Source organism: Gymnogyps californianus, chromosome 15 (assembly GCF_018139145.2).
Source record: "Gymnogyps californianus isolate 813 chromosome 15, ASM1813914v2, whole genome shotgun sequence".
Classification (NCBI taxonomy): domain Eukaryota; kingdom Metazoa; phylum Chordata; class Aves; order Accipitriformes; family Cathartidae; genus Gymnogyps; species Gymnogyps californianus.
In genome coordinates this window covers 13,960,839-14,249,196 of record NC_059485.1, presented here as the reverse complement: position 1 = coordinate 14,249,196, position 288,358 = coordinate 13,960,839, and the positions used below count along the sequence as shown (strand labels likewise).

General features: G+C 42.3%; 6 protein-coding genes across 7 annotated transcripts; 3 read left to right on the top strand and 3 right to left on the bottom strand.

Moving 5' to 3' along the window:
- Nucleotides 1-107,275: 107,275 nt before the first annotated feature.
- Nucleotides 107,276-125,523, bottom strand: TMEM114 (transmembrane protein 114). Its single transcript, XM_050906204.1, has 5 exons — nt 125,340-125,523; nt 124,076-124,156; nt 113,406-113,543; nt 110,466-110,705; nt 107,276-107,325 (listed from the first exon to the last, which is right to left on the bottom strand). The coding sequence occupies exons 1-4, from the start codon at nt 125,521-125,523 to the stop codon at nt 110,473-110,475; spliced, it is 636 nt and encodes a 211-aa protein (XP_050762161.1). The 3' UTR covers nt 107,276-107,325; nt 110,466-110,472.
- A 13,794-nt stretch (nt 125,524-139,317) lies between these two features.
- On the top strand, nt 139,318-152,380 carry METTL22 (methyltransferase 22, Kin17 lysine). Its single transcript, XM_050905894.1, has 11 exons — nt 139,318-139,409; nt 139,992-140,340; nt 142,917-143,267; nt 143,656-143,696; nt 143,779-143,923; nt 144,406-144,477; nt 145,088-145,141; nt 146,375-146,455; nt 147,457-147,559; nt 148,369-148,537; nt 150,090-152,380. The coding sequence occupies exons 2-11, from the start codon at nt 140,211-140,213 to the stop codon at nt 150,123-150,125; spliced, it is 1,182 nt and encodes a 393-aa protein (XP_050761851.1). The 5' UTR covers nt 139,318-139,409; nt 139,992-140,210; the 3' UTR covers nt 150,126-152,380.
- A 7,300-nt stretch (nt 152,381-159,680) lies between these two features.
- On the top strand, nt 159,681-219,486 carry ABAT (4-aminobutyrate aminotransferase). The gene is made up of 16 exons (XM_050906006.1): nt 159,681-159,736; nt 184,094-184,222; nt 195,762-195,859; nt 196,672-196,701; nt 197,278-197,395; nt 202,893-202,942; nt 207,034-207,114; nt 207,629-207,721; nt 208,096-208,158; nt 209,719-209,782; nt 210,485-210,633; nt 212,186-212,323; nt 213,682-213,849; nt 214,582-214,728; nt 215,888-215,999; nt 217,302-219,486. The coding sequence occupies exons 2-16, from the start codon at nt 184,153-184,155 to the stop codon at nt 217,421-217,423; spliced, it is 1,503 nt and encodes a 500-aa protein (XP_050761963.1). The 5' UTR covers nt 159,681-159,736; nt 184,094-184,152; the 3' UTR covers nt 217,424-219,486.
- Nucleotides 219,487-219,821: 335 nt separating this feature from the next.
- TMEM186 (transmembrane protein 186) lies at nt 219,822-223,183 on the bottom strand. Its single transcript, XM_050906037.1, is given in 3 exon segments — nt 219,822-221,891; nt 221,894-222,077; nt 223,167-223,183. Coding segments are annotated over 3 exon segments (744 nt in total). The 5' UTR covers nt 223,176-223,183; the 3' UTR covers nt 219,822-221,340.
- A 130-nt stretch (nt 223,184-223,313) lies between these two features.
- On the top strand, nt 223,314-232,049 carry PMM2 (phosphomannomutase 2). The gene is made up of 8 exons (XM_050905871.1): nt 223,314-223,382; nt 223,849-223,960; nt 224,920-224,996; nt 225,960-226,051; nt 226,788-226,887; nt 227,925-228,000; nt 229,153-229,268; nt 230,871-232,049. Exons 1-8 carry the CDS (start codon nt 223,314-223,316, stop codon nt 230,973-230,975), a joined length of 747 nt encoding a protein of 248 aa, XP_050761828.1. The 3' UTR covers nt 230,976-232,049.
- A 2,669-nt stretch (nt 232,050-234,718) lies between these two features.
- CARHSP1 (calcium regulated heat stable protein 1) lies at nt 234,719-272,685 on the bottom strand. 2 transcript variants are annotated; one of them, XM_050905913.1, is made up of 4 exons: nt 272,649-272,685; nt 251,063-251,255; nt 247,943-248,065; nt 234,719-235,038 (listed from the first exon to the last, which is right to left on the bottom strand). In XM_050905913.1, the coding sequence occupies exons 2-4, from the start codon at nt 251,233-251,235 to the stop codon at nt 234,876-234,878; spliced, it is 459 nt and encodes a 152-aa protein (XP_050761870.1). In that variant the 5' UTR covers nt 251,236-251,255; nt 272,649-272,685; the 3' UTR covers nt 234,719-234,875. The 2 variants fall into 2 exon arrangements, with proteins under 2 accessions (XP_050761870.1, XP_050761869.1); XM_050905912.1 differs by lacking the exon at nt 272,649-272,685 and adding an exon at nt 270,799-270,831.
- Between the last annotated feature and the right edge of the window lie 15,673 nt (nt 272,686-288,358).

The following is a 288,358-nucleotide window of genomic DNA, read 5'->3' as shown; positions in this document are numbered from 1 at the left end:
CTTTTTTTTTTCTTAGTTCCAAATTTGTTCCATACCCCAAATCTTTGCCTTCTTGATCAAGGCTTGGTGATGCAGTAGCATGCAGTAGCAGTTCAAGTGCACAGAACAAGACACCATTGCAATTGTAGGGGGAAATGTACCAGCCTTGGCCCGTCTTGAAAACTGAATTCAATTGTTTATTGATAAAATCCCCTTGACAGTTAATTTGCTTCAATTTTTGGCTTCTTCAGCGCAGTGTAATGTAGTGTCGAATATTGGAAGGAGAAAGAGATATAATGGAATACACTTTCTTTCTCTTACTAAACTGCACATAGGGAGAGGGTTCTTTTAATTTATTTTTTTTCTTTCACTATGTTGAAGCTTTCTAAAAAGCTGCCAAGTTCATTGTCAGCATCTGCTTTAAAAGCCTTATGAAACACAGACAGCTCCTTAAGTTCCTTTCAAATTAATTGTATTATTGGAAAGTTATCTTTTCGAGTCTTTTCTAGCATTTTCAGGATGGAAAAGCTGAAAATCAAACAGGAATTTGTGTGCTCACTTGTTCTCTGTGCTTTTAACAGTTACTACCAACTGTGATCACCAGTGAGACAATGGATTCAGTGAAATTTATTTCAGCAAGTATCTTACAAAATACCATATATTATTAAATGGAATTTGTTTCTTTCTGTTCAAAGTTCAGCAGATCAAGATTTGTCTCTCATCAGGTCCTTTGCTAAAAAGGACAAAGTGATTTGATGTGTAGCAACCTCTACTAGCAGGAAATTATGGATAACCTATCTATAAAGAAAGCTTCATCCTACTTGATACCCATTAGCACCCTATCCAAAGCTTACAGAAGTCAATAGAAAGTCTTGCATTAATTTACGTGGGCTTTGTGCCCACTGTCCACTCATAGGCTTTTTCTGAGCGGTCTTATTATGGTAGATGTTCTGTTCCACAGAAATGTTCAATCCTTTTCTGCAGCCTGCTAAGTTAAATTATATCTACGTGTTCCTTATTCCTTACTCATTGCTTAAAAAACAGAGTTACAGAATGTTTCTATATTGTCTTTGATCTCTAAAATTGAACTGACAGCCTCTTGGTAGTAATCACACTCATGAGATTTCTGATACGTCTAGCCTTTTACCCGGATGGGAGAGACTGCAGTTTGCTTTCTTGTCCATCTCTGTAAGGATTTAGCTGTATAAATTTTAGACCAAATCTTGGAGAAAATTCTGTTGGAATTTAGCATAGTTGTGTGAAAGGGGTTTTAACTTGTCTGCATCAGTTTGTTCAACTCATTCAGGCATCCCTAACTTTTATAAAATAAATACTGCTTTATGATCTTCTCAATAAACCTTGACATCATATTTAGCTTTGTAGATGATGAGACAAGCCAAAACATGAGGGAGTGGGTATATCTGAAAATGCTACACAATTTGCAGTCTTTGCTGAGCAAAATATCCATATACATATAATCTTTACTGAGGTGCTATATTATCATTGGTGTGACCACTCCAAAGGGAAGGTCTGCTGTCATCTCTGATTCCTGTAAAAATGAAGTGTATGAGGTTTACAACATCATTTACTCCATGCATATTGATTAACAAATTCTCTAAGAAAAAGAATAATATTCTTACAATAACAGTGCACTGACAAAGAATTGGACTTTTGGGATTCCTTGCAGCACATAACCTGAAATCCGTGACCAGACATTAGATCTTAAGATGGTCTTTACAGCATTTTCTGGAGTAAAGAACAGTATGATACCGAGTATTGTAACCCAGAGAAGTTTTACTGCCATTCCTTTGTCAACAGACTATTGCACTGGCTTACAGGACCTGAAAGTTTGTCTAATGCCTTGTGCTAACAAGGTAGTGGGAAAAACATACAGGAAAGTGTGGCTAATCCATTTCTAAAGGAATATGAATGAGAGGATAGTATATGCTGCAGGAATCTCTGGTTTGAGTAAACCAAAAAGCATTCCAAAACTACATTCCTTAAAACACATTTTGGGAGAGGAATTTGAAAAGTAGTGTGCTCTAAAAAAGGAGTAAAGCCAAGACAGATTGTCAGTTGGGGTAAACTGGCTGAGGGAAATAAAAGTAACTACCCTAATGAGCCATGGAGGTTAGCCTATTGTTTTTATTAGACCTTCTTCTGAGACTGGTTTTAAAAAAGGGGAAAAAATCCTCTGTAGCACCTGCATGCCTCTCTGCATTGCTCACCATGTGCCTAGGCAAAAAGTCATGTCACCTCCATTCCTAACTTTTTCGATACGGTCTTTCTGTCTTTTTTCAAGTTCAGACTACTGTCTGTTCCCCTGGCCCCACAGCAGCATTGGCTTCCTCACAGCCAGAGCCAGACAAAAGCTGCCACGGAGCAGAGCAGACAGCATATTGAGTAATGGAGCTGCTTGCTTCTGAAGAGCCAGACCTCATCCATAATTCATGGTTGCCTTTTCCTCCATGCCTTCATCTGCCAGTCCAAACAAGGAGGTGCAACTACCCTGCATCTCCAGTAGGAAACAGCGGTTGGTGACGTTGGCCAATTATTTGCACTGCCCCAAAGGAAACTGGGAAAATCGTCTTGGAAGCACGCAGATTTTGCTTCCTGTCACCAGAAAGGTTACTTTCTTTAGTCTCTGAAGGCTTTGGTGGATCAATTCTTTTGCATGGGAAAATAGAGTAGAAACATGCTGTCAGGTACGCTGTGCACAAGATAGACAGATGGAGACAGTAGTATCTATCTGCTACAGGGAATTGTCAGAGGGGCACAACTCATCGCACTGGTTCTTAGAGGGCTTAATTTGCTGCTGGTAAATAATCTATTTTTTATTACCTCACATCCCCAGATTGTCAACATTCTCAGCTTTTTGCCACAGCTAATTAGACAGGCAAAAGCCTTATAGCCTGAAGAACAAGTCTGAGCTAAGCACCTGCCAAAATATCTGACTTTTTTTAAGAACTGGAATGTCAAAGAGTGAAGGGGCTGCAGATCACATTTAAATGCTTTGAGCGTCAATAAGATGATTAGACCCATGAGGCAAACGCTCAGAATTTCTCTTAGACTCACCACTGAGAGAAGGCAAGATAAAACTCTGATAGATAAAAACTACTGTGCAATGGTACCAAAGCTAATTATTCTGCTGAACTCTTGGAGAAATCTTGCAGGGGTGTGTTGACATCATGTTCTGTGTGGCCACTTCTGTTCAGGAAAGCAAGATTTAATTGCATATTTCAATGAAGTCTCTTTGTGTAAAGTACAGCTTTCGGAAAAGAATTTGTCTGAACCAAAACAAAGAATGACCTCGCTGTTAGCCAGGCATGGCAGATTTGGCAGGGAGCAGGGGCCTTTTGTTCTTTTCTTATGGTGTTTTTTGTTTGTTTTTCCCATCCATTATTTAAAAATCCTGTTTTCAAACAACGAATATAGAAATTTTTCGAAAGACCTCTGCACCAAGGACAAAAGGTACCCAATGATGCCCCTGTATCAGGCATGTCATGATTAAGGTATGCATGCAAATAGCAGCAAAGGTATCCTTGCAGTCTCTGTGTATCCTCAAGGGACAGAGTAGCAGTGTTAACATCTCTGCATCTCCGTGTCCCACTTTCTCGGTGTGCCTGCCCGAGGCTGGCTTTCACACAGTGTAGTGACTGCAGCCCACACTGCCTGCAGCACCTTGTGGTTTTCCCCACTGAAGGAACAACTTGTTCTTCAAGACCAGGAGAAGCTATAGTGTATCTATAAAACTGATGAGTTATACAGTATTCCTGTATTTGGAGGAAGAGATGATGGTGGAGATACTGGAGAGTGAAAATGGCTGCCAGCTTCTCCAGACCTGAATGGCAATTCAGCTTAGTGGGACTGTCACTACTTAAATAGAGTGGTGCAATCAAGCTTTTAACTACCTTTGGCTTTCCATGGTTACGAGCCCTAGCACCTATTTGTGCCTTTGGAAGTCATCCCAGAATTTGCTGACTTGTGATTTCTCATCAGGGACCCTGCTCTCTCAGTTAAAGTGAATAATCTGCTTTTTCCTTATATTAACTTTTAATGCAATAACTTTTTGGACTTTCGTGTTTCTGATATTGCAGAGGTAGAGACGGAATGGAGTTCAAGCAAGGAAAGTCGAGATAGATCATCTGCCCACACTGAAGTATAAGCATTCACCAGCTAATGCCATATATTGTTCGATGATGTTGATGTTGCTGGAAAAAAAATCTAGGACTGAAAATAGTAAGGATAAAAAATTGGCAGACTGTGTGGTTTCTTTTCCTGATTGAATACAAGGTGATAAATTTCTTTTGGTTCCATTTATAGGCATAGTCTTGTTTTATATTGATTAACTGTTCTTAAAAAAAAATTCAACTCCAAATAATTTAGAGATACAAGAGAACCCACTCCACTCTGTCACTAGCTTTCCAAGTAGCAAAATTTAAGGTAGCTCTTTCTTATTGTCCTTAACACTGAAGACGTTCTCTCTGCTATGTAACTTCAATAATTTCTTTCTGCAGAGATTTGATATATTCTGAAACCAGCAACACCTTGAGAAATGGATTAAATCTCTCTTGTATGAAATAACTCTGCTTCAAGCTCAATCTCCAATGCATGACCACCATATTGTTCACAGAGGAATCACTTATGCAGAGCTTAGGGTTATATCACCCAGACTACGCACAGGGAAGGATTTTTGACCATATATGTACAGATGATGTTTTATGGTAACCCTATTCTTCTGCCACTGCATAAGAGTCTTTCACACAGTTTATAATTTGGATACTACTAGGCATTACAGGCTATCTAAAGAGTTTGTTCCGTAGACAGACTGAAAAATCTCCTATTGAGGAGGAAGGAGTAGGAGAGCAGCTGGGTGGGTGTCTGGCAACTGGCCGAGGTCAACCCAGCACACGTGGGTAACTCTGCACAGTCATGATTCAGAAGAAAACTCAAAATGCTGAAATTTTTCTTTCATTTTCCTAAGTTTAGGTAGAATCATACTTAGTGCTTTTAGTTACTGTTGTTTACCTGAATTTTCAAAATTCAAGTTCTCTGTTTCCCCCCTTTGTATTGCAAGGAAATGAGTGAATTCTTGTCATTAATCCTTTCTATTTGAGATATCTTGTAGTATTTTCTCTCCTAGACAGAAATGTAAGTTAGAAAGTGGCAGAGCTCTACAGCTATGGTCGGGTTCTGCTGTTTATAGTTCCTCTGAGAAAGCTGTGAAGATTCCCAAAGCAATGATATAAAAATGAGGGTGAGCAGTGGACAGACTAAACTAAAATTGGACATTGCATTGTATGCCCATAGCACAAAAAGGAAGTTAAAATTACAAAAACAAACGACATTGTGGCCACTCTCAGCTTGCATTTTTCTTAGCTCTGGTTTTAGGAGTCTGGCTAATATCTTTCTTCATTCAAGACAAGGTCTGCTTGAGATTAGGACAATATTGAGTCACGCATAATATGTCACGCACAAGTGTCAGCCTTTCCTTTGAGAAGTACATCATCTGCATGGGCAGTTACAGCAAACGGTGGTAAAGGAATTAGAAACTGAGGCAAGGAGCTGAAGTGAACTAACATTCAGCTGAAGCTGAACTAACATTTCACATATCCAGTGAGAGTTTATAAGGCTGACCATGGCTTGTTGTGCGATTGACACTGCTGCACAGCTTCCCTGCGGGTGCTGATGTTTCAGCAGAGGTGTTGCAGTGCTGCCGGGGTGCTTGGATAAAGAGCTCAGCTGTGGGGCTGGGTTCAGATTACACGCAGGGAACCAAAGCAAGAATTTATACAGTAGTCTGATGCACTTCCACCTTTGCTGGCAGTCAGGTTAAGCCATCTCAGAAATACCAGCCTTGGCAGGGAAATCACTCCTTTTTCTGGTTCCCCTAGCCTGGAAATGCATTCCCTCTCTGCCGAGACCTGAGAGAAATGCATCCATAATCCACTGCTCCTGTTTATAGGAGCAAAGCTTGCTTTACTTTGCTTGAATTTAAATAAAGATATGTGCACATCCCTGATGAATTTTTTCCACCTGTATTTTTATCCATAATAGACTGTCTCTATACTAGTAGTGACTCATCAATTGTTTAGGGGTTGTTTGTTTTCAAGGCAGCGCATAGGTGATTCTCGATTCTTTCCTGTGGCAGAGCATGCTGTTATCAATACATTACTTTCTTTTCACTGGAAACATAGCTTTCAGAAGGCACGTAAAATAAATGTGGTCTGTTTTAATTCAAGTGACGGTTCGGAAACGTGTCTGGTAAACCAACTTCCAAAGCCTCTTCCCCTTTGGAACCAGCCAGTGCAAGACCTGCACTTGCAAGGTCTGAGTTTGTTTATCTTTTTCTAATTAACAGGAGTTAGTCTTTCAAAGTATCTGCAGCAAGTGAAAGCCAAGAGGCTGGAATGAGTATTCTCTGTGGTCTCAAAAGAAATGCATTTGCTTTTCAAGGGGAATAGTGAGATTAGAAAGAGGCCTGACTTGGCCTGTCAGGTCTCCAAAGCAAAATCCATGCTGCAGTGTCTGTGCACTGATGAGGCCAAGAAAGCAACGCTCACAGAAATGCGTGAGAACAGTGTGTTTCCTCTCCTTTGAGCTTAGCAGATGCAATGCTGATGAGAGGTACCTGAACGACGGAGCAGATAGAGGCAAGGGCTCAGCCCAACAGAGATGTTGCCATCAGGGGTGCCGGTACCACCCCAGAGTAGCAGTGAGGACACATGCAGGGCTGGAAAAGCAGCTCAAGACTCCAGCATCCCTTCAGTCCTGGGCAGAGTGTGTCAAAAAGTTGTGTCCTGCCACAGACCGGAGATGTGGCCTCTGGCCACGCTCTCCGTATCTCCTTTTCCCCTTCCACATGTAGTTTATTTGCTTTATCTAGACATAGAGACAAAGACAAGCCCTCACTCAGTTTGTACCCTTCCTATTGCAGAGGGGTTTCTGTCTCATTTAGTGACTTCAGACAGTGCTGAAGTTCACTGAGGAGGAGCAGGGACTCGGCTGGAAATGCCAGTGTGCCTGCCAAACTGTCACCTGAGGTGTTTTCAGATGAGGATGTCTGCAAAAATTACACTGAGGCTTGGCATCACCAGGCAAAGCTACTCTCTTACATCTATTGCTGACTAATACAGACAGCATAGTCTGTTGCCCCATTAAGAAGCAGCAGCTGTACTGAAAAAAAGAGTGGAATTCTTTAGGAGCAACTTTTATTACCAGAAAAGAAACATCTCTCACATAAAGAGTCAGTCTGTTGCTGCAAACTTAACTAATCTTCCTCATATTTCCCCATCCATTTCACTCCGAAATGGTGCTTCTCCTGCCAGCGGGTGCTGACAGCAGGAACTGATGCCATTGCCACGGAGGTACCTGCCCTGTGCCGTAGGTGAGCATCACAGCGCAGCCCCTCCAGTGGGTCGCTCTGTACCGCTGGTGCCCGCAGGGCTGCTGTACACGTGGGATAGCTGGCATGCAGGCACCCGATCCTGTCTGCCACTGCTGCTCGGCACATGGAAGGACCCCTCCACGCGCCAAGCAGCAGTGGCAGGCAGGACCGGGTGCCCTCCAAGGCCATCAGTCCAAGTCTCAAGGCCGATCCAGCCGTGCTAGCAGCTGAAGTTATTCATGAGCATTGCTGAGTTCATGCTGTTGTGGGACTGCTGAAACTCAGTTCACCTTGGAAAGGGGATTTTGAATAAATGCCATTGTTCACCTCTGTGTTTAATGTCTTGCAGAAGTTTTCAGTGGGGAGTTTTTTGCTGGTTTATGTGTAAGGAGAGGAGGTTCCCCCCACCCGTCCACACGCTCAGCTTGGGATCTCAGTGTCAAGCTGTGCTCTTTCTTGCTCACACTTCATTACTGATAATAATAAGAGTTTTCTGAATGAGAGAAATCTTGAAGCTTTAGCATTTTTACCATGCAAATGTAAGGATCATCATCTCCGTTGTTCTTGCAGACTTAAATCATCCTTGCCTGGGTGGCAACCTATCTCAGTGGCACTAACACAGCTGAGAAAAAACAAGCATGAGCCTTTCCTACAGTTATAATTTCAAGGACATTGTCTCATCCAGTTCCAGCTTTATGTGTCCTCTCTAACAGTGAGATTTTTCACACCAAAAATTACCTGTTCACAGATCATCCTACAGACTTCTAGCTTCTTTCTGTGCAAGTTTTTCCTGATAGTCAATCTGTATTTTACTGTTTTGTTTTGTGGGTTTTTTTTCTTTCTACTTTATCCTTTTGTTCTTAGTTTCTGGATTCCCAGATTTCCTCTGAGGAACTATCTGGGGCAAAAATACCTCTGTTGTCCCTCTTAGCTCTTACAGCTGAGAAACCTTCTAATAACAGAATTGCTGTGCTTTTGCTCCAGAGGTTTTTGGAGGATCGCTGCAGGGCTGGCTGCTCCCATTTGCTGAGGCTATCGTAGGAAATGCCTGGTCCTCTACCTACTCTCTCTTACTATGTGTTGCAGTTGAAGCTGGTTTTATTGTGAGATTTAAAAAAGCAGGGAAAGGTTGCTGGTTCGGGGGGAGGAGGGGAGTGTTGCTTGCTTGTTTGTTTGGGGGATGTTTGAAGTTTGTTTGAACACAGTGATTGGTAAGAACAGGATTACTGTAGATCAAATAAAACCTTGAGGGGTTTGGAGATTTTTTTTTTCTTTATTCTTAAGAATATATTAGCCTTCAGTTCACAAATAAATCACAAATTCCAGAAAATCTGAATCTCTTGCTTGAGCCTCTAACAGGGTATAAATAAACGTATACTCTGTTGCAGCATGTTTGGGGAGTTAGAGAGACGTTTTCGTTTTGCTAACCCTGATGTCTGTGTTTGATTCTATATTTACCTTAGCATATCCTGCAGTGTGTTTCATTATTTTGGGGAATGCCAGTGCTTTTGAAAAATTAAATATCTCACACATATCACCTATTTTAATTCCAGTAATATTCCACCCAGGGGATGTTAAGCTATGTCACGGCTTTGTGCCCAGTAACAGCATTTCAGGTATTTGCCTGCTGCAAGGCAGTACAGGAGATTTCTTGCAATATCTGACTGGCTTGTAGAGTCCAGTATTGCTGATTTTCTGTGTAGGCAGAATAGAATAAAGGTATCCCCCTCTATTAATGTAGATATTTATATTTAGACCTGAGTTTCCTAGTCTTGCTTTGCTTATGCATTGCCATCAGCACTGCTGGCAGCAGCAGCATGAATGCATTAACTAAAGCAAATACTCAGCTCTCCAGATATCATTCATATTCTCAGTGACTGGTGATTTTGGTGACACGACTAAAGAAGCCTAACTATTACAAAGTACTGGGAACTGAGTCTTTGGAAATCTTTTAAGTACTTTTTAGCTGGACTCTAAAAAATGTCTTACCACTTCTGACAAATGCTGGAAATTTTACAGTCTGATTTTCTATAGAAATGCTTACTTAATTTCTACAGATGACTTAGTCTGTGCGTATGTTTTTCTTCCATTAGAAATTTCTGAGCCTATTGGCAGACTTCAACTCAGTCTGTCACAGATTAGAAGTCCTAAAAGAAAAAGATAATTAAATTCCTGCATGTTTTCATGAAAATAGTCAGTTAGATACTAGAGACTAGTGTTTGAGCATTCCCAGTAATAGTCCTAATAACTTCTGAACTCTGCTTCGGCATGGACTTAATGATCCCCTCGTATCTTCCCCAGCCTAATGAATTTTATGATGGCTAAAAACCTTAGTAAAATTTAGTTTTGGGGTTTTTTAAAAATGTCATCCAAGAGACACCAACAAATAACAAGCAGGACTTCTCCATTTCTTTTGCTGATCGAACAGATCATCTTTCTTTTGGAGTGCCCAGGGAATTTGGATCCACACTGAGCTGATGAAAAGCAGTCTTTGGCACAGCTCTCAGACGTTCATCATACTCTTTCAAACAGACCTCTGATTCCACCTCCTAAGTCACTTTGGTTAAATTTGTCTTTCAGAATTAATTTTAAACACAAATAGTAATTTTTCTAGTTGCTGAAATAGCCTATTTTTTTTTCTTCAAAAAAAGTGCATCCCCAAAGCTTAGATGGAAAGAAAGAAATGCTTCAATAAGTCAAAGATGCCATTTTGGGACTAAACTATTCTTACCATTTAAGAGGAGAAAATAACTTATTTAATAGATCTATCATCTATGTTAGTACAAGAAATTCACACTAAGGCATTTACAGGATTGTGGCTTTAAACTGTACATGCCTTGTGGCTTTTTGTTTTTATCTTTAAACCCTCAGCAACGATGCTTGTGGCACTTGAAATGGCCCTGGAAAAACAAGAGTTAGGAGAGCCTGCTTGGTAATTCCAGGTGCTCTGTTTGTAGGTGGTAAGTTAGCAAATGTGAACCCCATCCAAAATGACTGACACTCATAGGCCACACTGCACATACATTGACTTTTCTGCAAGGCAGATGAGGGTATATATACAACATTTGTCACTGTTAGGATAAAAATATATTAATCTTTAAGCAAGGGGTTTCTTTAACCAAAGTTGTCTGTAATACTTAATCAAACGTCATACAAGATAGCTGGAAATACTCCTGGTTTTGTCGTTCCTAATGAATCTTTCTGCACTGTCTCTCTTGTTGTTTGTGACTGCTTAAAATCAACTATTGTCTTCATCTATTCTGAGACTCTTGATTTTAAGCATACGAAGAAAATTCTCCAAATCTTGAAACTGAAATAATATTTAGCACGAATGCTATTTGCAACCCAACTAGCAAAGCTGGGAAATACTTGCTCTGCTGCCCAGCTTGAGTGAAGCTCTAACAGCCACCAGATACCGGCTGTGCTGAGAAAGAAATTAGATTCTTTAGAATTCAGACTGGAAATCATCTGAGGACAAGAACGTGTGAATTTGCTTCACTTTATGCATGTTACCTGCAGTTGGCCGGTCTCTGAGGAGCTATAACTCATAGCTAAGTGTTTGCAATATTGTAATACAAATACCAGGCGCAGCTGTACCAGCGCGATGGCCTTTCCCGCACAGCACGGCCTGTTGCAGCAGGGCAGATGCGGACGCTGTGCTGTTGTGCACAGAGCGGGGAGGGCTTGGGCTGATGTGGCAGCGCTCACACTTAGCTGGGGCTGCCCAGCAAGGCCCCACACCACAGTCCCAAAGGAAGGCAAGGAGCATCCTCACAAGTGAGACAGCCCAGCAGTCCGAACATCCCGTGGAGAGCAGGCTGTGAGAAGGTGCAGAGGAGGAGGGATGTGGGTAGCACCAGTGTGCCTTACTTTCTTGGCCATGCACAACTGTGAAAGGAGTTGGAGGTTCCGCTATTGCCAGGAGTTTCACTTAATGGATAGTTACTGGTTGCTTTTTGCCAAGTTTCTAGTTGAAGGCTTGGGATGTTTGAGCTTCAGGGGATTTAGTGATTTCTCAATCCTGCCAAGCCCTTTTCCCTATGAACAAGACCTAGAAGAAGTGATACTTCTGTGGGCCAGCAAATGGCAAACATGAAAGCTGCTAGGAAAATCCTCTCTGCCAAAAAAAGCTCATGAAGTTTGGTTTTGGGGTGTTTTATTATTTTTCTGTTGTTTGGTTTTGAGGGTTTTTTTTCCCTGCAAGGAGCAATCTAGACAATGTGGGATTGCTCCCAAATCTGAAATCAGTTTTGCATATCTCTGCTCCTCTGCTTTTTGTTTTCCCCCTCTTCTGGGCATCTTTAGGAGCGCAACGAACATAGAGAATTCAAAGGAATGGGTAATTTGTTATAGGTGACTGAAATATGTGAGGAACATTAGATGTACTTAGTAGACAAAGGTCAGAATTAACATTTAGGTATCTGAACACATACATTTAGAGGAAATGGTGTGTTAAACCTGAACCTCTATTAGCAATGATCACAAAATTCAAATAAAACATTTTCATATTAGGAAACAGGATTTTCTCACCAATTTGTTGCATGCTGGCAGTTCTGGTATCCCCATCTATTTGAGATAATCTTCAGAGAGACCCCTATTTCCGAAAACGCCGTTCCCAGATAAGCATCCAAACTCAAGTGCTTTGCTGAGCTGATTTTCAGACACTAGGTCTGAAGCTTTTTATTTTTACTCTGTGTGCAGACCCTGAATCCCTGAAACATTTGTGATTCACTTAGAATTAATTAATCTTGTCTCCCTCCACACTGTTATTTTCTCAATAGCTTTATTTCCTCCCCCCCCAAGGAACATAAACTATACTGTATAAAAGGTAGTCACTCTAGCTGGCACAAAACACTCAGCGCTTCATTTTGGTGTGAGGATATCACTGATCAGGGCAGCCTTTCAGTGTGCTGACCCTAATCCTACAATCCCCTCAAAAATACATCTAAACCTGCCTGTCTGATTTCCATCAAAGATTGGGATTCTCAGGTCTGGTTTCTGGGGTTTGTTTATTTTGTTCCAGTTCAGCTTTTCAGCACATCACCAAACACATTTACAAATACCTTGAATTATGCATTTCCCATGGGATGAAGAATCTTTAGTCTAAACCCTTTGTATTTTCTTTTCTTATATCTTATTCTGGTACTATTTCTCTCCAAACGGAAGGTAGCTGTAAAAGCTAATTTAACACAGTACCATGATACAGTCAATGGTTTCTGGGGAAAGGAAGGTAGGGGTTGCAATGCTGAGGGGTTTGGTGGTTGAGGGGTTGCAATACAATGAGACTTCTATTTTCCTCTGCAATAAACCATAAAGCCCACAATGTATAACCCGTCAGGAATGAATTACCTAGTAATTATGTAGAAGTGATCTGTGATTTGTAGGCGCCACCATCTGGGCATAACGTCTGTTTGCAACTGGAATAAACGGAATCACGTAAGAGATTATAAACTTCTTCAAGCCTAGCCAAACCTGAAAATTGTTCCTACTAATAAAATAGCATTTTTCTCTAAATAAATATGTGTGCGCATACCCCCCCAACACACGCACTCAGTCTATGAGTGTTTAGAGAAGATAAATGCTAGGTAGTAAAGATGGATTAATCTTTTTTTAAAGATTTAATTACGTCCTAGACTGTTGGGACTAAATCCACTAAATCAAGATGGAATTTCTAATCTATCAGCATGTCTATTCCAAGCATGCTGGTCTGCACCACAGCCAGCTAGTCAGTGAGATATAACCCCCTGGCTCCAGGCAGTGTGGAAGCGAACGCCCATGTGTGGCCATGAGACCTTCCCAGACTGTTGATTCATCTTCTAGCCTTTTGGGTATTGTGCTCACTGTTTTTTTCACCAGTATCTGTTGGAGAATGAAATAGGGTTAAGTGGAAACCCAGACCATCGTTGCATGCTCAGGAGTTTCAATCATTTATCTGATGGTGAGGAAGGGAAGCCCATCCTTTTGTGGTCAAAAGATGACCCTTTGTGCACCCAGTGCAAAAAAAGTCTTTGCTCCTAGCGCCACTGCTCCTTCCTGGGACAGGAGCAGAGGTTGAACTTGCGTGACTTCAGGCACAGCAGCTGGCCAGGTTTCAGCAATTTCCTTCTGAGATAAAGTGCTTCTGAGATAAAAGGCTCTTCCACAATGAACTGAAAAGACTGCGTTTGGTTTGCCTTTCTTTTTTAAAACTTTTCAGTGCTTTTGTGGCGATTCCCTCTGGCAGAATTGCTCCAGGGCACTGGTGTTTCACAGTGGTTTCCACAGTTGTGACAAGGACAAGGCAATGGACAGTTTGACCCCAAAGGTAAAATCCTGGCAGTTTTGAAGTCAATAGGACCTCCTAATACCTCTGCTCTGGATCTATTGCCCCTGCAGAGTAAGCCAAATGAATAAAAGATCTAATGATATATAAGAAAAACATTGGATTTTTAAATGAGAATCAGTCTGAAAACAGCAGAATCGGTATGCTGGGACAAAGCAGATCATATGCACATGTTGTTGCTGTTCCTTCCCTCCTGCTTTCTTTTCTGAAATTCCTATCGGTCCCATGAGGAGCAGGAGAATAAACCTGTTGTCAGTTTTATTGCAGAGCTGGCTGCCTAAACTGATGTCTCACTGCAACATGGTTATAAAAAGGAAAAAAAGAAAAACTGCCAAAAAGCCTTGCTGATGTAAATGATATTCCTGTTGGAAGACTCTTCAGGAAAGGACCTCTAAAACAGGAGAAGCCTAATACATACAGCAGTATTTTCAAAACACCAACTTAAAATTTTAAAGCCCTATGGCTTTTTTTTCACTGCTGTAAGCTGTAAGGAGAGCTGCCAGTGCTCTACTCTGAAAAAGATGGAGAGAACAGACCAATATACAGCAAAACAGAGTGGTCTGGTGGTGATATTAATTTAAAATCAACCTGCGAGACAAATAATTTTCCATATTTTGGAATACAGCCTGACCTAAAATTATCACTCACATGTTCACTATAGCTTCAGGAAATTACCATCACTGACGCCCCTGATTTTTAGCATCCAACGCACAATGCTCTTTCTTCTCTTTTTCTTTCACTAAGGCAGGCATTTTGATTATACAATTCCATGTGTCATTCTGATGAGGCAGATTGTTGATACAAGTTGTCCCAAGGTCTGGCATGATTGCTCAGTTGTAGGCTGTGTGTGCTCTCTTCTCAGTAAGCACTGCATCCTTCCCAAAGTCAGGTTTGTCATGTTGTATTTGAAAATGTCAATACACTTGGAAATTTCATTAAAATCTTAACATTGTCTTGGGTTTGCATAATTAGGATGGAAATCTATTGAGAATATTTTTCCCTGTGATGCTGCTTATATTTCTTACTTATAACCAGGCAGAGAGCAATACCAATACAAAGCTCACTGAAGTCATGTACATTAAAATGAAAAATAACCAGAGAAAGGCACTGATTTCTAAATATCCAGAGTTCAGTTTGGTTTATTTTGGGACCAACATACCGAACTGTTCATTTGTTACATTCATTCCAACTGGCCTTTCACTGATGAGATACCAGGCTTCCCAGAAGACAGTTCAAGGGGTAAGTCATTCTCTCTCATAGCCCTTAATGCCACCTGTGAGCCAGAACTACTGCTTCTGTGCAGTAACAGCTCTTGCCTATTCTTCATTGCCAGCGCTTCCTTCAAAGGGCATTTAATCACTGACTTTCACTGGTCTCTGCTTGAAATTTTAGAAAAAAAAAGTGTAAGGATCAATTTGACCTCTCTTCTGAAAAGTAGTGATGTGAAATGAATATTTGTTGGACTATTGATCTGTGCTTGTTCTTAAATACACTGCAGCCTTATAAATGCCTTTGGTCCATCCCTCAGCTGGTGTAAATTACCATGGTTCAATGAAGCTAAGCAGATTTACATCATCTGAAGACACAGTCCTTGGCGTGTTGTAGCAGCCTGCTTTTTGAGAACGTGGCAGTTAGTGTGCCATTTATGGCATTTACAGCACATCTTATACTGCACATGCAAATCCACAACTGGACTGTTCCGATCACCAGGTAATTTTTGGTGAAGAAGGGCAAGCGCTCTTGGTTTTTGTGATGGTTTCTGTCCTGTTTTGTGTGTTGCTTTGCTCACCTAATGTGAAATATTAGAGCGAGGGTGAATTCTGGGGAGCCTGCGCACCCAACAGCCCTCGTGCCACCAGCCAGGAAGACTGCCTGTGCTGCCCTTGTGCCTGCTGCTTCTCACCCGTGAGCCAACCCCATTTCCAAAGTTATTCGGTGTGCAAGTGCTCTCACTTTTATAGGCATTTTATGACTCTTATGTTTGGAACATATAATTTTAATAGGTGGAAACCAAATGAACTCTAAACCCCACTTGACCAGTGCTTCTTGTGAAGACAGTGGAAATTCTGTTCGCTGCATTCCTGGCTTTCCAAACCACGCTAACCTCTTAGCCTCCAATACTTGCTATGTGCGATGGGAGTCCAGAAATTAGTGCCATTTAACTCTGCTTTGCTACAACATTCTATTTCACAACAGTTTTGATTTTCATAAAGTGAGGAACTTAACTAAAAAACTGTAATACTCTCCCCACAACACCAGCACACATGCACATTGATGGACCGAGGACTTACCTCCATTTGCAAGCTACTAATTGTGAAGTCTTGCAATATAACAGGGATTGTGCTGGGTTACAGAAATTCTAAATAAGACACAAATGCAGACAGACTTTGAATTTTAAGAAACCTTTGTCCATTATTTGGATGTATTCCTCTGCCATTTGAGATAGTCAAAGCGAGTTGGGAATAATTGATCCAATATAAATCTCATACTTCAGACACCTGCCCTATTCCTGCATGTCTGATCTCTTCTTCTAGTCCTGCTGAATACGTCTACATTGTATGTATTTCTGGATATGCTTTTACCTCTTCCAAAATTTTTCTGTTAACTAGTTGTAATACAAGCAACAAAACGCATTTAAATGTTATATTGATTTGCTCATGAGGTACTGCAATTGTGAGATAACTATATGTTGGTAAACACTATTTGGCATCTCTAAAGTGAAAAATAGATTAAGATTAGAAAAGACCACAAAAACATCCGGACGACTATTCCTGTATCTGTTGGAAAGGCTTGCAATGCACAGTTATTTCAATAAAAAGATGTGTGGGAAAGGAGGGGGGTCATGCTTCAGGTCTCCAAACATCGTAATACTTTTATTGTCATCATATTATGCATCCCTCTGTAGCTTTTCCTCTCTCAGATAGTTTTTCTTTCCTGCCTATGTTTGAATATTCCCTATTTCCTTTTTGGTGCATTAATTTTACCCATAGTACAGTTTGGTTATAAATAGCACATTTTGTAGGTGGTCAGGGCTCGTGATTTCATAATGCGAATGCTAGCTCTTTTTTTTAATGATTCTTGCTATATAGGTGTGAACACATGTGAAGATGCACTAGTATGTGGACTTGCAGCATCTGTGGCCTGACGGTTATGCCTCACTTAATGCCAAGATATGATATTACTTACTTGCCTATGTCCCCATGGTATCAGCAACACGGTCTTGCTGTCATTTGGGAGGGTACTGGGGTGATACAAGGCAGTTTGGGTTCTTTAGCTCCCATCACAGGATGTCATTTTTTCAGCTCTGATGTAATATTCAGCTGTGAAGCAGTGGCTATGACATACACATACCACTTTCCTGGAAAAGTGAGTGGAAATTGTATATGTAGCCAAGGACAGCGTTTGGTGAGATGAATGCACAGGAAAATCCCCAATCAGGGGATTTGCAGCAGGAATGACAAGGTGCTGTTATATTTTCATTATTGGTGGCAATTTGCAGGTTTAGGGTTGTTTGGTTTTTAAACCAAGTTTAGTTTTTCATACAGACACTACCGCCCTCCCCTGAGCAAGCAAGTAGCAAGATTTCCAGTTCTGCTTTTCAGTTCAGTTTAAATGAGCTGAGCCAAGCACTCAGACCTTGGTGCAAATGTTATATCCCATTGAGTCAGCTGTAAAGGCAAGTCTGGGTTTTAAGGTCTTTCCAGAACTGAGGACTCCTTGTAGCTAATCCTTCAGTCCTTGTCCCCTCTTCACCCTTCTTAGGAGTATTTCTCACTTGAAACTTTCAGTTCCATTCACATGAATCAAGCTTTGGGTCTCCAGTGTTGCATACAAACAGCTCCCAGGCAACTGGGTAATCCCCATTGGCCCTAGTAAGGGACACTTATAAGAGGAAGGTTTCAGGGGAGGATTGAGTGCTTGATCTGGAAATCATACAGAGAGAACGAAAGTGGAATTTCATGGCATTGTTTTACAGAATTGCTTTTTTTGCTAACGCTGTGCTTTAGTTAGCACAGATAGGAATATATGCTGACACTGCAGAGCTGAAGTTTGAATCTTTTCCAAACTTCTTTACTGACCAGGAGCCTTAAAGGTTTTTGAGAACTACAAAGGAACATCTGGGTAACAGAATTCATTGAACAGAAGTCTGCTAGGGCCTCTCCAGGGCTACCTGCACCCTGCTTGGTTTCCTGTAATAGATTATTTTAGAGGGGGGTTCGGCATCCATCCAATACTGTCAGATCTTCCAGCAAAGAGCATCTCTTCCGATCTCATTCATTGTGTTTGTTATAGTTATTTTTCTGTACACTTCCATCATTCACAGGTTACGATTCTAACTGTATTGGAGTGCAGACTCTGTGGTGTCTTTTACCCAAAATACTCTTTCATATTACATACTTTTGACTCAGGTACTAGTCCCATGAAGAGTTACCCTTATCTTAATCTCCTCTATTCTACTATGCAGCAACAGGAACCATCACAACTTGAACTTTCTCATGTGTAAACTTGCATCTAGAATGTGCTTGTTATCCTTTCCAATTTTCAATATTTACTGTGCCAGCTGTTTATTAGAAATATCTTTCATCTTTTTAGAAATTGTTTGCATTGGTATCTTGAAAGGTACTGTATCTATGGTTATATTTCTATCATGGTGCTTAAGGGAGAAGTCTACTGCTGATCTCTTGCCAGTTATCTTTGTAGCATTTTCAAGCTATTGATCAATAGGGTTGTGAATGTCTCGGTTCAAGTTGGTATTATATTTTCTGATGTCCTCTTTAATCTTTTGATTCAGCTTTCCAAAATCTTGTCTTATTTAAACCATTCTCTCAAATTAGTGTCTCTCTTCATGGCATGTCTCTAATAAAGAAATTTGAATATTTTATTCCAAAGAGCTTTTACTTCGAATGCTTCACCCTTGTACCTCCTGTTTTCTATGACCTGTACTAAGTCCTTGACTGACATGTTTAGCAACCTGACTCTGGTTTTGGAAACATTGGTACAGACCAAGATTTGCTGCTAAACTCAACTGCACATTGCCACTGTGCCATTGCCACTGTGACAGCAGCTAAGGTACTGCGAGATGAAAACTGGGCTTTTTGCTCCAAGCTGTTGTGCTAAGGAAGAACTTCAGCACCACTTTGGTGTCATAAACTGCAAAGCAAAGACAAATTGCAATGCAGCATTTGTAAGAGCAAGTGGGTGTTTTAATAGTCTCAACTTAAGTCTTAGGTTTAAAATATATAGCTAAGAGTCCTAGAACGGACAAGTCTGTCCTTCACCCTTTTGTTCTCAATAAACAGAATTCTTTGCAGCTGTAGGTCTTTCATGCCTGACTGGAAAACAAGGGCCTGTCTGTTCTGCGTATGGAATTAAAGTTCTCTTCCTGCATAAAAGCAGTCTTGTGTTAAACTTGGTATGTTTGGTCAAAATGCCATGTTTCTCAGCTGTGTTGGACACTACAAAACCCCCTTTTATTAGCGTGCTGTCTTCCATGCAGCATTCGGAGTTGGCTTCTGTATATCTTATACTGCTGCAACAATGGTAATAGCATTCATATAGGAAATCCGGAATATTTTCCTTGGGAAATGTCTAGAGCCTATGCTGCCTAAACCCACACTTGCCGAAGAGGAGAGTGGCATGATCCTTCAGATTTATACTCAGCAGTGTGCTTGCACGTGATAGCTCTATTCTCAGAAGGCCACAGCTAACACAAAGCCACTCCACATGGGGTGGGGTTTTTTGCTTACCAGGGATGATTTTAAGAGCATCCTCAAAACTAAACAAGTTCAAGTGGTCTCCTACATGTTGTCCATCATTGAGAGATTCAGACCAATAATCTGGAAAGAGCTAATCAGAACTCTTCTGGTGTATTGTGTTTTTAGCAATTACCCTGGCAGAAAATTTTCCTAATGCCATTTGTCTTTCCACATATGTAGACAACCATCACCTCCAGTTGCTCATGAGCAACATAGCTTTATATATTTTCAACTTAAGATGTCCTTAATGTCCTTATCCTTAAAAGGATAAACTATCAATTTCAGGGCTTGTTAGCCTCAATTCCACTTCTGTTTGGTGTGATTATACCAATGAAACTGGTCTCTTCAGATTCTAAGAGACATATCATCATGAAGTTTGTTGCAAACTTCTGCTTCTTACTTTTTTCTGAAAAAAAAAGGTCTATGCAAGATCGCCCTTCCTTGATACACATTAGGCCTCCTCTGACTCTTCTGCTGCCAGCTTAAGGGAGGAAAGCATTGATTGCTGCAGCTGAGCTTCCCCTAAAGAAGATCTAGGGATATGGGTAGTCCATGCAGATAAACAGAAAGAACCCAAGTCCTTGCAGTCTTGGCACGTTGCGCCGCTGGGCCTGCAATGGAAGCTTTTGCAAGGTTGTGAGTATAGAGTTTGATACCAGCATCAGCAAGCAACTTAGCATAGTGCTGTCCCTGACAGCTTCGATTTAAGTTCATGTCGTGTCCAATGAGTATGAACAAGGTACAAGACTCTTTCCTGGGGATCACCAGCTGTGGTGGGGGCAGCAGCTTCAGAGAGCAGCAGGATGGTTTCCCTGGGACCCAAGAGCACCCAGAACTGATGTTAGAGGGAAACTTCAGTCCTTTGCTTGTGCACATAAACTACTCTGTAGTGTTTGGACTGCGTGTGTATTCGAGACACCCCTCTACGTGTGTGTGTGTGCATGTGCTAGTGTCCTGCTTGTGTGAAGCTGGTATCATACTAGGTGTATGGAGTGAAGAAAACTTACCACCTCACCTCTTAAAGGAAATTTAGTTACTGATTTATTTCACAGGGAAGGAGGAAAGCAAGACCACGATCTACCAAAAAGAAAAGATATATGTAAGTGACTAGGTCAATATATGAAGCCTGTAAAGACTTTTTTTTATTTTTTTCATAAAACTGAAATTAGCTGAAAGCGTTTCAAGGTAATACATAAAACAAGATGGCACAGCTGTCAAGACCAAATTCTCTGCTGATTTATAGGATTATGCTTCATAGTTACGGGAATGATCTTTGGGAGGGCTGTGGGAAGAATGAAGAGGGGAGACCCTACCGTTTCTCTGAAGTATGTCTTTCCCACGTGGTTTCTTGCTGAAAGCTTGCACCATGATCTGTATTTGTGTGAAAGACTGGTGAGTAGCTAGCTCCACTGGAGCATTTTACAAATTAAACATTGGGGCTATGATAAATCCAAGCACAAATGGAAATGTAAAAGGGACAGCTTTGGCTATCTATAGGGTAATGTTAGCGTCTAAATAATTTGAGGAATTGTATGTGAACTTGGATGTGAAAAACAGAAATGCTGATAGATACCTAAGCAGAAAAAAACGCTAAAATTTGTTTTGTATGGCTACAATGTGGGGAAAAGGCAATGATGGGTTATTTTGTATCAGAGACACTATGAACTGTTAGCAGATATCCTCCACCTCATGTCTAACACCCTGGATTAGGTTAAGTTTTCATCTAGTAAACTAAAGGAGGGCATGCTGCTTCATGCTCCTTGAGTAGGTATCTGCAAAGAATGGGGAGAAAAATTAATCATGTGGGTCAATTCAAGCTGGGCTACATGTTTAGTTTCTAAAGTTCAGGAGGAAGGGGCTGGGGGAGCATTGTTAGGAGAAAGCTTTCCACGGGAGACAGAAATACTGAACTTCATCACGAGGGACAAGAGGAGTTACTCAATGATGTAGCTGCTGCCTAGGTATTCATAATTTGAACCTTTCCTCGGTACACACAGAATAAGGCCCCTCTTAGGCATGAGTATGCTGACTCCTTGTTGACCCTGCTTTGAGTGGAAGGTTGGATTAGATGACCTCTTGTGGTGCCTTCCAACCTGAATTATTCTATGACTCTATCTGCCTGCTTTTTTTTTCAAAGCTTGCAGTGGTTGTCAGCATTCCTGACAAGTCACTATAATGTAATAAAAACTGGAAATTTTCAAGGATGGTTTATTGAATGCTCAGGAAGGCACAATTATTCAAACATGAACAAAATTATGCTGGACATAAAAACATCCTAGTTAGAAGGAAATGTGAAAGCAGAGATATATAAAAAAAAAAAGAACAAAAACCAAAAAAACAAACAAAAAAACCCCACAACACAAAAACACAATGTAGAGAGGGAATGGGGAGAGAAAGGAAGTAACAATTTGGTGGCCACAAAGATCAGACACAGAGACTGTGCCTGGATATTCACGTTACAGTTTAGTGAATAATGTTTGATGGTACTTGAAAGTGGAACAGGTTTTGAATGGGTCCAAGGAACTCCCAGAGCCTTTTGAAGCCAGAGGCAGAGATAATGAGTCTCTGCATGTGTTCACTGTTAAGCTGTTTTAGTTGCCAGTAAATCAAATTTAGAAAAAAAACCCTTTAAGCCCCTAGAGTTAATGTTGCAGCTGAAATAATTTCTCCATTCATTCAGATATAGGGTGCCCACTGAATCTTTGAGGTGGTAGGAGACAAGACTAAAATGGCAGCAAAGGACATCAGTCAGGACATTTGTATGGCTGCGTGGTAACTGGTAAAGCCAATCTTATACACTGGAAGTGGTTTTGGTTTTTTTTAACAGTGCCTTGTAGGAATCAAGAGATTGCCTGCAGGATCACTCTCTTCCAGTGCACCAGGCTGCTCTTTTCAGAAGTCCCTGGAGTATTTCTGATGGCTTTCCTCTGGACCCTGAAAGAGGGGGTTTATCAGAGGTTTCCATGTCCTCACTCGCTGGACTGCGAAAGGGCGTAGGTCTCAGCTGATGGATTCAGGGGGCGAGGGGGTGACTGAGGAGCTTTTTCCTGACACAGCTGATCCCTCACTTTGCCTGCTTAATAAATCAGACTTAGCCACACCACTCTGCTTGGTGGTTCTTTCCTCCATGGCAATGCAGAGTCCAGCTGCCTGCAGTATAACAGCATCGTGCAAGGAGCAGGGCACATCTGCTGTGAATGCACAAGCATCTAGTTTGTGCATGCAGTTCAGGGGCTGCTTTTTGCAGTTCTTAGAACAGTCTGCATTTGGTTTGTCAGCTAGTTTAGTATGTGAGTCCTTCCCCAGCAGCTCCGCAAGCCCATGTCATTAGCTATCTAGTCCTTAAAGCTGAAAGGGATCCATTTTCTGGAACCAAGCAGCATTTTGCAAGACATAAATCTAGAAGGGTGCTTGAGGAGGGCCAGCTCCATGAGAGCAGTGAGCGACCCTTTGTGCTGCACTGGACGTGGGTTTGGAGGGATAAGTCTGTGTTGCGGCTGGCTCAGTCTCTGTCCTGGGATGTCGAATTCTTTGCATGTGTACAAATGATGGAACAGGAATGTTTCTGTTCATCTACAAATCCAAATTTCTCATTAGAATTGGTCATTAGCGAAATTAGTAAAAGTATCTATTAATATATGCATTATCATTTGTAAATCTGCTGCAGGCCTACCGGTTCCAGAATCAATTTAGATGGCCATTTCTATGGCTTTGGCTATGTAATACACATGGCTGAGTTAATTCACGTTAAGCATTAAACCCCTTACAATTTTTGCTCTTTTTAACAAGTGTTAGCAATGCATAGAAGATTTTTTTTTTAATTTCAAGTTTATGGGCTAATTTTGGCTTATTCCAATTTTATATTTAAAACAATTTTCTTCTTTAATGTGTTTTCAAGGATAATCTGTTATTGAGAACACTAATGACCTTGGATATTAAGTTCTAACTTTTATTTCCCTGCAGCTGCTTGCTGTATCAAAATGGAGGAGGTACAGGGCAATGATGGCAGCTCTTACGTCTTTTTCCTTCAAATGGAGTGATACCTAATGCATTTTCCTTTAGATTGTTTTGTTTTCATTGGTGTTCTTCAAAAATTGCATTCCTGTCTCATCCCATGAATCATAAATTATGTCTTCTGTGTGGGTTTTAGTATTTGTTTCCGTTTCTTGCGACTCCCACATATAAGCAGATTTTGATGCATATTGTGCTAATATTATGATTGCTGCTGGCTGTGTTGTCTCTGTATCAGGTAACCTTATTGATCTTTATTTCACCTCAAGTACCAGCAGTTTTGCTGTGCCTGACCTAATTTCAACCACTGAAGATGCTCTAAAATATTGATATGAGCAGAGAGGTTATTTGTCTTTAACCATGACAATAAAAACAAGTCTAGCATTATCCTAGGAAGATCCAGATTCTGACAGTTTCATGTAACCTTCTGAGCAGTACAGAGGAACTGAGAAATTGCATTCACTCTAGTGGAGGTTCCTGGTCTTGAGGTACCCGATATTTTTAGAGGAGAGAATAAGCACTTTATGAATGCATAAGCATACATACATGCATGTGCGCACGCACACACAGGTGTCTTGAGGACAATCCCAGATAGAGGTAGAAAAATACAGATTCCTGAAGGCTAAGAAATCATTTAATTTAAATAAGAAGTTTCTCCAAAATACATGTATTTTTAATGAAGGTGCAGAAGCTTGGTAACAAAGTAAAACTCTCTCTTCAGCAGCACCTGTAACTACTTTTTTAAAATGCCGAAAGGTTTACTGGCCTTTTTTTAAAGACTATTCTTTTTTTAAAAAACTGCCCCTCCCTCCCCCCCCAAATTACTGCATTTGTTGGCTGTGAGCAGTGCCTGAACTATGAGGGCTGTATATTGATCACACCAGCCTCTGTTTGCATTATTTAGCTCTTGAAGAGCATCTGCTGAGCATCCATCAGTATGGGGTGTGTGCCACCACCATATGGACTGCCAACTGCTGGTGGAGCCAGGGAGGTGCCGTTATGCTCCAATATATTCCCATACAACAATGCCATTAACATCTGGCGTACCATGGCACACACTTATTCTTGTGGTACAATAACAGCGGATTATTCATTCCTAACTACGATGAAGATCCTTAATGGGAGTTGCGGTACTGACTCAAAATGAAGTTAGGGAAACAGTGTTACTGCAACTATCTAGCTGTGTGGAGCATTGTATGTGAAGGTCATGTACTAGAATTTTGTTCTTCTTATGAGTGCAAAAGCAGTCCTTTGGATTATTTGAATGGTCGCTCTAATACTGCCTTCTGCCTCTCGCCAAGACACAGGAAGGCAGCGACTACAGGAAAGGTTTTCTCACAGTCAGTTGGAAGGTAGGATTAATATCACAATAGCTTGATACTTCAAGGCATGCTGGTCTGCAAGCCATTGATGTAATTGTGAATACATTGTCCACAAAAAAAAAAAAAAGGACAATTTTCTTCAAAATTCAGTAACATTTTGGCTTGTATCGTATTTTACTGCTATAAGGCCCAAAGGTCTAATTAGGTGTTGAGTGACCACGTTTGCTAGTAGCTGTTAGAAATGTTTTGCTTTCTGGTTGATGACCATACTTCCTGCTCTCCAACTATGGCCAGAAGGCAGAAAGGATCATGTGGTTTCCTTTTTTTATGCTGTGTACCCCTTTCCACAACCCTGAAGTTGCTCTATGCTTTCAGTTTAAATTCACTCTTATGTGTTTTGCTGGCTTTGGGCTTAAATCTGAATCCTTCACACTCTGGCAGGATGAGGTTACAGAAATGTTTCAGATTTTCTTGGAAAGTATTTCTGGCTTACGGAAATTTGCTGACAATTTTTTTCCGTAGCTTCACAGTGATCAGAGGACCATTCGTCCCTCTGAAGTTCCTGAGGGCCCTTGTGAACTTATCTTTCGTTCTTTATCACTAGGTAGCTGCCAAGGCATGTGAAGTAGCTCTCTCACACGTCGATTTGCCAAGGAATCTCATGGTAACGTACCAAACGTTCATTTTTTTATGCTCTGTAGTATGTGATTTATGGAGGGACCCCTGCCAAGAGAATGCACCACTGCAGACTGTCAGAAAACACTATTCAGATGTAACAAAGTATTTTGTCTTGAAATTCAGCCATGTAGTTCACGTAGGTAACTTGATGGATTTCCTTAAAAGAATTCCATTTTAACTAAAATTTGTTACGTGAACCCAATTAGCAGAAAAAAATTATTGTTTATTTCATATAAGCTACCAAACAGATGTCAGAAGGGGAAAACCGGCTTTGAAAGTGTTTGTCATATATGCAGCACCCATTCAGATGTTTAAAAAACTGGACAGATGTTCAAACTAGCCTAGTTCCCAGAGAGAATGCTCCATTTTCTCAAGATCTGCCTGCTTTAAGCAGGCAGCTCCATAAAACTTCAGACCCAGCTTTTAAAATGTATCTGGGGCCGGACTCCTTTTAATCTCAGCTGGATCCAGATGCTAAAATGCCTGCTGAGAAGCTGGGTATCAGCTCTTCTGAAAGTCTGTTCTCAGCTGCAGTACTGAGCATTTCTGACGCAGGGTTGCACAGGTTGGCCTGTAGCCAACCGTCACATAATCAGAGTTCAGTGCAGGCCAATTTAGGATTGATTTTGCACTGAAGGGAAAAGAAACTATGATGCAGGAAACTCTGCCTTCTTTACTTTAGGATAGGCAGACTAAGAGAAATGCAGTAGAACAAAATGACTCATTCCTGCATGGCTCCTCGCACACTGAACCGTAAGTGCAAACATCAGTAGTGGGATATTTAACTACCAGAGCTTGGTTGCACCCCAAAAGATTGTCTATGGTGAGCAGAGCACCATTCCCATCTAGTAGGAGTGAAATGCAGGCAGAAGTATGATTTCCAGCTACAGCAGAGAAGACATTCAAACTTGACAAATCTTGATATTCTTCCAGTGGTCTGAGAGTAATTTTCTGCCAAAGACACATTTAAATGCCCCAAAGTGCACTAGCTGCCTCTCTTGACACTAGGGTCAATTCAGAGTAGGAGGCTCCTCTAAGCATAACTAAAGGACATGTGAATCTGGACTTAATCTGGTTTAATACCTGGCATAAACAGGCTTTTTTTAGCTTGTTTCTTTATAGACACTTCTAGCTTGTGCTTGCAGAAAAATACTTCCTACCAGCTGCTTTAGATGTGGAGGAACATGATTATACTCATCCATTTGCTTTGCCTCTTGGTGTGACCTTAAAGTGAGGCAGGGAGAGGAGAGGCAGAGGAGGTGCAGAGCAGACAGTCTGGTTTCTCTCTGTAGCCGTGAATTGCTGTTGAAGTAAAAGGCCAGTGTGGGAACCCCATGCCCTGTATTTTTGTAACCCCATAACTAGACACTCCTTGATAAAGATGATTTGTATACTCCTGTTGACTCATATTTGTGATTAGATTGGTGGAGATAGCATGCAGGTTTGATTTGGTTATAATTAATTGCTGTAAAAGAAAAATCTAGACTACTAAAACTTCTCACTCAAAGACTTAAGGCTGCTCATCCAGTCTGAATAAATTAGTATTAAAAAAAAACCTCCAGTGAGGTTTTCCCAAACATAAAGACAACAAGCATTGCTCTGGTGCCTGGAGGGCAGCAGCCCCGTCCATATAAAGGACAGCTATAAATGGGAGATACCAGAGGAAGCAAATGTAGAAGTCTTTGATATCTTCTAACCTGCAAATAGCTTAATTTTTGAAAAGTTGTTGGCTAACTTGCATCACAGAAAGAATAAAATGATTTACAGGTATTTTGTCACAGGCAAGCTGTATTTCAGAAGAGGTCTTTCTGAAAGACCTCTTCTTCTCAGGCTGCCTCAGGTGTGGGACACCTTTCTGATGATACCACTACTCTCATCTCATCTGGATGTACTGCCGGCACTCACACCCCCTCCAGCGTGGCCCAGGGACTCCCGCTGAATTACTTATCAACTGGCGTTTCGACCAGGAAGTTTGCGTTTCCTCCAGAGCCTCCGATTCCTGCAGTCGTTGCCAAAATCCTGTCAGAGAGTCTGGACAAGGTCATGACTGCAATTCCTCTGTGGCTGGCGAAACCACGCTTCTCAGCTCATTGGTAGACTCCTTAGTTGTCTTTAGGAAGGTTATCATCTCAGGGAATCGCTGCTATCAAAAAGATTATTCTTAAAAGCTGTGGAGTTACTTATTCAGTCTGTCAAGCCTTGTTACATTAGAAGACTCCATGACAGAATATCTAAGAAATTTATCTTTTTGTTCATGGAAGGAAATGACGGTCCCACTAAGGAAACCGCAAATTTAATTATACAGTAGATTTCCTCACAGACAAAATTTCCAAGGACCTCAGTATGTCAGCACTTGCTTTCGAATCTTAATCCTCAGCACTGACTTTGGTTTTCGCTTGCTAAAACACTTCGAGTGACACTGTTCATCCAAAGCAGTCCTCTAGGTCCCAGGTCTGCACCCCTAATTCACTCTGAGCTGTATTTACTTCCCAAGGAGGCCAGGGGATTCCTCATTTAATGTAAAGTTGGTAGAAGTGCACCCTTAATTGCTGCTTTAAATTCTTTATTAAGCATTATCTGTTCCCGTTGAGCCGAGAGACCCATGTGCTATTCCTGGAGCTGCCGCTGACTCGCTGTGTGCCTGCAGATAAGTCGCTCAGCTGCTCAGTGCCTTACCTCCCTCATCCCGAAATAGCGGCGTTTTCCCTTTGCAAGCACTTTCCATCTGTGGCATGTGCTGGAGTCAAGGGAAAGACTTCACAAGGTCGCTGTCAGTACTCCTGTTTTGCAAAGGAGAAACTGAGGCAGACAAGGGCATAGACTTGCCTCAGCACTAGCAATTCAGCTTTGGTCTCATCATCCCACACCACTTCACCACTGGCTAGGCTAGCTGCCTCCCCAAATTATTCCTTGCATGCTAATCATTGGACTCAGATTAGGATTCACTGCTAAATTTCATGTCTTCTTCCCTGTGTCCTTTCTTTGTGTATGACTCTGACTTTTGCAATATCCGAGCAGACACTTTTTGAATAGCTGAATTGTTAGTAAGAAATTCCCGACAGGTTTGAAAAAGAGCCCCTTTGGACAGCAATTGCAAAGCTTAAGCTAATCACCTCCCGGTTGTATTTGCCTGTTGCTTTGTCTTTAGAGAGGTCTGGATTTTTCTCTTGGCTCACAATAATTATTAACAGATCCTTTTCAATTTAGAAGAGAAAGATTTAGTCTCTGTATTTGTAATTCTGGCCTTTCAGAGAAAGCCAGTATAAACAGCACTGTGTCCTGGCCCACATCCATTCTGCATTATTAGAGTGGCATTGATTTGAGATCTCACTCCATTAAAATTTGAAGTCTAAAGCAGTTCCTGTTACAAATGGGGTCTCTCAAGGTTTATACATTAGTTTAGCCCTCAACGTTGCCAGATGGTCAAAAACTAGAATGTGTCACAAATGTTACTGGTGCCCTTCACAAAAATGACACTTTCAAATTAGTCTCCATTTCCATCCATTTACTGGAAGGTGCTACTTCCCGTATGTAAACAAACGGTGATTCATTACTCCACCAACAGAGGAAAACAGATTTTGTTGAAATGTATGAATAGGTTGCTCAGGTTTTCTTTTCTAGGCAAATGAATAAACATTTTTCCTGTCTGCTAGTTGGGTTTTTTTCAAGTCACTTGCATGCTTATTGTCCTGCCCCTTCCCAGTGTATCAGAAGAGGGAGGTAGATAGGAAACCCCCAGTTCCTTCCTTGGTGGGGTACAGAGCAGGGTGGCCTCCAGGCAGGAGGGCACCTGCCTGCACCCTCCTCATCCCAGCTCCCTCGAGATCCGGGTCTCCACAAGGCTCAGTGCTGCTGAATAAGCATAGGAGTAGAGCTCATTTACCTTTTTTTCACTATGAAGTTCAGGTTTGGAATCAACCTAAGATTATTTGGAGGTGAGTAGACTCAGCTCTACTCCACAGCTTATCGTAATACCTTCTTTTTATTTTTTTGCTTCCCTTCAAGTGTGTTCCCACTGGCACTATTGCTACCATGATCCTCCCCAGGACTCTTCTCCAGGAGAAGTGGGTCCTCTATGCTGATCAAAGCAACCTTAACGGTGGTATCACACTTATTGCTGTCAGATTCCCTCATTTCCACTCAAGCCACGGATCCTAAATGTTGAGGAAAGCTATAAGATTAGGGGTATGCTTGCTACCTCTTCCCCATATATAGCTCCTAACTGGTAACCTCTATGTTGATGAGATCTGGCCTTAATGCAGGCAGACATGTTGTCAAGTTCCCCAAAGTTTCAGCCCTCCAAAATGTAGAGAAGCTGTAATTCTGGGTAGGTTTGTGTATACATGTGTTGTTTTGTTTCTTTTAAAACACCGTTATATGCTCTATGGTACGTGATGAAGCAAGAAATTCCTGAGCTTTCACTGTGTCTAGCTCATTGATTTTTAAGAGTCTGGGAGTTTGGAGCCTCTGGAAGCAGCTTGACACGTAATGTGAAACCTGCAAATCCTGCCAATTGCCACGGAAAGGTGAGAGAGGTGAAAAAAATCATTTTACACTGTAGAATTTGGCTCATTTTTTGACACTGAGAAAACAACTTTTGCCAGCAAAAGCAAAACCTGCAGAGCATGGGGTGGGGAACAGAAAGCCAAACAGATAGAGTTGCACTAGCTGCAGTCCCAGGACCAATCATGTGTGCCCTGTGTACCCTGAATGCCGCAGCGAGGGCAGCCAAATTTTCTCACGCAGACCCCAATTGCTCCTCAAACCTCAGCAAGATTTTATTTGCAGAAGAAGTCTTTGAGGCAAGAAGGTGACAAGGGCTGTCAAAGCCAGACACACTGCAAGGACAAGTGCGCCACATTTCAGTGGCTGTAGCTCAGTATGGTGTCATTCAATTCAGTGTTAACCTAATATTTTCTTTAACAGCTATGTGATGGGCTTCTTCCCTTTTTGAAATTTCTCAAGCAAGATGCAACTGTGATTCTATAATCTTCCTGCTGACAATGACCATGTCATTCTTTAACCCCTACTTTCAGCATTATCCCAGTGTCAACCTTTGACTCCTACCGATAACAAACTGGTATCTTGCTGCAGCTTCAATGACCGTAAGGACATAGGTAGGACAGGGTTTGTAAGTAGTGATGACATCTTTCATTAGACCAACTGGTATAGCTGAAAAAATTAGACAAGCTTTTCGGTGCACAGATAAACAAATGCATATGTTGTACTAATAAACCAGTCTCCCTAAGGAACTCAAAGCACTCTACAGAGATGAGTGAAGTGACTCAGCCATTTCTGTGTGATTTCCTCACCCCATCAAAACTCATGGAAATTTTTGTCTCTTACTTCACCAGGACCAAATTTCAGCTGCTGTGCAGTAAAGTATAGCGCCATTTCCTATCACACTGCAATGCCAGGGAGAGAGGAGCAAGATAGCATCTCTTACTTGCAGGGTGACTCCTCTGACAGTACATGAAGAGGGGAAAGGAACACCAGTTCCAAGGGAGTTTATCTTATTGCATGTAAGATGAAAAATGGAAGACAAGAAGGGGAGAGGGAACTAAAAATCAAGACCCAAAACAAAAAATCTGAGAGCAAAATACGCTCCTTTCTGTGAAAAGCCAGGATGTTCTTGAGCCTATATATTGATATTCATTTTGAAAAGTAGTTAGCCATTATTAAATGGTTCCTGTGTTTGTACAGGAAATGGTGTCATTCAAGTGCCCTCCGTTCTCTTTATCTGTCTTTGTTCCCTGTCTTATTTGCCACGTTCTTCCATGTATCTGCTTTTAGCAGCTTAAGATCTTTGGGTCAGGGCACTCGATGGGTCACACTGATACTTTGAGTCGGTTTCAGTAGCATCTTACGCTGTCAGAGGTCCCACTGAAGCCAGCTAGGCTATTACTGATGCTATTCAACCACAGATATCATCGCAACTTGCAGCCAAATGACTGTGGAGCATTTAAACACTACTGAAGAATAAACAATTGTAAGCAATAATATTATTTCTAAGAGCAAACTAATGCTGAGTATCCTTTAATGCTGTCATCCTCAGCTAGGACTCCTGGATCTGTGCATGCCATGCAAGCTAAAATGTTCTTGTTCAAGAGCTTTGAGAAAACCCCACTAGAAAATACTGCAGTTGCACGTATGCCAGACCTAACCATTCATATCCTAACTCAAAATCCACTGAACAGATCATCTTGAGACATCTTTTGGTTTTCCTTCCTCAATAAGGGCAATAAATCAAGCTAAGTTAAAATTTTTATAGTTACAGCTGGTTTTGACTTATGCAAATGCAACATTTCAATCACAACATATGGAAAAAAGCATATTTTTTCCCTTCCCTCACATAACTCAAAAACTGCTATCCTGATTTTTCTGAAGCTCTTCAGAAATTATTATCTTTGGGTGGAAGCTACACACAGGAAATACAACCCAGTAGGAATTTATTCAACTGAAAGACTGCTGAGCAAATGAAGAAGATGGAATTGAAGATTTTAACTACTATTTGTTTGCTAGCAAGAACTGTAACCGGTAAATATTTATAAGATACCTCAATTTGAAAATTATGATAATTTATTACCTGGGCTTCTCTCTAAAAGAGCATGCCTGAAAAAGTTGCAGTAGCTCAGTTAGAGTTTCATTATTTTTCCAGCTCCTCTGTTGCTCATTGTGCTTAAAGCCACTTTGTGATGCGATTTCTTTGTTGCAGACACAATTCAAAACCACACGAACTGAATTGCTTCCTGATGGAAGTGAGTTGTCATTATCTCATCTTTTGCTTTTGAAGCGTCAGCACATCAGAGCGTCTGGGAGCACCAGTCGCAAGTGAGGATTTAAAGCATCCTCACCTGCCTGCTACCACAGGCTGGGCAGCTGCTGAACCAGCTTATGAAGTACTGGGGCTGCAAAAAACCATAGGGACAGCAGACATCCAAAGCTCACTTAACTCCACAGCTTTTTTGTCTCCTCTTTCTTATTATTTAATTATTCCGGAGTTGTTCTGGAGGAACAAACCCTGCAGCACTGAAGCACATTCAATTACAGGCGGACTAATCCTGAATAAACATGTGCTAAAACCTTATTCCTGAGAACCTCCTCTACAAACGAAGCACCGGATCGAGACCTGATTACCTCCTCCTCCCCGTGTGCAGGGGAGGACTGGAGGACGACAGTAGCTGATTGCAAGGGAATGGGTGGCGTGGCTGCCCGCGGGGCTGAGCACACCAAAAGCCCGAGCTTCGCCTGCCGCTGCCTCGCCATGGAGCAGCACACCCGATGGTGGAGGAGCCCCTGCCTTTGCAGCCCTCGCAAGAGCACCGCTCCCTCAGCAGCTTGCTTTATGAAGGGAAAATCTACAGGATAAGCCTGTCGCTGTAATTATAATGACATGCTTTATCATTCGTTTGCAATCCAACTTAAATCCCTTATGATGTGCTGTGCTAGAGAAAGTAGCCTTTTCTGTGAAAGCCTCCTGGCAACAATCGAAGGGCTGGTGTTTACGCTGGGAGCAGCAGAGAAGGCAGCTTTGGGGAGGGAATGCAATAAGAGGAGGGCAGGAGGTCATTAAAACATCGAACACGGTAAAAGATTAAGCAGATTAAGTACGACGCAGGAAAACCAATCCCAACTCTGCTCCTTCAACCACTTGTTTCGGGATTTCAGCAAACCGCCCAGGTTTCACCAAGGCACACCTTCCAGGAAGTTATGGATCTCCAACCTCATCAAGGGGAAGCGAGGAAATGCTTTGGTGTCCACTCCAAAAGGCCATTGTTTATATATAGAAATGAAATACTCGTGTGTGTGTGAGACCATACACTAATGCACACGCATGATTTAGGCTTGGGAAGTGACTGTGTATATTGTGTACCCTGCCAGTGCGGGACAGATGAATGGCAAAGTCCCTGTATGGGGTGTCCGTGCCCAGCCCCTGGCCGCAGGGCTGCAGGGCCCTCTGTGAGGAGAGGCCGGGGCTGCCCCGTGCCGGACACAGCCGGTTCCAGCCGCCCCAGCGCAGGGCACAGCTGAGCGCCTCAGCGAGGCTGGTGGCGCCTCTGGGAGAACATGCTTCAGGAAGGGCGAAACCCTGCCCAGGCAGTGAGGAGTGAGGAAAAAAGAGTGAGAACCAGCCCTGCGAGCACCCAGGTGAGAGCAGGAGGAGGGGCCGGAGGGGCCGCAGGCGCCGGGGCAGAGGTTCCCCTGCGGCCCTTGGGGAGACCATGGCGGAGCAGGGGAAAAGTGTGAGGAGGAAAGAGCGGCAGAGAGGAGCTGTTATGGGCTGAACACAGCCCCCATTGCACTGTCTGCCTATGCCGCTTGGGGTGGAGGAGGTAGAGGAAACAGGAGTGAAAGAGTGAGGCTGAGACTGGGAAGAAGGATTTATGTCTTTGTTTCTCACTGTCCAACTCTATTTTAATTAGCAATAAATTACATTAATTTTCCCCAAGTCAAGTCTGTTTGGCCCATGATGGTAACTGGTGAGTGATCTCCCTTCTTGATCTCGACCCATGAGCTTTTTCATCTTATTTTCTCCCCCCGGTCCTGTTGAGGAGGGGAGTGAGAGAGCGGCTGGGTGGGCATCTGGCAGCCAGCCAAGGTCAGACCAGCGCATTCCACCTTTCTCACACTGTTTCCAGGGAGAGTCCAGCTGGACTCCAGGCCCAGCTAAAGGACTAATGGCTTGTGTTGGACCCTAAAGAGCTACAGTTGTGAATGCAAAGCATGTTCTTACAAGGTTGTTGGTACAGGTTAGAGAATAAACTGCATCTCAGGTTTCTTCTATACATCTCCTTAAGTCTAGTGCACAACCAAACTGTGGGACTCCTTTCCTGAGGCTGCCATTTGTAAATGGGTTCAAATTGAATTTAAACGCATGCATAAAGGATACAGATATTATTGCATATTAGCTATTGTGGTCTGAAGGCAATTGCTGGCTCAGAAAATGCTGAACCATTGGGAGGTGGAAGTTAGGAGTACTGTCTAGAAGGGGGATAGCATGCAAGGGAGACTGCTCAGGACCTGCCTGCCCTTGCAGCCTGCCTTCAGCATCGCTTGTCGGCCAGTGCCAGTGGCAGGCTGCTGAGCTAGACAGACCTTTGATCCTGCAGTTTTATAGCTGATCTTGCAGTCTGGTATTGAACGGGAAGGTTTTCTACAGCTTTTTGTACATTCCTCCACTTGAAGCAACAGGGTTGAGTCCCTCTAAGATGAGTTTTGGGAGTCTCTTACTTCTCATCCATAATAATGCAAGAGTCCCATTTGGGACCTGGAATTCTAAAATAATATCTTCAGAAAAGAGCGGTATTTATTTCTTATTGTCTGAACTACAAAGCATATAAAATGAGGGATATACGGATCTCTCTTTCCTTGCTGGCTTTGGTAAGTCAAGGACTCATGCAGCCCTACCTATTTATGTCTGCATTTATGACAGCATGGCCTATAGGCACGTGAGACTTTGAGTGTCATACAGGTACATGCGTGCCGGCTTTCACTAGCTCCCTGTCAGCTACCGTCCTGTGCCTGCCTGTGACGCACAGCTCTATGTCTGCAGGCAGCTGCACGCCTATGTCTGAAATGCTGCCACCATGGGAGTGCCTGCTCCTCCACCACGTGCCTGCTCCAGGGTAGGCTTCTGTGCTGCTGTCAGCGTGAACCCTGGCTGTCTGCTTATTCCCAGCTCCAGGACCTGAGTATTAGTCCCTTTCCTCTCTTTTCTTCTCAGCTTTGGAAATTATCATGGTTGGGACCAAGTTGTTGTGTCTTCCTGGCTACTGTCTGACTATTGTTTAACTAAGCCAGTGTTAAATTGCCCCTTTCTCCCCCACATTATTTCTTTCTATTACATGTCACGTGAACGCGTACACATGACTCTCATATCACACCCATGTTTCATGGTTTGCCGCAGACCTGAGGAATTACCAACTTGCAAAGGAGCTGATCTGAAAGACCAGCTGATGCTCAGATGGAGCAACCAGACCATGTTTTCAGGGGGGTGGCAGCTTGCACATCCTCCTCCCCCACCACACACCCCACTGGTGCTGAAGTGCTGGTGCCAGAGCCCATCCCCAGTCAATGTATATCTGGTTGCAGCTCACTGCTGCAGGGTGTAGAAAAAAACTCTTCACCTTTTTGCCTTTCTGTTTTTCCCTTTTTCTTTGCTCCCTTTTAAGAGAGGGCAGAATTTTCCCCACAATAGTAATATCTAGCTCTCCATGTAAGAGAACAGCTCTATTTACTTGACTTACAAGTATCTTTACTGACAGATTTATCCTTTGCATCATAAAATGCCTATTTGGGCTTTAAAAAGTGCACTGACTGCTTCTTTGAAGCTTGCAGCAATAGGCCATTCTCATTTGAAAGACATATTATTACCCCAAAACTAAACATATTATTTTACACATCCCAGCTACCCTGATTCTTTGTGCCTAAGGGCCTCTGAGCAAAAGGTGTCATTTGGAGCACACAACAGAGAAAACTCAGTTATGTAGATATTACGTTTTTCTGCTCCTTCTGTTCCAGAAGAGCTGTATTCGCATCTCTCACCGGGAAGCTGCCGGGTTTTTCCTATCTGATGGCTAAGTTGTATCTGTGTATATGGTGTTGTTATTTTTGGCAGGCACATACTTCACATTCTTAGCATGAAGAACAAGAGCTGGCAGCCAATTGCATTAACTAGCCCCTCATGTTTTGTTTTTTGCCATAACCAAGTCCTCAGGGAAGGCGCGTGTCAGGGTGATGCATCACAAGGCTGCGGGGGAAAGCATCCAGGTGGTGCACGGAGCCGGGCAGCCCTGAGCAGAGGGGGCTGCGGGGCCACGGGCCAAAGGATGCAGGGAGAAAAGGGGAGGGTGGGACGAGGCTGGGCAGGCTTGGGCAAAGGCAAGGCTTGGCTGAAGCTTTATGCTGCCTGACGGCCAAGTGCTTGGCCAGAGTGCTGGGGAGGTGTATGGTCAATATTGTACTGACCTTAATCATGCACCCTGCTGCCACCAGCGTGACAGCACCGCTGCAGCACGTGGGCAGGCCCGCCAGGAAAGCCTGCAGCCCCAGGCATGGGGGACACCACACAGACACCCCCAGAATCCAGCAGATTTCCAGCACAAGTGATCCGCAGACCATGGATCCCTACAGTCATAGAAGGGAGGGAGTGGGATCTGACACGATTCGGCTCCAGGCCAGAGTTAGAGGAGAGATGTTGCCAGTGAACTGCTTCGGCCTAATGAACTGCTCCTTTTCTCTGCAGCAGCAGATAAGAGCAATTAAACATTAGATAGTAGATTAATGATTACTGCAAAATCATGCTAGCTCATGGTGACAAATCTGTATAAATATTCACCACGGTGGTAGGCGAGGTGTTCAGGCAGTGATGTACCCTCTGTGTGGCAAATCATTCAAAGATGATGCAAAGAGAGAGCGTCTGGTGCTTGTCAGATTCATTAATTATCACTGCAGATGAAATTGGAAGACAGATCAGCTTACGTACATTACGTTGCATTTGCCAAAGATTGTTTTGGGCCCAGCTGCCACCCAGAAAACAAGGCAGGCTCTGGATGTGGCATTTCCACCTTGGGAGGATGCTTGCTTTGTGGTGTGATGGTTTGCAGCCATGGAATAGCAGCTTATCTTAGAGCTGGCTTTAGTCTTTGTCTTTTTATTGGAAATTATGAGGAGAGTTATGTGATGACACATTATACCCGTGACCTCTGGCTTTCACTTTCTCTTCTGTTCACCTCTTGCTTGCTATCCTTGGAGACAGCAAGCTGGACTAAGTGGATTTGCGGTCTGATCCCATCTAAGAATGCCCATTAATAAAGAATGGAATGAAAGAGACAAAATTTCTGTCGCTTATATTGAAGTGCTAGCTAAATTATCTTTCTGGTTTTTTAAGTGCTCTGATATACAGCCCTAGTAGTGTTTGAGATGATACCGAAAGTGTAAGACATCACCTGTGCTGTAATTTGTACAAACAGGCTTGATCGTGGCCTTTTTAGTATTGCATGCAAAACGCCTACAAACTACTGGAAAGGCAGAGAAAGTAAGATGATAACTGGACTGGACTGAAGAAGATGTGGATTTCTGTTCTGAAATCTCTGTTTGATCAATATGTTTTACACAGCAGCTGTATTCTGAGGACTCAGGTTTTTTGCCTTAAAGAATGTTTTGCTAGTGTCTATAAGAACCTTATATGAAGCATGGGTAAGAAATTTAATAGATTGCTCTAATATGGTTAAAATCTTCAAAAATAATTCAAGGATTTCAGCTCAGTTCATGTCTGAAAAGTCAATATGAAGTATAACGATGTCCTAGTGTGCAAGAGATGGATGTTCAGCACCCTCTGCCACACCGGCTGCTGGAACATCTCTTAGGGTGGACAGGGTAGCCAAAATCATTAATTGCTATTTGGAAATCTTGCTTTATTTTAAGCAGAAACTTAACTAATGGCTCTTCAACAATCATAGAAGACAGCTGGGTTTGAACAGGTATCACGTCCACCTTCCAGAACATTTCATATACCTGTATTCACATATATGTATCCATATAACAGGGAATTTAATTAGATTTATTTCTTAATATGTCAGCTGTGTCCCACATCAAAGGCATTTAAGTCTTTGCAATATCATCAATAGTTTTTGGATCTGACCTGTGATGAGTACAAACCTGAAAACAGACAGTCCTTGAATAGTAGCTGGTAATAAGTATTTGAAAAGATGATTGTGCCTCAGAATGAATCATTAAATCCTATAAAATGCATCTGTCACTGTAGTGTTTAAACTCTGCTCTCCCCCGCCTCTACCCACCCTCCCATTTGCACTAATTAGTGCAGGATGAGCTGCTGCCTAAAAATTAAGAATTCTAGAATATTTAATTGATTTTAGTTCCTGTAAATACCACGCCTGAGGAGTCAGTAGTAAAGACCCATGCAAGCATGGCTCATATAGGGACGGCATTTATGGTGCCCCCAAGTTAGGGAGGCCGGAGGGGGGGCGGCAGCCCTGCCAGAGCTGGGGTGCCAGTCGGCTGACCCAGTCTGAGCCAGCCCCGCCTCGTCCTCCTCCCGCTCCCCCGACCTGCCGCAGCTCTTGCTGTCCTCACGCAGCAGGTGAGCGTTTGGGCAACTGTGTCTCACCCAAAGTCACCTGAGGGATGAGTTAGTTGAGCAATAATGGTCTCTTGGATATACGAGGTGTTTCAGTGCATGGTAACTTTTCAGACCTTGCTTTTTAGGATGCAGAAGTTGCCAAGGATTATGAAGTTTTACTCTTAAAAGTGACATAATGTGGAATCGTGCTTATTGCACCCCAGTGACTCTCTCTTAAATGTGCTCAGCCGGTAGATAACGATGTGAGCTCTTTTTCACTCATCAGCTCTGAAAATTTACCTTGGATTCCTGCTTTGTCATCCGTAATCTGTTTTAAAGGCTCCGCCGGGCAAGTCATTACCGGGAGCCTTATCCGGGAGCACAGTGCACATAAAGCACCGTGGCCCCTCGAGGGCTGCTCAGAGCTCCCCTCCCAGCAGCTGCAGGGGGGGGCCGTTTGCACCTATCTCTTTGACAGTAAAAGTCCCAAAATGCCTGTTGCTTTCCTGCTGTGCATGCCTCAGCACTACTGCGTCTGTCACACCCCAGCACTTATTTGAGATTTGTAATAATTATTTGTAATTAGGGACCTCTTTCCCAGCTCTGCGCTGTGTGAGTTGGGGCAGCCCCCAGCTCACATGGTGTGAATGGCCAGGAGGTACCAAGCACATCTGCGGCTGAGCGTGGGAGAGGAGGATGCCTCGCATGCCACGTTAGCCCCATTCAGTCCTCACTTCTAGCAGGGTAAATGGACCCCAAAACCCTGTTGTTGAACAGAACTGCAGGCAGAGGTAACAACAGACACGTTTTGCAAGTCACTCCGCAGTGCAGAGAGCTAAGCACCTGCTCCGCAGCTTCTCAGGGAGCCGAGAGCAGGAGCATTCGGAGAGATGGGCGTAGCGGAAATGCCACGCGAATTGGGCTTGCTCTTGCATTGGTATTTGTTATGGCATTTGGTTCAAGCTCCCTGCAGACCTAACCCCAACAAAGTCAATGGAGCAGAGAATTTGGCTGTTTTATTTCATTTAAATTCTTGTCAGAGCTTTTTGCTTGCCTCCTCGACTTCCCCTCTCCCTTTGCTGGGACAGCTGCTTAGCTGGGCTGACAGGGCGCAGGGCTAAGAGGGCAGGCCCAATTAACTGCACTGTGATCAGTTCTTCTGTCTTAAAATCCCACACACTTCCATATTAATTTAGAATAGATTCAATCATAGTCATTTACAAGGTCTGCTGCTGGGCACTGCAAGGAGCAATTTTCTGGTGGGATTCTCATTCTTTGCAATGGCAAATTGTGTAAGTTCACCATACCATTTTCCACAGGAATAAAAAGCTGGAATTTAGACCTGATGTGGCTAAATGCTAAATATGTGTATCTCTTTATATTGAAGCATACCTCACGATACCCTGGTGAAGTCAGGGGACTAATGCCAGACAAGGTCATGGAAGAACTGCTTCATTTTCATTTATCTACGGCTAGGGAGGAGCAGGCATAAACACTCGGAGGAATGTCTTGTAGCACAGCAACCTTCCCAAAAGCCCTTACTCATACTTCCATTTCCCTAAGCTGTGACTGTCCACAAAGCAAAGCCCCTGTCATGGTTTAACCCCAGCCAGCAACTAAGCACCAGCCAGCCGCTTCCCCCTCCCAGTGGGGTGGGGAGGAGGAAAAAAAAGTAAAACTTGTGGGCTGAGATAAGAACAGTTTAATAACTAAAGTAAAATAAAATACACTACTAACTAAGAATAGTAATAATATAATAATTGTAATGAAAAGTAATATAACAAAAAAAAAGGAATAACACCCAAGAAAAGACAAGTGATGCACAATGCAATTGCTCACCACCCGCTGACTGATGCCCAAGCAGTGAAATGCACCCTTCCTGGCCAACTCCCCCCTGTTTATATACTGGGCATGAGGTTCCATGGTATGGAATATCCCTTTGGCCAGTTTGGGTCAGCTGCCCCGGCTGTGCTCCCTCCCAGCTCCTTGCACACCTGCTTGCTGGCAGAGCATGGGAAACTGAAAAGTCCTTAACTTAGGATAAGTGCTATTTAGTAACAACTAAAACATCAGTGTGTTATCAACATTATTCTCACACTAAATCCAAAACACTGCACTGTACCAGCTACTAAGAAGAGAGTTAACTCTATCCCAGCCGAAACCAGGACACAGTTTAATAATTATAATGTAATTTCTATTTTTTCATCTGCCATGTAGCTACTGAAGTAAGGAAAAATTGTTCACCTTTTATTAAGCGGAAAGATTGTTCAGTGGTCTTAGGTAAGGCAGGCCATACCACTACCACAAGGAAATATTTCTTTCCTCCTCGTCCTGACTCCTTACCTCACACTTTGAGCATTCGATGGGCTGCAGTCAGTGACCTGAAGGCTGCCGTGGTGTTGCCCAGCAATGCTGTAGGTCCTCTCTGGCAGTTGGTGCGCACAAGGAGTCATCATTGCCTCAGATGTATGGACATGTATATATGGACAGTGAAACTAGGCTCACGTTTAGGGCTTCTCTCTTATAAGCAATAATGACTTCAAAGAATTTGCATCCACTTGGCTAAAAAAATGGCTAAGGGTGACTGAATGAATGTAAATGAGGCAACTCCTCATCCTGTATTTCTTTATCTATCTGAGGAGCAGTTTATAAATTCAAGGTAAGTATATCTTTCCACCAGCTTTGCACAGTTCTACTCTCTCAGGGTGAATAAATTTTTTTGATGGGTGAGTTAAAACATCATTATTTTTTTCATTATCATTGTCATCAGTATAAATGGCAGAGGTGTAGGTTTTTTGCCCAAGCTTTTAAATTTTCATGACAATTTTACTAAGCTATTTTATACGTTATTAAGCACACTTGTGATTTGTTTCAACCTATACCTTAACGTGATGTTTTAAGCGAGTGTTCCCAGAAAAGGGCAAAGGGAGCCTATACATAGGGGACCCAGCTGCAGCCTTGGGCTTCTCCACTGCTGGGTGCCAGTGTTGGGGCCCACAGACGGGGATGGCCAAGGTGCCTGAGAGTGCATTTTTCTTTCACTGAGGTTTTCTTTTGAGATTCTTTTGAAAATCCCAGCCTAAGGGATTAACGGTGTTGATCATTCTTGAGAATCAGGACACTTGTTTTGCTAAAACTCAAAAGCAATGGTTTTGTGAAAACAGGATCTGTGCAGGTTTCTGCTGGGGAAAAAAAAAAAGAGGCTGCAGATTGAAGCCCTTGTTTACCCAGACACAGAAATAATTCCTTCTTGTGGCCGTTTCTAGAAACCGAGATCAATGCTTATACTTATTTTTTGAACAAGACTTTTCAATGTGGTCTTACAGACAGCTGCTTTTTGTAAACCATTGAAAGAGACCAGGGGCACCAGGATTTCCACACAACTCACGTGGTCACATTTGACTCTGGGAGGAGCTGAATGGGGCCCTACTCCTGAGTGAAAGTCTATTTTCATGGTATTGCACTGTTCCCAGTAGTGTATTGGCCATATTTCTTGGTAAAACACTGATTTCTGTAATATGCAATGAAATTTGCCTGACCAAATCCTGAACTGTACAGTTGTCTGTTGTCAGTTTATAACAGCTACAGATCTGCCTCTCCAAATTGATAGGAACACACTTCCCAAACGTTGGGTTAGTGCTAAGTCTGTAACTAATGTACGTGGGACTTTGCAGGTATCTTTTCTTGTTTGCAAAGGAAACTCTCTGCCAGTAAATTTAGATTTCTGCTTTCCCAAATTTGTCTCCCATAATAAATTTGATTTTTTCTTTTAACTCTTGTCATGTAAAAAAATGTCATCTTACATGTACAAATTACTGCTCCCTTCCCTTCTCCCTAGCCCTCAGATTTCACGTAAAGGACCAAATCCTGAGCATTTTTCTCAACACTTGCTGAAGTTAATGGGAGTTTTTCCTGCCAAAAAACTTCCTGAAATGTTCAGGGACTTCAGGATTAGATTTGAGTAGCCTTCCAAGGGCAGGATAATGCATCAGGATAATCTGGCCAGGCAGATGCTGGCCTCCTAGTCTAACTGGACGTGTTTCCAGTCTAAATATAGAAGCTTCCCCTTACCCCAAGGATTGTTTAATTTCCACCACATTTCTCTTCCCTTCCCCATGTATTTTTGTACTAGGCACTCAACATGTGTGTTACTGTTTCTTTACAAAAGTGCCAGTTATCTATCAGGCTATTCCCCTCCCCTTCACCTCAATAATTTCTTGTTTTTCTGATAAGAGATTTCAGGCAGAAAGGTTTTTTCCTCTTCTTTTATGCTGTACACTATGGTGTGTCCGCCAGGCCTTTCAGATCTAAAGCACACCATTAGAAAAACCCAACACTCCATATCCCAAATGGGTCACTTCCCAAGTCTAGTGCTGAAATCCTTTTAGCTAATACTGTTCAGGTGACTTAGTACTAAATTATATTTTGGAAAGATATGGTCTGCCCTTTACTTTTTCATGGGGCTCCCATTCAGTCCATTTTAAAGCTGTAATTCTTTTTCAGGGTTGCCATGGAAACAAGTTAGTGTTCCAGTGCTGCCTTGTGAAAACGAGAAGAGTGCTCATACATCATTTTACTGCTCCTGGGTCGTTATGCAGTGTTGCTGTTCTGGGCTTCTCCTCTCCTACGCACACGTTAGCAAGGGCAGAGCCTCATGCTGTTTTAGCTCTTCTAGCACCATGAGTCAATTAGTTCAACTGAAGTCATATTTAAAGTGTGAATGCTCCATTCGTTCCTTGCTCCTGGTGCTGTTAGCACCAATGTTAATATATGCTCCAGTTTTGGGATTCTTGGCCTTTGAAGAACAGCTTTCCTGAAACCTGGGCTTTGTAGCCTGTAGTGAAAGGATTGTACTTCCTATCAAGGTTACATCCACACATGAGATATTGGGGTTAATACCTGAGTCCTAGAAATTATAAACACACTCAGCATAAACAATATGCCTTACAGACAGTTACGAGCACATCAGCAGAAGATAGACTATAAGCCACGGCGGTAAATAACCTGTTGACCTAATTGGCCATTATAACAGCAGCTTAGAGAGTGATCAAAATTAGTAGTCTTTCCTTAACCTTTTGAAATCGCTCTGGCTATGCTTTGAAGAAGAAGCTTTACCAAACCCAAAACATAACAAAGAAAACCCCTCAGGTATCTCCACTGGCTGTCTTTGTGTGTACTAGACCACATATTTGTGGTCTGTATATACATTTTAGAAATATATCTATAAATAAATACATATATAATGTTAAATATGTAATCCTGATATTCCATTTATGTTCTTATACCCTGCCTAACACCACAGCATTTAAATACTTTAAGTGGTGTGATTAACACTCAGCACATCATATTTTTTTTAACATTTTCTCAGAAAAAAATTGTGCAGGGGAATATTTTGGAATTTGGATTTTTATTTTTTTTTAAACATACTACTGTAAATTTTTGTTGGGGAAGGCAGGGTCAAAAAAAAAGATTGTTGTTGCTTTAGGAGTTCATGCCACAGATCTGAGATTTCTTGAAGATTGGTCTTTTCTCAGAACGCATCCAAGAAAATATTTGACTAAAATCTTTCTTATGTATTGCTGAAACTCTGTTACCATTTAAGATCATAAAAAATTATTTGGGGTGCAGTTGTGATGTTAGTCTTTCTTTTACTAATGTTGGTTAGGACTATAATTAAGGTAAGCATAGGGGTTATTTATAGGGAAAGGTGCCACATTTGCAGACCAGGCTTCAAAGCACTGTTGAATGTAGACAACAAACAGCCAAATAAGGCTCTTCCCTGTGCCTCTGAGGCGAAGCACCATCAACATGACGCGTTCAGATTTTATCTTATCATCTTATCGTTAAGTTAATGGCTGTCATTTCACTGATCAATGTTGATCAGCTGTGAGGCACCTCTGTTAAGCACTGCTTTAGCAAAAGTGATCTCACTGCTTTTGCAAAAAGTGATTAACGAATGAAAGGCATGGTGTGGAAGCATGAGGTACGTGTGCTACAGCACAACAGCAAGGCCAAGTAAGCACATGGCTCAAATGAGGATGGTGTTCCTTGTTCTTTTCTGTTTAATTTTGTATGTCCCTTGGATCTATATCTTGCTTGTCGTAACAGACAGAGAATTGGGGTCAAGGAAATTTTTCTCCTGGAAAACATTTTTTCAATTTCAGCTGTTTCTTCCATGCCTAAGATCTATTAGGACTTTTTCAGCAGTAGATGTGCACTCAGATGTGCCCAAGCAACCTACCTACCTTCTTGCCGTCAGGGGTGTGTGTATTCAGTCAAACAGCAGTGTTTTGCCAGGCTGTGGGAAGTTACACCCTTATACCAGCCAGATTAGGAGCAGTTTCACTCCCTTAGGTACAGTCACCAACACCTACACCACCGCTCTCCTACCAACAGCTAGATAAAAGCCCAGAGGCAGTGTGAATCGCTGCAGTATGTGCTGCCTTGCCTGCAGCACACAGCTGGTGGTTACTCCACCTGCAATCTGGGTCATGAGCTCTAGGAGAAGGAATAACAGTCTCAGGTTAAGAAGTGGGCCTGGATGTCATGATTATTTCTCTTTCTTTTCTGAACATCTTCCTCCAGATTTGGTGACCTCGATCACCACGCTTCCTCAGAGTACCAACACCTGTATCACTTGCTCACAGACATTGGCAGACAGGAGTTGAAGCACATCATTGTCTCAGTTTCTTTATCTGTCCAGTGATACCCAACGAGATGCTGCAAAGGTTAAGACTACTTGGAAGGCACATTGACTTCACCAAACACAAGATGCTACCCACTTGACAACTGATGTTCTTCAGTATTATCAACTGCTAAATATATCCAAAATGCTTCTCTCTTACAGCAATGTGCAATACACTTGACTCTGACCCAAACACTCCTCAGATACCACGGACTGTATGTTTGGTAAATGATGTAGAAGCTTGTATAAGGTGAACAGGCTGATGGCTGCGTCATATAGATGCTGTAGTGTTAGATTTTGTTAAATGTTTTAGTGTTGTCCAAGCGAGTCTTGGACCCAAGAAGGTAGAGCAAGGCTGCACGCAAAACAGCCGGGCGGCAGAAAAGCTTGGAATGGGGCACTGCCAGTCCATCCGAGCTGCGAAATGAAGTTTGCCTGCTTCTAGGAGTAAACTTGACCCTTATAGAAAGTGACTACCTTCATTTTATGATTGTAATGTACTAATAGCAACTCTTGGTATAACCTGCAGGGCTGGAAATAATGAGGGAACTGAATACAATACTCCCAGGGCATGGGCTTAAAGTGATAACTATTCAAGCGTAGCCTTTGACTAATGCAGTTGCTCTTGCACATCAAATAATGTCAGAAATGCCACACTTCATAAGAGAGGGCTATAAAACTTCATTGTGATCCTTCAGCCCAGAAATCCATGTTCAAAGGACTAAAAAGTGTTTAAATCTGCTGTATTACGTATAGGGAAATGGACACAGGAATGAAAGATATTCCAGGTCACCTGCATTACATTAAAAATGTGTTCTCCATGGTCAGTGTTTTTACAATACCACATCCACACACATTGCTTTTTTTATCTCTACGAATTTTGTTTCTGCAATATTATATTAGCTAGATAAGGCTACTGGAGGGCAGCCAATAGAGTGATACTTAGAGAACAGCATGGATGCCTCTTAAAGCATTTTGAATCTTTCGTTCCAAGCAAGCCATCTTGCAGCAGTGAGTCTGACCATCATGAGTTTAGCCATGTTGGCAGCCAGGATAGCAACAGCTGAAGAAAATGCAAACACAAGCATTTTCTGTCCAGCAAAGGAATAGGACATCAGAATGAGTCCTCAATGCTGACTCTTGTGAGGGAAAAAAACTGGTTTTGTTGTGCTTTCTGGGACAATTCCTATGGTAATGATGGTGTAACAGAACTAGTCATTCAAAGGAAAAAAAATCAATCATCTCAAGCATGGGCACGAGTAGCATGTATGTTTGCCTGGTGTTTGAGCACAAAGTCCCAACTGAAATTTGCCATAGACTGATAGAAAACAAAGCAGCTGCTAACTATGCCGGCTGATTGAGGCACGTGCTTTTGAGGGCACGTTGGCCAGTCAGTGCGTTTAACGAATTTTCATGTTTACCGAAACTCAAAGGTGCCTACCAGTCTAAAATAGAGAGTCTTTTTATTTCATTAAGTTCAGGCAAGCTGCTGTTTGCAAGTTTGATGCCGCTGCGAAAGCAGCACTTCCCTAAATGATGGCAGAGCGCATTTAGTGCTAATCTGGCAGGCAGGCACCTTGCTTGCTTTAACCTGCAGTCCTTGCTTGGCACAAAACTCCTCTCCTCTGTCCATACAGCACCAGCCTAATGGGACCTCAGCCCAGGTGAACTCTGCTGTAGCAAGTAAAAATCATTCCTTGAGACTATATCTACTTCCTTTCATGGTTTTTCAGAACTACAATAGCATTTTCTAAAACACCACAATTTGCCAGCAGTTGCATTGCATCTTAAATATCCCGTTTTCTCTACACAGGAAATAGGCAAGTTCTTAGTCTACCTTAATGCTTGACTTTTGTTGACTTGTTAGTGCCTTTTGTCCTGTTCATACAATGCATCCAATTCAGCAACACCCCAAGTAGTGAGGTCCAAAATGTTATTTATTTATAATGACCCTCCAAGGATGTTTTGCAGTAACTTAGAAAAAAAACCCCAAACCTGTTTGCTCCTCTCTGCATGTTGTTGTCTACTGCAAACAATTCTTAACCTCTTCTTCCCTCCCCAAATAGGTAACCACAGTTTGCTGTAGTTCCGGCTCCTGCTATCATCAGTAAACACCATGGCTTATTAAATCACTGTTGCTGAAAGGCATTTCACAGACTTGTTCATGCTCCATAGGATGCAGGCAGAGGGTTCCCCTGCTTGTGTCTGAAGGGAGTCTTCTGCTGCCTCTTTAGTAGTCTGCTCGCTGCCACGAGATGTCGAAGCCACGACGACTGTGTCTCACCTATCGCTTACCTGATCTGATGGAGATGGGGATTCTTGCTGCTGTTCACAGGAGCAGATGACAGGCAGGACCTCGCCCACCACCCCCTTGGTGCCCGCTGCCATTGAATGCTCAGGACAGAGCTGGTCCCTGGACCCCGCTGTCACAAGCCCCAGCTCTGTCCTTCAGTGGCTTTTGCCAGCCCCAGACAATCCCAGGGAGTATGCTGGTGCTGCAGGACTCGTGGCATGCTGAGACAGATACTGTAGCCTGATGTGCTTTAATTAGGGGCATTTGTTCTAAGTACAAGCAAAACCTGAAAAAACTCCGTTTGTTGCAAAACAAGCAGTTCACAAGAGTGATTTCAAAAGGAAAACAATCCATTTCAGCATCCAATCATATCATTCCATTCCCAGACTGGATGTTCACCAGTGCTGTCAGACCTTCCACCCTCCTCTCCCCTGCATCCCACTCTGGGTGTGAAATTTCAGCAAATATTACACAGCATTTTGCAAGACATTTTCAGTTTGGTTATCCTCTGACAACAGAACAGGTTCTTCAGCTTTCTCCGTATGTCCCCATCCAGCCCCAGGAGGTGGGCAAGGCTCTGCCGGGGAGGTTGGGGCCGGCTGCGAGGAGCTGCCATCCAGTACCTGTGGGGATCCAATGGATGTCACAGGTTTGTTGGAGTCCAAATCTTGTTTTCACCTTTCACTCATCTACATTTTTTTCCTGGACAATATTCAATACTTAGGCAATCGTTTGCTCTCATATTTATTACCCTTGGCTCTTCTGTTATATAAACCAGCTAATTTTCAAAGTTATCTTCTGACATATACGGAGATACAAGCTGGGCACAAAAATGTTCTGGGCAATGTTTCAAAGCAGTGGCAAGGCTTCTTGATGGCAGGAAAGTAAAGGCAGCCTCTCTCATTTTTCCATCTTGCGGTACCCATTGTTTTGTTTTGCTATATAATACAAAGGAAAATTTATTTTACCGCTAATACTTCCTTTCAGTAGCGAATGAAGTAAAAAAACAACAGTGGTATCTTTCAAGGGCTGTTCTTCTCTGAATCCTGAACATGGGCAGTATAGTGACTAAAATTCATGCTTGTCCAACGCTTGCTAGAGTTCACCCTAGACCATTGCTACAGAAACAGGGCTCTGCTTACAGCATCAGAAGGTACATATATACAGAAGGTATACATATAAACTTTGTCAAGTTTTCTGAGTGAAATAAAACCAAATACTCCATAAAAGCTGAAAGCAGAAATCTCATTTCAAAATTTCTCTTTAGGGTAGTGGGTTAAAACCATCTAGATGGTCACATCCTGTGTATTGATATACTTCTTCATCTGAAGAGCTGCTAAGCTACAAATAAGGGTCTAAAGCTCTTGAAACATCTACCTTTCAAACGCTGTTTTTTATTGTTTCTGGTTTCTTTCATTATTGTTGTTGTCTTGGCATGTACAAGTTATCATCACAGAGCAGGGTCCCACTGGGGACAATTGCTTTGCAAGCACAGATAGTGCTATAACCAGTGTGACTCAGGTGTTGCATTTCCAAGCTAGCATAAAACTGCCACCAAGAATGTGGAGTCAGCATGGTAGAGAAAACAGAATGAAAGAGAAAACTAAGCCTTTAATCTCAAAGGTCCATGTTATGCCATATTAACTCTTAAAAACCTGGTAAGGGAAAAACGATTAGGAACACGATTGACCAGAAGGCTGCAGCCAGAGAAGCTTTCAAAGCTTCCAACCTGGGCCAGTGACTGGAAAAATAGTATCCACACACCCTATGAAAACAGAAGCTATGCAGTAGAAAGCATCTTTATTTGCCATGTGATTCTTTTTTCCACTGACTCTTCTTACATACCATCAAATACGTATGGTTTTGTAAAAAATTACTGTGTGTCTATAGAGACATTTACATAAAAATGTCTCATTTTAAGAAAAAAAATCACTCCAGACTGTTGCTGGACTGAGTGCAGTCATTAAGCATTATACACTGATAGCTTATTGTTCACTTATGTGATAATTTTACTTCCAATTATATCTGGGTAATGAATAAAGACAGTTAAGACTTTAACCTATTTTCAGAAACCAGAGTTCTATCAACATGCAGTTATTTATGCTAATGAAAATAATGATCTTTTTATAGTGCTTGTCACTGAAATGGAATGATGTCCTGCCAACTGTGCATGTTTGCCAGTGGCTACAAATTAATCAGCTAAACTGGAGTGGTAATTGGAGTAAAGACAAGTCAAGGGGCAGCAAGGCCAGCTCTGGCAGGAAAGCTTTTGAAGATGAATACCCTGTTCAGCGCACAAAACAAAAGAACTTGTTTATATAATGCTGTTGTTTAATTAAATCTAAGCAGCTGTTTCATCAAGAGGTCTCTGAAGATAAATGTGGAAGGTGATGGGCAGGGGAATCAAAATGTGGTGATGATTGTGTTATACTGGATTACACTGTACATTTACCTCACACCTGCCTAATGAAATGATTTCATAGAGCTCCTGATTATAAACTGCAGACTCCTGAGTGTAATCCCGGCACCGAATACACCCAAGGACCACATTTGGAGATGTTGGCTTCAGGGTTCAGCATTAACTGAGCACGTACAAAGCTCTACCTTGGTGGTCCACGTGTGACTGCTCGTGACAGATGTCCCTGCGTACAGACACTGAGCAGACAGGTGACATCCTCAGTATCCTCCCTTGGTTTGTTTTGGCTCCCTGTTGTAAACTATAGGGGTGAAACATGGGAAGTGCTTGTGCCTTGCTTTGCTCAAACAACCTTTTTCTTTTTTACCTTCCTTTTTTTCACCTTCTTAACTTCTTGCGACTTTCTCTGCTGAAGTTGTTTATTTTACCTTGTAGGCACAACTAGTAATTGCTTTGAGCAAGACATGTAACTAAGCAGTGGTCTGTGCTGGGTGTTTCTTTCCCATCAGGGGTGGATTCCTCCTGACAACTGCAGCACCGTGGCTGGGGAGAAGCTTGCAGTGAACCGTGATGGTCCTATAACATGCTGCAGAAGAGGGATGGGTGAAACCTCCCAAAGCGCTTGCTCCACGGGCTGAAAACCTTTCTGTTCTCCTTGATGCTGATCCATTCTGGGAGGTTCTTCCTGTTCCTTGCCCCTCATCCCACCCTGATCTTTTGCCAAAAGCTAAAGCAACTATATGGGGGATGTTCCTTAGCTGAGGGCTCAGAAGCTGTGGTTGGTTGGGTAAGAATGAGCAGCCATGGATAGGAGCCTGGAAATGCTGTAGGAACAGTAGGAAATTGATAATTATTCACGCATATGATGTTTTAAAACACACTTTTAACCTCCACAGTTGCAAAGGAAAAATTGGAAGATATGACACTAGTCTACTGTAAAGACTCAGAAACTGTAAGGCAGAGAAAAAATATGCCAGACTTTCACCTTCCCTAAACATCTCATGATTTTCTGCATTGACTTTGCGTTAACACAAAATTCAGAATTTTGCCCACAAAGCAGTTTGGGATCTGGATACTGAAGGCTTCCCTTGTTTTTTGGTCCAGTCTGCTGCAGCTCAAATCTCATCAGTAGCTGCAGACTCTCTGCCTTGAGAGACACGGATAGCAAGGAGCTTCGCTGACATGTTGGTCCTTGTGGGGTCTGATACATGTGTCTTGCACACATTTAGTAAATATTTTGAAAGGAGTTTTCATAGGCCCATTAGTAAAAAAGGCACATTTTGTTGAAGGGTCTGTTTTTGAAATGATGAGATTCTTAAGTATTTTTGCAAGATAAATACTAATAATAATTAAAAACTGGCACTGGTTGAAAAAGTTTTCACAAGGGTTTTAGTTTCATCCAGAAAATGATATTTCATAACAGTCAAAGCACGTTACAGGAGTATTTCATTTGGACTTCCTTCTTTTACTTTGTTCAGACGCAAAGAATATTTCCTCAATGATAGATGTGGAAGCTTTTTGCTTAAAGATGAAAAATAAATTTCCAAATTTTAATTTTCCAACCAAATGTATTACAAGCAATTCACCTACTGCGAATCATGTAGCTATTTTCCTCTGACAAACACAAAACGCTTACAGGATGAGAAACTTATCCTATCACAGACTCAATAGGATCTTTGTTTGTCATTCATTCCTATTTAAGAACTTTCTATAGCCCTTATAAGAGCTGCCGCTGCTGTGCGTTGTTAAAGGCAGAGACCACATTGCATCCCAGAAGACACCGCAAGTCATTCCCTTGTGAATATCTTTCTTTCTTTAATAGGTCAACAATTTTGATCTGTGCTGGATGGGAACAAGACAGGAAAAAGGAGCTTACTAGCACTATTTAAAGAATGTTTAACACGCTATTGACAAGTCACTTTTCATCAGAGATCATCAGGTGTGTTTGTGCTGTTAGAACCCAAATCCTATTTCTCTTGCCATGCAACACCACTTCCAGTCTAAGAGGGTGTTTTGTGATTCTTAAATTCAATTGCCTTTCCTCAGTGTCTTGGGATGGAGAACGGCAGGTATCCTGCAGCCCTGTGCTCAGCAGCTGCAGGTGTGATTCTGCTGTCCTTTGTGGCAATGAAGGTGAACTTCTGTAGGATCAGGCCTTATTTGAGTAAAGCACTGTACCGTATCGTATTAAATTGGCACCCCTGACTGCTTCTGTGAGCTTGGCCCTGTGGAGTTTTCAATAAAATGTGAGTAATTATTTTATAAGGTGTATAAGGAGCTTATTCAAGGCACATGCTCATTAAACTCTTTGAGTCGTCATTAACATCAACCCCTAAAGGACAACAATGGTAATAATGCGATATGGGGCTGAAAACTGTGGCATTTAATAAGAGAGCACAGTGAAGTGATTTAAAAGCACTAAGTCTCTCTCGCAGCCTTCTCCTAGGGCCAGGAGAACATGAATGCTCGGAATTAGTTAATGATTCTTATATTACACTTGGACTAATCTGGAAGCTTGGTATTTAATTGGAATGAATCTAGCATTCCAGATCAATTTTAGTGATACACGAGAATGAGTAGTCATTCCAGATCAAAATTAAGAGGCAAGGTGAAAGACGCTCTCTGTTTCAAACAGCAGAATAAGCCACCCTCACACAAGGGGCCTCTGGTGGCCCTTCAGCTGCAGAGGGGCTGGGGGGCAGCTCTGCATGTGCGGGCGTATGGGAAGGCTTAACCCAGTGGATTCAGCAGGGAGCCGGAAGGGTGACTACACGTGGAGGACTGATGTGCTCCCATTTGTTTTTCACCACAGCAGAAGAACAGGTCAGATTTAACAGGCTGTTCTAGATTTGCGCTGCAGTAACTGGGAGCAGATTCTGTCCTTTAGGCTCCTGCGTCGTGGCGATCCCCAAATCATCATGGCTCAGTGTTGTCACAGCTGTCCCCTGTGAGCTCTCAGAGACCAGTATGAGGTCCTGGACCTTTTCTTTCTTCCAGTTTGGAATTGCAGTCTCTCAGCTTGGTCTCTTGTGTCTTTCCAGCAAGGCATCAGGGCTGCAATATCCTCTAGACCAACCTGTTCTCACCCACATGATCCACTGCATTCAGAAAAAAACAGGGCAATTCTTCCCTGACCCAGAATTTGTGAACAGTAAGACTGAAGGCTTACCAATGAATTGTGTACTTCAGAGGAAAAGCAAAACACATGTACGCTTCATTTGGTTGCAGTCCTGCAACTGGAGCAGCACATCACAGTGCCCACAGCCTAAGCCCCACTGCCCTTCACCTCTGCTTTCCCCCTTGCCAGAGCAGCTGCACCAGGCATGCCTGGCAGCCCCAAAGCGTGACTGCCTCCTCCTTCAGCGGGGACAGGAAAGGCACTTTGATTCCTGTCTTCACAACCTGGGCTTCCTCACTTGCCAAATACACGACAGACCCACCAAGCATCCAGGTCCCCACCTTGCCCACCTGCTCGAAGGACAGTCCCTGTGCGAGCACGTTCAGATAGCTCAGTAAGACCTACAGAAAGCTGTGCCCCTGCAAAGGAGAAATGCTCTGTCTGTATACGGATTGATCTCCAAGCCCACTGGGATGCTATGTACAATGAGAGCTCACTGGTCATCATCCACATCTGCACCACAGGTTTGACCATTGCATGAAAAGCAGAGGCCCAGGGGCAGAGCTCATTCTGCAAGGACAGCTCTCTGGGTGTCACAAGTTTAACAAAAGTCTGGAAATTTTTTATAGAAGGATGAGGAAGGAATAGGGGAGGCAGAGGAGGACCGTTAGAAGTGCTTGATAGCTGACAGTTGAGCCAGAGGGGAATATGCAAACCATGGTATCAAGCCCCACTCGGGTGCTACTCCTGAGGTGCTGTCCTCCCTGCCCGGCACCTCCAGCACCACCCAAGAGACCTGCAGACACCGTCACCTGCAGTCACCGGGGAGCAGCGGCTCAGCAGCTCAGCACTCACTCACCGCCCCTCGCCCGGTGCCGCCTTCTCTCCCGTCAGGATCAGCAGCAAAGCTCCTCCTGGGCATTACAAAGAGGTGGCTGCTAATGAGCATGCAGCCCTGAAGTAAGGGGGTGGACTAATAACAAAGGTGGGAAGAAACATATGCTTTCCTCAGCTCTAGCAGTGCTGAGAAACCTTTTTCACATGATTGATAGGTTTTATCCACAAGGGCCTGCTGGAGCCCAGATGGAAAAGCAGCGCTATTTCCCCAACTGCCTCGTCTCACTCCCCAGCCCCAAATCCCCGCCCAGTAGAGGCTGTGCACAAAAGCCACTAATCAAGTTAAAAAGCCAGCTTGCAGTGCCAGAGGAGGGGCTGGCAAGAATCATGTAAAGAAGATTAAATTCAGCAATGGGAAGGGACAAGTAATGAGGGTTAGAGGTTGAACCAGTGGGTCTCTACCCATTTGGCTGCTCCAATGTTAGCTTCTCTTTTTTCGTTTCCTCCGGTGTATCTTTAATATCCTCCTTCCTCTCTGATACAAATCATTGATTCCTGCTTGGGTACCCAGCTCCTGTAAGATTTTAGAGCAGAGCTGAAGGCTACAAGGTTACTGAACAACAAGCATAACCTGCTTTATTGCCAAGCATTTAATATCCTGTTTCCAACAGTGGAGGCTTAGAGGAAAAGTATGCCATGATCCTTCTCCCAGCATATCCACAGTGCCTCTAGCATAAAGAAGGTGAGGAGAGGAGGTAGGTTCAGAGCCATCAAATAAGAAGACATCCTTCTCATATTAGTCCCTTTTTCAAATAAATCTGCACCTGAAAAGCCATTCACAGTCAAACAAGGCCAAAACTGTTTTCACAGTTATGTCCATCACTCCCAGTCTTACCACTTGCTCATTTCTTGCTTATGTGCAGTATTGGATAGGAAGTGCAGTGGGACAAAGAACTAGTCTCAGAGTTCTCCACAAAATGCCTAAAAATTTGGACCGCTATAAAAAAAACTATTTATAAATATATTGTGTGAAACAAGGCGGGGGGGGGGGGGGTGTTCTTTTTTTTTTTCAATGACTGATGCTGGTTTTCTACCTTTTGCTTATTTTTTTATTAAGCTCTTTGCTCAAAGATGGAATTTTTTCTTACAGAAATTACTCCTTGCCATCTGCAAAACGTTCTGTCTAGCTTTCAGGAAGGTCTTTTGCTTGTGACCTTCAAAAGAGAGGTCATGTTGTCCAAAAATTATTTTAATCCTTTTACTTCTAGGATACATGCAGGCTTGTAATGTGGAAAGCTGTGTATAGTGCATATTCACCACAGCTTGCCAGTAGCTTCACACTGCATACCATCATTACTACAAAATCTACAAAATCTACTGTGATCCGAGTGGTTTAGGACAGGGGTTTGCAAGGGTCTGAGTGAAAAGCTGCCTTTGTTAGAGAGCATGTAGCTTGAGGAATAAACATTTAAAGATGATTGTGGAGCAGATTTTGTAATAGCATGAATTTGCAGCAGCTCGTGGTCCCTATAGGTCATTTCATGGTGTGATGCCTCTCAGGATACTCCTGCTCTGCTGCTTGCTGGTGCCAAAGCAGCACAGACGGACCTTCCACCCTTTACACGCTGAAGTCCCCTGTGGGGCTCTCCTCCCTGCGCCCCGGTGCCTCCCTGCAGTGCCTGGGGCAGCTGCATCCCCCAGCCCCAGCCGGGGGCTCCCCGTCCCGCGGCAGCCATGTGTTCAGGCTGGCACTGTCCCCATCACCGCCTGCACATGGCTCGGGGACACCTCACTTCTCAGAAGTCCACAGCCTTGTGCTTGTCATAATCATTCCCCAAGTTATTTCCCCATGTGTAGGGATTGGATATGGCTCTGGTTCAACAAGGTATTTAACCATCTGCTGAACTAATCAGTTCCTTCAGCTGGAATTTGCAGACTGCGGTGCAGAGAAAACAGCCTGAGCATTCATTGCACCCCACAACAACTAACGTCAAACCTTTCCCAAGCAGAGACCTTGCCAACTCCGAAATGACTTTTGTGTCACCTCCGGGGTGGCCGCCTGGTCAGTGGAGAAGTCCCCTGTAGTACAGCTCTCAGCAGCACTGCCAACCTCTTTGGTGGAAGCTGCAGATTGTGCTTTTAGCTCTGGAAAGCTGCAGTTCATAGTTTCAGCTAAGATGATTGTCACTGCACCTGAATCACAACCCACCAGATCACTGCTTCTCTGCAGACTCCTCTACACTCAACTTCTGCTCAGCTGGGATATTTTCCTACAGCTGAAAAAAAAGGCTTATTTTGAATAGCATCTCAATTGATATTCAAAACAAAGATATGTATGCAGTTTGTTGTAGCTAAAGGCTAAAGATTCTTACTATTACAAGTATTTCCAGCTTACCATTTTCCATTCTCAAGGTGTTCATTTATGGACGGGCCATTATGTACTATATTTAGCAGTAAAAGTGAATTTGAAAAAAATTACATTTTAAAGTAAAATGTGGTGAAATTTATTTACCTAGAGAAACATTTATGTAGCTATATAGATCGACAGGCAAGGGAGATCATAACATCTCAGGGTGCACTTGTGTGTGTGAAAAGGTATGCATGAGTAAAAAAAGACAGTGCTGAATAATATATATATATGTATACATAGAAATCCAAGGAACAAAGACATTCAGGCTGAAACCAATGCATATATTTTTGCTTATATTTACATTGTATTTGGAAAAGATAATTTAAAAAAAAGACAACTCGAGAAACACAGGTGCATGTGTATATGCATGCCTGCACACAGGACTGATGGCAAATTGTCACAAATTGACTTTGCCACTAAAGAAAAATCTTCACATATTTAATGCTGAGCGGTTTTCATTGCCCTTTGTTGAAGGCATCTTTTTCTGGTTATAAAACTATCTTAGCCATCTCAGTCACTAACAAGTGTCTATAAAATGGGGACAGTGTTTCTCCTGTTAACACTTCGAAACCTATACAGGCAGCTGCCACTGAGAGAGATGTTCTGTAAGAGCTGGATTCAGACGTTGTTAGATATTTTCTTAGATCCTAAGCTCCTCTAAAATCAGATCATACTGTATGTCTTAACATTAGGACTCAGACCCTGAGGCTGAATGCACTAGAAACCCGTCAAAGAATTGGAGACAACTGTTACAGATGCTTTTGGGTGAACAAATTACCAAGCTGTGCCCCGGATGAGCAACCTCGATTCATCTCTGTGTGCGGCGGGGGAGCAGTAGTTACAACAGCAGCAGCACTTCATGGGTTAAACTGATGAGTCCTGAAGACTGCGCCATGCAAATAATGATGTATCTGAATAGCTCCAGTGAACTGAGTTAAACTATTGACATGTGTGATTGCAAGAAAAAGGTCTGCGGCTAACGCCCAGGAAACAGCAAGAGAACTAGGTAAAACCATGCCTGCCTGTGGCTCCCTGATGATAACTGCTCAGGGCTTGTATTCCAGATATGAGCAGAAGCCTTTGAAGTCTTACATAATTCTGCAAACAAAATTAGCTGCTTTCCAAGTTTTCCACATACTACAAGGAAATGACACTGGCTCAGAGGCAGGACATTTGTGCTCACCTCAGCGCTGCGGGACTCAGAGAGGGCAGCAGATCAGGCAACCTGCGTGCCCCAGCGATCCTCGACGTGGGGCAGGCAACACTACAGGCTTGGCATCGCAAACTCAGAGTTTTAATCAGTTTGGCAAACTTTTTTAGTTTGGTCTATTTTTGGGTGCCTCCATTTTTCAGGCCCTCCTTTAAAGAAAGCAGATTTTTCAGAGAATGAGCAATTACCTTTTGTTGTCAGTGAATAAATAAATAATGCTTTCTAAATTGTTGCGCGTTTCCCAACAAAGTCCCCATTTATTTCTGAGGACATAAGTCCTTTGAGCTTGGACTTCCTTGCAGTTCTCCCAGCAAACGCACAACCAATACACCACACTGCAGCTTGTGGAAATTGAGCTGAGTTCTGGGCACACTGGTGAACTTCTGAGAGTGCCACAGATTAGATGCTTCTACATATGGGTATGTATCTGTTTCCTCACTTGTGAGGCCCCTAAATACAATGAGTACCAGCTGGAAATGGAATGCTTATCTCTGACCTTCACTTTCTATTAGTTACATGGCAAAAAATCACCTTGTTTGGTCCATTTTTGCAAAGTAAACTAGTATAAAAAACAAACAAATCAGTTTCCTTTGGGTTATAAATATTCCTGGGCAAAAAGCACAAGGAACTCCATGCCATGCACGATGTCCCACTAAACTGGTCAATTACAGATAATAAATAATAACATATAATAATAAATAAAAACATATAAACCCACAGTAACTGCAGAAATATTCATATTTTACCATACTTAAATGGAGCTTAGTCCAACTTGCCATGGCAGATGAACAATCCTTTGGGAGCTTTAGGGACTGTTGGGTACTAGAAGGTCAGGTTTCTTTTAGATCTGAACATCCTAATTTAATTCCAGCTAATGCCTGATGTATGAATAATTCATTAGTGTTTCTCAGTTTGGAACTAAACTTCTCAGAGAATTTAGTAAGTGTGAATGTTGCTGCAGTAAACATATGCCGATTATTTTTTTAGAAGCTAGAAAATGAGGTTACTCCCAAAAAAGTGGGTAAAATAATTAAAATGTAAATTGAAATAAATTATTCACACTACTAAATTTAAATAAATGACTCGAACACCTAAACTCAATTAAGGCGTTTTGTTAGTTAGAATACTCAGTATTGTATAGCAGATGTACAAAGCCAAGAACTGGCACCAAAAAAGTGTTCAATGTGCATGAATGTTTTATAGGTAACAGAGTGTATACCCCAAGGGCCTTGAATATTACATTAAATTATACATTTCTAATAAAGAAAATATAAATGAATATGGAACAAATGTCGACTTTCAGCTTAAAACACCAAACACTTCTTTCAAGAGCAAGCTTTACCATTGCATAACAGTTGCAATATTATCTTGTTTAATGGCTTAAACACTGTTGTCAGCTAAATAGCTGTGTGTGTATGTACGAGAAGGCATAAGTGCCATTGGCAACTGTTGTGTAGTGTTATGGAAACCATTCTAAAATAAGACCACATTTACTGTCACTTCAAACTCTTTTAAAATTTTAATAGAAATAACATATTCAGCAGAGGAGACTTATTAATTTGCTGTAACTCTTTTCTTTCTTTTTTTATGGCTCACTTGCACTCACAAAAGCAAGCTACTGTCAAAACCTAGATATGGGGAGGGAATATTCCTAGCTCCACAATAGATGCCTAGTGTCAGGAGCAGGACTGAGGGGGAGGAATCTGGCAAGCATTCAATACATTTTCTTTGCCATGGTTTTATAAAATACGATATCACATGTTGAAAGTTCATGTATATATAGCATTTAAGCCTACAGCCTAAGCTCCAAAATAGAAAGAATTCTTTGTTTCTTTTTTTGGATGAAGAGGGGGAAGAGCAGCTATAAAGAAGCTTTGTTAATGTATTTGACACACCATGCCATCAGTCATATTTGGATGCACAGCCCGACTTCAGACTTTATGTGGGATGGGAAGTTTCAGTTGTGCAAAGTGAGCAGGCAAAGGCCCCCGCTGTCAGTACCCGCTCCAGCTCCAGCAGCCGCAGCGTCCCGCACTCACACGGAGGTTAGCACAGAGCTGGGCCACGTTGTGACTTGTGGGCAGTTTTAAAGACCGCTGGAGCCACAACACGCTGTCATGAGGCGTGTGTTCGTTAAAGCCAGTGTGGGCTGGGAGGGGCTAGCGATGTGACCACGGAAATGCCACTTCATGGCAGACTGCACAACTTGGACCGCCTGCAGTGGAGTTACCAAGCAGTGCCTTTGCAAGAGCACTTTGCCTTTGCTGGCTATTTTGCTTGTTTACATTGCTGTTCAACTGCTGAAGATACACACGTAAAGCCAAGTACTTTCAGAGACAGAGGAGATAGACTGGGAAAGAACTTCTGAAAGATTTTTTTCTCTAATCAGGTTTGAAGTTAAGATGTAAGCCAGTTTTGGTCCTCTGCAAAGCAACATAACAGATATTGAACTCCGCCCTAATTAGATCTGTTAACCACCTAGCGAAGCTGTTGTACATTAACCATTTTCAATTACAGCAGCTATGAGTAAAGATCCAAACACAAGTGCAAGTGAGGAAAACAGTGTGCAGACATTTTAGTCCAGGGAACCAAAGTAAAAAGGGGTATCGTTTTGAGAGCATAACATCGGGCTTTAAGGAGAGGGAGCAGTGGGGAGTATCAGCTCGTTCTCTCCCTTGAACTGAAACAGCGAGCAGCCTGGACCTGCTCCACGTAGACACAAATACTTAAAGCAGCTTATTCTCTCAGCCAGCAGCTGAGTGAATAGGAGTGCTGCAAAGCAACTTGCAAAATGCAGCCTATTAAGCAGCCAAGCTCTGATCCTTCACCTCCAACATTAGCACAGGCTTGAAGCCAGCCCAGCACAGAATCCACTGGGGAGAGCTTCCCCTTGACGCCAGGCAACTTTGGGGCAGAGCCCACAGGGCCTGAATGATTCCTTCATAAGTCCTACAGACCCCATCGGACGGGTGATAAGAAGAGGGTTAATGCTCTTCGCCTTGGCAGAGGACACCTCACAGCTGCCTGTCCTCATTTCAGGGACTGCCAGGGAACCCTGCCATGGGGGAAGGAGGAGGGAGGGGGAATTTGTGCCTGGGCCCAGCTGGAGTGAGTTGCCATATCCCACAGGGAGCTACAAAACTCCTCTGGTGAGGCTGGCATTTCTCCTGGTTTAACTAACTCAGCAGCTAGGTCTTTCCTGTAGGAAAGATGAGGAGCCTTTACCAGAAAGGAAGACTTCAGTGGCAGGAGTGAATAAATCAGTTTTATGTGTGATTTTTGCTTATCTTTGATGTGCTCTTGAATAAAGGGAAAATACCTACACCAAGGACCAGTCTTGGCTTCATTACGAGTGGTAATAATTCAACTAATGTTGCTATATGCAAGCAAAATGAAGTTTGAACCAGTACAGCATACGTGGTGCCTTAAGAAAGTTGGCTTTATAAAGCCAAAAACCATTATGAGCAAAACCAACTAGAAGAAGGAAATAAGGTAGAAAATATGAGAGCTTTGTAAGAACTACTTAAGAATATCTTATTTTAACAGGAGAAAGAAGATTGTATCTGTGTAAAAACACAACAGAATAAGCTCAGCATAATAAATCAAAACCCTCTGCAGCAGGAAGGAAGTAAATGCAGCCACAAAAGTAAGTCTTACCGATAAGGAGGAAAAAGACAAATTTGATAGTAAAAGAGGATAGATAATTGACAAGAAAAACAAGAATGTGTAGTTGAGAACATTAATAAGGGAACAGTTTTAGCAAAACTTTTCTGGAGTGGAAAAAAAAACCCTTGAAACAGACCAATAGGTCTGGTCCCAAACAGAAACAATAGATACTTCTTTTTTATTTAGTAACAATGAAGAGAATTCAATAAAGATGTCTGTTCTGTGCTGGGGAGAAAGGATGATGTATTTGTTATATGATGATGGTAATATACTTTCTACTCCTACTGTAACTAAAGAGGATATTAATTAACAGCTACTGTAGTTAGACATACTTAAATCAGAAGTTCTGGGTAATTTGCATCGAGGAATTTTAAAGCAGCTGGCTGACGCGCTTTTTTGGCAGCTAATGTTGATTTTTCAGTAACCCGTGGACAGGGGAGAATTCCAGAAAACTTAAAGAATGCTAGTTCCTTGTTAGTTCCTTAAAAAGTATGGGCAAGATGCTGAGATACCAGAGGTTGTCAGGCTGGCATCAGTATGGGAAAACAAAGCAAAAGCTCATATTTAATTCAATTAACAGAGACTGAAAGGTGCATGCTTACTGTTAATGCTGATCAACAAAGTATGGAAAATATGTCTTCTCGAAGTAACTTTAATCTTCTTAGTGAGATTATTAACCTGGTTGATATAGGAAGAGCATTTAATAAATATACTTAGGCTTCAGTAAAACATTGCTATACAGCTGACAAAATAGAACTATGAACTTATAAAGTTTAAAAGAAAATAAATCAATAGGTGTGCTAAAAGGTCAAACAGAATAGAAAGATGATACACAATAACTTAGCTATAGAGTAAGTAACTGGAAAAGTAAAAGCCACCAGAAAGCAGGAACCTCTGCTGAACAAGAAAATCTATAGTAGAACCCAAATAGTTTCAAATTTAAGCAACCCAAATGGTGTATATTCCAGACATATATTTCAAGTTGCTAACAGTGAAGCTTCCTAAGCAGAGTGACAATTTAATGAAGGTTGTGATATTTTTTATCACTAGGAATCTTTATATTAAAGGTGGATATTTTTTCCATCTGAGGCTACAGTTCCACTATTACTACTGGAAGTTAATAAAGCAGACAAAATGTTTCAAGCCCAGCAGGAAACACAGTTTGCCCCTGTGGCTCTGGATGCTCTGTTGGGTTACAACATGTATATTACACTTGGAGATCCTCACCTCTCCTAGCTTTCTTTTCTTCTAATTGCTTTTTTTCCAGCATGTGGCATTGACTCTTGCAATAGTATCCCAAAAAGTTTATTTATAATGTACTAAAAGATGCAATCTTTGTAGCTGAACCAAATTTACAGTAGCAGCATTTTGGCTGATGAAACTGCAGTGCTCCGAGCTTTGTGAGTGATGCTTTACTTGGCTTGGGGTTTTTTATTTGAACGTAAATAGAACGATCTTACTTGTTTTACATCAGCGAACAGTGGAAGCAGAAGTGACTAATTTGATTGCTCATGCAGAAGCTACTCACACCAGCTCCTAGAAATTAATATTCTGCAATGTTAGGAGATACAAATTTCAGCCAGCCATACAAAATCAAACCTCTTTCCCAGGTGAATTTCACTGTCTCAGTCTGTGACTCTGAAGTAGTAAACAGATGCTGAGCATATGCGCTTTAGGGACAAATCAGCTGACCTTTAATGATTCTTTAAGTCCTTCCCTCATTTTCCATCAATAGCATATTTATTGATCACAGAGCTGCTGGTACTGAATTCCTCTGGAGAAATTCAGTATCAGAAAGGCTAAGAAAAATCTTTAAAGTGCATAGCTTAATTCTCTGGTCTGTTGTCATCAAAATTGAACCTCTGAAACTGCACTTTACTAACTAAAAAGGAGTCTCTTCCCTTGACTCTAACGTCTTGGTATTGCCACTTTGGCTTCCAAAGTAAAATCTTCCCTTCTTTTTAAACCTACTTATAGGCAGGTGACTCAGCACGACTCCCCAAACTCACATCACTGTTTGGGAGCTAGGATGCATCACTTCTTCAGGAAATTTCGCTGGAGATTAATCTATGAATTATGTCATCTGAGAAGACTTCAGTGAAAATGTCACTGCTGTGATGCCTTACATCTGCATAAGCTTTCCGTGAAGACAGCTGCCAAATGAAAGAAGTAAGGAATAATAATAAGGAATGAGAAATATCTTCAATTTTTCCCTCCAATTACTTGGTCCATCTGCATGCATATCAGGTGTAATATTATACCATTATTGCAGAAGAGTTGGTTGGTGCTCACAAAATAGTTTGAGAGCCCTCCGGCAGTAATCACTGTCTTAGGAACAAGCTGAGAAGCAGTCGCAAATTAAATCGAAAGCCCGCTGACCCTGACCTATCATGCCAAGGCTTTACATATCATTTTGGTGTATAAATACTACAAGAGGCAATCACCCAACACACTCACATTGCAATGCAGGATGGTGAAAATCTGGAGAGCTGATTCCCAAGCAGCTCCATCACTCGATGGTCTTAGGGGTCTTTTCCAACTGAAATGATTCTATGATTCTATTCTATGATTGAACACTCACATTCCCTTTAGATTTTAAGTATTCAAATGAGTAAGAAAAACCCATATATGCAGTAAACACTTCATATACAGTTATTGCTGAACACACATACACAGTGCATATGGTACATTACATCGTACACCGTGTTCAATATATGTATATTGAAGTTTGTCTCTTCCACTAATGCTTAAACTCCATTGCCTGATGATGTATTGCAATAGTACATCACTGGAGTGATGACGATCTGATGGTATATTACCATCATTTATTACTAGAATATCATCACTGGCATATTATTGCAATGTATCACCACAGCAGCAGCCAGCAGGAATATAGCTGCAAGACAGTCATGTTATATGTTTTATTAATTCCTAGGTGATAGTTGTAGAATTAGTATGACACGGAATCAGCATATACCCTGCTTTCCTCTCATTCACATATGTGCAACATGAACTGGCATATTTTGTTTGCTATTTCCAGCATAGCCTGTTATTTTCCAGGTGTGAATCATTTCCTTGCTGAAATTTTAGATCGGGACCCTCATTTTGAAAGTTTTGTTAGCAATTATGAAATAACAAGAACCAAAAGAAAATAGGAATCTGATCTTGACTGTCTTGTTTTATCATCATCTCTATCACATATTTTAGGATGATTTTTGTGGCCCTGACTAGGAAATTGTTTCATATTACCCAAGGTATTATATAAAGACTTAGAAAATGGACAAGCCGTTCAGGTATGATACCCATTTACAATGATTTTTTTTTTGCATCTGCATGCGCATTTTAAAATTCAGTATATCTCAGTTGCTGCCAAAAATAAAGTATAAAACCCTGTATATTCCTGCCACTCAACCACTCAAATTGGCAAAACGATATCAGATAGTTAAACATCTTCATGAAAACTGAGTGTGCTTTCTCCCATCAATGTTAATTCCACCTATCTCACTGTGCTTTGCACAAAGCAAGAGTGTACTTATATTACAGTCTCTCTTCCACAGTCATTGCCTGAAGGAATTTGAAAACTCTCCTGCAAATGTCCCCTGGATTTATTTCATTGTACCACCAGAAAATAATGTTTGCTGCAAGCTTTACATAGAGCAACTTCTGCAAAATGATCTCAGTATCAGCCTGTCTGATTCACTCAGGAGGACTCTGTTTTAGTTAGTGATAAGGCTCCTATCTGCATCCCACTAGGATCAGATGGGGATATTGGATAACCACAGTTAGTTCTAGCTACTCACTGGAGGGTTGCATTAATCATATCTCTGCTACTTCTGGCCATTATCTATCAGTACGTAAGTATCTTCATCTTTTTTAGCATCATGTATTTTTAGGCTAAAAAAAATCTCTCTGATAGACCACTTCAAATTTCCATCGTTCATCTCTGATAAATTGTAGTAGAACTATTAGGAATGAAATTTAGAGCTATGAGTGCTGTACATTTTTAAAGAATACTGAGCTAGTTTCGAGTTGCTGCACTAGCCGAGACAGTCAGCTTGCTTGACCGTGATTGTTCAAGACACAGACAGGCAGGAACAGGCAGCCTTGGAGAGGAGCCACCTCTGGAGTTGACGAGATGTAATACCAAACTAGAGGTAAGCCATAACAGCACAGCGCCTTCTCTGGAATTAATTTTTGGCTAAACCTAGCACCGTGATAACTGTAATAAACCCCCCACACCGGAAAATCCTGAACAGTAGATCAAACTGTGAGAGAAGAGGTGGGGAGTAGTAGATGAGAAACCGGAGGGATACAGACTCTCTGGAGAGATGCCGAGAAGCACTTTGGCAGGAAGCAGCCCTTTTAGTGGCACATTTGGCTGTGACCAGCTCCCTAAGAGCACCACTCAGGACTGGCCGTCGTCACTGAAAGCACAGGGCATGCTAGTGATAAAAGTGAAATGTCAAAGGTTATATCAACCTGTCTGAAAGCAATTTCTTGTTGCTGGAGAAAGACTGCCAACATTTTGTTAAAATTTTCCCTTCGTCCCTCCCAAGAAACGGTTAATGCTGATGCAGCAACATGTAGATCCAGAGGTTAACCCTAGCATGTGCAGGTATTAGGTAGGACAAAAGCGTATGAAACAGCAACTTCTGTTTCAAATGACTGTTTCTTGTTTATCTGCACATCCACTGTTGACAAAAATGGATTACAGTCAGCAACAACCCTACCCTAGATTAGTAGTTTGGAAGCCCAAGTCCTCTTGCCTATTGTCAACTAGATTGTCCCTTGCTGAACACAGTGACTTTCCCAGGACCGACTACTATCATAACGGACATTCATTTAATCATGCGGCCTGACACGTTGCAGAGAATTCAGTAAAAACTGGTGGAAGGGATACAGAATTAGCGGAGATTTGATATCCCTTTCTTCATTTTGTATATGTTGGCTGGATGAAAGTGTTTAAGCTCAGCCTTAGATGTTGATGTCATTCTCTGACCATCAGTAGCTGTACTCTTCCAATGCAGCCTGGCTTCTGCCATCACAAGAAAACATCTGGAGGACGGCACAAATTTTGTCATCCCTTCAGCAGGATGTTTAAAACCTTTTGTCTTCTTTCCCCTCAAGACCCCAGTACAAGACTCAGAAAGGATGTGTTGGGAAATGAAGGAAGGTTCTGAATGTGAGTCTGATTAGAATTAAAAAAAAAAAAATACACACACAACACAATTTGTACACTGCTACCATCTAGTGAATTAAAAGAAAACAAAATCTTCCTCTGAAGTAAGGTGAACCATATCTAAGAGTGTGAACCTTCATCACTGAAGTCACTGAAACCTTTGCCGTTGACTTTACTTGGAACAATCCTTAATGGAATAGGCCATATTAAACATCAGGCATTTGAGCTTCAAGCGCAGTTACAGAAAGTATCAAAGACTGTTACGTATATTTGTGATCTAGATATTTGCCATAATTTGTCCAGAACAACATTGAACCAAAAGAATCATTAGCAATTACTGCTTTAAGCCAGTGCAAATAGGTTCAACTGGATGAAAAGGCACCTTTAAAGACTGGAATAAAGGGAAGCTTTTTCACGGGTACCGCGTTTTCTGTTTTAAATTAACTTAAACCTTAGGAAAGAGGTTTACACAGCAGCTTTGGAAACCTCAGTTCTGCATTTATGCAAAGAATTTCTCCATAGACTTCAGCCAACTTGCCTTGGTCTTTGGTGCTTCCCCAAAGCAGGAAGGAACAAGTCACTCCCATTCAGTCTTTAGCTCTTATTTAGTGAGCATTTTTCTCAATTAGATTGACACATGCTAACTCATCTCACAAGTCTGTCGCACTGAAATGTCAGTGCTAACATCCAGTGCTATTAAAATCCACACCAATTTTGACACTTCCTTTTGCAGAGTCAGCATTTTATTTACCCCAAGGCATACTTTCACTTGCAATGTGAATCAAGGTACAAAGTGTCAGGATTAAATGATTTGTACCATATTTGCAGTACTTGATCCTTTCTTCCCTATCCTATGCCAGAAGAAATCCCTTCCAAAATGATCTGCAGGTTAGACAGGAAACCAGATGACTTATGCCACTGCTCAGCTGCCCTGTGACTTTAAGCAAGAGGTCTGGAGATGCTAAATATAATCATGGCACACAGAAAAGAGTGGCAGAAGAGGGTTTTTCAGCACTTCTGACAATGAAGGTATCAATTCCACAGTGATTCCTCTTACCTATCTGTAAGCATAGCTAGGAAGAACGCAAGGACCTTTATTACCTAATTTTAGTAATACAAATGCATTTCCATGCAATCATGCTTTAATCACTTTCACAATATTTATCATCATTAGTCTCATATCATAGTTCAGCAAAGACCTTAAGTGTATTCATAACTCAAAGCACCAGTATTCTACCCTTTACTTCTCAGCCTTAAAATCAGGGACGTTATTTGAGGCTGAGCCTAGAATCTGATCTCACAGCAGCCCCACTTTTCCCTAATTCTGCTATGTTTATCTGGAGCTTGGATATGTTCAGAAAAGAATCTTTCTAACAATGAAGAACACCTGATTAATCTCCTCTCTCTTTTTTTGTTTGCAATTGAAATTGCTTATGTTAAAGCTAGTTGCAAAACAGCTCTGCAGAACCTTCTGCAAAGCAGTTTTCTGTCACAAAAAATTATTCTTTCAGTAATTAAATCCTCCATAACTTTGATATTTTAGAAAGATCACAATTTATATATTATAAAAATCATGCTTTAGAGGAAGAAAAGAGCTTTAACATTTTATCAATGTTACTTTCATTTTGAAAATAGGCTCTTAAATAGTCTATATTAGAGAACATAATGTTGAAAGCAAAAATCAAACCTTTGATTTTTTTCCTAAATTTTCGGTAATGTAGGTTTTCATAATATAGGGGGGTCTCTTCAAAAACCTAATTTTGATATCTTAAAATCTTCTGTGAAATCACAGTGTCTACAACCCTCCTTGCATTGTCCTCCCAGCTTTCTTAAAAAATCCTCCGTTTTAAGGATCTGTTTTAAACACGTTAAATACACCCTCACAATGGCTGATGTAGCATTTCACGGCAGTGCTGAGTTGCTGGCTGGTTCCCCCCTGAGCCTCCTGTAGTGGCTCACCCATATTCATTTTAACTTGTACTTTGTGTTGCTACATAAAGCATTATTTTTTCTTTCTTCAGGGCAAATGGATGGGATCTGTAAAGCAAGTGATTTTGAAATGCATCTTAACTTCCAGATCAGCCTTTGAGAAATTAATTTCCACTTAGTTTTTGGAGTCGTTCCAACTCATCCTCATGAGTGAAATATGGGCATCAGAAGGTGGAACAGAAAATACAAAGCTAATGATCTGGTTCATGTTAGTTAGTTCTCTCTTAATCCTTTGAAAGATTGCATTTCCCGTCTCTGGAATTTCCTCTGACTGACGTTTTTTAAAAGAAACAAGACAATATTTGCCATGCATTATATATCAAGATTAACTCAAGAAGCAAAGATGATCTATTCACCATCCCTATAAGCCTCTCATAATTAGGTCTACCAGCTTTCAAGGACGGGATTGTCTTAGCTTTAAGAATAAGAATTCCCACTGAAATTTAAACCGTTTCCTAGAGTAAAGTTAGAAAGGACAAAGGGACCTAATCTTCACCCCGTATACACCTGTCATTTTTACTGGCCTCGGAGTCGTGGTACACAAGAGCTGCAGACCTGCAGTCACTTTGCCCCTGAAAAATGGACACTGCTCCTTCCCAGCCAGCCTTGCACCACCACAGCTTTCTTCAGTTCTGATCTGCCCTACAGCAGGGACCACATTTAAATTTCTACACACTTCAAGCTTCTCAAGTGTTGTAGGCTTTTCATTCAGTTTTTTGCAAACCTGCGTTGCCTTCAGCTGAGCCACCTACGATATTTTTGCTAGAAGATCCCTCAGGAGGGGGAGGTAGGAGCCTGTGCTCGCCTTTTCAACAGTGTTTGGTGGATTTTGCATTACGATACTGTGCAAGACAAAGAGCTGGTAGTTGATCTTGTGCGTAGCTATATCTTGGGAGGTCTCTGCATTTCTGTCATTAGTGGGATTAAGAGCAGGTGATGCAACATGGTGTGGCTTGGTGGTCCATCAGTTAGATCAAGCCTGCAGAAGGCTTCCCTGCAGCCAGCATTTCCCCAGAGAAGATGGGAACCTACCAGTCACTCAGAGAAGCTTTTCCTGACGCCTTCCTCAACACAAGTGGAGCACCTTCCTCTTGCCCACAGGCTGCTGCCATGACACAGCCAGGGGATAGCCGTCAGCTCTGGAAGAGCCGGGGGGGCTGGTCCTTTTGAGTACCTGAAGTCCATCCGTACTTGTCGCTCTGCTTTCATCCTCCTGCTCGCTCTCCCCAGCCCCGTGTCAGGCCATGCACAGGAGAGCAGCCATTCTACGCCCTGTCCTCCAGGAGCAGCCTCGCTCCCCAAGGCAGATGCACAAGTGCATGCTCAGCACTGCTGCTGCCTACGGAAGGCTGCCTGTGGCCCAGTACAAACCCCAGGAACAATTCCTACGGCTAGGAAGTTTGAACCGCCCCTGCAGGCTGGCTGGAGTTGTTTTTGATGGATATCCTGGAAGGATATTCAGTAGAAGTGTATCTGAACGAGAAATGAGAATTAAAATAGTATCAAGTATTTCTCCTTCTGCCCCCAAATTTCCTCTTTTGTCCAGCCAGCTCTATCAACAGAGATACAACAATGTACGAATGAAAGTTAATAGCAGTATTACTGATACGCAAAGATAACAAACAATATTTGTTTGACATTGTGAAAGGAACAGTAGATTTACGGAGCTAGCAAGATTTTCTGTTTAGTTACAAATATGTATGGGGGGTGTACTTGCATGAAACCATCCCAGACATCATATTTTTCCTTTCATATTTACAGTCCTGGAGAATGTTTTCAGAGATCCATCCTCTTAAAGAAATAGCATCCTATCACAGTCAGATAAAGAAGGGTAAATTTGAAGAGACAGTCTATTCAATTTTGTTCCAATAGAATGGCAAGCACTTTACTTTTTTCTACTATTATTTCCAATGTTGGGCTGCAAAATTCAGTCCAGCTTCCAGTTCTGGTACTCAGAAGCCACAAAGAAAAGAAAATGTATTTGCTCATTTCCAAACAGTAAGAAAGATTTGGGTTTTTAAATGAATGAACGTTTCTTGGAAAGAGCTAATTTCGGTCTTCATTACTGGAGATCAAGCTTTAGCATGGAGAGACTTTCACCATTTCTCTCAAAAAAGGTAGCATGTGTTCAGATTTTCAGAATTTCTCATCTTTCTTCTCCCCTTCCCCCACCCCCGTTATATTATACAGCTGGTGGGGCTCTTAGACTATAAAATAAGACATTAAAAAAGAGAGCCTGTGTTTGTCCTACTTTCTTCACTTCTCTACATTCAATTCCACACTTAATAGCAGGGAAGACAAAAGAAGGAGACATTTTCAATACTCAGACCCTAATAATATCCCTCTGGGATTACCTGCAGCTCAATACATCATTCAAAAGCAAAGATTAAAAGTAATAGTCACGTTAATATTATTTCACAATCCACAAACATAAATCCTCATTTGTTATTCATGAGCTTATCACACACACCTCTTAAGGAGCAAAATACTGCAGCATGTGCAGAAAATGGTAACACAAAGTAAACAGTGAAGGAGAGGCAGACAACTTTATAGCTCATTTATTTACCATTTAGGTAAAGATATTGCAGGTATGTTTGCTAACAGAGTAGAAGTGTTCCTGCCTGGCTTTGATGATGCACCATGCAGTAGTATTTATTGTCTCCCTAATCATTACTTAACCAGATCCCAGTCGTTAAGTGCCCACATCCTAAGTGTGTTGCTTTTTTGTGATGGGTACTTGTAGAAATGACTTTTCTGTACGGCGTCTGAGGTGGTGGAGGGCACCAGCGCCTTGCAACCCCCCTTCATGTGGGGTGACAGACCCAAGTCTTTTACATGCAATGAATGAGACGGACCCCCTTTCTCAAGGAAATTCAGAGCTACTTCTAAACCTTTTGCCCACCACCTATCAGGATATTTCTGCTTTCTATGCAGAAATGGGCTGCTGACCTTGAGCACTGCGTGTTTCCTGGGCTTGTAACGCGTTGCCTTCTGCACACAAAGCTATCCACAGAAAGCTTGGAAGCAGAAGAGGCTGCAAGAATCCCTTGCAGGCCGGCATGGGTGGGCCCCCATCCAAACACCCCGTTGCTGGCCAGAGGCAGATGCAAATTCAGAGCCGATTTTTATTTCACAAGTGATCTCCTTCAGGTGCTAACTCATCACTTTCAATGCCCATTGTCTGACCACTGTGAGCTTTGAAAAGTTCGAGGCAAAGCAAGTGGCGCTCTGTACGTGACATGCATAGAGTGCTTTTGCTCTGTAGCCATGCAGTTTTGAACCACTAAGCATGAACCCCAGCTAGAGTAAACATGTACACAGTCCTCCTGATGGTGGTTACTGTAGAAACAGAAAGGAAACTTTCACCAATGTTTCTCTCTTATTTCCCAATAAATAGCAGCATCTCCCCTAGAAACTGTATCGATCTCTAGTTGTTCAAATAACTACTATTATAGAAGTAGATGAACTCTCCCCTGATAGACCTGTCAGACTCCCTGCTGATGAGAAGGCTTCCATGCAATCCATATCCACAATTGCTTTGGAAGTAGACAACTGACGTTCCCTCCCTTTTCCCCCTCCAGCTATATCCCTGTAGCTTTTTTCCGTTTCCTCCATCTATGCTTTTTTAAGCTGATACTTGTTTTGAGAAACTGCTCGAGTTATGACAGAAACTTCTGAGCTATCCCAGTAATTGGCCTGCCTATGAGGAAGGGAGAGGTTGAGAGTGACAGTGCAAGGGAAGAGAACCTTGAAAACATCATGTCTTGGGAAGCTCCTATCATAAATAGGGTCGTGTTACGCGAGCTTGCCATGCATGTGCAGTGCTCTGTACAATGAGTATTTCCTCTCAACTCAATGTCTTCTCACCTATTTATAGATACAAGGTTTGATTTTATATATTAATCCTATTATGCTGGTCTTTTGTATTTCTATAACTATTGCAAACCATTTTCTCCAGCTCAGAGGAAAAGGCATTAAATACACAACTGGTTTAATTGGAACTCTTGCAAGTTTGCTGATGAAGACTCAAACACTGAAGAGTTAACCTAAGCAATCAGAATCTCATTATTACCTGGAACTACCGAGAAACCTAACATTCATCATGTGCTAAAACATTTTATTGTGCAAGGTTTAAGCAAAAATTAGCATAGGCCATATCCTCAGCTGTTACAGGCCAACAAAGTTGCATTGATTTCACTGGAACAACATCACTTTATGGGACACAGACTCTGGCCTGCAGTGGAGCTGTCCTAAGCGAAGACAATTTGCATTCCTCCGAAAAATAATTAATTGAAAGCTGTTTGGTAACTTTCTTGACAGATGGGTAACACAGTCCACTGCCTGATTTGCTGATGCTCATGGAGTAACCTGACTGAGCCATCAAAGTTCTTAATACTTCACCACCTTGGCATCCAGGGAAAGATTCAGGCATCTAGCTTTTAAATGTGTTTTTGTTTTCTTAACTGTTTAGTGAAAGAGACAGAAAAACAGTACTGTTTATGCTCTTCTTTTCTTGTGACAAAAGGGATGAAGGAACACCCTCCTGAGCAGGTTAATGGCACACAATCTGAACGTGGCTGAACTAGAGCTGTCAGCTTTCCCATGCTGTTGTTCAGTCCTCCCACATCTGACCTGATGCTGCGCAGGAGAACAAGGCAACCTGCTAGACAGCACCACCTCCAGCTTCCCAACAGCTCTCATCACACCGAGCAATCACCATCCTGGACCTTCCTGCAGGAACAGCTAGAAGTGGGGTAACTGGGAAAATGAGTGTATTCATCTGTCACCTATACGTGCCGGTAATGAAAACCATGGATACTCATCTTGATGCTGTTACCTCTGTAGTAGTCCTTAAATGGTGTAGAAAACTGGGTGAGTGGTGGAAATCTATTAGACTGCAAAGGAGCTGGATACACTGATCATTCAGTTTCAAAGTGAGTTGGGCAAGGGGGAGGTTATAACCATACTATGACAAGAAAGCTTTAAAATTCCTCAGGTGTTGGCCATCTGCTGACAAGCTCCCTCCTTAAACTGTCATTTAGCAATGTTTTTGGCATTGGCATTTTCCTAAGAGTATTCCCCTATTCATCTTCCAGATAATTTCATTATCTGCCTGAGTGAGGCTCAAAGAAAGACTTATGTAAAGGTTTCTCATATCTAGACATATCCCAGTTTGAAGCTGACTATTCCAGCCCTTTCCAGGATTAAAACCAAGTGCTCACTCCCAACCTTTCCTTCTCCTCCAACATAACAGACCTCCCTTTTCCACGCTTCTGTTTTTAAATGCAAAAAATATTGCTACTAGTCAGATATTGGAGCGTGTCCCTCTCATCTTAAGAATGAGCAGTTTTAGTGTAGAAATTACTGCTTTCAGACACCAATAAGAATCAGCAGATACGTCTCCAAGTTTTTTGGTTTTGTTTAAAGTGACATCTGCTTGAAAATTTTCAGGTGTCTGGAAAATTACAATAGGTCTCCTGGGAATGAATTAATAGGCCGCAAACATGTGAGGCAAAGCTAAATGCTAAATAGAATACCTCACCTAGCACTGCAGTTCATCATGTGGGTTCCCATACCTGCAATAAACCTCTCCCATCTGTGCCTGCCAACACAGCTTTCAACCTTCTCCAAGGAAGGAACTCCAGTCAGAATAAGGTCGACCTCGGCACAAATGCTTTGGTATTATAAAGTACTCAATCCATTTAGCAGGAAAATTGCTGACTGTCTCTCAAAAGTAGAATGAGCAGGCAAGGATTAGGTTTTTCAGTAACTAAATACTCCAGAAAGTAAGACCTCCAAAGCCTGCGGGTGGTAATGCACTCTATTTTTGCTAAAAGGCTACTGAATTGCCTAGGCTGTAATCTGAAAAATGCTGTCTCAGTATTTGGTACTTGATTACTGTTAAGGGAAGATTGGAAGATATTCTTTCTAAGATATAGTGTGGTCTCCATGTGTTTATACTGGATGCGTTGAAGGATGGAGGGGAATGTTGCTAATGCCCTTTGAGAGTCTGACTCAGCAGTGCATGGCTCTTCACAAAGTGTTGGGAGACCTGTATTTAACTTCAGAGAGGTAAAGATAGTGGCCTTCTTTCCAGGCTTGGAAGGAGGGCTTGAGCTCATCCTAGTACCACCACCTCAGCTGAGAATCCATCCACCAGATTCACTCACTCAACACAAAGGTGAGCTGTGGCATAGAGACCAACAACTACCAGCAACAGGAAGAGAGCAGATCACACTGTTCACTTATGTTGGTGGTTAATACATCAGTTACTGAGCTAGAATCATGCAGAGATTACATCTCAGACCCCCCCAGACACCCCTCTGCCCCAGGGCTGGAGGGACCCCAGCGTATCTGGAGTGAGGGTTGCTCCCCCTGGCAGCAAGTGCACAGCCTCCATCCAGCAGGGCAGGATGCACAGATTCAACAGGAGCCTCACAAGTGTTACAAGAAGTAAGACACAAAGGTGAAAGGGCCCAGGAGAGATCAGGAACACCAGGAAAACTAAATGAATGGAGATGGGGAACAAGCTCTGAAAAGGGAGAAGAGCTGTAGGGGAGAAGGAGAGAGAAACTGTCCCTACAAAGACACCTGAATTAATAAAACAGAGGGTTAGGCCAGAGCTGCAGGGAAGAGGGACTCTTTTTCCCCCTACATTTAATAAGAACAATTAAAATAATTACCCAGTTAAAACAGTGTTCTTTCTATGGTGACCACAACAGAGTAGCTTGGCAACCCTGCCCAATTGTAATTTCACATGGCTTGCAATACTCTGCCACTCCTTTGGCGATGCCAGGTATGGTTTTTGCTGGTTGAGATGCCTGGATTGGCAATTCAGAAAATTGCAGACATCGACATGAGAGTAATTTCCTCCACAGAAAGCACAAGGCAGCAGAGCTTAACCCGCTTCATTCAGTCCAAGCCCATAAGCGAATGGAGGGTATTTTTCCTGAAGGATGCTCAGTGCACCCATCCCCAAACCAATAAAATTCTTACGTACTGGCTTAACATTAACTCCAGTGAGCCTATTCACATCCTTAAATTTAAAGTCTGTCTATAAGTACTTTTCTAGACTGAGCACTGGAGTGCACATCCCATATCAAATCAAATCTTTACTACATGATTTTGTGCATATTAAAAAAAATCCCTTCAACTCTCATGTCTTTTAATATTTTTATTTATCTACCTTATAAGATTCTTTGAGATCCCCATATAAAATGCTTCATATGAGTGAGATTTCAACCTGACAGGCAAATTCTTTACTCAATCCTCATCTGCATCACTGGTCTGCCTTAAAAGCCAGCCATTAGCCTACTCTTCTGTTGTGTACCTCTAGAGAGCAATGCCACATGGACATGACTGTTCAGCGCCTGCCCATGTGGCAGGAGCTACCAACTGACACTGCAAGAAGTTAGCAAGGAGCTCCCTGCCCATTTAACGCTCTGGGAGTTGGTGTGTGGGCAGAATTCAGCAGAATTGTACTGTTAAGCCAACCAGCTCTTAGAATTTTTCATAGACACTTGATAATTACAGGGGAAGACACGTTGGTATCTAGGACCGTGTTTGCCTGATGTTTGATTAGTTCATAGAAGGGTAGCAATTCCCATCATGAACAGCAGCAATATACCAAAATTTGATTCAATTCACAATTAACACTCCAAGCTTCAAACTTCTTGCATGAAACCCTGAATGACAGCCTAAGTGGCTGTATCAGACCACAAACTCTAGTGTCAGGGACCAGGAAGAGCAGGCCTGCTCCACGAGGGAAGGAGAACCAGAAGGCAAGGCAGCGCAGGCAGGCTGTACCTGCAGCAACGGGCACAGACCTACAGTGCCTGCGCAGAGCAGGCAGAGCTGAGGGCTGGTAACAGGGTCCATGAGGAGTCTCAGACCAGGGGAGGGGATGAGCCATGGGCAGAGGGGGAGGCCACAGATGAGGACGCTCAGGGCCATTAAGGACTATTAGTGCCCCCAGGGCCCAGACATCTAGGTGGCTGAGGAGCCACAAATGGTGAAAACAAGGTCTCCAGGTTCTCACTTACCAGGCAGCTTGCCATGAAGCAGAGTTGCTGAGGTGTCAGGAATCGAGGCAGAGATCTATAACGCTGGCCTCTATTTTAGAAAATCAGATTATTTCCATGCGCTGTTTAAATTTCATTGAATTGGCTAATGGCCACAGAAAACCCTTATTTTACCTCTTGTTCTCTCTCTCCAACCAGCTTTATCTATAGTCCAAAGGAGGGAAGAGTTAAGCAAATTAACATTTATTCTCATCACTTCCCTCTTTGCAGACATCAAGATAGAGACTGAATGAGGAGCAGAACCCAGAGTGCCTGCATCCCCCTAGCCACATCACTCAGTCCGTACTTGCACCCATATTTCCATACATAAGGATCATATAACATTATATGCCAGGCCTGACTTATCTACTGTCGATTGCCCAATTAAATGATTTCTGGGTTAGAGTTAGCCTTGGATCTTGTGAAAATGTCTCTATCTTATTCAGAACACCACGTTGTTACCTGAACTGAGCTTCTGCTGGCTTGACTTCAGATTTCAGACTTGCTCCATGGTAGAACTGAATGCTGCCCCTTCGACATCTTCAGAAGCGTGATTTTGGTGAAGGAGCCATAGGCTGAAGAAAGAAAAAGTTCCTGATTTTTTTGTCTTTTTTTTCAAATGTTTTCATTAAGGGATGATTGTTTGAAGCAGATGAAGAAACACTGAATTTTATGTGGGCATCTTGGTGCAAATAAGGGACAGGTACAGATAGGGATTTTTAGTAAATTCAGTTTGGAATTTGGAATTCAGCTCTGTAATTTATTTGATGATGGCCATCACATATGTTATGCATAACTGAGTGCACTTGTGTGTGCATGTGTATATAATACATAACTTTTTAGTTTGAAAATACTGATTGAAATCCGTTCAGTTTGATGAATGAGTGCATTATGCAGTGAACAGTGAAACTGGCCTTGATGAGTCATTGGCAGGATTTTCCCAACTTTTTGAAGGCATCCTCTCCCGTGGGCTAGAAGTCAGAAATGTCCTCCCAGCATGTCTGCTCAAGCTCAGTTTTTGACTGTGACAAGACAAGCCCAGGTATTACTTCAAGCCTGTCAGTTCCTCCCACCTCTTCAAATCCCTCTACACATATCCTAATATACACATGGAGGATCAAGGGATGGAAAGTCTCTCAGGGTTCATTTGGACTTGCAATGCAGCTCTTTCATGTTAATTTTCCTTTTCCTTTTTCTTCACCTCAATTCACTCTGACGTCTTGCCACAATATTGTCAGTCTCAGAGAAAACAACAAGCCAAAGCAGATGTGCTGAACACATGGTCACCAACAGGAGCAGTTCCCAAGCAAAGTTAGCATGTGAAATCATTCCAAAAGAGGGATGTCTTATCCAAAAAATAATCTGCATCTGCTCCTGTTGTTTGGTGAATTGAAAAAAACCCAAAACTTCCATGTCTAAGTTTACAGTTTGAATTTATCCAATGCTCTGAAGTTAGAAGGGTCATGATTTTAGACAGTCTCCTCTGATACCATTATAATGAATTTCTCTTTTGTTGAATAACGGACACATACAACTTTTCTAGTGTTTTTTTATAAACAGCATAATATTGCAAAGGCCCCTTATGTTTTGGTGTCACAGAGGTTATGATGAATAACTCCACATTTCTGCAGGTACTCTAAGAATATCAAATCAAATAAAAATTATCATTCTTTGAAAGAGTGATTTGGTTTTCCAGTTTTAAAAAAAGGGGCTACTTTGCTTATAACGTTTCCCTATTAATTTTCTTTGTCCTATAGAATTTATGTGACTAATCTTAAACTGGGCTGTGAACTCATCCAAAGGCAATGTATAGAACAGCAATTATACCTTTTTACTGCTATTTCTGTTCCCTTTGAGATGTGTAGTCACTGAAAATGGGAGAGCACGAAGTAAACCCCCTGAAGAGCAAGATGCATCTGGCAAGCTCTAAAGATAAGCTCAGCCTGCCAAGGAGAGAGCACAGAGTGCTGAGGTCTGGCTTGGGTCTGAAGAAAGATGAGGAGGCAGCTTTCTAGCTGAATCCTGAATTTTTAGCTGAAGTTTTGTACTGGATAAGCCCATTCACTACTCTCCCTGATAGAGGCTGTCACTGCCCTGCAATATAAATAGAACAGGTACAGAAAAGCAAACCATAACAGTTAAAGTAATATGATCGCAAAATCCATGTCCATGTTGGGAGAAGGAGTGGCCAGGAAGCTCAGATAGTCAAAACATGCAGCTTCTGAATTTATGAGGACTTGTCCAACTTCAACACAACACCCTGAGAGACTTGCCTATTGCTATGATTTGATTACCCATACATTCAGATTGAGTATGCACCACCTGTTAACATACAGAACAAAACACTTCCACCAAGAGCATTTGGTAAATAAATGACTCGGAAAATATTATTAAGCTCAAAACCAACATTTTACCACGTTTGATTTGCCACCAGATGCTGTGGGATCTGAAGATACAGGGTGGGAAAAAAAGTCAAACAGTGGCAATGAGAGACTAAAATCCAAGGAAAAGGCAAGTTTTGTTGTGAAATTATGGTCAGAAATGAATGCAAGGCTCTTATTCTACTCTGGACTATGTCATGTACAATAAACCCAGCCTATTCATGGAGAGTAAGCACCCCTGACAGTCTTTGTTATATACCTTATAAAGGATATTGTGTCTCATTCAAACAGTAAATAATATATTAACATGATACTATTTTTTGTAGTGCATTGCCCCACATTCTGGGACAGGTTGATGTACAGATTAGCGGCAAAGAGGCAGTCTATCCTGTTGAAGACAGCTAATAAGCCTTCAAAGAGTGTTTCTTGCTGGGAAGATGGATGCCAGTAAGAGCAGCTGGTAATGATGCCAGTTAAACTTTCATCTTTTTGTCCCTTTCCTCTTCTCAAGTTGAGGAGGAGGGACTGTCAGTATAAACAAGCAATAACATTCCTCTTAAATACCATGAGTTTGGCAAACACATACAGCACTTTCAGTCTTCAGGGCTCCTTCCTTTAACTGATAAACATTTGCCGGTTCCCTTTGAGAGTGATAGGTACATGTGACTCTTGGAAAATTCAGTTAGAAATGTTACCGACATACCAAAGACCATGGTTAGAAATGAGCAATGGCCATTGAAAAGAGACAGTAAGAGCTGTTTGAGTCTTCCCAGATCACTCTGCTTGGCACGTTTTCACCCTAAACTGAGTTCACAATGGGACCAACAACCCCATCACGGTCCAGACAAGACCCTAGGGAAGGCCATCACGCATGGTCCAACTGTCCTGCTACAGCCTGGAAAGAGAGGTAGCATCCTCTAACATCTCTGCCTTCTCAAGCATGGAAGTGTTAGCATTGGACAACTCAGCCTTAGTATAGCTGAATTCTTTTATTGTTCTTAATCTAGATCCAAGCCCCAAATTCAGACATAGCTCTAGACACCTACAGTAGATTGAGCTAAATCCACTAAATGCGTTCAAACTGAAAAATGTACAAAGATGTTATTTTTTTAAGCTGATATGGTTCTCTTACTACTGTCCACAGTGCTGTTACATGGTCATACCAGAGAGCACAAAAGAAGGCTGCCCAGGAGCATGTGCTTCACAGCCGGCTCAGCTGGCTGTGGAGACCAACACTAGCTACCATGCTAGTTTATTCTCCTGATATTTTTCCTCTCTTTTTATTATATTTGAACTGAACTTTACTCCAAATCAAACTGACTCCAACACTGACAGGGAGATAAGACCCTCTGCAAATACATGACCACAAAGTGGATGTGTGCTAAACAAACCTATGTTACACTGAAACCAAGACCCTCACTGGAGTCCTTGCTGTTTTCCAAGTCATAGGGTACTGCATTTGGCATCTTGGTCCCCAAGAGAGATGGCTAAGAAAGACTATTTCTTCAAGTACCCAAGTTTTAAAGTTATCATCTAGTGACTTGGGAAGAAGAGACTTTTTTTTTTTCCTTTTGCTTTAAAGGGAGTGCAGGATGAGGTTATACGACTAGTTGGAATCAATGCAGGTTCTTAATGATGCATGAAATGAAATATTGCTGTCCAGTGCACAGTGAATACTCAGTGTTCTGCTCTATGATAGATACATCCTGTGCTGATCTGACGGGAGAAACGCCTCACGCAGCAGCTGCAAACTCTGCCCTGCACCCCAGCCCGTACTTTGGGTCAAATGGGTTGCTATCTTCTGCTGCTACATGCTCTTCTCTAGGCTAATACATCTGGCAGCCAGTTAAGTTCCTTTAGCCAAAAGGCAAATAGAAAGCATTTTCCATGTCATGGTTCCTGCTTTGGGAAAACAAAAAAATCATGGACCTTACGGAGTTTCTAAACAACTACATATCTTTATCTGGGACCTCTGCAGCCCAGGCCTGGATTATTTGTACTGGTACTCCAGCTTTTTGCCCTTTTAATACCTGTGGAAACATTGCCAGTTGAAGCTGGACCTAGACGGATTAAAGCACTGCTCAGTCAGGGCCAGGGTATCTGTAGTTCAAATGCTGAGTTTCTGAAAGCTTTCTTACATCAGAAGGGAGAAGCACCATGGAAAGGTTTGAGTTACTACTTACAGAAGATGGGAGGAATGTACATACCTGTAAGAGACATACTGGAGCGAGAGCAGGGAAACAGCCTGCGAGTAGAATATAAGCCATCCATAAGTTTGTGTTGTTTTAAACATGTGATGCTCTATTTGAAATAGAGCAAAATTTTTACGAACTGCTGAAAAAGTAAACCACTTTAGGGCTTTTTACCCAAGAAAACTGACCAGCAAAGATACAGTAAAGTGGAACAGGACTGTAGAGTAATAGTGGCTACGTAGCTTCTGAGTAACAGCTGCCTTTCCAAAGAGAAAATGTTCTTCTGGATTTGTGCCCACAAGAAGTATTACTCCGAACAGTTTGTTCTGCTTTAATTGTGTTTGCTTTCTTATGCAGACAAGTGGCATCATCTTTGTCACTCTTGTGGAGATGAATTTGATATAAGAGAGAAAAGAATTAGAAAATAAACAAATGAGAAGAGAAAGGTGTAGGTTTCACTTCAGCAGAGTCCCATCTCCAGTATAAATTCCTCCTTTTTCTTAAAGAGTGGACACAAGTGACCAGGGGAGACAAGCCTTTAAAGACTTAGTACCAACACCAACCCTCTATCTGATGCAGGTTCCTGCAACATTTTAGATTTGTAACCTGAGTGTGGCCAGATGGCTCTGAAACACTGCAGGCAAATCCTAAAATGAAGGCAGAGAGTTCAGAGGGAATCTGCATAATTTCAGAAAGAGAAGTTATTGCCCTTTTGCCTGCGGCATAACGAGGCAGACTGGGGCAATTGCAGCAGAGATCTCTGGCTGCCCAAGGGCCCGTCTTTGCACTGATTTCAGGGACATCAGCTGGCTCACAGTAGCAGCCAGGCAGGACTGGGTCAGATCTGGGAGGAGCACGCATGGGACAAGCAGTGGCATGGGGTGCTGGCAGCTGCTGCCTTCTGCTCTGTCTTGCCCAAATTAGCAGGACTGCTTCATCTGATAAACCCTTTGAACAGTCAATGATACACCTCCTAATGCAACAGGAGAAACTATTCCTAGTGCCTTTCCTACTTAATGGTGCACACAGATTTCCATATTCCTCCTGTTTCTGTTGATAAATAACCTGGATGCTCCTCTCATTGCTCTTATCCAGGTACAAAGGACAGTGCAAGCTGCATGCTGTGCCTCATCTTTTCTCCTGATTGGCTCTATTCAAAATGGAAATCCAGCCAGACGAAGGACACCAAGGGCTGCTTGTTCAGTATTCCCTCTGTGATTAGATGATTACACCGGGGAAGAGAAAAGGAGGGACAGCAAAACCAAATAGTAGAAAGCCAAGACCCAATAGTAGGAGAGAAGAAACCTTTTTATCCCATGACTAGCACAGAGAGTCAGAAGAGGAGCTGTTACTGAATTGCAGTTTGTTCTCTCCTGTCCCTTGTCCAGGGAAGATTGTAGTTTTATTATCTTAGTCTCAAGTGTTTCAGCCCGTCTATGCTAATTCTCCATGCCTTCCTCCCCACCCCCATCAACTCCTGCTCCTACACAGCTGACTTCAGCTTTATCTTCATCTTTTAAAGCAGCTTGAATCGCCATTTCAGACCCTCCAGATTTACGGTTAAAATTAAAGTTTTGGCAAGCCTCTGTCACTACATTGCCCATTACTGTGGTACAATATAATGTAATTAATGTTTTTATGTTTAAGGAAGAGGAGGCACATATGTTCCTCAGCTGCTGATGAACAGATTTATAGGTAACACATCTGAGTCAGTGCCCATATTTAGATGTTAGCCTGACAGATCACTAATCATTTTCTAAAAGCTGTGCACCGCTGCCCTGCTTCCCTAGATTTGCAAGCAGGACTGTGCTGGGATACCATAGTGAGATGATAGATTTCAGGTGACACAAGGGGAGGAAGCAAAACATCAGTAAATGTTTCAGCATATCTATCTCTTCATAAGCAGATGTTCTTGCTTAACACGTACCATTAAGCTAGAGTACATCGTGTACTTTCTTAAAGAAAAACCCAGCCTGCTCAAGGTAGGCAGTTTGCAAAGGCCCCCGAGCCAGCCTGTGTTCTGGCCCCAGAAACTTAAGTCCTTATTCAAGCAAAATCCTCTCCATGGAAGAGGGGAAGCTGTCACATCCACGGTTGCCCAGGAGGAGTGAACTTGTAACTTAGATGGATCCTTTCCATCTCTTGTTGCCATTCCCGTTTTGATTAGAATTAGCTGATGGGTACAAGTTTCATGGTGCTGGAACAGTGACAGGTGGCACCCACCCGGGCTGAGTGGTCCCCAGCAGAAAGACAGGACACACAGCTAGAGGTAACCAACCCTCCTGCTGCCTCAGGAGGATGTTCTAGATGTCTGTCAGAGCACTGTCCAATGTCTTTGTTACAAGACAGAAGTGTGTGCGTGTTTAACACCACCAGCTTTCACAGCAGTTCTTCAAACTTGCACTGATGTAGCCAAGATAAGGCCCAGCAGTGGGCTGACCTTGGCCAGATGCCCACCCAGCCACTCTCACACTCCCCCTCCTCAACAGGCCAGGGGGAGAAAATAAGATGGAAAAGCTCATGGGTCAAGATAAAGAAGGGAGATCACTTATCAATCACCATCACAGGCAAAACAGACTTCACTTGGGGAAAATTAGTCTAATTTATTGCCAATTAAAAATAGAGTAGGATTGTGAGAAACAAGGACAAAAACTAAAACACACACACATCCCATAACCCCCTTCTTCACTGACTTCAACTTCACTCCTTCATCCTGGACTCCTCTACCTCCTGTCCCCCTGCCCCGAGCAGCGCAGAGGGATGGACAATGGGGGCTGTGGTCAGCCCATAACAGCTCCTCTCTGCCGCTCCTTCCTCCGCACACTTTTCCCCTGCTCCACCGTGGTCCCCCCAAGGGCTGCAGGGGAATCTCCGCCCCGGCGCCTCCTGCTCCAGCACCTCACACTGTCTTCCTCGCTACCTGGGTAGGGTTTTTCCCTTGCTTAAATCTGTTTTCCCAGAGGTGTCACCCCTGACGGTCGTGGTCACTGATGGGCTCCGTGTGAGGGACTGAAACGAAAGGGTTAATGGCTCAAACACTCGGCGGAACGAGGAGGTACGGGGCGGTTAGCAAAGGGAATGTTGCGGAGGCAGGGCGCACTGTGCTCGGCCCATTTCCTTCTCTCGGGTGCCTACCCGAAGAAGTTTGAGGCAGCGTTACCCCTGCCTTTCTGACGGGGGGGGAATCGCCATCACTAGGAGCCCCCCCCATCCCCATCCCCACCCCTTTCTCGAAGGCACCAGAACAGCCGGCCGCGCAGGCAAGATAATTAGCATGCCAAGCGAGGCTGGAGGCGGGGCCGGGGTTATAAATAGCGCCCGTCCGAGGAGCCACGTGCGCACCCGCCATCCGGAGGGGCCGGCCCGGGACGTCGCGGGATCCCAGGGCGGTGACTATCGCTTTCTCTCTCTCTCTCCCCCCCCTTCCTCTCCCTGAAATATATCGTAAGTCTAACCACGAAATCCAGTCAGAGTTTTGCCAAGTGCCTGATTCTGTCTGAGAGTTTTAAAGTTTGGAAGGAAAATTGCTTCGATTGAACCTCCTGAGAACCTTCTCGTTTCTCCCGCGCACCGCCCAGAGCATATCAAACCACCTTTCCCTAAATCTGCCGAGTGGGATGGGACACTCTGCTGTGTCCCAAGGTGGGGCCGTTAGGCAAATGGCTGGAGCTGGCTGTGTCTGGCATGAGGCAGCCACGCTGCCAGCGCCTGGATGCAGACACCCAGTACAGTGCTACATGTGCAACATGAAATAAACTGGAACTACATCCACCTAGGTAATTGCAACAGCAGAAGTGCAGTGGAGAAAGTCAGATCTAGAGCATACTGAAGTGCATGGCTCTGCTGCACCTTCTGCTGCTTGTACCAGTTTGCACACAGTGAGGAACTTGTTAGAAACACACTGATGGCCTTCCCTGGTCAGTGAACTAAAAGTGTGTATGATAAATATGTGTGATAAATACAGAGATTTAAGTAAGAGAAACAAATGTCTTGCAACAGAGGAAAATCTGGAGCTTCTGTTTCCTTTGCAATGGTCAAGTTTTCCTTGGTTTTTGGGGTTTTTTTTATGGACTCCAATAAAGGGAGTCAGTAACCTGTGAACTTTCTTTCCTTTTGAGTTCTGTCCTTAGGGGAGAGCATACTGGTAAAAGGGGGAGATTCAAGGCCTCAGCCCACTGTCCTGCACAGCAGAGAAGGGAATTCCTCTTTTTTTGAAAGGTCTAAGACTAAGCTCTCATTGAGGGATTTAATTAGCCTTAAAAAATGTGAGTTTTATCCTTTACTTACAGCTGGGGGCTGCTTATGCATTTTGGTGAGTCATCCTCAACTTCCTAGCATAGGCTTTCTTTCAGAGCCCAGTGTATTCAATCTACTGACTTAATGGCATTAAGAAAAAATAATGCAGTTTAAGAAAATCTTTGCACAGAGCAGATTTGTTAACCTATACTAAAGCCCATTCTGGGCACTCTCATTCAGAATTAAAGTGGCTTTAATTCAAGTTAGTGTTTGAGTTAAATCTAAATTAAATTTGAATTTAAATCATTAAATCTGCACAGGGATTTAGTGCAGTTTACATAATCAATTTTAAGTTCATACCCTTCATTAATTTGGATGACTATCATCTAGTCTTTGCTTACTTAAAAATAGTTCTAATGCATTTATTAATATTATAATACTCAAACTGGGTTATTCCTGAAGAAACAGGGAGTTTGAGCTTTCTTTGAAGTTTCACAAAATGAGAGTATCTTGCTGAAGAAACTCATTTTGTTCTCACGCATATTAAGGGCAGGAAGGGCTTTTAATTCCACCTAAAGAGCTTCTGTGTTGTCATAGCCGGTAAAGCAGGCACAAGGAGCACGGCTCTTCCCCTCATTAGCACCAGCTAGGGAGCCCAGGCTTGGGTTGCACTCACATGGCCACACAGCCTCCTTTCCCAAACAGGGGTGGCATCTGTTCTGCTCCAGCGTTAGGTCCTGCCTGCGCCCAGCTCACTCTTTCTAGCCCTCTGCCCGCTTTAGTCCTGGAAGCGTCCCCAAGATGGCGTTGTGCTGCGAAGGCCACGTTGAGTAGGTGGTGGTAGGTCTGCAGAGTCAGCCTCCCCAAATCGGCTCCCACAGCTTTGCACACGCAGACATTCGCACACCTCCAGCCCAGCCCCTGTGCTAACCCCACTCCACATTATCCTCTTCTGGAGGCAAGGACCGAATGCAATGGTGTACACCAAGGCTGGGCAAGCAACACAACTCCCACCCCCTGCAGCAAACCGCTAGATTAGAATAAGGGGTTTATGTGGGCACTGTGGATCCATCTCTGCCACAGAGATTGAAGTGCTGTTGAAAAATGCAGCCTTCAGTGTAGAGTCCCTACTTTTTCCCCTTCTCCATGAAATGCCAGCCATTTTTTATTAAAATCCTACCTGTCACCAGATTTCAGAGGAATGCAGAGTGGATTCATTTTACAATATCAGAACCAGCTGCTCAAAAATAGCTTTCACTCTCCCAAGGTCTACTAATCATTTCAGGAGACAAGCATAGAAGAGGGTATCTCAGCTGACGCTGGAGAGCACAAATGTTGACACAAATATGAATCTGAATTTTCTGACAGTAGTTGATTGTGTTGCTTTAGAAGGTTTAACAGACATGCCACTCAGCCGACAAGACCCTGCTTAATGCTTCACTTTAAGTATTAGTATGATCTTTGGGGTTGTCAATTCTGGGAATTGCAGTTCTTTGAGAGCAGTTTCAGCAATCTCCCTGTATGTTACACCTGTAAAAGTACAATGCCTGCTGCTTTTTCAGGCTGGCCTGCTGATAATCTGGAATCACGTGACATCTACTTGCAAGAGTGGTTGCTAAATCTTTTTCATGCTTTCCCTGCTTTATAGCGGCTAGTTTTCATTGGTGCCAAGTGCTTGTTATGCCAACCAGGTGTGTGCAAAAGCAGCAGTTGTCACATGAGGATCTGTCCTGTCCACGGTCTCTGGAACTTCATCTCAGATTGCTCATGCTTCAGGGCCTCAGACTAGAAATCTCATATTAACCTGTTTTGTGTTGCTTCTGATTTTCAGTTGATCAGGGAAATCTAGTTTCAAACAACATTGGAATGTTTCAATATAGTCTTTTCTCTTTTGTTCCTCCAAAATATTTGACGTGAATTCGTAGATAGTCATAGGTCACCTCAAATTACAATTTGGGGCAACCAGAATATTTGGATGAAGGCTAGCCTGTTTCTAGCAGAAGTAAAGTGCTGCGTTATACTTGTAAGGCTGCATTTGTATATTGCTTGCTTCTGGGGATCTGAAATTTCATGGGAATGCACGGAAAATGATTAAAAATTAAACTTTGTATCTGCTTTATATGTTTGGCATTAACATTGTCTTTCATTGTTTTCTAATAGTGATAATTAGGTGTTGCATTACTCTCGGGTATGCCTTGTAGCACCCCTGGGAGGGCTTTTATGCACAAGATAAATACTACTGTATACATAAAACTACATTTTGTTGAGATAAAGCCTTTGTTGGTTTCATTTTCATAATGTTTGCTTTCACCTTCTTCCTCCAGACCCACAAGATTCTTTTAGAATTTCCCTTTATCAGCTTTTTTTTATTCCTTCTACATCTGAGTTGCCGTTTATCTTAGTCCTTTCATTCTGCACCAGTGTCATCCTCACCACGTGGGTGGACTTAACCAAGCAGTTAATGCTATCACATTGTTGGATCTTCCTGTACCGGACTGTGCTGGTGCACATCAGCATCAGCCAGGATGGGAGTCTGACAAGCACATGGGAACTGTCACATAGGGACCAATGTCTGTTGGTCTGTAACTGATATGTTCCTACTGCCCTCTTAGAACAAATGACTGTAGAGGCAAACTCTCCGCACAGTAAATATAACAGCAGACATTTTAAGTGCCTAATAGTGAGAGCTACCAAAACTGCATTCCGCCTGATTCAGGGACAGGCTGGGCCATCTCTGTATCGATTAGCATCTTCTTCCACAAGTAGTCCTCGTGGTCACTAGTGCTCTTTAGAGGGGACAAGGAAATAGAAGTTTGGCTGAATGTAATAATAATAATAACAATGATTATTATAATAAGAAAAAGGTAGGCCAATAGTGATGGATATGTGCAAGTTTTCAGCATTTCTGAACACCAAGGTATTTTCTTAGCCTAACTTCTGGTTTCCAGTTTAAAATTCCTGGCTGCTACATGATAATCTGAATTCTTCACATGTATCCACACAGACACAGTGTCATAAAATGCTCCGAAGTGAATGACTGTTCAGTTCTTCCCCCTGCCCAGAGAGATGAACATAGGGAAGCTAACTAGATCACTTAATGTTTAGTGAAGCTAGGAGAAACGCAGTAAGAATACTGCTGTCATACATGCCTATTTTGGAAATTTTTAGTTAAGATTCCTAGATATTTTAAAGTGGGTCGTGTGTTCCTAATTTTAGGGTTTACAAGACTAAAAAAATCATTCTAGACAAAACGTGGTGCAGCAGTCATGTACAATAAAAAAGCACCCTGGAGCTCCAGGAACATATCTATCCGATCTGAAGGTCTTGACTACAGGGACACTAATCCTAGCTTTCAACAATAGAAAAATGGAGAAGGTGATGATAAAAATAAAGCTGCAGGTAATAATTGTCTGAGGATGAATTGTGAAAGTGGATCTTCAGTATTCATACCCCCCATGAAAAAACCACATAGATTGCTGAATGTTATTTATTTAGTATTATTACTATAGCTATTATTATAACAATCAGCATGAAAGTCTAGAGCTGAGTGACCATCTGCTGTTTGTGTTGATGCTCAATTTGCAAACAGTCAAGTACCATTTGGTTTGTGCCAGTTCACTGCGTTACTTCAGCCATAAAAGATATTGTGTAACCTAACAGCAGCTTTTTAACTAAAAATAGGTGTTCTGCTTATATCCAGTAGAAAATTGGTATTTAATGATTACAATACAATGTATTCAGATTCTTTCAGCTGCTTCAAGCTGAAAGAACAGCTTTTTCAGCTGCGACAAATGGGGCAAACCTCCTTAGAGGAAAATTTAGTAACACCAGCAAACTCAGACAAGACAATTGGACAAATTTACTGCTGCCATAGCACTGCAAAAGGCTGCCTGTGTGACCTTGGGCAAGCCTTCAGATGTGGTTTTAGAAAGGTTGAGCATTTAAAACTCTTCCTGAAGTTACTAGCAGGCCCAGGGTCTAAGCACCTATGAAAATCAGACCCTTCAATCTTCACCATTTGTCATTCTGATATCACACAAAGGTAAAAGGGATCTTTTGTATTGACCTCACTTACAGGGTCCAGTCTGAATTCAGGGGGGTTTATTTTTCTTATGATGACAGATCACTTGTCCAGAAAGAGGTCAGTTAGTGCAGTTACCTGAGAAAGGAAGTGTGATCTTGTGTTCAGAGGGAGAGACAGAGTCAGAGCTCTTGGGAGCTGCTGTTATATCACATTGTGGCTTTGGGCAAGAGGCTTCACCTCTGTCTTGCAGTTAACCCACCTGTAATACTTGTATCACCCGAGTGTGGTGATACTTAATTGTTATTTATAAAGTGCTTGGGGATTGCTGGAGATAAAGTCATCCAAAAATTAAAACCACAGTCATCTGCAGCAAAGGTACAGAAGAGGGAATCTGTGTCTGGGCACACACAAAAGCGGTTCGGATCCCTGTTGCTGCTAGTTGGGCACAGAATGTGTTAAACTGCAGCATGCAGAAATGTTTCTTATTCATTAACAGCCTTATTGTGTGATGAAAGGAAAGGCAAACTCTGTGACTATTTTGCTGATGTTAAGGATTTCATACACATAATAAACTACATGTGAACATTGTTGCCATGCATCCATTCCAGAATTCAGCCCCTCGGGGACTCAATCATGCTGTTCTCCTGTAGCTAGGAATATCACTGCACTGCAACAATGAGCTAAATCTACACGTATCTCATCAGTGGATGTTATGAAGATAACGTAAAAGGGGAGCGAAGGAATGTGGACCTTGCTCCCTACCTGATCGGGGGAGAAGGTTACTGACCTCATCATCTAATGTAATAAACACCATCCAGGTAGGGAGCTATCACAGAGCCCTGAGCAATATGAAGCCCCATGGAATGAGATACAGCACAGTACATGCAACTTTCATAAAGATTTCCGTGTGGGTAGCTTTTGTTTTTGATAAGAAGAAAGGAGGAGGCTGTGTGCCCAGTCGTGAAATATGGGCCAGCAGCACCAAGCCTTTTCTCACAGCACCCTCGTGTGCTCTCAGCAGAAAATGCTCTGTGTCACAGGGGGAATGCTGTGTCTTTCAGCAATGCTGTAACTTGTTGAAAGAACTAATTTAAATTAAATAGGACAGCCAGTACATATTAATTAAGTATCAATTGATTCTTAAAAGAGTACTTATTGAGGGTTCTCAAGTTGGGAAGGGATAAATCTGGCTGTCATGTAATTAATTCAGAATGACAGAGGCAACAAATGCATATTACATATTTTTCCTCTGAATATTAACTTGTAAAGAATGTTTACATATCCAATTAACATTTAACAAGATAACCTTATACTATGTTAATTAGCGATCTGCTAATTAAAAATGTACCGAAATTAATATAGACATTAGGCAAGTCAACTGCATAACTGCTTGTGCATAAGGGGAAATCAACATGAAATATTTGGCAAAGCTCTTTGAGGCAAAATATGGGAGGATCTAGACCTATTATGTCCCTGCCACTGACTCTTGAAACCAGCATCTGCCCAAAGTAAACAAGGAGCGGTGGGGTTTACTTTTCCTTATGTACATGACTAATGAACTTCTTTCTGGCCACATCTCATCCTGGTGGTGTTGGTCTCCGTGTTTTGGAAGCCTTATGAAACTAGATTGGATGCTTCTCTTTGTTTTTGATCTTAAACATGGTGGATCAGAAAAAAATGGGGATTTTGAGAGCTATGTGAAAGACAGATAAATAAAAGTGAGTAAAACTCAATTGTTATTAAACTTAACACCTTGCTTGACCTCTCTAATACATCAATACTGCAAACATCTGACCAGCCCCTGTGTACGTAGTGACATATCCTCCCTGCAGACTATAATAAACCAACTGCTCGGTGAACAATGAAAGGAAAATGAGTGGTTGTCCCTGTGTTTTGAAGGACAGGAACAGTTCTTGCCCATTAAAGTAAGACATTAAATAATATTTGTGTTTGTGTCTATTTCACTAATTTTAGCATTTGAGCACTTGTTTTGGCATGTGTGAAGAATTACATACCCCTGACAGAGGGTCGTTTTCTGAGGCAACCTGCCTTGCCTTTAGCAGTGATTGCAGCTAACTGGAAAATCAAGCCTGTTTCCAGTCTAAAATGGGCTGTGATATTCTGAAACATTGTAAATTGGCCTATTTTTAAACAAAGTAACTCTGAAAAGCAAAGCAGAGCTAGAAAAAATTCACCAAGGCTTTGTCTCCTCTCTTGCACGTCAGAGACCTCTTGCTTACAAAGGCCCACATAGTGGAAGTGCAGCTTCCAGCTAGCAGACAGATGTGAATAGCTGTCTGTGTGGATACTTCAGTGTACCATAAACCTTTGAGAAAGTATCTTACACACATCAGTTTAACAGTTGACTCAGTTATATCTACTGCATGTGTTTTATTTCTGAGTGCGTATGTGCATACATGTATGTGTACATATACACACATGCACCTCTGAATCTTTTTGTATGATTACTCTCTTTGAGAGTAGCACTGATTAAAGTACTTTAAGATATAACTGATCTCTTTAATACCATTGTCAAGCCATTTACATTCAAACATTACAATATTCAGTTTCCATCTGAGTTTAATCATAACATGGATATAATTTAACCCTTTTTGTAAGATTTTTAAGGCCTATGTAGTTCAAAATCTGATAAGTTATAATAGAAGTGAGGAAGAAAAGCAAATGCAAAGCACAGAGAATTAAAATTTTATAAGGAAAAAATAAGAACAATTAGATAAACACTGAGAAGTAACAGTAAAAGGGAGTGGAGGAATATGCCACAGAAAGCGCAAAGGAAAGCAACTGGGATGCGAATAGGACAGGAGGTGGAAGGTATGTGCAAAAATAATGGAAAAAGCTGAAAATAGAAAGTGATTCTGCAGAGTTTAAGAGCGATCAGCAGAAAGACAAGGAGGACATAGGAGGGAAAGACAGATGTCATGTTCTTGTAATGGAACTGACTGTGCTAATACCCGTGCAAAGCCTCTCAGCACGCCCCTTGTAAATGAGATGTTTTCAGAAGCTTGAGAAGAATCAGACAGAATTGACAGCCTATGCGGTCAGAAAAAAAATCTCTGGGTGTAGTCTGTGGCCCCTCTCTGCTTCCTGCTGCTCCCTGAATCTTACAAGAAAGCACAGTCCTCCTCAAAAGCCTTTCCATGGAGCTAGGTATAGGGACTTGTGAAGAAATCTGAAGATTTTCAGCATACATACACTACTGACGAAGGCTGTCAGTCGTTCCACTGCCATATTTTCAGCGGTGTTAATAAGACGATGACCAGTTCAATTCCAGCTCGATCAAATCAAAGCAGCAGGGATAAACATCAATGTTGAGCTGGAGAAATGCAACCAGATGTTGGAAAGGTACAGAACAGTGCTGAGCCCAGTGAATAAACAGAGGCTCCTCGTCAGTAGCTATGAAAAGGAAGAGATGTTATTGTTGGCACTTCAAAGCAGTTGACTAACAGATGCATCGTTCAGTGCTAAATAGCATGGACAGGTAAGCTTGGCTGGTGCTAGTGCAGCACCAACATTTCTTCAGGGTGAAGGAGAAAGTCAAGCTGAGCACCAAGCATCATATAGACTAGATGTTTTCTAATAGTAGAGCAAAATGTCTTGGAAGAACGTGAAGAGCTAAAGGACAAGCTGAAATTAGAAACAGACTCCACATGAAACTATGAGAATGCAGTAAGTCATTCACATCAGGTTACGGAGAACTGAGTCTGCAGTGAAGAGGTGATGGTGCAGCTTACTGCTGGTTAAGTGCAGAGCAGTTAGAGATGCAGAGTGATATAGCAGAAGGAAGACTAGGAGTCACAGTGGTGCAGATCAGGAGCCAAAAGCATTGGCTCCAAATGTCTTGACAAATACAGAAAGGGGACAGATAGAAAAGGAGTTCTTGGCAGCACTCTCTGGAATGGAACGACTCTGTGACTGGCTTTTGGCACAAGGTGGGTATGCTGGCTGATCACAAGCTATTAGAAGGTATGATGAAGAAACAAATGCTCAATGCTTCCATACAACTACAGACAAAAGCACTTTCATGAAAGGTGAAGGCATCATTTGGGAAATCCAGTCCTGGAGGCAGTTAGTGGAAAGGGTATCCTTTTTAACGTTCCATGGAGAGGAGGAAGTTATGGGTTATGTGGCTGTCTGAGATGAACATGACAGTGGACATGCTAGACTTCTAGCCAGAAGGAAACCATTTTCCACATCTCCTATACAGGAAAGGGAAAAGATAGTGGGTAGGCCTTGACCTTTCTATTGATGAGCTGCTAAATCCTGATTTTAGATTTGTAAGCATGGCATGTATTACATTGATGAAGTGCACAGCAATTCTAAGTCCCACTCCCCACAGTTTGTGACTTATCTAGGACTGATATCTAGAATGTGATTCTAGAGGTCAAGACTCTTAAGAGCAAAACCATTTTTTTTGAGAAGGATGCAGATAATTAGCTTAATCTGAGGTCTCTTCAGGCCTTAGAAGGTTTTACCAGCTTGTAGGAAGACAAGTTTTGTCCTTCACCAAACTTATTGCAGAATTCAGCTTTTTTAACTGTGTGACAGGCTTCTCATGGACCTTTCATAGTATACTATAGCTCAGTGATCAGTAATACATTCTTTACTAGGAATTAATCTAACAGGGTTTGCCTTTCTAAAAGACTGCTTCAAAACAATGGAAATCAGTATGTTCCCATTCAAATTGTAAATCACTGCAACCTTTTGAGGGTTTAAGCACCTATTTGGAAAACAGCAAGCAGGTAGCAGGTACCTATATTGCTGAATTCTGTTCCCAGATCTAGGAGAGAAATATCGGTTTACACGTGAAAGAAACTGTCAAATAACTGGGCATGGGTATTGCAGTGGGGAAGAACGTTAGCTTTTGGAGGGTTTCTAAATGTTTTATTATGATTGAGCCTGGTCTGAGATTTGTGATTAGCTCAGAAAACCTCAGTGTTCTTTACAGCCTCTGAACTACTCATATCTTTCTTTGGGGTGTTCTGGTTCTCTGTATTTTGGTGTGAAATATGGTCCTGGATTTTTCTAGGGTGTTAGTATTCCAATAATTTCAGGCAGTGAGCTGAAGTAACAATGTCATTTACTAGTTACTTTTTTGTTTCAATTGCCGCCAACCTTTTAACGTGTGCTACTTATTTGAGTTTCTTGGTCTCTCTGGATGCCATTTCCCCCATCTGAACAAGAGACATAATGATAGCTACCTTACAGATGAGTCGTCAAGTATAGTTATGCTCATGTTTGTAAAATACTTCCATGACACTGAGTGTCTTGGCTTGGTTTATAAAATCCTTTGGTATTATTAGATGTTCTGTTACCCTCTTTTCCAGAAATACACATGAACATTTTAGAACAAAGAGGGCGAGCTGCTACTCACTTTTAAAAGATTATGTATGTACATAATCTGCTAGATTCCTCACTTCTCAGCTGATTTATCCACTTTCTTATACTCCTACCAATCACAAAAATTGCACAATGAGGGATTTTCAATTGTATCTTTACTCAGGGGGAAATTTTAAATGAGAATGTCCCTGGAAACAAGGGTGCAGGAAGTGGAATGCCAAGACAGACAAATAATAACATTTTTCAGTACTAACATACAAACATTTCTTACCTATCAGGTGTTTTTAAACCTAGAATAATTGGGAGGAGTGGGCTGCTTGGGATTTTTAAAGTGTTATTATTGCTTTTACACAAAACTGTGTAAACAGAAGCAATCTAAGATTTCAGGGTAAAATATGTGCGTTTCAGTGTTTTTCCCCAGAACTCATAGTAAATGTATGGTCTCTTACACCTCAACACAGAGCAGGATGACTCCTATTTGGAAGCATGATAGCTGTAGTCCCAGAGGAGACAATAGTTATTTGCTATTTATTGTTACAGACGGCTGCATTACCAGAGGGATTTAAGGACATTTAGCACAACACATGCACTCTATAACTGAGTGAACATGCCCTTTTGCAAACACATCTTCCCCTCTTAGTGCCGCCTGGAGCACTGAAACTTTCAGGCATTGCCTTATCTGCGACTGCTGACACCTGTTCTATGGGAACAGATAATTCTAGAGGCCTGTCATTTTCTTCTCCAGCTGCCATCTCACCTTCCAGTCTCCTAAGGGCCCTGTCACCCTTAATCACAGTTTTCTTTGTGATGGAAACCACAGGTGAAGAACCAGACAGGTTCCAGACTTGCCCACAGCAGAATTGTTTTCACTTTACTCCCTGGGAAAAGGATGGGGAAAAAATGGGGAGACAAGGGCGAAAATGCAGATGTACTACAACAGACAGCTACACCAAAAGCAAATGAGCATGAATAACTCTCCAGTTGGATTTTCTTCCTCATTAATTCCTTTCTCCATGTGGCGTTCAGGTATACTAATACTCCAGGCAAGGATCATGGTGTCATAAGGTTTGGGCTGAATTAAGTATTTGTCTTTGCAAGACTGAGAAATGGATTTTCATTCAAAGCTTTCCAAACCTATGGATGCCAGTTTCACTCAGGTCAACAACAGCAAAACTCTGATTTACCTTTGTGGAGCCTGAATTCCCATTTATTCTTCAGAACTTTTTCAGCCAGATTTTAAGGTGCCCACCACACATAAAACCTTTTCTTCCATTTAGGTATCTACATGAAAACAAAAATAAAAACCAGAAGCTGCTGTTAGGACAGTGCTGGCCAGACTCTTCTATATACATTCCATACATTAAATCCTTGGAAAATATGGCTGTGCTGATGATGTTACGCCTTTTATGAAATCTAGCCCTCAATAATAATTCATTGCTTCTAAATTAAGACTTAATCTAATGTTCAGATATTGGGACGGTTACATGCCTCTGAGAAGATGAAATAAGATTTTGTAGAGACTAGTGCCAATGTGATAAAGAATTCCTTCAAATTTCACAGAGTGGGGGTTGGGCTGGGTAGAAGTTACATTAATCATTTTTCAGGTTCACTGTTTTGGCATCACAGCTTAAACATTTTACTCTGATCAGATCCAGCATTCAATGGAGAATTCTGCAGGAACAGCAAACCTCACCCAATTGCTACTCAAAATAATATTCAGTCCAGGTCTGCTCAGGCTTCAGACCTCAGTCACCATGTCCCACACTATGATTTGTGGTGGGAGTTGAATACTCTTTTCATTGTCTAACGTTACGTCACAAAAAGTTGTGCAGCTAAGGTAGAGAGTGATACTCTTCTTTGAGTGTCACTCTATGCCATTTTTCTCTGCTGTCACATTAAAAAAAAAAAAAGGCATGTTCTGGAGTATAGTATGCCTAATTTAACAAAAACTGTAAGAAAATGTACTGTGCTCCTACTGTAAGATTATGTGCATCTGCTGAAACTACACTGTGCTTGTTAACGACTTGGTAAAGACTCCTATTACCTTCAGTGGTCTTTGGATCTGACACTAAGTGAGGCAGCATAAATAGATCAGGATTTGGAAGAAGGTTTAACTGTGCACCATCAGTTTTATAGCACCTTTAAACCAATATTTACAATAGCTAGCATCAAGTGATTCACTATTTAAAATGCTCCCAAACACACTATTGACAAACCTGCAATTTGCCTTCCATCTCCAAGCTGTGGATGGGTATTTTTGGCCCTATCTTTTTTTTATATATTGACACTTAACTTTTTCAGCGCAGAATGTATATTTACGGAGCCATCAAGAGAGCAAACACATTAAACCTAAAACAACAAGCAAAAGCTCTAAATAATACAAAGCTGGACCTACAAGCATGTATGCTGAAAAGCTTTAGATAACTGGGTCTGCAAATAGATCCTCAAGCTTCCATTTGGGCTCATCTAGCAAACAAAACAAAAGCAAATTTTGCAATTATACAGACAATAACAATTTATAGTGTCAGATCAGCGCCAGACTTGGCTTCTCTGGCTCCAACCATTCAGCAGTATGTTAGTCACACAAAGAACTTGAATCTGTTCAGAGCTGCCTTGCTAAAAACTGCACCAGCAAAGTCTTTGCTAAAATTTTTGTCCAGTAAAAATCACGTATTACTGGTTTAAACGATAATTCTCAGCTCAGCCAACGGGCAAGGCAAGACACAGCTCTTCCTTAGCCCTGCCTGGGGAATGAACTTGCAGTCAATTAGGCTCAAGAGCGAGTGGGCACCAGGACACTATTACACAGCAGCTGTGACTCCCCAAGGCCCCACTTTCTCTGCCAAGGCTTCTGCTTGAGTGGAGAATCTGGCCCATCATTTTTGTCAGATTTCTTTCATCTGTTACTTGTAGGAGAGAAAACAGCTGCAGGTCAAGTATACTTAGGGCAGTACAGCAGCAGGGGTCATCTTGACCAATGCATGCTACCGTGAGGTAGAGATGAAGACATCTGAAATTACACATCCCTTAGCAGCACAGGAGTAACACACAAAATGGAGAACAAAAGTTGCAGGCAAAGGTAATGCTATTTTCTCACAAAGTCTGAAGAAGGACGGACATTTTCAGTCCTCTGCCTTCAATTCTAGACTTTGATTCACTTCTGTGTCCCTTCACTTCTTCACTCAGCTCAGCGATCTTGAGGCAACTGTTTTGATCGCCAAGCCGTGTATGTTTTCTCTTTTATAAATCATCCCTGTCTCAGTAGGATGCAGTGTTACAGCCCAGTCATTTGCTTCAAGAAAGGGTTTCCTTCCCTCTGGCAGAATGATCTCTTCTCCTCTCATGTTTGTGGATCTGGGCTTATGAAATAAACATTGGTTTTGTAACCTCAGAAACAAAACTCCTTGTTCTTGTGCTGCATGAAGAATTCTGGCCTGATTTTAGGCCTCTCAAAGGATTAAGACCACAGCTGGAGGTTGCAGGATAATTTCTTTTTGGAATTTTCTTCCTTTCTGTGACACAGGATCTACAGCAGCACTCAGGTGGAGCATGCAGAGGCTTAGCTTCTTCATACAGCCAGAGAGATGCAGGTATTTCTGTGTCTGTGCAAGCGTTCCCAGTGTGGGAAATGCCAGGGCTCAACCTTACAAAGTTGGCATCTGATTCCTGCTACCTTTAGCAGGGTACTAGGGAAGAAAAGAAGAATGCTTTTCTCAGGTTTTATCTCTTCTGCAGACTGGAGACGTGGGAAAGCATCTGTGAAATCACAAATCAGGGTAGTAATACCAGGAAAAACACAGTGGTATGGGAGTCATCATGCACCATACAAGACTGGGAGGAACACAGCTACTCCATATTGGAATTTGTCCCTCAGCTTTGTTGCTGAAACTGGAGCTAGATGAGTAAACCTGGCTTGAGTACGTCTACGTGGCACTTCAGTGTCACCTGCAGCTGAAGTGTCGTTTCCTCCTTATGATCCCAGATCCATGGATTGCCAGCCATGTGATGAATTAATATGCCAATGGCAGCCAAGCTGGGCTGCAACAGTAGGGTCTGGTAAGTATGGCTATCACTGATGCGTTGCAAGCACAGTATGAAAGCTCATGGATGGGCAACTATCGCTTTTAGTGCGTTCAGTGCTACAGAAGATCCCACAAGGTTCCTACTTGCTAAATCATTTTCTGCTAAGTTTGTGTATCTCTTCTATTGTTAGTTCTCCTCAACATCTTCTCATGGTTTTGTTTTATTTTTTATTTTATCCTTCAATCTCTTCCTTCCAACCCTCTACTGGAATTATCTGTACTGGCAGTTTCATTCCTCTTGAATTGTTTTGTATGAAACTTTATTGAAAAAGGAATTAAGCCTCCCCATTTGACTCAGACAATGTGGCAATTGCTGAAAATCTGGGGAAAACATCATGTGAGGAACTGGGAATATTTCTGTATTTCTAGTGGCAAGTACTGGAAGGAGGAGCTTAGTGCTAGTCAGCTTATGTGACTTGACATAGTTGTTGATAAAGCTTTCTTAGGAGTGTCGTGCTTCTAGAAAAACATCATTCAGACCCCTGGTTGCAGCTGCCTTTTTAGGCTTAACAATCATGCCAAATTCACAAGCTCTTTATTTCTAAAATTGCAACATAACACTCCAAAACTTCCCCTTCGCTTGAAAGGAAGGAATGCACCAAATCTAAGAAGGTATACGTGATGTTGCTCTTACAGTTACGTCTGAGCGTCTCATATCTTTAATTTCAGACCTCACAGTAACGCCGTGAGGCAGAGTATGGTATCATTGCTGCAGAACTTGAGCATCAAGAGGTTTAGGGATTTGTCACAGTTCACACGGGGCCTGTGAAGAGCTGGCAGTTCCCTCAGGATCTTCGTGTCCCTGGCTAATAACCATTCTGTTTTACACCTTTAAGGAGAAAAGATGGAGAAAGCCTTTTTGCACAGGGAAATGAAAAAGCGAAAGAGCAACAGGTATGGCCTCCCTTCAGTCCTGGGGAAAAAATCCCCCTTGACTTCAGTAAGCTCCATCCCTTGGTTTGTAGCACATTTTCTTCCCTTGACTGAAAAAGCAAATAGACTCTCTGAGTCCTGCTACCTGCTCACATAAATGAGTCTCTTTTGACTCTTCTGTGTGGAACAACAGTGACGTGCAGTGGCTGCTCAGGCAAAGCACAGCAATATAGAACTGGGAATGCAGTTATCACAGGGACTGCTTCTGTACAGTAAAATTACATTCATACATAACAGCTACCAGTAAGTTGGGTGCCCATGTCATGATAACGGTTTATAAATGAGTTTGATGAAATGCCAAGTTAGGATTATGTGTGTCGCAAAACCCATTTCAAGCACTAATTTATTCTGTATCCTTATTTCTCATGTAACAGTGCTATTTAGAGGGTAATTGCATTTTAACCTAATTTCCAAATTATTAGAAAATACTTGTATTGACTTGCAGTGCTTGTATTGGTTGCAACTGACAATGCAGGCTGAAATCTCTACATATAATGAAAGAAAATCTGATGAAAATTATTTAATCTCTAAATGAGCTCTTGGGGAGGTTTACTAAAGTCATTTATTCAACTTGAGGCAATTGAGTAGGAACACTGCCATTAAAGATGGTGAAGTACAGAAATGGATATCAGTTAGCCCAATGTCACAAAGTTAGTTAGTGGCTAAGTAAGATTTTGGGGATGCATTTGTCATTTTGGAGGGACATGCTGCTTTCTAAGAGCCTTTAGTGTTTTAATGCTTCTCATGTTGTCTAAATTCCAAAGGAATTAGGAGTTACAAGGGGATTTGCTATGTGAGCGGTTTGCTCTCTGTGGGATTATTTTCTGAACTGGTTGGGGCAACCGTTCCCACCAGCAAACCCAAGACAATGGGGTTAATCACAGGGTTAGCTGGTCTTTGAACAGACTGAGGCTTACCTGTATCAAATTCAATCCTCTTCCCAAATGGGTGAGTATACGGTTCATCAGGCTTTTGGAAATAAAATGGCAGAGAAGCAGCTTTAGAAAGAGTGGGTGTGGGAGTTACTACTCCAATAAAGAATGTAGAATTGCTCAGGGAAGGATTGATGAGCTCTAGACGGTGTGTAGGAAGAGGCCCTTGAAGTTAGAGAAGGCAGTTTGAGTTATAAGACAGATATCCCAGTTGTTATGGTGATGGAGGGTCCCGATGCACTGCTATTACTGCCAAGGAGGAGTAAAAGGACTTTCTGGTGAACAAAAGAGCAGCAAAGTGAGTCCAAGACAGACTCTGAAGGGCAGGTCTGTGCCCAGGAAGGGCTTGGGAGCAGGAGTGTGGTTTTTCTATTGGATATCTGTACGGGAAAGTGGACTTTTTTCTTATTTATGTTGCTGATATAACAGCCTCCTGGCTACCCACACAGCGAGCCAGAGACCCCCGAGGGGGAATAACAAATCTTACTTTCAAGAGGAAGCGAACCCAGCAGAGCTCCCTGCATAGAGTTACAGTCATGTGTCTCTGCATGCTAATGTGACAAGCAAGTGTTCGCTGAAGTAGGACAATAAAGATGCTGTACTATGCCTTTTTGTTAATCAGCCCATTCAGCAAAGATGTTGCTATTCAGCTGGATTATTAACACCAGCTTCCACTTACAGGTTCATCTGTGGCAAGCCACAAAAGTCAGGCAGAACAGTTCTCTTTAGGACATGGTCACCGGTGATGTTGTTTCTTCTACTTGTTTGTGCCTGTTATTTCAGTGATGCCTGCAGGACAGTCAGTTACAGCTGGTTCAAACCCTCATTGCTACTGTGTGCTGAGTGCCTCACGACTGACACCAGTGTGTCTTGTTGTTGCATATGATCGGGGTGATTCAAGTAAAGATGAGGGGTTTTTAATTGTCACCTGCTCAGCAAAATGAAACTCACAGTAGTAAGTCCTGTCACTTGTGTGTTTGCATAAATTATAGTAGCAGCTTAAACAACGAATATCTGAGTATGAGGTGATCCTGTAGGTCTGAATCTAAAAGATAGGCTTGTGAATGTCTTGATTTCTGTTGGCTGAGAAAGCACCCTGTAGCCATTTCTTTCTTCTTTTGTTTTCATTAAATATTGCATTATTCCTGAGTTTTGAGAAAGAAATATTTACACTTTTATGATGCACACTGTATTGAACAGGTCTCTTATCTGTCTCTTCACTGAATGAAACAGGCCTGGTCTTCTTCAGTTACTTATGTAGAACTTTCCCATTTTATCAGAAGTGCCCTGGACCAAATCCAGGTCCTGTCATACGTGAAGTTTGCCACAGACAGGCAGGAGATACAGCTTCCAAGTCTGCTGGCTACAGCCGTTGCCATGCCTGTAATGTACTGTTTATAAACAGAAAGGCAGATAACTCAAAAGACTTGTTATTGCAAGTCCTACAAAGTTTGTTCCTTCTATAGATTTTGCCTGACAGTTATAAAATTCTTTTTATGTGGTTTTTTTGCATAATTAAATGCTTCACTGTATAATAGTAGTCAAGTGGGAGCTGTGGCAATAAAAGGTTTATGATGCCAAAGAGTTTTCACAGTGCTGATGCAGCCAACTCCAAAAGGCTGTGGAAATAGAGACTCCTCCACAGTGCAATTCAGTTCAGCCTCTCTGTATGCTGCAGGCATTACATACAACATCAGCTTATAAATATTTGAGAAGGCCAGGTTGGATGGAGAAATATGTTAGCTCCTTCAGCAGCCAGATGTGTTGTCCAGAAGCGTAAGCCATTAGCAAATGCTGTTCAGCTATTGGCAGACAAATGCCTTTCAACACGTAGGGAGCATTACACTGAGAGAATCCCAGCCTTCCATGACAAGTGTTTGCCTTGTCCTTGGCAAAAATGAAAACAGTAAAATAATGAGCCAAAAGCTCTTCAGGGAACTGCCTGCCATCCCTCCAACCCCAACCAAGGAGTCCTTTAGCAAAGCCTGAAATGAGTGGTGTAAGCCGACTATCACAAGGACTAAGATGCTACTTTTTAATACTTCACTGCTCATCAGCTCTGGTCTGCTCCAAATGAAATATTAAACCCAATAGCTTAAACCATCATGCGAACGGGACCAGGCCGTAGAGGTGGTGTTCTGAGTAAATGCATTTTAATTCTCAAAAGTGGTGGCAGATGACTTGAGAGTATAAATACATTCAGTTGTGACAGCTTGGCTCATAAGCAGTAACTCATTAACTGATGATAACTTGCCTACTTACAGTCCCGTATCCCTTCCTTTCTGACAGTTTTACAAGTATTAACTTTAGTGCCTTGTCCGCAATGGTGATGGAACCTGAAAGGTTGCTGTAAGATCACAAAGATGGGTTTTCTTAGGTAATAGGCTGAGAAACTAGGTCACGCGTAACAGGAGATTTCAATCTGTCAATGCCACTTTAGTTACGGTGGGGTATGGCATTGCATCCCTCTTCCTTTCCCTCTAATACCTGACTCCACATACCTGCAGATTGTTAACCAACTGCTGTTCATCTGTTTGGGGACTATAGTTCAGGGATGAAGGAACTATCCCCAAATAGTGTTCATCCAACATGTAAGTCTAGCAACTCGATCCTGCACCACAGCTAAGAACATTTTTTTACAGGAGATGCTCTACCCTAGTAATTTGGCTTGGATGAATTACAGATGTGTCTGAGTAGTCTATGCAGAGGTATATTTGTAGATCTGGAGTGGACAATGCTGCCGCAGTTATCAGGAAAGGAAGACTGAACCTAATAAATGTGAGAGGTTAGGGTTGGTCTCTTCTACTTCAACAGTTGTTGCATAGTTTCAAAATTCAACAATGTCTTAGTGAATCTCACTGAAGTTGCTCAGCTCATACTGAGAGCAGAGCTTCCTGACTTTGTTGGAAAAAATGTTTTTAGTGAGAGAGGGTAAAGAAATTAAGAACCACAGAAAAATGTAGCATGCTGTTTCCTGCAGAATCCCTCTTACATTTTCGGGACCGATCCTGAAGTCTGTCCCATTCAATTGTTCAATTCTTAGACAGTCTGTCATATTCAGGAAATAAGCCATGATATAAAGCTATTTATTTTTTTCTTATTATTTGCATCCTCAGATATTCAGTTTTATTAGTTTCAGCTTAATAGTTTCAACATTTATGCCACAAATGTAAACAAAAACCAATACTGGTTGATCTAATCAAAAGATAACCATCAATGGAATGGCTATAGCATCTATCTCCTAAGAACAGAAGCAGTAAAAACCTTTAAGAATGTTTTATGATTAATTTTTTTATAAAACAGGGATGGTTAACTACATTTCCCATCACCTGACGTTTTAACTTAAGATGGCCAGCGGCTGGGAGATGTTACTGGCTGGGATTCAGCAGTTTCTAGATGAGATTCTCTGGGCTATGAAATACAGGAGCTAGGGTCTAGTGAGCATGACAGTCTCCTCTGCTCTTCAAACCATACAAAAATTAGTATGTATGGAAATGAATGGTTTCTTTGCAAATACAGTCAACTGCTTAGTGTAGCCATGAGATGTCAGTAGAGACTGCTGTTTCTGTGCAAACTGTTATAAAACGGAAAAGGTCTCTCACGTCAGAGCATTCAAACTATGATTACTAGCAATACAAATGCCAAAGTGGGATGTGACCCAGCAGTATGTACTGCCACTGCTAATATGCATCCAAAGATTGAATATGACAGTGATATGGCTGCTGAAAGGACTGGCAAAAAGGGGGGTAAAAGTTTGAGGGCCTAGTTAGGGTTAAAGCTGATGTGTAAAACATAGGAGAAAGCTATTATGGTAAAACAGCACTATAATGTTTTAATAAAAGTAAAAAGATCTAATTTTTTGTAACCTAACTAGAATGCAATGCAGTAGTTAAAGACCTGTAACCTAAACCAGGGATGGCTAAAACTCTGGGGGTTGAACCTGGCCTTCAAGGTAGTTTTGTCTGGCCTCCAAGAACATCTAACAAAATTCCTGAGCTTGCAATTGCTGGGCTAACAACTGTGCCCACTTAGCAAACAAACTGGGAGTGCTGAGGCACAGGGGAGTCTCTCTTGAGCATGGTTATACCAATTCTGGGGACAGTTTGATTCTCTAGTACAAAGCCAGAGCATTTGTTCTATCCTTTTTGGTCCTGAGCTGGGGCAATTTAGTCTGTTAATATGAAAATGACAGTCAGGAGGCCAAAGGACATGTGTTTTTTACTGATAGATCTTGGCTAGCTATGAACTGTTTTGCTGCAAAGAATTTACAAAATGAAGCAGAGAAAAGGATATCTGTATTTATGAAGTAAGCTCAGACTTCTTTAGATTTTGTTTTTCAGTTTTAAATAGTTGAGACCATTGGATTTCATTTGCAAAATAATGCAAAACAAGTGATAAAATTGGAGGCCAATATTACTTGAGATCCCAAGGTGTCAAGCCAGCTTGGGAAAATCTAAGTCTTTTGGATCTGTCTCATGGGCCAGTTCCAATTTTCCTTAACAGCTTCAGTGGGCAGGCACTCCATGTCTTGCTGTGGTCACCTTAGTGGAGAGGTTCTGGGCAGATTCTGGCTCTCCCCCGCTGTTGACCAACCAGGCATGGAGAGAGCATGTCCTGTTTGGTCTCCAACCTGCCATCCTTTTAAATTTGGAAGGAGGAAATTATGAATCACGTGTGTCTGCACAGAGTCAGTCAGGTTGTATTGGGTTTGCGTGGCAAGGTTTTGGTAGTGGGGGGGAACTATTGGGTTTGTGTGGCAAGGTTTTCATAGTGGGGGGCTATAGGGGTAGTTTCTGTGAGAAGCTGCTAGAAGCTTCCCCCATGTCCGATAGAGCCAATGCCAGCCGGCTCCAAGACGGACTCACCACTGGCCAAGGCGAAGCCCATCAGCAACAGTGGTAGCGCCTCTGGGATAACATATTTAAGAAGGGGGGGGACATGGGACCAGCAACTGCAGCTGGAGAGAGGAGTGAGAATATGTGAGAGAAACAACTCCGCAGACACCAAGGGCGATGAAGAAGGAGGGGGAGGAGGTGCTCCAGGCGCTGGAGCAGAGATTTCCCCTGCAGCCCGTGGTGAAGACCATGGTGAGGCAGGCTGTCCCCCTGAGCCCATGGAAGTCCACGGTGGAGCAGATATCCACTGGAGCAGGTGGATGCCCGAAGGAGGCTGTGACCCTGTGGGAAGCCTGCACTGGAGCAGGCTCCTGGCAGGACCTGTGGACCCGTGGAGAGAGGAGCCCACGCTGGAGCAGGTTTGCTGGCAGGACTTGTGGCCCCATGGGGGACCCAGGCTGGAGCAGTCTGTTCCTGAAGGACTGCACCCCGTGGATGGGACCCACGCTGGAGCAGTTTGTGAATAACTGCAGCCTGTGGGAAGGACTCATGTTGGAGAAGTTCATGGAGGACTGTCTCCCGTGGGAGGGACCCCAGGCTGGAGCAGGGGAAGAGTGTGAGGAGCCCTCCCCCTGAGGAGGAAGGAGCAGCAGAGACAATGTGTGATGAACTGACTGCAACCCCCATTCCCCGTCCCCCTGCTGGGAGGGGAGGAGGTAGAGGAATCAGGAGCAAAGCTGAGCCCGGGAAGAAGGGAGGGGTGAGGGGAAGGTATTTTAAGATTTGGTTTTATTTCTCATTATCCTGCTCTGATTTGACTGGTAATAAATTAAACGAATATCCCCAAGTCGAGTCTGTTTTGCCCATGACAGTAATTGCTGAATGATCTCTCCCTGTCCTTATCTCGGCCCATGAGCCTTTTGTTATATTTTCTCTCCCCTGTCCAGCTGAGGAGGGGAGTGATAGAGCGGCTTTGGTGGGCACCTGGCGTCCGGCGGGGGTCAACCCACCACACAGGTCTATTGGCTTTGGATCAGTGATCAACAAATGCATGGAGCTACTTTAACTGAAGCTATGCCTGAACCAATAATGTCTCCTTGGTCATGAGAGGCAGGTATACAGAGACATCCAAGCTACTCTGCGGGAGCCAGCTCAGGAACAGCACAGACCCAGACTGAATCCTTGTGGTTTCATGACTACATTATATTCACCAGCATCTCCTCTAAATGTCTGGTATATCTACAGTTTTTTCACCCTCAAGGATCCCTTTGACCTCCCCTATCCTTCTTTGCCATCCCTTGAGGAAGCCTTTAAATTAGTGACTGATATTCGCCAGTAGCTCTGTGCACTCTACCTGCTCAAACAGTACTGCTCTGCTCAGTACATCTGTTTTTCTTCACTTCAAATGCGGCCAATTACCTGTGAGTTTGCAATTCACCAGAAAGTAACGGGAACAGTCAGTGTCCTCATCTCGGTAACACATTTTGGGGAAAATACAGCAAAGAACTGGGTATTACATAAACATTAGTTTCAGTAAGAGGAAGAAGCTGGTAAGGTCACTTGTATCAAATTACATAAAGTCCTCCCCAGGATGTTTTGTCTTTCTAGCATAATTCTTCAAAATGTTCAAGGCTTATTTGACTATTCCAAACCATCTTTTTTACTTTGTATTCAGAAGGAATTTCAGAGATATTCAGGGGTTATACAAATATTCAGGAGCAGAAGATACTCTTTATTACTATTGTGCCAGATAGATATTGTAGGAAGCCAGAATGAGAAATTTAGGAAAGCCATGGAAATGAGAATTGCTCTAATTCAATAAGAGATTCATTGGCTTTCTAATTAGATTTGATCACTTGAGTATTTTATATTGCAGCTGCATAAGTATCTTATAAATACCTACCACATGTGACACAGGCCCTTCAAAAGCATCATATAAACTGTAGAATAGATCTGCAGAAAAAGTTAAAGAAAAATATATATCTTAGTTCTTCCATGTCTTGGTAAATAATTCCCAGCTCTGAGATGTCATTTTATTTAATTTTACAACATTCAAAACCACTGTAAAATAACATCTGTAATAAATACTCAAAAAATAACTCAGATGATATTTTACTGTTACAGCTTAGAGTAATGTCTGAGTAACGTCATACAAATTGTATTATAAATAGCTTCACCAGCACCAAAACATAGAAATATTACATTTTACATAATTCACTTAAGCACATGGAATTTTGGCTACAAAGGATTTTTTTTCTTACTCTTCTTATAGAGCTGATTTGGTATGCTTTAACTTGTAAAATGACTCAGTTACACGGTCCCAACATAAGGCAACATGGAAATTATGTGAAAACCAATATGAGAGCAAGTGAGAATTACAAAATTGTACTGGCTATTCACAGAATTTCTACTGCTCACTCTATTCAGGATTTCTAGCCTTATTTCATTCTGATAACAAGCAAGGTCTGCCAACTAAGGTCTTAGACTGGGATTCAGAAACTCTGGTTTCATGTGACCTTGGACAGTTTTTCTGTCTTGGTTCTCCATTCATAGCATTGTAGTAATAATGTTTCCTTATATCTCCAAAGACTGTAAGCTCTCGGAAGCTCCTGGCCACTATTTTTTGTAAAGTAATCGGTACTGTGGGACTAAGATTAGAGTTGAGCTCAGTAAGCGTAAATGTGCAATCTTTAACACAAGACATAATGATAAAATTGTTCTGATATTTAACAGAGGTAGATAAATGCTGCCCTTTGCACTACTGGAGAAAGTACACGGGACTTGCCCAATGACACAGTGTGCCTTGCTGACACAGCTCCTGAGTCACAGTCTTGAACTGTAATATGCTGAAGTCCTCCAGAAATACACGATCTAACAGAAATGTAGTGGAGCTGTTAACACATTCAAGTCTTTATTCAAAGCCACAGCAGTCAGGGGAAAATTTCTTCATTAACTTCAGTGGGCACTGAAGTAAATTTTCTCCTAAACGCTATTACCCAGAGGAAAAGCTAATAAAGAAAAACTAGATTGCTTGGCACTTAAGGTGAAATTCAGGTATCCTGTGTGTTCAGTTTTACTCGGCAGTTTTCAGCACAAGTTAAACGTAGTCCAGCACAAAGCATGTGCACAAATTTCATGAAAAGGAAACATCATCAAAATTGCTAAGTAAAAACTGGGAAATGCATCAGACACATCTTCTGCATTACAGAATTGAAAAAGCAGCTAGTAATAAGCTGAAAGAGATGAGTATGTAGCCTGAGCATCTGATAGATTGGGGCTGGCTACAGTAGTTAGTTAAAACATCTGGAAAAGCAGCTGTATCTTTCTCTTGCAGTACACTCACCATTGCACTGCACTTGAGAACTTCACTATCAGTCACTACTGTCTGCTGGATAACTAATATCAAGTCATTCACAGTATCTAGGCCTTACATCCTTTCATTTGACAGCACCAATGCTCATTTTTAGAAAATTACTAATTTCTTTGTTTTCACCCTATAAGTAATGATTTTAGGAAAGAGAACATGATTGTCCTGGTTTCGGCTAGGACAGAGTTAATTTTCTTCCTAGTAGCTGGTACAGTGCTGTGTTTTGGGTTTAGTAGGAAAAGAATGTTGATAACACACTGATGTTTTTAGTTGTTGCTAAGCAGTGTTTATACTAAGTCAAGGATTTCTCAGCTTCTCCTGCCCAGCCAGCAAGAAGGCTGGAGGGGCACAAGAAGCTGGGAGGGGACACCATCAAGACAGCTGACCCAAACTGGCCAAAGAGCTATTCCATACCATATGACATCATGCCCAGTATATAAACTGGGGAGAGTTAACTGGGAGGGTGGATCGTGGCTCGGGAGCTAACTGGGCATCGGTCAGCAGGTGGTGAGCAATTGCATTGTGCATCACTGGTGTTTTTTTTTCTTTTGTTGTTGTTTGGTTGTTTTTTTTCCCTTCCTCCCCCTCCTTTTTGTTATATTCCTTTTCATTACTATTATTATTATTGTATTTCATTATTACTATTGTTAGTATTATATTTTACTTTAGTTATTAAACTGTTCTTATCTCAACCCACGAGTTTTACTTTTTTTTTCCCTCTTTCCTCCTCCTCACCCCACTGGGAGGGGGAAGGGGGAAGCGGCTGCGTGGTGCTTAGTTGCTGGCTGGGGTTAAACCACGACAATGATGCTGTGTCTCTCCTTAGACATTAAACATAGCTGACATGGATGAGGCTTCTGGGGTTCCCTGGTTTCTCAAATCATCCCATTTTTGTGTGTTGTCACAAAGAAATAGTGTGATTGTGGTACGGGAGAGAGGACAGCCTCTTTGGGGAGACATGAGGGAAAAGAAAGATCCTATAAATACGGAAGGTGTACACCAGGGTAAAGATTAATATTCACCTCACTAGTTGTCCTAGCCATGCCCTGGTGCTGAGGATTATCACTGGAGTTCTCCAAATATTCTGAAGTTCTTCCTATTCTGGATCTTTATTTTCAATTTTACTTTGTGCAACAAAACCATGTTAAGTATGCAGTATTAACTGAAGAAATTTACGCCTCACACTCTCTCCCTCGGTTCAGATGTATAGACATCATATATCCCTATGGTCCTCCAAAGGCAGCAGGAAGATCACACTACCTACCACAAAGTAGCCCTCTCAGAGCAGCTCTGACTGGAATCCTAGGCATACCTATTAGGAGTCTCAGAGGAGAAACCAAAAGCTAAGTGGACTGTGCATACTGGCCTGCAAGGTACTCTGAGGCACTTTGCTGGGACAGTAGAAAGGAGAAAAGAAAGCAAGAAATCTGCCTTGTTCTAAGCAATGAATGGAGATGTCTTATGAGCTACCAGCTGAAATTATTTTGGAAACACACTGCAATGTACTTTCTTCTAAAGTCACAAGGGTTTCCTTATTGACAACACTTGAAATGTGTTACTGACTTATCAGAATCTTTGTGTTTTATAGCTAACTGTGAGGCAAAGGGTTTACGGCAGCTGACAAGATACTCAGTCACAGCCTTGCCACTTTTATTACCTCTAGTGACCAGATATTCCAAGCAATCCACATTTCTAGGTTCTGCAGGGTTCTGTTGTTGCAATGTACCTGTTGTTCATAATGCCTGTTCACGTCGCCGTTTCAGACCCACAAGTCTTGCTGCCAGGAGAAACACAGCCCCGGTGAGCACTTCTGCGACAAAGGAAATCCAGACTAGTGCCAGCGACCAGCCAAACCGGATGTCGATTTCTACCAGGAGATCCTTACTCCTCAGGAGGCAGACAGCTTCTTCGAAGGCAGCAGCTGAATATGCAATATAGACACTGATCCCAGTAAGTGTAACAAGAGCTGAGAAACAAAAACACATTCAGCTAGTTAGCATCCACTGCAGAAATTAAAAATAATTAATTGGATATCTCTTAAGCCTTCTTTGCCACTCCTTCCTAACTACCCAGGCCAGATTACCAGTTAGCCTCTGTTTACCTTTGAAATCTAGTTGAGGCTGTTTTTTGGGGAAGGGTGAGAGGGAAGTAAAGGGAGGGTTATTTCTGTCCATTGAGTTTAATGTGTTCTCACTGTTAAATACTGAATCAAAATGTGTAACAGCAAGCCTCCCACAATAAAAATCTAGTCATGTCTTTTACAGATATCTAATGCATGTACATCTCTGTTTTCAATACTGTGTTATAATGCATCCTGATTTCTCATTGCTGTGAGACCACGTACAGTTGCCTACCTCTATGCAAGAAAGCCCATGGAGATAGAGATTCTTGCATTTCAGGTCAGTGACCTGAATTTCAGCTGTTATCTGATTTTGAGTATCGTAAGTTTTGAGTGTTCAGTGTAAATGTGTTGGTCCTTACTGTCACCTCCCAACAAGTGTTGTGGAGTCATGACTATTCATCACTTCCAAATAATTGAGCCAAAGACATCCTTGGAGCAGACTGAAAATAAATTAAGGCACTCAAACAAGAAGCTAGATGTTTTCAGAATGAAAGGATTGTACAGAAGCTAGCAAACGTAGGGAATGGCACGTCTAGCACAAGTACATGCTACATCCTGGGCCTGGCATCTATGTCACTCAAAGGACATATACTAATTGAAGTCATAACTTTACTGGATCAGTGGCAGGAAAGATGTGATAGAAAGGCCCTGGATTAAAGGACTGTAGCCCAGGGAAAGTAGATACTGGAACACCTGTAGGACAAGATAGTGTCTTATCTGATTCTAAGCGAGAAAAATTTTGGTCTGGCTTTCTGTTAAATCGCAGTGTAAGTCTAGATGAGTGTGCATTTTTGCCAGAAAGACAAAGTTTCAGTAGAGGCAAACAAAGACAGAAGAGTATTGGGTTATCCAACAGTCAAAATTCATACTCATATTCCTGATTTTAACCATGCTATGATGCCTGTACCTTATTCTAGTCCTCTGCAAGGGGGGAAAAAATCACTTTATACCTTTTGTCAGCAGAAATGGAAATGACTGTTTTGTTGACGTTTTCAACAAGGTACACTGAGTTCTGTGATCCCCCTTAAACGTGGCCACATTTCAAAAAAATGGGGAAGCACAGAGGATGTCCTGGGATGTGGAATATATCAGTTCTGGTATTTTCCAAAAACCTCAGGTTTCTGGAATTGCATCATAAAATATTGCTTTCTGCTGAGACAGAACTATCTAATCAATACCGAACTTCATGAACTGGAATATCCTATAAAACTGTGCATGCCTGTTACACGCATCAAGCCTCAGTGCAGCTGAAACAGCTGAGAAGTACAGCCTGAGCAGGAGGAGGGTCTGGTCTCACACCAAAGGCCACCCTGCAGTCTGTTCATGCTGTCCTGGGAAACAGCACTAGTTGCATCTTCAGAATATATTGAAGCACGCCTCTCCTAATACTGTCTTTGTGTTTCCTTCCCCTCTTTGCAACCCCATGTGTCTTAGAAAGGCACAGTACTCCACTCCTCAGCAGGATAATCTTGCTTTGCACTTCACAGCTTTTCATCTTTCACTTATGATTTGGAGTAGTTTTCAAATAGCCTAAGCCTTTTTAGTGAATACAACTTTCTGATGTTCTAAGGAAATAGAACTTACTTTTTTTTTTTTCAGAAGAAAAATGTCTTTGTAAGAGCATTTCAGACTAAAAAGGTCAGTCAAGACTTTGAGACAGCAGCATTTGCTTCCCGCAATCTTTTAGCATTCTCTACCTAGAAACAGGACTGTATGATCAGGTGATGAGGGCCAATACTGAGGATCCCCTTCTCTGTTGGGGAAAATTTCTGTTTCAAGTTACATTGTGAAACGGTACTGAAAATCTATTTGGAGAAGAAAATGGAGATGGAATTAATCCCAGTTTTCCTACTTTGACAGAATGTTTTTAGTTTTAATTCATAAATGACTTTCTAAAACAGAGGGTTTGGTTACAGCAAAAATAATAGAAAACAAAATGTAAAAGAATTTTACAAGCTTCAAATTGAAATGTTACACTCCAACTAAAATAACTCTTTGGGGTTTCCTTTTGTGACCCACAGTTTGGGGACACCACTCTAGTTCAAAACTTGCAGTGAAGCTAACCCAGAAATGCCTAGCAAGACCCTTTTCAGGAGCTCAATGCAAATGCCTTTGAAAAAATGTCGGTCTTCTTAATAGTTGTAAGATCTGTGCAAGGTTATCGAACCCTATGTTTTACTAATTCCGAAGTCACTTCTCCATTACTCCATTACCCTACCTGTAAAGAATTTGGGCACTGTGCTGAGAAGGTATTAAATCTTTTGTGTTAATGGGCACAGCAAACACATTGAATTGTGTTCAAAGTGTGACTCACTCCACAAGGACGTACGGTTGTGTGTGATTATTTGCCTTTCCTGACTCTAAGTGGCAGCTTTCTGTTCCAGAATCCTGGCAGGACCTGAGCAAACACCAAGTGAATGAACATCAGCATTATTCTGAAAGCAAACTCTTGCTTAGCTTTTTTCCCCTGGAAGACAAAGTGATGTTTCCCAGATATAATCTCTTATTATTTAAAACGGTTAAGCCAGGAGTTTGATATAGTACCTCCAAAAAGAAAAAGCAGTCCTGTCATTAGAAGCAGTAGGTAGGCCCTGGCAAGAATACTGATGAATCCAGTCATTCCTCCAAAAATCATCAATATCAGGCTGAGGGGCATCAGGATGACGAATGTTCCGTGCATGTCTGAAGAAAAACGAAGAATGTTAATATTTTAACATTTTATTATGGTGTCATTGGATGTACTAATAATTATTGAATGCAGAGCCCCTCATCAGGATCAAAGCCTTATTCTGTGCTGCACAAACGAGTTGGACAATCTCTTGGGTTTTCAGTTTAAGTTGGCAGGACAAATATATGGTATGGAGGAAAAGGTAACATACAGAGCAAGCCCTTCACAGGATCACAGCCTGTGTTTCAAACAGAGACCACAAATATAAAGGATATGTCTACATGGATATATTTAACCAATTAAACTGTTCTCAGATATTAAGCCTAGCTGGATAACAGGTGGTGCATTGCATATCAGGTAGTCACTGACAACCTTAATAAAAAGTAGCCCTGGTTATCTGAATGATACAGATCACAGTGAGTGGCATTGTTCTGTTTGGGTGGTGAGATCCAGCAGATGCTTTGGTTAAATGCTTTCTTTTCTTTCACATGTGCTCTGCTGAACTGATCTAGCAAATTGTTGACCTTTTCCTTTGTCGCAGCTGACCATCAACTAGAGGTAAATTTTCCCATCCAGCTCTGATTCTGTGTCTGTCATTGTTTTCCACAGCAGCTTCACTAAGTACATTAACGTATCCTGGTTGCTTCCTCCCATGCTAAATGTTTTACATTAGTCTTTCTTGATTCCTATAACATTTTAATAGCTGTGTAAACAGAGGGTTGCTATGTATTTTTTCATATCACACTGTTTTTTCCATCATAAACCATCTTTGTGTCATTGTTCCCTCTCATGCAATCTATCCACAACGTTCAACCCAACCTTTTCTAGAATAATAACCAAAAAAATGTAATTCCAGCTTCCAGTATCAGTTTATTTCATACCAGAGTGAAGTGCAGAGTTACTGAGAATGGAAAACTTAAGACCCATTTTCTGAAAGGCTCTAGGCTTCAGTGTCTCATCTAATTTCACAGAGAAACAACAATACACCATTAGCTGGTTCCCAAGGAAAAGGAGTTAGTTAAGAGGTCACAGTTTCTCTGTGATCAGATGATCAATTTTTTTAAGTCACTGTAACTGCCCACTGAATTGGAGGTACTTCGCCTGCCAGCGGCTAAGGGTCCAGCTGTATTGGCTTTGTGTGGCAAGGTTTTGGTAGTGGGGGGACTACAGGGGTGGCTTCTGTGAGAAGCTGCTAGAAGCTTCCCCCGTGTCCAATAGAGCCAATGCCAGCCAGCTCCAAGACAGACCCACTGCTGGCCAAGGCCGAGCCCATCAGCAATGGTGGTAGTGCCTCTGGGATAACATATTTAAGAAGGGGCGGGGAGGGGCACGGGACCAGCAACTGCAGCAGGAGAGAGTGAGAATATGTGAGAGAAACAACTCCGCAGACACCAAGGGCGATGAAGAAGGAGGGGGAGGAGGTGCTCCAGGCGCTGGAGCAGAGATTTCCCCTGCAGCCCGTGGTGAAGAACATGGTGAGGCAGGCTGTCCCCCTGCAGCCCATGGAGAACCACGGTGGAGCAGATCTCCACCTGCAGCCCGTGGAGGACCCCATGCTGGAGCAGGTGGATGCCCAAAGGAGGCTGTGACCCTGTGGGAAGCCCATGCTGTAGCAGGCTCCTGGCAGGACCTGTGGACCCGTGGAGAGAGGAGCCCACACTGAAGCAGGTTTGCTGGCAGGACTTGTGGCCCCATGGGGGACCCACGCTGGAGCAGTCTGTTCCTGAAGGACTGCACCCCGTGGAAGGGACCCACGCTGGAGCAGTTTGTGAAGCAGCCTGTGGGAAGGACTCATGTTGGAGAAGTTCATGGAGGACTGTCTCCCGTGGGAGGGACCCCAGGCTGGAGCAGGGGAAGAGTGTGAGGAGCCCTCCCCCTGAGGAGGAAGGAGCAGCAGAGACAATGTGTGATGAACTGACTGCAACCCCCATTCCCCGTCCCCCTGCGTCGCTGGGAGGGGAGGAGGTAGAGAAAATTGGGAGTAAAGTTAAGCCTGGGAAGAAGGGAGAGGTGGAGGGAAGGTATTTTAAGATTTGGTTTTTATTTCTCATTATCCTGCTCTGATTTGACTGGTAATAACTTAAACGAATATCCCCAAGTCGAGTCTGTTTTGCCCGTGATGGTAATTGCTGAATGATCTCTCCCTGTCCTTATCTCGGCCCATGAGTCTTTTGTTATATTTTGTCTCCCCTGTCCAGTTGAGGAGGGGAGTGATAGAGCGGCTTTGGTGGGCACCTGGTGTCCAGCCAGGGTCAACCCACCACACCAGCTTATCCTCTTCAGTATCATTATAAAGATAAGATGCAATTGTGTACATATCTCTGTTCAGTTCTAGAACCTTGAAAGGTTAGGAAGAGCCTTCCATGGGATCAAGGCAGACACTGTTAATTTCTTTGCATGAGGGGAATGTGGTTTCATGACATAATTATTTGGTTTTTGTAGTACAGAACATGCTGACAAGGAAAAATGTGGCAAATGACAAAGTTTTGGGAGGTGACCCTATTGTTCTTCCATTTCCGTTTATTTACACTGGTATTCTATTCTCATATTTAGTCCCACATATGCCCACATCAAGATCAGTTGATGCTTAGAAAGTACAAATTCAGCATTCTGCATTGAAGGGAGCACTTTCTCTCCTTTCTTCTAAATCTGAGGATACTCCCTGGGCTTTCCTTCCGCAAAACTGACCATGGCTGCTGTTGCTGGCTAAGAAACCCAAACCTATGGCAATTCTCAGACGCTAACGGTTAAATCAATGTTCAGCTTACTGTGTATAAACCAGTATGTCAAAACTGTTTGCAAATCTTAGTTGAATACCAAGAGGAGAAGTAGCTGTGGAACTTAGTTCAGGAGTTTTATATGGTTAGAAGTGGTTGTCAAGGATGTGATGCGACATGATGTGACAGAATAGATTTGGCACACAATTTAGTTCTCATATTCTAGAGAGGCAGCAGGAACAGGCTAGTCTTCTGCCCTGTTTGTGCTTCCTGAGCGCATTGGGCCTGATTTTGATTCCCCACCATTTTGACATCCAAATGTCCTTTTAGATTTGGTCTTGCATGTAAGAGGTGAAAAGGCCTTGGGAGGATAAAATCTGATGCAATTAACATTTTAAAAGTAAGAATATAAGAATGGTGCAGCTCTGTCCTCAGACCTGGCTTTGCTGGGAGGGAAGAAACATAAACAAGCTCATCACTGGGCCTGTGCGTTGTGATTTTCCAGGTGTCCCACACTAGTCAAAGTTGCTGCTAACAAACTATACCTCAGGACAGTAGCACTAACAGTTGCTATTTCTTTGACTTTCCTTTTCATGGTGTGATTTAAGCTACTGCAGCTAGGACTGTAACCTTAGCCAGGACAAGTGTGGGTGAAGAAGATAAGGCTCTGAATGTAACCTTTTGAAGCAAAGGGAAGACAAATCCATACCAGAGTATTCTCCTGGGGAGTGTCATAGACATAAATGATCTGTGACAGTTGCATGCAACATCAGAATAACTCTGATTTTTATGCTCTCTTCAGTGAAAATATAGGTTTTAGGGATATCTCAGCTGAAACCCACAAATCCCACTGTGACAGAGCCTTACTTTTCCTACACACAGCTGGGATGACATTTCTCATGAATCACCTGCAGCTTTTTTAAAATCAAATATTTAATGGATTGTATTTGGTTAAACAGCACTTTTATTACCTCCAGTGTTCTAGTTCAATACCTAATACCCATTTGTCCTTCTTCTATGAAATCTGCAACTGCCTGGGAAACTTATTCTAAAATGCTGCCATGGAAACCACTCAGGAATCTGAATTCATGCTGTCTGGCATATGATATTATGCCATTATATTCCTTGATTAGAGGGACAGAATTAGTTTATAGAAGGACATGACTTAAAATATCTTTACTGTGTTTCTGTCTTCAATAATCATCTGTGAAAGAAGTTAAAACATTAATTTTGCAGTCATTTTAGTGTTTTTTAGGTTGTGTTGAAATGCATATTTACGCTTGATGTATTACATGCATAACTGTCTTCATTTTGATGAAATTAATCTAGTACTGAAAAAAAACACCACCTAAGCATTTTGCACAAGAAGAGGTATGTGCACTTTCCTGTAGAACAGAATTCAGTTTCCCACATGTTTCTTAATGCCTGAGTTCCCTGTCAGTCCAACACGAAAGATCCAATAGTTTAATCTTGAAAATACTGAAACAAACTGATGAACATTTAAAAAACACTCCAGTTTTTTGTAGCAAAAAGTACTTTAATTGCTTGATCTGAGTTCATGAAGTTTTACATCAGCCAGCCAAAGCTGTTTTACTAGAGGTCTGACCAAATGTCTGCAAGAATGACATCTGCAGTGTGTGTCCAGATCTGTGAATTTGGCAGACATTTCTAAATTACCACCCAACACAGTTGTTGATGAGTTGTTTGTAACAAATCTGTGGAATGAACTAGAAAAACTGAATAGTGTCAAAAGTAACCAGCTGCAGGTCTAGCAGTTTTGTTAATCATCTCCTGTTAACATGCTGGAGCTTAATTGTTTCAAACTAACTTTGGATTTGTTTGCACAGCTTATAATAGCAAATAGTCTCTAGAAATCTGTAATAGTCGCCTCATCAGAAATACTCCAAATGGTAGCAGCTCAGAAGAGCTTAATTAAGGATCTGTTTATCTTCCCCAGCAGTACCTAAATAGCCAGTTAGAAAGACAAAAGCCTCTAGCTGAAAGAGAATGCTAGCAGTAGCTAAAACCAGTGGGGCTGCTCTGGAAAGACTTGGCAAAGCCAGGAAGAAACAGTGCACTGAGAAAGCCTGACCTGCTTGCAAGGAAGGAAGGAAGGAAACAACTTAGAGAAACAACGAGCAATAGAAAAGAACTGCTGCCTGTGGCTAAATGTGAGAATTCTGGGCTTGAACCCCCGGGACACGAAGGCCTGGATTCCCTCCTGGTCAGTAGAGAAAAGATGATGGTTGAGGAGAGCTCACAGGGTTAGGGTACCCCAGATAATTAGCTGAGCTCCGGACTTTGTGTTACACGTTTTGGCTTTGTGCTCATGCAACAAGTTTCTGAGCTAAACTGGAAGACAAATTGCAGATAGTAGAAATAAAATGATGCTAGACTTGGTACAGGTGGGCACTGATGAAAACCTTCAATACTAGGAATGAGTAGAATGATAACCGTAAGTGATGCACTGTGGTTCACATTCTATTGCTACAATACCAATGAATTTGAAAATGAGAACATTCATCAGAAGTTGTCATTCATTAGGTCTCAGCTGCAGTAATGCTAAAGTTATCTCAGATTTCTGTATATATTTATTGTAATATCTACTGTAAGTACCAAAGCAAATGTTCACTGGAACCTCTTTGAAGGACCACTGCACTGTTGCTCAGAAACAAAGCAGATCCGTCTAGGTATACACCTACCGTATCAATTAAGTTAGAATTTCTATGTACATCATTTGGGTCTTATTTCACTTGGCCTCTGAACTGGCTCTTGCCAGGTATTCCAGCCCTAGCTGCTTCCTTCTGATAACTTAAAACCAAAAGGAAAATTGTGAAGAACTGTAAATCCCCCAGGGAAAAAGTAATGGCAGCAAAAGAATAAGACATTCTGGGATTATGACATTATAAACATGTAACTCAGTAAAAATGAAGCAGGCCCATAAAGAGTGGGGAGAAGTGTGAAAGCAGCTGGTTAGTGACTGTTACAGGATCCACGTGCTGTAAGGAAATCCAGTCTAGTTTCACTGTACTATTAAACTCATTTTGTTGAGGAAGAAACGAACGCAGCTGTTACGTTATAACAAGTGAGGTATCAGTAACTGCCCCTACTGCAAAGATTGTTTCCCTACAGAAAGCACTAACTTCCCTGCAGGAAGCACTAACTTGTCTGCAGCCTCATGGTTCCAGCTACATTGATGTCTAAAAAAGAAAAAATAAAAATACTCTGGGGAGAATAATTTAAGCAGTTGTGCATGGGCAGCTGCACACTCCAGTCTTGGTTTTATAACAAGAAAAACATTTTCTTCCAGCCATATAGAAGTGGAAACCACATCCATTAACTGATCATCTCTGGATGGCTCAGGAATAGAGGAGAGCACTAAAAAGTGACTTGTAACAGGAAATCAATCACTGGCCGTGATGTTCATGTCACTAACAAAAAATCAGGATTGTCAGAGGCTTAATCGTACCTTGTAGGTTACCTAATGCAGCTAGTTTGTGTGTCAGGGGCAAACCAGACAGCCATTAAGAAATAACAGTAGTTCCTCTCATGTTATTTTTCGTAACACTAGCCCCAGCTCTGCAGTGTAGATGGGACCCCACAACAGCTTGGGGTGCAAAGCTAAGATTCAAGAGAAATGATCTGTTTTGTAATTTTGCAACTGTTTGCATCTTTGGACCAAAATGGCCTCTTACGTTTTGGCCAAATAACACGTTATAGATGTTGCTTTCGTGTGCCGAAAGAAAAAAAAAACCTTTGTGGCAATTTGGTTTTAAACTACAAGAGGAGGGGGGGAAGTCACACAAAAAAATTCTCCACATTTTAACAAATTTCACCATGCTTTGAAAAAACCTTAACCAGAGCTTTCTAAGATCGGCAAATCATATAGCATTTAGTTCAGAAGAATGCAGATGGAAGTAATTTTTATGTTTCCAAGCAGGAGTCACTATCCAGCCATAACTGAGACACATAGGAAGAGGTTACTTGAGTTTCCAAAAAGTCAAGCTCATAGAAGAGTTTTGACAGGATACATTAGTATCCAGCAAACACATTACTTTCTTCTTTTGACAGCTCATCCGTCCTGCAAGAAGTACTTGAACTAAGTCCAGAGTACAAACTGAATTTGATTAGAAATATTTACAAAATTGTTCATTTTGCAGGGATTACACTGGTGTTGTCTTTAGCTAAATCTATACTGGTAGTTACTAATTATTAACAATACAGACTTTGGTAAATGAAAAATATTGATGCTACAAAAATGCCCAAGAGTAACCTTTCCCCAATGTAACTTGTTGTTTTTTGGTTCGGGGCTTTTTGGGGGTTGGTTTTTTTTGAAAGAAATTATTTTACAAAGCTGCAACTCTTGGGGAAAATTTTTCAGTAGATTAAATACTGCTGTTCCTTCTACACACCAACTTCCCTCACTCTGTATGTGATCCTGAACATTTAGGTGTGATTTTGAATGTTATGTTTCTTCTACTGGAAAATGGCAAAGCTGCTCAGAACTGCTGATGCAGCTTCCTTCGAACTCAGAGTGACATTCTTCTTTTACCATTTAGTGAGAGATGGATTCAGCTCATCATGAAAAAACATTGGTCTTTCCACTTGTCTCCCATAGCTGGCACAGGAGAATGCATGGCAAGACAAGATATCTGGGGTGTCTTTGCTGACAGATTTCAGTTTTAAAGGTGACTTTCAGAGGACTATCTTTAATGCTAGTGGTCACTAAGAGACCCTAATAACTAAATTGTGAAAAGTGACACTTTCATTTTAATCCTGTATGGGACAGAGGAAAATGTACATCTCCAGTAAAAAGATTTTTTTTTTAAATGCAGAAATTTCAGAAAAGCTAGTGGCAGGTAGTCTACTGCTGTATTCCTTTAGACAGTGGCTGATGTTTTAAACAAATATATAATCATGTCCTAATGTAATCTGTAGTAGGAAAATATTTTATACATTGTGGGTTTGAGGGAGAGAGAGGGTATACGCCATATGTTCAGCTGGAGGGAGTGGTAAGAAAAGAAATGGAAGCTTAATGTAGAGGAGAAGGCATGCTTGTGTCTAATCCATTAGAGAAATTGCTCAAGAGTACTCCTGTGATGTGAAAATACAACATACTCTCAGGCTTAACAAGACCTAGGCTGATTGCCTGAGTAATATTGCCGGTAGCAGAGAACTTCAACTTGCACGCCCAATTTTTTTAATTTGCCAGGAGCTCTATTTGAAGTACGCATTAAGCCTAAAAGGAATCTGCTGGGGATAAATAGGAGAGAGATTGGAAATGTGGAGGGAGGGAATGTGAAGGCTTTTCATTCTCTAATGAAGGGTTGTCTTCTGGCAGTGACCAGCACTTCTGTTTCCACTTTGACGTAGCTCTTTGCACTCAGGTATAAACTTTCTCCCATCTTTTTGGCACTTGTGTCCAGTTAAGACATGCCAGGAAGAGTATGAGAACTGTGCCAAATGGGGGACGGGATTCCTGATGTGTTACTTAAGTGCCTGCATTAGGAGACAGCCCTTCTAAATCTTTTTAGGAATAATCAGCAAGAAACACATTCAATGTTGCCAGAGCTCCTGAAATTCAATCTGCCAATCAAACAGTGAGAAATACGGGTGTACAGCTAGACAGAATGAGATTAATTCCATGTGAATGTGCCTCACACAGACACCTGCACAGGCACACACAGAGAAAAAAATAATTTTTTGAAATAACTGATTAAAGCTGTGCAATTAGCCTGTTTGCCCCATATAGCAACACATGAAGAAATTACTGTAACTACACTGGAATCCACGATCCCAGAATTGTCCTCTAAAATTCTAGTTAAAATGTGTTGTAAATGAAGATGAAGATTTGCCCTGGTCTGCCTAAATATGATTCAGTGACCACAGTCAGAAAATATTTGAGAAAGAAGTGTAAGGCTGAAGTAGAAGGTAATATCTCAGTACTTAACAAACCCAGATGTTACTTAGAAATAGCTATATTTCCTAGAAGTAAGAAGTGCTGACATGGCACTTCTTATGTCCAGCTGCTATTGCTGTGGGTCTGTAGCCTCACCACAATGAAACTGCCTTGAAGCTGAACATGTAAAATATCAAAAAGTTCACTCTGTAGGGCATTCTAATCAAACCTAGTAGGTTCTTTCAATGAAAGTATCTTTGATTTCTTATCTCATCATTTTTAGGCAGACTATGCCTGCTTATAATAAAATCTGCTAGTGTCTTTGCAGACCTGAAGTCTTTGTCCAGGAACCTAAAAATAGTACTTGATATGAAAGCGAGAGATAAAAAATTTGTCTGAGGCTCTGAAGTCTGTAAACATAGTTATGAATCCAATTTTTACTCATATTCACTATTTTCTTACACTTCATGACTACCAAAGAGCTGTCCTTTGTTTCCAAGCCAACATCATTTTTACAACCAGAAGAGCTCTGTAGAGTCTCTGCTTTTGTTTTTGCAGAATTGTTTTCATTGAAGAGCTGTAATCTAAAATCTCCTTGCCTGAGAAAAATTACAGATGTATCTTTTGCAAATATGAACACAACTTTTGAAATGCTAATAATTTTATCCTGAAATTTTAGACTATCCCAGACATAATAGTTGAGGTGCCCACACTTAAAAAGTGATCAGTCTGGTTAGGTTCAATTAACTTTGAACCCTCCAAGGCTTAAGTGATCCAGCAGACAACCATTTTCACTGATCCTCACAGTTTTCAGCAACATAAAGCAGCTAAGGCCCTCTGTCTTAAGCAAGGAAGATTAAAGAAATGGCACCTTTCAGTTTGAAAGCACAGAGAGACAGTCTGTGCTGTTAAGTCTTGAACCTGTCAATATGTTTGTACGGCTGTTTCAGTAGCCCACTGCGATCTTATTCCTACTTCAACTTTCCAGTTACTATTGCAACACAGCTACATTAGCCTCAGTACCTCATAGACTGACTTTGCCATGTTTGCTGCACTTTTAGCTGTATTATGAGATGCTGTTCCAAGAGACTAAAGACACTTTACGCCTCTCTGAAGGACCGCTCAGGGAAATGGCTGGTTTTGAGGGAAAGAGTACCATTTTAAGACACAGGACAAATGCATATATTCTGCTTGCAAGGGGAAAACAGCTAGAGTCAGAGAGGAGAGGTGAGTAAATAAAAAATTTTTAAAAAAGCCAGCCCCTATACAAGCGTGTATGAGCGAAGCATTGTGCAGAATATGATGCAAAGAAGCTAAATCAACTCTTACGAGAAGCCTAAAAGTATATGAAAATGTTTAGTTTGGACTTTCTGAAAACATTCTGACATTGACAAATGAATCTAAAGAAAAAGAAGTACATACCAACCAACACAGTTAGAAACTTAATCTTTTTGAACACTATGTTCTTCAAAGATTTTGAACACTGCTTTTAGTCATTGATTTATTTTCTTAAATTCCCGCATACTTAAGGTTTTTTTCAGTGCAAGAAATCCCACTGAAAGGGTAGATAAGTAGCTGTCTTAAAGATTAATTTAAATGTGTGCTTAAGCATTTTCAGTGATCAAACTCTTTTGAGGAGATTTTGAACATTTTTGCCTTTCATTTTTAACAATTGTGTACCTTCCTGAGCCATTCCAGGCAGAAACATCTTGCTCCTGTGGAAGAAATTAGCTGAACTTGACATCAAATACATGGTTATTTCAACAGTAATCCCACTTAAAGACCACACGCAGTGACAGATATTGCACAGAAGGAGAGTCAAAACACTATCTCAGAGCTCCCCCTCTGAATCAGAAATGGGACCTCATAAGTGACCAAGGAGGGAGGGAAAGGTGGATGGAAGTATAGAAATAATATAGAAGTTACTCACACAAAAGCTGTCTGTGTGAATCAGTGATGTTTGCATTCTCATGCCAGAAGGGGTTTATCAAAGGGTAACATTCGCTCCTCACTAATAGAGAAGGGAAAAAGCAATGAGAAAAAATTACGCTATAATATCCTATTGCAATATATCCTCTTATTTTTTGCATGTACATATAATTCATATAATATTATCTACTTTAAAAGGTAGGGAAGGAAAGGAGGGGATTTTCAGTACCCAGCATTGGCCAACTTCTGCTCCCATGGGGCCTGACCACTGAAGTCAAGAGAGAAACATCTGCTCATTTCAGTGGGGCTCAGGGTACAGCAAAGGGGAGAATTCCTTTAACCTGCTCCTTCTCTGCTCCACTGGAAGTAACATCCTTTCTTGCTTATGATGAACATTACTTACTCCTTCTTTTTAATGGTGGAATCAAAACCAAAAGTAATATGCCTGGCATACAAACTAAACTAAATGGGAAAAATCCTATAATATCCACATAGGGTTTATGGATCTTTCATTAAAATCCAGAACTGTGAAATACCAAGGAAGATCAAATGCAGTACAATTGCTTGATGAACTTTGTGAGTCTTTAGTCACTTACATTTAGTTAGTATGGGATTAAGTTAATTTTATTTATATTTATATTATTTATAGATATACATTTCAAACATAATATTTATATTGATATCATTTATATTAATATTACTTACAGTATTTATGTGTATAAACTATATATTGTTTAATATTATTTATATTTAGATTCTTTATATTATTATTTATCATTTTAATGGCTTTAACCCAGAACTGTCACCCCTTAATTCCCTGAGTCAAATGAAAAGACGTGTCTTTCCTTCTAAATGGTTAACGTTTATTAAATGAGTTTGAATTAAAAGTTAATGTAAAATTCGGTTACAGTAGCAGAAAATTCGCTATCCCCATGTCTCCTTTGGCAATTAATACAAGAGATGATACTCGACAAAGAACTGCCGACGGGTAAAGGGCACCGAAAGGAGAGTGCACTGTTTTTCCGAACAAGTGAAGCCAAAAGAAGCAGCTACCGCAACCGCCTGCTACGGCCCCTCCGCGCAGCAGTTACTGCAACACGCCGGAGCTGCCCCTCCTGCAGCCGGGAAGACTCAAAGCCCGCTCCCACCCCGCCGCTGGCGGACACGCGTGGGACGCGGCGCCCCGCGGCAGGAGGAGCGCTCCCCGGCGGGGGCGGGCGGCTCCCCGCGCGGCCCGCCCGCCCTGCCCGCCCCGCGCCACTCACCGCGGCAGGTCCGCCACAGACCCGAGTGGGAGCTGAGGGCGTCCGTGCCGTTACGGGACGTCTCCAGCTTGGAGGCATCGATGATGTACCAGAAGTCCGTCGCGATGGCCACCACGAGGAAGATGAAGCTTGAAACTCCCACCAGGGCCACGAAGAGGGAGAGGACGCCCAAGTTAACCTTCATGCTGCCGCCCGCCGCCGCCTCGCCTCAGCCAGACCCCACGCTCGCCTCCGCGGCGTCTCCACAGGGGCCGCGCGCCGCTCGCGCCGGGCCCGCCGCAGGTCGCCCGCCTCGAGCCCCGCCCCGGCCGCGCGGCGGGAAGGGCTGTCTGCCTCCGCTCCTCGCCTGTCGTCGGGCGGAGCGGGGAGCGCCGCGTCCCGCCGCCACACCTCAGCCCCGGCCCCGGCCCCGGCCCCGCAGTGCTCCCCGGGGCGCGACCGGGCCCTGCTCCTGTCCCGGCCCGGCCGGGCCCCGCTCGGTTCGCTTTCCCGCCTGGCCTGTCAGCCCCGACGGCTGGCCTTGCCCTCTCCCCGGAGGTCTGTGGATGAGCGTGTGTGGGGAGGGGGGCGCTGAGCCCTGCGCCCTTAGGCGTGGGTAGGGCAGCCCTTGAAGATAAGGCTGCCTTCCTAGAAAGGGATACCTGTTAGAAAATACGGGGAGGGGCATATCCTGACAACTTAGGCAGCTTTGAAACTCTCGGATGGTCTCACCTCAGAAGGACAAAAGCTTCCTTATTCCAAACACCGCTGTCCTTGAGGAGAGGAGGGAGCAGAAGCCAAGGTCTGGGGAGCAGTAACAGTGCTGGTGTTCTTACAGCCTTTCTGTTGTTGTCTGTATTTACAAGAGATTTCCTCTCGTTCTCTGCCTTCCAGATGCCGACCTCAAAAGGACAGATCTAACCTAATTTGAAAGGTGGTGTGAGAGAAGGCAGTAGCGTGGCAGTTGCTGCCTGATGCAGTGATGTCTGTACCCTGCTCGGGATCATCTTCCTGTCACAGTATCACTGATGGAGGGAAGGACACAAGCAGTATACCCTCTTCCAAAAACTTCAGAAGGACAAACAGTTATGTAGTTTCCAAGGGCACACATGTTCATGTGTGAGCCCCTAAGCCACACTTCACCTAGCCTCCTGCTGATCTTCAGCCCACTGAAATCTGTTGGATAACAAGGTAAATTGCAGTAACAACACAACCTTGGTTTTAAATCTGCAGAGCACTTACTATGGAGTTTTACTGCATCATTTCACTGGCATAAAGATACAGTGCAGGTAGAGTCAACAGGGCATCTTGTTTTCTTACTTGTAATTCACTTTAGGCCTTCCAGGGAATTGCTAAGTAACTTCTAGTCATTTAAAAAAAAAAAAAAATCATTCTCATTTATTTTCTGGCATGGACACAGGGGAAAATGTGTGACATCATTACCCATCCATGGCAACAAGCTATCATGAACCAGTAGGGTTTCAGCAGTAGGATCAGTTAAAAGGAAAATATTCCTTGAGAGAGGGTGTTTATTTAAACACAGTAATCATCAGCACTACAGACCACATTTTGCTCTGCAAAAGTACTGAAAGGTGTATGTTGCTGGGATTATAATAGTCTTTCCATTCAGGAATACAATGTTAAGCAGCTATAGCATTATTCTGAGCTTTTGCCATCTCTTTCTTACATCTCCAAGTTGTATTTGTAATATATGAAAGTGCCTCTGTAGTTCTACAAACTAAGCAGCTGTTATCTTGTTGTAATTGTGATGGTTGGGTGATAAAAGCCGTACGAGGTTTATGAAGCAAGGTGAAATGTTTTATTAGACTAACTGATGCAGTAAGAAAAAATGAACGAGCTTTGGGGCATGAGTCTTAACTGGGACCCCAAGCTTGTCTGTTTTTTCCAACTATATTTGCAGAGTTGCTTGCAAGTTTTACTTAGCCCCACAAACACCAAGTATTAAGCAGATGTTTTATCAGCTCTCTTCTCATAAATCTCAACCAGAGGCATTCATACATCTAAACCATCACGCCACTGCAATGATCAGCCATTGTCATCTCCCAATTAAAATCAAGGGAAAGCAAAGGGTGTAGAACTGCAGGAACGTTTAACCCAGTTGGGTCCAAGCCGTTAATCAGGTATTGTACGAAATGCTTACCAGTGATGATCTGTGTCCTGGAGACTTCTTGTCCTAATCTTGGGGCCCACAAAGTTCTGGACACATGCTTATTTTTAGACACATGATTAAATAATTTCTTTTAGCCATCAAGATATGTGAAGGTCCTTGTAGAATCTGTCTAGACTAACTTTACAGTAAACAAAAGTTAGAGCCTGCTAACCCCTGATCCCTTTGTGACCAGACTGTGATGATTGATAGAAAACTTTACATCAAGAATAAATCAACTCTACATGGAGGTTTAATTTCCACATCAGCATAATCTATTTAGGCGTTGTCATGTTTTAGGCCCAGCCAGCAACAGAGCACCACGCCGCCGCTCGCTCACTCCTCCCCCCCGGCAGGATGGGGAGGAGAAAATACAACGAAAGACTCCTGAGTCGAGACAAGGACAGGGAGGGATCACTCACCAATTATGGTCACAGGCAAAACCAGCCCTGACTTGGGGAAAAAGAAATCAACTTAATTTGTTACCAATCAAATCAGAGTTGGTTAATGAGAAATAGAATCATATCTTAAAAACACACCTTCCCCCCACCCCTCCCTTCTTCCCGGGCTCAGCTTTGCTCCCGATTCCTCTACCTTCGTCCCCCACAGCAACACAGGGGGATGGGGAATGGGGGTTGCGGTCAGTTCATCACACGTTGTCTCTGCCGCTCCTTCCTCCTCAGGGGGAGCGCTCCTCACACATCAGGCTCCAGCCTGGGGTCCCTCCCACGGGGGTCAGCCCTCCACGAGCTTCTCCAACGTGAGTCCTTTCCACAGGCTGCAGTCCTCCATGAACTGCTCCAGCGTGGGCTTTCCCACGGAGTCACGGCCTTCTCCGGGCCCAGCCACCTGCTCCGGCGTGGGGTCCTCCATGGGCTGCAGGGGGACAGCCTGCCCTCTCACCACGGGCTGCAGGGGAATCTCTGCTCCAGCACACCTCCTCCCTCTCCTTCCTCACTGACCTTGGTGTCTGCATGGTTGTTTCTCTCACATCCCACTCCTCTCTTCGCTGTAGGGTTTTTAGCAGTCTTTCCCCTTCTTAAATATGCTGTCACAGAGGCACTGCCAGCATTGCTGATGGGCTTGGCCTTGGCCAGAAGCGGGTCCATCTTGGAGCCGGGGGAGCTTCTAGCAGCTTCTCACCTGTAGCCCCTCCCCTGCTACCAAAACCCCGCCATGTAAACCCAACACAGGCATTCATTCTCATGCTGAGGAAAAATTAATTCCTACAAAGTCAGAAAACTAAAAAAGTAGAGTTCATCAAAACACAATGAATACCTCTTCATGTATTCATTAGGAAAGGTTTGTAAAGAAAGGAAAAAGCCAGTAGTACAGATTAGCTTCGCCAGAGATTTAATTTCCAATTTACTGAGGTCTCTAAAAAGAACACAAGAGTATGAAAGTTAAACTAGGATTTTCAGCATAGAAGATTCAAAATTTTAATCTTTGTGGAGGAGTAATTCACTTTGCATAGACAGACTAGGTGTCAGTTAGGTCTGCTAACATGTATCTGCTGCTCAGAATATCAGAGACAATTCAGAAAATGCTTCCAAAGTTGCAGTCAATTATTAGTCCACAGAGTGTGATGCAGCAAAATTAGCAGTCTTCCAGCTTGAGCACAGCAGAGCTTGTGTAAGTAACTTTCACCCTATCCTTTCTGCTTGCAAGATGACATGGGTGCTGAAGGATTCAGAGGGCATTGTGCTCTGGAAATCACCAGCGTGGCTTCCCAGGACTCTTACTGGGTAAAATGCATCTATAGTACAGTTCCTTCTGAGTTGTTCTGAACCTGTACTGTACTGGTGCAGCAGAGGCCCCAGCCCAGTTATGTTTAATGATTGAGAGCTAAGTCCAAATGAGATCCTTGAGGTAAAGTTGCTGTGGAAGTACTATACTAATTGTGTTAATACTGGAAAGGAGTGAGTGAAAGCCAGAGAAAGTGATTTGGCACTTTGTGGTCAATCATTCTAAATGGTTTACTAAATATCAGTGCTCGGAGTAGGAAACAGCATGTCATTAATCCTATTACAAACACGCTCGCTATCAGCAAAAAGTCCACCTTCTCTCTTGACTTAACTTCTGTCTGGATTTAAAAGAGCTATTTTCAAATCCAGTGTTTGTCTTTTCAAACTACATAAACTATCCATGTAAGTACAGTAAGCACGTATACCTTTTAAGAAGTTCATCAAAACCTTTCTTTTTAAAAAAGACTCTTCTTACAAGATTAATTCCTCAGTTTTCCCCAATGTTTATTTTATTTCATTTCCCTTGCTCTGTTTGTATTTGTGAAAGAGGTGATGGAGTTACTAAAAGTAAATTATATGTAAACTGAGGAAGGGAGGGATTCCCACAATGTTTACCCATACGACTGCACGAAAGTAAAAGCCAGTCAGCATAAATGTGCACCAATGATTGTAATTAATTGCTGCCACAGAAACAAGTACTCTCAACACACCTGATGTCATTCACAATCTTTTCCTGGGAAGTATCACATTTTTTCTGCTGTTCTTTTTTTTCATTGACTGAAGAATTAAATAGAAAAACAGTTTACCATTCAGCATTCCAGTAAAGCTAATTGGATCCTGAGATTTATTGTTCTTTTAAACTATTAAAAGATTACCACGATTACTCCCCCTGTGGTTCAAAAGAGAAAAGCTGAAAGGCAAGGCACAATATTACAATTTTCAGATTCGCTGCCCTTTGGAATCACTAGCTTTTGGCTGGCTGATCTGAGGTTTGACCCTTACTTCTCAGATTTAATCTTTTCATCATGCAGTTGTACACGTCCATTTTTTGAACAGCCACAACCTGCAGTGAATTTAAAGGAGGACTGACCAGTCACAATTTATCTCTGACAAGAGAATACAGGGCATATATCACAATGTCCTGACTCTTACTCAGTATTACCTGATCTGCCAAAGAAACCCATGGAGTGTAGATATGTCATACTGAATTAAAGGAGGAATTACAGGAGGGACATGCCTGAAGTACCCAGCACAGATAATCACAGCCAACTTTGTTTCTTTTCAAGTCTTGTTGTGAATTGTGTTGATGGAGAACTAGTTGTTGAGGTTGTAGTAGGAGGGATATCTCCTTTTGAGCCACCTGCCTAGATTATATTCTGTGACCTTACTGGAACAAATTCTAGCAATTTTATTCTATCAAATTACAGCAACAAAAAATTCTGTAGTAGCATCTATGATTTCGCTTACCATTTACCAGGGAAGCATCTTCTGTCTACACATGCACAGCACCATCCATTTCTAAATGTAGGTAGAATAATAATATCTCTACAGTGATGCTTGCATGGATAGTAAAGAATCCATGGTTAGTGTTCAATTTTCATTTGGATGGTCTATAATCTTTTTTATGATGTTAAGTGTAAATGTTTTAGCCTCAGGTTTAGTTGTGATAGGGGAGTGGCTTTTCTCCAAGGTCACTCAGGAAGTACACTGCCAAGGACACCTAAGAAGGCTTATTTTAATAAAGTCATTGCTTTTAGATAAAGATTGCTAGAACATGCTGTAGAAAAATGAAGAAATATAATTATCTGGCTTTCTGATACAGAAAAGGAGATGACTATTTGTGGAGTATTAAAAGTAGTATTTTTGAATGGCACAAATCAAGTATGTGCTTTTCTTTACGAAGTGCAGGTTCTAATGCTTACCCATGTACAGAGAGGGAAAGTTAAATGCTTTGTGCAGTAGCTGCTTGTCCCATTAGAAATAGACCCCACTACATGAGGATTTTCTGCAAGCTGTGTAACCATCAGCAAGTGCTAGCATTTGGTATGTACAGGAGCACTAGTGAATTCTTTGTGCAAGTGTTCAACTGAAATATTTAACAAACTAGAATTTGTCTTGTATGTATTTGCTGGAGCTTTAGCTCCTGTAATCCTCTATTCAAGGTCATGCCACTAAAAGAAGTTGCAGTTCTACTGAAAAATATTAATCTTTAGGCAAAATCTAATATCATACTGTCAGAAACTGACTTTCCTACTCAGTTATATCAAACCTTCCTACTGGAGTCACAAAAACAACAAAAAAAGATTACTGTAGGCCATCTGCAGTCACTGATCAAATGCTGCCTCAGAATGCAGCTCAAAACCTTCTTCTTTATTATTATGCCATGTTAGTTTACATCACAGTGGTTTCCCAAAGAAAAAATCCTACTGATGTTACTATGGCATGTACATTGGATATAGGCAAAGTTCTGGCAAAGCCACTCTGGGCTTTAGGATTATCTGGCAAAACTATGGTGTGTAATAAGTTACTGCTGCTGCATACAATATAGGATTGTGTTTTGGCACAAAAAAGGAAAAATATGCTAGTAAGTCCTGTAAACTCCATACTGGATCAGCTAAGAACATTACCAACTTATGGTGTGCCCCATAGGGTCTCACGCAGTTGCTTTGACTATGTGTACCAAAACTTAGTATTTTGTTGTCTTTAGAGGGTTTAGCTTTCATACAAGCTATAAGCAAAGCGCATAAGGAAGGTTCAAAACATGCTGAATAAGCTCCCTTGGCATTCTTTCTTAATGTATTTGTGTGTTTCTGTATTTTGTCACATGATACCTAGGTTTCCTCCTTTGGACTGGGGTGAACTGTAAGTCCCAAGTTTTCATCTTTTCACTATGTGAGAATACAGAGTGTGGGAAAGCTTTGATTATCCATGCTTATGCTTGGTGATACCATGAACAAAAACTGGACTGAAGAAGGATCTCAAGAGACTGGTTCAGATAAGCTTTGTAGTTAAGATTTTCCAAATACTTTTCTGCTTGAAAGGCAGTACAAAACACTCAATAAAGAGGTTAGTCACATCTCATCCTTTGGAAGTTCTTGTCTAGAGCCAAAAAAAGAAGTTCTATTTTTTAATCTAGCTTTTCTTTGAGTAGGGAGCCGGTAGTTGTAAAGTATGCAAGACAGTTAATCCAGTGCTCTGAACATACAAAGTGTTAGCTCAAGTATGTGAAAGAAAAGCTCCTGGTTTAGGCACTCTACTTCTAATCCTACCTAATGACATCTGAAAATGATCTTATCGTTGTTGTATTGAATATAAGATTTCTTAACATTTTCTTCTGGTCTTGATCTCCATCATTGTAGAACACCCAAAGATCAATCCTGTTCTTAGGTGTCACTTTCCTCAGTTAGTAATAAGGCCTCCAAGTCATCCACATGGCAATCCCCAGTGATAATGGCACCGTGTTTCACCATGAGGCATCCCAGCTCAAATACTGTATTTAAACATACCCAAAAAAGTTGCCTTAGCCTCACATCCCTCAGATACACAAGAACGATGCCAGACAAAAAAGAAATGAGTATTGAAAGTAAAAAGCAACAGCTGGTCTCATTTCTCTTCTCTTGAAAGTTATGTGCTCTGGAAATTGATTTATGGAGCACTGGTTTGAATTCTGACATGGCTACATACGAAGAACTGCATAAAACTCTGAGAAGCATAATTTGATTTACTGGAAATTGCTGTAGGAAACAAAGTAAAAAAGGACGTTTGTGTTACTTAATCTTAGTCAAGCAAGTATTTATGTAGCGTGTCAAGCAGAAGCAGATGTATAGCTAATAAGAGTGTATTGAGCAGGTAGAAGAGATGCTGGTAAGTTCAAACACTGAAAGTGACAGGCCTGACAGGAACAAATACTGTTCAGGAAGACTAGGAAAAAGAGGGCACAACACAAAGGCAGTGCAGGAAAAACAGGAAGGAACCAATCCATGCAGAACAGAAATATTTTTGACTGCTGAAGAAGTATGTGGAAAAAAAGAGCTTGAGAGAAATTCCCCCTTAGTGTCTCAGCACCCTGACATGCAGGATGCGTTAACTTTGGTCTCTAAGACCTATCAAGAAAAGAAAAATGGAGTAAAGCAGCTTTTAAAATAAAGAAATCATGTTAAACTATGGGACTTTTATTTTCCATCTTGCCCACTGAGACTTTCACAGGGTGGGCCTTCTCCTTTTGCCTTGCCATGCAGTCTTGAAGTGGCCTCCTGCATTGCAACACTTTGCACAGCCTCTTCTAGGTCCCTAAGTGTGTCTCCCCACCAGCTGTGACACCAGTCAGGCTCTGTTCTCCATCCATACCCAGGCAGGAAGTTCCCTACGCGTGTCTTTCAGTTGCCGTTTGTCCAACCTATGTGATTGCCAGCTGAGCACGTCCATTTGGTTGCTGAAAGGCTGCAGTCTTCTGCTTCTCCCACAGGATCTAGTGGTGCATATGTAGCGGGGAAAAACACAGACATGTAGCAACACTGAAACCTTCCTTCTTGGGCATTATCCAGACATTAACTATCCAGGCATTTTTTTAAGATAACAAGGCCCCAGGTGCTCAGTATATGGATGAGAAATATAGGAGTCTTAGAGAATAGCCTGATCTGAATCCCCAAACTGTGAACAAAGGTTATATTAACAGCCTGCCTCTAAAACAGATCAGGGAAGAAGTGAATGAGGTGGATGTGATAAAAAAACTTTTCATAGTGTCAAGGTCAATGGTGATGCTAAAGTGCTTAGTTTAATAAAAGTGTCTCATTTCCATTGCACAGTTATGATTTGTTACAGAGTAAGTGAAATACTGCCCACCTGAAGCAGATGATAAAGGTGACCTCATCTGTATGACTTTGCTTCAAGGGGATTACAGGACACTCTTACAGTCTTAATACCAGTCGACAAGATGGTGGATTGTATTAAGCAACAGGCACAGTAGCATTTTTTGGCTAGCCCAGCTAGCTCAAAAGAGGATGTCTGCCATGGTATGTGCAAGCAAATACAGAGGAGATGCAGTGAGAGGGAGGTGAGAAGTACAGGATGGCAGAGAGGAGCAGGTCTAATGAGAATCTAAATCGAGATTAAATGACCCCTGATGATGATGTGAACAGCCTGTAATAAACTGCTGTATTATCTAATTATTACTCTGTCTTGAATAGGCCCAGTTTATCTCTAGCATAGACTTCTTGGGACTCAGTCAATAGATGAAATTGGCCCAATTCATCATTTAAAACAAGCAGTTAAACCTCTGTAAAGCTGTCTGGTATGTGAGGTAAATTAAAGTCTTTTCCTTCCTCTTTTTCATATACTGCAGGTCTAAGGCTGAGAAATGCCTGAGGCTGATTCACTGCCTTGTTACGCTGACATGCTTGAAAAAGTAATGAAAAGTAGTGCTGAGCAGAATGGATAGATGGAACTTTCTCTTACTTTCTGGAGCACTGATCAATGTTAAAAGTCTTTGCTAAAATTTTAGGAGAGCATTTGGTACGGAGCACGTAAATATAAAATACTTTTCTGCAGTTCTTCACTGTAATCTAGTGCAGAGATACTGATTTAAAAGACAATTGATGATCCCTGATTGCTGCTGAAGAATCAGAGTGGCTTTTGTATTTTGTGGATTTGACGTGCTTGGGAGCGAAGGAGGGCTTTTCATTTATCTTAACTTTGCTCCTTTTCCCCTGACTAAAGAGAGATATTTTTGGTGTTTGCAGTCATAGTCATTGGGTTGACATTATTCTAAGAATCACCTGAGACTTTGCATACATGCCTCTCTTAGAAAAATTTCTGTGCAAATCAGTTTGTGTTGGATGTGAGAATGTTGGGGTGATGTCAAATGCGTGCAAACTATTGTTCTGAATAAGCCCATGGACAAAAATGCTACAGTCAAAGAGTGTGACTGTATCTGATAAACAACCACAAAATAGTTAATGAAAAAGAAATCACTGTGGATTTTAGCTCTGTGCTGCTAATGTTAGTGCTTTGTAATTCAGTTTTCTTGCTGGTGAGGCAGTATGATTCTTAGCTTCCCCTGGGAAGGAGAAATGGATATTCAGGAAATGTGGAGACACAAAAGCTAACAACTGCAGTTGCCCTTTTAAGTTATTTTGCAGTTATTCCTCTTATGCAGTTTTCAACTTCAAGCAGTTATTTAGGAATTTTCAACCTGGTGACCAGCACTGAGGTGCCATACATGCTTGGAGAGCAGAGCAAAATTCATCACTGATTTATCAGATAGACCAACAGTCCTTTTATTCGCTGTGTTGCCTGACATTTCTCAGTGCTGCTTGATGGCTTAAGGAACTTGTCTCAAGTAGTTTGCATACCAGCATACCAGTAAACAAGATGAAGTGAAAACTAGTTCAGCATATCTCCTTTCAACAGCCCCAGTACAGTAGGATTGAAATGATGAGGGCTGATACATTTTTTCTTCCTGACAGCCTTCAGTCTGTTTTTTGGTTTATTTTTTGTTTTTACTGACCTCATGAAAGTACAGAATGTGCTTCTGTTTGGTAGACATATAATGACAGAAAAGAAGACAAGCAAAGAGACAGTACAGTACGTACTGGAAAGATATCGTGAGCTATCAGGGATATACTACTGCACAGTACAAGATCAAATACGTGGTGGTGTATTAATTCATCTGGTTATTTCTGTCTGCTTAGAATCAGCTCTGTTCTCTTATCTGTTCCTAAGGAATTAGATTTTCCCTGTGATACAGATTTTTCAGGGTTGTCTGTATAGTTTTCTTCTTCGCTGAGCTTCCTGCTGCAGTGCTGGCATTTTAGAAGGCACACTGTAAGGAACTGTCCTAGCAACATCCTTTGGGCCATGAAAGGATTGGGCAAAAATCATGAGGGAAGCAGTCATTTCTTTTAAGTCCCCTAATTCCTGGTGTGATGTGACTAAGGGATACTCTTGGGTTGCTTTCTTTAAGCAAATTCCTAGCTCACGTGGCTGTGAGGAAGATAGGAAACGGAACTGAGGTGCATCCTAAAGTCTTCAAAAAAGAGGTAGATCTCAGGAATTTGCTGCCAAAGCCCTCTTGTGTGTAGGACAGAAACTGCATCTCCAGAGCTAGATTGTCCCTAAACAACTATCATTAAGTTATCACCCACATTATAATGTCTGCAGCCACACTGGCTCCTTTAAGACCTTCTGCAGCGACAAGATATTCCTGCTTTGCCTAATGATTATATATATGTGAAACAAGGTAGCTGCATTTTTTAGAAAAGAAATGATAGCAGCTCCATTCCTCATATAATGTACGTTTGTGTTTAAACGATCCTGTGTAGTGTAGTGAAGCACCTAGCTTTTTAGCTACTCCTCTAGTAATAGTCTGCATACCAGTAAGTGTCTCTTGTTGCAAACTGGTAAATTTTGTGACAAATATAATCTGCTTTGTCTACATATTGTTAGCACTTTATAGCAGTGGGGAATATGCCAGCAGAGAGAGACTGCAGTAATAATTTATGTGGCAGCGTATCATCACAAGAAGTAAAATAATATTCTGCTCTTTCACAGGAGCCAGATAGACAAAAGGAAAACAAATCTCCAAAGCATTTTTGTCAGATGTTCATCCAATAGAACTCCCCACAGAAACTCCAATGAGAGATCTGAATGGCTCGCTGTGTTTTCCATTTCATTACCACTTAACACTCTAGACTGTAAAAATAGGGAAAGATTATTTCATTCTCTTAATAATTCTGAACCTTTATAGAAGGATGCAGATGATGAGAAGCAGACATCTAGCAATAAATAGACTATGCATTATATTCCAACATTTTTTCCAGCATTAATTCTTTAATTCTTCCTTCCCCACAAGCATCCACTCAAGAAAAATACAAGGATCATCTGTAGCAACTGACATTAGTATCATATAACAAGTAATTAATATGGAAATGCACGCTTTTGAACCAGATCCTCCTGCTGAAAGATACGAACAACTTCCATAGCCCTTGCAGACTCGCAGAGGAACTTAACTAGAATATAGATGGGAGTTTGGAGCCTATCTATGTCTATGATTTTGCACAGAGACCGGATTGCAGAGCTATGGCCAGCCGCAGTGTGTCCAGCTGCTGTGGTGTCCTGTGCCCGCACACCACTGGCAGCGGTCCAGACAGCACGGCTGGGCTATACGGCCCCGCATGCGGCGCCAGATCAGCAGCCAGCTCTCGGCTGTAGATGAGCTCAGCTGTGCAGCGACTACCTAAGGCACTGTGATACAAAATGTAGATACTAAAATCTGCTAGTCAGCTGTTGCCTAACTTGGCAAGTTAGATAAACTTCTATTATTAAAGTTTCTCAAAGCACTCTGGTATGGTGTTCCTGCTCAACACCTAACTCAGTCTTCTGTTTATTTTACCTGGCTCATGATACCTCGTTAAAAACTCTGTAGAATTAAGCAGCTAAACCCCTTATCCCCCAAATAAGCAAGCAGATACTGCTGTTGCTTCATCTAATCTTACAGCGGTAGCAGAGTTCTGACATTATTTCAGCTGAGGAAGCAACGCCCACTTGCTTCCATATAGGTTTTTCCATGTTTTGTTTTGAAGCTGTTTGGCGGTTTTGCATGGAATTACACATGAACTGAGACAGGGTAAGGAACGCTGAAACCAAGTAATAAAAGAACGGGGGTAAGAAACGGGGGTTCGAACTCCGGGCAACTGCTGCGGATGCTTTAGTGGCAAGACTAAACTTAGCTGCTGGTTTTTGCTTTTACTGACTCCCCAGCTAGATTTTTACCTAGGGTTTAGTGCTAGGTAATTCTTAAATAAAGAATAACCCCCGTGAGCACGCGGGGAAACCCCACGGCACCATCTGCAGCACACGGGGACGCTTGCTATTCACGCTCAGCCCCGGGAAACGACCAAGCGAGCAGCGGCCCACAGCAGCGAGCAGGGCAGGGACGAGGCGCAAGCACGCGTAGCCCGGGCCTTGTGGTGTGGCTTCAGCAGGAGGCGCTCCCGAGCTGGGCGGCCTGCCGCGCCTGCCAGGGCGAGCGGCGCGGCCCCGCCGGCACGGAACGCTGCCCGGCCCCGGCCGCCCCTCAGCCCGGGCGCCGCGGGGGCTGCCGGGGAGCGGGGCGCGGGCGCGGCGTCAGCTGCGCGCCGGAAGGAGCCGTCGCCTCGGAAATGGCGGCGGGAGGCGCCCCGTAGCGGCAGGTGGGGGCCGCGGGAGAGGCGGGGTCGCTCCGCCGGGCCCGCCGAGGGGACGCGCTCGCCTTGGCGCCTTCGTGCCCGCGTCCTTCCCGCTCCCCGCAGCCATCCCTTCCCTGCGGAGCCGCGCCTCCCGCCCCGCGGCACAGCCGCCCCGCCTGGAGGGGCTGAGAGGCTGCGGCCGGCCGGCCCCGGGGAGGAGGAGCGGGGCGGCTTCGTTTGGAACCCTGCCGGTGGCGGCGCGGCTGGGGGCCTGCCGGCGGGCTGCGCTGGCGCTACCCGAGCAGGAGGCGGTGGCTCCTCGGGGAGAGGCGGCTTTGGCTGCGGGCGCTGCGCCGGGCAGGCCGAAGCTCGAGGCTTCGGGCTCTGCCCTGGCGCGAAACGGCGCCCAGCGTTTCCCTGATAGGGCTGCGTTGGCTTGTCTCCTCCGCAGAGGGTGGAGAAACTGCATTTTGTTGCTTTGCATCAAGTTTGGATGTAGCTTGTGCACAGATTTCTGCTGGCAAAGGGCAGGTTTGGAGTCTGGATTAGGTTTTGCAAAAGTGAATAGAACTTTATAACTAACGTTACGAAGGCTGCCTGTATAGAAGCATCTTAAGCCTATATATTTATGATCTTGTTCAAGCACAAGCAGATAATAGAAAATTTAGCTTAATTTTCCAAGACGTTAATGCCAGCATAGGAAATGGCATCAACAGTTTTTACATAAGGAGTATTAGGGGTGCTCATAGCTGGTGAGACCTGGGTGTCTTTGTTAACTAAGTCATTCATATAATGCTTGATGATATGTGTGTGTGATCTAAGCTTGTCATCTCAGTTTTTAAAGACATAATTTTTGTTTTCAAATCTATGGTTCATTGGTGTTTCACATACCCTTCACAAAATGTCAAGTTTTGTAGAGCATAGGGAAATAAATGTCCTCTTTATTTTTCTGGTCATAAGAGGTAATTCATTTGGTTGTGCCTTAGGACAGAGACAACTCAGCCTTGGACATCAGGTAATGAGGATGATTTCAGATGTTTATATTTTTTTTCTGGGGAAGAATAAAGAGCGCCAAACACAGGAGACATTAACTGCCCAATTAGTGGAGGCATATAAAAGGAGCTGAATTTCTTCCAGGAAGGGCAGATACTCCTTTTACAAAATTTGGGTGACTAACCTATGATAATACATTCGGTAATTGTGTCTGTTTCAAAGAAAATTTAGAGCTTCCTATGAATAATCCCTTCTTTAAGGGACAAGGTCCCTTAAAATGGTGAAGTTGTGCACACAAGGCCTTGTGTTCCTTTGAAGACCTTGACTTAGCATTGTAAGTCTGTGCGTTCATGGTAACATCTGTTTTTTTCAGGGGGGGGTGTTCTTAACACAAGCTAATTAGCGCTTCCGAAAATATGCAATGTCTGTCAGTGAGCTTCTAGCAATTATATATTTGATGATTCTTTGGAGCATTTTAAAAGAGAGCATTGGAGCATTGCAGCTTTATTGGACAGTGTAATCTGATTTTTATCTTCTAAAGTATTGCTGGAGCAATGTTCAAACAGTGTCAGGATGTCACTAAAAGCTGTCTGTTTGGTTTTAGGTTGAATATTCTGACATGTAACTTGCTGTCTTATTGGAGCATGGTGGAGCTTGCATGATCACATCTTGCCTGAAGTCTTCTCAGAAACTATGTCATGAGGTTGTCTTGCTGACCAAAACTGTTACTTGATGCCTGTTAATATAAGAGTATCAGGACTTTGTGACAGCACTTCATAGGGGACTATATGAGTACTGTAGATGTTCCTCTCGCCAGCACATCATGGTAGATGTAACAGAGAAGGAGATGGATAACCCCACGTTTAAAAGTGACACTGTACTTTCTGACGTTCACTTACACTGTCCAAACAAAAGGCATCTCATGGTACGACTGAATGCAGTTGGACAACCAGGTAATGTATATTTAAACTGATGGAGCTGTATTTTAAGTGTATTCATATCTTTGTAATGTCTGAATCCTCCTTTGAATGGTTGATATTAATCATTACATATTTTATTCCAGTTAGAAGCAGAATCACTTCCTACTCAGTCTTTAGGAAGATGGCTAGCTGGGTTCTCATGAAATTAACTACAGAAATGAAAATTATTAATATAGAATTTGTGGACAGTCTATCTTAAAAAAGAAATTTTAAATTACTTTCTGAGAAGAAGTAGCCAAATTAACTTGCTTGCTGGTTTAATTTTATTTATTTATTTGTTCATTTAGCTATAATCTCAATAGCACTTTGGGAATCATGTTAAAAAGTTGGGATGTTTCTTGCATACAAGCAAAAGGTGAGAAGCCAGGGGCTTTACATAGTGTAACTTAAGTTTAAAAAAAAAAATTATCAGTAATTAATTTGTGAATTTTTATAAAATCTTTATGTGATTATTTACCATCGATTCCAGAGGAGCCTAACAGCTTTGTTTGTTTTTTGGGGATTTTTTTTGTTTTAAAAAAAATTGGCAACAAGAAAGCTCAGAGTAGCGATGGTTTTGACTGACTTATATAATTTGAAGAGTCAAGGCTGTAGTGGAAATGAATTGGCAAATGCCTCTGACTGATTGCCAGCTTGTCGGTTTCTATAAAGTTGTCAAGGAAACTGACCTTGAAGCTGCTGGTAAAATGTTCTGTAGAAAAGTACTGCTACTGCTGTGACAGAAGTGTTAATTGTCTTTTCAAACCCAGTTGTGACATAAAAAGAGTAACTTTTGCAGCTGTTCTAGCATATGACAATATAAAAAATGATAAAAGTAGGCTTAACAGAGAAGTGGATAGTAATTTTGACCCTGTTCAGGTCAAAACCAGGTAATTAATGCTGTGGTGTGTCTTCATGCTGTTCGACATTTGTTTGCTGTGATTTTGCTTGATGCAAAGAACCTTTCAACAGAATGAAATGACAGCATGTGCTACCTACTCTGAATGTACTTGGTGTGGGAAATTCCTTTATTTATTAGGACAAGAACTGGATTGTAGCATGACAGCTTTTACTCTAACAAATACGACGATCTACCACTGTTGCTTTGCTGTTTTTTAGGGAACCTCATGGGGATTTAGTCTCTGCTGCTTTGGATCGGTTTTACCTTATACCTTTTGAAATGCCGTAGAACATGCAGAGGATCAGAATGGACTTGGAAAACAAAAGCATTTCATTCATTGATGTCATCTTCTAATTTGTTAAATATTCAAATCATTTTAATCTGGTTGTCACGCAAACAGTAGATGACAAAAAATTTCTCATGCTAGGATAGGCAATGAAGATTTTATTAGATCTAGTTGAAAATGGTCTGTCTAGAGAAGAACTTCTCTCAAGTTACAGTAGACCAACTTTGAGTATCTTGCTTTCTAAAGAAACTGGAGTAGAACTCCATAAATCGTGAAATTGTTGAAAGCAATGGTGGCAAGCACTTTATCTCTTCTCTTTTGGTGTGAATGAACATAATTCTAAGACCTTCTTAGAATCCTGCTGGTATTGACCTTTTTCACTAGTTGTATTGGCTATCGTTTTCTCAAGTCCCAACACATTGTGTGTGATTTTGGAAGAATAGTACCCAGCCTAAGATGTCTACAAACATTGATTTCGTACCAGAGTAGGTGAATCGAATTCCATGATTCTGTGTTCCATGACTGGCCCGTTCAGTCAAGCACTGCTGTAGAGCTGAGATCGACTGTAGATGGAAGGACAAATGTTTATTCTTCCTGATGTGTTGTATTCAGACAATACATATTCCTGTAATTAAAATTGCAAGGTCCATATTTGTATAACTTAAAATTTTTAATATATGCTGATGTCACTGGATGATGGTTGCAAAAGGTTTTTAATTAATTGGTTTATTGAGAACAATGGCCTTATTCATTTCATCTCAAAGATTCAGTTTGAAGACTTTTTTTAAAAAAAAAAAAAAAAGTGTTAGAATGTCCAGCTTCGGTAAGCTGTCTCCTGTGAGCTTATTTCTGCTCTCTCATACTCATACTAAGCTGATTTCAAGGCTTGAAGTTGCTTGAATTCCTAAAGACTTTTAAAACAGTAAAAAAAATTCTACTTGCTTTTTACTAGAATATGTTTGTTTCTTATGAGATAGGAGTTAAATTTTAACCGAAAGAAACAAATTATAACTTGTATTAATTCTTCTTTCAACGTGGTTTGAGCTTGGCTCAACAGAAGATCTTTGGGAGGATGTAAGAAACCATCCCTTCTGCCAGTTGTTAAAATAAGTGTTACTAAATCAGATGAAAGCATGCGTTGTGACTATGTAGATGCTGAGTCAGCCAGTAGAGTGTAAAAGTGCTTCATTTATTTCTACTGACAATAACAGAAATATTTCTTTGTAGCAAATTGAACTATATTTCAAGTTATCTGTATAATTTTTTATCCTCTAGATTTTTAATATGTGAAATGCATACCAAAATTTCATGCATGTGGAAGTTGCGCATAGATTCTGTTCTTACTTGGTGTTTAACTTTCTCCCCCGCTCCGTGTTCTTACAGTATTCGTGTCATATTTCAAACTCCTTTGGAACACAGAAGATTCGGCATCTGAGAAACATGTGAGAGAAGCTACAACAGAAAGAGAACACCAGTACAGAAGTGGAGATGAACTGTGTGACAAGGACAGGAATAATCTGAAAAAAGAAAGAGAATTAAATAGTGAAGGAATAGAAGTTCTGCTAGACGATGATGGAGACTTGGAAGTGGTCAGAAGACCTCGAAGTGCCTCTGATTTAGAAGCGGAGGATCTTTTGAGGGATAGAGTGTATCCTGTAATTCTGATGAAAGGGAAAGAAGATGCTTTTGAAGATGAAGAACAAGAATGCACTTGCAGTGATGTTATTAAAATAGGTAAATAGTAGGCTTACAGTCAAGGAGAAATGGAATAAATACGTTTTGTGTGAAACAAAAGAAAAATAGGTTTTCTTTGGAAATGGAACAGCAGTTGTTAAGTGAAAGGAGATAATAAACCGAACATAATACTGTGATGTCACAAATATTTTAAAAATTTGCCGTTTTTCTCCAGAAGTGATTTGGTCAATAGTATACCATGGGAAACTTGGTGCTCATTAGTTAGAGTGGGGGTTTTGGCATTATCTAGCAAGACTACATAGAATGAAGAGTGTTTAGTTCTATATTTGAAAGGGAGGCATGACTTGATTTTCAAATTTGTCACTATGGATCTTGATTTGAACAACATTTTGAGATAATTATTTCTGCTCTACTTTCATTTTCACAGAACATACTATGGCAACCCCCTTAGAAGATGTCGGAAAACAAGTATGTATTCTGCCTTGTGGTATCTTGCTGTTCATGGATTGCGCTTCAGAATTTACTCAGTTTTAACTGCTCTTATCCACAGGTCTGGCGTGCAGCCTTTCTTCTTGCTGATTACATTCTGTTTAAACGGGAGATATTCAGGTGTTGCTCGGTGCTAGAGCTTGGAGGTGGCACTGGAATTACAAGCATTATCATGGGAACAGTTGCCAAGAGAGTTTATTGCACAGGTAAGGCAGTTATTTGCAGTTAAAAATTTTCATGAAACTTCACAAAGCAGTGCTTTCATCCTGGCATTTTCATCCTCATCTGTTCAGTTTTAGTTAATAATTTTTTATTAATGTGTATAAAGTTGTGTTGTTTATTGAAAAATAGCAAGAACTTTCTGAACAGATTAAAAAAGCAGTACTACTTTTAAGCACAAGAGTTTAAAAGCAAGATACTTTGCTGTGAACTCAAGATAATGTGCCTAGATTAAAATAGGTAGTATAGGGATCTAATTTCTTTATTCAAGGGTGGCTCAGAGCTTAGTACGGAAAGATAAAAGCAAGAAGGATACTAGGGAAGCAATCATCAGTGGACAGAGTTGCTCTGAATTTTCCTTAATTTTGTCAGCTTGAGAGAAATTTAGAGTATTAGTCTGAGAGGTCAGCAGCATACACGGCCCATGCAAAATATTCTTATTTTGAGTATCATTATGACTTTTTTCCAGATGTTGGTGAAGATCTCCTGGCTATGTGTGAGCAAAATGTTGCATTAAACAAACACCTGATGGAGCCGGGAAGTAAGTGCTGTACAGTCACTGTTTGTGCAATTTTCTATATATGAACTACTTTGGGATTAAACAGCACAGTCATTGACTACCTAGCATATTCACAAGTAAAATTAAATTTTTGTCTTGGTTAAAAGTGACTCATTTCAAAAGAAAGATGCAAGATATCTGTATGTGGTCCATAATGGGACAGCTTCCTTTTGAGAAGAGCAAAATACTTATTCTTTCTCTGGTCATCATTTAAGACCAGCTGTATTTCCTACACAGTCATTGTGTGAGTTTCACTGAGGTACTTGGGAGGATCACAGATACCCAGGTGCCAAGGGTCACATAAACGGAGTGTAAATGACAGAGGTAGAACTCTGGAAAGGAGAAGTATTTTGCAGGTGAGACATATAAAAGGGAACATAGGTTGTCTTTCTGACCCTTAAGTTCATCCTGTTCTCTTGTGAGTGGGTAACTGGTTTTGTACAGTAAATGATTTGATGTTCAACTTTACTTGTTTCTTATGTCCTCCTAATAGATCTTCGTCACTTGTTTCAGTACAGATTTTGACTCTACTTTTGCTTAGGTACTGTCTGAAAGGCCATTTGTGACTGATGTGATCTTTCTTCACCCACAGGAGGGGAAGTTAAAGTAAAAGAACTGGACTGGCTGAAAGATGAATTCTGCACTGGTAGGTGGTTATAATGGGTCCTTTCAGATAGGGTTTGGTGTTTTGATTTGGTTTTTTTCCCTTCAGAGCCATCAAGAAAAGCTTATTCCGTTGTTTATGAAGTAAGTCCTCCAGCACATACGCCTCTAGAAAAATAGTTGAAAGCACACGATTGTCTTTGGGTGCGTCATTGCCATGTGAATGAGTAAGGAAGGGTTTACTGATAGATTGAGAATAGACGAGTGGTGGCTGTCCTTTACTTAGGTCAAAATCCAGAGGTGCAAACAAGATGTGTCTGTTATGTGATGATAATGGAATCCAGGCACAATGATGTGGATTTGAGTTACTGTAATCCAGATTTTGATGTGATGGTATTGTGTGGCTTATGACTGCATGAATACAAAACTATAAAAGGTGGTGGGGAGCGTAGGTGATGATTTGAAGATGTATAAATACTTGTTCCAAATGTAGTGGTGAATGTGTTATATTTTAAATATTTACCAAGGGAATGTGTTCTGCTGCTTTTAGCAAAATAAAGGCAACTAACTTGAGTAACTTTTAAAGTGCAATTAATGAAAGTAAAGCAGATCACTAAAACTTTCTTTCTGGTGATTGCAAGGTCCACACAAAATTGTAGCACTAGGTTATATGAAGCCTACTTTATAGATTTTTATATCATAGGTTGGATTTGATGTAATGCTTCTGAAAAATCGAACAACTATTTAAGCAAGTGGACACATCCTTTACACATTCAAAAGCCTCTCTTGGACCTCAAAAAATTCTGGCTAATGAAAATATTTGATACTGCCAGTTGAAAAGGCTTCATGTTTTTTAGACTTTCAGAGAAAGTTTCTGTATTTTAACAAAGTCTAAATTTTAAAAAGCATGATGAAGTAGGAAGCTTAATCAAAACTTATATGAAGATGCATTTGTTTTTTTATTTAAAGGAGTATTTATTTTAATCTAGTTAAATCTGTGATCTCGCTACAGGGTAGTAATTGGTTGTAAATTCTTAAGTCAAAGAAAAGGTACTCTTGCCAGTCTGCCTTGGGAGGATTGGACATAACATAGAGAAAGCAAAGGACTGCAGGGAACTTCAGAGAATGAATAGAGCGAGGTTTTGATTTACCTTCAGTGGGGTGCTCCATTTATGGAGTAGCGGATGAACACAGGAGTTAAGAAGTTTCTTTTTTCCAGCTGTCAATCATTTGAGACATTTAATCATGTATATCAAATCCATATTCTTTGTTGCAGATCCTGAAGCTTCTTACAGCTGGTCTGAAGAAGAGATTGCTGATTTGCATGACCACTGTACTGTGATAATGGCAGCTGATGGTAGGAAAACATAAACAGTAAGCTTTTAAATCAAACACTTGAGCATTATGAGTAATAATTTAAACATACGTAGTTTGCTTTTAGAATCTGTCAGATCCTTACCTAATTTGTCAAAGCTCTGCCTTAAGTGTTCCTGCCTGTATTTTTTTTTTTTTTTAAACAATTGTATTTACATTCTGAATTACCAATAGGAGAACAGATGCTGAAAACTACTAGCTTTTTCTTTCCTTTGGTGTGGTAATTATTTGTGACTAAATAAATTACTCAAAGAACATAATCACAAGTAAGTGATGAATTTGACTTTCAGAAGAGTTTTGTTGTCCTACCTTTGTCTTGCATCAGATAACCTCAGTGCAAATAATGATAAATAGGTGGTTAGACTAACATATTCTATAATGGGAAAAAGTTTCAGATGCTGCACTTGCCCATAGAGTCTATGCCTTTGGATATCTCTTTTTTTTCTGCTCTTTTTCTTGCTTAAGTGAAAGACTGAAAAATGACAGGCTAGCTTATCTGTATAAGAAAACCATTGTTGTTTTGATATATAAATAAAGGAGGATTGGTTTTAGTTGTGATATTGAAAGGTGTTGCAAGACTGCTTTCCAAGGAGATATGGTTATAATGGTATATTAGTTACTGCCCTTTTTGTATTTTTGTAAGAAATGAGGCCCTATACATTGTGATACCCTGTCTTTTTTAGCTTTGCAGTAAGCTATTTCCAGGCTGAGAGGAATCTTGTTAAAGTTTTGTAAGTTGTCTGACAGAAGTGATTCCCATTGATACGAGACAAATCTTAAAGAAAGCCTGACATAAATAGCAGCAGTGGATACTATTACAGGGTCAGTTGTTGCCATTAAAAGTATACTTTGGGATTTAGTTAAAATAGCGACTTGTTTGATTAGACTAACCAAACTAAGGCCTGTTGTTGTTTCATACCTGAGACTTAAGTAAATAATACACCTAAACATACATATTTTATGCTCTTAATCTTTTTTTTGTAGTGTTCTATGATGATGACCTGACAGATGCCTTGTTCAGAACGCTGTGTAGAATCACACACAACTTGAGAAATTCTTGCACAGTTTACCTAGCATTAGAAAAGCGGTAAGTATTACCAAGAACTTAAAATAGAAAGCACTAAAAACTTTATGTGCTTTCTTTATTTGGAAGAAACATCTGATTTGATTGAAGATCGGCTTCTGATTTTCATTGTATTAGTTGATTACAGGCTGCCGTATATGCTCAGGACAAGCATTTGTTTTTATACATGCTTAATTTTTATCAGTTCAGAATTTGACTTCCACAAGAGTTCGGCTTTTGTTGTCCTACCTGTGTCTCACATGAGGTAACCTCTGTGCAAATAAGGATAAATAGGTGGCTAGACTGATGTATTCTATAATGCCTGACAACATTTGCTATATATTTTTGAGGTCGTAGAGTGGAAAGAAGGGGCTTAGAATTAGGGTGTATGTTTCCCAGCTTGAGTACCTCTGTAACAATTTCTCCTGTGTTTTCTGTCAAGGAATCGTTGAATGTTTTTAAGTAGTCATGTGTTGCAGTCCATTCATAAACTAATATATAAATAGGCTTTGCTTAAATCTCTGGAGGTATGTAAGCAATAGCTATTCATATGATTTGTTGCCAAGTGTTTGTCCAGGAAGCCAAGCCAATGATTCTGTTGCGGCAAAGTGCCTTAAAATCAATGGAAAGATTCATCCAAGAGTTATTGTGTATTGATGCTAACATAAGTCTTATCCACTTTTCAGGAATAGTGGGGGGCTTACTTTTTTTTGGCTGTCGAAGTCAGTTAATTGCACTGAGAAGACCCACATTTTCCATTAGCTGAGGAAAGTTACATAGCTATTTAAGATGCCAGCATAGGAGAGATTTTAAATTAAATATTCTCTTGCCAGGCTGAACTTCACTTTAAGACATATGGATGTTACATGTGAAGCCTACAGTCATTTTAGAAATACTCTAAATGATTTGGAGAACTTCCAAGACAGAAAAATTAAATATACTGTGGAGCCCATTAAGCTTGATTTCTGCCAGTTTCTCGTTTATGAACGAATTGAACAGTTGGTAAGTGGCATTCATTAAAATAAATGTAATGTGTTGGGCTAATCATCTCAAATTAGTTTTCAGCTGTTTACTTAACATGAAGTAAGAACACGAGAATAAACGTTACCTTTTCATTTATTTCCATTTAGCTTTTTGTTGTTTTAAAACGATTCTTGTTTGTGCTTACATAATCTATACTAGGTTGACATAACATACCCTTTTCTATCACCAGCAGTACAGTGGCTTAGATTGCACTCATTTCTTCAAAGGTTAAGAAACAATCTCCATTACTTTGTAAAATACAATTTTTGCGATTGACTAGAAGATGGGACCAATATCTCTTCTCATTTATCTGCTTGTAGAAGAGCTTTCGTTTCACAGTTTTAGTAATACCTTTCCCAGTTCAGGGTTCAGGAAATAATGTTCTAATATCTATGAAGAAGTCAATTAGCTGTAAACTCCTGTTATTCAGAAGCATGTCAGATATAATATTTGTAGTTATCTAATTACCTCCCAAGCACTTATGGTTCTCTTCCTGTTTTGTTTTTTTTTTTCCAATTGTCTGCTCTTACGAATATTATGCAGGGTAGCTAATAGCTTGCTAGCTTCGAGAACAATACAATCTAACAGATCTTTTTAGAGAACTTGCAAATCTTGTACTGGATTGCAACTCTGTTACCAAGAAATGATGTTCCTGTAGTCAACGTACTATTGCTGTGTCTTCCGCAGTATCTATGCGTAGTAAGATTACGGCGGCCACAGTTACTTCATGAGATTAATTTATTTTACTTAATGCTGATGCCTTCAAGCATAAAACATGCATACAAAACTTAAAACAAGTTTTACAGTTATATAAATGTAACCTGGATTATACCTAAATGTGTAAACTCATTCCCTAGCCTTTTTGCAGGAGGCTACTGGTCTTTGAAATATATGCATTTTTATAACACCTAAATTTGTTATTTATCATGAAGTATATTGCCACAATTCAACATGTCATGGTGAAGAGTATGCGATAGTCTGCTTAATAATCTTTTTTATAGCAGAGAAAGCATATACTAATTTTTTCTGCAGAAATAAAGTGGTCTGGTTTTCATCTTCATTGTCCAACAGATTGAGAAGGGGGTGTGTGTTTGTATAAGACATGCATTTGTGAGACCTTGATTCCTCAGTCAATTAAGTATTTTTTCAGTTGTATTTTTACTAGCATTAAAAGCGTTTGTCAACACAGGCTAAGAAAAAGAGCAAGATTATCTGTCAAAATACTGCAGAAGGTCATGCAGACCTTTAAATTATTTTAAAACAAATTATTTGAAAGATACTAACTTTTATTGTAAAAAATCATGCTACAAGAATGAGGAAATCAGTTCTATTGCTCTGCCTCAAAGATAAGTTGGTGGTGGTTCTAGGAGATTACATAGATGGATTTAGTATCCATCCACAGATGGATACTATCTATAGATGGAGGTATAGGGTGTTAAAACTTGTCTTCAAGTGGGCACATTGAACTTTCTCATAATTGCAACCTACTGATCTGAGAAAATACCTGTATGTATTTTTTCCACTCCTACAGGAATTGTGGAAGATCATTGCTGAACAGCTAACATGACAGGGACTTGAGAAAATAGAAGATCTTTATCTAAGGATAAAGGCTTTTTTGATGTTTTATTAAAAAAGGATTTTCATCCCAAGAAAAGCATTTTCCTGGTGGAACTGTGTTCTCAGAAAGTATTGCTATGCAGATTTGCTTTACTTCAATAAGTTTTGGTTTTGGCACTTAGGACATGGTTTCTTTTATGTTTCTTTTACAAAACTGTTTAATGTTGATCTTCAGAGTATATGCTGGATGCCAAACAGTGGCAGTGACACAGTGACTTGCTCTTTGGTATTGATGGCTTAGGTTTTAGAGTCTGACAAAGAGGTATTTAACCTTTTCCATGTGGCTGATTTGCAGATGTCATGCATTTTCCTTTTTAGTTTTCTGAACATGGACACTGTTCTTGGTCTCATCCCAGTTCCATGTTATTTGTATTTATGGACATTTGTGAAACAGTGTTCTGGGCAAGACGTGTTTGTCTTTCATGGACTTTTCTTTAAGCAATCCGTTTGTGAAACTTAGTCCTTCATTTTCAGTTTGTCCTGTCTAAATCATTCTAGTTTAGGGCTACTGTCTGAACTGAAAGGAGACAAGATGCATTTTATTTGAGCCTCTAAAAATACTCCACCGAGGTCTTGGAGCTATATTGTCCTGCTGGAATTATAAGCTATTCTGTCCTTGCCAGGTTGAGGGTGGGAAGGTACCATGTGAAGTGATATGCTACTGCTTTTTAAATGTTTGGAATTCTACCCTCAAAGCATACATGTGAGGCTGGGAGAAGGAGGTGACCAACAATGTCTTGCCCATACAACTGGGGCCTTCGGTATCTTAGCTTTTGGATTAAAGTACAACATATTGATCAAATCTCTCCTGTGTTATTAATGAAACAAAAAATCTGTTTGTACTTTTTATAAATTTAATGTGTACTATTATGTTTATATCACTTGCCATATGTACGCTGTCACGGAAATTCTTGTGCCTGCTGGATTCTGTAGCATTATGAGAGTATCGGTGATGAAGCTGTTCCGGCCTGTGACTCGTGGAAGTCTGCATACATGACATTAGAAGCATCTGGTTGACTTCTTGAAAGTCTGTTCTACATTTGGTTTAGTTCAGTTGTTTTAGGTCAGTTATTTCATAACCTGCTTATGTGTATGAAGACATATTCTTTTTGTGTTCTTTAATGAGATGAAAGGTTATTAGATGATGATGGCCTTTTCCTGTGAGTATAGTCAAAGTAAAAATTACGTTATGTTAGCATATATCTGCCTAGATTAATACAGAACTTCTCTCTTGGAACCCTCATTTGAACTTCAAAGATATAAAACTGTATTTTAATACAGAGATTCCCAAACTAGTGGGTTTTTTGTTTGTTTGTTTTGTAGTGTTATTAACTTTGGTAGATTAACTGAAAACAACTGGTTTTGAATGTAACTGCTTATTTAAGTAGTAATTTTTCGAAGGCTGTAGCAAGAAATTAATTTGAACTGATGTGAAATAGCATGTGCAGTTAGAGAAGATTTTTACTTGTGCAGGACTTCTGAAAGTCTTTGGAATTATCAACAGAAACTCATCCAGGTAGAGGGATACTGTAGATCTTTTAATTCAGAATTCAGCCGTTTTACTGCAGCTGGCTTAAATTAACATCTGAAAAAGATTTTTATACTTGTATCTTTGGTTGAGTAAATACAAACATTATGGCTGCTTGGGAAGCAAGCTGAAGTAGAATTTCCTCCTAAAGAAACAAAGTTAATCTTTGTTTGTAAATCAAAGTTAATCTGAAGGGAAACGACAGCTTTGAGGATTCAGTGACTGAGATCTAAAGGCCAAATTGCAAATTTGGATATGACCCTTTTCACTGATGATAAGGAGTAGTCAAAAATAGGCAACAATTCTAAGAACACAAGAATCAGAAAAGTCTCACAATGCCTTAGCTTTGTGGTCTTAGTAAGAGATAATATAGCCTGTCTTGCCAGAGAATTTTCCACTGCTACTTAAGGATATTAAGTGCGGATGCCACCTTCTCAATTTTGACTTCAGTCATACTTTAAATATGTCATACATGGTAGTTGTTTTGGAACTCATCATGCAAATTACGCCTTTAGCAGTTCGTTGTTTATTAAGATGACTAAAAGTGGGGAATTGTTTAGTCTTGAGCATACAGATTACGATTGGAAATCAAGTTAGTGCCTAAAATGATAATGCCTTGAGCACATTATCTGTATTTATGTAATCAAGAAGGATTTTTTCCTAATAAAGCATGATTTAAAAAAATAGCATGCTCCTGTGGTGATGTATCTGAATTTTGAAAAATTGTAACAGGTAATGTTCTTAGATTTTTTTGGCAGTCCTGTCTTATACCTGTTTTTTTGCTGTGTGTTAGACACAATTTGCCATGATTTTTAGCCAGACGGAAAGGAGAGAAAATATGGTTGTGAGGGGGAGAAGATGTTAGTATGTATACAACAGTCTGGTGTAAATTGCGTGAGGCTTCCAATTCATACAACTTACAGAAGAGTCAAGTGATTCAACATCAGGTTGGATGGTCTTGGACTTGTGAGCTACTGGGAAAGAGTTTGCATATTTCACTCTAAAACCCTTAAGAACCTTTCTGGCCTATTCATATAGTTCTTTTTGATCACCTCATAGCTAGTAGGGAAAAAAGGGGAATTAGTAAACGTTTCTAGTCAGTATTGGCCATTCCTGCAAGTCCTTTATTTCTGTGAAGGGAAGGAAGAGAAGATATGTGCTTAATCTAAAATTTATTAATGTTTGTACTCTGCTGTGGAGCTGAGGTTGGAAAGATTTCATTTGGAAAACTGATTCTCCTCCGCTAAATAAAGTCATTCTGCACTTCGGAGCACTTCTGGATCTGGTTGGCATCGTTCGGTTGGTCAGCCGAATGGATTGTTTTGGGGAGAGAGGAACGCAGAGGAGGTGGAAGGGAACCTGTGGAACTCCTGCAGTGCGCTTATTTCTGATAAAGGAGAGGAGTGTCACAATTTTCTTGGGAAGTGTGGTAATGGATGGACATGATCTTCCAGGAGGAATCTTGTTTGAAACAAACTGAGTTTTACTTTTGTCACTGGTGTGTGATGAAATAACACATGTCCTTTCTCGGTCCACACACTTCAGATGAAGATGGCAGGCATCCCTGTCCTGCTTTTATCTCCTCTTAAGAGGAACACAGATGACATAACTGTAGATACTGGTCAAAAGAAGAACTTGAACTTTTATGTGACATTTGAATGAGCATTGAAAGCTGATTACATATATTTCTTTTCAATCTTTCTTGATGTGAAACTTGGAGAACTGCTTTGTTGTGAACTTTTGCTCACAGAAGTGAACTTCTTTGTGTCATTTTGCAGCAGAAAGAAAAGTTAAGATAATCACTTGGTGGGATACATTATGTATATTTGTTATCTCTGTGTGTTCTCATGTGTAGGTGGCTATTCATAGACCATACTTGTAGCTCCATCTGCTGTACAACACTTTGAGTCAAAACATTTTACAGTTTGTTAAACGCCCTGTTTCTTTTTGTTTTAACAATATTGTATTTTGGAGTAACAGTTTAGGTTGAATATGTAGTTCTGCATTTCCCACCTAGACTTGCAGACGTGTGTATTAGAGATGAAGTTACCATGGAAATAATCTTGAAAAAAAGTGATGTTTAATTACCTACTTTTTAGCGGTAGCTTTAAGAGGCTGCCTCCAGCAGTTTTGGATTTTCAGGAAACATTCTAGGAAGAAGTGGATGTAACTTTTTGTGCGTGATAGGGACTTCTCATTCATTAGAAGATCAGGTCTTAAATTGGATCTCAAAGTTTTATAGCAGATAAATCTCATGAGATATTGTCTATTCATTGACTCGACTGTTCTCATGAACTTCTACATACACCACTAGCTCCAGTCCTTTTTCGTTTTCACCAGAGGATTAAGGGCTTTGTCCCTGGTGGTTGCACTTCTGGGGTTTTTTGTTTCTTTGTTTTGTTTTTTCATTCTGGTAGACATCTTCTTGAAACTTGAAGAAATAATTTTGTGTGTTTGAGATTTCTATTGTCTTTCATGTCAAGATCAATAAGCCAATGGACTCCAGCATCTTTCGTTAAGGAACTGATATAATACTTGCCTATCTCCAGTGGGGTAGCACAATGTGCTTAAAGTAAATTATGAAATTGATCATTTCACAACAACAAAAGTGACTAGAGTCAATTTTGGAAAGACTTAAATGCACTTTACCAATGACCTTGCAGTATTATATGATTTTATGAACATTCATGACACTGTCTTTGAAGCACAGACCCACGTCTTGTTAGAGGCCTTAAATAGCATAAGGGGAAAAAATACCAAAGAGATTGCTATAGTTTTCCTGGTGCTATACAAGCAAATGGTATTAATTACAAAATAGAAAAAGGAGAAATCTTGGATAGAAAATGAGATTCCCTGGAAATGGCGGGGGTGGGGGGAGCGATCCATAGTGGCCCTAGAAAGCAGCACAAGGAATTCCTGGAAACCCAGAGGGATTTGGAGGGGCAGGGGGATTCCTACAAAACTGAGGGAAATACTAAAAATTAGTGTTGGAGTTTTCCTGGAAAGCCAGGAATTGCAGGGAGGTGCAGTCCTATGCAGCAGTGTGGGGATTGTCAGGAAGCAGCACAGGAAACTCCAAGAAAGTGGGGGGAGGGGGGGGGTGGGTGGGATTAGTTCATAGAAAGTAAGGGAAGTTCTTAGGACTCCTGGGAAGCAATAGGGGAAATTCAGGAGCCCAAATGTCTGGGTGATGCATACAAGTAAGCTTGATCATGATTTTTTTTTTTTTTTTTCTTTAATGTCCTTTTATGTAGAGGTACTAACCTGTCAGAAGATGAAGATGCAAGTTATAATGCTCATGGAGAAATAAAAGGGTAGATTCTTGCAGACAGAATGAGGAAGCAGGTCCTCAGTATTATTACATCTGCACAGTTGCCCTATTTCTTGCATTGAGCAATGTGTTTTCAGAAGCAGCCTTTTATGTGGGCTGAGTTTTGGCTGCCCATTTTTGAAGAGCCCTAAGAGTCTTAGTCAAGTTCATGGGTTACTGTGCTGTAGCTGAATCACAGTCTGTCCATCTGAACCGTGATCACGGAAGCATATATAATATGTTTTTCTCTATGTGGGCTACAGGTGAAGGGTATCATTTTGCATTATGCTTCTGATAAAAGAATAGGCAGCTGCTGTAGAAGCAGTCCTGCTTTCAACCTTCTGTGCTTATTTTATATTCTAGTTGTGTATTTTCCCCTTCCATAGTGTTGGTTATAGCAACTTTGCAATCTGAATCAGATTTTTTTGATTCCAAGGAAATGTAATTGCAAGTGTATTTCTCCGTTGGATCAATGAGATCTAATCCAGCTGACTCCTGTGATCCAATACAAGGCCATCAGTAGAGTTTTGTTGCTGGGGGTATAAAGAGAGAGCAGACCAACTACTTTGATGGCAATGGATAGTTGGGTCCGCTTTGGGGTTATATGAAACTGTACTCTTAACACATGAGGCAGTGCATGGCATTTTAGCAAGCTGATTTATCTCAGTCGTGTGCCTGAGACCACGATTACCTGTAGTCAGATTGCCAGAAGTGTTAAGGCCAAATGCTGCTGTTGATTTTAAAGGTAGTTGTTGGTGCTGAGTGTTGGGTACAGAAAACTAAAGACTGCTTCTGAAAAGTGGGTGGTGAATTCCTGTCTATCTGCTGGTTGTGAAATGTCAGGGATAGCTACCTGCCTCATAAACTTGTAGAGATTTTTCAGTCTGAAAGTAAATTGGGAATTATTCACTTAATGCTTAGGAACATGGCTTTAAAATGCAGTTCACCTCCTGAGTGTGATTATGGTGTTTGTAACCTGAAAAATACAGTTAGCAGAAAAGAGCTGTAGATGAATCCCAAAGGTTAGGGACTGAAAATTTTGTTTAGATCCATGTAACAAGAAATAGAAAATGGGGAAGGAATGGAGTTAGAGAGTAAGTAATAATTCTTCATTTTTTCCTGCATTCTGAAACTTGTTTTCATTTATTTGAAGACATTCTCAGAGAGAAACTAATTATCGTTAACCAAAAACAATCAGGTTCTAGTCTTGAAGGGGAGCTGCCACAGCTGCTGGAAAGAAGCTGTTTCTTTTCAGATTCTTCTGTGTCTAGTGACAAATCGTGCCCCTTCTGCACTTTCCCCTACCCTCTAAAGAGAAGATTATGCGGTGTTTTTCATAGGACAAAGTATAAATTATTGATTAATGTGCTGTTAGCTAGAGAGTTACACCAGACTGACCAGGTAAACACGGTGTGATGTGCGTAGCTAAAAGAAAGCAATGGAAGGAGACAAAAAGTCTTTGGAGGTTCAAGTCAAGTAGTAGGATTTGAAAATGAGCTACTTCTTGCTGCTAGTCTTATATGCTTTGGCATGTGACATAAGTCCAAAGGCTTGCGTTTTCTTACAGACTTCATCTGGCTTTTGTTTCACTCATCCTGACTCTGACTTTCTGTGTGTCCTGTGCATCTGTGCTGAAAGTTGGTGCATTACAGGGTAAAGGTTCATCTTGAAAAATACTGCCTCTTTAGGCTGCCGACAGAGTGCAGTCAGATGTGTAGGTACAGCATGTTGCTTCAGAGAAGGTTTCTTCCAGCAGATGGCATATGGAGTTTCTTTTAACAATACCAGCACCCAAATGAAGTAACATAATATCTACATACGTGTGTGTGTGTGTTTACAGATTGCTTGCCTAAGCCAGTCCCAGTGGTGTTGGGAAGAGGAGATGCGAAGGAACATCCCTAGCTGCTTCAGCAGGGTGAGTGTATTGTCTAAGGTCCTGCTTCCTTTGTATGAGGGATTTTCTTTTGTAATAGGTGTAGTGACAGCAAATTGTAGTCTATAAAAATTCTCTTTATTTGATGGATTTTGTTCTCTCCAGTTTCTTATAACTAATAATGATTCTGAAAGAACAGGAGTCTTATTTTATGTTTATACTCCTAGGACTTGAGCTGATCAGGCAATGAAAATAATACACTAGCACCAACTATAAAGAAAATAAGTTATTTGGAAAAGGAAGAAGACAGTTTATTATGGGAATATATGATCCAAAAATGCCTTTGCAGTCTTTGAGTGCAGTTTGGTGCTAGCACAAGTGACTGTACCATGTAATCCCTTGGGAATTGTCAAGTGGACCATCTCTCCATTCTTCAAGAAATGCTGTTTTTCCCTTTGAATACTGGGTATATTTGATAGTGGATCAGACAGTGACAAGTAAGATGTTAATTAATAATAATTAAAAAGTAACATTAACTCCTGACTCAAAGATGAGGAAAAATACATACAGTGAGTTAGGCAAGAAAGTTAACAGTGAGTTGGACAGAAGATACCATGAGAAAAGTAAAGTTTACTGCTCTGTAACGGCCCAACTCAGTTCCTGCTCGATGGGATATCAACAGCTGGTTTACATTGTAGATTGATCAGAAGGCACACCAAGAAATTATCTGCTCTATTTTCCTCTCAAAGCAGAATCACACTCATCTGAGAATCTTGATGAGTGTTTGTCTTGCTTCTTATTAAAGGCTCTCATGATAGAGATCCTGTATTTCTCCCAGTAATATGTTCTAGTGCTTCATTATCCTTTCTGATACAAAGGTTTTCTTAACAGCTAAACTGCCATCTGTCTTGCAATTTTGGACCATTAAATCTTTCTTATTGTAATAAACTGTGACAGATGTAAGAGTTCTACCCAGGCTAAGTGGAAATGAAGAGGCGTAGATGGCCCAGCCTTGAATGATGTGTGCAGGGACAGAAGGGTCCTGTAACCATCTGCAAATCAGTGGTGTTTGCAGCAAAAAGAACAGCTTTGGCAGCTCAGAGCCTGCGGGGTTCCTGCCTTGCTTGTGTCCTGTTCAGCTCTCCTGTCTGGTGGGCTCCAGCTGCTCTGCCACGAGATCTGCTCCAGGATACTCCTTGGAGCCTTCAGTGGAGGTACTTGAGGGCTGAACAGGGTCTGATGGCTCCTCTTTCTTGTGACTAAGTGTGCACCTGTTATGAATCCCAGTGCGAGAGTTCTCCTGTGAAGTCATCTGAAAGGGGAGAGGATGCCTGCCTGTTAGTTGCAGGAGAGGGGAGGGAGGTGTACATTTCGGAAGCCTCTGTTGGCCTTTTGCTAGCCAGGTCTTAGGTTTTGAAGAAGACCAAGACTGTGAATGAGACCTAGAATTCTGTGAGATGAGAGTCCAGGTAGGATTCAACATGCTTGCAATAACTTCTGTTGTGGAGGAGATACATAATAATATTTATTATTGGGTGGGAGTTTCAAGGGTAGTTTTGTGTCTGCAAATACCACATTGCTGTAGATGAACTAAGCAGTGACAGAAGAAGGGGTCATCATTGCTTATAGAGAAACTATTGTGAAAGCTTAATATTGGTGAGCGGTCCCACTCCCACACTGTAGAGAGAGTTGATTGATTGCTGATGTCTTCAGAGAGGCCCGAATCCTGGCTATAAACTTACTGATGCATCAGCTTTGCCACTGACTTAATCTCATCTGAATTCTGGACTGTTTCAGCGGTAGGGACGTGCGTGGTGTTGGGTAGGAGGATTCACGTGCCGCCTGCATGTCACTGCCATGTGCATCGCATCTAGCTGCTTCGATCCACTGCTGACTACAAGAAAAAGGTGTTTGTTCTAGGTCAGGCTTAAATATTAGTGAAGACTTGGACTTTAAATTTGGAGTTTGACATCAATACAAGGTTTAATTTGAATTTCTAATGAGTTAAAAGCCCAAATGATTTTCCCTGTTGCTGTGTTTGCTAAATTAAGTATGTCCCAAGCGGCTGCAGGTAAATATTAGGAATTAAGGAAAGGACAGTAGGTCTTTGTGAAGCTGTAATAGTGCAGACCCAGATTCCCATCACGATAAGCAAATACGTTCCCGTGCCCTTCGCTCGGATGCATCATGGCCTACAGAGCTGAACGAAGCAGAGCACTCCAAGAGAAGGGCTGGCAGCTCCTGTTTCAAGACGAAATCAGCTGCTAGTGCCAACAAGAGGATTTTGGTTTCTCTTCCTTGTTTTCCCTGCCAGATGGGATAGGTAGCCAGTGTGGGCGACCTCCGCTCTAACGGAGTGCGCTGTGACAGCGGTTACAAGTCGGGTCCGTCTGTAGCGGTGCGTTCAGTCCGCCGGCAAGGTTTCGCTAATAAGCCTCCCTCGGGAGAAGCCAGTCTTTCCCGTGCCCCGTCAGCGAGGCCAGCCCTTAGCCCCTTCACACGCTGCTCCTCCTGCCCTCGGTCGGGGCACGGACCGGGGGCGCTCTCCCCAGCGCATCCCCGCCCCGCACCGCCGTGGCACCGGGCTGGGCCCCGCCCTGCCCCGCCCCACCCCGCCCGCCGCCTCCCCGCGTCGCCGCCGGGGGCGAGCCCGAGCCGCGCGCCCCCATTGGCCGCGCGGGGCTGCGGGCGGCGGCGCGGATTGGCTGCGGCGCGCGGAGCCGGGCGGAGAGCGGCGGCGGGGCCGCGCGAGCAGCGAGTGCGGGGGCCTGCGGCGGCGCCTGCCCAGCCCAGCCCAGCCCGGCACCACGGAGCGCGGCGGCCGGAGGAGACGCAGCCCCGCAACTCCCGGTGAGCGGCGGAACCGCGCGGGGCCGGCGGCCGGGAGGCCGGTCGCTCGGGGCGGGGGGCCTGCGTGAGCTCCCCCGGCGCTCCCCTCGCGGGGACCCGCTCCTGCCCGGCGAGCGGGACTCCCCGTGGGCCCCGCCGGGCTAGGAGCCCGCAGGCTGCCGGGCCGCCCCAGCCCGGCGGCACCCCTCTCTCGCCGCCTCCGTCCCCGCAGGCGGCGGTGCCCCTCCTCGCCGGGGGAGCCCCACGTCGCCCTGCCGCTCGGCGTGCGGTGGGGAAGGGGAGCGGGCTGCGCTCGCCCGCCCCCTCTCTGATGCCCTTCCCGCGGCGAGAGGCTGCTAGGCGTCCTTCCATCGCTGTCCCCACCCCCGAGGGCACCCCTGCAGCGAGTGGGGTGACGCTGGGGCTTCCTGGGGGATCCGGCCGTGGCCCCTCTCCCCTCGGCTCCCGCTGGGCTAGCGCGTAGGTGTGGGCTGAGCGGCAGAGGTGCCGTGCGCCGCAGGGGGGCCGTTCGTGTTCCTGTCTGCGTTCGGGGTGTTGACATCCTCGGGGAGTCCTTCTTCTGTCAGACCTGAGCGTGGTTCTGGACCCCACAAGTGCGAGGCAGGGCGCAGCCGGCAGTCGTTCCCGATGGATTCGGGGGACCATCCTGAACAGGAGGGTTTGTTGTTATCAGTGAGTTTTGCTGCAGAAGGAGGTTGTGCGTGTAATGCTTTGTGCCCCTTGCAGCTGCACTGTCTCTGTAGGGCTCATGTCCGACAAGCGGATGGACCCTGACACAGACCTGTGGAAAGGAAAGGGGAAAAGAAGAGAACGCGAGGGCACAAAACCCATGAGAAAAAATAATGCATATCATGGGGAAAACATGATTGGCTTTGCATATAGCTCTCCCCTTCTTAATATGTTGCAGCCAGCTGAGTGGAAATCTTCAGTAGTGGTGTTTATGGAGGCCTACTGCTTGCACTTCCAGCTGAGATTCACCAGTTCTTTTCAGTTTCCTGTTCTCCAGCTAATGCTTGTGATGCAAAACCCAAACCACTACCTCAGGGTTTGCCTTGAGACCTCCATGACTTCACTTCCCTTACCTTTATTTGCGCTTTAAAGTAGTGTGTGGCTGTTTAGCCAGAGCTTTGCCTTTGCCTAGCTTGGCTTTTGCCTCTGTGATTCTCCTTCTCTGCTTATAAAATATAGTGAAGGGAATGATATGCAAAGAAACTGAACTATTGTGGGAGATTTCTAAGTAATTCTGTAATCAGTAATGAATGTTCAGGCTTACAAAAATTGGATTTTGCCCTACAGTTCAAAGGCATGGCTCATGGGTGTGGGCTCTTAAAAGAGTCTTTGCTCCTATAATCTGAGGCAAGGAATTCAGTAAAGGATGAAAGCCAACTGGTATAAAAGGAGGGTACTAGTAGGGTTACCTTCTAGAACCTGTACAGTAAGGAAATTATCTATTGAATCCTATTCTAGTCCGATTATTGTATTATAAATTGAATTGAGGACATTTTTTGCAGCTCTTGTTGCATTGTTGGGTTTTTTTACTGTAATTGGTCTTTCTGTGTACTTGAGTAGTGTGAGTGTTGGGCACATTGTGTCTGGGGTCAGTTTGTCTTCTCTGACTGGGGTTACATATGCAGACTTGGAGGTCAGTGATTCAAATGCTGGATCATAGCTCAGTACTGAAGCACAGCATATGCAAAGAAGGATAATATCTGGATGTCGTAGTGTTTCTCATCCTTGGTGTTTAAAGCACTTCACAAATGAGATAAACATCACTGGACAGGCCGTACAGATGGGGAAACTGAGATAGTCACAGGGAAAGAAAGCTGTTACTGCAAGTAACCTGCTGGGTAGCCTTTTGAACTCAGGATTGGTGTTCAGGTGTTCTGTGTCTGCAGTCAGGCAGTGCTCTGCTCTGCTGTTACACTGTGTTGTACCTCTTGGACGATCTGGAGTGCAAAAGACTGTGATGCAGACTTCCCCAGATAATGGAGACCTGAGTCTGTAAGCGTACAGTATTACTAGACAAGCTGACCACTTGTAAAATGCATGGGGAAAAAATGCAATAGAACTGCCTTCTCCAAAGCCCAGCCCTTTAGTCTTCTGAGGAATAACAGGCTTAGAGGCATACTGTACAGTGAGGTGTCTTGTGCATTCAGATACAAAGTAAACTGAAATAAGTGGATAAAATTGGATATTTATGCCTAGGAGGCAGTAAGCAAGCACAGCATGCAAATAAACACCAAGCAAATCAGTAGGTGTCCTGCTGGCAGCTGTGCTGTCATTGGAAAAGGAAAATGTCCTGATCTGGATTCTTTCAGAAGCTGAAAGGAATTAACATGCTCACAGGCCATGTGTATATACATCCAAACCAGTTGTTGCTGCATCTGCCAGCAGCTTAGAGGTCTCCAGGTAGTTCCCCTTGCCCTCTCTGGTTTACATGGTGCTTAACAGTGAAGCTTCAGAACAGTTTGTACAATGCCTTGTATGCCCCACAGCTGTATTTGTCAGCAGCCTAGCAATAGCTGCCTGTGTGTTTAGGTACAACTGCACAGATCTCAGCCCTGCTGGGTGTGCTGACAGGGACGACTCCTGCCCTTGGAAGTGTAACTTTGACTGCAGAGTGTTCCTCCCGGTTTGTGCTCTGATCACTGGGCCTGAATTAAAGCAGCTCAAGTTACTTCATGACATATACCTCTACTACTGCTTAACTTCATACATTCAGTGATTATAACGTCAGCGTTCACAGAATTAGGAAGATGTCACAGCTGGTCTAAGACAAATTGGATCAGATTCTTGGCTTTCCAGCTCTGTTTTATGACTTCTAGGATTGAAAGTCCATTCCAGAAACACTTTTAAAAATTTTTAGCCGTTTCAAGTACAAGTTAAGATTCTCTTCCTTTCTTATCCAAATGGAAACAGCTTGTGGAAATGTCTCAGAAAAAAGGGCTGTTTAGCAGCAGTACATGTATATACTGTATGAACAGTATAGCATTCATTGTTGTATCCCTGTTGTTAAGATACAACAGGGTTGTATTTTAAAATCTTACTGTATTGGCTGTATACCAGAAACTTTTAATCGAATGGTGACTCTGTGAACTTGGATGAATCTTCTTTGCTCTTGGCTTTGCCTTTGTGAGAGGGAGCAGGGAGAGGAAGAGAATACATCTTGATGGGGTAATTCTCAGATTTCGTGTAAGACATTTCTCCTCTTTACTGTTTTCAGAGACCATTTGATTCCTTCTTGTATGTTGCAAATTGTCAATCTGTGTGCACCGTTTTTGTTCAAGCAGGCGTTTCCAGTAGTGCCTACTCTTCTTTTACAGTTCTTTATAAGCTCTTAAGAGTTTTTCAGGCATAAGGATAAGTCTGAATCAAATAGTGAGGTATCTTATCCCATTTGGAAGAGTAAGTAATAGAAAAGAGCTGGATTCCATCAGAAGGAGAGCAGCTAGTACTGACATGTAGGAAGCTGTGAAAGTGTAGGTAAGTAATGCAAAAATGACACATCAGGAGCACTGCAGCTTAAAGACAGTGAATACACTACACAGATAATTATCAGTGTGGGCCTATCACCTATGGAAGGACGGATGTGCTTTAAAACTTATGTAACAGATTTCTCTTTCAGGAGGCTGAAAACACCCTATTCTTGTTCCAGACTGATCTGCTTTCAAATTCCTTTTCTTTATGAACAGAAGAGGTTGCCTTAGGGGTTGGAGCTGCTACCAGCTTAAAGTAGCTAGTTCTACCAGCCACTGCTCTGTGGCTTGAAAGCCACACATCTCTGTCCCCTCTTTGTTTCTGAATTTTGTGGTCTGTTTTATCAGATCAGTCCTGTTTCCTGAAATGATGGCTATGGGCCAGGAAAACAGAGAAAGTGGTATCTTCTTAGCCATATGGTGTTTGTGCAAAAATAACAGTATTCTGGGGGTTTTCCAGAGCATGCAAAGTGTATAAAACAGAGAATATTGTCCTAAACAGTTTTTTGTGGCTTTCAGACTCTTTTCTGATCTGTGGGAGTAGGGTTCCGTACTGCGTCCTTGTATTAGATTGTTTGTCTTTCCTTTTGCAAAATATTTTACTGTTTATTTCCCATCTCTTAGTTAGCTAGATACTAGAAATTCAGCAGAAGAATCAGGTAGGAACCCTGGTTATGTGTTGCAGTTTTTGGTTATATGGAAGAAGAAGGTTGTCTCTTGCTGTCCAGTGGAGGTTTGTTTATTTGCAGCAGAGAGAACATTTTCGGAGAGTATGATTTTCTTTTGAAAAAAATCTCACTTTTTGCAGCATGAAGTTTATGTTCTTCCACCCTAGTTTGTGGATTTGGAGTATTTTTGCATTTTGTGCATGGCAGCTTCTACAGTTGTAAATTCTTTTGAGGAAATGAATACATGTTCTAGCTCGGGCTGGATAGTCATTTAGTTATTTTACTGCACCAGCTAGCAGCTGATCTCACTAGCTGCCTTTGTGAAGGGATATTGCAGTTGCTTCTGAAGCTGTACTTCTGAAGGCTTGACACCTGCAGTGTCAAGGACACAGGTCTGCCCTAGTGATGAACTTACTTTTTTAAAAATGATAAAGCTGCACTGTGCTGGCTGATATGAGAAAGCACTAAAACCACTCAACTAAAAGTATTGCCTTTAGTAAGCGAATGCTGCCAGCTTGAGGAAAAGGGCCAGGAATGTGAACTTAGTTATTCAAACTTAAGTGATTCCTCTTTATATTGTCTACTGCAATTATTTTAGTGAATCTCAGTTTTAATGCAGGAAAAAAGCATTTGTGTAGATGAGTGCTTATATTGTACTGTATCGAACTCTTCTTTTGGCCTCTGGGTGAAAGGCAGTGTGCTATATAACTCTTTCTGTGGCAAAGTATAAGGCACTTTAAAGGCAATAAAGCTTCAGACTTGCTGAGTTTCCCATTTAGATTTTATGATTTCACTGAAATACAACTTGGTATTGGCAGGGAGCGGAGCTCTCTAAGACGTGTTTATCTTCTTGTGACTGTTGTGAAACTCAGTAGTTTAAAAATTAAAATCTAATTCTGATGGTGTTTCTGGGGGCAGTTTAGAGTAATGCAGCTTGCTAAAGATTTCATGTAAAAAGTCAGTATGTCTCAAGTACGCTCCGGGTGACACGATGAAGTGCCAAACTACTAGTTTAGCTGTACAGCTGTAGTTCTGAGAGTAAAACAACTTCTAAACCTGTCTCCAGCTTTCCTTATCTCGAACACTTAAAAATGTTCCTTATTCCAGATGGAATTTTCCTTGCCATCCCCAAGCAAAGTTCAGTTTTAATTTCACAAGTGAAAACATGTTGCTTTGCAACTGTTGTACTTGTATATTACATAGGAATTTTTTAGCAACGTCCTCGAAATGCCAGGAGTTTGAAACCTGGCATAATTCAAGTACTTTTTTTTTTTTTTTAATACATTCCTAGCTAGATCTAGGGCAGCAAATTGGCTGGATAACAGCAAAGAGACCAAGTAATCACTCTTTGAGCAATTCTTACCTGGCACCTGCTAAAATACACTAGTAGAATCCAATTTAGCCTTGGCCTGTTTGGGGTACAACAACGTGCCCTTTCCCAGCTCATCTTGGCAGGCACGGGCAGCTGCTGGGAGCCTCTGCACAAGGGCAACGGTACTGGGAGTGCCTCACTGAGATGTGGTCTTCTCGAGCAGAAAGTTGTTCCTTAGCCACAGGAGGAGACTGCTGTTGTGGAAGAAACCTGCACATGCTTCCTTTGGTTTATGGCACGTTCATATTTTGTGCTGACTCCTTTATGATACTTTCCGCTGAGTCAGCTGAGAGATTTGGATTCAGGTTCCGGTGTCAAAGTCTGCTCTCCGTTCCCCACTGACATGCGTCTTTCACAGCTGTATTGGCCGTGTTTGTGAGCATGGATCCTGGCGTCAGGATCAGTGCGTCTTTCTCGTGTTTCCTTTCATCTCTTCTGCCATCTGCATATCATGAGCACCAGATTTTCTTTCCTGAAGCCTTTTACCCTGCCCGCAGTGTCAGCGTGACGTACTATCTATTTCTACTGGTCTTCCCACATAGCTTTCCAGCCCTTGGGTTTACTGTGTCTCAGATCTGTTTTAAGGACTCTTAGTCCTACCTGTCAGCTCTAAAAACAAATGCTTTTGACTAGAAGACCATTATAGCTCTGTAGGAGGTATAGCAGAACATACCCTAGCCTGTTGGATAAAAGACCTGCTTGTGTGGAAAGGGAAGCTGGAAGGGTGGACAGGGTAAACTGAAAGAAAAAGTGAGAAGAGGTGCTGTCCTGCCAGCGATGTTAGCGGGCATCTCAGCCTGGAGTACACAGGTTACTTGTGGGTCAGTTGGGTGGCTAGAAAGCACTGTGATATATTTATGGGTGTGGAAGAGTGTTACCAAAGACTGTGGATTTCCCGCACAAGATTTCCTTTCTAGTTGTTTGTTGGGATTTTTTTTTTGAGGGCTTTTGTTTTTTCCCTCCCCTTGTAACCTTGGTTTCATCACTGGTTTCTCACAGAACAAAACAGCGGGTGTTGGGAGAAGACATAAATTAGCAATGATGTTTTCATGATGTCCTATTTTTGATGTTTGGCTCAGTTTTAATTATCCAGCTTCCATCATGCGTACCAGGCAAAGCACAAGGCAGCAAGCTCTTCATGGAAATCTGTACCCTGGTGCTGGATGATTTCATGCTAGCTTTCTTGCCTGTAATCTTGGTATTAAATCATCCCTTCCTCTTCCTCCTTCCTACCCAGCAAATGAACAACCCTACAGATTTTTTCACAAGAGGTGTCACCTATTGCCCTTCCAGCACTTTTCCTTTCTGAATGAAGTAATGCAAGAATATAGGCTTGCAGAAGCCACTGAGGAAAACAGGAAAAAAAAAAGTCATTTGCGGGGAAAGGAAAGAGTAATATCCCTCATTTGTATTTGTATCGCATCAGGCTCAATCTTGATTAAAGACTTCGAACATCACAACAGCATGCCAATTTTGGCTTCCTCTTTTAGTGAAGGATAGAGTGTACAGAGGTTCTTGGCAGCATCCCTTGACAGTAAACACAACTGAAATCAACTCATATGTTTTAAATTAGTCTGGCAATAATACAAAAACGTGAATAAGTAATGTAAAAACATAAAAATTAAGTATTTTATATAAGCTTGGTGTAACTTATTAGCAGTCATATTTTTTCTTTGTATTATGTTTCCTCCGAATCTGTCTGTCAGGCTTTCTTCACGTTAGCTGCCAAATAATGGGAACCAGTCATCTTGTTCTCTGTCACCTCTCTTTCCACATCTGGCATGAATGACACGTTTTTTGCCAGGTGCCTGCTTAGTACTAGTGTTGCAATGTACACCAAAAAAAAATTAGGACACTGGGCCTAGGATGGAGGGAGTAAGTTTGTATTGAAGCATTTTTAACAGCTCACTATATAAATCTGATGATATAAATGATTGCCTCAGTGGGAATTAGAGAATATGGCAAGTTAAAAAGCTGTTCAGAAACCAAAACAAACTGCTCTGGCATGACAGGATGGATTTCAGGCATAAGATGCTTCCTGGCAACAGGCCAGAGCGTAATCCTACCACACAGTGCTGCGGACAGTGTAGAGGCCATGATTTCTGAATCCTTACCGATTTCATCATTTCAGGCAAAGCACGCTGCTGAGCATACTGACAGCGACGGTCCCCAGACGGCAGGCATGAGGGATGTGATTTACCTCTATGGACCATACTGCCATCCACCTCAGTGTTCTCTCGTCCCAGCTCCAGTATAAAGCAAACCTTGTTTTTTGCTCCACAGCTATTGCTGCAATGCAGCTTCCTGGAGAGGGAAATAGGATTACACAATCAGAGTGTGCTGGTGGAGGTAGGAAAGCAGAGAATGAGCTTGGCTCAGATGAATTCCACGCCCCTTGTTTGCAGTGCAGTTTTACCAGGTAATGGAGTTACGGGGGTGAAAATCTTCAGTTTGTTCCGTGGTTTGGGCAGCGGGTATTGTAAGGGGCTGGCGTAACTGCTGTAACGTGATGCTTCTGCCTTGGCTGTTGTAAAAAGCAGCTGAAGAAAAACATAAAAAGGGCTAGCTTGTGTTATTAAGAGAGGGAGTAGAGGCAAATGGAGATAATGACAAGCAATGCTAGGGGCTGGATTCATGATGTTATGGGGCCTTTGACTGGGAAGAACTAGCAGCCATCTGTGCATTGCAGTAACTATAGCTAACAAATCTTGTGGTGCTTTTTTTTCTTTCAATTATGAAATCTAATATGCCAGTTCTTTTAGAAGTGCCTTTTAGCAGTAGCAGGAGATTAGTGACTACTTGCTTAAATTCTCATCAGTAATCTTTATTTTTCCTTGGCCAAGAAGGTGATTGGAAAATACCTCTTCTGATGCAACCTGTAAGAGTCCTGATGTCAATTTATTCATAAAAATTGGTCCATTACATGATCATGAGTGAGTTCAGAGTTTGGTCTTTTACTTCTCTGTAGATTTTGGTGTAGTGGGACTTAGTTCGGTAAAAATGGTACGACTGCTGATGAACATGGATTCATGGGTAGGTGATGTTTCAACAGTGAGTCAAGCGTGGTGGTTACTCTGGTTGGACCTCTTGTTCCTCACACTGCTCAGTTGTTTCCTTTCACTGGTGTATCTCGTTTTCTCTAAGCTGAACTTGTGACTACACTGGATGCTGTGAAGGATTTGATGATGTCTCTTCTCCAAACTGGGGGTCTCTCTGGTGGGGATGGGAGACTGAGCTATGCAGGTGGCAGGAGAGCTGGATGAAAGAGGAGCTCTTCAGAAAAGAGGCTAAGAAGATGCTACTACCCTTGCAAACCCAAGGTTGATGGGGTGACACCGTACATAATTTCTGGATGCAACACTGCATAAGGTGTAATTTTTTTGCAGAAAATACGCAGGGAAAATCATGTTCCAGAGTGATCTGATAAACAATGGGAAACAGCTCACAGGTCCAGTTTTATTGTTCTGAATGGAAAAGGGAGGAGAAAGGGACTGTTTGTTACATCTGGTCAAAATCCATATGCAGCCTTGTATAACTGATCCTCTGCTCTGGCTGGTAAGCAAGCTTTGCAGGCTTGCAGCCGCATTCCTCTCATCTGTTGCGAAACTTCAACCTCTGATTATCTCTTTCAGCTACTGTCACTAGTTAACAGCAAAAAGGGAGAAGGGGTAGCTTGAGATAATACTGACACAGTGCTTCTAAAGGCTAACAAAGCACATGATTTAGTAACTTCTATGAAGAATTATCTGATTACTGATAAATCCTGTAGTTGCATGCATTTGGTGAAACCCTGATTTTATGAAGGAGAAGAAAAATTTGCCTTTTTTTTTTTTTCTTTTCTTTTTCTGAGCTGCTATGACAGTGCTCTCTTGGGCCTCTTGAGAGGGAGAGGTTAAGTACCACTGAAGGAGGATGGAGGACAGTGCTCTGAAGGGAAGTACTTCGCTGTCCCATTGTACTAGTGCTGCTTACTTTCGTGAGCTAACCTTAGAAAGATAAATATTTCCCTTAACAGATTTTTGTTAAATAAATAAACAAGCTGTTTAACATAACTGCTAGCTCCTTATTCCATACTGACTGTATTCATCCTGGAGTAACCTGGGGGAGCTGCTTAAAATTACACCAGCAATAGAGTTACCTTGATCTCCTTTTGATACAGCCATCATTACTAGTGTTTATTAGTGCCTTTCTGCTAATATTGTAGTTACAGAGGCAGCCTTGTCCGACAGTGCAAAAAGGGAGGATAGCTGCTGCCCCATGCCACTGGACAGCTTACATTAAGATGCCTTTCTTTGCCCTTGGTACAGCATTTTTGTGGTATTTGACAGAAATCGCAATCTCCTACCTGTCCCACCACACTAAGGCTAGTGGTATTGCCAGCTGATTTGTTACTTAATAGTCATCGTTACAGCCTATATTTGCAAGATATTTCCTTGCAGCACCCATGGATGTTCCTCATGGGATATTTGCGGAGCTGCAGGACATCCAGTGGCTCTCTTGGTTGCTGGAAATTAATAGAACCAGCACAGAGCTGCTCTGAAACAGTTGGTGCGGGAGGGAGATGAGGTGTGTGGCACTGCCACTGGCTGGTGGTGGCATGGACGCTGGCTTTGGGTACTTCTCACAAGGTTTCAAAACATGCTTGGAGTGTGGGTGCAAGTAGATATTCCAGAAAAGGTTCTCTCCCAAATCCTTAAAAATCAGTTGTTTTCCATTCCTGCTTTTAGCTTGTCTGTAATTCCCGTCCAGTGGGCCTTCTCCTTTATGAAATGGAAATAGTGGGTATCTTCTGTGATTCCAGAAGCAGCTGACATAATATCCTGGGTTTGTGTCCCCACTCCCACTCTGTGCAGCCTCTCTGAGCATCACAGTTACACGAGGATTCCTTCAACAGTTTCTTGATTCCAGATCGCTCTTCTCTGACCCCAGCAACTAAGCTGGACTTGCTCAACTCGTAATAGAAACTTTTATAAAGATTTGCCCAGTACTAGCGGCCTTCCCAAAGCTGTCCAACACTTTTTAACTACCTGAATGTAACGTACAGAATCTTCACGTTCATGTAATTCATAGCTTGTATGTACCAGACTGAAAAAACAGCGCTCGCTCTCTGATGTGGGTGTCAGTTATCGTGAGAGTAGAGGGTGCAGTATAGATGTACCTCAACAAGACTTTAGCAGTGAGTTTAGCCATTAGCACACTTAGTAAGGTCTAATTTACCTCCTCAAATTTGTGTCCAGGTATTTAGTGCTTGTGTGAAATGTTGTAATGCAGCAGCTTGATTATTTTTGTCAGATAGGCAATATATAAGGAGTAAATAAGCACAGTTTATGCAGTAGCCATGTGGTTTTTTCCCTAGTGGGTAACTTTCAGATTTTGATAACGTTCAGTGAGTCTCCCAGTTACCAGTTTTTCTACCTTGTTTTTAATTCAACAGAGTGCTTTGGCTCATTCACAACTGGAGTTTTGTGAATGGGCCCAGTGAAGTAAAAGGGACCACTTGAGAAATATGTATCTTGCTGAATCAGATTGGCACTAGTTTCTTTGTTCATCTGGAGCCCAAAAATAATTTTCAAAACATACTAGGGAATTTAGCCACAGAGTCTGTTGATTAACACTGCATACGTATCTATGTTCCCTAAACTGTTTTTAAAACTGCCCAACTGCTGTTCTTTTTAACCTATTGCCTGAATAAACAGGCAATAATAGGACTTTTGAATAGTAGAAATTCATAGTAATTGTGCTTAATTCCTATATCCCTTTCCTCCTTTTCCTTCCAAATGTGAAGTTCTCATGTTTAATGAGAATTAAAGTAGTTGGCATCTGAAGAACAGAGAGGGGTGATCCCACTCTCCCTGTGTCAGTGTAAGTTATACCAGTTACTGATTTGTAAGTAATGCAGGTGCAGTTCACGTGTGCCCTTGCACACATGCAACCTCTGACTTTTTGTAAGCTGAGCATCTGCCCACCAGAAGAAATCCCTGGATGTTAGTGGTATTGATTGCAGTGAATTCCACTCTGTTCATGAGGCTTTTTACTTCTTTCAAAGAAGAAAAACTACTTCTGTACACTTAATGTAATGTTATTGAATGTGCTAGGGTAGGAAGCAGTCTTCTGACTAGCCACAGGTTGGAAAAGCTGCAGTGTGTTGGATTTCCTGCAAAGCTAAGCAATCCCAGTCTTTCCTTTTATTTTCTGTTTTGCCCTTCGTGATAATCCTCTTTGGCCAAGTAAGATTCTTATCCTTCTGTCTGCAAATCGTTTGCTCAGATTTTTATAATTAACTTGGGGTCAACATTTATATAGTTTTACTTTATGTTTTCTTCCAACTGCATTGAAAGATTTTTTAAATATATTTTAAAGTGAACCTAGTAATTACTGTTACCGTTCACAGTACCTAAAAGTTGATTTGACACTCCAGTTGGTGCTTTATTCCTTCTCCGAACATGGCAAGCCCTTAAGAGGGGTGTTGCTTTTCCTCTTCATGCAAGTTTTGGGGTCCTGAGACCCTGCTTTTTAGTCTTGTGGCAACTCTGGTTTTTGAAGGAGGACTAGGACTTGGTGCTGAGTGTCCTGGCATGCCTTGCCCACTGCTTTGTGATACTAAGGTGTTTTGTTCCTGTTTCTTGCAGGCATATATGACGTTTAGGATTTTGACATCTTGTCGCTACACTAGAGCTGTTTTTTCTGGATACTGAATTTTTCTCAAGTACTGTAGCTCGGTGTTGTCTGAAATGCTTTGTTTTTCCTAACAAATTGTAGCAGATGCTTTCTAGAATGCGAGGCAGGGATTAAGGAGGGCTATAGAGTTGCTTCTGGAGGAATTGGCCATCATTTGCAGTGAAATTCAGCCGTTGGTAATATAGTTAAACCTTCCGATATTTTCCATAAAAACAAAATACGCTGTATACTTGTGCTTTTACTTGGTCTTGTGGACCAGCCTGGCCAGAATCTGATCCCGGTTTTGCCTTGTATCATCATAATATATTTCAGAAGGATGTATATAGTATTGATACATAAAAATATATCTAACAGTGGAAAGACATGCTTTTGATTCTGCTAAAGCAGGAGATTATTTTCTAACAGTGAAAGATTGTGTAACAAGTCTTCCTTGGAAAACTGTGTATCGGTGGAAATTGTGTACTTATTGTGGGTGGTTGGCGATGTCCTTTCCAATGACAGACTATTCAACTAGATCTCATTACCAATGTTCTCTTGATTAAATCAAATGGAAGTCCATGGCTTTCTTGTTACAATCCACAGTTTTGTGAACTGCGCATTTTTAATACATCTTAAATAAGTGTTCAGCAGTTATAGTTGCTTCAAATCACTGACATAAGAATGACTGGGACTTCTGCGTTCTTTGCCCTGCAACAGGACTTAGACGAGTCATTGTCATCCTCTTTGTGCATCCAGCCTGCCAGGCAGGGTAATGACGGATATGGAGGGGCTGCACTGTGAGCAAAGGGGCTGAAAGCAGCCATACGTAACAGCAAGAACTTATGTCCTGCCTATGAAGTGACAATTCAGTGTTGAGCCATTTGATGCAAGGGTTAAAACAAAAAAATCTACTACAAATAGAAGTCTACTACTGAATTACTCTCTGGAGGATGAGTTTCTAAGCAGTTGGACACGACACAGCTTGGCATGATGAGGCACGATGCTGACTGGAGTCTCTAGGTGATGTTGTCATATAAATTGATTGCACCACTGTAGCACTTCACAATAAGAAGTACTTTTCATCCAAGATAATTTTGTTTAATGAGTTTAGTCTCACATCATGTAATGTAGCGCACAGCAGAGGCACAAGAATTTCTTTGTCATACCTTGATCCCCCCGGAGTGCACCCTTAGGAGCTGTAATCCTGATTATTCACTGAATAAGTGTAGTAAATAATTGCTGATACAAAGCATTGCCTTTGAATCCAGTGTTTTATATGTGGTGAGTGTAAATACCTGCAACTTTTCTCAGTCCTTACCTCTCTACTTTGTGATGTGTCCCTGCGCTAACCATCTGTCTGAAAAGGATTATTGTACTTTCTGTGGTAGATTAGCTAGTTAACAAGTTCAATTTAGAGTCAGCAGTTTGTTTTACTGTCTGGCAACCAGTACAGGCCAGTTTAAATATGTCATTTACAGTCTGTGTATGTAATTAATAACAGATTTTAAATTATGAAGAAGGTGAGGGATCAGCTTCAGTCTTTAACTTGGATCAAATCAACAGCTGCTTGTTACTTAAGAGTAGTATGGTATGTGTCTTACAAACTACTGCAGTCTGGGCTCCTTTCTTGACAGCTGCTGGTACTCACTTGGGATCCCAGGCCACAGTCTTATGGCGAAGGGGGAGGGAACTGAAACAGGGTTAGCCACATCTGATTCCCTTCCTTATTGGTGTTAATGGAGTTTTCATTAGCAGGTTGTCTGGATGGTGATCAATTGTCCATTTTGTGGAGAAGAGCTCTGGAGAACTACATGGTGACTTTAAACCATGTACTCCTGCAATGGATATAAATTGGTTGTGCGGATGCTGGTATCGCATCTGTTGGTGTGTAAATTATCTGTGTCAGGATAATGTTACAGTGGAGAGAGACTGCAGAGTGTGTTTGGTCTACCTGAATGACTTTCTGTCCCTCATCGTTCCTGTATTAGCATGGTAATCATCACAACATCCACCCCAACCAAATAAATACTGCTGCTGTTATTGCACTGAGAGAAGGTGGAAGAAGAAAGCATGGTGCTGTAGTAGCAACACAAACGGGAGTCACTGAATTGCCGGGTACATTAGCTGCTTCCTATAGGCATTGCATCTTCTATCTTTGTTGCTTGGTTCCGGTATCCATCCTTCCCTCTGTCTGTCTTAGACCCTTCCCTACGCCGCACTGTGCTTGTGCTGAACCAAGGCAGCACAAGTCTCAGGCTCACTCTGGTTCCCTGAGGACCAGGGAGCTGCTCCCTCGTCTCCCTCCTTGCAGCATGTGGGTGCAGGTGCTTCGGTCACAGCCCCTGGGCAGGCTTCAAACCCTGCACTTAGCATCCTGCCAAAACGTCGCATCCCACAGTTGGAGCCTACGGGAGATAGAGTGTAAAGTAGGTCCCACAGCTAGGAGCTGGCCCCTGGCTCCCTGCTGCAGTGCAGCCCTGCCTCTTGCGGGGCACAGAGCACCCCCTTCTCTGCTCGAGTCGTTTTAATGCCCTGATTACTGAAGTGGGTAAGTCACCATCTTGTTTGTAATAATTACAGATTTCTTCTGTGATTTTTCACTTGTCGGTTGCCACAGCAACCATGCCGTGGCTCGGCCGAAACACTGTCACAGGGATTTAAATCTGAAGTGGCTCAGCCTTTTCCTGCGCTCTGGCGCATCTTCCCTCTTGCCCTCCGGCACCATGGCAACCTGGCAATGGCATCCCTGCCTCAGTGGTGGCACCCTGTGCTCACTTCCCCTGTGTCCACAGGGCTGAAGGGATGCTGCTGTTATTCTCTGCGCATATCTGCGTCTCTCCCATTCCCCGTCTCGAGCAGTGTGTGGTGGGAGGTGGCATTAGGATGCGTGCTGGCTGTTGCACTGCCTGCGCCTGTGCACGACCTGAAGGAACTGAACCGAACCAAGGTTATTTTATGACAGTTGTGTGCCCGGGTGTCACCCTCGGGATATTTGCAAACCAGAGTAAAATGAAGGGTTTTAGGGACAAAACCTCTTCTTCAGCTTCCACAATTCTTGAAAACTAAGGGGCCATTTCACACATTAATACAGTCTGGCTCTGCATCTCAGGAATTTTTTTTCAGAAACCTGCCGAAAAGGCATTCAGGTGAATTCAACTCCCAGGGGTCCGAGCTGATGGGCTACACCCACATGCCAGAGGTACTGGAGTAGCAATGGGCAGAGCCAGATGATGTCGGTTTGAGGCGAGTTGGGTGTTACTCTCCACTGGGTTTGGATGAGCACGAGGTATAGTTTGCAGGAGCTGATTTCATTAACCTTCATTAACTGGGGCATTCCCCCCAGCTAAGCTGCAGGGTCGCAGCTCGGGGTTTCCTCTGGGTGATGCCTGTCCTCGCTGCTTGCACGACTGCGGCTGCTGGAGGGAGCTGACAGCAATGGCATTTCTCACAAATGCAGGCGACAGCAGCCGACTCTGAAGGAGAGAGCGGCGTTTTCAACCAGCAAGCTGGCTGCGGGGAGTTTTCATCCAAGTCATGTAAGTGCCTTTGCCTTGTGCCTGCATGCGGTAGGGGTTAGCACAGACGCCGGCCGAGCCTGCAAAAGCTGCGCTCCCATGCTTTCTGTTCAGAGGTGAATGCGTGTCTCTATCTACACGGAGGCATGTGTGATGTTAATATGTCCCTGTCATGGATACGCATGGTTAGCTGTTCCCTGGTTTGTTTGCTGGACCCCTTGTAAAAGAAATCTCCTGCATGCGTCTGCTTTTCTGTGTCCTCAGCTGAAATGGGGGTCACCTTGAGAAACCAGAGCACTCGCTCCCATATAAGACGTTTCCCTTGGTTTGGTGCAGGCTGCCTCCAAGTGAGCTATTTTATGACTTCAGGAAGCAGAAGAATAAATTGTGCTTTTACAGTACATTTTATTTGATGCTATTTATCTATCTGTTTTCATGACCTTTGAGGAGGCAGTGGTAGGATGCTGAGGAATGAAATCTTACAAGGAATATAACTAAATTTCCTTGGACAAAGCTTCACTTGAGAGTATTTTGCAATACTTTAATTTTTCCAAAACTACAGAATGCTTGTGGAGCATCTAATCTGAAAAGCACGGCTGTGTCATAATTGAAGCTGTTTAACCCATTGAAAGCTGGACTGCTTTCGTGTGGGAAATGTGTGGAAATTAACAGGCATGGTTTGGATATGTTGTTGCTATCTGCATTTAAAATAATGGATTCAAAATACACAGGCTTGAAGAGAGGTTCTTATGCATAGCTCACAAGTAAAGTTCACTGAGATATCAAAGTGCAATTTTTTTCAGTGGAACTATTAAGGAATGGCAAACTAAAAAAAAATGTAAAATTTTTCAGCTAACATTAGTTGAGTTCTGCTTGTTTTTTACCAACATTTATGTACAGTTATGCCATTTATGTAGGTATTTTTACATAAAAATTGTGGATTGGGAACTTGCCCAATTTCTAATAGATGCTTTTTTGACCTCATTTCTTCTTTTCCTGAGACAATGTATTTCTTTCACAGGGAAGGTGTAGGCACATCTCATCTCAGCTTAGCTGTTCCAGTAGTTCTTGAATCAAAAATGAGCTGCTCAAAAGTTCAGTGGGTCACCTGAATCCTAGTGTGCCATAATCGCAACATTCCCACCTGTTCTTATTCATTGGATCATGGACCAGGAGTCTTTTCTTGGTCCAATATTTGTTGGAGAGAGGGAAAACAGAGACAAGGGCAGAAAGATTTTTATTAAAAAAAAAAAAAAAAAAAAAGAAAAAAGATGTATTCATATCCAGCCACCAAACCCTGCTTAGAGGACATCTAAGGAGGAGAACCTGGACACATGAGTGTAATGACACGTCTGACTGTAGATGAATTTTAAAACTTGATGGAAGGACTGAAGGTTTCTGTTCTAGCTTCGCTGCTGGTTCAGCTCTGACCTGATTGTTGGTCTCATTAGGCAGGTAGGTATTGCCATGTCATGATGGATACTGTACAGTACTTCCAAGCTATAGACGTGAGGATTTTGTCTTGTGCGTTGCATCTTGCTTTGGGCTTTTGCTGCAGTTTTCAGAACAGACTGACTTGAATGCCAGCTGAACGTGGAGTGAGATAAGGTAGCTGTGCAAAAAGCCAGTTTATTAGGAAAGACTTATACTGTCATGTGCATATTTACTGTTTTGTCAAGACTTGAAGGACAAAACCAGTCTCCCCATTTCTATTCTTCTGAACAGTAGCGGGAGTGTTTGATCCTGTTGGTGTCAATAAATAAATAAGCAACCATGAATAACAGACACTTGAGCTTTACTTGTAACTATGACAACGGTGTCCTTGACAACTTAAGTACAATCATGGAGTTTCCAATTACATCCTGTTCTACACAAAGCCGTTAAGGTTATTAGAGGCATAAACAGCAAAAGCAACTGTCAGCTTGTGAAGTGTTTTCTGGCAAAATCCATTTTGCTGGTAGATAGATGTTTCCATTTGCAGATAGCTGTCGCTTGTTTTGTTGTCAGCGTTGCTTGGTGGGAAATGCTTTGGTGAGCTGTGCTCTCCAAGGACAAACTCACCATTTGTTGGTGAGAGTCACTCTTTGCGCTGACTTTTTCAGCTGCTGCCTGTGAAATTGCGCCAGATAAGTGTTGAGCTTCAAAGTGCTCAGGGGTCTCCTTCTGATGTGTGGGTTGTCCTGTAGACCCAGCAGACCTCTTCCGCAGAGTGTCTCAGACACTGTAGTGATCCTGGTATGTGGCCTCGATGTTGTGGGGTGCTTGTAACCACCTTTGCTTTTGAAGTACAAGGCTTTGGCATTTGTTTGACCAAGCTGGGTGAGGAGCAGCTTGTTTCTGTCTTCTCCGCCATCTCATGAGGATGGTGCTAGGTACTGTTCTTCCTGAAGTCGAGGGTTTCAGTTCTGTTTTGTGCTGGGTTTGTATAGAAGCTGGATGGAGAATCTCATGCCGGCCTTATATGAAATTTTCTTGCAACTACCTCTTGACAGGACTTTCCTATTCCCGTGATGATTTGAGATAGCCTTAGTCTAGCTATCACTAGGAATTCTTGGTGAAACTGCTCTTGCAAATGCTGTTGTAAGCTAATTCAAGTTTTTTTCAGAACTATACCTTTGAAAAAAAACCTGTTGAAGTAAAAGGACCTGTTGTATTTCATTGTGTGCACTCAGGCTTTCATAACTACATAGTCTATATTGAACTCTTAACTCTGCTTCTGGGACCAAGTGAATTGCAGTTAAATACATCAACATGCTGGCAGGCTTCTTTATTTACTTTGTTGTTTACTACGTTTAAGTGGCTAAAGCAGTAAGTCAGGATTTCTAATGTCACCCTGTGCTCTGTCAATAACAACTGGTTAAGTCATTCAGTTTTTTCCTGCTTTGATCTATTGGATGTGGACATTCCCCATCTCCCCAAAGGAGGATGGGGCGGTACTTAATGATTGCAGTGCATTTTCAAACAGTGAGTGCTGTATACATTGAATCTTTTTATATAGATACCGCGATTACATTAGGTTGCCCCGTTCCTCCTCAAGTGGACTAAGGAAGGACATGATTATGTTTAATGGATGACAGACTCAACTGTCTTCCACCTCACCCATACTTATATTTCTTTGTGACATTGTGGGGATATTCCAGACTCTGGGATCTCCTTGATCTGTTTTTAGAAGTAAAATACTTGAGCTGCATCACCTAAGTCATGAAAGATGCTTGTTGATGAACACTGCAAACCAGGTGACTTGCCCCGCTTTAACAAATGGCCTTGGATTTTTATTATTTTTTTTAAGACAGGGCCCTTCAACTCTCTTGTTTTGTGGGCCCCAGACACAGAACACGATCTGCCAGAAGTTGATGCAAATAATAAAAAATTAGTTACAAAGGATTTTCAGGAGTTTATGGGGTACAGAATGTAGGACTGGTTAAGATTTTTCCTTCCAACTTCTCACACTGTTGCAGAGTAAGAGATGATAGGGCTTGGGCAGCATGAATGAGGCTGCTGGAAATCTTGTCCCTGTTCAGCTCAGAAGCTGCAGTCCCATCCAGCTCTGGTTTTGGCAGCCTTTTTATCTTTTCTCTCTTTCAGAACTGCTTATCTCATCTGTGACTTACCATACGGCAGTCACTGCTTATGTGACGGGGTCTGTGACTCCCTCTTCTTGGTGTCCGTGTCCTGGCCCCATTATCCAAACCTTTTCCAGCTTGCCTCTTGATGTATTCCAGTCTGATTCTCTTCCAGAAAAGCTGTTTGAAGAGCCCTGATGTGCAGGTATGGGAGCATTGTGGAGGTTAGAAAAGGAGAGACAAGAGCTCGTGGAAGATAAACAACACAAAAAACTGGACCACTAATGCTTTATCGTGTTGTGGGTCTTTGTAACAGTAGTTGGACTCGCTATCCTGTGAAGCCAAGGAAATTAACTTTTAATTCCAAAAGAAAATCAGCTTTGCAGTGTTTTCGCACTTCCAGCATGGCTACCTGAGTACTGCCAGGCTTTTCAACGTTGTTCTTTTGTTTTAGTCACAGGAGCCATAGCTGACTTGCTCTCTCAATTTGCAGTTTCTTCCACTGTTAAAAAACAGATGCAGAAAATGCGGTGTCAAAGCATGCTGAGCTGTGAACTGAAGAGCCTTCTCACCTTTTTGAGAAACGCCCTCCTTGCAAACTGTCTATACCAGCTCACCTCCAGGATGTCAGGGCAGGCTGGGGTGTGGAACGGGTGATTTTGCTTTCAGGCGTAATGCTGGTGCTGCCTGCGGGCTCCCGACAGAGAGGGGAAGCGTCCGCCTGCCGTCTGCGGGATGGCAGAGCTTCAGGACCTTGGCCTGCTGCCCCTGCACCCGCCAGCAGACCCTGCACAGCTCGCAAAGCAAATAGGCCTTGCGCTGTTTTCGCATCGAGATGGATCCGAGCAAACAGGACTAAAAGATAGTTTGAGATGTTTTAAATTTCACAATAATTAACACGTAGCACAACGATATCCTCGCTGCTGTGCATCATAGAAAAGTCAAGTGCAGGAAAACAGCAAAAAAGGAATGAATTTGCCTTTACCTCCCAGCTCACCAAATACATATTGTGAAGACTTGTGGAGTAATTGCCCTGTGCAGCTTGTGCTGCTGTTTCTGAACCACTTAATTGTTCCTGATTAAATGGTTTTGGAGCAGCAGAGGGACAAATGAATGTGTCCCCATGAATTTAAAACAGGCTTCTGTGTCTTTGGCATGAGTTGCAAGAAAGAGATGCAAATCTGCGGTGCTGACTTCATCCATGCGTTGCAGTGTCTCTGTTTCACCTCTTACCTTTGCATCTATCCCGAGGATGCTTTCAGAGGCAGGTTTTTGCAAGCTGCAGTCTGAAACACGGCCGTCATGCTGCATTAGCTGCTGTGCTAGCAAGCGAGAATGTTATACGAACTCCTAGTTTGTGTATTTTTGCTCCTGTATCTGGATCAAGCCCCCCTGAATGTTGGGGTCCCTCTCTAATTTTTTTTGTTTTTCCAGGGGTTCCCCCTAAGAAACTTTTTTTTTTTAATTTTTCCAGGGGTTCCCCCTAAGAAACATAATCTTGTTAGCTCACAGAAACAATGCATCTTTATACGTTCACAATAGGCTACTGCTACTGCTGCTGAATGACTGTTGTCATTCCTAGTAACTAATTTTGCCTGACAGAAATAATCACTCAGTACAGAATTTTAAGAGCTCCTGTTTAAAAAAAATACATCCAATTTCACAGTATGCATTTAAAAAATCCACGTATCCTTATGTTTCTTGTGCTCAATAAACTGTACTAAGCTCCCTCTTTGAAAATAATTTTTCTTACTAAAAGAATGTGACTGTGACTTAAACTGTATTTGCCAATGCATGTGTTTACATAATGCAAAATTACATACAAAAATATATGCAAATATATTCGCAAATATATCTGCAAAATTAATGTATTGAACGTGGACTTCAGAATAGCTGTTCTGTACAGTCATCTGTAACAATGGCCTTCTCCGGCTCACACAGTTGCCATTAGAGGAAAAATATTTAGAGAAGACTTTTATGATTCTCTTTTTCTAGAAGACTCTCACATCTTTGAGGTCTAAGGTAGCTAGCATTTAATCACAAATCTAATCCAAACATTGTCCTTCACATCCCCTTTACAGTCTGGTATCTGAAATTGGTGGATGTATTTTGCCTAGATTTAAAGAATCTGAAACTGTATGCAGTTGCTCCGAAGCAGCAGTGGTGATGGAGCGTGGCTTTGCTGCCGTTTTGACATGTGCACAAGAGCTGATTTCTGCTGGCTTGCAAACTGTGACGCTGCTGCTTGCGATGCTAGAACAAGCTAGGCCGGTGGGAATTGATCAAGAGATGGATTATGGAGGCAAAATTCAATTGGTTATTATGATAACCAAATAACTTTATACCAATCACATCAGCTGATCTCCTCTGAGAATTTGTGTGTGTAATGGAGATGGAAAAGAAGTTGATTTTAGTTATACTCGCCTGTGATATTACATGATTTATTCTGACTCTGGACTAGAAAATGGTAAAACTTTTTATGTAACAACTGTCAAGGAAAATTAGGGCTAAGCTACTTTATTTTTGAACCTCTTGCAATAACTTCAGAAAGCCAGTACCATATCCAGATATATTTTTGAGCCTTTTATGAATACTGTATTTTAACCATTAAAGGACTTAAGATAAACAGTAAATATAAGTAAAAGATAAAATAACATTCTGGGAGCAAAGACGTAGGAGTGGTTCACCTAGGGAAGGAAGAGTAGGTACCGCTGAAGGGAAACCTGGACAGTGGTGGGTACAGCCATGTAGCATGACTGGAAGGTATGTTTGATTTGTATGTGAAGAGGCATCTCATCATTGTGGGGAAGGTAGATTAGTCAATTGGTAGCTAAACACCCACGGGAGATGACTGAAGGGGATTAGAACGACGAAGCAAACCTCGGTGGGCTGTTTTAGCCTTCTGTTATTAGGGATGTTTTCACTGCTCCGTTTGTTAGTTCTGGCAAAGCTATGTTCACGTTAGCTTTTAACAGGTTCCTAGAGACTTTTAAAAAGTAATACTTTGCAGCGCAAACTTAAGGAGGGAATTGTAGATTACAGAAGTACAGACCAGATAAATAGCTCTGAACAGAGGACATCAATCAAGGTGGTTAATCATTGTGAGAGGTGCTGGGCTGATTCACCCTTTAACAGCTTTTTTCCACAGTGGTAGTCTCACCGACTTACGTTTGTTTTTTGCTAGAGGATGGTCATGAGATAAGAAATTTATGGTATTGGGATATTTCTTTACGCATTGATTATGCAAAAGTTAGCACAACTAAAGAAAGAAGCTGAGAGTGAAAAAATGATGAATGAATTAAATTAATCTTGTCTTAACATGAAGTTACTCTTTTCTGAAAAAAATTAACTAGTTCCCGCTACGCTTCTGACCCAAAACCTTACGAAGCTAATCTGGCTTTTTCCAGCGTGCACACAGATGTTGTGCAAGTGTTTGCTCACCTTGGCAGGTTTCAAAATACATTGAATTTTAAATTGAACTCAGAGCAAGCTAAGTGAAACCAAGTGCTATGTCAATTGTCTGGGAAGGCACAGGGAATTTTCTTTGTACCTGAGTATGAATAGGTCCATGAATTAACAGATCTCGGTAGGCAAGGATTTTTTGTTTTCTTTTGCCAATTCTGAAAAAGCTCAGGCATGAAGGAAAGCAAATGGTGTCTTGGCTAAAGACAATACAGAAATTAAATTTCTGATATATTAGTGGTGGGTAAGAGATACTTCCTATAATGGCAGCAATAGATCAGCTGCTTCCCTGCATCTAGTCATCAACATCTGTTTGCATATTTTATTGATGGCATAGAAATTATGTAAGCAGTAAGCTGTGATCTCTTTCTGCTGGAAGATCAGCTCCATTCTCAGAGCGTATTTGTTAAGTAGAGTTGTTTCCAGGAGGTTTACAGGTAATAGTGACATTTCATTTGGACTGCAAGCCTCGGTCCATTGCTACTAGATGGTCTACACCCACTGGAGGTGGAGGGACATCCAGTGAGGTGAAAAATGCCAGCTTAGTCTCTGTACAGGCAAAGAAGGCCTCTGGTGTCCTACATAGAACACAGGGTACCACACTTCGAAGTGTAAAGTTTGAATTTAGCCTGTATCCTGGATAATAATTCAATGACCTGTTTTATCTATTTCTGACTTCCAGCCAGGCTTTCTGCACAGGTGATCCAGAGTGAAAAAGGAGTCATATTATCGTTCATGCTACTTGACTTTACAAGGTCATTTATATTTAACTAGCTGAGGTAGAATCACAGAACGGTTGAGGTTGGAAGGGACCTCTGGAGGTCATTTGGTCCAACCCTCTGCTCAAGCAGCATCACCTAAAGCAGGCTGCTCAGGACCGTGTCCAGTTGGGTTTTGAATATCTCCAAGCACGGTGACTCCACACGCTCTCTGGGCGACCTGTCCAGGGTTTTTCTACGTTTAGATGGAGCTTACTGTATTTCAGTTTGTGCCCGTTGCCTCTTGTCCAGTCACTGGACACCACTGAGAAGACCCTGGCTCCTTCTTTACTCCCTCCCATCCCATACCTATTTATTACACATTGATGGGATGCAACCTGAGCCTTCTTCAGGCTGAACAATCCTAGCTCTCACAGTCTCTATTCATAGAGATGTGATTAATTGGTAGAAACTGTTTTTTCAGGAGACTGATTTTCTATTTCCTAATGCTTGTCCTGCTGTCGTCTTGTATTAGATGAGATTTTTCTCATAAACTTAGGTCGAATCGAAATAACAGATTGGCTTGAGAGACTGACTAGAAACAATTTTTTAAAAGTTCAATGTAGTGCACATACATAGAGAAAGTAGAGAAGAGCAAGGGAAAATAGGTAATGATCTTTACCCCCTGGCCCCGCTAAAGCTGGGAGATACAGATTTAGACTAGAAGTCATTTGCCTCAACAAGACCTAGCACCAGACTTGGATCTCAATCCTGAGACTGCTCTGAACATCAGCATTAATCCATCAAAGCATGCTTTCAGTTTCTTTGGATTGAAATTAGTGAAAGGGGAAATTGAAATGAATGGCACAGTAATAGTGGCTGCATCCATAGGGACATGAATATTCAAATGACAAAAACATGTCAAAGGACATTTTCTTTTTTTCAGAACGTCAGCCAGAAAGAAATCTCTCAAGATTGAGTCTTTTTGAGTAAAGAAAAGATAAAATGGCGTCAATGTTGCTTAGTCGACAGATGACTTGTTGCCTGCAGCAAAACTCCAGACTGCTTGTATTTGGTAAGTGGTTTTTTGTATTTTCTTGGTTTGTATTTGGTAAGCATTCACTTTACACTAGTGGACAAAATTCCAGTTTGAACATTGCTGGGGTTTGTCCGGTGGTGTTGAATCTGTGAAAACTTAAAGAATATGATGTTCTGCTTCTTAGGTAATGATGCAGTTGTAGTCCAGAAGTGGCCCACAAAGGTGCTGTGGCTTTTTTTTTTTTTTTTTAATTTTATTCTGCAAACGAGAACTCATTTAGTTAATAATTTGCACTGTAAACGTGCTAACTGAAACAAAGCTCTTCAGCCCTTGGAACTCTGCTCTTACTTTCTGATGCTACGTGGTGCAGAGATGAAACAATCATCCATCAAAATCAGCCGTTTTTTGTCTTTGTGCTATGTAGCATGACCCTGCCCGTCTTCCCTTGTGGAGGGGTTTTGTGTGACTGACATGAAGAGATGGCCCTCACTGGGGATGTGTGTTTCTGCCTGGAGTTAGCTCTAGTATGAAATAAAAACCTACCACATGGCATCAAACTACTTTCTCCTAAGTGTATAACGGCAAGTTCTTGCTTGGCCCTGGCTTGTAATTTAGCATGTGTATGTGTATATTAAACCTGCAATCTCTGTGAAATAGACATAAAAACTAAATTTGTTGGCTTTGTAGGACAAAGCAGTGTAGAATCTAAGATCTGGCATCCATTTCGTGTGCTGTTATACTGAATACAGTATGGCTGAATGGCTTTTTCTGTGACTGAGTAAATATTAATGTTTCTTCTCTCCTCCAGCCCTTCTTCTGCAGTGCCACTGTGTTCCTTCTGCCACTGCCAGGCAAACACAGAACCCTTCCATTTGCTCAGAAACTTAAACATGATTGATTTCCTTTTAAGTAATACACTTTGGGGAGCAACTGACCTTTGGCTAAAGAACACAAAGTCTGGTCTTGTAACTATAGGAAAAGTATTAGGTCAGCGTTTCAGTACAGGATGCGCTTCTATTTATGGGAGTGACGCACTGATTATCTGCGCTGTGCAAGAGCAGTGATTGTTTGGTCGATAGTGGGCGATGGAAAGTGCTTGCAGCAACCAGGCCTTCGTTAGTTGCCAGTCCTTTGAGCTAATCTGTCAGCTCAGTATCACTGAATGCTCCCTGTCATTCCAGTGTCTTGCACACTTCTATGCTGCTTCCCAACCACAAAGACAAATATATTGCAGTTGTGCAAGATACTTGGGGTGACTGGAGGGCAGATGCACTAACTCGCTCTTCCTTTCACGCCATTGCAGTGAGGGAGTGTAGATCTTCAATAAGAAAGGAAAGCAACTCCGGGCTCCATTAATCCATCCTTGCTTTCAGGAAACTTCTAAGTGGGAAAGCCTGCTAAAGTATTGAAGCAAAGAATAGAGGGCCTTGGCTGCAGGTTGTATAACAGACCTGTGGGCTTTGGGACTGAATACTTTGTGTGTGTGTCCAGAGGTTAGAAAAGATGGAGCAAGGAGAACCCCTCACCAGAAAGAACTGTATCCTGGCAGTTTTTTAGCCTGCAACATTCCTGGCTGACAGAATAGGCAGGAGGCTCCGATGCTTGTAGCAAAAATCGGAGCTTCGGGCCATTTTTCTGGTGAGCCCCAGCTAAGGTTGCAGTGCCGCTGGTCTCTGCTGGCTTTTAGGGAAATGCTGAGGGCAATGTCCAGGAGCTCTCTGCTCCAGAGTGCTCTCCTCCAAGGCATTTTTGAGCACTCAAGTTCAGAGCCTTACAGACTAAAAAAGAGACTTGTACATTACTCCCACAAAAATCCTGCAGTGCCATTTGGTCTGCTTATTTTTTTTTCTGTGGGTACTGAAATGACAGGGTTTGCAAAGGGGGGATGGAGGTGGAGAGGAGGAGAGAATAGATTGCGTCTTGGTATAAGTCTCTACGTCTGTGGGCTGTCATGTTTCAGTTGTGTGTGTGCATTAAGCGCAATAATCCTGTTCAGCTTGGATCTATGATAAATTTATTTACAGAAGGAGATTTTTTCATCCTCAATTACTTCTGATTTTTAAAGCAAATGTGGGAGTTAGCATTGTGCTGGCCCTGAGCATGAAATAAACTGATTACTGACAAAAAAGGGGCATGTGGAAAGGAAGGACGTTGGCAAGTTTGCATTCACTGCAGCAAAGAATTACATGCACATTCACTGTTGTAAAACACGTGGGAACAAAGGTAACTAAGCTTTATATTAAGCAAAATATTTCTAGGAACCTTTTCTCTAGTTGTACATGGCAGATAGTGTTTAATTCTAATTCAGATGGATTTCAAGCACTCAATCTTTTAAGGAACATGGGACAAGAGATAAGCATCTGGTTGGAGAATCTTTTTTACTTAACCACTGCTTGTAGTGTTCTCATTACTAACATAGTGCTAGCCCATGGCAAGCTAACTAGAAAGGGAAAACAAAAATCATTTAAGTTGATCAAAATGCAAAAGCTAAGCAAAACATATGAAAGAAATATGCAACTTAAATCTTCCCCAAAAATGTGAAGCCTGTAAGTATTTGGAGTCCTTACGCCTTCCTTAAAAATAAGCCTTAATCAGGTGTGGTTTTATTTTCCTTATATATTTGATCTGCTTGATAGTTTGGCCTTGAAGGTAAAGTTCACTAGAATTGGAAGGGTGGCAGAAGAACGACAATAGACTGAGTAGCTAGCCTAATCTTTTTTTACAAAGACTCCTGTGTAGTGCTGTCAGTATGGTAACAGCCAGGCAAATCTGGGAGAGGCGGCTGATGTTGGAGAAATGACGACGTACCTCGGTATTACGTCTTACCTGAATTGAGTTCTATTGCTGCTGTCAGCCCAGCGTCCTGTAAGGTGATCACGACTGGTAGTCTGAATGTAAATACTTACTCTGCTTTGTGCCAGCTCTGGTTTTATCAGTTGTGCCACTGTAGTAGGAAAGCTGTTCCATTTCCATGCTTTGGAGGCAGATGAAGATGCAGTTGCTTGTTAGCTGGTAGGGTAGTACCATAATTATGAGAACAGGCTGGGACTCCAGAGATCTAGGTTCAGTTTCCTACTGATTTACCCTAAGGGGTTGAATTCGTCTTTGAATCTTGAACTGGAAAGCATGCCAAAAGGTCAGTCTTCTGCCTTAAGGTGGCATCAATTTGCATTAGTGCATGCCCATGCCCTTCTAAGATGCTGACCTGTTCTTAAAGGCCCACAGCAGCACGGCTTCTGCAGCCTCCCCAGGCAATTTGCTGTATTGCTGAACTGACCTTACCTTTAAAACTTTTTTCTAATATTTAACCTAAGTTTCAAAACAGGAAAAAAATCAAATCCTTACTATTTGTCCTTCCCTCAAAGGACCTGGAAGCTGGAATGTTTATTTTTTCTTTGCAGCAGCCTTTTATGTATTTGAAACCTATTATCTCCCCAAAACCTCACATTTTTTTCTCAACTGGTCTAAATACTGTTTCAGTCTCTCCTTGTAGGTCCAGTTTTTCTCCTCCAGATTCTCTGCACTTTTATTGCAGTGCCCTAAATGGACTAACTCTGAGGCTGTACCTCACCTATCTCAGTCTGTTTCCTATCTCTCTACAGGGGATAATAATGTTTTATCTCAGAGGTGTGTTGCAGTAAAGTCTGAGAGCTGTTCATATTAATTATTGACTTGTCTCCATCACGGTTATCGGAAAGAGGTTGGAAAGCCATGAGAAAGATTTACTCTGTCCTACTTTTGTCTCCAGTATTAATCCTTGCTAAGACTTTTACTTTTTTTATTCAGTTTGTACATCAGGAGCTTCCCTAGGAAATCAGAGAGAACAACCTGGATATGTGTGAGGGTTGTGTGGGAGAAGCAAGGATCAATTCCCTTCTCTGGATAGTAGTGAACACGGACTTGAGGTCAGCTTCAGCTGATGCCCTGGCCATTGATGACTCTGGAGTGCAACCTCTCCCACTGGACTGAGGAACCTTTACTCTTCTGTCTGATCAAACAGCTGAGATATATAAAAATGTTCATATAAAAACCTGTTGTTGGAAGGAGGCTCTGCTACAAGGCTAAGTTTGGATGTCAGTTCTCAGTTTCTTGAGTGAATGTAAGGCCTTTGATCTTCCTATCTAATTTTCTTGTTCTTTCTGTGCCACAAAGGGTGGCTATGGCAATGCTGGCTGTGTTTTCCCACCTGGGCGTTCCTTGTGGCTCTTCATCTCTAGAGGTGTCCTGATGAGCTCTCATAGCTGTTACTCTGGTCCGTCATGCTGGAAATGAGGAAGGATGTTATGACTGATTCAGATCACAAGATCTGAAGAAAACCAGCAGTTGGATGCTCCTGTAACTCTGCTGAAGAGTTGATTTGGGATTATGCTGTGATGGGGAGGGGGAACTGTTCTTACTCTTTCTTACAGGAGCTTCCACTTCTGTACAGCCTGTTTGGTATCAGATTTTTTCTTTGTCTTTGGAGAATCCTGTTCCAATAAAATCTCCAGTGTGTATGTGGGAGTACTGAAACACAGACCATCTCATGTGGAAGAGCTTCTGATCATACAGCGTAAGCACTCTGTAAATAGCAATCTCAGTTTTCACAATATTATGCAATGGCGATGTTCGTTTTCCAAACATCTCTAGCTAGCCTGGCCTTTTGCCATTCCGTTTCAAGATCTGTTAGTAACAGATTCTACTTGCAACACCTAAAAGAGGACTTGGGGGAAATCACAGTCCTCCTACTTTTGGCTGTCAGGGCCTCCACGCTCTAAAAATTCTGTCTGGAAGGTGGTTTGATAGACACCCTGAACTGGAAGTTAAAGGCATGCAAGGGAGATTGTCTTTCTGCACTTGCACAGGGCAGCAGTGCTGTGGCACATGTAATGTGCCTCCTTGGGGACTGGAGAGCTTTCACTTTACACTCTTTCACAGCAAAACGCTTGCATTTGAGAGATCTGGTACACCAGCATTTATTTTCACCTATCTTCTTTTCTTTTTTTTTCCTTGGGGTAGTTCCTTCTCTTAATTACACTGATATAATTTCAGTGCCTCCACTGGAGTTTCTCCCAGGTAATATCCAGTTGTTGTATGCTCAGGAACTGTGTTTATATGAGTGTTATTTGTGTTCAAATGTATCAGAGGTTTAAGCACTTTCTTTCTAGCCCTGTGTTGAACCTAGCTCTTGTTAGCAGAGTTCACTAGTTAGCACAGAGACCTGCTAACAGTAGTGCTCTTTGTGACTACCAACATCACAAAACGTTAGAAGGGTGTACTTATATTAATTATGTTGCTATAGCAACGTGGTACTTCGTTAAAAATTGCTGAGACAGACACCTGGTGAGTGATGAGGGTAGCATAGAGAAGAGAAGTTGGAAAATAAGCTTTTCTGTCTGGTAGCAAATTACGACATCCTGTTAGATGAAAAGGAAGGATGTGATAATTTGCTGATGTTACTGAACTGTTTAGAAAGACGATGTGTGTTGCATAGAGCTTTGAGAAGTCTGCAAGAAGGAAGAAAAGTAGAATTTAACTTGTTGTACCCATCCTCTTTAAATGGAATGGGTAGAAAATTCTCTGCAAATCATTCAGCCGATGTGCGCTCTGATAATTAGGTTCATTAATAGTACATAGGTTTGGTTTTTGACTTTTGCCATGATGTGAAGAGACAGCTTTGTTTACCAGGGAAAAGAGTGCGCTATTCTTGGTCATATTAGCTAAATGTAATTTAAGAGCTTTCCTAATGCTTCTTCAGAGATGGACACTCTGCTGCAGCCCATTACCTCTACACACTTTTAAGATGAGAGCTGAGGTCAGGTCATTTGGTCCTGTTCTTAAGTTAAGTTAATATAACACAAGAAGCCCTTTTTCTATTGCAGTTTGATCATAGACCCCAACAGAAAGTCAGTGGATTGACTTGGTCTGTTGGCTCAAGAGCATGACTTTAATTAAACATCTAGGTACTGATTTACATACAAGTTATAGTGTAATATGAATTTAAGAATAGTGACATAAAACTATATTGTTTTTAAAAAAAAAAAAATCTGTGAGGATGTTTAGGCCAATAATGTATTTTTGTTAAGCTTCCACCTTTTCTTTTGAAGAAGTTTTAAAATAAAAAAGCCACACAGCCATCAGGCTGTCTGCATGGAGGAGTTAGAGCAGTACAGGTACATCAGTATCAACAGTGACAGGTTATCATGTGTATATACTGTCAGTCCATCAGTGACGAAGTCATAATAAACATACACACTGTGGAGATTTGTTGGAGAGTTTCAGCTCCCCCATTTGGGGAAATACGGGTCTCACTTGACCTTTGTGGCATTTTCTGTATTCTAGATCTTTTGTTTCAAAGGTAATGCTGTTAGTTCACTGAAGGACCAGCCATCAGGGATTCTTAATTCTTGAAAATACCTTGCTTAGACATAATAAGAATCTCAGTTTTTATCTGTCCCATCTCTGCTGTCTTTTGGAGAGGCAAAGTGCAGTGTTCAAAACCAAGACCTGACATGCAAACGTCTAAACTCATAAGTATCAAATTGGAGTAGGCCGAGTTACGGGGTGACTTCAGGGTTTCTATTGCAGGGTAAGTTGATATTAAAAAGTCAAACAGAAATAATTTGGGCTAAGTTCTAAAGTACATTAAGTACCTTCAAGACAGAAATGCCAGCTGAGCAGAGCACGCTGCAGTTTACTAGGGGATAAAACACTACAGTGAGTGATCTGATTTACTTGCATTTACTTGCATCATTAGGAGAATGCGATACTCATACTTGGGGTGGGGGGAAGCAAGAGAAGACAGAGCATGGCCTCTGGGCTGAAATCCTCCTCGAGGGAAAACAAATCAGGTATTGATGCGGCCATCTGTCACACAGTGTCCAAGCGCTTGGAAAAGCCTTTGCAGGAGAGCGAGCCGCCTCCCAGAGCTGCGCTCTGTGTGCAGGGCCTTGCGGACCTGGAAGCAAGAGGCAGCACCCATGCCACGGTTATTCAGGGCCCGGAGGACAAAGTGTTGCAGAGTATCCAGAGTGGGAGATGCCAAAAAGCTAGTGAGTCTTCATGCAGGGGTTGGCCAGACCATTTTTCACCAGGGCTCTGACGTCGGTGCCTTTTGAGAGCGGTCTGAGCTCCAAGTTTTGCCTGTACAATAAGGGCAGCTTGTGAGACTGTAATGGAACGGGTCATCTCAAGGGGAGCAGTGCTGTGGCAGTACCTCTCTGTTCACTGAACTCTGCGGTGTGAAGCTGAGCAGGAGCCCTTAGCTAGTAAAAACTGCTGTGCTTCCTTTCGTTTCATTTTCACAAGGAATTGGACAGCTCCCTGAGCACTGAGGCAGCACTGGGCTTCAGGAGTCTTCAGCCATCCGGCAATAAGACGGTTGGTTTGCTTGCTGTTAAGATGCTCTTAGATGAGGAGAGCTCTTTTACGTGTGAGTGCCAGTGACTCGCACAACCTATGTGTGCCAATACAAGTCACGCAGAGACTGAGCTCTTTGCAGGAGCTGGCCATTTAGACTATCATTAAAATTTCTGATCAGAGTCCCAATTTACTTGAATAAGAGTAGGGAAGGAAAAAAAGAATTAAAAGGGGGGAAGCAGGGGAACCATGTTTTTGTGTTCTTAAGATTTGGGTTGTTTTGTTTATTTTTAACCAACCCTGTGAACAAGTAAGCATATCTGATGAGTAGTGAAGTGGGCTGTTTGGAATAAATCTGTTGACCTTGCTAGAAATTGTGTGAGTTTGTGCCAATCATTAATGTTATACTCTCAAAGGGAGAAGAGCTTCATTAAAAAATAAAAAGTTTGAGGATTAACTCCACTTTGGTTTTAACTTTTGCTATCAAAGGCTTTGTTAGTATGTTGAGGTTTTGGGTTTTTGAGGGTTTTGTTCTAGCCTGTATTCTTCATCCTCTACCTAAGGGGAAGAAAAAAACCCCACTTTTCAAAATCCTTTGATCTGGTAACAGAGGGCATTTTCATTTTATTTATGGCAAGCTGTTCCTTCAAATTCAAACCATAGCATTTGCCTGAGCTAGGAAGTGGAACGACTCTTTGGCAAGTGTAAGGATCAATAAATCAGTATAGCTGCCATTATACTGGCATTAATAAAATGAGATACTCTGTGGGCTCCTGAAAACAGGTATATAAAATTAAATTTTTATCAGTGCATCAGCCTAGAAATCAGGCTTGGAGAGCCTGATGATGTGTAGCATGCTTTAGGAGATAACAAACAAATGAAAGGAAACCTGTCACTTGTGTTGCTCATTTTTTAGATGGCTCTGGTTGTCAGACTTACTGAAAATGATTGTGGTTTGGATAAGCTGCTCCTGAAGCTGTTGTTTAAAAAAACCAATGTCTCACAAATTGACCAATAATTTTATAAAAATGATCTTTAAATCAACTCTTCTTCTGGGAAGACCTGTATGTTTTAGTTTCACTTGACCAGTCTTTGCTGTATATGAAAACCGGTCTGTTGATAGACACGAGCTATGCCAGCACGAATTAGTGCAGCACTGAAGTACTGTTTGTTTTTAATCGCTCATATGTGCCCTTAGCAAATATCTAGTTCAACATACCTATGCAAAAGAGGCTGTGGCATAAACAGTAGCAAAAAGATGATGATGATCTACGAAGCAGGCTGACCGGTTTTCGCCTTTGTTTCTTACACAGCCTGGCTGATGGAAAGCAACCTCCTCTTGACTTGTGGTGTTAAACAAGTTAGGACAACAGTAAAATATTCTCCAAATGAATTCCCAGTTGCACAGGTCTGTAAATATGTGTGTTTTCGTAGGGGAGACGGTGCCCTTTGCAATATCCACAACAGAACTTTCTTAGAGAAATAATTAAATTTGTGTTTGATTTAGAATCCTTATCTGTTAAAATATTTCACAGATTGTCCTTTAGGGAAGTGGAAGAGGGAAAATGTTATCCACACCTCACAGGTGATGGCCAGGAAGTCTTTGACTGTTGGTCTCGGTTTTAGAGCCTGGTGGTCAGGCATCTTGCATGTTTGCAGGAGCGGCTTGGTTGTTAACAGAAGAGGAAATCTTTAATCACTGTCCAAACAAGTGCATTTTTATGACAACTGAGTTAAAAAGACTAAGGCAGGCAGCGTGCCTGCATAAGCTGCTGTTTCGGATGAGAGGACCCTGGGAGGTGGATGGAGGGGATGCGGCGGCACAGGATCTCTGGCAGCAGAGCACAAGGTAGGGCTGGGGAGGAGAGAGATGAGGAGGACCATGCCTGTGGGTTATAGTTCACCTGTCTTAAATTCGCAGCTGTGTCAAATGATTCCAAGTATGCTGCTGGGTTTCCATATCTTTTCTGTTACTGCTGACTACCAAAATGTCCTATATATTCTGTGCCTCTTCTGGTGTTTTCTCCTTTATCATATCAAGTAGCACCCAGAGCCTGGGGGGAGGGAGAGAAGAGGACACAGGAGGAGGAGAAATGTTTGCCACTGGTTTGCTGTGATCTCCATCAGGGAAGGAGCAGGGTGCACAAAAGGGTTAGTTTGGTCTCTTTTCCGCTTTTAGACTTCATAGTGTGTCTACTAAATCTGCAGCTTTATTGGCTATGAATTGTGTAGCTTTTGATCTTTTATACGCAGTAGCTTTTTTTTTCCCAGTGGAGCGGTTGTCATGCGGTCTCCAATTTACATGAACGCTAAACAGAATGACACAAAAATGAAGTGGTGTTGCTGTAACGAAACCTATTAATAGCTTTGCGGAGAGGCACTGACGCATCTCAGATATAAGGACTTGGGATTATAGCTGAGGAGAATAATCATCTTTGCAGACTAAGTTTTCCCAAAATGAGCAGTGAATTTAAGTGCTCAGTTAGAGATGCTTTCAAAGGGCTGTGATTTTTCAGGTAAAGTTTCTCAAAATCAGGCTTGCTTGCTTGGGACATCTCAACTTGGGCTGATGCAAACTGCAGCAAGCGTCTCTAGTCACTGTTGGAAATTTTGGCCAAACGGCTGTATTCAAAACACTGCCGAGCATTATCATGGTATACCTTCTATTTTGCTTGATGAATATTTGTTTTATTTGACAACTGGTTTTTTTCAAACAAAAAATGGTTTTAGTACCTTTCCGAAACAAAACTCGGGCAGTGAGAGGTGGTTATGGATGGAAGCGCAGAGGGGCTGGTGCTGCCTGGGGTTCCCGGCGGCGGTGCTGCACCCCAGTGCTTTTCATGTGCATGGGTGCTGGCCTGCCTCCCCACGTGTCTCCCTTTCTGGACCTCTGCCACATTGGGGTGCATTGTATCGTCTTAGCATCTGGCAGTGCTGCCCTGGCGCAGCGCGATGCTGGTGAATGGTGACTTCAAACTGTGCTGCTGCGCTGCTCCGAATCCCCCCAGGCAAGAGCTGGTATCGCCTGACTTCCAGTGGTGAGCGAGGCACTCTGAACTGTCCCTCGGCTTTCCACTGATGAGAAGGAGAGCTAAAGATCTTCATTTTGGGCTATCCAAATTGCACCAACTTAAAAATGCCTGTCAGACTAAAATAAGTTATGCCCTCATCTTTCAGGTGTTGATCTGGTCCAAGTGTGATACCCCTAAGTTAAGTGTATTAAGATTAATTTGTGTTGACATTGTGCTGGGTAGAGGCTTGCAGGTGCTCCATGACCAAAATGTAATCGTTAAGAACGTTAGTTTAGTTCAACACTTAACCACAGTGTACAGAGCAAGCTCATAGTCTCTTGCTGGTCACCTTGGTAGAGCTCTTGAGTCTGTACTTCCTTTGTTGCAAATGTACAATTCCCATATTATTCTGTAATCCCCTTAATGGAATATATACATATTTGGAATGTATGCTTACCAGAACTGTCTATGTCATATGAAGTATGCCTAAACCCTGTATTTTGAAACAGTTACTTCAGAAATGGAAGCAGAGCCTGTTATTGATGAAGCACAGGAGATTTTTGCCTTTTGGTTTCATTAAGATGTCAAGTTTATTATGATTCCCCAATTACACACGTGGATAAAGAACAGCAAGGTCAGAGGCAGGATCAGAGGAAAAACTGTCACTATTTTTGACCCAGATTTCAGAGCTGTACTGCAAGATGCCGGATTCATGTGAGATTCTGAATTTATTTTAAACGCAGCCATTTATCTTTCTGAGACAAGTCTTTCCCAAACGGTGTTCTTTGAGCTGTTGCAGAACATCACAATGTTTTTCACCTGTGGACTCCATCAGGCTTTTCCGGTTATTACTGATAGCCAACAAAACCATCTCTGCATAGGAGTGGGGAATTTACAGCAAAGGCTTGCTCAAGGCGTAGTGGACAGACTCAACAACAGAGGTGGAAACAGATGTGTTCTTAGTCCTCCTGTCCTTTACAGTAGGATTTGCCTCTGTTTCTGTAGGGTTGCCTTGTCATTTCACTTGTTTTTTTTTAAAGCCACCTCACTGGTATTAGTTTTATTTTAACACTTGTCAAAGATGAGATATTTAGTTCACGTCAGACAGTACAATGTAATTGGTCTCATCTGTCAAGTGCTCTCAGTCAGGTAAGGTGTGGATATTTATTCTGAGAGGAGAGCACAGAAAATATGATCTGTACTCAAGTTTTCATTATTTCTTACAGGACACAGATATATCAGTCAAGCTGCAGCTAAAATTGATGTGGATTTTGATTATGACGGACCTCTAATGAAGACAGAAGTTCCTGGACCACGATCTAGAGTAAGTTCCCAAAGTATAGTAGCTTGTTTTTTTTTTTCTTTAGCTGTGTTTAACTTACTAGAAAACAAATTTCATTCCAAACCTTAAATCTAATATGAGTAAACATCATTTCACAACAGTCTATGCCCACTTTTATCAAGATGCTGAGAATGAAAAGTTCACGAATGAAATGCCCCTCTCTCAGAGAGAGATCTGAATCTCAACTGCCAACTTCCCGTATGAAGTAATTGAAAGCAAAAGAGCATCAGTTTGATGAAACATCTCATCAGGCTTGGTTACTTGTGCTCCTGCCGAAACAGAAACTCAGTTGGCTTTTTATGATGTGAAATAATGCTTTGGTTTTGAAATGAAGCAATTTGCTGGACATTGTTTTACTCTGGCAGAGTCAGTATTTATGTGTGTCGTGGGGTTTTCTTGTTTTGTTTTGTTTTTAAAAAGAAAAGGAGCTGTCTGTCTAGAACCAGTGTGCCGGTATCCCTTCTGTGTGTCTCTGGCTTCTCTTATCTTCTGATTTCTCTCTTGTTTTCTCAGTTCAGTTGATCAATATAGAAGAGGCAGCTTTCCCTTTTCGGAGGTTTACAATTAAACTGTGTTTGCAGCCCATGTAGCTCTGCATGCCACAGTTAATAGTTTTGACTAACATTTGCAAGATGCATTATGAAAGTTCACGTGGCAAGTAGAGTTGCCTGGTAAGCACATAGGACTGCAAGTTTTGCATACAATTTATGTGATCATAAAAAAAGAAACATACATTCTTCTTCAGTATTTGGTAATTGCATACCTGAGACTCTTTGATGTTTGTTTTTCTACAGGAATTAATGAAGCAGCTGAATGGCATTCAGGTAATTTGTCAAGTTTTCTGAGTTTGGGGGTGCTAATACTGTGATTTCAGAACTTGTTTTAAAATCCTGTTTTGTATGTTTAATTCCATACCAAAAAAAAAGGTGAAACACTGACTGTGGGTTTCCACGCTGAGTATATTCTGTATGGTGTGTATGTGCATGTGAATAAAATCTTTTTTAGTGTATTTTGAATATTGCAGAATTATTTTGCTAGGATCAGTGATTTTTCTTTAAACACTATATGTGCCTTTTGAGTTGTTATGAAGTGGCCAGTGAAAACATAGGTATATTTGAGCTTGAGCTTAAAAGTATGTCAACCTAAGTGCATATTGCCTTCCCAAGATGAGCAATTCCTCAAAGTCTTGTGCTTCATTTCTGTAGAAAAAGTGCATACTTGCCCTTTTTACAGTCCCTCTTATAAAAACAGCTCTACAGTTAATTCCCATGCAATGAATATAATGTGTCTTTGTATCTTATCATTAGATATTTTAATCAGACTTTGCTGTATAACCATTAGGTGCACCTTCCTACAGACTGCTACTTTTAAAGCATTAATTGTTTGTTTTTTCCTTTAAGAATGCAGAAGCTGTACACTTTTTCTGCAATTATGAAGAGAGCCGAGGGAACTACCTAGTAGATGTAGATGGCAATCGCATGCTGGATCTCTACTCTCAGATTTCATCCATCCCAATAGGTAGGAGACAGTTGTGCCAAAACTTTTTGCTTTGTCCTCAAGCTGTCATTTTGTTATCACAGCCACTACCAGAGAAGTTGGTTGATTAACTAAAAAAAAACCAAAGGTGACATCATGTATGCCTTGTGATCAGGGTACACCTCACTGCTGTGTATTATGTAGCAGTGTTTTTGAATAGCTGAAGAAACTACAAATTCAATACTTACAGCTCACTTCAAATACATAGTGGTACCCAGAAGAAGCTCTAGTATTAATGTTAATTTGAATATGCAAGTTCCACAGTTTAGATTGTCTTTGCTTGGATTTGTGTACTTTGTGATTCTGTAACAGTATGGTACTGTTTTAAACATTAACAAACATAACTTAAACATTTTAACATTAAATTATATGCTTTAGTTAACGTTTCTATCTCGAAAGAACTGAAAAAAGGAGTTGGCCATGTGGACTCCAGTAGGATGAAACAAGACCAAACACTGAACTGTGGTGCTGAGTGAAAGCAAAGGTGGCAGGTCAGTTGGGCTGAGGGACCAAACAATGGACTTTTCAAGTGCTTGGGAAAGTCAGTTGATTTTTTTGTGAAGCATTTCAAGAAGGAAAAAAAGCAAGGCGGAGATGTAGGCCCCAACTGCAAGGAATCTAGGTTTCAGTAGGTGTTCAGTTTGTTCCTTGTCAATGGTTCCTCTCAGTTGCTTAAAAATACATTTCTGCAGAAGCAAGAAGAGCAGAAGTGCTGGGGTAATTTAAAAGGTAGATGTTGTGCTATGTATAGAAACTATGATGACTCAAAATCATCCCTACAGGCCTCCTTTATTGGGAAACAGACTTTAGTGATGTTCAGGTCGTTACCAAATTTTTGGCATCTAAGACCTTGTGACTGCAATGGGTTTTCAGTTATCCCAGTCTTCTTTGCAGACAGGTAATATTTTTGCTCTCATGTAGCACCTCAATAAATGTGTAATCATTCCAGAACTCTTCAATGTTTGTAGCTTATTTTCATCAACACAAGTTCTAGATATTTTTTATCTTTTAGATGCTGCACTGAGATAACTTTGTTAGTGCTAATGTGGAAATAGGGGTGAGACAAAGGAGCACAATGCTTGTATGCCAGTGGTCGTCTAACTTAAATGGGATTGGATTTTAGGTTTCTAGGAAAGGAAGTGCATTTAATGTTCAAGGCTTCGCATTCTTCACACAAGAAATGCTGATTTGGAGAAACCGGTGCATGGTCATGTAGTCGAAGAAAAGTCAGTGCATACTCCAAAAGAATGAAATTAAGGTTGTACAGACAGTGCACTGAGGCTTTCTGACCTTCTGGTGCTTGATGGTGCAAGCATACCTCCTTTAATATAGTTTTTGTGTATAAAATATTTAAGTATTAGGGGGGAAACATTTTCTAAATGGGCAGGGGCTTCTGCAGTTTACTTTCTCTGGTTGATTGAAACATACAGATATAAGACTCCAGTACCTATAACTGATCCTCAGCTAAGCCATCTAGTTCCCCCTTCATGTGTGGCAATACCTTCTTGAGGATAAGCTTGGTATTTTTGTCCTAGAGGACGTGTTCCTCAGTTGCAAAGGAACTATAGTACAGTGCGTCATACACCTTCTCAGATAATGGCTCTATGATGCGTAGCAACAAGAAGTAAATGGAAATTTAATACTTACAGGCTGACCTAAATCTAACGGAACACACAGCATTAAGTTATTTTTTTAAGTTGTACTGAATGACAAGACTGACTATCTGAAGCTGCAGAGGTTGCTAATAATGTCCCTCTTGGTGACAGAGTTAGGTTCTAGAGTGGGACACCAAAACAAGATCACAAGGTGCTTGCTAGTCATCTGTGCTTATCTCTCTGCAAGTAAATCCAATAAAACCTTTTATGAATCTGTCAGGACTCCCCAAGATTTAATAATGATCTGCTACACTAGAGTATATTTATCAGCAGAGGTTGAGAGGTAATAAGTGCCTGTGTGGAGAGATAAGAATTAAAGTATAAAAAAACCTCTAGGCAAAGATGTTCTGGGCTGTTTCTTACTGAAAAACAAAAATTAAAACAGTGTTTTACCACATGGTTTTTGGGAAGTTGTAGTACAACATACTCCTTTAAACCTGTATCTAACCTGTCTAATAGAGGTAGAAACCCCATGGAGCCAAATGCAAGAGGGGATTCTATCGACATGTTTACTAGCAAACATCCTGGAATAGCAAATGAAACAATCTGCTTTTCAGTGCTGGGAAGGTCTGGTTTTGTTTGGGGAGATGCGGAGAGGTGTAGTTTGATATTATTGACAGCAGCCTGCTGCTTAGTTCAAATGGATTCTTTGAGCTTTCTCCATCTCATTATTTTAGCAGCCTCCAGTTTTTTTCCTTTTGCAGACAGGCACATTCATGAGCCTGGAGGACATGTACTTTCCTGTCTCACTGATCTAAACACACACAGCAAGAGTGATGAAGCAGGTGCCCTTCTCTTAAGAGCCAACTCTGTCACTTCTGACAGGAAGGTGTTTGAGTGGATTCGTAAAGCTACAAACCCTTGCGTTGGTCATGGCAATGAAACAAGTTACTGTCTGTTTGCTCTCTCAGCCTAGAGCTTTTTGACTTTGTCTACCATAGTTATATAATAGTTATTTAACCATTTAGTTCTTCCTGGTGTTACTTTTATGACTATGAACCCACGTACCAGTTCAGCGTCTTTCTACACGCAGACCTACTCTGTCAGAAACAGTCAGGCTTTAAGGATTCTCTCTTGTTTTACTGGGGCCTGTTTAAGGATGCACCAGTGGAATAGGGGGTGTTAGGAGGAAGACAGGGCCACTCAGCCTGAAGTGAAGAGAATGGGAGAGACATCTTGTGTGGGTGGGGAAAGGGTAAGTTATGGGTAATAGAAGCCTTGAATTTGTGCTTACATAAGAGAAGATGCAAAGATCTCTGCATTCTTCATGCATCTTAACACCAGCAACAGAATTACATGTTTTTACAAGCAATACCAGAGTTAATGGTTAAGCTTCCTAAGCAACGGTAGCTATTTATAACAAACTTTTGTAAGGTTTAGTTTGGAGATTTCTAAACACTAGATATACTCTCAAAGGTGCTCTCAGCGGTAGCCACAGCTACAGCTCTCAGTGACACAGCTTTCAACTGTGTCATTCCCTCTAGCCTAACAACAGTTCTTCCCATGACAGCAGATGCAATGCAGATTTAGTTGTCTGTGTCTCAAATAACTGCTTGTATTATCTTCATAATAATTTTAACAGATTCTTTGCAGCATGACGTGCAGTTAAAACAATCTGGATATTTCCTTGTTTTGAACTAAAATATTCAAAACGGAATTTATAATTGATTTGTTAACACAGTAGCCTAATGCTCCATTGCTCAGACAGGATAATCGGGGCTATTGTCATTCAACTCGAATGAAGCGTTCAGAGGCATGATAAGCTTTTGCAATAAAATTAGAGTGGTCTGACTTCTTGAGCAGTAGGGAAGATGAGGTTTCCAACTGTTTCTACAAGGGAATATAAAAGATGATGTTAATCTCTGGCTTTGGCATTTCATACATTAGAAATCAGGCTTAAAATGAAATTTCTGGGCTCCTTTGGTGAAGATTTTTTTTCTTTTTTTACATCAGATATGTTGGTTTACCTGTAAGCAAGCAAGTTATCCCATAGAACGTCAATGGGTATAAATTAAGCACCTTTGTTGTGTTAAACCCAAAGCATTCTTAGCATCTTGATGTTTCTGGGTAAAAAGGTCAAATTTTTGCATCTTTTTCCAAATGAAAGCTTCTCAAAGTAAGGAAAATGGGAAGGAAAAAAAAACCTGGTCATGAGAGAAAGTGAAAAATGCAGAACCTCCTTCTTTGATACGAGACAGCAATTTATCAAACAGGTGCTTTTGTGGTGATGCACAGCTGAGGTATGTAAATCTATGACTGAGAAAGAAACATTTCCAGACAGGGGTCTTGGAATAACTAATGGGTTGTGGCGGGTTAGAGATTTGGGTGCTTATTAGTCTATGAGTTTTAAGTGTATGGCTGTCTGTGTAGGCAGGTTCTTCCTTCTGGTAGGATTGTTAATGATCATGCATGAACATCTGCAGTATGCAGGGGTGAAATATGCATCTTCATGCGTGCAAATAAATGTGAGTGTATATATACGTGAAAGCCTAGATAATGTGGAGGCCAGTACGTGCACGTCTCAAAACCAAGTTTGGCAGCGTCTTGCACAGAGAGAGTGTTTAGATAGCATTGTAGAGGATAGCGGTGATGAATGCCATCCAACTGCGACAGCTGTCAAGGAGCGCTGTCAAGCCATTGGCAAAATTCTGCTGGAGTCCCAGGGCTTATCCCTGCTGGGTCTGCCATAACATGTGCTCATTGCACGCATCAGCAATGAAAAACCATCTCTGAGAACAGCACTGCTGTGCTAGTAAGGTTACCCTGTGCCATCCGGCTGTATCTGCTGAGGGAAAAAAGCCCTTGCTGATATTTTGTTAGTACATTACAATGCACTGAAATTACAATTGCTAAATGAGCTTTCTTTGGGAAATTGGTAAATATGTGGATTTTTGCTTGTCTGTTTCTTACGGTCAGCTGCCAAAGACTGGGGAGCTGCATGGAAGAAGAGCATAAAGGGGGGAATATATATTTCTAAGTTGATTTTACAATGAGGAAAAATCCAGTCAGTTAAACAGCACAGTGGGGGGGGGGGAAGCTCTGTTATTGTGCTAGGAATAATCAGTCTGATACTCAAGGAGGGTAAAACTTGCTATGAGACTAGAAGTGTAGCACCAGCTACTGTAAATGGACACAGCTGCATGGGGAGCTTCCCTCTGTGGTTCGGAGTGGCAGAAGCTGTTTCTGAAGTGCGTGTTGGGTGCTCAGTGCTCAGTGAGAGCCATGTAAGTCGAGCAGATCAGGGTTACGGTGAGCGAGAACGGTAAGCAGCCTGCTTCAGGCAGGAGAAACTGGAGACGCTTCTATACCACAGCTAAGTGGTGACTAACAGAAACAACGGCTTGTGGGCTCCATTGGCAGAAAGTGATTTCTGCTCTTAATGGAGGAAGAGGAGAGGTTCGCACGTTGTACTGTAAAGAAACCAAATACATGTAGGAAACCTAGAAAGGAGAGCAAGCAAGCATTTAATAATGTCAGTCCCGCAGCACTTGGTAGAAACTATGATGCTTCAATCAGGCCCTATCAGGTAAAAGATCCGTGTCATGTTCATTTATTTTTGTGTTCAATTTTTAACTTTCAGTACTAAAATATGTTTTGCTATTGACTGACACAAAATTTGTAGCAAAGTTCCAGATAAAATATTTTGTAAAAGAAGAGAGGTTTGTACTACTTCGAAAGAAGTTCTGTTATTAGTAGTTAAAACATACACATTACACAGAAACAGCCAAGCATTAAGTTAAGGTTATTCTCTAGGTTACACTTTACATTAGTGTATTGAAACCAGATAGAAATAACTGTTTTCTTTCTTTGTTCTTTTTAATTAGGTTACAGCCATCCCTCTCTGATAAAGCTTCTACAGCAGCCACAGAACTTGGTAAGTGAATTAAAACATTAAGTAGTTGAAGGAGTCCTCTCCCTCCTTGTGGTGGTCTTTCTTATTTTTTCTTAAACTGATAATGAATGCTTAATGACTCAATTTAAAGTATGATAGGATCTGCTTTCTTTATTTCCCACTAGATGAAAAGAGTTTGGTAGTGTTTAAGATGACACCAAAACTTCTGTGAAGCTTTACAAGAAGTAAACATTCGGGTGATGCAAGCACTTGATGTGTTTGTAGCCAGTTTTAAATCATAGTTCAAGCATAGTGTTTCCAATTAACCATTTTAGCAATGTTCTTGAGTGAAGATTTTTGAGCCTGAAAGCAAGCACAAGTCCTTGAGAGAGAATATAGTATTTTGAATATGAAAATGGTGCTCTAAATCTGGAATGCTGTGGGTGGTTTTGTTTTTTGGGGGGGGGAGGGGGTAGTGGCTGGTTCCCATCTCCAAAGTACTAAGTTGACTAAACCACTGACATGTCCTTGAAACATTAAAATCATTAGACTAGAGCAACAGGATTATTTCAAAACAGAGTAACTGCTGCTTAAATAAAGTATCTTCCTGTTTTCCCTAACAGTATACTGACAGTGATTGGAGATAAACTGGATTAAATTATGGAAATTGTTGAAATGAAGTTGCATTCTATTTCAAGCTTCATTTTTTCACTGCTTGGACAGAAGTTTTGGATTCCATAATGATTTTGTGCAATTTTTAAAATTGTAACCTTTTTTGGCATAATAGCTTATGCATATAGTACGTGGATAAACTGAGCTCACTGGCTTTTGACTGCACATCAGTAGATCCTTGTTGATTGTACTGTCTTTAGTGACTTGAGCCACTGTTTCTGCAAGCCAGTAACGGGTGTCCGCGCTGCCTGCAAGGGCATAGCTCAAGTGTGGGCCAGTTCCCTCTCATACCTGCATTTCCCTTCCAAAAGAGCCTGCTAGCTCACTCTAGCAGAGTGTAAATCCTGAGCCAGCATGTCAGAGAAGTGCAGACATTTGAGTTCCCTGAGCTGATTTGCTTTATGGAGTTCTCAGTTCTTCAGGATGAGAAATTCTGCCTTCCCCAGAACTAAAATACTTCAAGTTTTTAAAAAAAACAGCAGGGCTAGAAATGCTGGAGTTATCAAAGGCAGATCCGGATATTACAGAAGCACTAATATTTCTAAATACTTATGTTAACTTATAATATCTTCATTATAACGCAGCAGTAGGCAAAGTCAGATTTAAAAAACAAACAACCCATCCTCCTCTCCCCCCCAACCCACAAAACCACCAAAAAACGCAAACCAAAACAGAACGATTGTCTGGTGGCAGTTGCTAATTTGTCCACTGGAAAAGGGAAGTTAACAGGCTGCCAGCTAGAAGCCTGCAGTAAAAGGAACTGCCTCCAGAGTCCACAATGAATGGTGCAACCAGGACCCCTCTCTCCCACATAAGAGCGTCAGAGATGTTACTGGGACCCTGTTCCGATTTCTGAAACCTGCACTAATTCAGTGGAGAGGGTGGCACGGAACCTATTAGTCTCCGCCTGAGTGTGCACTTAGGATTTCTGGCAGGCTTTAGCCTGGGCACAGCGTAGGCAGGATGTCAGTTTTGCAGTGAAGTTTTGCAGTGCCAAGGCCAGAGAGCTGTGAAGAGCCAGAACGCGTGCAAACCTCGCTGCAGACAGGCGCGTGTGCTGGGGTCTGACTGCAGGTCAAGTGCCAGCTTTATTGTGAAAGTACTGTTTTTGAGTAATACACGCTGAGGTAGGACCCTTGTTTAGTGTTAACAATGGGATCGGTCTTTTCTTGTACGGATTTTTTGTTTGGTTGGTTTGTAATGCTCCATGTACCCTCTTTATAGCCAGCTATAAAGAACAGAATATGCATCTGTTCATTTGAGACCAGAGCAGCTTGATGTCAATGTTCGTTTTTTCTCAGTACTGAGTATCATATTAGCAACAAAAGAAAAATACACTTTTCTGCTTAATGGCAAATGTTGTCAATTGACTGTGACAGCCCATAATTAAATTCACAACAAATTTATGGTCTCGTATCTCTAAGTTTATATGAAAATTTACTTCTAAACTGAGATAAAAAGTCAAGTAAGATTTCTCATACGTACTAAACAAAAACTTTGAGTTAATCTGTCAGTAACATCCTTGCTTAGGTGTTTTTTTTAAGCTTGAGTCTGTTGAAACAAACATTGTTTTGGAAGTAACACACTTGTACAAGTTACAAAGTCCTAGCTCATATTCTGTTCTATCTTGTGTGATATTTGGTTTTCCCTAAGAATTCTGATGAAGTGTTCTTACAGGTACAGTGTGACCACTCACACCTCTTGCTGTGGTCCACACAATAAATGAGTACTTGTATTGAGGAGAAAGATTGAAGGATGCTGATAAATGTGCAAGCTTGAGTTGCACTGAAAATACGAATGCTTTGGGGGAGGCAGTCTGTCCCCTCTGGAGACCCATAAGGACTTAAGTCATCGAAGCTCAGCCTTTAATTTCAACGATGACTTGTTAAAACAACAAGAAAAACAACAAACAACCAAAAAAAGGGCAAATAATGCTGCTTTGCAGTTGGCAAATTTATTGAGCTTGTCCTTTTCTGAGCAGATTTAATTTAAAATAGAAAATAGCACATTGTGAATCAAATAAGATTACCTCCAAAGAGTAAGAGCAATGATGAATCAATTTTAATCCATGACACTTCATTTAAATTAATTGCATAAACATGACAAATTCATCTCCATTAGTGGACTGGGGAGACTGAGGGGGGTTCCAGAGCTGCGCTTTAGAAACACCTGTGTGGGCAGCAGGCTCAGCTTGCCCACCGGCTGCTGTTCGCTGACACCAGAATTGCCTTTCTCAAAGGTGTGAGTCCTGATGGGGCCAGTTCATAGGCCCAGTGGGACAACTGAAGGTGGAAGGGACCTCGGGTGGTCTCTTGCCCAGCCGCCTGCTCAGAGAGGGTCGGCTCTGCGATCAGACCGGGTTGCTCAGGGCTTTATCTGGGGTCTTGATAACCTCTAGGGAGGGAGACTGCATAACCTCTTTGGGCAGCCTGTTCCGCTGCTTCACTGTTCTCTTGGTGAAAAAGCTTTTCCTTATACCCAAATCAGTACCTCTCGTGTTTTGATTTATGCCCATTGCTTCTCATCTTCCCATTGAAGAGCCTGGAGCCTGGCTCCATCTTCTCGGTAACCTCCACATAGGTATGGGAAGGCTGTGTTCCTGTAGTCACTTCTGTGATTACCAAGGCTCTTGCAGCAACACAGATTCAGTTCTGCTGACAGGGAAAGGGAATGGTTGGAGAAAAGAATTCTGGCAAGCAGACATGAGTTCAACCAGGTAGTTTCCCGGTAGGCTATGGAATCCCACTGTTAGGAGAGATCGCATTGCATCTGTGAAGACTACTTCAGCGTGAGTGGCTCCTGGTCCGTGTCAGACCTCAATCAGGAAATGGAAAGGAGAAAACTGGGAAGCTAGAAATCTGCTGTTGTAATGCACAATAAAGAGTGTGCCCATAATTCAGGCTGAGGCACTGAGAAGGGTGACTGTGCAAACTGAAGGCCCTAGAACAGGAAATATGTACCTGCAAATCAGCAAGCTTCATGAAAATAGTACGCGGTTGAAAAGGAATTTCACCAACATGTCTGGATCTATCATAGTCAATGTTCTTGAGCTTGATTAAATGCATGTTGCTGAGTAGTGAGGTAATAAGATGCAGGGTAGCTTCTGACCGATCTCCTTGCAGCACTGCCCATTACAGTACATGCCAGAGGAGTCTAGAAGGGAGACAGCATGTTTGTGTGCACAAGTTTTTTGCCAGGAATCTATTTTATTGTAGTGTTGTGTTGCTGATCCTTGCATGTGTGTTATCCTTCTCAGACGTAGCCCCTATCCTTTAAGTTTACCTTTGCCTTGTTCCCCCAAATCCCATTTTAATAGGGGAGCTGTAAAACTCCTTGTGCCATGACTACACATTTCTGGCTGGTATTTGTAATTGGAATAAAATGTAACTGCCTTGATATCAACATGATATTTTTTCATGTGGTAGTAAAACCTAACAATTTCTCTTCCTTTGTCTTTGTAGAGCACTTTTATCAACAGACCTGCCCTAGGGATTTTACCTCCAGAGAACTTTGCAGAAAGACTGAAAGAATCTTTGTTATCAGTAAGTTTGAGAGAGCAGTGATGAGTTACCCTGTTCTGTGTTTAGGGACACGGGCATATCAAGGGATGTTAAGGATTTTAATAGGGAACATTACAGATTAGCTGTTTGCCCACCTGCCTTCCCACTGCAAGTAATGAGATCGAACCTTTTTCCCCGACTTGACAGCTGAATGTGAGAGGCTGACATGTCTGCTCTGCACAGATACTGCCTCTCTCATTCTGGATTCAAGAACGGATGAGAAAACGCATTTTTACTAACTTCTGTTCACTGTGCTTTCATAAGAGATAGTGGAATAAGTGGCTTCTGTTTGTCTTGATTTAAATTTGAAGATCCGTGGGACTGAAACTGAGTCGAGTCCTCTCAGCTGCAGTTAAAATTGGCTTTCCTCATCCTAGGCACGGTTGGCCTCCCATTATACTGAAGCTCATGATGTTAAGGACCGATCAGTATTATCATCACTTGGCTCTATACTTGTGCTTAATATTTTGGAGTAATTTTCTGTCTTCGTTGACAGGTGGCTCCTAAGGGCCTGCCACAGGTGATCACCATGTCTTGCGGATCCTGCTCTAATGAAAATGCCTTTAAAGCAATATTTATGTGGTACAGAGTGAGTAAAATACTAAGATGTTTTCTGTAGGTTTAGATGTAGAAATGAGTATTTATTCATCATCAGAACTGTTACTGTTAAACAAAGTAAGGCTTGGAGGTTGTCTTGTTCATGATGTGATTTATATTCAACCTAGTATAAAATCTTTATTAAAAAGTCTTCATCTAAGCTTTCACTTTATATTGACACAACTTCAGAAATTATAAAAAAAAGAAATAAAGAAAATGCAGATTGCAGTCAGTATGTAAGAGCCACAGTCAGTGTCTTCATTGGCTCTAATTTGGAATACCAGCATTACTAATCTGTGGTTCAGCCATAAATGCGTTGGTTACAACTACAGGAAAACTATCTGTTGGGTTGGGTTTTTTTTGCAGAACAAGGAGAGGGGCCATAATAATGTCACAAAAGAAGAACTGGAATCTTGCATGGTTAACCAGGTAACACTTGTTCTTTACCATACCTACAGATGTACCACTGGCTTAGGTTTAAAAGGGAAGATTGGGAGGAAAAATTGGCTTTACTATCTCTGAAGTAGAATCTCAGTTTTGTAAATTTAGGGTCCACGGAGATCATTAATACATGGAAAAGTTTACAAATAATAACAACAGACCTTCTAATTTTTTTTCAGAAGTTGTGATTTTATGGCTTTAAACTGATCAAGGGGTTGGTTAAAATTTGACTGACTAAATGTTAACAACAGGCAGAATGCGGAAATTGAGATGCAGCTGATTGATAAACCTCTGAAGTCCTATTCACCTTCAACCGAGGTGGTCTTGCTCTTGCCAGTCACAAATCTGAACATGCAACAGTAGCAGAAAACAGAGTATTTAATCTCTTCTTTGAGATAAACATGTTAGAAATTAATAACCTGCTGGTCCCAGCCTGATCTTTGGCACTTCTGTAGTGACAAGCATTCAGTTCATTCACATGGGATTAGGGAACTCATCTGGCTTTAAAAATGAGGCGGGTTCTTGTAGGGTTTTTTTTTGTTCTGTTTGTCTTCAGAATTACTTTGTAAGTTCTGTGATGTTGCTTACAGCATGGTCATACAGATGGCTGTGCCAATACAAATAAGAGGATGGCTCGTCATGACCTGAAGGAGCAGGAATTTTATAAGATGACCAAAGACTTGTAAAGTTAATGATCACTTTTCGTCCAAGTTTAGCTATCTAGACATTAGGATTCCTCTTTGAGCTAATTGTCTGAGTTCTCTTTACAGTTGGGGGAGGGGACAGATTTGAGAGGGCAACTCCATCCCCCTTTTGCGGGGGGATCCTCCAGAATCCAGTTACAAATATTGCAGCCTTAACCCTGTAGCTGAGTGTGGGGTACAAGACTAAAGGTGTAAACAGAGCATGTAAGTGGTGACAATCCTCTCACTTGCGGGATGAGAGAGGCATAAAGAAAGAGAATTTTTATTTTTAGAGGGGGTGGGGAGTTAGCCCAAATATATCCTTTTATTAAATTCCAGATAGTATACAGTTTGCATGTCTCTTGTCATGGTTCCTTCTCGTTCTTGGTACAGCGAGTCACCAGGAGCGCACGGGGCGTTCGGCACAGGGCAGCCCTGGCCTCTCCTCGCAGAGCCCCCACAGCCCCCGATGCCACACCTCGGCGCGGCCACCCTGTCCGCACGTGCTCGCAGTTTGTACAGAAAGGGGCTGCTTGTTCTGAATGCTCAGCCTTTGTGTGAGCTCATGTGTGAAGTGATAGTATTATACAGTATAAATTGCCAAGTATTCATTAGTATTAATGACGTATTTTAGGAGGTCAGGCAGTTTTTAGGGGACGACAAATGTATTTGTTTAAGTGGGTAAATATAACAATTTGCGATGCCTGACGGTTGAAGAGGAAACCGATCAGCATGCTATGAGAGGCGGGAGCTTGGATCCAGCCATCCCGCTGTGCTCTGGCCGTGGGTTTGGGTCTGGGTTGCGTCAGGGCCACCTGCCCGCGGCACCCCACGCTGACTGCCCGCCTGTCTGCTCTGCTTGCAGCCCCCCGGCTGCCCCGACTACGCCATGCTCTCCTTCATGGGTGGCTTCCACGGAAGGACCATGGGTAAGAAAAGCACTGCCGGCATCGCCTCCCGTTCCTTTCCCTCCTCTCAGCCGCTGCAGTAAGCTGTCATCTCACTGTAGTTTCTGAAAAGTGGTTTTTTCCTTAGACAAATAGTACCAGTAGAGAAGCTGTAGGTTTATTGAAGGTTTGCCTTGGAAGCCCCACCAGTACTGAAACAGAATATTTGAGTGACAGTGGGAATTAATTTTATATCTTTTGAAAATTTATTTTCAGAAGGTCTCTTATTTTCATTCTGAATCCAAGGTTTCCTGTCTCTACTAGTAAAAACCTAACTCCTGGGGTAAAATCACCACAACATACAAACAAGACGTCACTCATTTTTACCACTTTATATTGGCTCAATCCCTGTTCTAAACACGTTACCCAAGAGTGCTGTAATTCTGAGCTTTGCGAGCAGTTGTCTTTGTACACATGAAACCCACCTCATCTGAGCAACCTGTTCAGATTGACAGAGGTTCTCCTGGAACAGTGCATGTGGAAACTGGTGCTTAAAAGCTAGAGCAATCCTCTTAAGCTTGACTAAATCCAATTACCCAATATTTCAGAAAATGAAGTAAAAACATAGAGCAATTAAGAGAATTCTACAGTCCTGGTGTCAGGCAATTTTTCACCTCTTGGTAGCTTTTTTCCTGTATTGTTCCTAGACAGGTATTATTTTAATTTTTGCTTTTCTGGGTTTAGGTTGCTTAGCTACAACTCACTCTAAAGCAATTCACAAATTGGACATTCCATCGCTGGACTGGCCTATTGCTCCATTTCCAAGGCTAAAGTATCCTCTGGAAGACTTTGTGAAAGAGAATCAACAGGAAGAAGCCCGTTGTTTAGAGGAGGTAAAAAATTCACTGGCAGCTTTCTGTTGTTTTTGTTTTGAAATAATGAATAGCGTTAGTAGGATTAGCTGCTTTTCACTAAAATAATGTTTTCAGGGATTGGAACAGCATGTGATTAAAACAGCATTCACTGTTGTTTACGGTCAGAAGTTTGTCCCTGCCTTTCAGAAGAACAGCCAGCTTACTGTGAATTAGAGGTCTACACGAGTCATACCAAAGTGAAACTTCACATGCAGGAGAAGTTCGTTGTATCACAGTGAACTTGTCTGCCAGATCTTGCAAAGGGACACGGACTAAGAGAGAGCACTGTGTGTATAATCAATCCTCTGCAAAGAGAACCTGTAACAATAGTTCAGGTTTTTAGCTTTTCTGTGGTAGCCTTCTGGCATAAAGCTCTGATCCTCCCTATGGCTGCAGGGAGGGAGCGGGCAGGGACTCTGTGCCTTCCCTAGCCCAGGAGAAAGGAAAGGTGGGCAGAACAGAGTTCAAGGGAGGAGAACTGTCTCCAGGTACCAGAACCATGGCATTCCCTGTTGGGCTCACTGGGACCCAGGATCTGTCACTTGCAAGGGCTCACTCTTGAGAGACGGCGGTGGGGAGCACGGCACAGTGTGCCCTGTGAGTGGAACCGAAATAGTGCGCTATCTGGAGCAGCATAACCGACCCGAGAGGAGGGGGCTGCGGTGTGCTGAACGGAGCACGGCAGCACGCCGGATGGCTGTGCAGAGCTGGATCGAAGAGACTTCTTATTCAAACCTGCCAGAGAAAACGGAAAGCATAGCAAATGGCTTCCCTGTGTTTGCTCCACAGTAGCTTGGGGTGGGGGAATTGTGATGCAAAAAATCAAACCACAGACGTGAAGCTGTTATTTAAAAAAAAAAAAAAAAAAAAGCCGAACGTTTTCTTTGAAAGTCTGTGGATTGGCTTACTGGCACCCTTTGGAAACCATTGCTTTCTACAGCCTACACGGATTGTGGGCCCTGAAAGCTGTAAGGGGTATTTCAAGTACAAATGACACTACTAATCGCAGCAGTTGGCACTACAAGGTTAATTAAAACTTCTCTGTAAGCCCCTTATCAGCAACAGGATTTCTGCACTATTTCGTCTGATTAAAGTATCTGAAGTGGGTCACTAGAAAAAGCAAATTTACCAGATTACTGTCTTTAATACATTAGCTGAGTTTTGTTTTCTGACACAAAATCTGTTTTCTGCTATATTGCTTAGGTGGAACGACAGCAACGGCATAGCAAACTACAGTGGTTTCCATCATACTTTCAGCTGAAATTTGCTAGAGCTTTCACACCATTGTAGATAAATGTGCAACTAGTTACAACATGTTTAGGATACGATTTAAACTTAAGCATTATTCAGGAACAAGAGGGCAGTGTTAAATGCTGGAGGAACTACTTGTTGATTCCTTGTGCTTCCTGACACCTTTATAGTCGGGGATGTCTATGAAAAGTTGAAGTTCTGTTGCTGAGATTTCATCTTTCTGGGAGGAAATATGTGAATGTCCTGAAAGGAGAATGTACCATAAATGTTTCATTTACAGGTAGAAGACCTGATTGTAAAGTACAGGAAAAAGAAGAAGATTGTGGCTGGGATCATTATAGAACCAATACAGTCAGAGGGTGGGGACAATCATGCTTCAGATGACTTCTTCAGAAAGCTACGAGATATTGCCAGAAAGGTAATAAAATATTTCACTGTTCACTCAGTGGTAAAATGAAAATGCAAATACTTCTTGGTGTCTCCAGAGGCCTTCCCCCCTGCCCCAGGCGCTTTGAGAGCTTCACAGGCCTCCTTAGTAGCACTTGGGGTAGTTATGTACATGTATTCAGATACAAGCAACCCCTTGGCAGCACAGTATTTTCTCTTCCATTCGATGCACAGCTAGTGGTTTCCTCAGTCCAATAAATTTTCCTCTAATGTCTAAGTGAGAGAGAAATTACTTTGATTCATTAACTATGGATTTCGCAGTAGCGTTGTTTAAATTATAATGCCAATTTGTTGAGGAGGTTCAAACAATTTCGGAAGAGGCAGGTTTGGAAAAGGGCAATTTTTTGTTGACATACTTGTTTTTAATTGCAAAAAAAAGCTGAAACACAAATTCAGTCCAACCGTAGTGCTGATGTCGCAATAAAACAATGAAAAGGACAGATGTCTTGATACTTGGAATGTGAAGTTACCGGTTTAGAAGTGATGGCCCTCAATAAGACCTACGCCATGCTTTTTTCACCCTCAAAACATTAGTGTGCTTACAGAGAAGAGCATAGGTGACATTTGGAAAATTCTGTTCTGCCATGAGAAAAAGCAGCTTTTCCCATTGTTAACAGCTGCTCACGCAAGGGTCATACAGTAAATAAGGTGACATGAAAAGGTTTGCCTCGTATAAAACGAGATGCTGCCAAAAGTCCTTACCCATTGTTTTAATTACAATATCATGATACAGCTTGATCTCCCTGTCCCAAAGTTTCAACAAAATAGTCTTTCACGTAAAAAAAACACGTTGCCAGCTAAAATGAGTAGCACTTCCAGCAGACTCATCTGAAAAGGCAGCTCTTCCAGGATCATTTTAGGCCCCTAGACTGAACAGATCATGCTGCTGGTATTGCCTTTGTGCCACAAATGCCCGACTCGCATCGGCGGCAGAGACTTCTTATTTAAAACAAACAAAACTCCTAGAAATAACATTGTACCTCCCTCAGGGGCTTTGAAAATGCCACCCAGACTCCTCCCAGATGTTTTCAGGTATCCTTTAGAAATGTTCAAGACTATGTAAAAACATGTACGTCGTTTGTGAATTTAGGTAGAAAATATGTTTCTACTGCCTTTCTGAAAAACCAGCTGAATTTTTAATTGTGAAACCTAATGCACAGTGAGTGGCATTGGTGTGGGGGTTGGGGAGGGGAGATTAGGAGCGGTGAAGGGAGAGAAAGGAGGGCTGTTGGCGTGTAATTGCCTTGTATTTATCTGCTCACTAAGGGAGGTGTTTTTGTTTTGGAGATGAGGGCTCACATTCCCTGCTCTTTACATCTATCTCCGCAGCATGGCTGTGCGTTCTTGGTGGATGAGGTGCAGACGGGAGGTGGCTGCACAGGAAAATTCTGGGCACATGAACACTGGGGCCTGGATGACCCAGCTGATGTGGTAACGTTCAGCAAGAAGATGATGACAGGAGGATTCTTCCACAAAGAGGAGTTCAGGCCAAATGCTGTAAGATTTTTCAATGAAACTTGAACTCTGTGCTAGCTGGTGACCCATTCATGAGGAGCTGTAATGTCCGTGGAAGAGACAAGCTTTCCTTCAGTAATGCAGGTTCTAGATGGAGCTGCTATTCATAGATACTTGCTTTGTGCTTACACAAAAGCTGTCGTCACTTTTTCACTTGTATTCCAGTTGCTGTCAGTCACAAAGGTCATAAAGCTGGTGGGAGGGAGTGGAGAACTGGGTTTAGCCTAATGAACTAACCTTCAGTACGAAATCCAACCACAAACTGACACCTTTTTCTGTAGGGCAACTTGGTATCTTCAGAGCTTGTATGTCAGCATTACGGATTCTGTCAGCAAGATTTCTTCTTTGCATTAATGACATTTTAGATGTAATAAATGAAAAAAAAAAAAAATTAAGGGGGAGAACATAAAGCTTGAATGTAAAACCCGTATGGATGATGCCGATTTCCATGTCGTCTATAGCCATGTTTCAATGAGATGTCAGCGCAGAAAGACAGAATGCACTAAATTTGTAGCATAAAGTAGTTGCCCTTTGTTTCTGCTCAGCAGGGCAGCTATATTTTGCTCTTTCAACAAAAAAAGGGGGTTGGTGAGATTAGTGCATGCTTTTTCATACACCAGATGTTGGCATTACCAGTTTGATGGCTTGCTTTTCTTTATTATAGTGATTTGCCTGTTAACATGTTCCACAACTCTCTTTCCACCCTTTCCCAAGCCCTATCGGATTTTTAATACCTGGCTTGGAGATCCATCCAAGAACCTTATGCTTGCTGAAGTCATTAAGGTTATTAAAAGAGAAGACCTTCTAAACAATGCAACCCACGCCGGGAAAGCACTGCTGACTGGGCTGCTGGATTTACAGGTAAACATCTGGAAGGATTCTAGATAAGAAGGAGAAGTTTGCTGATCAGGTAGGATCTGACCTCATCCAGTTTAAACACTTGGACTGAGGAACTCCAGCTGGGGACTAGACCACAATCATAACTTGCTGGTTTAGGTACTTCAGTGCGAACCTGAGTAACTGTGTCCCATTTGGAATTGAAGTAAACTTTCTCTTACTGACTTAAGAATGCTGGGTTTATATAGCTTAATCCAAAATAAAGGGTGACCCCCAAATATCTGAAGGTATGAACTGCAGCTAGTTAAATTATTTTGCTAGAAGTCTGTTACCACAAGCAGCTAGCATTTCGTTGTCCCAAGAGTTCTTTTTAAAGGAAAGCGCCTTCGTATTTTGTTAGAACTCCGTTGGGCTGTTGAAACAAGGAAATTGTAGCTTTCCCTCCCTGACTAAGGGAAATTCCTCACAGCTTCAACTATGGAGCCCCACATGAGAAGGAAAATCATATAGGCATTTAAGGGCAGGCTTGCAGATACTTGCCTCCCAAACGGCATTTTGCACAGGATAAACCCAAATACAGTCTCTGCTCTCTTCAAGGCATAAGAGGCAGGCAGAACACAAACAAATATAATCTTCATACTTCGGAGGGCCAGAATACAACTAGTACTATCCCAAAAAAAGTTACTCTTACAAAAGATGAGGATTGTAGTTGATAGTAAGTGAAGCAGATAATACTAGCAAGCATCTTGGTGCAGCGTAAGAATGAGCTGGTTTCTAGCCCCATTCCACATTATTTACGCTCAGGTTTTCCTGGAGTGCATTTTAGATGCAAGGTGCTTTCTGCTCGCTTCAGGAGGCTCCAAGTCAGATTTTACTTGACCCAGCTCAGGGATGCAAATTCCTTCTCACTTCCTGCTCAGATGTTTATCTGCTTTGTGAGGAGAGAACCTGCCTGCTGTTGGGCTCTGCAGTCTGTGGCTATTCAGACCTTTGTCAGAAAGGGGTGAAGAGGACACAAGGGTATGTGAGAAACCCAGCCTCTGCAATAGCTCCACTCCCCCCGAACAGAGGCGGCAGCAGGGTTTGCGTGTGGCAGAATGCCTGGCAGGGCAGGGCAGAGCTTGCCACCAGGTGCCCTCTGTTGCAGCAGCTGCCGTGCATACTTCCTCACCTCTCTTTGCAGGCTCGGTACCCCCATCTTATCAGCAGAGTGAGAGGAAGAGGAACGTTCTGTTCGTTCGACACTCCAAATGATGCAACTAGAAACAAGTTAATTACAATAGCTAGAAACAAAGGTAAGAAAGTTTGTGTGTGTGGATTAGCTCAAATGACGAACAGTAGCATATATAATGCTTTAAATTTTCCTTTTTTGTATGGTGTATGTGTGTACTACAGTATCGGAGGACAGAAGTGAAATTATGAACAACGCTGTATTTAGACTCTTCTGGAAATACTTGTATTTTCAGAGACATCAGACCAGTCTGTTGCATGGTGTGTACATTTACCTTTCTCTATAGGTCTAACATTACTGGAAGAGATCTATGTAGGGCACGAGTTTTTGTGACATCACTTTCATATTCCTTTGCAGTGACCTTAGGTGCACCTAGGCATGGCTTACTTCTAGAAACAGATCAGGAAAATTAGAAGAAAGTGAATGTAATTGTCACTCAGGAAAACACAGGGAGAAAACTAGGAATTCTATGGAATACCTAATAATAAAACATGATGAGTTGCCTAAAATGTGCACAGATCTACAACTACATCCCTCTTTTACTACAGAACTCTTACCCAGCTGTAGACAAGCCCAGATATCAGGAGGGGAACCTCATGATCTGAAGCCTAACATTCTCTTTGAATGTAACTGTGTGTGGGCCCTGGGTTTGCTGCTGTCAGTTCTTGCTGTTACTCATCTCTCTTGAAAGAAGCAGGCATGATGCATCTGAATTATTGTGAAACTAAAACTGTAGTGTAAAAGACATCATTGATATTTTTTGGTTTTGGAAACTAAGCTGCAGGGAGAGAAGGCAAGCAGTTTGTTTCATGGTAGAGGCAAGGTAAGCTCAGCTCAATGGTATGGATTTTCATTGCCCACAAACATTTCAAAGAATTAATTGATTTTGGGTAAAAAAAATACCATGCATTTAAAGTACTGCACGAAGAAGTCTGCCAGCACTGAGATATTTTAACTTTTTGTAATTAAATACGAAGTAGTTTAAAAACAAAATTGCAAAGAAACCTACTGTGTCTTGTTCTAGCATTGAGGTACTTAACCAGTAGAGTATTGCAGCTTTGAAGTCTCAGATGCTGTCTGAGCTCTGTGCTGGATGGAGCCTTCCCATTGATGCTGGGATTAGTCCCAACATTCCAAGTGTTCTACAGCACGGCTACAGGCACCCGCAGTGGCGTTCTGAGTCGCTGTGAAGCTTGAGGCCCCGTCGCACCACTGACTACGTGCTGTATCGTCGTGTGGTTAGCAGTGATTTGGGGAGCTTCTGTTGGCCCTCCCCAGTGAGGTGAACCACATTCAGAGACCTGCATTTTCTGCATATTTGGCAAGGATGGAAATGACTAGAGGACCTATTCTATTCTCGTTTTAGGTGTTGTGCTGGGAGGCTGTGGTGACAGATCGATTCGTTTTCGTCCAACACTGATCTTTAAGGATCATCACGCGCACCTCTTTCTGAACATTTTCAGTGACATCTTAGCAAACTTCAAGTAAAAAGCAGTTCCCTCACACTGAACAGCTGATTATGAAATTAGTTTGCATTAATTCATGTCTTCTCTACTTACAAGATAAGTGTAAAGTCATAACCTAAGGTTTGTGTTCTGTCTGTAATCCTGCCCAAGGCAAGCTGCTCCATGCAAACTCGACCCAGGCAGAGCATTGGTACTGGTCACCAGCAGGTACATGCAGCTGTCCCACACTGTGCATTTGTAGAAGCTGTGGCCCTCCATCTTCTGGCTTGGGTCGTATTAATTGCAGAGTCCTCTCCACATTCATGGCCCTGACTATGTAATTGTCTAAATATGACCTGGTACAGTCCGTTTTCACAGGTAATCCCAGTGGATGTACTCTTGCGTCCAGCAGCAGCAGCAAGTATGGCATAACACATGAAGCCACACGCCTGCCATACAGAAAGTGCCATTGTCTAATGGTAGCTGGAGTGAAATCGGTGTTTCAAGGAAAGCTCTGCTTTCCACCACTGCCAAGTACAGTATTTTACAGAATAATTTCCAGCTTTATTGCCCTGAATACAGACATCTGCCACACCAACTGGATCAGGACGCCATCAGCTACTCTGTGCCCAGCCTTCAGCCTACACGTACTGCTTCAGAGGCACTAATGCACTCAGCCACGTGTGCAGTGCTGTAACTGGAACTGCAGTACTTTTTTCCTCATCCTGGATTCTAAAACTTTTGAATTCTCTTCTGTACCATCAGACTTGTACAGAGAAAACTATACCCTGAATTATATAATTTGACAAAGCTTAGAGAATCATGTGAAGCACATTATTTCCACCTCTGTCAGCAATCTAGAATGACTTGAGATTACCATTTACCGATAACACACAATAGCCATTAATTTACCTATAAGTTCTACATGAATACTTGAGGTATTTTGTAAAACTACAGCAGAATTGCTTGATCTTAGCCATTATCTGACATCAGAGCCACTATAGTGAAGGCCTAGTCCTAACTGCACATTTATAATGCAAAGTAATTCTATTTTTGTTCTAACAGTTTATTCTGAGTCACTGATACTTCAGAGATCTAGAAAGCCACAGGATCAAGAAGTGTCAACAGTTCATTAATTTGTTTCTCTTCAGAGAATTGTTTTGGACCTCTCTTTACTAGGTACCCTTTGCTATTTGCTTAAGGCTGACTTGAACTAGGTCTGGTGCCTTTTTTCTTTTTCTTGGCTAGCAAGCATCTGGATTTTGCTTACTAAGTTTAATTCTATGTTGTGCACCAAAAAACAGGGACTACAGTGGACTTCTTTACAGTTGCCCTATTAGGATCTGACCACAATTTTTAAGTACGTAAGAAGAGACAGAGCAGTTAAAATATTTACATGTTTAATACAGCTACCAAAATGTGAAAGGTTTCTTACCTGCTTTAAGAAGTGTTAATCATGGTTTTCCCATTTTATTTTTTGAGCGCTGGTAATGGGAAACTCAAGTACACTCACTTCTGCTAGCTTAAAAATAACCAGAATTCTAGTACCAGCTGGTCAGAACCTGAGCGGGTTTTTGAACAGAGGTTGTAGAAATCTGGGGCAAGGACTGGTAAATTGGTGTTCAACAAAACCTCATTGTCATCGCTGTCCTCGTAAGCCTATTGTCAGCAAGAGGGAAGTCAAACCGAGAACTGTATTTGACGCCATTTTGGGAACTGGTTTGTTCAACATATCAGTGCAGTAGTCTTAGTAAATGTCTCTAGCAAGTCTTGTACTTTTACAGAAGCAAAGGTCCAGTAATTGGAAGTCTTACCACATCTTCACTTTTGTTATGAATACTCTAGGTGTTTTTATAATTTTTACTGACACTCAGTAACTGTATAATTGTGTACAACATGTTGATGAAATCATATTAGAGAATACATAGAAAGCACTGCAGCTGAAGCATATAAGTTAATATTGTTTACAGCATACTGTGGACAGTGCCAAATAAATGTTTAAACAAATACTTAACTACACTTCATGGTGTAACTAGTAACTGTACACAGATTCATAAGAAATGACATCTCATGTGTGATCAATATTCTTAAATAAAATATTTATAATTGAACTTCTCCAGGGCTTTTTATTGTACACCTAGTACCTGCCGAAACTGAATCACTAGTGCATACTGAATATCTTCTTATGAAGATAAGCCTCCAAAAAACATGGCGTATGCATACAGTCCACTGTATTTTGCTGCCGTGGTGTTTAAGCGAAGGAACGTTTCTCTTCTTTTCCTTTTGATGTTGCTGTACCACACAGTATCAGCCAAAATTTAAAATAATGGAGCCCCCATTAGGAAAAGTTCAACACGAATAAATATTATATCAGGGTTAGCCCGTGCACTTAAATGGCAATTTTACTTACCTGCATCTGCCGATCCACCAAGAGACACAGGTTTCAATACACATGAGGAAGAAACAGGGAACAGAACACTCCAAATTTCTCTGTTGGTGAGGGTCAGTTTATTTGCCAGTTTCAAATGAAGTAACAGCTAGAAGAGCAGTGTAAGGAGTTAACTTGCTTCTGCCAATTCAAAAAAAGTTTTACATGTTACAAGTGATCAGGTTTGATTCTTTCTCGGGTTTAAATCCAGCTCCTCATTTCTACTGAGGTTTTGGTTTTTGAAAAGGAGGAATCATACTAACACCACAGAATACGACCATTGTCCTTCACGGACACAGGTTCTCAGGTGGTCAACCCTGCAAGTTCAACTGAATACAAAGGACACATATTTTCAGCCTTAATTCTACATAGCTTTAGGCGTCCTTCTTACCTTTTCTCGTTTCATTTTACGTAAACCCAGACTGGGGGAGTAGGGACTGGAAAGGGTATTTGGCAACAGAGCTTTTGATGTTAAAATAGGCCCAAATCAGTATCAATCAGTATCAATCAAGGGATACAGATAACTTGTTTCCCAGGCTATATGGTAATCTTCACAGAAGACTGCTTAACTCACATAGTCTAAGATAATTTTGGTAACATTTCCTGAAGTATTTGCAACTCCAGTGTTACAGCATTGATTAAATGTCATCCATACATACAAAACAAACACAAACATGAATATATGCAAAGAAGGACAAGTAGTTCCAAAATTTCAGATGATCATTAGGATCCAAACTGAACAAAGGATCACAGACTGTCCCGGAAATGCACAGCATCATAATTTAGGGATGTTTTTCCTTGATTCCAATGGGAAAGCAATTTCTACGAGAGGCTCCTGAAATGCTGTCCCAGTCTTTCACTTACCCTTACAGCTGAACTGTCCGTGTGTCTTGCAACATACACCCTTGTTTTGCCCAGTTACGTTCACATCGTGGAAGACCTTAACAAGAGACCCCACAGACCTTATACAGCATTATATACCGCTCTTTCCAGTTACCTCAATTTCATTAACGCATAAGCATGTATCTCTCTGACATCCAGCATTATTTATCATATGTACATATGAGACGAGTTTTAATTTCAAGAGGCTTCCCAATCAACCTAGAATTCGCTAAAAGAAACAATTTAAAGTGAGGATGCTCCGGCAGAGTTACTGCATTTCACTTCAAGAGTTTTTCCTGTTTCAAAACAATCTAAGAGGGCAGCTGAAACAATCGGGGTCAGCAGCAGTAATTCAGCCTCCTACTGCACGTTCCAAGCAGGACAGTTTAGACTTGGAACTGCTGGTGACAGCGCACCATGCACATCACTGTATCCGACATGGCAGAGACGCAGCTCACGGCTTAAACAAGCTGCAAAGACATTTAATCCAGTGGATTGTTCTTTACCATTTCTACACGAAAGCACTTACCAGCAGGCTTTGCGCAGGAAAATGACAGAAGTATGTCAGTTTGGTAAACTAATTAAACTTCACAAAAGAATAAGCACAATGAACACGCAACAAGGAAAATCACTGGAAATCAGCTGCTGTATCACTCAAGTTCTCCAAATATTTGAGTAAACTTCTGCCTGTCTACAATCTGGCCAAACTTAATCGTAAAATATAAAATATCTGTACTATTATACCGTTTGAACTGGAGAAGTAGCTCCCCCTTGCTATCTCCAACTTCATCCAAAGTCATCACTGTCTCTACGGGACAGTAAATGTCATTCCGTCTTCCCCAAAACGTCAAGTGGGCCACTTTGACAGTACGGCCAGTTTCACTTAAGTAGATTAATCCAATAATTCGTCTGAAAAAGTAGCTCATACCATACAACATTGCACCAGCAAAGAATGCAATGCCAGTTGTATACAAGAGGATATTCTGAGAAACCTGGTCTTGCAGATAGAGGTAGCAGATGGGAGGCAGCATGACCACGGTGGTGGCAGTCTGTAACAGCTTCAGTCTGGACAGTACCCTGCAGTACTTAATCCCCGGAAACCTGTAGACCAGTTTGAACTCTTCTGTTTTCTCATCCACAGCCTTTTGTCGGACCACAGCAGCAGGGGCTGAGCGGCAGAGACATGCAGATGGCTCTCGCGTCTCCCAAGATAATTATTAACACCATTAACTCGCTGGTTTTGTGACTGCAAACACTCCCATGTACCAAAAAACCAGGGTGGGCGAGCATCTTCCTTTTTCCATGGCCTCGTCCAGAGCTCATTTTGTAGACAACTCCCAAAAGATGGTGCCATGCCGACTTTAGTCCTAATTCTGCAGAGCCTAGCCTATAAGGAAATATTCCCACAGGTCATCATTTGAGTCTTCTTTATAACCGAATCACATTTAGCTCAGAATCTGTTCCTTAGGCACCTAAAGACAGTAAGCATAAGCCCCAGCTCACTGTAACCTTATACTTAAAACTAGTGTTACGTTAGGAAACTGGTATGCATGCTTGCATCCCTCCCTGCAGGTGAAGAGGGAAAATAATACTTTTGATGACATAGCTGATGATACCACAGTTAGCTTACTGACCGTAACCTTATGGCATTCCCTGCCCCTCTCTTTTTTTGAGCAACTTCAAAGTGAAAGCACCAGCACTATAGGTTGCTTCCAGGCACAGAGAGTAAGAGAGCCTGGGGCTGCCAGCCAGTGAAATCAGCGACATGTTAAATAACTAACCACTTAAATAACAATTTTAGGGAAACAGAAGAAAGTCGACCAAGCACGATAAAGGGGAGGGGAGCATGAGCAACACCGCAGGAGGGACTAGACATTAGGAACGTTCAGGACAACACAAGATGAAAGGAAGAAAGGGAACCTCCGTGCTGCCCGCAGGCTGTAACACACACGCGGGCGTTCGTGCCTGTACAAGGACGCGTAATTAAGCGGACAGCAACGGTCGCAGACTCGGACCCAGGGACGCCATCACGCGAGAACCGGCCTCCGAGGGTGGCCAACGGCACACGCCGCGGGCAGGCGAACGCTGCTGCCCCCGCGCCCCCCGCACCTTGCGGCGGCGCCTCCTCCGTGCCCGGCCCTCCTCCGCCAGCGCCGGCCCCGGCGCCAGCACGGCGCTCCCGCGGGGGGGTCGGCCCGCCCTCCCGGGGCCGTTAGGCGCCGCGCGTGACCCTTCCCCCGGGGCCGGTACTCGGCCGTTAGGCGCCGCGCGCGGACGCCCCCCGCTCCCCACTGAGGCGGCCGCAGCCCCTCGCGGCCCAGACGCGCTGCCGGCGCCTCACGGGCGGCACCGCTCGCCCCGCGCCCGGCCCCGGGAAGGGGAAGGAGAGCCCCTCCACCGGCGGGGTCCCCGTGCCCCCTCCCCGGAGGCAGAGCCCCCCCCCCCCCCCCCGGGAGCCGCGGCCCCCGCCGCTCACCATCGCCATGCCTCCGCCGTCCGAGAGCGCGCCTGCGCCCCAACGCCGCGCCGCGCGGCACGGCGGGAGGGGGCGGCACCCCCCGCTTCCCGGCGTCCCCCGCGGCGGGGGCGCGCGGCCCCGGTTCCGCTGCCCGAGCCGGGCGCCATGGCGCCGCCGAAGCCCGCCGCGCTCTGCCTCTTCGACGTGGACGGCACCCTCACCGCCCCGCGGCAGGCGAGTCCCGGGGACGGGGACGGGGACGGGGACGGGGACGGGGCCGAGGCGCGCCCGCCCGCCCGCCCGGCTGGCTGTCCCCTCCCCGGGCGCCGGGCGCTGGCGCGGGGCTGTCTGAGGTGCTGAGGCACGGCTCTCCGCAGGCTGGGCTCCCAGCGGGAGGGCTTTGTTCGTGCTGCCAGCCCGGGCTCTGGCGCGGAGAGCATTTCGGCACTGAACGGACACAGGCTTCTATTTAAGGGCTGTTAGCCCGTAGGGAACATAACGTGTAGGCACATCGGATTCGGCAGCCGTTTCCGTGATGCTGGATGTGCAAACGTACTTTGCGGTTTAAGGCAAAAAAATTCCTCCTTTTTTCTTAAAGATCTGCACAGTATTGCTGCTTTTTAATAGTTACTGCGAAATAGAGATGCTGGTCTCATGATAAGAATGCTGACAAATATAATTATTTTATTTTGCAACCTAGAAAATCACAGCGGAGATGGCCGCCTTTCTGCAGAAGTTGCGTCAGAAGGTGAAAGTTGGAGTCGTGGGTGGTTCAGACTTTGAAAAGATTAAGGAGCAGCTTGGTGATGACGGTAAGGATAGCAGCTGATGCAATCCCTTGCACTGAATTGCTTACAAGGAAGTTGTGAAGGTTAAACGTAGGTTAAACCCTACTCATTCTCCTTCCTTGCTTTTAGCTTCTTTCCTGTTTTGGGTGTGTTGCACTCAGTCTATGAAGAGCTATTTACAGGCATTTAGAAACTGCAGCCTGTGTTTGCATTTTACAGATATCTCGGTATCTTATTAAGGGAGTTACTAATGGTGAAATCCTGACTTCGTGACAGTACCTTAGGAGGGCACTTTAACATTGCCGTTTTACAGTGGAATTATGTACATAACATGTACATGTGCAGGCTGCTCAGTTGTCGGGTGCATCCCTGAAGGATCTGATTTTGTTACCTGTGGAGTTACGATGCAGAGATGGACTCTTGCTTTAGTCCTTTGAGAGGCATTTCCTTTTCTGTATAGAAGACTGTCTTTAATGGTGTTTACTTAATTGATGCCACTGACTGATAGCCTTCTGTAATGCCCAGATAACTCAGAACTTGTTTGGCTTACAAGTGGTCTCCAGTAAGCCACATCATCTTGCATTGTAGTAAGATTCTCACAACTCTTTAGTAACATTGAGAAAACAAACCTAAAACTGTAGTATTTGATTTGCTCTCTAGCCAGGCTGTGTGCCAGGTTTTTGTAATATTTGAGGTGTTCAGGCACTGCCTTACATTTAATGCAAAGAGACATATTTGCAGGAGAGGGAGAGCCTTTAAGCAAAAATACAGTAACTTAACTGACAGACTTCATGTGATTTCAGCTGTGTGTTAATCTTGGAGAGAAATGAGAATGGTTTTGATCTTGTGCTCAGTGTTATGCTGTTGAATCTTTCATGCTTTATGATCTAATGTTTGCTGTATTTTAACCTATGTAATGAGACAATTCTGCGTTTAAACATACGGGGGAAATTCTAAGTTACTGTCTTTTTGTTTGGTTGTAGTGATTGAAAAATTTGACTACGTTTTTCCAGAAAATGGTCTTGTAGCATACAAAGACGGGAAATTCTTGAGCAAGCAGGTAAGTGTGAAATTTCCAGTAAAGTGAAAGAGAAATTTTCTACACAAGATTTTGCTTTGTTGCTACAGTGCAGTCCTCTCTAATCGCCCTTCTAACCAAGGCCAAAATTGCTGCTATTTCCATGTGTTCTGTTCTGTAACAGATCATTCATTTGGCACTCTGATTCATCTAATGACAATCCTCACCTTAAGCTTTATTCTTTGGGATATTCTCCAAACCAAAAGCTATTGGAGTCTGGAGTGTCTGATCGAATAAGAACAGTGAAAAACCTGGAACAGCCTTTCCCTCAGCTTATCCATAGGAAATGGGGCCAAGCCCTCTGCTCCTGGAGGTCCTATGGAATATAGCATTTCATAGCTGAAGTCTGTTGGGCCTTAGGGTTCAGAAAGTTTCTTGTAGATCTCTTGTAGCTGCTTTTTTAGTGTTAATTCAGAGTGCACATTCTGATATGTTCCATAAGCTAGAAGGTAAATACTCTAAATGAATATAAATGTATATCTGATTCTAGATACCCTAATCACCTTCATCGGTTCAACGTAAGTCATGGAGATTAAAAGTTTAAGAGAGATCCCAGCTGAAATTGCTGACTCGAGCAGTGGTTTCCACTTTACTGCAGTAACGATCTCCATTTCTTCACGCTTGGCTACAGTAGACATTAACTGCAGCTTCTTGTTTAGGTCTGCTGTCTTTGGCCCACACTGTTTCCTTCTAAAGCAGGTCGTAGTAGGGAGCGCATTAAATGAGAGTTTGGTGTTATGGTTTAAAAAAAACCACAGTAAACAAAAAGAAAAATGAGAGCCTTTAGTTAGTACCGTGTGTGCATCAACTGAGAGTTACTTATGGAAGGCGTGTTTCTTTGTGGTATTAACCATGCCCGATTATCCAATGTCTGTGTTTTCCAAAGTGACTTGTTTTTAGAATCAAAATTCTGGACCCTTGGTTGAATGGTATTTATTTTGTTAGAACATTCAGGGTCACCTGGGTGAGGACATACTTCAAGATCTAATCAACTACTGCCTGAGTTATATTGCGAAGATTAAACTGCCAAAGAAAAGGTATGTGCATACACGCATCTCAGTGTCACCATATTCTCCATGTTATAGTGTTGAGCATCAATATGTAAAGCAGGCTGCTCAGTAAAAAATGAATAATTTGTGTCTTAGGAACACTGTATACGTGAAACAGAGCTCAATCCATGCATACAAAGACAAGCTCCCAGCTGGAGCACAGGATCTGAAATACTGATTCAGCATTTTTATTTAAGAGGGAAGGAAATTCAATTTTGAAGAAGGACTATTTCCTTGACATGTTTGGAATTCAGCAGCATAATGTTTTACAGAGATTAGAAGTGTGCAGTAAGATCAGCTCTATGTGACATGTGAGGGTGCAGCTGCTCAAGACATTAATACGTACCACATGTGAGGCTAGCTAGAAACACTGCCAAGATTGCTCTAAATTTTGCCGCTTCCCCCACAGCTGACAGACTGGCTTGTCAGGGTCTGACAATGGGGTTGACAGGATTCTCCAGTCATACTTTTAAAACCAAGTCATACTTTTAAAAGTCAGTAAGGATGATGTTGAGGTTGCCAGATTCAAATAAAAGTCCAAAAGACTCCTTGGTGCCAGAGGTATTGGTTCCTACGTGTTTGGGTTTTTTATGCATACAATGAGAGGCTGAAGGAGATATCTGATTCCCATTGTCTTCAGAATTAAACGAAAGGTCATTGTGATATTCAGTATTTTAAGCAATTTTTCATCTGTTTTCTTTCTCATTAATCAATTCTTTTTCAGGGGCACTTTTATTGAGTTCCGAAACGGGATGTTAAATGTGTCCCCCATTGGAAGAAGCTGCAGCCAGGAAGAACGAATTGAGTTCTATGAACTTGATAAAGTGAGTTACAACTCTTGAAAAATATCCAGCTCTTCTGGAAGAGGCAGTTATGGCCAGGTTATGATTTTTAAAAAGCTTTTCTACATCGTGCAATTTTTTTCATTTTAATCCTTTCCATGTGGCTTAACTAACTTCTTCGTTCAGACTTCAGGAAATATACAACAGTTTTTTTGTTGCGATAGTTTAGTTAACAATGATTACTTGCAGAAGGGGTGGGTTTGGCTCATGTTTCTTTTAACCCTATATCCAGAGTACCGAACATCCTACCTCTACACACAGGGTTCCTGAAAAACCCTGTCATAGACAAAACCATATTTATTTGGAGTGCTCTTTAGTATACCAGCCTATATCCATTCAAATCAATAAAATTATTCCTTTTCTTGTCAACTCCTTAAAGCCTTTTAAAGCAGAATTTAAAAGCTGAGGTCAAACTATTCACCATTTATTTTCCTTTGTACAAAGCTAAATGTGCGAGGCTGAAACGAATCTGAGCCATGGTATCAGAGTTCTGTTCCCTGCTACACCGTAACAACTGTTTCTGACCTGATACAAAAACTGAAATCTAATTCCTCAAAAGCAGTCTTTGCCTGCGACTCAGTTAATGGATGCTGAAAGACAACCTAAGCCCAAGGCATTCTGAAAATACCCTTTTTGGAGTATATGGCATCAGAAGATTAGTACCAGTTTTGAGACTCTTCCTATGCCTCAGTCTCCCCATTTGTAAAACTGAATTTTAGCAGGAGTTGACACATACTTCCTTAGTATTCTAAGATTTTCAGACAGAAGAGCAATGATCACAGCATGTACGTGAAGTTTTGCTCTCATTTTTTACAAGTTGGTAACAGACTACAGTGGAAATATTCTCAGCATGCTTTTGGTAATAATAAAATGTAGCTATATCACACTAGTCCTGGTACTCAGACCTTTGGATGTTTTTGGGGTGGTTTTTTGGGTTATCTTTTTATTGATGAATTAACACAGCATGTAACTGATGTTTGGCTTTGTTTTGGTTTTGTTTTGTTTTGTTTTTTTAACAGAAGGAACATATAAGAGAGAAATTTGTAGCTGATTTACGAAGAGAATTTGCAGGAAAAGGCCTCACATTTTCTATAGGTATCACATTAAAAGAATTTCATTTAAAACATCATTTAATTTAAATTTCACTTAAGTCATATCCTCTTATGGCTATGACATATCCTATCATTTGTGTGACAGTTATTTCTCTGGGGGTGGCTGCAGGCATTGCATGCAAGACAGCCTCTTTTTCCTCTTAGGCTTTCGTTTGGTACATTTTAATTGAAATTCATCAACAAAGAGAACTTCATTGCTTGTCATCAGTTCATTGTCTTTTAATGTCAGTTGTGTGACTGATTCTGCTCATTTTGAAACATATTACATGCTTCTGATTAGTCAGAGTTGTTTCTGCAAATCAATTTTGATCAGAAATACTACATCAGTACTGTTCCAGTAGCCCTTGGTTCTTCAGCTCTGTAGCTGCATTGTGTGGGAGGAAGGAGAGGAAATCCAAAAGCAAGTGCAAGCTTAAAGAGAAAAGTGATAAGGGGAATTAATATTCCATGCATTTTTTCCTGTTTTCCCTCTCCCCCAACATATTACCACATTCTTGCCTTTTATTATTTTTCAGATTTATAAAAAAGTATGGTTGCCATTAGTGCTGTGGTATTGAAACACTAAGGCAGAAATGAACTGCAATATAGCTCTCCTAAAGCATGTCGTAAATACCTTTTTGACACCCGCTTCAATGGGGAATCACGCTTTTATGCATTGGTAAAGTCCAAGGATTTGAAACTGGAACAGTTGTTGTCCTGTTAGGCTGTGTTAAAAAGGCTGATTTCCTCCTTTTTCTATTCTGAAAGCTTTAGAAAGTCTTTTGCTTAAGACTTCATAGCTGTACTACACCAAAGGCTGTATTCATTCATGTGGTGTCTTTCTAAAAGTAAAAAGATTTAATTTTTAAAAAAATGTTCAGTTTGAGAGCAGTGAGTGTTTGGGAACACGCTAAGACTTTCATATTTGTTTAGTGGGTAAATAATAATCTGTAAGTCACAACTGTAATAACTGATACCCTATAAAACACTTTCTGTACTTGTAAGACTTAACTCCAGGGTCTCATAACATGTCTGTGACTTCTGCAAAGCTCCCTCTAAACTGGGTAAGATTTTTGGTAGTTTTTCTCACTTACTCTCCCCTCAGAAATGCGTTCTTATAATAAAACAAAGTTTGCTCGGTTCATGTCTGTCCTAGGAGGCCAGATAAGCTTCGATGTGTTCCCAGATGGCTGGGATAAGAGGTACTGCTTAGGAATCATTGCCAATGATGGATACAAGACTATTTACTTCTTTGGAGATAAGACTATGCCAGTGAGTATATCGTTTTGTATATACATTTCAGAGCTGCTGTTTTAAACCACAAGGACTGTAGGTTCTAACCAACGGCCTTATGCCTGACAAGAATTGAACTCAGAATACAAATATGTGCCCGTGTTTAACTGGCTGTGTAATACTGGTCAGCATAATGTTGCGAGATAGCTGTGAGCACAGATTTTTCTTCTGGCTCCTGAAGTGAACACAGTGTTCTTGACAGACTTAATAGAGTATGTTTTTAAATAGAACTTCTGTAATTATGTTAAAAACCTAGGTGACATGACTATGTAAAACTGATTATCCTGTTCGGTTTTTCTAGATTGATGCTTCTTGTTGGCTGGTGTTTATTAAACCTGTTTATTTTCCATTGAATTTAATACTGTTCCTTTGCTAACCACTCTGTCTGTCTCCACATTGAGGAACTGAAGTTATACATAATCCTGTCCTAGCCATTGGGGAGAGCTAAACAACTCTGCAGGGTGATTCAGAGGCTTTTGAAATGCTGAGCAGAGACCTGACCAGAGCTAGCGATGGCAACAGCAAACACAAGGACTTGGATGAAATTAAGGCTGTCTGAACAGGGCCAAGGGATGGTGTCAGGCTAAGTTTTCTAAGAAAAGGCTTAGTTTTGTAAGAACTTACAGTTTTATAAGTTACAAAGAACTTCTTTATAGCTTTATAAACTTAAACAGGCCAAGTTTTATAAGAAAAAGACAAGCTTTAAATTAAAGGTTTTTTTCCCCCTTGACACCAGCTGCAAAAGTAATCGCCTATCCCTCTGGCATAGAGTTTATGGACAGTTGATTTTAAACCCTGTGATTGGCAGTGCAGCGTTTTCAGAGTTTTGATGTCGCAAGAGTTGCTGCTGACTCATGGGAAAGCCGTGTGGCAAACAACATACAGAAATTAGATAACTGCTTCCTGTAGTGCACGAAGCTGCGGCTTTCGGGGAGCTCTGCTCATGCGGGTGGCAGTGCCTTTGTTCCCTGAGTCAGCTGTGAAAGGATCTTTCCTTGCTCTCCTGTGATTAGAAACCAGTTACAAATGTCACATCAGACCAGTAGCTAGCAAGGCCAAAACGCTACTGCAATAGCAAAGGATCAACAGTCTTAACAATGATTTAACTAAATGGAAAGACGACCAAGTTGGAAGGAAGAGGATAATGCAAATAAGTTACAAATACCATGTGCTGGTATAGTGTTCTGTAATAAGCTTTACACCCTAATATTAACAAATAAACAATTTTAAAAAGTCAATACTGGGTTGCTATACAAAACTAAAAACATGGCTAAACTTACACTGAGAGTTCTACTCTTTCATTACCAATGCTAACATGCAGGTGAGGAAGTTCTCATGCAAGTGTTTGTGGTGTTCAGCGGAAGTTTCAGCACAGGTGCGCTATAAATACATTATGCAAAATCTCAAGACAGTGGTTTGCAGTTTTTTTAGCTTTCTGGAAGACACCTCAGACATGACTATGTTATGTCCCTTCTTTCCATGATTTCCTTTCTGTGTCCCTGTTCCACCCCAAGACTGTGACTATACGTTAAGTTAAATAAAATTAAATCCTCTTCTGCTTTTTTCCTCTTCTGTTTTCAGGGAGGGAATGACTATGAAATTTTCACAGACTCCAGAACAGAAGGCCACAGCGTCACATCCCCACAGGATACAAGAAGAATCTGTGAAGAGCTATTTTTTCAATAAAAGACTTCTGGAATTCACACTTACTTACAAAATTGTTAAGACAGCTTAACAACTCAAAACATCTTCCTTCATTCTGTATTGTTTTTTGTAATTGGTCATGAATAGCAAGTGCTTTGCAGGTCAGTCATTACTGAAGGGAAATGTTTTAATTGAAGAGAACCTTGCTGACCGGTGGAATACAGCAGAGCTCATTTAGCACCATCCTTTCACTGTTTCCATTCCCACAAGTACTTTGTTTTCTTTTTGGTTGGTTGTCTTTTGGGTTGGTTTTATTTTTTTTGTTGGTTTTTAAGTCATTCCATTGCTAATTAATTACATTCGGGGGGGGACGGGGGACAGTCTGCCTGTAGTTGATTTATGGTCTCAAAATTGGCCTGCGAGGCTTTATCCCTAGTTTTTATTTTGAAGCTGCTATTTAAATGATGAACGTTTTAGAGTTGTTTTTTTAAAATACTACCTTGTGCTATAAAGACATGAATTATAAGACAGTTGGGATTTTCTTGTTTAAAACTGGAAGATGAGTAAAAGAGACAGGTTTTATTTCTTTCTGGGGGTGGGAAGGTAGAACTGAGCCAGAAGCCCCTGACCTCACACACGTTCCAGTGCATGGTCAGCAGGTGCATCGAGTCTACCACCACTGGAAAGGCTGGACCAACGGCTGCTAAAGTCACCTCCTCAGTACGGTTGCGGTGCCAATGCACAGTACAGTTCACGGTACCTACACTTTTTGCAGACTGTTTTTAAATCTAAAAAATAAAAAGATTATAAAAATTAATTAAAACAACTAGAGCACAGTAGCAAAATGTATTTCTGTCAGTAATTACATTTCTGATTTTCCTGGTAAGGCAGTAAGGGTAGATGAGATTTTAGTACTAAAATGACCTAAACTAAGTTTCTATTAAAATCCAAGTTGAAGCATGACAATCAGTGTAACTGTTAATATTACTTTTCTCATCTGGCATTAGGAAAGTAATCTTGTGTATGAACAGTTCAATTTAGTAAAGCAGAATAAAATCTCATTTTATCATGAAAAATTACTATTTCGATTTGTCATTTTGGCAAATAAAAAATGTAAAGCAGACCTGTTGTATGCTGCCTGTCTGTACAAAGAAATGATTGACTCGAATCTTTCCAATTCCAAGTTTATGATGTGATACTTACACAGTATAAAAGGGGAGAACACAATCTTTGTGTACAAACCAAAATCCCCAAAAGGGCTTACAAAAAAGGAAGGGGAGCTGTGATGCCCTCATGCATCAGAACTATCGATCTCGTCTTCCAACCCTTCTCACACGCCTACTTCCATAGGGTAATTCAGCCTCAGCCATTTTAATGGGGGCAGACTTTGGACCAGAACCATTTGCAGTGCAGGAAGGCTCTTTCTTTAAGGATGGCCAGAATTTAAGAGCTGCTGCTTTGTGTGTACGCACATCTGATGTATCTATTTATTTGGTAACTTTACTGCATGGTTGTTTCCTGTACTTGCAGAAAGTTGCCTATGCAAAACATTCTGTGCAGGACCAAACCCAGATTTGTTTTCAGCCTCAAATACAATCATCTGTGTGCACATACCTGCATATGTTCAAATCTGAAAAGCTCGGTAGTCAATCTATCTATCATCTTGCACAGCCATTGCCAATAGCTAAGGTTTATCTTCTGCCTCTCATGCCAGCAGATGAGAAGCAAACATTCTGTCTCTCTGAGGGGAGAAAAAACAGGGAACAAAGCAAAGCAACCCACCATGCCTAGTCCCTTGCTTCCATCTTACTTTCTCTAGTGTGAGTTTAAACAAACGGCAGGCACAATTGTTCCTGCCTTCGGTAGCCCCTGCTTGGGTCCCATCCCCGAAGCCTGGCTAAAGCTTTGCTGCAACGTTTTTGAATACTGGCTGCTCTGTCTTGGGAGCCCCTTCTGAAATGTTCTGGCCTTCCTCCCCCAAGTTTCAGCTGAAATGACCAGGCTACGCTATACCTCGCTGTTCCCCCCTACTATATGTTAATATAAATAATAGCTGATATGAAATACTATATAATGTAAATAAATGTATTTACAGTAGTAGTAGTATTATACACTAACCTATTAAGCAGCTAGAAAACTTGCTAAATTACTCCCTAATTGTTCTGGTAATGCCAGTCGATACTACAATGCTTTTTAAAAAACTTTTAAATATTATCATACAGGTGTGCATATGCAGGCACCTGCATTCTCCTCTGTCTTTAATGCTAATCATCTTCAACGCCGACTACGCAGAGAGCAGACTGAAGACATACGTTAAAGCATTATAATGGTCGCATTTATTGTAAAGGAAGCAGTGATATTCCAACAAGCTGGACAGTGTTAAATCCACCACTATAAGTCTTATGGTTAATAAAAAACAAAAACCCAAAGCCCTACTACAGGCTGGTCATCATCGTACACTACAGTGTAATAAAGGTACAGCTAAGGTAAAACAAGCCATCACAGCTGTTACTGACCTCCATATGTCTGTGCTCTCCCCAGGTCAGACCTCGGAACAGATGATCTGCTGTGAAAGAGTCTTAAACCATGTCATGACAGTGAGCACCTATTGTTAAAACTGCAAATAGGCAACTGAAGGTATACTGTTTCACACAACTAACAGAAGAGTATCGTGCCATCTTTTTTATTTTTGTTTATTTGCAAAGTCAATAAAAATCCACTGTTAGGAACATAATAGAGAAAAATGCTTCATTTGAAAAAAAGATGTGGAAGGCAAATAGGAACAGAACTAATTTAGTTGCACTACAACTACATGAAATCTTGCAGGCAGAGAAGGGTCAGGGCAAGGGTGACCATATCACATCCTACCAAGCAAGTTTTCCAGGGAAACAGCTGGAGAATCTACTTCATCGAGACAGCTGAGCCTATTAAGTAACTTGCACAGTATTTTATACACGGTCACCTGAACAGCATATAACTTGCTTTTCAGAAGTACAGTTATTCTGCCTGCCCCGTGGAATACCATGGCAGACATTCAGCTATATGCATTCAAGAAGGTAATCTTCAGCTTTGTCTAAATTCAGACACAGCCAGAGGCTATGAAGTATCCACTACTCTACAGCTTTCTACCACTTACCTTGAAGCAATTTTTTTAAATTTTGGTTTTGGTTTGTTTGTTTGTTTTTTTAATACTGGCCTATAAAATCTGTTGCTAATCAACCATCAAGGCACCTAAGTAAATTCACAAACAATCCAGGCTTTAAAACCACAATATTCCACACATATGCAGACATGCCACTTGCAAACGGTGCACCTGAAGGGCACCCAGCCACAGCCATCGGAGCGAAACCACCAGATGGAGATTTTCCACCCTGCGGCAGCTGCTCCGTTTGTGAACTTCCTTCCACGAGGAAAACAAATTGCAGCAATGAACGCTTCTCTCTCTCTCTCAAGCCAAGGCATTCAGGCACTGGTATCAGCAATAAGTGTACTCCAACCCTTATAGAACAGCAGCTCAAGGGAACACTGCTCACACACCTCCAGGGCCTCGGAGTCGTGCCTCTGCTACGGGCCGTCTGCACTAGAAGAGCCCTCCTTCAAACCTCTCCCCAATTTCCCTGGGCATTTCCTGGAATCAGTTCACAAGATAAAAGAAAAACCAAACCTCCCCTCCTCCACCAAGCACACAAACTAGGTCTCTTTAAAATACGTTTTTTGTAAACACATTACGCTAGGTTTTTTTTTTCATTAGCATTTGAATTGCCTTTCCCCCCGCCCCCCCCAGGCCAGCTGTAAAAATGGTAATTTTGGCCTGCTTCTGCTTTATTGACAATGCAGTATTTCCTCCCGCACAAAACGTAGAATATTCTTCGGACAGGTCCCCTGCAGCCAGTTGTTGAGCAGTGAGCATGCAGGCAGCAGCCACGCTCCCTCTGGGATGCCTCAGGAGCTGACGACATGCCCCGACCAGGTCTCGTGCTTGGTTCCAGGGGCTAGATGGGTAATCACCACCTCCACCGCCTGAAGCTTCTCGTTCTTTGGAGGGATGGTGCACATCTTGTAGGTGACCTCGTCGCCTGCCACAGGAACATACTCGCCTTCGATACTGTGGAGGGGATGCTTCAGTTAATCATAAATCACATAAACACCCTTACTCTTTTGCAGCTTATTTAAATTTTTATCATAATGATTATCTTAGGCGCTCAAGATACTTCAGGTTTTTTTACAGAGCCCATCATCCACCAAAGCCTGAGGTTGATTTTGGTTGTCTTGCAGCAAAATCCTATGAAAACTCTATAAAAACCACCCAACCACCCCCCAACCCAACCAACCAACAAAAAAACCCCAAACACAAGAAACCCCACACTCTAATATGCCTTAAAAAACAACCAGGTGAGCCCGGCCTCAGACAACATTGCTGTGAACCATGCAACCACCTCTTACTCGCCGGCAGCACTAGAGGGCAGGGCTGACACTGTTTGGCACTTCGGGGGCTGGTTTGTTTTAACTATAGGAAGTTGATCTTTTTCTTTTTTTTTTCCTGCTCTCACTTAAGCTTTTGAAGTTTGGGATTTTTTTTCTCTTTTTCTTTTTTTAAAGAAGGATTGTACCATGCCAGTCATTGATTTTACCTTTAGGTTACTCCACCATAACACAGTTTATCTGTGGTATGAAAAAAAAAGAGAGCCCAAGTAAGACACTGTGTCAAATATTTCAAAATTACTTGCTGTGAAAAAAGAGAGTTCTGTGACCCTGACGTGCGACAGCACAGAAACTCTCCTCCAGCATCCAGCACTTAGGAAGATATCCAAGAGTCACTCACTCCTACCTAGCCTCTACCAGCATGATGACATGGGATGCTGCAGGACTCGCACCGTCCGTTTGTTACTGCATGTGAGTCCTCATCTGGAAACAGTGAGAAATGGCAAAAGGGCTGTCACCTTCTGTTCAGAACGACGTACTGATGAAACAGAGAACTGCAAAGGGTAACAGCCTTCCTTGCCTCTACCACTGTGTTCAAGATCAGAGCTTTTTAATAAAAATCCCAGCATGCGCCAATGAAGACAGGCAGAGATGGCTTCCAACCTGCATTACCATGATTCTCTAACAGTAGAAAGGATGCTACTTCACCTTTCTTTAAACACACCTACACGACCCCATGCTCAGGTTCCCCTTCTCTGACAACCTAGGCTCTAGATTTCATGTTGTTTAGGGTTTTTTTCAGTGTTTCTCAGCAGCATTTGTATTCATGAACAGATAAACACTAATTATAAATTCTACTCGATGCCTAATTGGTCTGACTTGCTTGTGTACTCATATTACACTGAGGGTAAGATTTGGGTTCAGGGAAAAAAAAAAGAAGAAAAGTCTTCTAGGTCAGAAATTTGGCATGCACCGTTGGGTTTGTTATTTGCCTTCACTGAGAGCATACTCACACCACCCAGGGATTTTACCCCACAAATGTTTCTGTTAATTGCAGGGATCCAAGATTTTAGCAGTGCCCTTCGTATCTACTCTAGTCTTGTGACAGGAGTTACATTGTTGTTACAGCTTTTCTATTGCAGGAAAGACTGACAGGACTGATAGGAGGTAAATATACTGGCCCTTAACTGCCAGTTGTAACTTCACATCAGATTTTGCTTCTCCGCACAGTTCTGCAAAACTTCTTCAGCTTCATCTCCTGCACTGCCTCTCCCCCACCCTTCCCCCTTTAAGGGCTGCCTCAGCTTCTGCTCCCCTCTGACTTGTGCATCGTGACTGCTGCTCAGGGAGCTGGTGCATCGGGCTGTGGCTGAGCAGAAGCAGCCTGTACTCAGGGATGAGACAGGGTAAGCAGGCATGTACAAGGGAAGCTAAAACTGACCCCAAAATCATAACTTCTCCCATGGGAAATTTGGAAGAAAAGTAATTGTTTGCTAACTGATTGTATCAACATGATATTGAAAATGCTCCTGTATCTAAATATGGATCTAAAACCTGCTACGAGGAGTTCAAGGCATTCCCAAGGCCTGTGGCTTGAAACACATGTCCTTCAGACTTTATTTCCCTAGGCTAAACCCCTACTGCAGAGGTGCCTGTGCCTGCGGGAATCAGACCCAAGAGGGCATGTCCTAAGCTGAACTCTTCAGAGCAGTGCCTGCGAAAATGGCAGTAAATTGAAGGCAGAAAAAATATTTACAGAAAAGTCAAGATAAAACCTCCTTCATCAGACCTGACAGCCTTTTCCTCCCCACGCAGGCTGAACTGACTGACCTTTATTTACTTCCAAAGTCTTCAGGCCAACCTGTCAGCCCAGCCCTGTTTCACACTGGACAGACTATGTTCAAGCTCCCACATCTAGACTCTTGCTGTGGCTGTCCTCTTCAGTTATTGCCTTCATTTATACCCCACTTCCCCCGTTTCGAACGGGCTTAAGATTTCTTCAGGTGTGAAGGGGTTGCACACCCAATACTTACTGTCCTTTCAGGAGCAGAGATTAGTTTATCTTTTTTACTGCCAAAGGAATTTGCCACCAAATTCTCTGCAGTTTACCCTGACCTTGAAACAGAGGATTTCAAGCAAGGATGAGAAGATGCTACTTGTACTGTCTCAGAGCCTGACAAGTGGACATGAAGCCCCAAGACGAGACACAGGAGAGGGTCAAACCATGAGTGAAAATAGGAATGCCGTGTAAAAAAATGACATCGTCTTTCCCACTTGAATCTCTTGAATGATCCCTTCTTGCCAAAAAAGTTGTTGCTATTGAGCTAAAACCACATTGCCATGAGCAGTAACTCACAACACAACCCATGCAGGATGTCAGTCCCACCTGAGCAAGGTAGCATCTTTCAGTGGACGGAGATACAGCACAGACATTCTATCCATACAAAGGGATATGGGACTAGCAAAACACAGCGAGCAGAAACATTTCCCAGCTCAGATGTAATGAACGTAGACAATACGAGCTGAAGCGGAAAGTCTACGCTGACTCAAGTACAACTGAGCCACTGGAACAAGTTGTAATGAAACATGTTTCTTCATGTGGCCTCAAGCACTGGGACCAGCTGCGGACAGTGTTTCAGGGAGCACAGGCAGAGCAGTTACGTGGGGCTGGAACTAAAGCAGCATCTCCTCTTGACATTACAGCCGCCCACTCCACAGCCCCAGGTATCGCCTTTGATTCCTGCACAGAGGATGAACATGCACAGCAAGCGGTGAGCTCAGTCACCACTTTGCAGGCATCAAATGAAACGGATGCCCTGCCCAGGAAGGGATCTCACGTTTGGCTGAAAGGTTTTTTTAACGAACAGGAACCTTACATGTTCTTTAAAAGCTCCTGTAAAACAGGATGAGATGCAGTTAGTGAAATAAACATTTGAAATCTGCAAAAGATATCAGTAGGTATGGTTAATGCAGGAGGAAAGTGGATTCACATTGTCTCCTGAAGCACCAAAGACGTGCCAGTACACAAAGGCAGGGTTTTAAGCTCCTGAAAAACAGAGATAAATTAGATATCACTTGAATCTTCAAATGCAAGTGAGGAAGTAGTACAGCTTGAGTGCTAAAAAAGATGGGTGTTTTGTTGGGGTGAGTTTGGTTTCAAATTGAAATACGAATATATACCAGGATGGGTTGCAGGTGTACTGGTAACCAAAGTGGTCCTGTTTTTCCAAGAAATTAAGAACAAGTGAATCAGTACACACAGAGAAACGGTATGCCTAACGTATGACAAGCTGCAGTCAGGGAGAGGAGAAGCAAAGGGACTAGCCCAGACTGGAGGACACACTCAGCTATCACTGAAAGTCACTGCATCCCTCAGCACTTGTTACATGAGTGACTAGGGTACTGTCTACAGCCCCTGGTCTGCACTGGGAAAAAAACCCAAACCAAACCATTTGCTGACCCAAATTTCTTATGCTTGAATCATGAGATTAATTACTCCTGTTCCTTCTACTAAACAGATCACATTAGCCCCAAAAATCTGCACAGCCCTAAGCATTACGCTGAAAGGTACACTTTTCTCCACTAGAAAGCACTACTTACAGGGCCGAGCATTATGCTGACAGCATCACATCCTTTCTTGGCTTCTTTCCTTATCCAAACTGACACTACAAGAGACTGAAGCTTGTGATAAAACCTCATTCAACCCTAACACGGCTTCTTCTCATCCCCTAGTTTGTCTTATTTCTTTCCTTGCTTGTTGAGGTGACCTTACCTCATCAAGACGAGGCCTGTCCTTTGCATAGCTGTGTAAAAAGGTTGTGGCCACACAAACAGCTCAAATTTCATTTTCTGCTTTTGGCCTTTAAACTTTTCTCCCACAGATCAGATATTCTTTTCTTTCCTGCAGCTTTCTGATTACCAGTTATTCTTGGTGCCTACCAAATATGAGACTATTAACTCATTGCCCCCAGTGCACATGAAAAGCGAGAGGACAAAGGTCTTAGTTTGCAGCCTGAGTAAACCTGTTTGTGAACAGTGTTCCCAGCACAGCGTTTGCACACCAAATACAGCTTCTGGGATAGATGCAGACTTACTCCAGCATTGTTATTGCTACGTGATGCTTAGAAGCAGGAACAAACAACATCCAGATTGTGCAGTACTTCTGGTGGTGTCAAGAAAGAACAATATAATGGCACTTGAAAGGTGATGAGATGGTATGGCACTGGAGGCAGAGCCCTGCACGAAGCTGCGGGAAGATCCTGCATCAGGAAGCAATTGCCTTAAGCACTGGGAGGGAAATGAACTGGAAAAGAGCGGAGAAAGTAAACAGAGATCTTGGAACAGATTCAGCCTAAAACAGCCACCCTATATACAATATAAGTTACCTGGATAATTTGGTAGAGGAAGTTAAACATGGACTTTTTTAATGTTATACATTGATTAAATATTTTTAGATCTGTGTTTTTTTACTTTTACGCTAAGTATATATGAAATGTTGATCTAGAGGAAGGTGGAGAATTTCACTGCTATTTAAGAGATTGGTATGCATGTTCTATTCAAAATAATGGATACCTATGTATCCAGGAACTTTAAGACACTTTGACAAATTAAGCTAAAAATAGGAAACACTTTCCTGGTGTTAGTGTCAGAGTGAGACACAATAGAGTGAGTTTTAGATTATCCAGCAACTCCCATTTCCCAGCTCAGCGCCAGTCTGGTACGGTGGAGCATTTTATCCTGCACTATTTTTAGGAAACTGGGAGGTTATTAGGAAATTACCTAAATAAGGAATGTTCTAGTTCTTCCTTCTCACAGCTGCTATTCATATTCCAGGGCTCTAGTTAAACCTCTTGGGACAAAGACTAAGTCACATGGAAACATTTTTTAACAAGAGTTTTCAGTGAATTCAGAGCCTTGCTGCTCAACAAGCCTGCCATGGATCACACCACGTAGCCGCTTCCCATGGATCAATGGGCTGTATTATCTCGTGGGCTTCTTAAAGCTCATTTAACATTTCAACACACCTCCCAGGAAACCCGTATTTTTATTAAACAGCAGAACATGACAGAGTAATGAACTATTATGAGTTACTAATCCTGAATGCCCTCCCATGCAGTCCCGGGGTAAGCTGACAGCTCCAGCATTCATCAGCAAAGCTGGCGATGATCTTATCAAGCTGGCCAGCAGGCAAAGCAGAAGCAGGGCTGCCTCTCACCCACCAGTCACACTCGTAACTGGGACAGACAAGTGTGAAGGAGGTCTAAACACTGAAGAATCCCAGCTGTTAATATCCAAGGTCTCTGCTACAGGATTGCCCTGGTCTCTGTGCCATTGCAGAGAGATCTTCCCAGGAGCTGCCTTGTTAGGACAGAAGCTGCACTTCCCTCCCAGTACAGCGGATGCATCATTCTCTTGCCCAGTTCTCTAGTGAGATCTCTAGTTGTGGCTTTTGAATCCATGTTCAGGGATAGTTATGGCTCTTACATCTACTTTCAGCAGCTAGTTCAACACCAGACAGCGCACCACGCACCATGAGGAAGAAACTGGTGATCACAAGAGGCAGAGCTTTCCAAGGATGCCTACATGGACTCAGTCAGAGGTACAGAAGATGCCTGTTCCTGCAAGCATCCAACTTGGATCCTGTCACAATAATACCTACTGTTTGCATCCGAAACCAAAGCCCAAGGCAGTTATGTTCTGTGCTCACTAACAACAAAGAACAGTCTTCTTCAATGCCCGCTGCCTGGCTTGCAGGTAGAGTATAAGTCTTGGCTTTGACCTATTACAGTTTATATCATTTAGGTGGAGATTCTGGGAAGGTTTTGCTACACTCACGACCACAGCAAGCTGGCTGTCCTGCATACACCAGTGCAACGTGAGTTTTCTGAGCCAACTGGGGGGTGTGGGGAACCCTTAGGAAAACGCTGTCCATGTTCTAGTCATTTCCAAACCCCTCTCACATAAGATCTGGTATTCTGCTGCCTCTCCCCCCCGCCCCAGATAATCTACTTATTTCAGACACTTCAACAGATGCAGCAAGGCACCGGAAAGGGAGCACGTCAGGAAGGAAGTGTGCAGCCCAAAGTAAGTAAGTCTTCAAGTGCTTTAAGTATTTTGAAGGAAATCAGAAAGCTAAGATTTAGCTTCCCCGCAGCCCCAGAGCAGTCGGTTGCAGCCAGCAGAAACTGTTTTGCTGCTAGTTCAGAGAAAAGGCAGAGAGGCCGGAAAGATTCATTCTCTCAGCTCAGATTCAGCTCTCTGTTTATAATTATCAGTCAATTTCCAACCCATATTGTTACACTCCACCAGAAGAACAGCATCACAGAAGAGCCAGAAGAAGAGATGTGGCATTAATGCTTTGCATTAAACAGTGATCTGGCAGAAAATCAGGGGAAATAAAGGAGCGTGAAAAGATGATCTCTCCACGGACATGAAAAGCTCAAAGCCAGCTCCTCAATGCAGCAGGATAGCAGCAGGGACGCAGCTGGGTTCCTCCCTGCAGGAAGATGTGGCTGATAGCACATCTCCAGCATAGCCAGAAACTGAGATGCAACAGGAGAATGGGACCGCATCCCCACCTGGGAGCCCACTAAGAGGCCACTTCTGTTCTGTTCAGTACTCCTGAGTTACAGGCACTGTAAGCATAATCTCCTGAGATCACAACACAACGCACAAGCAAAGCACAGCAAACTCCAGGGACCCAAGAGTGCTGTGTGTCAATGTCCCGGGGGAAGTATAGCGTCAATTCTCCAAAGCCATCATTAAGCATGGGGTCAGGAATCCAGCCTGAAGGACAGCCTGAAGGCCTTTCTGCAATGCAGCATTTTCCCCTTCAGAGCCAAGTACTAGCAAACTGCAGAAAACCCACAAGCACTGCACGTTTTTTCTGTTCCATTAAATCAGCTGCTTTTGCAAAATAAATTTTTTAAAAAAACAAGAGTGTGGTCATTCATTCGTCACTGCTCTCTGGTGAACTACCTCCTTGCCTTGCCCTTGCAACTACACAGGCTTCAGGCCAAATCCCGATCAAATGCAAAAGCCCGGAGAGTAGACAAGTATCCATAATGAGCCCACTCCCAAATACACTGGGAAAGCAGAAGAGTGGGATTCTTATGCAGTGCTGTAAAGCACATCATGTGATCTGCTGCTACAGGCACCCACACCCCACCTCCCCCCACCCCCCCTGGTCTGTGCCCTCAGGACCCCCCTGTGGAAGGCGAGCTGATATGAACCTGTCTGTACAGACAGCCACCCCCAGCACACGGCAGAGGACCTCAACAGCCAGCACCGCAGGGATTCCCTGTCTGCTCTCCGGAAACATGCCACGTCTACAGGAAGGGTGGCAAGAGAGTGAAACTGAAGCCACCAGAGCCGTTACATTTCAGTAACAACCAAACCGGCTCGTATTTGTGAGAGCTGACTTACTCCCGCTATGAAACAACAGCAGAGGAGGTAAGATACTGAGGACGATACAGTTCTCAGCACTGACGCTACAATAATACCATCAATTTGGATCCATCAAATCAGTGGATCATGATACAGACTGGTGGAAATGAAAGCATTGACAGTACATGTCACTATTAAAAATGTAATTAAGGGCTTTTTTAAAATTTCACTCTAGGCAAATGAATTTGCCTTTGCTTCTAGCTTTCCAGAGGTATTATCTGGAATTACCATCTCAGCAACTCCTCCATCCCCATGCTTGCCAGCTAGTGTTTTACACTCACTACTAGCAAGCACATTTTGTTTTCTGTTCCAGAGAAGGGCGAAGTATTAAACCGAGAAAAACAAAATCTCACCACACTCAATGAGCCATAACATTTTCCTAGTACAATTGTTTATACCAACTTGAGAATTGTTTCCAATAAACACAAGGAAGCAGGACTCGCTGTGCGCGCAATGCAGAAAGCAGCAGTGAGCCTGGGGCTGGCGCATTCGGCTGGGTGGCAGGGGCTCGACAGCTGTCCCGCTGCGCCAGGCCATGCGTCTGCATGCAGGAACGGCCGCTCAGGTCCGTGTGCATGAGCTGGCTCTAATCTGTCCATCTCGAGCACTGATGGACTGGTACAGGGTTTCAGCCCCAGATGCTTTACCCGCAGACCGACCCCAGAAGGTGCCATGAGCACCGCCAGGAAGCTGCCGCCACCTGCGGTGACTGTCACCAGAGCTGCCACCATGTTCTACCTGCCGCATGAGGACAGCTCAAAAGGAAACACTACCACTTACCAGTGTCAGCATTTCCAGAAAACTCCAGGCTGCCCTGGTTGATTGTACAGTTTTGTACATTTGTACCTAATCAGTTAAAAAGGAGAACTGGCTCCGCACAAGTGTTATTAAAACCCAAACCAAATCTTCTCTGCAGTCTTCAGACCCACTCATTAAAACAGACAAAGCCACACAGACAAAAAACACCTTTAAAATCTGCATTTCAAACTGGCATTTCTTATACTGTGTATCTACCCACACCTGACAAGTCCAAGTTCACAATAATGCAGCTTTGCTGCAAGTTCCACTCATAAAACATGTCCACATGCCCACATTCACCTTAAACTCTCGCACAGATACTGAAATTTAAAATGTTGCAGATGCCAAGTGAAGAAGCTTTTGAACACCACATATATTTGACCTTATTTTTAGACTAACGCTCACTTATGGAAATGGAAACGCCATGCTAAGTGTTATTATCTTACAAAAATAAATGGAAAGCTATGGGAAACAGACATCCCATTTTACAGAAGACATTTTCATTGAAGTGTAACCTTGCAGCTCCCCAAAGCTTAGGGAAGAAAAAAAAATTAATTCCTCAAATCAAACTTTTATGTTTAAATCATATTAATCTGCAAGATAGGCAGCTGGTCCCAGTGCTCAAAACCTCCACTAATCATCACAGCTTAGTGATGAACACAGAGGAACAGTCTATCTTGCTGAATCCAAACTGGTGTACCATTTTATCCATGTTCCTGAAATCCTAGCTTTCAGGTAGAACTCATTCAGGAGAAACAATCCTCTTTCATTTCACAAGTAAATGCCCATACTGCACTGAGACAGTGATCTCTCACATTCAGGTTTAACTGAGTAAAATAGCTAGAAAAGAATCGTGTGATAAACATAGCCAGTATCTCAAAACTCACACTACGCAAACCAGAGTCATTGGAGTCCCCTGAGCCACAGTGATGGTTACAGAATGCTTCTGCAACAAGCAATTCCCATTGATAAAGAGCAATGTTTCTAATTCACTGTGAAATAAACTGAAATGAAAGGCATTATTAAGTCATCTTTCCAGTGCTGCCTCGCATCAGAATTAGAGACAGTGATACCATCATCCCCTAGCACTAAAAGCTGTTTCCAACAATTCACTCAGAGCAATTAAAGAACACAATGTGCTGAAACCATCAGTACTTCAATAATAGCACTTTTTACTAACAGGTTGAGGCAGAAACATCAGCTATTTTTGAATTTAAGTTCTGAGACAGTACCTATATAAGAAACATTTAAAACAGTGGCCCAGTCCTGGTTCAATAGAAAAAAAAATCCTGTTGGCTTCAAAGGAGCAGAATTGAGCCTAGAAAGTTGCATAAAGCACATCCTTCAGTCCTACAAAATTAATATGAACTAACCTTGCTAAAATGTTTCTGAAAGAGCAAGGAAAACAGTCTTTGAACACAAAAATGATAGGCTTAAAGAGGAAAGGCTTCATTTACCTGCTGTGAAGATGGAAGGAGGAGTGAAGGGCCATATTGAAAGCAAGGGAGATGTCAGTTCAATATCAGAAACAATTAAGAGCCAGATCTGTTAATTACAGGAAGAGCTCGCCCAGGGAGGCAGTGGAACCCCAGCACTTGAACTGTTAAGAGCGCGTTGGGTAAAGCATCTGCCAGAAAGGCACAGACACCTTCCAGCACCGGACAGGGTAGAGGAGGTCCCCTCCAACCTTCTCATCTACAGCAAAAACTTGAGAGCTGCCATACTGCAGAAAGACTGCAGCATCCTGCAGGATGGCATACGGAGACAGTTCCCCACCCGCGTGAGCATTAGATTGAAGCGAAGTAACTAAAAATGAAGAGAAGCAGCCTGGTCCGGCAGGCAGGGCACTAAGTTGAGACCTGGGAAGCTGGAGCTCAGGCTGAAGGTTGTACCTGAGCGGGCCGGAGCCCGTCATCCCCTGCCCATGCAGCGGCTCTTCCCCTCTCATCCTTTATCTGCTCCAGCTTTCCTGTGCAGGGGCGGTCTGAGGGCACAGCTGGGTAAGGGGGAGAGCAAGCAGAGAACTGGACGGACATCAGCAAAATAAACATGCTGAAAATACATCAAGAAGCGTGGTTGCCCGTGAACTTTTACAACCTTGGTGACTCGTTCAATAGTGGTTTTAGGATAGATCAAGTGCGTGGAAGAAAGGGGAGGGTGGCACACCGCATTCAGGGCACAATTACTCAAATATAGCTTATTGATGGCTCACAGGCAAAGCATTTTGAAAGCATACGGGATCGATCAACTAGCACAGACCACGAGAGGGGACTCCTGTTCAGAGGGGGCCTCTCGCACAGACCACCAAAATCACAGCAGACAAAACAAATGTTTTTCATAATGTCATAAAGGGTTTCAGTGTAGGAGACATATGGGAGTCTTAAATAGCCAAATAGAAAAACATCACTGGAGTTTCTAAGAATTACAGCTGATTGGAGGGGGATTGAGGGTAGAACAGTTAGTGTACCCAGAATCAAGTACTGGGGTTTCGGGCCAGAGAGAAAGATGTGTTGGGCCAAAGCACAGGAACTGGGGAACACCTGAAAGATTAGTTCACATTTTGTATAGACAAACAAAGGGCAGCCCCAATCAAAAAGTTATCTCTAGGGTTTTAAAAGGGTTAATTTCACATAGCTGAAGAAAATTTTACCAAACTAATTGGAAGATAAAATGTAGAGAGGAAAAAACCAGGACTGAAAATAGACAGTTCTTAAAAAGAATTCATTAGAGGGCTGAGAATTCATGTTTCTGTGAGAGGGTTGTTTTAACTAAACCCTTGCTGATCAGTAACTGTATAGGTCAGACCAGATGTTCACAGTAAAATTTTTAAATTGTGATTTAAGAAATGTTATTTTTAAGTTATTCAGGAAATAAGGAGAAATTGTGCATCTGTATTAGACAAAAGAAAAAGAAGATACTAAATAACATTTCCTTGGGTTGAACACATAAGTCAGACCACTCAGCCCATTTGCACCCACGAGTCCTAAAAAGCTTTGGCTTGCCAATGCCCATCATGCAGTAACATTTCCAAAAACTGGAAGAAGGCCAATGTGCTCCTTCTCCAAGGACAGGTGCTACACGCACAAGCAGGAAAGATTGCTGGGGCAATGTAAATAACTTTGGTAAGGCTTTTGTTGACTTAGCACTGGATAACCACTCCAAACAACAAATAAGGATTATACAGCTTCATGACTGTAAACAACAGGTAGACTAAAAACTGGTGGTAGATCTAAAAGAGGTTATTGGAGAATAAACATTGAGCAATCTTAATGCACACCCTCAGAGACGAGTTTCAGCCCTAGAAACAAATACAAAATTGTCTATTAAACCTTGCAGATTAGCCAAGCAATAAATAACAAAGACAGTGCAGTCACAGAGCGTGATCTGGATCCCTTGGCAGGCAGGGCCTATTCAAGTGAGATATGCTGCAGTGCAACCGAATATGAAGTCATACATCTAGGAACAAGGAATGCAAACACTGCTGTCAGGGATGCCAGACTGTATCTGGGACTGCACCAAACTCTGACGCTGCAAAGGATGGCGAGGTCAGAGCAGACAAGCAACTCAGCAAAAGACTATGGACAAGAGGGCTAATGTGATTATGGGATGTACAGAAAGAGAAACAGACCAGGAGTCTGGAGGAGATTTTATCTCCATATACTGAAAGTATGTGTACAGTGTATTGTTTTAAAATTATATTTAAATTCTACAGCACGCTTAGAAAAGAGACTGGAAAGGCTGTTTTAGACTGGAGAAAAAATTCTCAGTGAGGGACTTGAAAAGCTTAATCTGTTTAGTTTATCAAAAGGTAGATTCAGAGGTGATGGTTCTCAGCGTGTTCAAGGCAAAAAAGTGGAGGTACTAATGAACCCTGTAACAGAGAAAGCTTTAGCCATAAACTGCTCAAAACTGAAGCTAGATAAATTCAAGGAAGTAATAAAGTATGACTTTTCCTAACAGTAAAGGTAATTAACCTTTAGTTTAATAATGGTACAAGCAGTCAAAGTAAAAGTAGTGACTTTTCAGTGTTATAGATCTTTAAAACTGGATACTGCATAGATGATTTGCTTCAAGTAAATGCAAGTTTCTGGGTCTGGGTGAAACTGCACAGCTTATTCTAAGAGATTTGACAGGATCATCTTCTAGTTTTTAACTCAACGGATTTATAGTAATACAGGAAAAGAACAGCATAATCTATCACTGCCAGTAACATCTGCATAACTCCTCTTTGCTGAGGTAAGGGTGACAGATTATAAACCATTCTTGTATCTGAAACGTCAAAAGCATTCAGTAATTATGGCAAACCAAAGCTCCAGCCTTCCTTGGCCACCCAGATGACTTACTCAGAGATGTGTACGAAGATGTCGGGCCCTCCATCTGCAGGGGTAATGAAGCCATGGCCTTTGGAGCGACAGAAGCATTTACAGACGCCTTTGTAGATGGGACCCTCCGATGCTCTCACGGTTCTGCAAAAGAAAGCACAAAGAGCAGTTCATTGCTGAGCACAGATGCAACAGCTTCCAGGTGTGTCAGCCAGAGCACACTAAGCAAATGGGCACAATGGTCCAAATACTCACTCCCAGTGAGTATACTCCTCTGTAGTAACTGCTTAATACTCATTTCCATACACTGCACATGTTTTGCCTGTAGCATTTCTAAGGGAGATAAAGACGATGAAGATGTTTGCTAGCATTATAAACCATCTTGAATCCATCTGCTGTATCATCCTGACAAATTTTCTTTTAGACACTATACTGAATGTAAGCATCTTACACCTTTCATGAGTTCGGGAGTACCAGTGTGCACCTAGGTGTTGCATGTGCTTTCACAAATTTAACAGTAAGTGTGTGCATGTAGTATCAAGAGAATGCAGTGCATAAAGACATGTATAAATGTGTACACATATATGTATATACATATACACACACCCCTTCTATGTCTATGCATGTCTATTGTTAACCTGCCAGACTAGAATCCAGTGAAGTCAATATTTCACCTCCAAATGACTCCAGCAGGCTATGAAGCCTAACTGGTATGCATAACAACAAGACTCAAGACTGATCTCCTCCTCTACTGTCATGGGATCCCTATTTTAAAACAACACAGAGTTGAAGACAAACCTTTAGGATGACTTAACTGCCATCAAGAAAAATTACTTGCATGAACTATGACCCATCTTGAAAACTGTGTGATTAAATCCTTTCCCCCACCAAATATGCTCAGTTGAATCTCCAGGGATCCAAACTCAAATACTTTCATTAATGAAGCCAACTGTTTTAGACATCTTACAGGGTTTACACAGAGGAGTTTCTAGATCATGACCTTCTCACGCCATAACTAACCAGTAGGTTGCTTCTGTGTTAGAAGAGGATTTTGCTGTGATTCTTCAAAGTCAGTAAGGGATTGTGTTGCCATTTGGTTACATGCATCATGCCAATTTTGACATCACTTTCCCAAATGTTTAAAGTTTACTGAAGTCTAATAAAATCATTAAAAAGTGTGGTAACAGCTCTGTTCCTTAAGTCAAACTGAAACTAAAGAAATACAGTTGAAAGTGTTAAAGAAAGAAGAAATTTCCATTAAATCACTTCATTTCCAGCTCTATAAAGCTGTCGACGCACCTGACCCCACAAGTGCTTGTTACACAGAAAAGCACTCACTGCCCTAAATAAGCCATTAAAATTGAATTCCATCTTTCAAGGAGATAAAGCACTGTGGGGGATAAGGCCCCACACTTGCAATGAACCAAAATTAAATAATCCCACTGAATAATAAGCCACTGCGTGTCACATTCATCTTTTCTCTACCACTGTGGGGCCAGAGCTCACCTAGAGCTCCTCTTGTTTAAAGAGGACACTAAAAAAAAAAAAAAAAAAAAAAAAATTTAGAGCTATTTTGATTTTCAGGGCAAACAAATACAGCAAGATTCCTACACTAATTAATGATTAAAGAACTGTGGAAGCCAAACAACAAATTCTTTAGTTTTCTAAGAACCAGACTAGGATTAACAGCTGAGAAGAATTACAAAGAGTTCATTATTAACACAGCACTGAGGCAAGCTAGCTTGGAATCGTTTTTCAAGGGCAATCCCAATTATCAAGTCAATTATGTTCCTTTTAGCAATCTACTTCCATTACAAAGTTTAGGGCATTTGAAGGCTTTTGGAACTGACAACATATACATTCTTCTTCTGCTGCTGCCGTTCTTTTTCACCTCATTTTGAATACAGAAGTAATAATATGAAGCATCGTTGAGATTGATGCTATTTAAATCTGCACGGATAACTCTCGAAGAAAAGAGCTGGGTAACACTGCAAGAAGCAAAAAGGAAAAAGTATGCCAACTAGATTAAGCGGCACAAAATAGGCTAGCTGCGGGTTTGAGATCTTACTTCCACAGCGTTTCACTCAGCACTGCCAGACCTCCCTTACACGGAAGTAATTGCAAGACTCTGGCAGAAGTGCAATGGATTGACCACAGCTTCACGTTATACCCTCAGACCCTGATTCAAAGGCCGCTGAGATTAACAAAGAAGCCCACATTGCCTTCTGCAGGTCAGCACCTCACTGGGAAGCCCATCACAGGCGCTCGGAATTTTTTGCAATGGCCAAACCTTGCAACACCATCCTCTGCTGCTGCGCTGCAGAGGAGTACCCTTCATGCAGGGGGCTCCCAGGAGCCTGCACAGCACCACGGGGCCACAGGAAAGCTCAGGGAAAGCCAGCTCTGCTGTAGGATCGCTACCTCAAATAACTACAAATAGCAACAAACCTAATCTCATTTTATGGAAAACCTCATATAATCTTAGAGAATCAAAGAGATCAGGGTTCATACCTTGAAAACCAACGTATTCTTTTACAGGTCTATTTGAGCAATGTTAAGATGATGATATGAAAGCTGAATAGGAAAAGAAAACAAGCCCTCTGAAAAGTGACAGGGTCGTGGGCCATCCCTAAAATGTAACCTGGCTGATGGCAGCACAGGTGTCAGGAGTGAAAGAACTAAAACCTCCAGTGAGGTCTGGTCCAGTGCTTCACGGGCGGTGAGAAGAGAGGTCATACCAAAAAAGGAGGTGGAGCTGATGAAGAGACACCAACAGGAACTGGTCCTGAAAGCCACAACCCAGTGTCTGAAGTGAAGCAAAGCTTCAGACAAGAAACTCTGTTTTGAAAAATCTCAGTGTATTTTCCCCTCCCTGTAAAACTCTGGTCTTAAAGAGTGGAAAAGACTTTGAACATCCTTTATGCAAACACAGCATTGAAAAACTATAGGTGATTTGGACTAAAAGTCTAGTGGCATCAGAATTTATTGGAGAAGAGATAACAGTAAAATACCAAAGCATCTTCCAGATACAACACCTCCCTCCCCCCCCGCCAGCTCCCTTTACCTTGGCAGGGGGCGATCATTCTGCCCAAAGGCAATCATTTGGTTGTGTCTATGAAATGCAGGTTTCCCAGTACTCACGCTGAAAACGTCCTGGTCCGTCGGGTGGGCAGCGGACTGGGGATGAGGTACCCTCTCATGGGTGATGGGGAGCGATCTCTTGCCCTGCGGCTTTCAGGCAGATGGAGAGAACTGGGTGAGGGTGGAGAGCTGGGGGACTGCTGCGAGGCAGATGAAGTGGGCTCAGAAGACATTCCTGATGCCTGAGAAAAGCCTAGAGAGAGGAAAAGATCTGACTTAGCCCAAAATGGGAATTGTCATAATAGTCATAAATTCTTCAGCTGATGATTTTGTAAGAATACGACTCACTTCCTGCAGACGTACATGCGGACAGTTGCACCAAAAGCTCCTGCTCTGCGTCAGTGAGTTCATTTTTTTTTAAGTTTATTTATTTTTAAATCTCATAGCTTTTGTAAGCTGTACTAGGAAACTCCACTGAAAACAGATTACTCCACAACTAACACGTATTTGCTTACTCCTGCTTCACTCACAGGCAATGCTTCCTGAAGCAGAGCTCAGCCCCAGCACTAGGTATCGGTCTGCCCCATGCAGCTCCCAGACAGATGGGGTTTGACCACTAAAAGCACAGAGGAGTCTCCTGCATCTGCACACAAACACACATTACAAGAAAGAAACACTAGAAGAAGAAATGCTGAAATAAAGGCTGCACACCACTGCTGGAGGTTAGTTTCGTGGTGCAAATCACCGATGCTAACTTTGTTGCTGCTGCTCAGCTATTAGCACAGCTCTGTCAGAGCTCGTAACGCCTTCAGCTTGACTGCAAGAAGAAAATCATACCAGTGCTCCTTAATTCACTTCAGACAGAGTCAGACAGTTAATTTACTCTGCCAAGGATAGGAACACGGACAAAGCTGGGAGGCAGTGGCTGACCACAAGGAGGTGACCCCTCCAGCCTGCAGAGACCTGGCAGACCCAGCAGTCCCCTTTGGTAGGTCTGAGTCTGCTACAATCTTCCAGCAACTAGGAAGCCAATAGTCCACACTTGCGTTGAGACCACCAGCAGCCCAAGTCAGATTTGCTCTTATTCACATCCTACAGCAGAGGAGGGAGAAGGTCCCTTTCTCAGCACACCAACAGCAACACCCATCTCATCACACAACAAGCAAAACTCGCAGAATCCACAGAAAGAGAAGGACTGATGAGAAACAGCAGCAATTCTACACACACGAATGCACAGCTTACAGGTGCAGCAGTGACAGAAAGAAGAGAAATCAGTCAGCACTGCTCTGGTATTACTGTGCAAGTCCCCGTCCGCACTGGAAGGGGAATAAGCTGTACAAAAATAACCAATAAGCCACCACACTCTTACTTAAGAAAATCTAAAAATATCAGGATATCTGGATGAGTTAACAAAAAGTGTGGCGATCTGGGTCAAGAAAAGATCATGAAGGCAAGAAAAGCTGCCTTTAAGACCAATAGTTTCATTGAACTGAAATCTCTCATATCCATTATGCACCCTCCTTTTGACACCCACATTCCCCAGCCCATGAATTATGGAGTGGATCCTTCACATGACATTTGAGAGATGCAGCCTTCTTGTCAATGACAAATTCCCATTATTTCTTCCTGAAACTAAGGACTAAAATTAAAAAGGCCTCTTAAGAATGAAGTCACCAGGGAACAAAGGCTTTTGTGTTTAATTGCTCAGGGTGCTGAGAAGGTAGAAGTGGATAGTCATGTTCCCTCGTGTACCAGCTTGAGCTTTCCACACTGTTCTCAAGAGCAACAACTCAGCTGAAAACAAAACCACAGCTTTACGGATGGCGTTTCAAAGACAAATGGCGTTTGCCACCCGTGAGCTAATGCCCTGGCCAGCATCATGGCACAGAGTTCACCTGAGACCCAGATGATAACACCAAAGGGATGGGATTTTCCAAACTTCCTCTTCCTCCAAACAGACCTGCTGTACTGGCTGGTACTGGGGAAGTCTCCTCAGATTTCGAGACCTCTCCTTTGGGTGCCTTGCTTTCAAGGAATGCATGTTTGACATAGCAGGACTATAGTAAGTCACAGGAAAAAACAGGAGCAAACAATTAAAACCTCATTCTGACAACTCAGCACACATGGTCTAACCTTTGCACAAGTGAAAACGCAGCTTTCAGAATTGCACGCTTTCTTTCCTAATCTAAATATAAACCAGCTTGTCAGATTACAAGCAAAATGCAGAGCTATTCACCCATCCACAGCAATACAGTAGAGCCAACCACAAAGTACTGCCCATCCTCTTCCTCGAACAAGGGTAGAGAGGCAGGAGAATTTTCCCTCCTTTCTTTAAAACACAGATGAACCACAAAAATATTTACAAATAAAGAAGGCTAAATGGAGTTAGAAGTGTGCTAACATACGTTACTGTTCCCATTTATGTTATTTTTGTGCCCTCTGCTCTGTAAACATAAAATAAAAGTGATGTAGAACATTCAGTGCCATTTCACTGTACAAATACTTTTTTTGTTCTCTGCCCACGGCCAAAGTAGATGAATGGCCTCGACTCTCATAATTTCTATTACACAAGTCCTAAATCGTGATCAGAGCTTGGTGAGAGCTGACACACAAATGTACACAGCTGGAGGCAGCCAGGAGCAGCTATGCTTGACTGCACACCCACTGCAGCAAGCGAGTACAGCTCCGAAGAGGAGGGAATGCAAACAAGCAGCAATAGGAAGCCTGTGGCTACGCTACAGCTCAGCAACAGTCTGTATTGGCGTGTATGTTGTACCACTGCACATGCAAGTGCACCGGCACATCCGTTTGCCTCTTGGGCTTCTCCGACAATCGTAAAAATTGGATGCAATGAAAAGGATTGGACACTGAATTACCAAGTTTTACCGTGTGCGCTGTACACGGTAATGACAGCCGCTCCCACCTCCTGCGAACCTCCACTCAGCTTGTTCAGCACAGAAGATCACTTCATCTGAACCTTTTTGAAGACAAAGGTGGAGTTTAGCTATTTCAGTTCGTTCTGGGATGGCCACTGTTCATACAGGGATTAACTCATTTCCATTGGCAGCACTCTTGAAGGAGCAGAAATGCTATCCCCACTTGTATGCGCGGCTGGAGGCACTCTGAGGCTGGGCAGTGTTTACACAGGAAGCCTACAGCAAACACTCAAACCGAAACCCCACGTCCCCAGCCCTCCCAGCCTTCCTCTTCACACAAGTTTTGCCTTCCAAATGCAGTTACTGGCAGTCTTCAGAGATGCTTTTCAGATGTTATCCTGGGTTCTGAACTGACCCTCTGCAAATCAAGAATCACCCTTGGGACTCAGACAGCTGCCTACCAGCCCTTCCTCAGCAGCCACGAGTATCTTCCCCTCTTTGTGACTAACTGAACAAACCTACTTTCTTACACCTCTCACGAGCCCACCACCTCCCACTCTGTTTCCGTTAGTTTTCCCTCGTCCCTCCAGTCCAGCCAGCACTCTCCACTTCCTCATGGCAAGGAAGGCATCACATGAACCCCAGACAGTGCTAACGGAGCACCTCGCCCTGAGCTGCCCACGAGCATCCCACTTGCTGCGCCTTGTGAAGGCAGCCAGTACTTCATAGCAGCAAATCATAGCTACAAAAAGCCCAGCAGCGTGAGATTCCAGCTACGACAGAGACGAGGGACAATACAGACAGTATCTCTCTTCTGCTTGAGCCAGCAAAATATTTGCCTTTGGGTATTCCAGAATGAATGTAACATGACACAAGGTGGTGATATTTTCAGGCTCTTCAGGAAACTCCAATCACGTGCCATATTACCCTTAAATCTGGCCATATTTCAACATGCATCATTTATCTTTCACCAACGTGACTTTTTTTTTTTTTTTAGACTGTAGGTATGCACCAAACTAAAATATAAATAAAATAAATCACAGAAGCATCATGGAAAAAATAGTCTATTTTAACATTTCAAAGCAAAAATATATTTCTTTTTTTTACCATATTTTTCTCAGAACAATTGGCCAATGTGTACACAAAGAGACCCCAAAATGTCATCTGTAACAGGTGACCTACAAAGCACAGAGTGCAATACATGCAGGAGAAATTTCTGAGATTCTCCACAAAATACTACCCAAAAAATCTGTTGAAGTAATTAAGGTTGGGGGTATGTAAGTGCCACCATCATTTCTCTATATATCTATACATTCTTTTTCTATTCTTCTTTAAGTCTACCCCATACCTCTAAAAATACCCTAAAAATAGCAGTTTTGGGGAAGTTATCCATTCTGACCAGCACAACACTACCATGGAAATCTAGTCTCACTTTTAATTAAAGGAAATGCCTGGAAAAAAGTCAAAATGGATAGGGCAGAGTGACAGACTCCAGGAAATCTCTCTGTCTGTGAACGGTTTCTTCTTCACACAACAGACATTGCAACACCTCCAGCAGGCACAGAGCTCATCCCCAGGAAACGTTGCTCTGCATGCTTCAGTGCTCCAGCACAGAGAAAAAGCTCTTTCTAGCCTCCTTAGCCTGGAAACGACACTGTCTGGAGGAGCTGCTTTCAGAAGGTACCACGATGGTCTATGAACAGGACAGCACTGGCCACACATGCCTGGAAAACCAGGCCTTTCCTCAAACAGAGAGTGAGGTTTATGTACCCCAAGAGCAGCCGCGTTCAGCTGGGTTTTGCTGGAAGTTAGCTCTTTCATTTCAACCTCTAAGAGGAATGCGGACATCTGAAAATTTGTTTGTTTTCTGGGCTTTCCTTGGACTTAGAAACAACATCAAGAACTCTTTTTAAGTGACTCACCTTTAAATGTCCTGGTTTCGAAATTTATTCTACACAGCTGCATTTCTTTCCTTCTCTAAGGAAGGCATGCATATAAACCCCTGAGCTTTGCCTGCTCTTCGGCTGACAGCTACAAGCTCTTCTCAGCAGGAGAAAAAACACGGCTCAGTGGCACACGGTGAGCACTACAGAGACTGATTCTGCTCCAAAGTGCCCTTTCCCAACAGTAGGTCCCTTGCTCTCATCTACTGAAAGACTGAAGGCACTGGGCCCCTCTGCTCCCCGCATTACCTTGCCCCGATGAAGGAAAGGAACTGGGGGTGCTTGGCTCCCAAGGGTGCCCCCAGTTCTTCTAAAGCAGCTCCCAGCTCCCTGGCACCACTCCGAGGCACCTGAGCATCCACTCACCCTGAGCACCAGGCCACAGTACTGCTCCCAACCGCAGTTTCTTTCCAAAGCACTTTCTGGCACTTGGACCCCAGTGTACACAAGCATCCCAGTGCCGCAGAGCAACACAGAGTTAAGCACTTACAAAACACACACAACTACGAAGCAGCTGGTTCAAAAAGATTCCCCTTCCAGCTTAGTTTGCCTGACTAACTTTCCACATTTTCCACTGGTATTTAATTAACACTGAAACTCAGAGGAGTTGCAACATGCATCTGACATGTCAACACAAAGGATTCTGGTGTGAACATTATGCTCTTAGAGGCTGCAGAGGAGTGCCCACATACTGTAGCAATCTGGCAGTTAATGGAGACCAGGACATTGCCCAACCGTCCCCATGTCCAGTAAAAGCCTAATTATAAGGTAAGCAAAATACAACAACGAAAATTCCTATTGCTTGTCTGTGCATAAAAATTAATTTGGATTAAAAGAGAGTTGAGTTTAAGCAGCAACAGCTATTTCCAAGCAGTCTCAGCAGTGAACACCTTTTCCCCAAACGCTGTGGCTGCCCTTCTACTCCTCTAGTGAGCAGTTTGCTGTATCTGAAAGCAGCACTGCCCAAGCAGCACAAACCAGCCCTGCACAGCAGAGACCACAGAAAGGGGTGGGAGGGGAACCAAGTCATCAGCAGCCTATATAGTATATTGATAAAGATGAGGGCTTCTTACAGTCCTGTATTTTCCACTGTTCATGTAAGCTGCCAGATACACTTAAAAAATGCATTTAGGTTAAGGAAGAGAGTGGATAGTTAGATTAGGTACATTTCAACTGGTTTATGGTTATACTGAAGGATATATGGTGATACCGTGTGGCTCACTCCATCAAAAATACAGAGGAATCAAGATCCTCTCTCGCTGGAAATCCAGTATTTGCCGTGATTGATGCTGCATAAACTTCTTGCTCCCAATTGCCCAGAACAGAGTTAGCCAGGGTCCTTCGCTTGTAAGCAAACACAGGAGGCCATAACCAGCTGTAGTGTGTTGGCTGCCCCAGGTGATAGCGCTCACTACGATTTGCCTAAAGCAAGAGTGTGCACAATAATATGAGGAGGACCATATTTCATTCTACATCTTGTCAAAAAGTATTTCAGTGGGAGCAGAACACAACAGCATCCAGCGGTAAGGTCACTTCCTTGGGACAATGCTGGGCAGCAGTCGCCGAGCTAGGAACAGCACATCTCCCCTCACACTCTCACAGCACAAGTCCAAGACTTCAGCCTGCTTACAAAATCTCACTTATCTCTTTTTGTTTAAAGAGCAGATTACAAGAGATGGAAAACTCTCCCCAGCTCATGGCAAGCCTAGACAAGCAACGACAGGTCCCAGGCAAGCATCCTCCTCTGGGAGCTCTTCCCAAGCAAGGATGAAGATGACAGTTGAAGATGATGGTGGTAACTAGTGCATGCTAATCAGGTGCAAGTGTTGCCCAGTGACTGAAGTTCCTGTGCACATATATTATTGGCTAATGTCATCAAGTATTTAAATGACGATCACCTGCAATGCTGTTCACTTTGCTTTGGTTATCTCTAGTACAAACCAAAAAGTCCACAACAAGGCAGGGGCAGCAGGAAGAGGAGGGATTCTGACAAGCACCCGCCATGCCCACACTATCACGGCTGCAGGCACAAGGCCATGAGAACGGTATGAGAAGGGCATGAAAACAGCAAGGGAAAAGTGCTGTCGCAGCAGCTCTGGGAAACCCTGCCTGATCAGTCGGGGGAAAAGTCTGCGGTGCTGTGAAGAGTGGGCCCATAGCATTGCCAAGGCTAAAGGCTGGAAAGGACAGAGCTGTGCTCTGCGCCGGAGCTGCCATCTGCACGGTGTTAGCCTGTCCTGTGCACTGAAACCCCTCCCGTGGGGTGAGCGCAGGCATCTCCAGCACCAAGACGCGCCGTACAGTGGAGATGTAACCTTACCTGAAACGTAAGCCCACGATCAGTCTAAAGATTGTGCATACAGCTTCATTTCCTAGCTCATGCAAATCTGCAGCTTACAGAGCACCATGCTTGAAGTAAGTCTGGGAGACAGACCTGCACATCAGCCCCTGCACCGATTGCCTGAACCTGGGCAGGACACAGCAGCCTCTCACCAACCAAACATAGTGGGACCCTGCAGGAGCCACCACGGTGGGGATGAGCTATTACACCCACCCGCGTGCTGCTGGGGCAGCTAATGGCCCAGACCTGAGCCAGTCCAAGGCACGGCTGCATGCAGACTGTGAATCATCACTCCTGGACTAGCGAGATCACGATGCTGAGCCAGCACAAGCCTGGGGTGCGACGCACGGCGTCTTGCCTTGCTTGCAGTCTGCCAACTGCTTTCTGCATGAACTGCCAGTCTACAAACCCGGTTGTTTCTGTAGCAGCACAGTGACACTATGTCGCAGCACTGCCCAGCTGCTTGCAAAATCACTGCCAGCATCACCCGCGCTGCCAGAACCAGGAGCAGAAGCACATATGCCAACTCCCAAAGCCCTGCTCTAAGCACTCTTTCCCTGGAGCCAAGTACACAACACATCACCTCCAGTAGCAAGTGTTCGTTTCCCCAGATACAAGTTAGTCTTCACATATCCCAGACGGGCTGTAATAAAGGGACAGGGAAGTATGAAGGGAGACCACAAAAGGACTTTTGCAGTGAAACAGGGGAACATCAGGATGACTTTACTCAGTCTGACGCTGGTAGCCAGGTGTGGCTGCCTAGGTCAGAGTTAAGTGTAAGGTGAGTACACAGTGGTGCTTACCCTCAACATCTTTCCAGCATCCTGGATGTATGGTTTAAATAAATGCCAAACTAAAGTTTGCATAGTGGTATTTAATAACCTCCTATGAGTTTTTTCAGGCCCTTCCTGAGCTCATATAACCTTTTAGCATCCACACTATCCTGTGGCAAGGAGTCCCACAGCTTAACTGTCATGTGAAAAAAAAACCATCTCCGTTTAGTGGACAGTGAGGAGTGGCCGTCTTTACAGAGAAATTAAGAAAGGACAGTGAGATCAAAAGACAGAGCATAGCAAATAAGGTAAGGTAAGGAAAGGAAAGGGAAGGGCATTATATGCAAGGGACCAAACAGGAAAGAAGCATTAGCTCAGAGGAGCACACAGGAAAGGGTAGAGGCTTATTCGTAAATTAAACCTTAAATTTTCCACCAGAAGTGACATAAATGGGATAGAGAGCAAGAAGAGCTACAAGCTTCTTTCTGGTGTCCCCCCCACCACCTTTTAAATTTCTAAGTACAAAAGAAAAACCTGATGCCTTTTTAAAACACATCTTAGTATTTCTAAATCACTCCCCTGATCTGTCACTTGAATGGCAGCCATTACTCTTTCTTAGACAATAAACCTACTAGTATCAAATATTTCTAAAGAGTTAGCTTGTCAACAAGTTAGCTGGTTTTGGCCAGAAACCAGATATTATCTATTCAATGTTTTATGGTCTCCAGCACAGAACCATTGTATTGATCACTCCAGACTCCTGCTCCCTTCATCACGCCTCTATTAGCCAAGGCTGGGAACTCTGTTCTTGGATAGCAAGAGCAACATTTAATACATCTCATCCTATTCTTGCTAAACACGCTCAATCACAGTAAGCTTATGTATTTCCCAGATGAAGTACAATATATGGCTGAACAGGGAAGAAGCTGTCCCTTCCAGCACTTGCTCTCGAGCTCCGCAACTCAGCTCTTCTTCAGTGCTTTTGCAAGTCTGAAGCTCTCCCTCTGCCATTACTTCCGTGCTGGCACATCCCATGTGAATTTATTCCAGGATTTATTTCATTTTGGCAGAAAATATTTACACCAAAACATGAGAAATATCTCATGTGTCTTGTGTCTAAGTGTCTTAGGGCTCATCTACAAGGCAAATGGGCTTATACAGTGTCATACTATTATAAAGAATAGTTATACATATGTAAATCCCTAGGCACTTTTGAAAAGTTCTCCCTTTTTCAGCCTCCTCTCACATCACAAAACTTCAGCCGCTATTATGGGTAAGTTTGTTCATGTGCAACTTTGAGCCTTTTAAGGCTACTGAAATCCCCTGAAATATTTATGTGGCTCAAGTGTTACTCAGAACAATTAGTTCACTGTGTTTCCTCCCTAATCAACATTTTCAATAGGGGAAAACAGTTCACATTACAGAGATCTATAACCATGGAAATTTATGAGGCATACAAGTATTGGCAAAGGTAAAACTAATCCTCTAAGGATATTTCATCTGCCAGCATTACAGCAAGATGCAGATGGCAGGGTGGAGAGTCAGAAACCACTCACAAATAACTTGGTCCTCACAGCAGTACCACAAGGCACCCACAGATCCCAGACTCCTTTTTGCCAGGCCTGGCTCTATTTCCTGGCTATCCCAATGCACACACCATCTCCCAGTCTCACTGCCTGACACCTCCTATGCATATTTTTAAGGATCCTAGTCTAATAACCTGAGTATATTTCAATTAGATCTCTCAGCAATCAATTAAACAAAAGGTTTGTGATTGAGACGTCATTAGGAACCTGCATCAATATCAATTAATGACCGACAGATATGTAGTTTACTGAGGTACTTTAGGAAACAGAAAAGCCTCTGTATCTGACACAAGAGTGAAGAAAATGCTCACTTTCTGTTGAGCAACAAAGAAATGCTCTTGATTTCCATTAAAGCCTCCTCCTGTCCTACCCTGTCCCACAGTTTCCTACCTGCATCCTACTTCCCAGGCTTCAGCGGCACAGCAGCTCCCTACACAAGTGGCTGCACCCACAATAGGTTTTTCTACCACAGCAAAGTTTTAAAACTACATTACACCTGCATGAAAGGTTAGCAACTGGCTTCACCACTCCAACAAAGACAGCTTGATGAAACACACATTCAGCCTAATTGACAGAGCACTCAGAGGTGTAGAAATGCACATTCCATTAAAATCAAACAAAACGGAACATTTTTACACACGCTTAAAGACAGGAGATGGAATGACAGACCTAAATTTTAATAGAGAAAGTTCATATATATATGCTTATAGATCACTGGCCCATTTAACAATTGCATTTCTGTTGTTTTTCTTCCCTCCACCATATTTCTCAACCCAATTTACAGTATATCTCACCATGCTGTACGCAAACTTGTGCTTGTGACCCTGAGACCCTCCTCAGTGTCCTCATTTCCTCAGCTCTAAAGCGAAGATAACCACCTCCTTCACAGCAGCACAGTGAGGACCAGCCGTGTCCGTACCTTTGGATACAAAACCCTGACTGAGCCGCAGAGGTTCATCAGGCTGACAACAGCCAGCCTTGGTTCCCTGCTCAAATCCAGAGTCAGTCTCACTCCAGTCTGGATCATACCGCTGGAGAGGAATGAGACCTGAAAACAGACTTCCTGCAAACCAGCTTAATAGAGGGGGGTAACGCTCCCTCGCTTTCCTTTGCCAGAGGGCAACTGTGCTGTGCCTCTTCAGCCTGCATCTCGATTGTGCCAAGGCTTCATTACTGCTGAGCCCGTCCCAGCACCTGCCCCTCCTGAGGCCGACGTCTCTGTCCCGCAGCAGCAAGCGGAACACAGCACACTCGCTGCCAAGGTGCCTGTCCCAAGACCAAAAAACCTCCCTGCAAGAAGCCCCATCCTGCTTTTGGTGAAAAGGAGACTGAGGCAAAGGATCTTCACACTCTGCATTCGTGAATGCCGCTCACAAGCAAAAGTCATACTCATGCTCCACCGGGAGGCAAGTGCTTCATCAACACTATAAAATTAATGGTTAGTTCTTGACTCTCAAGCTGAAATTGTCTTAATTTGTTTAACTAACGTCTATAGGACAAGCACTACGTAAATACACACGTTGCACAAATCTGTTTTTTCTTACATAACCAAACTACTTGCAAAACAGAGAATACATAAGCAAACATACACATCCAAACCACTTGCAAAACAGAAAACGTTGCCATCTTACCTTACGTCTCGTTAGACCTCTCCTCAGCTCAGTCTTGGCAGCACAACTATCCCCACTGCAAGCTGCTGCTTTAGATAGATCTGTGTGGTCTACTGCACTGACAAACAGGTAGTCCCTATATGGCATAATCAAATCTGTGATTGCTTGAATAACAACACAGCCAAAGCACACACCCACAGCTCACAGCCTCCAGAACTGCTTCGGGGACAGCAGCCACTTCAATAAACACCCTGAACCCTTTGGAAACTACAGGTTATACAAATCCTCCATCACATCCTCTTGGATGGCAGGTTGGAAAACATCACTAATACACTTCAGACTTCTAGGAGAAAAATTCTTTTTAGTGTCAAAAATTGCTTACAATACCAATAGTCCAGCAAGTCTACTGTAGGCAACGCATCGTTCTTAGCAGACTAATGAGAAAACGGACCTACAGGGAGTTTGATTGCTTTTCCCGATTACCATGTGTGCACAACCTAGTCTTTCTTGCTCAGCATTTCCACTCTCTGCGTTCAGAGCCAGTTAAATGGCAAAAGGAGTCGTATTGTGTTTTACTGCCTGCAAAACCGCAGCGCCAGCACAGGCACATGTGCGAGGCTGGATTTCGTGCCTACTTACACGTCAACAAAACTATTTACCACGCTGTGATTTCGAGAGCTACGGCTCCAGTGATGTGCTGGAAGTGTACAGAACAGGACAGAGCTGTCCAGAATCACAGATGCTGTTGCTGTTATTCATGTCTACTGTGTTAATGCTCAAAAGCCAACACAGACCAAAGCAAGGGAATAGGCAACACAAGCTTTTCAGGGAAGGTAAAAATCAACTGTTATAGTTGAAAAAAAGCAGATCTAGAGGCATGTATGCTCTTCAGGTATAAAACTAAAAATCAATACAGAAGCACATGTTTAATAGAAAATTGAACTAAGCATTGTATTACAGCAGTCACTACCCCAAAGAGCTTTATCTCCTTCAATTGCAAACACAGAGGGAATGGGACACACAAGGAGAGCAAACACTGCAAACAGCAATGGTGGTGAGTGCCTTCATGAAAGATTATTTTGATTCTATTTACCTGTTTGGCCATGTGCTAATAGTTACATGACCTTAAGAAGTTAACATTTTCCAGATTTGCTCACTGGGAGCTGATAGCAGCCTCCCACGTGCATGTAGCCGCACACCAGCAGCACAACGGGGTAACCAGACCTACCACCTAGTGCCAGGGCTCCTGCACCAAGCCTGGGGGAAAGAACCAAGAAAACGGCCAAACCTAGAAAACCATACGTACTGAGGGCAGGGTGCAGGCAAGCAGGGGGGCACTGACAGCCAGCTGGCAGTCTTGACAGGGACGAATGACACCCAAAAGCAAGCTGGGCTTCTGCCTGCCACACACCCCCAGAGCGCAGGGCAAGCAGCCCAGCTGGGAACAAGCCCCCCACACACACCACAGGACACGCCAAGGATGGAGATGCATCTTCAATGCACCCCCTCACACAGGGCTCTCTGGGGAAGCGTTTTCATATATCCAAGAGTCGCAGCCCAGCACCCTACCCTGTGAGCTGGGACCCACAGCCTCTCCTGCCAAAAGCAGGCAGGAGTCATGCTTGCAGCCGGGAGGAAAGGCCTGCCGGGGTGCTCTTTCCTACAGCAGCCCCATGCACACAGCACTGGGGTGCAGTCCTTCCCACAAGGGTTTAACACAATGCACAAAGGGCCTGTACAGGAGTGACACAAAGCTGGAACAGACCCACAACCAAGAGAGATTCGAGATCAGTGAGAAAACAAAGGCAGGGAAATGTGTAACAGTGCCTTTGTTATTTTTATCTAGACCTATGTTTTGCATGAAACCTAGTGTGACACATCTAAGAAACCTCAGGTAAGCTTGCATGTCTGCCTGCCTCAGGAGCAAGTCATAAATGGCACTGGGAAACCAGGTGCATGCACGTCTGGTGGGTTCACCCTGGTCTTCGTGGCCAGGAGATCCCAGGCTGCATGGCCCCACATCGCTGGGATACCAGAGAGAGAGTTCACCCTCAGGATCTGTGCCAGGGAAGAGGCAGCACTGCAGCCCACCCACACTAAAATGCTGAAGAACAAATTCGATTAGGATCCCAGCCCCCAATTATACCAGCCTAGCGAGTGTCCAGCAAAAACACTTTTCTCCCCATGGGGCTGTGATAAATGCCAAGACAGCTCTGCACTACCTTTGTTTCTTATTTTATTCCTCTGGGAGGATTTTCAGGAGATGTTTGTCTACATGAAAAGCCTGAGGGATGGAAGGGTGGGAAAGGTCAGTGTGTGAAAAATTGACAGTGCAGGCAGCAGTATGATGACACCGTGACCCTGGGATGCTGCTGGCAGTGCCTGTGCAGCAGCTCTGCCAGATTCAGCCTGGCCTGGTTCCAGCAGCGAGTTTCTTTCCTGAAGTCCCTGCTACTGTGCGTAAAAGACACTGCAGTGCATCTCATGTCCCCAGGGAGAGATACCTTTCTTGCCTAAACTTGGTACTGGGGAAAAGTAAAAATAAAATTTTAAAAAATAATGTATCAGAAGACAGTGGAGCTGCACACATATCTATAAAGATACATTTTCTCCTCTAGAACCTGTGTTCTAAACGTTGGTGAGAATAATTTTTAGGACTCTGCCAGAGTTCCTGGGATAGGGAAAAGCATCCTTTCTGCATGGAAACAAAGCGCATGTTTATTCAGAAACTGAGACTTGTGTAAGATCACTTTTCAGACACACTTTCCATAATACCATAAAGCAGAAAGTGAACACAAACATTCACTCTATTTACTCTCTCCCCTGCCAGTAAATGAAAAACCCACCACATGAAATACTTTGAAATACTTTAAGAACTCCTCCTACCAGTGTCTATCACAAAGAGGCTCTATGAAAAGGCTACCACCAGATTTCATAATCCCCATTGCTAGATTTTCTCCAAATATTGGAGGAAACAGAGTCACAATCTACACAGCCAAGTATATTCTGTCTTTCCTGGCTGCTGTCAGCAGAGCTCCTGGTCTGGACATGCCACTGCACAGACAGGCACTGCCTTGCTGAGCTGGGTGAAAAAATCCGAATCATTTATTAATGCCTCAGTAACACGTGTAAATTTTGTAAACAGGAAATTCTTTTACGTTGCTTTTTGGCAGTTTTGTTTACCCTTTTGAGTAATTGTCAAGAAGTTGCAATCATGATTGTGGTTTACTTTAATCAAGTAACTGATGTAACTAAAAACAAGCAAATGCCTTTGACCAGCCTTCTGAAACCATATCACGAAGAGAAAGCCACCAAACAATAATCACTGAGAAGGCAGGAGCTCATAAAACAATATAGTCCATATCGCTAGAGTGCCTTGGTCAACCTGACTGGCTGGGCAATGTAAACAAACCAAACATTAAACGAGTACTAACATAAAAAGAAAATTCCTCCCCAACTAGACAGGCAAGATTAAATAAATGTTTATTTCCTGGACACAGACTACTCTTTGTCTGGACAGTCTCTTAAATAGCAAGCGGCAAAGAATCTCAAAGCTTGGGAAAAGCAGTGCTCCTGGAAAGTCTGAAGATGCAGAGTTGTGCCTGAAGGAAAGCAGTGTGACTCCCCATGGCAGAGCTGCCACAACAGAATACACCATCCCTCCCACCCTGCCCCAAAACCAGCACTGGGAGGGCAAGGTGAACATCAGATGCTGGGTTGGCTACAAACCTCCTTACTGCTTCTCCCAACAGTCAACTGCATAACAGCTTTTTGGAAGCAGAGGTTCACACTCCAATTCTCAGAATTTTTTTTTTTTTTTTTTTTTTTTACTGTTAGTCATCAAAAAGCTGCAATTGCAGCAGGCAGCTGTGTCTCCACACCAACTGGCAGTCTGTCCTCCACCACGGGACAAACACACCACTGCTGATGTGACATGCAGCACGCTACGCGCGGCTGAGCAAGACAGAGACCCATTGCTACAGGCTCCTACAGTGCAGCGTGGGAGCGCTCATGTCTCATGGCCGCAGTACCATCAACGCTCGATCCCGCTTGGCTTCCCACCCCAGTTTCGCAGCAGTCCCCAGCGCGTTAGCTCACGAGCTCCCACTCAAAGCAGCACCAACACATACTTTGCTTTCCTTCTTGGGATCAGCCTTAGCTCTTAATGCTCTGCCACTTCTGAAGTCATATGCTGCTCATGAGGCATGGCAAAGGACCAGCATGGTTTAATATTCAAGAGAAGCTATCAAGCCAAGGTTCTCTGTCTTCCTTCGTCCCACACAAAGCGGTCTGTGATCAGATCAGGCATGGAGCCATCAGGGTAAGGAACACAGCGGCGCACGCAGGCTTACTTGCTTTTTCCAGAAAACTGTAATAGGGCCCTTCCCTGCAACGCTGCTCTTGGAGGAAAACCACCAAGGGAATTACCTGCAGGTTACTTTGTTTTCTCTGTGCCCTTATCCCTCTGCTATCTGATCACCTTTCAAACGGAGGCTGCAGCTCAACCCCAAGTTTACCTTCCCAGACCCCGTTGCTAGGTGAAATGTATGGTCACAGGGCACCAAACAGAATTATTGCCCAAACAGCCCGTCAAGAACGCAAAAGCCAAATTCACATTTGCTGTCCTTGAAACACCCTAGTATTTAAACATCTGTCGAGACCTTCACCCTATCTCCAGCTCATCCCTGGAGAAATACAGAATTCAAGGCAAGTGCTAGATTAGCCTGCAAAGCCTAACACTCACACCACGGATAACGGGTCAAAAATTCAATGTTTGTTTCCTTTAGACTACTATTCAGTTTCCAAATTGCATTAATAATGCAGCAACCTCTTAATGCGAGTGTCGTTACCCCCAAGATACTCAATTGTTATTTAAAAAGGATTTCTTAGGTTACTTCATTATTTATCTATATTTTAAATTGACCCAATGAAAAAAGCAGCTGTGCAACAGCCTCAAACCAACGGCAAATAAAGAACCAGCAAACCTCTGAAATCAGTCAGTAAGATTGCAGCATCAGAGGAACCACACAAATGAAACCTGATTTAACTGAAGCGGAAGGGGTTTTCCAGGCTGCTGAAGCCCCGTCCATTAGCGCAAGGTCAGGCTCCCAAGGCAGAACCCATGCCCCATTTACGCATAAGCCCTACAGCCAAGCCAGAGAAGACGCGACTTGACTCGTGTGGTATTTTACAGCTTCCCTGGGGGAGAGCAAACAACAGAAGCACCACTCTAATGTACTCCACATGTCCCCAAAATGACAGAAACGCAAGCTAAGTAAGTGTCTTTCTGCACCACGCAGAGACAAAGAGTCAGTTTGGTTCCTTTCCCAGATGCACCTCACAGCTGCCACCGAGGTGGAGATGGTGCTCTGAGGTGCCACCTCATGACAGAGTGGTTCCCATCTCTGCATCTTCTGTTCCTTAATGTCTTTTTTTCTTAGTAACTAGCTGAGGGGAAAAAAGCAAAGTCTTCCTCTGAAGTGATCTCGCTCATGCCTGTTTACAAAAACCAAGAGGCAGCTGTTTATTCTCAGAAAGGGGAGACTGTGCAAGAAGCAATGCTGCAACAGGGAGAGTTCAACGCCATGTATGCAGCACTGTCTTTGTTAGCTGCACAGACACCATTCACCGCCCCATTCAGCGCTCTTCCTGATAACATGGGTTATATCACACAAGCTACATCCACATGCATGTCATGAAAAAGGAGAACAGGCACAAAGAAAAATCCTGAAACTGCTACCTAGCTAGCAGAGGTCAGCTCAGAGCAACAAGATTACAGAACTGAAAGAGCAGAGAGCAGCGCAAGGCTATGGCTGCTTCACTCAGGCTCTGAGTTACCCGCTGCAGCCCCCAGAGACCATCCGGACAGGCAGCGATGAATGGAAATGAGCAGAGATCAGTGTGGGAGGCAGAGGGAACCAAGATAACTGCTCCGTCCAGGGGGCTGCCTGGGACATGAGGAATAGACAATATTACACTGAGATAGAAGGAAGCAAAACAACTGTCTCTACCCTGTCCTGAGAGAAAAGAGAAAGCGCTTAGTCAGATGAATGCTTTCTATTTTTCATTTTACCTGAACTATGCTGGGGAGTGACACACCATGCAAACCCAAATCACCACTCTGCATCACTGGTTTCTCTACACAGTGTTTCAGCTGTTTCTTTTTGTTTGGTTCTCCACATCAACCTGTTGCAAAAAGCAGGATTTGAGTTTTGTTTTTTTAAAACTGTTGTGCAGAAAAAAACCCAAACATGCCATTTCATTCCTTTTTTCCTCTTCAAAGATTGCCACCCCTCTGCTGTGCAGAGTTCCCAGCCCTGCTGCCCGCCGCCCCCCAGGAGAAGACAGCTCCCAGCCCCAGCGAAGGGATGTGATCCCCCTCGCACCAACTCGCTCCCCTCCCCTGCTCCAAGGTGGAAGTTGATGGGTTTTGCACTTTTCAAACTCAATTCCTCTCCTTAGTCTCTGTCAGAAACCTTCCAGATGAGGGGCAAGTTAACCATCAACTCTCACCACCAACATCCAGAATATTTATCAATCTAAACTTGAACAGTTACAATCTCATTAAATTTTGCTAATGATGATCCTCAACAGTCTTCTTCCAAGTTTCAAGCAGTTACTATCAATCCCTGCCGAGTCTACCCATGGGCAGTGATCCAAAAATGGTTCCCGATAGAAACTTGAGACAAAAATAGACAAAAAGGTGAAATTAGTAACAGCTTTTACCCTGAAGCCACCCTAGCCACAACCAGCAGGCCCCAACTGCTTCTGCACCCCACAGCCCACTCACACTGAAATGGAAGCAGGGGAAGGATTTCTTTACTTCTGCCACTGCCAGGCTTAGCACCAAGAACAACCTTGGCCATTGCCCGCTGGTCCTATCACCTAGAAATAACCCCCCATACCACATTTCATCCAAAGAACCACATTTTGTGTAGTGTAATACCAACACGGTCTCGCAGTTTGCTGTAAGGGAGCATTACTAGCAGTAGATACATCCATATTCATGGTGCATTTAATTCTTCAAGCGTATATAAAGACTGGATTCACCACAAGTACACCACTACCCAAAAAGCAATAGTCATAAGAGAAGACAGAAGTCAGCATTACCTAGCTACTTTCAAATTACTTGTATGCAAATATTTCCGTGCTTACGTGCATGCAAGTAAAGGAGGAGATGATGCTGGTCAAAATATTTACAGCCATGGGCAAACCACAGTGACAGAAGCTCCGGGCAGTGGAGAGGGTAGTTGTAGCCAGAAGCAGGTGCACAGGACACGGGGACAGAGAGGCAGCACAAGCACGTGGCTGGTCATGTCACACGTGGGTGTTACGATGCACACAGGGCTGCGGGATAAGCTCCAGCCTCAGCTCTGCCCCTGCAAAGGGCCACTCGCAAGAAACGTGGTTTCTCTCCTTTTACACCCCCACGTAGCTTGTGAAAATATACCCGTTGCCAGAGAACAGTCACATCCTTCTTACATTCTCTTTGGTGCACGCAATTTTTTTCTGTAAACACACAAAGTCTTCACATGTGCATACTTTAAAAAAAAAAAAAAAATCCTTACTACATGTTGGTTAAGCCTCTTTAGATTTAACAAGATACTAAGCTGCATTTGTGAAAGTGCAAGCCCTCTGCAGCTACGTTCACAGGACTTGCTATCTTCTATTATTAATAATCCAGAGAAGGAAACAAAATATGTTTGCCAAATATAATGTAATAATCAGAAGGTGAAGGTTAAGAACAGCAGTCAAAAAAACCCTTCTCAACCTCACAAAAAATAATGATCAGCAGGGTCATGTCAAAGCAGCCTTAAAATTTTCTCAGACTCTCCAAGAAATCAAATCTGGCACCACAGAAGGTTTTGCAAACATTTCTCAGAAGTAGCTCTGCAGTTCCAGCAAAAACAGTGTCAGAAAAGAACATCAAATCCCCTCCCTAAAAGCCAAATTCAGAAGCACAGATCCAAAAATTAAGCTCAGAGGCTTCTCTACAGGGGCAAGAAGTGACACGCATACACATCCAACATGCAAACAGAAGATGAAATAAGGGTTGTTTTCCCCAGTTTTAATGAATAGAGGTGCTGACTGTAAGAGCGAACCGTTCATGCCACAGCAACAGACTCTCTAGCAAGACTCTGTAAGAAGTTTTGAAGTATCATTCTAAGCAACCAGTGCTGTTAGACCTTTTTCTTCCTAGTGGGAGAAAGCTCCTATTTAGCATGCTTTGTCTTTCTCGTGATTTATAAAATAAACAATTGCGACTGTAACAATGACACATCCCCAGCTCCTAAGTGCAAAAAAAAGCAGAAATAAGCGTTAAGAAAAAAAAAAAAAAAAGGCAAGCAAACTAGCCCTAGTATCTTAAGCGAAATAAATCCACTGAAACGGAGGAGGCGAGAGCAGAGCACGATGCACCTCCCAGCAGGCACACCCGACCCGGCTTCCCTCCCCTGCGCGGTGTTTCAGCCCCGAGAAGGGCTGCCCGAGCCGGCCGCGCCGCGCTCCCGGCGCGGAGCGAAAGGACCTTCCCCACCTCGCCCCCCGGTTCCGCCCTTTCCCCGGGAAAAACCACAACCAGCCACAACAGCAGCCCCAAGTCGTCGTCGTCGTCCCCCCCCCCCGGCGGGAGCTGCCGGCAGGCGGCCCCGGCCGAGCCCCGCTCACCTCGGGCAGGACGGAGCTCGGCGGCCGCGGCGGGCCGGGCTGGCGGGCCGGGCTGGCGGCCGGGCTGGCGGGCGGCGCTGGCGCTGCCGCGGCGCGCCCCGCGCTATAAGGCGGGTGGGCCGGGCCGGCAGCCCCGGCCGCCCCGCTCCGCCCCGGCCGCCGCCTTCCCGGGCGGCCCCGCCGCCCTGCCCCGGCCGGGGAGCGCTCTCCGCGGCCAGGGGAGCGGGGGCTGCTCGGGGACCCCCGGCCCGGGCAACAAAGCCGCAAGCTGGCGTCTTCAGATGCGGTTTACTAACTCGAGAGCTTTGCTTTTTTATGTTTAGTTTTATTCGCCCTCCCCATGCAGTTCCCGCGGTGGGGGCCACACACAGAGTGCACCTCACCGCACACGCGGGCTTTTCTCCTGCTAGCAGCCACGGAGACCACCACGCTCGGCCCCGAGCCCGTTTGTCAAAAAATAAAATTACAATAGCGAAGTGAAAACGGTGTTAAAGAAGGGATGATATGGCCAGAGAGCTCAGTAAAACCAGTTACAGAAGAACAATCCTGGTAAATTTTACAGAATTTTGCAATGAGGAAGGATGAGGAACTGAGCCGTGGTGCAAGCTGATGAGAAAGCCCACGCACGTCCTCCGTAGCAGCATCATTTGCATGTGTTTGGCATCTCCTGCATGAACCAGAGCTGCCACAACAGGGCCTGAAGTGCAAGCTGCAGCAGGACAACTGATGAGACAGTACAGGACAGTGAAGAGGACAAACTCTCAGTTAATGGTCATGGATTTTACAAGGCACACAAAAATCACTGAAAAATGTTAGGGCAGAGAGAGCTGTCTTCATCCAGTATCCAGTCACCAGAGTTTTACCAATGCTTTCATTTGCACACAATTTTCCTAGCTGATAATAAACCACAGTATTTTAGAACACGGCTTTAAAAAGACACCTTAGGCACTGAATTCTTTCTGGTTCTTTTCTACTTATAGGTACCAGACAAAGCATGTCCTCTTATCATTACAAAGGTAAGATCTATAGAAGTGCACATTCTTTCAGCCAACCATAATCACATAAGAAACAGCAGTGTGCAACTTCTGGTAAAACTACCACAGATTTTGGCAGAGCTTTTTTTCACAAGGAAAAATAAACAGAAGTCCTATAACATACAGTGTTTGATCTGAGGCAGGGGATCTAGAAGAGGTCGCACAATATGAAGTAACCAGCTTCCTATGGAAGACGACCATGTGGTTGACAAAGTATCTTACGTCTCTGTTCAGTTCTGTTCTGCACAAGAGCTTACCCCTTTGTCAGATACATAGTAATGGAACTGATGATTTCTCTTGCTTAAAACATTAATTTTATTCCTGGAAATCTTTCGTCTTTTGCTTTGGGTGGCAAAACTGACTGATTTTTTTGAGGTGGAGGAGGATGAAGGGAAAGCACTACATAAGTAAGCACTGCTCAGAGCAATCTCCCCAGTCACACGGTCTGGGACTACGGCTGTGCTTTCCTCAAAAGTTCAGCGCTTGTGAGTCATCCCTCTTCCTTTCCCCTCTCTCCCTCCTCTTCCCAAACAGAAATGCATGGCCTATGGGAGATACATGACAACATATGTCCACAGTCATGAAGCTGTTTTTCAATACTAGATTGTGGGCTTGGGGGACCCTCCATGTGAGCGTGCATGCATCCCCAGCTATCACAGTTAGGAAATGTGATTTTGCCTGCTGCTTTTTTCACCAGCTGCTGGAAACAAGAGAGGTTCCAGCTTCCCCCTAAATGCCAAGTTGTCTCCTTCCCCTTCTCCTTTCCCTCAGTACAATTACTAATGACCAGTTAATGATCTTCAGCACACGGCCTACCTTGCGCTCCCTGTCCCTGCTGTGAGGCAGCCAGCAAGCAGGGTGGCATCGGCTCCTTCCCAGGATGCAGGCAGGGCTGGGAACCCTCCCCAAGGCCACTGCTGTGGGGTTGCTGGGTGCCAGCAAGGGGTACCTCACAGTTAGGAGGAGGGCAGGAGGTAGTCCAGAGCTGCGGGGCTCTCCTGTCTCTCCTTTCCTGCTGGCTGGTTCCTGCTTACTCAGACCCAGCTCAGGGCTGTTGCACGGACCAAGCACTCCCCTCAGCAGTCCTGACAGGGAAAAAACAGAAGGATTTCTTGATAGCATAGCATCATTATACCACTTTTCATTCATTTAAAGTATTCAAAGTGCAATTACTTACACAATTTGAGTCAAGGAAATGAGTGTGTAGGGGGGAAATGTATCAGCTAACGTGATTCATTAGTAAAGGTGGGTGATACACGTCCCTGCGCAGCAGCAAGGATGAGGTGGCTTGAACAGCTCTTAAATAATTAGATGGGTGCCAGTACTCGACATAGGGCAAATACTTTCCACCTATATTAGAAAGGCATGAATTAGTCTAGGACAGCTCCACACATCGCAAAGGCAATCCTGATTTCCAATTCCAGCTTCTGGACTCATTTTTGGAACTATTTAATCTAAAATATATTGTTGGCACAAGCACAAAGAGTGTAGGGTGGACATGAATGAACTGTGCCTGGAAATTAGAAGCAGGCTCTTAATGATCAGAGTAATCAGATTGTAGCAGAGAATAATAGGAGGAAAAATACCCCTAACTCCTTGAATATGTGGCATATTAAGTATGCTTCAGTCCAGAGTGCTCCATTGCACTTTATGTTTTCATGTCCAGTTGCAATGCTGACTGGAAATTGAGCAATGCAACACCAATGTGCCAAACCGAAAGCATGTGATCCGCCTTTCACTTAAAGCTGCTTACTGTACAACAGGATACAGTCATTCTATTTTATAAGATCTATTTTTTCATACCAGGTATCTGACAAGTTATTGTGTGCTCTCACTATCTTAATTATCTGTAATTTTGAATCATGCTTCAGATGAGTTCTGTTCAGTTTGCAAAGTGTAGGAATTGAGGACATCTTTGCTGTTGTCAGATAAATCACAGCAACAAGACTAGAGGAAAAAAATGGTCGTAAAGAAACAAATCTCCATCTGTGGTTAGGGTTTGGAATTCAGTTAACGCTAATTACAGATACAAATAACCTTGCAAATACTTCACAGATATTTGAAATAATGAAAACAAAGTCCCAAATCGCCATATAGTCATCAATAACACAGTGTAGTAAAAGTAGCACTAACACAACCTTCTCAGCAACAACTTAGTCAAACATCTTTCCACCTTTCCCTCAGGGAGAGGATTTAGCCCCCAAACTTAGTTATCAAATCCAGAGCATTCTTAATAGCAGGATGAGAAACGAGTTCCAGAGCCTCACAGCCAAACTTGGGACACTATGTCATGGACAAGGAGTAAGTCAGCTCCAGGTTGTAATCACCTCCCATTTTGTACTCCTGGAAGGTGTACCAAAACCCTACCGAACACGTATTGTTAACTCTTCATTTGGCCAGCTGGCTACTTCACTTGGCTAGTGAAATAGTGAGAGCTGAAATGAGCTGGCCTTTAGCAGGCTTATCTTCTTATGTTCATTCTTCCTTTTCTTATACTAAAACAGTTCCAGGTTCTTCCTCCCACTATTTGCATGTAGGTGAAATTTAGTTGCCTTTGTTAGGAAGCAAGGGACTTCATACCAGTGCGGGAGTTATCAGTGAACAACTTGGCAGGAGGCATAATCCATCTAGTCACTGCAGATCATTTTTTCTCTTGGCTAGCATGTCTTCAGGTTCCACTCCTTCTAAAGAAAGACTATGTTTATCATGAGCAGAGGAATCTTTTAATGCATGAAATCAGACAGAAGCCACACGGCTACCAAATATTTTAGGGTCAGTCAGGTTGTCTGTCCATTGGTCTTGAGGCAGTCACCTAATATTCAGCTCTCAAACCTGTTCTTTCAGATTGCTTGTCTTCACAGTCAAAAGGATACAGTTTTTTACTTCAGGAAAAATAACGTATATGGATTGTGCTGAAGTAGAAACAGAGAAAAGCTGAGCCTTTCAGCAAGGTAAGCTCCAGGGAAATTGTGGTGTTTTAAGACCAGTATGTCTTGTCTTCTCTGTGTTTTTACTTCACATGCAATAGGCACACTTAAAATAACCCAAACCCCATTCTAGTAGGAAAACAAGGCCTTAAAGAAGAACTGTTTACTCTGCCATTTGCTTTTTATTTTGTAAATACTGACTACCTATCAGAAATAAAATATTGTCTCCTGCTCCCTCTTCAGTTCGCATCTTCTATCCCTTACTCCTGTTGTTTATATTTACTCTTGATCATTATCACAACTTGCCTCACTGGTCACTCTGCTTGCCCAGCTGCTCTGCGGAGACTCACATCCTCAAGCCGCCTCAGCCTCTGCCCTCCCTGAAACCTTCACCTATATTTTCAGTTGATGCCCTAGCAGACGCAGCATTGCATTCACAATCAGGCCTGTTTGCTATGAACTTGCCATAAGAAGTCAAGAAGCCAGCTTGATTTCTGTTCTTTACAGCGATCCACACGTGAGCTTGTGCCAAGTTTTGCATTATGCATGCTGGAGGGTCAGGCCAACTGATAGGCAAAGGGCATTAACATTTGAAGACAAGATGTAGCATCCCAGCTGAAGTTTCCTTTCTAAGGTACAGTGTATTAAGGAGAAGTCAATCTACAAGAGCGATGCAGGGCACAAAGCAATCATTAAGCGCTGAACAGTGGTTATCCTTCTGAGTATACAAACTACCGCATGTCACTAGAGACACTAACACACTACGCCTCACTAGTATATAGCATTGAATTAGGAAACTACTTTTTGGAATACAAAATATAAAAGCAGCTGCTCAACAAACATATTACTGTAGCCTTTATACAGATTTCCAATTTTAAACTGGAACAGAGATCAAACTGACTCATATTTTACTAGTTCTGACAAATGTCATGATCAAAAGATGACTGCTAGTTAACTGGTCAGACTACTAAGCCAGTCATTGACAAATATAGCATATATATCATGTTGTGTTATCTGCAGTTAAATACATTTGTTTTACCACACACTGGATGATAATATTCATAATTCACAATGATGAATAATGATGATAATGATCACATAATTCATAATGATGACGTGCTGATAATTATAGCAAAAAAAACCCAAAATGGAAGCTATGCTCTGTCTAAATGACCACATAGCAAAATCTTTATTGTGAAAAAGAGCCTACAAAACAATCGTATCACACAAGTGGGTTGGGTTGCTTTTATGACCTGTCTCGATGGATGGCAACTGCCTGGAGGAAAACCACAAACACCGAGTGTGTAGACAGCAGCATCACTTGAACATATGACAGCTGCAGCTGTTCAGAGCTGAAATAAAAAGGCTGGCAATTTTCATGGACAGCCTATGGTAAGATGTTTCTTATTCCCTCACTATCTAGCCATCTTCAGAATATGCACCATTCTCCTCTTTTCCCAGTTCATCTATTCTGTTTAGATCCCAAACTGCACACAGAGGTCATGTCTGTGCTTAAACTTTACATCCTGCAAAGAGCTCTGTTCATGATGAGTTGATTCTTTGTGATAGCTGTGATTAAACTGGTATAAATATCTTTAAATCCCAGGGCTGAGATTACTATCTCTTTTCGAACAAGACTGGCTCTTACGAGCAGTATGAATTGACTGGACAGCTAGATTCTTCCAAAACACTTGTAAATGCAACATCCTGCACAGCAAGAAAAAACTGTCAACAACTGGATTTTTTTTCTTGAAAAAAAGGATTAGATAAAAATTCCCATGGTGCTAGAACTATTAAGTGAAAGAAAACAGAGATGGAAAAGAATACGATGGAGAGAGATCAGTCCAAGACTCCAATGTCCTAGCATCTACAGGATCCTCTGTACTTCTGTATCCAGAAGTTTGTAGCAGAAACTGCATTCACCGTCTATGTAACAAGATACTATTTCCTGTGTTTGTGATCAATGTGATATATGGGTTAGAATATTTGTGTTTGTTTCATTCTGGGCATTGATCCATTAGCATTTTCACTCCCACACCAGGGAGAGAAAAATGCATTCTCCCAGCTACATTTCTTAATGTATGATTACTTGTTCCAATCTACAAGGCATGATTAAAGGCACAGTCCTTGTCTGCATCTCTGTCCTCATTTTCTCTTAAAAACCACTGGATATAAAGTCTCATGTACACATTACCTCAAGTCTTCTGAAAACTAACAATGGCAAGTTAGATCTGGCAAAACAAGGGTGTTTTCACAGGCTAGCAAGCCTGCCACTCTTGAAAGCCTGCCAGGTTTAAATATTTAATGATCAGACATGGCATTCATCCTCCTAATCAATTCTGTTTTTAGATACAAGTCTGAAGAGTCTCAGAAAGTGCAGTCAGGCAGTGCTGGAGACGTGCAGAGGCTTCTCACATCAAACAGTAAATAGCTACACTTGCTAGGAAATGAACAGGGGAGGCAGAATTCTCTGCTCTGTTCCATTAGAGGCACATTGAAGCCATAAAAGGGGTAGATTGCCTTGAAATAAATTGGCTTTTATAAATCTTTTTCTTTATATCCTTCATGTTGGTGGCATTTTTTTACTTAGAATTAAATGAAATGGAAACTTTTACAAGTTGAAATAGGCAAAATTCTTTCTTGGAAGGCAGTGGACAGGTATAAGTTCCACACGTGCAGAAGAACATCTAAAAGATGTCTGCTTACAGACCTGGCACATACAAACCATGGAGTGGGTGCATGTAAAAGTAGGCATGTGTTTTGGGTTTGGCCAGGCAGTACGTTACACCATTTGTTTTAGAACCACATGGAGTATGTGTGGGCTGATGTAATATAAGAAATATAAGTGACAAAGTCAGAAAAGTGTGTCTGAAGTCACCTTTTGAAAAGAACTTAGGTACTTTTAGCCAAACACTCCTCCTTCTCTGATTGGGATTCCTAACCCTCCCTCCCTTCAGGAGCCAAATATTTATCCCATTCCTTTCTGCAAAACAATAGCCAGAGGAGGGTTGGTGCTTTTCCCCTTGTTTAGTAGCTGAAGGGACAGGACACTCAAGCTGAACGTGGGAACCTCCAACTAAGGCGATTCCCAGGGGAGACAAGACTGTTCTTCAGTCTCTCTCTCTCAACTGGTCTCTGTTGGCGCAAATAGACTGTACAATTCATCTGAAGAGGGTCTTGGGTACTGGACTCTCCTCATCCAGAAGATTCCCCTCATCAATAGACGATACTGTAATTCCTTCACAACTGGATTATTCTTAGCAAAAGGAACTGCATCAACAAAATGCTCCAAGACTGAAGACCACATAGATCCACAAGAGATACACATGCCAGATGTAGGCTGAAATCAATTCAGGCAGAAGAATGGACTAAACCCCACTTCTCCCATATCTTTGGTGAAGTGTTGAGTTTTATGACATCTTTTATTGCAGAGAATAGTTCCTAGGAAATTATTTTGCTCTAACCGAAGCCAATAATAAAATTTCTATTGTCTCTCAATAAGATCCAAGCAAGGCTCATAATGCATTCAGCAGCTAGAGAAAAAATCTGTGAGGATGGCAATGTTAACAGATAATAGTGCTCTCTACCCTTGCATTTCTCTTATGGGCCCCATGGATATAAGTTTAACTGTGATAGTTCATTAGCACAGCTTTCCTTTGGGCCCAGAGTTTTGTACTCTGCATTTGACACTTAGATCATGATGCAAATACTCATGTCTAAACAATAGAAGGGATTTATTCTGTGATGACTCAAAGGCCATCAAAAATTGGTTTGAAAGAGATTCAGCGAGAATCCTGGTTTGCAGAAAGAGAGGAATGATGTATACAAGGATAAAAAATTCTCCTTACAGAGCAACAGGGTTGATCTGGCTTATTATACCCACCCAATAAAAAAACCAGCACCACTGTTTAACTGCAGCTTGTCCTTATGAAAGAAGCTTGTTTATGCTTTCCACAATGTTCACAGGTTCTTTTTATGGCACTTCATATTTCTCTACTGCACAATGGAATAGAGCCTAGGAAAAAAATTTAGCTGTGCTTTATTTCCAAGTGCTGTACAATAAAGACTATTGTACAGTCCTTTGGAGTAAGTCCAGGATAGTGACAACTGATGTCATCTTCTTGCAAGCAGATGAATAGGATGAGCTGATAAAGGTGAACATGCTTAAATATGATTGTACAGTTGTCAGAGAGTGCTTTTATAGATCAGATGCCTGATAAGAAAGTAGATACTAGTTTATTAGGATGGAAAAATGCATGGGGACATTAGCAGTCATGTTCTTGTATAACTGCATACTTCTCCATTTAAACTGCTGCTGCATCCACCTCGGAGGAAATCCTTCCAATCATTGGATAAAGAAGGTCCCCATACAACAAACCATGTAAGCTTCTAAGTCAGTGAATGCATGGGAGTACTGCACTGCACAGGTACTGCACTGAGTGGGAACAGACGTGCTCACTTTCTGTATTTTATATCAGCAGAAACATTCACATAAGGTACAGGAAAATGTAAACAATCCTTGATGCAAAAGAATTCAATGTACCTTCTGCAAGTCTGTGTACAAGATAAGACCAAACGCTGACAAAGAACTTGACAATTAGAAAACTGAATAAAAAGCATTCATCTAATTTTGAATCTTCATCAGGAGATCAAATATTGGAAAAACTGCTCAAAAATGTTGGGGGTGGGGGGGTCAAGGACAAGTCAAAATCTCCTGTACAAATTTGAAGGAGAAAGGGAGTAAATGTTGCACTAAGTAAACAAGCAAATAAGATGCAAAATTTTCAGGCAGTGCCATCTCCATTAGATGAATGTGTGTTGAGACTGCCCCATAGTCATTACTGGCGGAAGGATCTAGAACAACTGTGAGGGTGCTATAGCTCATCCAGGAAACTTTTCAGTTCCTTGAATTGGTGCCTGCTAAGGTCAGTACTTACTAAGTTTCACTATGTTAGTGTGACCTTGTTTCTGCAGAAGCTATTACAGCACCAATGAGCTACTAGAATATTTTGCAGCAGAGTGGGCTGGTTATTCTCCACTCTGATTAGCCAGAAAGGCCCTTGTGATGATGTTAAACATACCACATTTCCCAACAATGACCCTGATCTCATCATCAAGAGGAAATACTTTCCAATCCTTTTGTTTCAAACAGATAAAGCAAACAGGAAATACTCAGCTACCTTGTTCCCAGTCTTTTACCATCCATTTCACTACTTCCTGCCTATGTCTATTTTGGGAGAGAACTGTTTAAGAAAATTGATTCTTCAGAAGTTCAGGTTTCACTTACGCAGGCAGCTTGAGCCTTCAGTATCTCACTGGCTTCTCCCTCCTCCTACCCTTATGGTGGGGGAAAGGGCAGGAGCAAAAGGAGGATTAAAACAGGAGTGTTCACAATATCTGCTGCTTTTAGTTATCGTCTTTCCTTCCTTTTAACTAAGTACTATTTTTCATAGCACAGAGAAATGGTTCATGAATATTCTTCTCTGTAGTGACAGTCTAGGATCCTTTGATAGTGGGAACTGGGCATGCAGGAGCAGGCATCACAATTTTTTTTCTTTTTACTCTTTAAACTGGCAATTCCAGGTGTCTGATTCCATTAGTTATTTGAGGAGAGTTAACCCCTGGCTCTGTATTTTTGAAAAAACCAAAGAATTTCATGCAGTCCAACAATTTCCTGTTGTTTTCAGAAAATTTGGAGGCATTAATGCAACATTTAAAAAAAAAAAGATTAATTCCTGTTGGTATGATAAATGTAAGGATAGAAGGATTTTGTGTTTGTATCACACTAGTGTATGAAAGAGGAAAAGAAAAGAATGGGAGCATAAGAAAGATCTTTGCACAGAGATGGTAACCTAAAAATGGTTGTGGTTTCTGCTTAGGATGAGCTTCAGGGAGCTGGAAACTGTAGTGCAGAAATGTCACATCTTTGTTGTTTTCCTAGGGAATACTGCATTTTTTTTATGCCAACATCATGGCAGCTGACAAGGCAAAGGCCAAGATAAGGGTGCTCTGATCAGGGAATTTTCTATACTTAGTCTCCTTCCACTAGTCCTATTTCCTTGGGGGGGGGGGGGGCGGGGGAATCAGTGGGAAAGTATAAGAAATTCTCAGATACATTGTTTGAATTTAATTACATTTTTAAAAGGAAATCAATTGAACACTTCTTACTAGTTCATCAGGTCAGTTTCCACTTCATCCATCTCTCTCATTTTACAGCCACATAGCTGTCTTCAGGTGTTTAATTCCTTTCTGTTAATCTCTAAATAACTTTTGACTCTGGAAAAGATTTCACAGTAAGTCATAGATAGCCACTCCTGTATGATAATGTTCAAGAACAATAATCCCATAGGCATACATATTCAGTTTTATATGTATTAATGATGACAGCTTTGAGAGGTGTTTTACATCCTTAAGCCTCTTGAAAACAGAGAAAATACACATGAAGCAGAAACACTTACCAGATCTGATTTTTCCAGAATGATACTGTATTCAGTTCAATTACAGATTAAGATGATCCCAGGACTTCCTCCAGTTTCAGCTGAAGTAAACAGGAGTGTTCTCACCAGGAGAATCAACATCACACATAATAAGCACCAAAGAAAGAAGAGGGCTCCTGTTCTTCTCTAGGGTTTCTTTATGTATCAGAGGTGTATCCAGGTGACAACAGTAATGCAGTGCTCCTCTTTGTCTCTTTTTAAAATTTTCTCTTGTTAAGGACAGTAGCCTTGTGTTTTTCCATTAATCCTCCACCTGCAGCCTCAAATTCCAGACGGATGGACTAGAATTCGCTGTAGGAAGGATGCTTTTATTAATCATATAAATCTTTGTACGTGGTGCAATACTTAGCCCAGACATATAAATGTTTCAGTGAGCATGAGAGAAAGAAAGTCTTAAAGCTGACACAGAAAGAAGTGCTCACTGAAGTCATTACAGTGAGCAATGAGGTGATTCCTCACTCTGATGTTAAATCTGCTGCAATTCCACCAATGCTATCATTCAACAGCCTCTAGCAATACCACCTCAGTAATAGGTTTAGACAGCTTAGTTTAATTATTATTATTAGTTTGTGAATGTCTTAAATTCTGCATCATGGCAAAGATGCTTTATACCAAATACAATGTTCCATTTGGTGCAATCTATATTTTTCAATTCAGTTCATGTTTTGTTTTGAGCTGATTCAAAGTGAAATTGTTTTCAATTTTTCACTTGGCCATGCAATTGAAAAAACAGCCCTTCAGCCTTACCACTCTGTTGCCAGGTACCAAATTGTTCAGTGATGACTTACAGACTCAGTTATTCTTTTGAAGAAATTGGCCAGTCTCAGATCTCACTCTTGTTTGAAGTTATTCACAATCTATTCATGTCAAAAAGAAAAAAAAACCCAGATATTAATTACATTTTCAAGTTCACAATGATTTACTCGGGTGCTTTCGTAACAAAGGAAAACGTGCTGACAAAACTGACTTGCAAATAAAGATATTTAAACTTGACGGTGTTTAGATACCCCAGCAACACCTGTTCTTTAAAACTAGGAATCAACAGAAACATTGCATGGTCATGGGTTGCAGCATTCGCTCTCCTAATTTTCCTTAATTTGGTAAAGATACTCAGTCTGTATCCCAACTTTTCAGACCATCATGTGGGAGAACTCAGAAGGAAGATCTTTCAGCTTAAATAGCAGAAGGGTTTGAATTGGCCAGCTCACAGCTCATTATCTGAGGAACAGCCATGCTGAACATACAAAAAGACTCCCTCTCCTTGCATCCCAGGCCACAGACTGATGCAGTTTTTCCATCTTCTCAAACTACAGACATTTCTCTGCTCTTTAAGTATTGTGCTGTCTCTCCAGCAGAAGATCTGGGGGCAGCCAGCTGTTTGGCACAGAGTGTAAAAGAATCAGCATGTTTTCGGGGAGCAAAAGGAGAGCGAGAGAGGGCACAGGAGTAATGTCCCTTTGACAAGGCAGCTTCACAGCTTTGATGTTTCCTCTCTCTCCTTTTCTCTTTTTAATTAACTACATGGCTACTTTTTCCACAGAGCCTGAAAAACACTCTTGCAGTAGAGCAACCTTGGTATTATTTTTGGGCTTCTCATGTTGCTATGTAAGTGCAGTCTATACCAGTGTTCTTCAGCCTGTGGTCTGCAGAGATACTATGGACTATTTCTTAATTTGGGATATTGGAATATTTGGGATACTATGGACTATTTCTTAAGGTAACACAGAAAAGTAAGATACTGTCAGTTAGTGCAAATTCACTGTCCCAAGGCCAAGAGCTCAGTGATCTCCCAGTCACAAGAACTGGGAAGCCGCCAGGCCAGGATGTCTCCATTTCTGCCGACGCTGTGCACTACTGTCAGGCCTTTTGTAGTCAGCATCACCATAACAGGTAAACATTTACTCTGCAACTATCACACACCATGTTCCCACCTTCTAAAAGACTTAAAAGCTCACTAGCAGACAGTGAATTTTGTTTAAACAACACGCCTGTCTTGTGGCTCCATTCTTGACTGAGAAACTGCTTATATTGGTTTTCCCTCAAGGGCTCCACTTACAGTAAACACAATTAAGGCTAAACACATTATCTACTGTATATCATCATTAGAAATTGCCTTTTGCTTTTAGCTTTGTCTTTGGGTGTAGTCTGTTCCAGACACAAGCCATCCCTCAGTGATTAGGATGCTGCAGCTCTACACCTTAAAACCCTTTTTAAGTTTTAAGTGGTGGACAGGATTAGATGCTGCAGACTAAGTCACAGTACAATGACATTACTCAAAAAATACTCCAAAAGATTTTAAATCCTGTTCCAAATTTAAGCCGGAAAGGCTGTAATACTACTGGCTGGCACACCAAGCTGGCTCAGAACAGGGACAGGATGGTGGTACAGGGTTCCCAGCAATGTAGAAACCCATCTTTGCATTTTCCTCCTGCATCAGCCTTGTTTTTATGGTCATGGTGAGTGACTTTGTCAGGAGTATGTGTAACAGGCCTAAATCAACATTTCCTGGCTTTGTTCTGAAAGTGGCTTTTGCTCTCAGAGGATGCCAGCATGACAGGGTACTGATAAACTATCCTTCCAGATTAACTGGGAAGGATATAATTTTTCACACTTGTGTGTGTGTTTGAGTACGTGCTGGTTTAGTTTCACTACTTCCTCTGCAAAAGACATGTTACAGAGACGGACATATGCTATGAACACACCTCCTTCCAACAGATCTCCTTACAGTCTCTCCTTATGAGAGAATGAGGAGAATCCAAATCTGAACTCTCCAACTCTGGATTGCTCGGGTGTCTCCTCCCTCACAGAACTATTGAAATACCCAGAAGTATCTTCCTAAACCATAAAAAGGGAGATCTGACAGTAGGTTGTTTGGATCTGTAAAGCTACTCTTCATTTTCTCAGTCTCTCTTTCTCTCTTCCTGCCCTCCACACTCTGCTTTACCCTAGCAAAGCCCCATGCTATGCTCCAACGCAAGAACACTGTTTAAGAGCAGAGCAGCGAGCTGATGAGATCAGGCAGAATGTGGCTGATCAGCCCATGCAAAAGCATTGATGAGGTAACATCTGGGTCCTTCTCTGCTGTCAGTCATGTAATTTGGTTTTTGTTGATTCTGCTGATTAATGCTGTTACAACAATCCAGAGACAGGTTGCAAGGGCAGATGGGAAAGTGTCACAGCTGACAGATGGAAAAAAAGAAAAAAAGAAAAAAAGTAGTATTTCTAAGCTTCTCAAAGCACTGGCCTGTCTGACTGCTACAGGAAACTATTAGCCATTTTACCATAAGCCATTGAGAGCAGCACTCAAACAACAGCAGAACAAGAGAAATACTTTTATTTGCTCTGCAGAAAAAACTCTGTATTTCACAACAATGCCACTGGCTGATCTATTAATCATTCATTTGACCGTTTCCTGAGAAATAAAATGAATTGGATGCCAGGGACAAATGGGTCAGGGAAAAAGGCTAGGTTCAGCAATGAAAGGTTTTATTATCTTTTAATTTCTTGCATAATGTCTTTGTTACGTTCCTAATTGATAGAGGCACCAGGAACAGATGTGTTATAATGTATTGCTCTGACCAGTATTTTTGCAAGAGTTAATGAGAGACAGAGCAGTGCAAAGCATTTCCAGAGGTACAAAATCTAACTTGCTCTTGTTTAATTATTATTTTTTTGAGGAGAAACACTCCCCCTCCAAGCAGGGCTGCTTGAGAGAAGCATGCTGTGTTCAAATTAACCTGCTCTCTGATCTGTCACTTCCAATTCCTTATGCTCCAAAAGTGAAACCATTTGGTTAGGAGCACCAGTGTGTCTTTTGATCCTTCAGTACATAATCACTGGGCATCTTGTCTGTCAGAAATATCTAAGAAGCAAATAGAGCATCTTATGTACAGCAGTGAAATCCTCCTAAAAACAGTGCCTAGTAAGAGACAGGGAAGATCTGGGAATGAATGAGGCTGGCTGTGCTCTGGTAATAATGATGTGCTTGGTGCCACAGTAACAGTACTGTGACTGAGTGCTCGTGATTTCAGTCCTTGAAGGAAGGACTGCTCATGTCAGTAGCATGTTGTCTTTGATGAAAGGCAAACAAATGACAAATCTCTTTTGCCAGGCACAGATTTTGCCACTTCTCTCTGCTCACAATCCTTATTTGCCCACAGATGTAAGGCAGGCAGCAGAGACATTCTTGATTAATTTTCTGCATAGAAAATACTGCTCTCTGGAATGATCTTTAAGTAAAAATATCTTGAAGTGATGACTTAGTACCTACTTCCCAGTTAAAGTAGGAGGCAGGTGTGTGTATACTGGGACCATCACAGAAGCATTTCCTTTTTGCCTGAAGAGGGATCAGAAGAGGACTGAAGACAGGTGTTAGGAGTGGGACTGGGCTGCTCAGCAGTGACTCAAAGCCAAGGAGCCCTTCTCAGGACTCTGCTTCAATTCAAATCACTCCTGAGTAACAGCTTCAACCTCCAGCATAGCACAACTTGCTGCAGCTGACTCATGTCAAAGTTTCATGCTGAAGCAGTTCCCTGTATCTTCTTTTTTCAGCCTAACGCAACTCAAAAACACTTAAAAATTAAAAATGGCATTACAGAACTTCAGAGACTTCAAAACTAAGCTAAACTGCATAACTGGAATGCTCAGCTTGTGTTCGAGATACCCTATGCTGGCACAAAGACATCTTCATCTCTCTGATAGTGCCTCCTAACAACACTCATGCAAACCATTAGTTTTGGTTGTGCTATGCTGGCATTATCTCCATCTGCTGGGGTCAACATTTGAAGGATATTGCAGGAAAAAAACAAGGAGCTTAGAGCACAATGACTCTTTCTCTGGCTTACTTTTTGTCTTCTCTTTTTCTTTCTATACAAGTGCACACACTCACACAGACAGTCAGGACAATTTCCAGTTCCTACATTTACTGGACTAACTAGCCTGGTCAATTCTTAAGGGTGTATAATTTCTGGTCTTTGGGTGGTGGTTTTCAATTATTTTACTATCACCAAACAACGGGATGTTTAATGGCTCTCTCAGTAAGCCAGAACAGTTTACTGTCCAAGTGAGTGACATGGTAGCCCAGCCAGGTAGGTACCAACGATGGTACACTATGCACGGGCAGAATACTTGTCTCTTCATGCCAAAAAAGAAAGTGGATCAGTTTGGTTTTCACTTGACCATAGCGATCACAACTAGCAACCTCTCCAGGGTATGTGACTGCTTTTTCTTGTCACAGTGCCTGCAGAATAAGGACTGCATTAAAATGGGTAGAATTTCAGCAGTTAAATAGGATTGAAACCCGAAATAGCAGAAAATTGCTTTAAACTTCTCCACCGAGCACAAATGACTTGTAAATTCAGAAGGGACATACACCAACGTAAGGATGTGTTTTCACAGCCTGACAGGAGAGCGTTAAGCAAGTTCTACAGTACAGTAAGTACCTTAACAACCATCCTACTTACAGCTGATTTCAGGATAATTCCCTCTCTGATCTCCTGTACTACTTTTGCACACCTTTAACTCTCTGCAAGTCCCTCTTGGCATAGTTCCAGATACAGACTGATAAACATTTGAGCATTGCTGGACAACAGTTTCAGGGAATTGTTTCAGGCAGAGGACTCTTAACTTCCTCTGCAGTGACCTATCGTGTCTTTTGTTTCCATCAAGAAAAGCACTGCATATGAAGTAGATGGGATCATTTTAATTAGTAAGGACTTGATACCTCAGCTGCTGCTCAAGGCTCAACAACAGGGTCATTCAGATGTCAGAGAGCTCTGGGAAAAAGTCCAAAAATAACTTCAAAGGTACCTAAATTACAAGGAACAGGATCATGGAGTACTGTAGGTTCTGCCCCCAACTTCAGCTACAGAAAAAAAACCCTCACCCTGTCCCTACACAGATCTTTCAATGGCTTATTTTGAACTCAATGATGGAAAGGATTCATAGCTTTTAAATGGTAGTCTTCATGTAACACACAGCGAGACAAGATACTGCATTAAAAACTATCTGTGAGTGACCATTAATAGGCAATACTGTTTCTTCTTATATTTTTGATGGAATGGATGGTAAAAGATCTAAGTAGATGGCTCTGGGTTTTTGTGGGGTTTTTGGAGTTTTGTTTGTTTGGTTTTGTAATTCTGTAATTTTGTTAATTATTCCATCAAATCACTTAGTAGCAGATATTTCAGGACAGTAAATATGAATACATTTAAACCTGAGGCTTCTAAAAGTGAGGAAGAGATCTGACAGATTTGTATTTGTTTTGTCAGCGACTGCATCAGAGCGCTCTGGACCAATGCAGACTGCAGGTGGCAGCATCCAGTAACCCAGCTGCAGGGCGAGCTCAGCCCAGGCGAAAGTCACTATCGGCTGGTTGGTTTTGAATCCATTTCCCACACTGCAAGTGCTTTGGTATCTGTACAATTTCAGTCTGATTTTTCCATTTTAATGCAATATTGATTCTACTAATTAACGTATTATTAATCTGTATTTTAGGTTTTGACCTTTATGACTTTACTTTCTACATATTATTGTCACATTCTCATATAACTGTAGTTGCATATTTCGCAGGTAACTTGCATAAATTACTCTTTGACCAATGCAATCTTCATTAATACACCAGCCACACAGAAAAGCTGTTTTGTCCTTCCTGCCAAGTACAGAGGTACAGGGAATGCTGTTCTCCCTAAGTGGAACCTCTTTTCTGGCAGATTTTTAAGTGCTCTGGAAGCTCAATCAAGGGAAAGGGCTAAAAAAAGACACGATCACCTACTGTAAAAAGGGAATATATGTTCTCTTATACAATGTCATTCTCTACTTACCAAGCAGTTGAAGTAATCTTCCAAGAAAATCTCAGCACAGGAATTTAAAGAATGCTTAGCATTTCCACGAGTCAACTGGTCGGGATTTGTATCTTTGATTATGTTAGCAGTTCAGCCATAAACCAACTACAATTAATAGCAGTCGTGCTGCGCTCTCTCCATCTTTTCTCTTTTAGATATGATGCTCTAACATACTGCTTCTTTCAAGTGAAGAAATTGAAGGAAGATCCACGAGTTCAAGATTTATAGTTACATTATTCTCTTGGAAAGAAAAAAAAAAA

Excerpts from the sequence above, each read along its gene's own strand:
- TMEM114 (XM_050906204.1), bottom strand. The coding sequence starts at position 125,523 with ATGAAGGTTAACTTGGGCGTCCTCTCCCTCTTCGTGGCCCTGGTGGGA. Across the intron at positions 124,157-125,339 it reads TCTGTGGCGGACCTGCCGCG|TGAGGAGCGAATGTTACCCT; the intron begins GTGAGTGGCGCG and ends CTTCTCTATTAG. Across the intron at positions 113,544-124,075 it reads TTCACACAGACAGCTTTTGT|ACATGCACGGAACATTCGTC; the intron begins GTGAGTAACTTC and ends GTTTTTCTTCAG.
- METTL22 (XM_050905894.1), top strand. The coding sequence starts at position 140,211 with ATGGTAGATGTAACAGAGAAGGAGATGGATAACCCCACGTTTAAAAGT. Across the intron at positions 143,924-144,405 it reads CAAGAGAGTTTATTGCACAG|ATGTTGGTGAAGATCTCCTG; the intron begins GTAAGGCAGTTA and ends ACTTTTTTCCAG. Across the intron at positions 145,142-146,374 it reads GAAAGATGAATTCTGCACTG|ATCCTGAAGCTTCTTACAGC; the intron begins GTAGGTGGTTAT and ends TCTTTGTTGCAG.
- ABAT (XM_050906006.1), top strand. The coding sequence starts at position 184,153 with ATGGCGTCAATGTTGCTTAGTCGACAGATGACTTGTTGCCTGCAGCAA. Across the intron at positions 195,860-196,671 it reads TTCCTGGACCACGATCTAGA|GAATTAATGAAGCAGCTGAA; the intron begins GTAAGTTCCCAA and ends GTTTTTCTACAG. Across the intron at positions 208,159-209,718 it reads AATCTTGCATGGTTAACCAG|CCCCCCGGCTGCCCCGACTA; the intron begins GTAACACTTGTT and ends CTCTGCTTGCAG.
- PMM2 (XM_050905871.1), top strand. The coding sequence starts at position 223,314 with ATGGCGCCGCCGAAGCCCGCCGCGCTCTGCCTCTTCGACGTGGACGGC. Across the intron at positions 226,052-226,787 it reads ATTAAACTGCCAAAGAAAAG|GGGCACTTTTATTGAGTTCC; the intron begins GTATGTGCATAC and ends ATTCTTTTTCAG. Across the intron at positions 229,269-230,870 it reads TTGGAGATAAGACTATGCCA|GGAGGGAATGACTATGAAAT; the intron begins GTGAGTATATCG and ends TTCTGTTTTCAG.
- CARHSP1 (XM_050905913.1), bottom strand. The coding sequence starts at position 251,235 with ATGTCTTCTGAGCCCACTTCATCTGCCTCGCAGCAGTCCCCCAGCTCT. Across the intron at positions 248,066-251,062 it reads CGGACCAGGACGTTTTCAGC|AACCGTGAGAGCATCGGAGG; the intron begins GTGAGTACTGGG and ends TTTCTTTTGCAG. Across the intron at positions 235,039-247,942 it reads ATCTTCGTACACATCTCTGA|TATCGAAGGCGAGTATGTTC; the intron begins GTAAGTCATCTG and ends TCCCCTCCACAG.